The sequence below is a fragment of the Patiria miniata genome, unplaced genomic scaffold (genome assembly GCF_015706575.1).
Source record: "Patiria miniata isolate m_02_andy unplaced genomic scaffold, ASM1570657v1 HiC_scaffold_28, whole genome shotgun sequence".
In the NCBI taxonomy this organism is placed as follows: Eukaryota; Metazoa; Echinodermata; class Asteroidea; order Valvatida; family Asterinidae; genus Patiria; species Patiria miniata.
In genome coordinates, this window is record NW_024037067.1 from 7,030,597 (window position 1) to 7,307,718 (window position 277,122).

At 40.5% G+C, this 277,122-nt stretch overlaps 10 protein-coding genes across 21 annotated transcripts; 6 read left to right on the top strand and 4 right to left on the bottom strand.

The window, feature by feature from the left end:
* The first annotated feature begins 10,448 nt into the window (after window positions 1-10,448).
* LOC119735089 lies at window positions 10,449-11,084 on the top strand. The gene has a single exon (XM_038208785.1). It carries the CDS (start codon window positions 10,449-10,451, stop codon window positions 11,082-11,084), a length of 636 nt encoding a protein of 211 aa, XP_038064713.1.
* Window positions 11,085-17,423: 6,339 nt separating this feature from the next.
* Window positions 17,424-59,360, top strand: LOC119734953 (caspase recruitment domain-containing protein 11-like). 8 transcript variants are annotated; one of them, XM_038208602.1, is made up of 16 exons: window positions 17,434-17,608; window positions 23,090-23,177; window positions 25,425-25,610; window positions 26,916-27,077; window positions 30,300-30,487; window positions 32,896-33,000; window positions 33,307-33,489; window positions 36,550-36,729; window positions 37,075-37,200; window positions 42,112-42,258; window positions 42,728-43,074; window positions 43,485-43,516; window positions 45,482-45,659; window positions 46,945-46,976; window positions 48,071-48,197; window positions 57,010-59,360. In XM_038208602.1, the coding sequence occupies exons 3-16, from the start codon at window positions 25,433-25,435 to the stop codon at window positions 57,020-57,022; spliced, it is 1,998 nt and encodes a 665-aa protein (XP_038064530.1). In that variant the 5' UTR covers window positions 17,434-17,608; window positions 23,090-23,177; window positions 25,425-25,432; the 3' UTR covers window positions 57,023-59,360. The 8 variants fall into 8 exon arrangements, with proteins under 8 accessions (XP_038064535.1, XP_038064536.1, XP_038064528.1 ...); XM_038208600.1 differs by lacking the exon at window positions 23,090-23,177 and having other exon boundaries at window positions 17,425-17,608; XM_038208603.1 differs by lacking the exons at window positions 17,434-17,608; window positions 23,090-23,177 and adding an exon at window positions 17,708-17,731.
* Window positions 59,361-59,977: 617 nt separating this feature from the next.
* Window positions 59,978-83,858, bottom strand: LOC119734954 (chitobiosyldiphosphodolichol beta-mannosyltransferase-like). Its single transcript, XM_038208609.1, has 10 exons — window positions 83,509-83,858; window positions 80,675-80,755; window positions 79,763-79,869; window positions 74,169-74,317; window positions 71,117-71,276; window positions 70,320-70,509; window positions 66,254-66,424; window positions 65,856-65,970; window positions 62,381-62,456; window positions 59,978-61,470 (listed from the first exon to the last, which is right to left on the bottom strand). Exons 1-10 carry the CDS (start codon window positions 83,777-83,779, stop codon window positions 61,342-61,344), a joined length of 1,449 nt encoding a protein of 482 aa, XP_038064537.1. The 5' UTR covers window positions 83,780-83,858; the 3' UTR covers window positions 59,978-61,341.
* A 7,668-nt stretch (window positions 83,859-91,526) lies between these two features.
* Window positions 91,527-112,194, bottom strand: LOC119734766 (60S ribosomal protein L3-like). Its single transcript, XM_038208318.1, has 9 exons — window positions 112,087-112,194; window positions 101,182-101,374; window positions 99,712-99,880; window positions 98,841-98,976; window positions 95,235-95,421; window positions 93,766-94,028; window positions 92,872-92,967; window positions 92,140-92,259; window positions 91,527-91,750 (listed from the first exon to the last, which is right to left on the bottom strand). Exons 1-9 carry the CDS (start codon window positions 112,087-112,089, stop codon window positions 91,703-91,705), a joined length of 1,215 nt encoding a protein of 404 aa, XP_038064246.1. The 5' UTR covers window positions 112,090-112,194; the 3' UTR covers window positions 91,527-91,702.
* Window positions 112,195-128,022: 15,828 nt separating this feature from the next.
* Window positions 128,023-198,663, top strand: LOC119735021 (protein flightless-1 homolog). 2 transcript variants are annotated; one of them, XM_038208700.1, is made up of 31 exons: window positions 128,023-128,130; window positions 131,868-131,978; window positions 135,407-135,559; window positions 141,994-142,079; window positions 143,442-143,518; window positions 145,926-146,010; window positions 147,764-147,984; window positions 149,636-149,852; window positions 151,244-151,328; window positions 152,109-152,268; window positions 152,740-152,849; window positions 153,269-153,339; window positions 155,077-155,210; window positions 156,413-156,459; window positions 162,664-162,729; window positions 166,499-166,738; window positions 168,003-168,118; window positions 169,195-169,324; window positions 170,752-170,833; window positions 170,993-171,080; window positions 173,407-173,520; window positions 176,860-176,970; window positions 178,438-178,546; window positions 184,581-184,667; window positions 185,161-185,257; window positions 187,370-187,668; window positions 189,132-189,337; window positions 190,494-190,617; window positions 194,045-194,227; window positions 194,855-194,968; window positions 197,006-198,663. In XM_038208700.1, the coding sequence occupies exons 1-31, from the start codon at window positions 128,068-128,070 to the stop codon at window positions 197,138-197,140; spliced, it is 3,921 nt and encodes a 1,306-aa protein (XP_038064628.1). In that variant the 5' UTR covers window positions 128,023-128,067; the 3' UTR covers window positions 197,141-198,663. The 2 variants fall into 2 exon arrangements, with proteins under 2 accessions (XP_038064628.1, XP_038064629.1); XM_038208701.1 differs by lacking the exon at window positions 176,860-176,970.
* Window positions 198,664-201,367: 2,704 nt separating this feature from the next.
* LOC119734901 (diphthine methyltransferase-like) lies at window positions 201,368-214,663 on the bottom strand. 3 transcript variants are annotated; one of them, XM_038208531.1, is made up of 10 exons: window positions 214,486-214,591; window positions 210,887-211,071; window positions 210,232-210,353; window positions 209,600-209,684; window positions 207,856-207,968; window positions 204,977-205,140; window positions 204,616-204,688; window positions 203,681-203,746; window positions 203,303-203,475; window positions 201,368-202,358 (listed from the first exon to the last, which is right to left on the bottom strand). In XM_038208531.1, exons 2-10 carry the CDS (start codon window positions 211,067-211,069, stop codon window positions 201,898-201,900), a joined length of 1,440 nt encoding a protein of 479 aa, XP_038064459.1. In that variant the 5' UTR covers window positions 211,070-211,071; window positions 214,486-214,591; the 3' UTR covers window positions 201,368-201,897. The 3 variants fall into 3 exon arrangements, with proteins under 3 accessions (XP_038064459.1, XP_038064457.1, XP_038064458.1); XM_038208529.1 differs by lacking the exon at window positions 214,486-214,591 and adding an exon at window positions 212,267-213,773; XM_038208530.1 differs by having other exon boundaries at window positions 201,369-202,358; window positions 210,887-211,104; window positions 214,486-214,663.
* A 4,691-nt stretch (window positions 214,664-219,354) lies between these two features.
* On the top strand, window positions 219,355-224,182 carry LOC119734872. Its single transcript, XM_038208478.1, has 2 exons — window positions 219,355-219,730; window positions 220,459-224,182. Exons 1-2 carry the CDS (start codon window positions 219,520-219,522, stop codon window positions 220,899-220,901), a joined length of 654 nt encoding a protein of 217 aa, XP_038064406.1. The 5' UTR covers window positions 219,355-219,519; the 3' UTR covers window positions 220,902-224,182.
* Window positions 224,183-225,317: 1,135 nt separating this feature from the next.
* LOC119735093 (calcium-binding protein P-like) lies at window positions 225,318-226,235 on the top strand. Its single transcript, XM_038208795.1, has one exon. It carries the CDS (start codon window positions 225,318-225,320, stop codon window positions 226,233-226,235), a length of 918 nt encoding a protein of 305 aa, XP_038064723.1.
* A 909-nt stretch (window positions 226,236-227,144) lies between these two features.
* Window positions 227,145-257,550, bottom strand: LOC119734754 (epsin-1-like). 2 transcript variants are annotated; one of them, XM_038208301.1, is made up of 5 exons: window positions 257,409-257,550; window positions 243,064-243,739; window positions 232,777-232,973; window positions 229,485-230,466; window positions 227,145-227,676 (listed from the first exon to the last, which is right to left on the bottom strand). In XM_038208301.1, exons 2-4 carry the CDS (start codon window positions 243,584-243,586, stop codon window positions 229,510-229,512), a joined length of 1,677 nt encoding a protein of 558 aa, XP_038064229.1. In that variant the 5' UTR covers window positions 243,587-243,739; window positions 257,409-257,550; the 3' UTR covers window positions 227,145-227,676; window positions 229,485-229,509. The 2 variants fall into 2 exon arrangements, with proteins under 2 accessions (XP_038064229.1, XP_038064230.1); XM_038208302.1 differs by having other exon boundaries at window positions 227,148-227,676; window positions 229,485-230,367; window positions 257,409-257,546.
* On the top strand, window positions 252,650-256,143 carry LOC119735094. The gene is made up of 3 exons (XM_038208796.1): window positions 252,650-252,741; window positions 253,894-255,276; window positions 255,436-256,143. The coding sequence occupies exons 1-3, from the start codon at window positions 252,718-252,720 to the stop codon at window positions 255,913-255,915; spliced, it is 1,887 nt and encodes a 628-aa protein (XP_038064724.1). The 5' UTR covers window positions 252,650-252,717; the 3' UTR covers window positions 255,916-256,143.
* Window positions 257,551-277,122: the final 19,572 nt, after the last annotated feature.

Consider the following 277,122-nt stretch of genomic DNA (forward strand, 5'->3'; position numbering starts at 1 on the left):
TTCAGCCCGGGCGGATTACTAATTAGCCAGGGCGGATTACTATTTCGCCCGGGCGGGTTTATATTTCGCCAGGGCGGATTACATTTTCAGCTGTTTTTGAGCTCAAAACAGTTCAAATTAACCCCCTTTTGGAATTAATATGAATTTTAGGAACATTTTGGGGCGCTTAACATTTTAAAGCGCCCCAAAATGTTCGTAAAATACTAGCAAATTCATATTGTTGGGTAATCGGGCTGTTATAATCTCATGTTTGTTCAAGTTGGGGGGGGGGGGGTTAGGATGATTTGGACAATAGTATTATTCTCCGCAAGTTTTCTTCAAAACAGTTCATATAATAAATTTGATACTTGGATTGAACATCCTGACACAGAGTAGTATTACCGTGACGTCGTTGTGACGTCAACGGTATTACAATCATAGTTGTTGTTTTTTTACATGATTTACGTGATGTATAAATCGTGAGCTAAACGTCGCTATATAGGTGCATTTACCAAAGTTGGGTTATCTTTTCCGAACGAAATTTAAAGGAATCATTAGTGCGCCCTCTAACAAATACATTTGCTTGTTTCCTTTTTCGGGCTTTATATACCGTTTTAAAAAGTGGTTTTTAAATGGCGCACTCCAATTCAAGAATTGTGCACACTATACATAACGAATTAGGAGCGTCCCACTGGCACTCTTAATGCTAAAGTTCTTTTTAATTAATCGATAACTTGTCATGGGCCGATTTTTGATGTCGTGCGATGTCTCACCTGAAACCTCATAACTAATGTTATGCTAGAAAATTATCAAGTCAATTTGAAAATCGAAAAGTTCCACACCCCAGAAGTACCAACTTTAATGCTCTCTTATCTTGTCGAGCAGACATGGATAAATAGGGGCGTACATATTATATTATGCCATTTGTGGCCTGGGTGGCTTGTGCGTAAAGCGCTCGCCTCTCACCAAGGAGACCACGGTTCGAATCCTGGCCGCGGATCGCATGTGAGTAGAGTTGTGCGTTGGTTCTCGCCTGTGCCACGAGGGTTTTTCTCCGGGCCCTCCGGTTTTCCTCCCTCCGGAAAAATCAAACACTTCCGATCTCAGGCTGTGCTCACTGGTCATATCGTCGCTTTGCTCACGAAGTGACAAAAACCTCCAAAATCGATAATTATTCGATTTTGAGTTTTACTAGCCATTTTATTATAGTTGTCTCAAGGAACAATTTGACCAAGTTTCAAGGCAAAATATTGTTTACTTTCTTAATTATTGTAAACAAACAATTGACAAAAAGCCTGAAATCGGTGATTTTCATTTTCACAAAGTGTAAAAAAGTGTAAAATGTTCTCACGAAGTGACAAAAAGTCACCTCGTGAGCAGGGCCAGAAATTATACAATGGTCTATACGCGGCAGGATGGAAGCATACACGCGCGCGCGAACGATGTTGAAAAAGAACAGACGCGCGCGCGCTCAACTGTCGTGACGCGCAAAAGTAACAAGTTTGTTGCGTCGAAAAAAAGATTCATGATCCCACGAAGTGACAAAAACTGTGTACAAAGTAATTGGCAAAATATGGGAGCCAAAGTTCTGATGTTCTCACGAAGTGTAAAAAAGTTGTATTAATGAATTACTGTTTAATTACGAACTATTTTTAACAAACAACTATGAACTAACAAAGAGCAAATCATATCATATCGGACAATGTAAACAATTCCGAATTCTGTTACTGCAAAATGGTCGAAAATGTCCTTTGAAAAAATGAATAACTTCAAATGCGATTATCTCAGAATGAACTTTTGTCAAATTTTGAGGTTTTTGTCACTTCGTGAGCAAAGCGACGATATATGGGTCGGTGTGGCCGGCAGCCATAGGCGCCTTCACGTGCCAGCGGCCCGACCACGTTGTAGCCGCGTCCTTCGCAATTCAGCATACCAGCCGCGAGTAAGGATGATTAGCCTCCCAAATTATTATTATTACCACATGTGGCGCTGTCCGTACGTCCGGAGAGTAGGGCCGGGAGCGCATGCGCAGATTAGCGACGCAGGATAATGTATTAAGTTGGTTAACCGCGCGCGCGAAAAAGGTTGTTGTTGTGCTAGCTTGGAGCTGAACGGTTTTGCGCTGAGGAACTTCCAAAGTGAGGACCGAGCCCGAATCTCCCTTGACGGACAGCTAAGGCGAATCAGTGTGCAAATAATCAGCAATTATTGTTATAATGTGATTGACCTGTTAATGATCTGTTGAGGATTAAAAGTTAAAAACTGAGGCACTGTCAGGTCACATTTCTTCGTCCATGTCAACGTGTTGTTGAGTCTGTCATTGTGTTACAGTACTCCGTCAGCAAACTCCTAGGAAAATTCACATCCTTCATTTAGAACCCATTGGTCAAACGCTACATTGGTGCCAGCGGTTTGTTCCATCCCTTAATATATTCTGCGTTAAGTCAGTTTACGCCGACAGGTATGGCCGATCACAGCCTAGTTCCCACCCCTATGACACCCGCTCCCGCGTCCACGTCACTGGACTTCAACGCCACATCCCGCTGGTTTCACACGCTACAGCCAGTTTCGCCCACCCTTGCGGGGGAGTCATTTCACTGCGTAGTCACAGAGGCAAGCCTCGTTGCGACCCGTTCGTCAACACCGTTGCACGGCGGGGAAGTTCTACGCAGATACGGTGAAATGCAGCAACAAATGCAGTCGATCGGTGCACCGACCGGGGAACCGATGGCTACGCCACAGGGCGAGGATAACGAGGGGCAGCTTCAACCGTCGGCAACGGGACACCGGGAGAAGTCGCCGACGTCGACACTTCCAGCACAACAAATACCGTACATCAGTACACCCAACCGGGCACCGTCCGAGACACCGACCGGGGTACCGCTGGCTGCGCAGGGTGCGGGAAATGCGGGACGGCTTCAACCGTCGATCGGCACCGGGGCACTGGGAAATTGATCCGAAGTGGTCAAATGAAGTACAGCAACAGACGCAGAATGCGGGAAACGCGGAGCGCCTTCAGCCGTCGGCACCGGGGCACCGGGAGATTGATCCACATGCAGTGGATATTGGTAGAACAGCAACAGACGTTGTATATCGGTGCACCGACCGGGGTACCGATGGCGGCGCATGGTGCGGGAAAGGCGGAGCGGTTTCAACCGTCGGCACCGGGGCACCAGGAGATTGATCCAAAGTGGTCAATGGTACTACAGCAACAGACGCAGGGTGCAGGAAACGCGGGACGGCTTCAACCGTCGGCAGCGGGACACCAGAAGATTGATCCAAAGTGGTCAATGGTAGTACAGCAACAGACGCCGTATATCGGTGCACCGATGCCGATGTACCGACGGCGGCGCATGGTGCGAGAAACACGGAGCGGTTTCAACCGTCGGCACCGGGGCACCAGGAGATCATGATCCAAAGTGGTCAATGGTACTACAGCAACAGACGCAGGGTGCGGGAAACGCGGGACGGCTTCAACCGTTGGCAGCAGGGCACCTGGAGATTGATCCAAAGTGGTCAATGGCAGTACAGCAACAGACGCCGTATATCGGTGCACCGGCCGGGGTACCGATGGCGTTGCATGGTGCGGGAATCGCGGAGCGGCTTCAACCGTCGGCACCGGGGCACCAGGAGATTGATCCAAAGTGGTCAATGGCGGTACAACAGACGCTGTATATCCGTGCACCGACCGGGGCACCGATGGCAACGCAGGGTGCGGGAAACACAGATCGGCTTCAACCGTCGGCACCGGGGCACAAGGAGATTGATCCATTGATCCAAAGTAACCAAATGCAGCACAGCAACATACGCCATATATCAGTGCACCGACCGGGGCACCAATGGCAATGCAGGGTGCAGGCAACATTATAGACGGCTACAATCGTCGTTTATATCGGGACTCAAGGATACTTCACCAAAGAAGTTAATGACAACACAGCAATAGATGCCGTATATCAGTGCACCCAACGGGACACCGATGGCTTCGCAGGGTGTGGGAAAAAAACGGAGTGGCTCCAACAGTCGGCACCGGAGATTGATCCAAACTTGTCAATGGCAGTACAGCAACAGACGCCGTATAGCGGTGTACCGACCGGGGCACCGATCGATGGCCACGATAGGTTCGGGAAACACAGTCCATATACAACCGTTGGTAACGGGGCACCGGGAGCCTTTGCCGGAGTCCTTTGCAGCACACCAGATGCAGTATACCAGTGCACCCACGGGGGCACCATTGGATGGTGCAGGACTTGTGTGCGGAAATGAACAAATATGGACAGCTCAGAATCTGGATGCATCCCTTGGTGCACCAGTGCCGCTGCATGGAGAGCCGGCATACCGCGTACCGGTTGGTTTACCAGTCGGTGCACCGGCGAACTTGCCTCCAAACACCAACTACAGGAACCGTGGACTCCCTGCGCCAGCCCCCGATACATCCAACCAGGCAACTCTGCAGCAAAGATTTGAACGAGAGCGACCAGTCATGCGCCCAGATCGCTACGATGGGAAAATGTCTTGGTCAGCATACCGGAGGCTCTTTGAGATGTGTGCAAACATTAATAAATGGAAAAGAACGAGAGAGGACAGAGTTTCTGGCCGTCTCCCTCACAGGTGCAGCTCAAAAAGTGCTCCAGGGCATGCCAAGGGACGGAACTACATATCAAAGCCTAGTTGATGGTGTTGGGGAATGGATAGGTCGATACACAATTTGGTTGAGGACTGTGTTTACCGTGACTGTTTATTCCACAACAATATTTTAATACACATTGATAGATTGAACTGGTTACAGTGAACTGAGACAAAGAGAACTGGGTGAACTGAATAGACTAGAATAGAAATGGAATTGAAACAGAAATGAAACAGAAAACAGAATAGAATGAAGAACTGCTAGTGGAGCAGGACTTATATACTGGTGGAAACAGCCACTTGGGTCTTTATCAGTTCCGCTTCATGTCCTTCGGGCTTTGCAACGCTCCGTCAACGTTTGAACGTCGGATGGAGAGAATATTACGCGGGCTTCAGTGGCAGATGTGCCTGGTATACCTGGATGACATCATCATTTTTTCCGGGTCATTTAGTGAACACATACAGCGGCTGCGGTTGTTGCTGATCGCATCAGGCATGCCAACCTAAAACTCAAACCAGAGAAATGCCAGTTGCTTCAACGGGAGGTGTTATATCTGGGGCACATAGTCTCTGACAAAGGGGTTAAGACTGATCCCAGTAAGACACGCCAGATAGAACAATGGCCTGTACCCCAAAGCACGTCAGAGGTACGGAGTTTCTTGGGCTTAGCGTCCTACTATAGGAGGTTTGTAGCCGGGTTTGCAGAACTTGCTAGGCCATGACACAAACTGACTGAAAAGGACAAGACCTTCCAGTGGACGGATGATTGTCAGTCGGCATTCGAACTGCTGAAGAAACATCTTACCTCTGCACCGATTCTTGCATACCCCCATCTGAAAGGCAAGTTCATACTCGACACCGACGCCAGCAACTATGGCATCGGGGCTGTGCTAAGTCAAGAAAAAGAGGGACACGTGCGTGTTATTGCCTATGCGAGTCGAGCTTAGTCAAGGCCTGAGCAGAACTACTGCGTCACTAGGCAAGAACTATTGGCGGTTGTGTACTTCATCAAACACTTTCGGCCATATCTTTACGGACAGAAGTTTCTCCTGAGAACTGATCATGGGTCGCTCCGTTGGCTTTTTGATTTTAAGGAGCCAGAAGGACAAATCGCCAGGTGGCTTCAAGTACTTGCAGAGTACGAATTTGACATCGAGCATCGACCAGGCCCGAAACATGGTACTACCGACGCGATGTCCAGAATGCGGCATAATGTCCAGTGTCTCGTAGACCAGCAAAAAGTCAAGGAGGGCTCAGAGTCAAGGAAGTCAGAGAAGAAGGAAAAGGAAACCGAAACACAACCACAACAAAGCCGGGGAATGTTGAGTAAGGAATATCTCCCTGCGCAGAGGGGCATCCGGACAAGACACAACAGGGTGAATCTGGTAGCGCACCACCAGATGACAGTCGCCACGACCACATTATACGAGAAATATCTTCACATTGCTGGGTACATAGGTGCACCTCTTAGGAAATGAGGGAAAAGCAAATGGAGGATCCTACCCTGCGCAAAGTAATAGGCTGGCTGGAAAATGGAACCCCTAAACCGTCATGGGCAGACGTGTCGGCTGAAGGAACGTGGCTGAAAACGCTGTGGTGCTCGTGGCAACAGCTGCAACTTCGTGACGGTGTACTATACAGGCCATGGGATGAGGACACACCACATTCACGCTGGCTTCTGGTGGTACTGTCGGGAAATGAAAATATGTGTTATTCATGTTACATGGTTTGGCTTCTTTATGTTGTTTCCTATCCTCAAGGATACATGAAGCCTTTCACCACCAAAATGGGCTGGTAATTGGTATGACCTCCTGCCAGACCACTGTCTCATTCTTGGGTCTAACCAAACCCTTTGTTTTAGAGAGATCTTCCCATGCCCATGTCTAGCTATTTTCGGTAGCAAGAATGTCACTTTCACTAGCTGTGGAGACAAATCAATTAGGGTTTGGATCTTGTTGGGACCTGGAAGAAATCTTGCTGATCACCAGATTCATCCAGGACTCCCTGAAAAACTAGCCAATCAAAAAGTTTATATTCAAATTATTTCACGGGGAAGGAGTACCGTAGTCAATTTAATCGTCACCGACACCACGAAGTAACACCCATCCACATACCAGTAAAAACTAGCAATCGGAGAAAACGGAAACTTAAGTTGAACGCCTTCTAAAACAACGCTTTGCGTCAAAACGACAGAGTATTTTCAGTTGGGTTTCTCGTTGTGGACACTTGATGAATTGAATTTATTAAATCTACTGTTTTTCACTCGTTTGTGTATTAAATAAACAAGAAATAAGAGAAAAAAGATAAGTGTTAGTTCGTGAAACCAAAAAAGCTGCAAAACTGTAAATTTTCGTTTTCACGAAGTAACACTCTTCAATGTATTTAACACGAGGAAAGTGCAACTTCAGGTCAGCGCGCGCGCGCTCATACAACTTGTTACAAGAAGAGTGTTACTTCGTGCAAACGTTTTTGCTCACTTATGAGCAGAGTGCGCGCCATGCATTGCAATGGAAAATAGAACTTGAGTGTTACTTCGTGAAAACGAAAATTGTCACTTTTGCGCAAAAGTTGCCATGGATACTTAGCGTAATTATTAAAGTAAAGCTCTTGAAGCTTTGAAACTTCGTGCAATGGTAGGCCTTGATGAATAATGTTTAAAAATCCAAAAAACTGAAAATCGAAAAAAAATATGCTTTAACACGGTAGAGTGTTACTTCGTGGTGTCGGTGACGTAATATGTAGCCAATCGGCAAGTGGATGGAAGTGCCCATCACCCAACCAAAGTGGGTATTTAAGATCCCACATCAGGGCCAAAAGACCAGTCTGCACCCACATCCAGCAGGCCACTGAAGCCAAGCCAATGTCGTAGCCATAGAGGGGTGAGTTCTTGTCCTTTGTTATTTTGAGTTGTAATTTCGAGACTTAGTTTCTAGTTGAGAGCTATTTGTGTTCTGTAGTTGTGATGTTGATTGAAGTTCATTCTTATATTTGGTGGTTCATTGTTTTAATCATTTGTTTGCATTTCTGTGCACGAAGTTATCTGCAGCTTGAGCCATTATATTGTGTGAATATTTGTTGCACTTTAATTGACTCGAACCATGCTTGAACTTAGAAATTTACAATAATAAGTTCAGCAGTCAACTTAAATTGATAATGTGAATTGAACATGTATCTTAATTAGTGTATCATTGATAGTATTGTGGAACATTTGTTCAAGCATTATGTCATTTTTTTGCATATATAGCTTCCAGCTACGCAAATGGAGTTGAAGTTGATGTACATGATGTACATGTAGCTGTACAGGCTGTTCTTTAACTTTATTCAGGTTAGCTCTTGATTCATTGTGTTTTTGATCCACAATTAAAATCCCAGATATTGAGTACTGTATATTTGGAAACAATGTTTACTCAATTCCAATTGATAAGTCAAGACAGTGTATTTATTTGATTCTGTTTTCCAAGTTGTGCTGTAGCTAATGCACTATGTTATTCTGATCTTATGGTACAGTCAATGTTTTGCTCCTGGTACTTTAAATACCTTGAATTAAGGACAAGGACAAATCTCTGTCTAGCCAAAACAGTGTTATGTAACCTGTCACATTCCATCTATTGAGATGATATTGGTGCAAAGATAACTTCCTAATATTGAACACGCAGAAGATGCAAGAAATTGTTTTTGATTTTAGGAAAAATCAGAATGTTATCAAACCTGTTGTTATTAGTGGTGATGAAATCCAAATTGTGACAGAGTATAAGTACCTTGGGACGTACATTGATAGTAAATTGAATTGGAATGTGAATACTCTTAAGTTATGTGCCAAGGCTAGTCAACGGCTCTTTTTCCTGCGGAAATTGAAATTATTTCATGTTAATCGTGATATTATGTTGCTTTTTTATCAGAGTGTCATACAGTCCGTCATGTCTTTTTGTTGTATCGCCTGGTTTAATGGTTTGACTGTTGTGAATTCGAACACGTTGAAAAGGATCACTAAAATTGCCAGCAGGGTCATTGGTGTTGATGTTCTGGACATTCAATCAATGTACCACAATGCTCTTGAATCCAAACTGAGAACCATTATGCAAGACGATACTCACCCACTCCATTCGTTCATAGTACAAAACAGGTCAGGTCGAATCCGTCAATTGAACTCTCGTACAACACGACACAACCTTTCATTTTTACCCAGTGCAGTTTCACATTTTAACAAGAATCATACTAGATAATGCTGTTTTTATAATCGTGCTGTAGTGTGTTTTTAGTGCAATCAGATTAGCCCTTATTCTGTCTTATCTCATAATATTCTTATCCACCCCTCCTCACACATCTACCCATTTGTGTCGGGTTAAATTAGTAAATTGAAATCTCGTTAACACGACACATTTTTTCCCCTTATTTTTACCCAGGGCAATCTCGTGTTTTTAATCAGACTTACAGTAGATATTATGCTTTTTAAATCGTGATGTAAATGTGTGTGTTTATACCCCTCGTACATGTAAGTTTCAACCCTTTCCCTGTTTCCTTTTCCCCCGCCCATATCCCCCTGGCTCTCTAATCCCCCCCCCCGGCTTGCCATTGTGTCCTTCCCATTTTTCGTCTTTATACATAATAGCTCTATCAATCCAGATATTTTATTTTTTTATTTAATTAGGCTCAATTTGTTGTTCTATTTCTGTTTACGTGTACTCTTGTCAGTGTTCTTATATTGTTACGCCTATTTGTACATTTATGTAATATGTTTTTGTTTTGGTTTTTAATGTGAAGTTTTTAAGTGTTTTATACATCATATTTTTGTGCAGAACGAGGAGACAAGTTTCATGTTTTTACATGATGAGAATAAATAAATAATAATAATAAAAAAATAATTGAGCACCAGCTGATGTACTGTTTTAGTGTTTTGGTTACCAGTACTATGACCTTTGAACTGTGTGTTGTTGTCTATTGTACAATGACTGTAGTAGTAGTATTTTCAAACCCATGTTTTGCATTATTTCTTAATGTACAGGGGTCAGTCTGTCATGGACCGGTTGTAGATTCCGTCAAGGACCGTCCATTAACCGTCTGTAGAGTCCGTTAGACTCTAGGTTCATCGAATAAAAGTTCATCAGAGAAACATCGCAGAACTGTGTCGTTGTCCGTTAGTTGTTGTATCTTGATCTCGAACCCTGCGCTCTTGTGCGTTCTAACGAATGCTAAACTAAATTCGCTGCGAGGATTATACGACAGTACCACGGGCCTTCAGGGAAGATGTGGTGAAACAACTCCACGACTGCCCAACGGCTGGACACTTGGGAATTAACAAAATGTATGCGAAAGTAAAGTCAAGGTTCTTCTGGGAAAACATGAAGGAATCGGTCACGAGATGGTGTCAGCAATGTCTGAAGTGCGCTCGACGCAAGCCGTCTCCCAAGAGAACCAGGGCGCCACTGCAACAACAAATCTCCGGGATGCCCATGGAACGGGTCGCGCTGGACCTCACACGACCATTCCCAATTACAGAACATAGAGAGAACAAGTGGATTCTTGTTATTTCGGACTACTTTTCAATATGGACAGAAGCTTTCCCTTTGCAGGACGTGACAGCCGAAACAGTTGCTGGAGTCTTCGTCACTGAAAATTTGTTTGCCGATTCGGCGTTCCCAGACAGGTACAAAGTGACCAGGGCCGGCAATTTGAAAGCAAGTTGTTCCAAGAAATGTGCGCAATCCTCGGCATAGACAAAACAAGGACGAGTCCCTACCACCCCCAGAGCGACGGTCAAACGGTTTAACTGCACTCTAAAAGACATGCTTAGTGCCTACGTAGCCGAGAATCAAAGAGATTAAGACTTCCACATACCCCTGGTAATGATGGCTTATCGTGCTTCGCAACACGGCAGCACTGGCGAAACTCCAAATCTCCTCACTCTAGGCAGAGAAGTTGAACTGCCTGTTGACCTCATTTTGGGATCTCCAGAACAGCCCCGGGAGGTTACGCCCTATGTAGTAGAGTTGAGGGAAAGGTTCCGTGATGCCCATGAGAGGGCGAGGGTGCATCTGCACAAAGCTGCCAAGCATCAAAGACGAAATTATGACCTACCACACCAACAGAAGCAGCTTACTCCTGGGACCACCGTGATGCTGGCTGTAGAGGCCAGAACTGTTGGACTGTCCCCTAAACTCCAATCGAGACGGGACGGGCCCTCCATTGTGACTGAATGCATCAACGATGTAAATGTACGTATCCAGAAAGGACCACGGCACAAACAAAATATTGTACACATTGACCGCCTGAAGAGATTTGGAGGAGAGTATGACAAGTCGTGGTGGGAAGGCAGGCTTATTTGTGTAAACAACAACCCCAAAGAAGTTCAGAGCCCAGTCAATGCGTCTGCTACTGAAGAGCATCTGCAGTCATCAGGGAGCTCAGATGGATCCGGTACAGGGACACCAAAACAACCAAGCTGTACTGGAAGTAGCGGCAGCAAAGACACCAACATGCAGTGACGAGGCTAAAAAGTCGCAGGCCAAGACATTATAGTGGGGAACAAGCAGGAGCAGTGCGAAGTCGAACAGCCTGATAACTGCCCAATTGCCACTTCGCAGCCAGAATGCCCGAGCCGCAGGAAGCGGAGGCCACCGTGACCAAAACGTTTTGGGGAGTGGGTCAAGCAAAACCATAAACGAGTCCATCAACCGCAATCAAATTACTAATTTTCCCATTCTTTTTGGTCTTATCATCCTGCAGATGCCAAAAAGACACCACTCGCGCCACAGGTCCCCCAGAGACAGGTCACTGAGGAGGTCCCCAAGTCCAACATCAGACCTCCAGTGCACAGAATGCCGTCAGACCTTCAGAGCATATTCAGCTCTCAACCGTCACGTATCGGAGCAACATGGCATAAAAACCAGATATGAGTGTCCATTCTGCGATGGGGGTAGCTATTCCCGACGGAGTGACTTAGGAAGACACCTGAAGACGCACCATGCGACACAAATGCAGGAAGAAACGACCCACAACAAACAGCGAGACCTCCGAACCCCGGAACGAGTTGGTGTGACCAATGAAGTGCCCAAAACCCCAGAAAACGGCGCAAGATTGTGGAGATCTTTAACGAAGGCAGCCTTGTCATGAAGACCACTACTGAATATGTCCTGGGAGAGTGATGCCTGAAGAGACCTTAGCTTTTCTACACATTGTTTGTTTCTTTTAACTAAATGCGGGACGCATTCTTTTTGAAATAGAAGGGGGTGATGTAGCGATTATCACATGTGGCGCTGTCCGTCCGGAGAGTAGGGCCGGGCGCGCATGCGCAGATTAGCGACGCAGGATAATGTATTAAGTTGGTTAACCGCTCGCCCGAAAAAGGTGGTGGTTGTGCTAGCTTGGAGCTGAACGGTTGTGCGCTGCGGAACTTCCAAAAAAGAACCGAGCCCGAATCTCCCTTGACGGACAGCCACCCTGCTTGAATTAAGGTGAATCAGTGTGCAAATAATCAGCAATTATTGTTATAATGTGGCCTATTAATGATCTGTTGAGGATTAAAAGTTAAAAACTGAGGCACTGTCTCCTGGTCACATTTCTTCGTCCATGTCAACGTGTTGTTGAGTCTGTCATTGTGTTACAGTACTCCGTCAGCAAACTCCTAGGAAAATTCACATCCTTCATTTTAGAACCCATTGGTCAAACGCTGCAGTATTTTACTATTTTACGATCTTCCCAACAACCAAAATGCATTCAATAGCACTGAAAATGGAGTCGGACAAAATTAATGTACAAAAAAATGCGGCGTTTCGATGGCCCCACACTTTTCGAATTTCCACGACCGGGACATTTTTGGATTCTGATCATCCCCACCCAGTCCCGGCCACAGATTTTCGCCACTCTTGATAAACATATTGCATTTGAGCTCAAAACAGCTCAAATGAAACCGTTGGCGTTTAACTTTGAGCTACTGTTATTACCCGAAATGAAATAATGGACTCATAATATTGTTATATAATAACAATCGGCGCGTTATTCAACATCCATCCTGAAATGTTGTCCCATATGTAATAACTGAAGTGACCCGTAATGTTCATTAGGCGTTTTCGATCTGTAATGTAATCAGAAGGACCGACCGAGATGATGATGAATTTGTTCCTTTTTACAGACAAAATATGAATGTGCTTTTTTTAATGATCATTTTGGGAAGCTGAATATTTTTCTCCGCGACCAAAACGGTTCATAATTATTATGAACTTGAAACTTGGACCGATATCAATCCTGAGTCATATTACCGTATAGATATTACCATGACGTTACTGTGACGTGATCAGGTATTACCGTACGACTGATTTTCTTCATATACGTGACTTTTGTTCATTTATAAATTATGAATTGAATGAAAAATCATAATGCTTTGTTATCTGAAAGACATTGATAACTATGTTACATTCTCAAGGCAAAGTCGCTTGACCTCTCCTTTCTGGGCAGGCATCGGGACGTCAAACGTATAATGTCAAAATATAGACACAATCCTTAAAATAGGTCGAAGAAGAACCTGGTATGAAAATATACCCTTTTCGGAACATGTGGACAAAGTGTGTGATGTCATCAAGACGTTACCGGGAATCAAACTGCAAGCGATTTTATGTTGGAAAGTGAAAAATATTCTGAACCCAGTTGCAATGTACCGCGTACATTTGTTATTTTGTGTGATGAATATTGCCTTGGGCAACTGTTTGATTCGAGAGCAGAAGCTGCTTGACGCTTACTTCCATTTTTACCGAAAATGCATTGAGAAATAAATATGTAACTTTAATATAGAAGCACAATTATACTAATTTAGTAACTGTTTAATAGGGGATTTGAATTGCAAATAATGGCATGATGACGTCATAACCTAGCAGCACGTCAATAAACTATTTTTAAAATGTGTCTTTTATTTAAAGATCATTTCATAAAACGCAAGTTGTCAATATTGAATTTATAGACAACGGCAGAATTCTAAGCGACTTTTCATAACAATGAATCACCCGACCGGAAATAATAAACATGTTTGAAAACGATGTCTTATATTTGCTCTCTTTTTTTAAATAATAAACCTCTGATTCGTGCATTGATGAGCTGAATGATACAGAAAGTTATGTGTAATTTCTACATTCGTCACTGCAATGTTTGATTTTGTTTCGTTCTTTTCCCACATCCACGTTTTCCGAATGTAGACAAATTGGGCGGCAGCCGTTACAGTTCTGCGGTGGCTCGCGCGAGTCATGCTCTATAAGAGGCTTCATTCTTCTTCTTTTTTTTTACATAAAATTAATTATTCGCAACTGATCCGGAGAAATTAGTGCCTGATTGCCATGCTCGTATGATTCTATTTTACTTTTTGTGGAAACTGATTCTCACAGTCTTTTCCTTTTCAAATTGACATCACATTATTACCAAGTTGAATAGTCGTATGACTTTTATTGCAGGGTTGCAGTAAGGTCAAGTCAAGTAAACTCAAAACACAAACAAAAGTCTCAAAGCAAATAAAAGTATCACTTTGTCAATGTCCACTGTCCAATAAGGATATAAAATATGTTTCGGGTCATGGTTATATGAGATATTTGTTTTGTAACAATATCATGACGTCATTACATACCGACATTGGTATGGGCAATTTTGTAAAATGTTAGCAGATGGTTTATACACTTGAAAGTGCTTCTGGAGGGTGCTCGTTATGACGTCATCATGTCATCTTCATACTGTGTTTTATGTTCATCCCTCGACCCGTTTTTTTTTTAAATAAGAGGCGTCTGTCTGCATTTTTATTTAACCTAAGTTTGACCTTCCGGTTAACCCGGAAGTAATGGTCAAGCGACTTTGTTTTTGGACATCAAACGTGTTTATCAATGTCAACAAAAAAAATAACACGATTTTTCATGTTGTTTATATAAAGTTATAATGATCAAAATCATGTTCTTAAAGAAAACCGCTTGTAATAGTACCTGATGACGTCAAAGAGAAGTGACAAAATAGGACGTCAGGATAATTTACAAGTTCATTGCTATGAACGTTTTGAAGAAAGGTCGCAGATCGTGATAAGAGAAGTTGGTACTATAAAAAGGAACTGTGTTTGTTCGAATTTATACAGACGGTCTTATTTACATAAAATGACCCCGCCCCCATTGCTACGAAATGGCCAAGACGTTAGTGTGAAGGGCGCTACACAACAATGCAACTATCGCTGATGATCACTGACGTATTGGGCCAAGACTAATTCTGCAACGGTCACGACTTTTCGTGAAGTTTCCGACAGCTTGATGGGAAATCCATCATTTTTCAGGCAGCCGAGCTGCTCCGGCCAAGCACAAACAAGGGCGGATCCGGGGGGGGGGGGGGGCAAAGGGGGCCATGCCCCCCCCCAAAAAAACGAAACCAATTTTTTTTTTTTTTAATGTGACATCGCAATAAAGGCAGGCAATGAGTACACCACCATCTTTTCCTCAAAATAAATTGGTTAAAGTGGTCAGAAATTGCCTCAGATCGCACCACAGAGCATCTAGAATCCAATTTTTTTTTTCGGGGCCCTTAAGCGGGCCCCGAACCCCACGCCGTAATTTTTTCGACCCACTTTTTTGGGGACCAAAATTTTTTGGGGCCCCCCAAAAAATTGTGTTCTGGATCCGCCCTTGAGCACAAAGCCCATATCTCGTCGATCACTGACGGTATCCATGCAGGATCAACTCGATTCGTTGGCTGCTAATTATTTCTACGCAGCGAGCTGAGAAAAACAACTTTTACAGGTCAGCCAAGGTTATTAGTATAATGAGCACCTACCCCCAAAACCTCACGCGGCATTTGACCAGTCTCCACTTTGCATAAATAATGGCCGCATTAGTCCGCTGTTCGTGCTGTAGTTTTGTAATGCATGCTTTTAATTTTCTGCTAAGCAGATGTCTACGTACTTATGAACCTCCATACATAAAAACAAAAAAGTGCACCAAATACCCTTGAAAATGGCAAAATGAAATTTGAAAATAAGGTTCACTGGGAACACAATGGTGCATCTTCCAGAATTGCATTAAAACATTACATTGCATGGGCCATTTGTACGGAAGCTTGAATTGCCTTCCGAGATACCGCGTTACCGCGATAATTTATCGCAGAAATCAGGAAATCAGAGATAATTCCTTCCGCGATACCGCGTTACTGCGATAATTTATCACAGAAATCGTGAAATCAAAGATAAATCATTCAACGATACCGCGTTACTGCGATAATTTATCACAGAAATCCAGAAATCAGAGATAATTCCTTCCGCGATACCGCGTTACCGCGATAATTTATCGCAGAAATCAGGAAATCAGAGATAATTCCTTCCGCGATACCGCGTTACTGCGATAATTTATCACAGAAATCGTGATATCAAAGATAAATCATTCAACGATACCGCGTTACTGCGATAATTTATCACAGAAATCCAGAAATCAGAGATAATTCCTTCCGCGATACCGCGTTACTGTGATAATTTATCACAGAAATCCAGAAATCAGAGATAATTCCTTCCGCGATACCGCGTTACTGTGATAATTTATCACAGAAATCCAGAAATCAGAGATACCTTTTCCTCGATACCGCGTTACTGTGATAATTTATCACAGAAATCCAGAATTCAAAGATACGTATTCCTCGATACCGCGTTACTGTGATAATTTATCACAGAAATCCAGAAATCAAAGATAAATCATTCAACGATACCGCGTTACTGCGATAATTTATCACAGAAATCCAGAAATCAGAGATAATTCCTTCCGCGATACCGCGTTACTGTGATAATTTATCACAGAAATCCAGAAATCAGAGAAACCTTTTCCTCGATACCGCGTTACTGTGATAATTTATCACAGAAATCCAGAATTCAAAGATAAATCATTCAACGATACCGCGTTAGGCCAAAAAAAAAAATATTCGGTCTCTGGTCAGACCAAAGTTCCGGAATTGACGCGGCCACGCGGCTTTTTTTCTTTTTTTTTCTTTCTTTTTCTTTTTCTTCAAGCTTGGATTGTACAGACAAGGTGGGTACTATTTTGCTTTTTTGGTGTCCTCATGTACATTAGTTTCCTCCATAATTTGCCTAGGTGCTTTCGATCATTTGCCTTGGTGCAATTTCCCATTCCTTGGTGCTCTGTGGTGAAAAAAAAAAATTGAGAAGGTGCGGAAATAGAGGGCGCTGTTGGAGCTACCGCGGAACATTTTGGGAAAAAAAAGATCGACGCGCATGATTAAAATCGACGCGCGCGCTGACCAGAGACCGACTTATTTTTTTTTTTTGGCCTTACCCTGACAATTTATCACAGAAATCCGGAATTCAGAGATAAATCATTCAGCGATACCGCGTTACCGTGATAAATTATCACAGTAACGCGGTATCGCGGAAGGAATTATCTTTGAATTCCGGATTTCTGTGATAAATTATCGCAGTAACGCGGTATCGAGGAATACGTATCTTTGAATTCCGGATTTCTGTGATAAATTATCACAGTAACGCGGTATCGAGGAAAAGGTATCTCTGATTTCTGGATTTCTGTGATAAATTATCACGGTAACGCGGTATCGCGGAAGGAATTATCTCTGATTTCTGGATTTCTGTGATAAATTATCGCAGTAACGCGGTATCGTTGAATGATTTATCTTTGATTTCTGGATTTCTGTGATGCAGTAACGCAGTAACGCGGTATCGCGGAAGGCAATTCAAGCTTCCGTACATTTGGCTTTGCATGCACGACTTTGCATGCTTTTTACCTACCAAGAACGTGGCGGCGCCCTTCCCCGGCCGCAGCTACTTCCCTGTTTCACTTCTTTTCTAGTGGAGTGTCCGATCTTCCCCTTTAGTTTAATACAGTCTGTCTTCTTTTGGCCTTCTCTTTGGGCCTATCTTACCCACGTCCCGGAAGTTTAAATCGATGTCGAACTTTAACAATCTTGAGTAACATGTTTCCGTCTGTGCAGCGTGCTACACCGCACCGTGCACGTACTGAGTCAACTGGTTCCTCTGGTAGGGGTACGTACGTTCTTTACAATTTTGTAGGCCTACTCCGCTAGTTAAAGGGAATATACAACATTTGCAAACATCGAAAAATAAAACTACCAAGTTTCTACGAAATACCTTACTAGGATCATGGAGGTAGGATGGATGTTGGTAAATGACAGTCTAAAGCATCCTGTAAAATTATGGCACCTGGTGTCGAGTCATTTTCAAGAAAATGGTATATTTTTGTATACATTTCCAACGGTGGTCGGCCGACCACCGTTGGAAAAACCGAACTATTTTTCAACTACTGCTCCAAATTTACAATTTTTTTTTAGTCCAAATTTTGTTTGCTATTGGTTACATGTTCATGAACGGGTGCAGGCCCCGGCCAGCTAGACTGGTTCCCTTATTTTACAATTTTCCGACATCTATAATTGATCCATTTTATCTTTAGTGGAGTCAGGGAACCAGACTACATAAACAGTTGTGTTTTTCTTGGTTTTTCAAGCATTTTCGAACACAAAACCTCAAACATGTCAGTTAAACAATATTTGATCTATTAAAAAGTATTACACTAACCCCTCAAATATTTCATTACTGAAAATTACAGCAAAAGCCAATGATGTACATTCCCTTTAAAAAGAATATGCCAGTAACAAAGGTCTAGAGGCAAGCATTAGTTTATACTTTTAATTACTACCCTTGACCCTTCTATTTTTAGCCAGAATCAGAGACCATGGAGACATTTACTGCCACTTTTCTTAAGTTAAACCCCATTTTTACTTGAGTTGAATTTGAATGTGAATGCGATTGTTGCTCAACTTGTACCCGACGCTGTTTTCAGGGCAACATTAGGTTTGTGCGCATGTCCATGCTTTAGCTCGGACCCCTTCTGTAAGCTACAATGCAATTGGACGCAGGGGGATATCCTTCTTGTGGATCTTGGGCTGTCAGAAGAACCTGGGGCACTTGGAGCTAGATGGTCGTAGCTGTCTATGCTGTCTAATTTTACTTAATACAACTTTACAACCACAATTTTCAAAAATAAAGCCTTATAAAGCCTTTTTATATAAACTTCATAGCAATTTCTTAATAAAATATTACTTAAAAAGTAATATTTAAAATTACAATTTAAGAAACAGTTTTGTACATCAAAACGGCAAAAAAGGGGGAAATGAATAAACACTTCACAAATCCAGTCAAAAGAGGGCACACTTCAAGTAGGGCACAAGAGGGTGCTATTTAAACGGGCAGACTCCATTTTAATCGCCAGCGGCTCAAAATTGCTATACCGAACGACGGCTATTATGAACATTTTCTGCGTATCCCGCGATGTTTGTTATAGCGGCGTTACACTGTACTGCATTTAGGGTCATGCTGAACACCAAGGGTGAACTTTGTGCATGTTATTTTGCGCACTGTTATTTTGCAATTAAAATATTTTTTTTCTATTTCACAACCAGGCACGAACGGGCTTCCTTATATATGTTTCTGAGATTGTTTGCCAATGAATTCTGAGATAGGTAACAATGGAATTCCATGTTTACTAGTTACTTTATCTTTGAATTCCGTGTTTCTGTGATGAACTATCAAAGTAATGCGTTATCGAGGAAGGCATTATCTTTGAATTTCGCGTTTCTGTGATAAATTATCACGGTAACGCATTATCGAGGAAGGTAATTCAAGCTTCCGTACATCTATATATATAAGAGAGAAGTTTACTCGCCCCCGAGACGATGTTTGCTCATGAAAGGATCCGAGACCGCGGGCTCACGCGGCGCCAAAATCGCTCCACGTCCGTGGAAAAATGCGGAGGGTGTCTTCCGCCACGTATAATCATGGAGGAATAAGAATTCCTCCATGGTATAATTCAGTGTCGTGTTATAATTTCGGGGGCCTGTTTTGGGTCAACGAAGGATCGCCGCGGTCTCGGATCCTTTCAGAAGCAAACATTTCTCGGAGGCCGAGTAAAACTTGATCTTATATATAGATGGTTGAACCAACTTGAATAAAAGTTGAATCGCAGACGGTCTCGCAAATTGTAAGAAGTTCAAGTTTACGTTTGTTGAAGAGTCCAATACTGAAACTTAATTATGACCTTCCTCCATGATTCAGACCGTTTGTAATTTTTTGGTAACACTCAACATTTTCATTTTAAATGACACCTTCACGTTTTATTGCATTATGATTTATTGTCAAACTGTACAACCACCCTTCGCCTGTGTACTACAGTAACCATTTCACTACTTTTTCCAAATGCGACTGCCTCACAAAAAGCCAATTTAACAGACCAACGGCAACATTTACAGACAGTTGCCATGGTACATAATTATCATGTGCGTAAATCAACGGGGGACAGGGGACCCCCCCCCTCCCCCCCCCCACACACACATTTTGAGGGGGGACATTGTTTGGTCTCCCCCCCCCACACTTTTTCTTCCCCGAATAAAAATATTGTAGCCTACAATAATGATTCTATTGCTCAGAATACATGTAGCTGATTCAATTACTCAAAACTCCAAACTTTCACAGATGATATTTTGCTCAAATTGGTTTTAGTGATCAGAAATTGCCTCAGATCACACCACAGAAATTGCTATTCTTTAACTGCATGTCTCCCCAACTATATCCCCCATTTACATTTAACTCCCCACATTTTCATCCCCAGCACTATACGCCCTACCCGATCTATGATCGGGTAAACCAGCTTGTTAACCATATACGTATGATTTTTTTTTGCAAAATGGCAATAAAAAGTTTGAGGTCAGCAATTTGGCCACAAAAATTCCTGGTTACCGTAAACACAGTTTTTCCCACGGCAGTGTGAAACACGCCATGGTCTTGAGCTGCATAATATGTTGGTGGGTTGGTGGGTTGGTGGGGGGGGGGGGGGGGGGGGGGGGGGGGGGGGGGTTCTACCCGATGTTCCCCAATACCTATAGTCAGTTGGCTTAGACCAAATTTTTGACAAGATCATGACCGACTGGTCCAAAGAACCAAACTTGGCAGATAGATTCTTATAGCCCTAGAGAAGTTATTTAGTAGGGGTGACACCTGAAGCTATTTTGGAAAGGGGGGCATAATTTGCATAAATCGTAAATACCTGCCGTGTACAGTGGAACGCCGCTTTAACGAACATCATGGGATCCACAGAAAATGTTAGTAAGGCCACTTTTTTTTTCTTCTTCTTTTTTCAAGCTTGGATTGTACAGACAAGGTGGGGTACTATTTTGCTTTTTTGGTGTCCTCATGTACATTGGTGTCCTCCATAATTTGCCTTGGTGCTTTCGATCATTTTCCTTGGTGCAATTTCCCTCTCCTTGGTGCTCTTTGGTAAAACAAATTGAGGAGGTGCGGAAATAGAGGGCGCTGTTAGAGCTACCGCGGAACATTTTGGAAAAAAAAAGATCGACGCGCATGATTAAAATCGACGCGCGCGCTGACCAGAGACCGACTTATTTTTTTTTTTGGCCTTAGCCTTACATTTTTAACCAAATTTGGCCAAAAATTGACTTTCTCCAAACAACGCAGAAATTCCTCAGGAGACATGGAGCATTGATCAATAGTCAAACACCCACATTTTGGCAGATATCGGTAAAAATCATCCATCTTTTGGAAGGAAATACATGTAAATAAACAATCATTTGACTGTTTTTACCCAAATTTTCGGCCAAATTTTCTTTTTCAAAGGCCCCATCTGTTCCCAAATCGAATTGGAATGTGTTCAGGGTTAGGCCCAAAAAAAATGTTCGGTCTCTGGTCTGACCGAAGTTCTGGAATTGACGCGGCCACGTGGCTTTTTTTTTTTTTTTTGCTTTTTTTTTTTTTCCAAGCTTAGAGTACAGACAAGGTGGGTACTATTTTGCTTTTTTGGTGTCCTCATGTACATTGGTGTCCTCCATAATTTGCCTTGGTGCTTTCGATCATTTGCCTTGGTGCAATTTCCCATTCCTTGGTGCTCTTTGGTAAAAAACATTGAGGAGGTGCGGAAATAGAGGGCGCTGTTGGAGCTACCGCGGAACATTTTGGAAAAAAAAAAGATCGACGCGCATGATTAAAATCGACGTGCGCGCTGACCAGAGACCGACTTATTTTTTTTTTTGGCCTAATAACGATATTTCGGTATAGCGATTTGAAGCTGCCGGTGCTCCGGTACTCACATTTCAATAAATAGCGCCTTTCAGAACTTCACCCTGCACGCCCTGGTACCGGGTAGTTACTGAAAGACAATTTTGAACATGTGCTGACTATTGAATTATGCAATTTCACAGTTGTAAGCTTACTACCTACATTGATGGTTGGCATTCCCCTTCTATTCCTTGGGGAAAGAATAGCTACTTGTCGCTCTTCTGTTGACATATTTCAACAACAATGTTCGGTCGTTTTTTTCTACACAAAAATCAGGAGCCAAGGACGATGTTTTGTATAGCCGAATGTTCGGTATAGCAGTGTTCGCTACTGCGCCGTTCCACTGTAATATATATGTTCCCATATTTGGCCCCCCCCCAAAAAAGTCTCCGGTTTCTGGTATGGAGCTTGTCCAAAAAATGGTGCGGCGACGCGGCTTTTTTTTTTTTTTACCCGACTTTTTTGCTTCAAATGGCGGCTGATGACTGCAAATGGTGCCCGACTAAACTTAGTGCAAATATATGGGAGTCCAGAGAGGCCACATAAAGCTTATTCTCGATCATAACCCCATCTAAAAACACGTAGAAATTGCGCAGCAGCAGAATTCCAGTCAAACCAGTGAGTTTGGCGGTTTTGAGACATCATCTTTCATTAAAAAAAAAACTTTTTCATTTTGCCGAGGTGCATGGCTACGGCGACGCGCGCGCATACCAGAAACCGGAGACTTTTTTTTTTTGGCCTTTGGGTATATTTTTGATTTTTTGAAAAGTCTATCTTGGCGATTCTACTTACACATCCTTACTTCAATAACATTTTCTAAAGCATATAAGTGACTGAGTAATTATAAGGACAAAGTAACGATCCAAAATGGCTACTATTATACCCTAAAGTTGCACACATTTATCTTGTCTCCTGATATCATCAAGTAGCTTTACCAAACCTCAGTATGGATGAGCTTCAAATTCACATAGTTACTAACTGTCACAGTTACCCTATTAAAACTTTATGGAAAGTCACGTGAACCTCGATTGCATTTTGATATTTAGCCCAGAAAACAAAAACGTGGGAAAAACGAGGTGTCCTTAAATTGTGCTAAAAAAAGTAGGTGAAGGGTTGCCTAACGTGGGAGACTTGAACAAGTTCAAGGAAATTCCCAAAATTATTGGTAAGAAAACGTTTTGGCTTAGACATAATTATTCTAAACAACAATAATCTCTTATTTTGGGGGATTTCCTTGAACTCGTTCAAGTCCCCCACGTTAGGCACCATTCGCTTAATTTTTAGCGCAATTTACGGACACCTCATTTTTCCCTTTTTTTGAGTTTTAGCCTAAATATCAAGATGTTATCATTTTTTACATGATTTCCCATTTATTTTTGTCAGGGTAATTGTGCCAGTAAGTAACGTTGTGAATTTGAAGTTCATCAATACTGACGTTTGGCGAGACTATTTGATGATATCTGAGGAAAAGGTAATGGTAGCCATTTTGTATCTTTATTATTTCCTCATAATCATCCGGTCTCTTGATATGCTTTAGAAAATGTTATTGAAGTAAGTAGAATCCCCAAAATATACTTTTTAAAAATTAAAGAAATACAAATATACCAAAATATGGGAATAAATATATTACACTGCAGGTATTAACAATTTATGCAAATTAGGCACTCTTCCCAAATGAATTTCAGGTGTCACCCCTTCTAAATATCTTCTCTAGGGCTATAAGAATCTATCTGCCAAGTTTGGTACTTTGGACTAGTCGGTCACAATTCCGACTATATGCCACCTGACTACTATGTTCCCAAAAATCCTTAGGGTTAGGGTTAGATGGCTATGGTTAGGGTTGAGGTTGGGGAAAATAGGTATTGGGGAGCATAGGTATGCACCCGTTGGGTGGGTGGGTGGGTGGGTTGGTTGGTGGACACTTTACTTACAACTGTATGTGTATTCTTACAACTCAAGTATTACAGCTTTGCAACTCAAGCTTTGCATTTGAAGACCGATTTGCAAACAGTGTTGGGTATCCAATTTGCATATTTTTCGCATATTAGATCACGTCCCATTCTTTAGCGTGCATCCTATGGCGTGCTTGCGGTCATCTTCCAAGACGTCACAAATGAAATAGTTTTTCATCTAATTTTCCTTTTATAATTTTGTTTCTAACTGTAACTTTTCGATCTGTTATTGTTAACCTGATTGTAGAATTTGTTTTGAATTGATATTTCTGACATTTAAACTCAAATTCAGCAAAAAGCTTTGTGTTTTCGTGTCAGGTCATGCGTGTACATGTGTAGACTACAGTAGCGTGATAGTGGTCAATGTACATATTATTCCTCTGGCTGCTAAATAACAGTTTCTCTCACAAATTTGAGCATTGTTTGGTGCAGTATTTGGCAAGAAAATTTACAAACAGTATCGTAAATCCGTGCTGCAATGCATGACAGCGCTCGGACACTATATTTAGTACCGGACACAAGTGTCTTGTGTCTATTGTGCATGCTCAGCGGACACTATTTGACACCGGACAGTTTTTGGCATGACACCAGTATGGCGCTACGGCTGCGAATGTTCTTTTCCCAAACTACATCCATCCATATTACACGTACGTGGTTTTTGAGCGCCCTCTACGATACTTTTATGATACATATGCAGGTATATACATGTATTACCTTGATTTTCCAGGATTTGTCGAGCATTGCGATATCTCAGTCGGTAGGGTTGTGATTTTGTACTGCGAGGGATCTTCCCGGTGTTGTGGGTTCAAGTCACCGTTTTGTACCCGATTTTCTTTTCTTTTCTAATCTGAGGCTTTGGAGGATTTCTTTAAAAAGGGAAATAAAGTCCGAATTTCATTACGTTCGATATCATTTTTTCTTCTTCTAATTTTCTGTTTTTTTCTTATGTCTTCACACATTACCCGGCCGCCGTGGGGTGTACCACTTGGTACTTGTTTTGTTTGGCGTTAGTATTTTTATGCACAAACCCATAGGGGTAGTGAACCGGTCAATTTGTCCATAGATTTTGTGATACCATCTTTGTGTTATGGCCATGGTAATTAAAGTTCAGTGGATTAACCACAAAAAGAGGGCAACAACATACGTTTTGTAACTCTGTTGGTTTGGAAATAATTTTCTTTTTTATCGGTAAGTCGTGTTACAAAAAAGGACCTTTCATTTGCAAATTCCTTCGTACTGTGCACCGTTGGTAGAGTCTTTTCAGCGCCCTTACATCATTAGGGTGTAGGTCATTTGCTACCATATCAATTATTGAAAAATAATTATGAAATCTCCAGAGGGATATATTTTGGTAACTCGCGTTATGGTAACTCATGTCACAGTTTGTCCTTTCATCTTTGGTACGATTTGAAACATAAGAAACTAATAATCAAACAAAAAACTCTTTTGGCATAGAATTTGAACCTTTCTCTTTGTCTTTAAAACAAAAACTCATTAACTCTTGCATTTTGAATGTGAAAACAAGATACCAAAATGACTACCCCAAATCCATAATTTGAGGCCCCCCCCCCTTTTTTTTTGGGAAAAATACAGTTGTCCATGTTTCATCTCACTGGCACACTGCACACGTACATGTATGACAGGTCTCATTGTTCCCTTTAAATTGATACCACATTTGGGGTTGTGATGCTCGTAGTTCTCAACATGTACTTGGAGTTATCAATGCAAGTTTAAAATGTTAATGATTTAGTTGTTTTTTTTTGAAGACGGGACAATGGAGGAGGAAAACCGGAAAATGATGCATCAGTTGGAGATCCATCGTGAAGTTTTATGCAACCAGGTCAATGCACGACGACTTCTTGATAGGATGCGAAGTCGTCGTATCTTCACAAAAGATGAATGTGAAGAAATTTTGAATGAGATGGTGAATCCAAGCTCCACAACAAAAGCAGGTTTGAACATTTTTGAACTACATTGATGTCGTTATCATAATGGACCAAAATCAGGAATTTCCCCCAAAAACTTGTTTTTGAGTATTTGGTGCCCGAAGTCAGATATACTAGAAAAATCATGTCAAACTCAAACTTGTTTCTTTTTGTGTATTTTTGAGTAGCCATGTTATCCATGATTCACACTATGCATCTTTGTTAAGAAAAAATACCTCCAAAAGTGGAAAACCTGAAGAACGTTTTTCACTGCCGTTGGTGGCGCAATGAGTATCTATTTCTTTAAAGCCGTTTTTCTCGAAATGAGGTCAGCGAAGTTCAGTGGGACACTGTTAAAGTTCCTGCAGCATATCTTTGGAATGAATTAAAGGTACAGTCCATCATTTGCAGCTATCCAAAAAGTAACTGACGTAATTGTTGTTGAAAAGCTTGTCATTTTGAAGCTGTCATTTTTAAGAAATCATTGAAAGTAGACCTTTCCAACAATGCGTCTGAAGACACATCGTTGGAAATTTCCATAAGTTCGTTTTTTTTTATTTGGCGAAGCCTGCGCAAGCTTTAACACGACGACATCGTATAGCTGCAATTGGCATAGGCGTCGCCAGGATTTTTTCTAGAGGGGGGCAAAACATATTTTCCCAAAAAAATTCCTGTATTTCTCAACATATTCTTGATGTATCCATTTTAGAGGGGGCAGGGACGTTTTGCCCCCCCCCCCCAAAAACCATTAAATTTACACCACTTTGACTTTGTGCCTCTTTTTCTTCTTTTTTTCCTTCCCTTTTTTGTTTTTTTTTGGGTTGCTTTTCCAGGGGGGCAAGCACCCCCCCCCCCAAAGGCAATGATTAGCACTTTAACATGATACATAAGTGGGGGTTATTCCTCATTGTGCTATGGCAGCTCACGACTATCTCTCTAGCTGACTTTTTATACTTCAACAATTTAATTGTTATTTGTGTTTACCATGTTTCCTCATTTCAAAGATTTCTCCAATTCCCTACTGGCAAAGGGCATTAATGATACCTTAAATGATGAAAAAATGATATGTTTGAATTCTGAACCACTTCTGTTTTTTTTCACCCAGAGAATCATTGATTTTCAAACAAACAAATCAAGGAATTTATTTTTACCAATATCTCAAATGTAAATGTTGAAGATTGGAAACCAGCATTTGTAAGTGAATTAATGTCCTTTGTTGGCTGACATGTGGAATCCACACAGCACCATTCAAAGTTCTACATCGTATGAAATCTATGATGATAAATTCTTTGTTATTTTACCACATTTCATAACGTTACATGTATTTTGTAGGGTGTTTTCTGGACAACCTTCAAAGGAAAGGCCAAAGTGGCTACAATGTCTTCTTGGAATGCCTTGGAGAGATGCATCCTGATTTGTATGAGTTATTAACTGGGCATCAACCTGTAGCTCCAGTCAATCCAAGCAGCAGTGTATGTAGTTACGTCTACAAATGTAAGGCCAAATACTTGTAAATCTCATCTAAAGTGTGAAACCAGTGTGGCTGTACTAGTACTCAGGCTCTCAATACTTGCCAAATCCATTGTTCAATGAGGAATACAAGTTGAACCTGTAGGTGACTGTCATTAATGATACAAGCTCAGGTAGGACAAGATTCCGTTTTAGAGCAGCATATTTTGCCAGTCCCAACCATAGTACCACATTTCTGTGAGAGATAATTTACTTTATGCAAGCGTTGGTTCATTGAGAATTTGGTTAAGATGAACACTTTTTTGGCCTTGTTACATGTGAATCCATTGCTATCAATTCATGTAAAACAAGCATTTGTGAAACCAATGTGTCAATCAGTGAACCCATTCAAATTGTAGAGGTGCTATTAATCATCGCAGTGATAAGGCTTGCTAATCCTACGTTGTACATGCAGTTTCCTCTCCACCAGGCCCGTTGCCAGCCCTGAGCATGGCGTGGGGCCAAAGTACCAACTAGGTGGGCCCACTACCGTAAAAATACAAAAATACTCATGTACGGCTTTTGCCGTTGGGGGGGGGGGGGGGGGCGGCAATTGCTCGCCAAGGGGGGCCCGGCCCCACCAGGCCCCCCCCCCCTGTTGACGACGGGCCTGCACTCCACTAGGAACACACGCTGTTTGCGTCTCGTGCTGCTAGAGGGAGCCTTTGAAAGATGAACAATGGGCATTGGCGGCTCTTGTGCCGTCAGAGGGGTTTCATTATTATGACATCCTTCGTGCCACTAGAGAGTGGCACAATGTTTAATATAATAACTCTTGAAGTCCTTCGTTGGCCCAAAAGCTACCTCAAGTGTATATAAGGGGATATTTTCTCAGCCAGTCATATGTAATCCATCGAACATCCTGATTATCATTCAAGAAAACACAGTGAGAGAAATAGAGGGTACTTTTCAGAGCCACCACAATTTCAAAAAAGGGATAAACAAATTTCTTTCAGCATGTTCAGTCATAACTGTGAACCCAATGACTGATCATGTTCATACTTTGTAATCGGTTAGAATATATCTAATATATATAGTTAGAATATAAGGCAAAGTCACATTACCTTACCTTCTGGGATTACTGGAAGGCCAATAATAACTGACTTCCAAAATCCAAATACAAACAAAAGCCTGAAAATCAAAAGAAATCCAATTTCTTCACAACCAGTCTAAGGATGATGATGAAACCTGGTATGAACAAGAACCCTTGTCCGAAGATGTGGAAATGATGATGTCATGCTGATGTCATCAGATATTGAATTAAAAGCAATTTAACACAGTGGCGCACCCAGGTGGCATGGGTGGCTTGTGCGTAAAGCACTCGCCTCTCACCAAGGTGACCACGGTTCGAATCCTGGCCGCGGATCGCATGTGAGTAGAGTTGTGCGTTGGTTCTCTCCTGTGCCACGAGGGTTTTTCTCCGGGCCCTCCAGTTTTCCTCCCTCCAGAAAAATCAAACACTTTCGATCTCAGGCTGTGCTCCGTGGTCATATATGGGTCGATGTGACCGGCAGCCATAGGCCCGACCAGGTTGTAGCTGCGTCCTTCGCAATTCAGCATACCAGCTGCGAGTAAGGATGATTAGCCTCCCAAATTATTATTTGGCTTGGGGGGGGGGGGGGGGGCTCACAATTTGTTTTTCAATTATTATGTTTAATTTTTTTCAAAAAATGTTGCCCAAATTTTTTGACCGCAGAAAAAAGTTGTGTGTGTGTGTTTTTTTTTTTTTTTTTTGGGGGGGGGGGGCTATTTTGAAGTTGGTGGTGTCACTTACACCCCTATATATCCTATTATACTACAAAATAGGCCACATACATATCACCAAAGTTAAATCGTGGGACTAAAAAAAAAAAAATGCGCTTCTTTTTCACATCTACATACGTTCAAACGATCCCTAAAAGCATGCCGCATTGATGTCGCCACTTGGGTGGAATCTGCTGTATGTCGCTCCCAATGGAAGCAGAATATCTACATTGGTACAGCAGCCTCCAAGGCTTCCCATTTCACTTCAGCTGCAGATACACGCCGCTGACATCATGCTCTTCTTCCACCAACCCAAGTCATAGCTGATCCTAACCTGATGTACAAGAGACGTGGGCACAGTTGACTAATTTGTTTTAATGTGATAAAATGCTTCCGTTTGCAAGTTACATTCACTTATTAAGTGACTATCAAGTGACTTGGACCCGGGAGATCAGATCATTGCTCAAGGCAATATCTATCATTACCATGAACAATGAACGCGGTATCAATTTTAGTTCAAAAGTAAATATTTTTTTTCCAAAATTTGACCTTAAATTGCTTGTAATTTGATATCTGAGGACGTCATGATGATGTCAAAACTTTTTACAGATGTTTGGACAAGGATTCATATTTGCACCAGGGTTCATCATCATCATTCTGTGAACCGTTTGGGAAAAAATTGGTTGGGTTTGATTTTGAGGATTTTGTCTGTATTTTACATTCATGTAACTTGATCTTCCGATAGCCCAAGAGATTAAGGTCAAACAACTTTACATACACAACCAAACATTTAAACCAATTAATTTGTAATCTGATTACAAAGTGTGAACATGATCGATCATTTTGTTCAAGAGTTATAAGTGAAAGAAGTTGGTCTTTTATTAAATTAAAATCTGTTGCAGTTTGATACCTGATGACGTCATCATGACATCACATGTATGCTCTCCTCTGTATCAGGATTGATGTTCATTTCAAGTTACAAGTTCATGTTATGAACCGTTTTGAAGAAGAGTTGCAGAGAATTTTTGCCACGAATAGAGAGAATGAACAGATTGAATGATTTAAGAACCGTGATTAGTTGTGACCAATCACCCCAAAAAAACAAAGGGTGATAGGAGATCGGCCCCACCTCCCAAAAATCAAGAAATTTGTCATTAAAGTTTCTCAAATGAACTCCTTAGCAGTGCACATGTCTAAAAAAGGAATCAGAAGGAAATTTGGAGTATATGTAACACTTCGTCTTAAGTATATTACTCAATTTTGTTGTCACTATTGTATGTATTGTAGGCTGTATCTCAAACTATGGTCGTGCAACTGGTGACTGGTTTTGTGCTGAAGGGTCATGATTAGAACCTGTTTTTGAGTTGATGTAGACAATACAATAATAAGAATGTGACTTGCTGGTAATTCAGAAAAAAACACTAAAAGCTAATTTTCTACAGATTTTTTTTTTTAATGTTGCAGTTCCTAACAAGGTTGGTGATGTGATTGGAGATCTGACACAAGAAGCTGAAGAACTTCACAGAAACCTCTACTTCTGCAATCAGCTAAGAATTGATCAAGAACGAAAAATTAAGAGTTTGAATGAAGCTCTAGAGATTGCCAGTAAGAAGGCAGGACAGTTTGACAAGCTGAAAAATGCAAAAAGAAGAGTAAGTGTGTGTGTGTGTTAATTTCTCAAAAATATTCATTTTCTGATATTTACAGTGTAATCGACCTTCATCCCTTAGCACCATCAGCATTTCAAGGGAAGTTTTACGGGAAAGATTGCAAAATCAAGTATTGCAGCAATAGACAAAAACAAATTCAGAGGTTTACGTAATATGGTTTTAATTTAAATTCTGAGTCTTATTCGCATTAAAAAAAAAATGCAAACTGACAGAAAATCAGAAAAGACCAAAAGGAAAATTCAAAAAATGGCTGGAACACACAGACGTGTTCCCAAAATATGTAGAGCAAATTTCATCACAATCAGCCCCATGGTTTTTAAAATATTTTGTTTTAAGTGAATCCCCACTATTTCCGTTATACAAGTTTTACAAAATGTCCTTTCCTGAACATGCTGTTTCACATCAGTGGTGTATCAAGCTTTTGATGTCAGGAGGGCAACCGTACTCGCACATTCCCGCCAAAATGTAGACATCTTCCAAATGGGGGCGCTCTTCAAAACTGACCATTATTATATATAATGCCAATATTATGCCAATTTTCACGGCGCATTGTAATGGTTTTGGAACTTGGTTTTCTTTTTTTTGTTCATAATAGAATTCTCTAACAATTTAGCCCCCCCCCCCTCCTCTGGATACGGCACTGTTTCACATGCGTTGAAACTCAGGAGATTTCATAATAACCTCTAAAATGAAGCTTAGTGGACATCTTGTTTTTTTAACCCTGTTTTTTTTAAGCTTCATGTTTTGGCAAAACACAAAGTGCTAAATTCCATTAAAAGGTGTCCTTTCCTGAACAAGAGAATATATTCTCAATTGTATTTGTGCATAACATTGTTGGAAAGGATGCATCTCCTTGATTAAAATTGGTGGAAATGTATTGACACTCGCTGTCGGTTTTCTACAGCCATTGTTTTGTTTTAACGCATTTTCCTTTCCCGAACATAATTTTAACGATGCCCCACGAGTGCACAAATATACGATTTGCATGTTAATTCCATCTCACAAGACTAAATTCCATTATAATCCTAGGAAGCCAGAGGAACAATTAAAAATAGTCCAAAGGTTCGATAGTCCAAAGGTTCGATAGTCGCAGGGCCCATTAGTCCAAAAATAGAATAAGGTTAATTAATCTGAAGGCTCAATAGTCCAAATAGATGATAGGGTGCAATAGTCCGAATCGACAATAAGGTTAAATAGTCCGAATAGATGATAAGGTTCGATAGTCCGAATATACGGTAGGGTTTGACAGTCCGAATTGACAATAAGGTTTGATAGTCCGAATTGACAATAAGGTTCGATAGTCCAAATTGAGAATAAGGTTCGATAGTCCGAATTGACAATAAGGTTCGATAGTCCGAATGGACAATACGGTTTGACAGTCTGACACTTAGGACTATCGGACCTCATTGTTGATTCGGACTATCGGACCTTCTTGTCGATGCTGATTATCGGACCTTATAGTCTTTTTGGACTATCGAACCTTATTGACAATTCGGAAATAATGAACCTTCGGACTACTGAACCTTATTTTCGTTTCGGACTATTGAAACTTCGGACTAACTAACCTTATTCTAAATTCGGACAATCTAACCTTCGGATAAATGAACCTTCGGACTAATGAACCTTCGGATTACTGAACCTTCGGACTATTGCATCAAATGTTCCGATTAACGAACCTTATTTCATTTTCGGACTAACAAACCCCCTCGTTTTGAAATTTTGTGTATTTGGACTATCGAACCTTCGGACTAAAGAACCTTCGGACTATCGGACCTTTGTACTATCGGACGGTTCCCTTCCAACCATGTATATAACTCAATTTCACTTTTTGCGACATAATACCCTTTTTTGTGGAGCCAGTCACTACTGGTGAAATATATTAAATTTAAACAGTCACATTGTATAGTCTACAGTTCAAGGATAATGAAAGGACAGGAAGAAGTAGATCATTAAATCCAATCGCTTTGTTTTCTGCAATGGCATTCAAAGCATGTGGAACCCAGTCAATCCAATAGTGTGTGAAGTATTTTGGTTCTGAAGTGGTTAAAAAAAAATGTGAACCTTTTCCCCTGGGTTAAGGACTGCATGGTAGGAGAAGCAGTAGGTAGAAATACAAAACAAACGTTCAATATGAGGCAATTGGTATGCTTTAGTTTTGAGAATTAGTCGCATGAATATTCCTAGATCATCATTCATCTTGACAGTAATATCCTTTTTAGGATAGTGAAGTATGTTAGTTTGTCATGTGCTTAGTTGATATAAAATAGATGAATTTTGTTCATGTCGAGACTGAAAATCTTGTTAAGTTGTGAATACACCATTAACTTTTCTAGACTAGACAAGTTACACATTGTAATTTTAATACAATTTGTTTTAATTCAATACTGAAGGCAGAGAATAAAGTGAGTGTTTTGGAGGATGACATCAGAACAATACTTGGAAACTCACTACGTCACAAAGAAGAGAAGGACCAGGCCATGGCAAGTTTAAGAGAGGTTTGTTAAACACATTTTCTATCATTATGACCAACTGCGACCAGCTCATTGATATTTCTGGCGAAAATGAAATCAAAGCGAGTTTCATGGTATTCACAATCACAATTGTAGCTTCCTTTTGACATTTGCTGCTACCGTACAATCGTGAACAGAATGTGTGCATGGGTTAAATAGCTTCTGTGAACGTTTTTATAATTAAAACATTTTCATGGGACTAAAGTTGCGTTATAATAATGGAATCCTCTTATTGGTACAATTACTAGCATCTGCACCACACTATGTATGTGATATCTTTGAACATGACAGAAAATCAAGGAAATACACGAGCTTGAGAGACGTTTGCAACAAGCAGAGGATCAAGCAGAGGTACGACGCCAAAAATGGTACCAAACATGCATGGATAAACAACAGCTTAAAGTGGACAAAGAAGAGATGTTACGACAAATGTCCACCATGGAAGAAGAATTAAAACAAGCAAAGAGAAACGAAGTAAGTACTTCATGGATCATATCGTATCTGAGTGATGCCCGTTTGCCATTTCTGGGGTTTCCAGCATTGGTAATATGTTACTAGTATCATGACTTTGGAAGTGATCCTGGTAAATATGATATGGCATACGGTTTATGGCTTTGAACTATTAGTGCCTCCTGAAAAACAAGACATTGACAAATTGGGATACCGCCAACAGTTGTTGGATAGCTCTGTAGGTAGAGCACTGCATTGATAATCTTGAGGGCGCAGGTTCATATCCCGCTCCAGTTATTTTGTTTAACTTGAAAAATAAAAACAGAATATCAGTGCAAACCTTGAAGCATTTGAAAACAATTCTAGCAATTATCCAAAACCTACTTTTGACCAAAAGTAGACAAAAAATTGTTCTCTAATAACTGGATTCTGTTGCTAACACTCGTAGAACTGCACACTGGAATTTTTTTCTGAAACCACCTTCAATGTTTGCTTATTTACTAAATGATGAGAATTTCAGGCGAAATACCATTCATAGAGTATGGTTCCAGTAGGTGCCAAACTTAATTTGAGCAAGGAATTGTCTTTAATCGATAGGTACTCTTTTATAAAATAAAAACGTTTTCTTTATTAATCACAAATGTTCCTATGTGCCTTTAAGGATGCTCTTTCACTCTTGACAGTTGATTAAATATGTACACATAGGCTACATAACTTAAAGCCCTTAATAGGAAATATTTTAATGAAGGATCCACCATTAATTTGAAGCACTTTGAGTCACCACAAAAATGTATGGAATCCTAAAAGGGGAAAAAGGCTTGTTACCTTTAATATTGTTGTAACAGTGTCATAGTTAACAAATACAGAATTTGTGTTTTTACCACCAAAATGATAATTTGGGCCTTCTTTGAATCAAGCGCTTTAATTATACCGCCTAGTATTGAGGCCACGCCCACCAAATAGGTGGCAGTAACAAGTGTTTTAATGTTTTCATGATTTCAAAGCATACAGAACAATGAATGCTACAAATACAGTGTTTCTGGATTGTGTTCACCCCTCTTAAAATAAAGCTCCACCCCTGCAGTGGGCAAGTTCAGAAGTGGATCCATCTTGTAGAAATATTTTCAGTCCATTTTAATTTCAAGTTCAACAGGCTTGCCAATTTTTCTAACGTTCACTCGGTAGGTAACACACTGAATATACAGTGTTTATACATCATTGAAGGGCAAAACCAAATATTGATTTACATCACCCCGACGCAAATTCATGTTATGAATAGTCTAATTGCAGTACCAGCTGCTATGTACATCAGATTCGAATCGGCCAATTGATTCCGCAAGCTCAGTGGTTGAGTGATAAGACGTCTGCACTAGAAAGCAGGAGGTCGAGGGTTCGAGTCCCGGCCGAGTGATTTTTCCAACGTTCACTCGGGAGGTAACACATTGAGTATACAGTGTTAAATACGTTGATGAAGGGCAACAACTTATATTGATTTACATCACCCCGACACAAATTCATCTTATGAATACCTGCCAATTTTCATGGTTTCTACCCAAGAAGTGTAGATATTTGTCACAATTGGATGAAACTACCCATATATACCACCCTTTACACATTTAGGCCACACCCAGAAATTGGGCGGAAAATAATGAGTTTTTAAAAGTGAATCCAGTGAATGCAGGTGCCCCCATTTGACCGCCTCTGAAATCTTAGTTGGGAGTGAACAAAAATGATTTATTCCTTTTGTTTGGCCTTTATGGCAAATTTCTTTCTTTGAGACTTTCAATAGTTAAATATTACAACATTATCTCTATGAAAACACTCTCAAACGTATCGCTATTACGCAAAACCTAACGGTCATGATAAAGATGTGGCAACATTGTACCTCAATTGACGAATTCGTACGATATGAATATGCATTTTGAAACATGACTGTATTACATCAATTGAGGGTGCACTGTCGGCAACGTTATATATGAATACAACGATGAGAAATCCATCCTGTTGGTTGATAAATTGTCAATATTTGCTCAAAAAAGTTGATTTTCCCACTTCCGGTTTTCAATAGCGCGGGTGCTAATTGCAAAGGTAGGCTCTCTGTAGCTAATGTGCTTCATGGGATAATGAATAATTCCAATATTTGGGGGGATTTTTTGGACAAAAACAATGAAAAAAATATCTGTCTGGTCAGATGATTCATTGTATCAAGTCCCCCCGGCCCCCTCGCCAATTTGCCACAGATTTTTGTTATTTACTTATGTCTTCATTTCTTTTTTTTCACTGACAACTTTTTAAAACCTGCAAACAATACAGACTTTACGACTGCGAAGCGCGGCATCCCACAGTTAATATATATATATGAAACATATATAAATATACTTTTAAAATCATTCTTAAGTAACTTTATCCGACTTTTCTAAAGTAACAGTTTTGGTGTCAGGGGTTCAATCTCAACACTTAAATACAAAAACGACACTTGTACACGACATGTTAATTCAAACTCCAGCTAGCTCTCGGTTTAAATGGTCATATGATGTCATCTTAATAAGAACTATAAGTCCGATTGGGTTGGAACTTTGTATGAACATACAGACAGGGAAGTGTTGCTAACAAAAGTTGGGGTGGCGTCATTATGACGTCATCATAAGTCGGTGAAGGGCAAAACCTAATTTGATTTACATTACCCAGACGCAAAATTCCACCGCATGAATAGTTTATGCGGTACCCCCTGCTATTTACATCAGATTCGAACCAGCCAACCGATCCCGTTAGCTCAGTGGTCGAGTGGTAAGACGTCTGCACTAGAAAGCAGGAGGTTATGGGTTCGAGTTCCACCCGAGTGATTTATTTCAACTTTCACTCGGGAGGTAACACACTGAGTATACAGTGTTTACAAGTCGGTGAAGGGCAAAACCTAATTTCATTTACATTACCCCGACGCAAAATTCCACCTTATGAATAGTATAGGAAAGTTCACTAGTTGCGGTGATTGTTAAATCAGCTGTCAATCATGAATTATTTAAAATGAAAGAACAAGTTTATTGTTCAACCCCATATTAGGCTATTTGTCCTGTTTTTGTGTAGGATGTTCGGAAGTCTATGAGCTATGCTTCAAACGAATTGCCGATTGACAACCACAGCCAAGCAACAATTAATATCTTGGATGAAGAACTTAAAAACTATAAAGAGAAGTGTGAGGAATTGGCTGGTAGTCTGCTCCAGGCCAGGAATGATCTACATCGCGGTGACACAGAACTTGAAAAGGTATTATCCACAATTCTGATGGTGATTGTATGGCTAGTATTTTATTTCTCAAATCAACAGGTGCTTTAACTTGCCTATTCTGATATTCACGTTATTAATTGTGTTTGAGCAGCAAATCAGTTGCAGAAAATCAGTCTGAAGCAGAGTTGCATCTGTGACTTCAACTTGAGTCAGACTCAATTGACTGAATGGATTAGATTTGGATTTGAGGAGTCGGGGAGTTCAGGACTGAAGGAATTTCATTTGGATTTCTAAGATTGAAGTATAGTACTTGATACCTTGTGTACAGTTATATATATATTTCTCTTGTTTTTTTATGACTAATGTATTGGATATATTCTGTAGTGCAAAACTGAAAATGAAGAACTGAAACAGAAGGAAAAGAGTGCTATAAAGATGGCCGAGTTATTCAAGACACAGTATAATGTCACCTGGCAAGAACTCAACAGGGTAAAACAGCAACGTATCAAGGTGAGTTAACCTGAAACCAAAAGTAGGGTTTTTAAACACTCTGTTTAAGACCGGTTCAAGTTTGGATGCTGATAATTACCATAAATTATATAATTGTACTAAAAACAACTAAAATGAACTGAATTGAACTTAAATTCTGTACAGTGAATGATTTTTTTTTAGGTGGGTTACATTACACGATGTCTTCAAGAGGACAATATCAAATACTTGACTGGTTTAGGTATAATAAACTTTGAAACAAGAGGCAGCACAAATGGGAACTTCACAAGTTTCACACATGAACCTAGTTTCATGTCATTTCTTGCACATACACCACAACGCTTGAAGGATTTGGCACGTTTTCCCATTGAGGGTATGTCACTCAGCAGGAAAATGGCTTCCTAACAGGCTACCTGGACCAGGAAGACGGGGTCAGCCATTCCATGTAAGGGTCATCACCAAACTCAAAAATTGAAGTGAAAGGAATAAATTTTTGTCAGTTATATTTGATAAGAGGGATATTGAAACCATCTAAATCTCAAAAGATTTTTTAAAATAAATCATTTTATTTAAAGTTTCAGCCTCCTGAACATGGATGAATTTTGTGGGCAAAACGGAGGGTCAGGGGTATAAATCACAAACTGAGGAAGTAATTGAAGCTCATTCATAAGATTGTGCTTTATCTGCATACATTTGGTAGCTATTCCAGTCTATTTGATAAAACATTGAGAATTTTTCCAAATGTCTTCAGTATTTTCCCACTATTTCATCGTGAAAACACCCTCAAAAATATGTCACGCGAGTCACAAAATAGGACTTTTTTTCAGATTACTTAATAACTAGAGAGGGATTTAGCTAGTGTTTGATATTTGTAAATGAAATAGTGGTGGTCTATCAATAAAAGTATGAATATTCTTATTTGCTCTACATTCCTTATAGAAAAAACTATCTCAAGAATGTCACGCGAGTCACACATGATGTATGTCACGCGAGTCACCATGGGCGGATCCAGGACTTTTCGCAGGGTGGGGGGGGGTTTCATCAGCCAAAAAATCTGAAAATGTACACGTTTTTTTCTCCGGACACTTGGCCTCCGTAAAATAAAAAACTGGAGGAGGGGGGCGTGGGGGGGGGGGGGGGGGCTGGTACCAATTTCAATAGGGGCGCTGTTCAAAATTTATAATGCGCTTTCCACCATGTTTCAAAGCGCACAGTTGTTTCTTGTACAATTATCATTTTACTGATCAAAGGCTTGTGAAAAAAAGAAAGCTCTTAAGTACTGTCTTAAACGAGTCCAATGAATCAGTTTCACGGATGTGGATGGGAAGAGAGTTCCAGAGTTTCGGGGCTAGCACAGAGAAAGCACGGTCGCCATAGCTGGTTTTGGTTTTAGGTCCAGGCAGTATTGAAGATGGGCTGTAGAATGCGATGGGAGGTGGCGGGATGTAGATGAAATGGCTGTGGACTGGGTAGATACGAGCTCCTGGAGGTATGATAGGGCAAGGTTGTATGGATGATTTTGAAAACAAGGAGAAGTGTTTTGAAGATGATGCGTTCGTGAACCGGAAGCCAATGAAGAGACCGAAGGACTGGTGTAATGTGTTCATGTTTCTTAGTCCGAGTGACCATTCTGGCAGCGGAGTTTTGAATACGTTGTAATGGAGCGATGTTTGACTTGGGCAAACCGGACAACAGGCTGTTACAATAATCAATGTAAGATGTAATGAGTGCATGGACCAGTCTCTCTGTTGAGTAACTGGTCAGACATTTCCTGATTTTGCCGATTTTGACAATTCCCCAGGATGCTGATCGGCAGGTCTTGTGGATATGCTCATTAATTGCAGCTCTTACCTTTTAAGGAAACTGTGACTCTACATGACCAAGAATTACAACTGTTTTCCTGAAATAATCACCCGTGGATTGATGACATCACTTCGTAACTTAAATTCTGAAACATTTTTTTCTCTCCATGTCATTGTTAAGGATATTGTGTTTAAACCAGATTTCCACGACCAACATTTGCCAAAGTAAACGGATAAATAGCCGTTTTCACACTGTTTCATAAGGTATTCACAGGTAAATCATTTTTATTAATATAATATTATGATTTGATTTGTTATACTAAAATTACAGTTATAATGTGAAAGTGAAAAGCTACTGTGTCACGCGAGTCACGCATTTGTGTCATGCGAGTCACATTTTCTTCAGGCCATTTCTTACAACAAGGGATATTTGGCACAATACAACTTATGCATGTATTGGGTGAGGGTATTAAGTTCTAAGTTCAGTAAGAATAATTTTTAGAATACTGGTAGATCCATAGGAAAAGCTATTTGAATCAAGGGATGTCAAAAATCCCTTTTTCTATCCTGTCACGCGAGTCACGTCAAAGAAACTGTGATACATGAAAAAATAGCGATTTTAAAGTAATCATATAAAAACTAAACCATATATTCACAATGCCCTGACTCAATTACATGCTAATTTGAGTTGAATAAATGCCAGATTAACAACAGTAATGCATTAAAACTTTACATTTTGTTCAAATGTCACGCGAGTCACCATGGAATGGCTGGGGTGGTCTGCCTCTAGATCGATATGCAGGGATATTTGGTGCATGGGACTTGAATGTTTTGTTCACTAATGCCAATCTTAAATTCAAGTATTTGTCAGTCCCACCCAGTCCATTGTACGCAAGATGAGAGTTCACAAGGCAGGCATCCAGCAGGTAGAAGAAGAGTTTCTTGTACCACTTGATGAACTACCTGACTGAGCAGTGAGATGAGGCAAGTTGGTTTTGTGCTGGACGTTGATTTTGTGGCTGTGGAGTTCCTGGAACAGAGATGTTGAACCAGTTGTCTAGGAAAACGGTGTACCCCCTGCCCATGGGCATCGCCAAGTTTTTTTTCCAATATGCTTGTACTTTCTCTAGCAATATTCTAAATGTATCATTTTTTCAAGGGTGGGTGGGGGAACATTTGCCCACCCCACCCCATTGACGCCCTTGTGGATGCCCATGTTGTAAAATGTGCATAAAATTGACAGCAATATGGCTTTGTACCTTTTTTTTTAAAGCTCTGGCAGGAGCTTCTTCATGTGACTCTGTGGTCGGTCGGTAGGTCTGTCCCTGGCAAATTGACCAAAAATGAGGCCCCAAAGTTCCCCATAAAATACCAAATTTTAATTTTCCAAATTTCCGGGGGGGGGGGGGGGGGCCCGCTCACGACACCCATGCCCATGCCGAGTAGATCAGAGTTCAAGTCAAGTACGATATTTGTACTTGTGGCGTATCGTTCTTGTCTTGTCCCATGTAGATTCTATACTGCCCTCTGGCGTATATGAAATTCCATGGGATACGATCACGCATGCGCAAAACCAGTAATGAACGCACTGACGCAGACCAGATGTCGGCGAACAAAATTGGGAACAGAAGTGCCATGAATTTAACGGTTTTTCGCTGTAAAACTAAAAAGTCCCTACTCAATGGTGAAGGGTGATATAGATAAAAGTGCAGCCAATGGCGCTCAGAAACAAGACACGACAAAAACAGGAAAAGACAATGTCATTTCACAGGTCGTTTCCCAGTACGGGCAATGTGGCCAAAAAGAATACGCATCTAACTACATGTAACAAATTGGCGCCAAGCGGGACATCAAAAATAAGTCCCAGCAACATTGAAATCGTTCCAGGTATATCCAGCGGCAACTCCCATGCTTTGGCAGACTCTATATACCTTGATGCCAAATCTGGTTCGCTTCTTGGGATTGAATCGTTTGAACTTCAATCTCCCCCTGAACTTCCACAGTGACTCGTCCGTGGATATACGGCTGGAGGGAAGGGAGACCGATTTGAAGTTCTCAGTCAGTTCATTTACCACGGGGCGGACCTTGCAGAGTCGATTACTTTTACCTGCCTGATTATTGTCAGTGAAGTGCAAATAGGTTAGCAAGTCCATGAATCTGTCTCCGGGCATGGTGTTGAGGAAGAACGGAGTCTCAAGTATGGAGTCTCTCATCCAGTACAGTTTCATGTCAGGCTGGGGCATCATTCCCATGATGATTATTATGGCCAGGATCAATTCCCACATGTCACTTGGACCTGGCGTTTGACGCTTTGGGTTCTTGGTGGCGTAGTGATTTGTCTCATCGGCGATGTGCACCGCCAGTTCAGGAGGGAAGAACTGTTCGAAGATCTCCACAGGGCTGCTGGTGTCATCTAAATCTGGCACTTAAACTACTCTTGTACCGTGAAAGCCGTATTGAGAAAAGTTCTAAGTGTCCTTCCACCGAATTGATCCAGTAGTCTTGGCTTGCTTGGGACGCTTCACTAATGGTGCTTTGCCCATTAGAACTGCTGTCATTACTTCCAATTTCTGAACTTTCTTCAGATTCTGATTCAGAATAGCCTTTCCTCAAACCACGGGTTCTGTATTATACCTACTACCATTGCCAATACAGTCAGAGTTATGTATGATGGATCACAAAGTGCTGTGTACATGCAGAGGTCAACTCTAAGGTGATGTGCTGGCATCTTTCCTTTTTTGTGTGATTGTGGTGAACTATCAACTATCACTAGCCTTCCGACAGGAACAGTCAGGCTTACTGCTAGTGCCTGGACATTTTAGCCGGTAGTCTTGTGGGGAGCCCTTTTGGGCACAAACTTTAAAACTTGCAGAATCTCTCATGGATATCTCAACAAGTGCAAGACCAATTGTTGGCATTTTTTCTGACCCTTTTTAAGGGCAGGGCCATTTTATTTAAAGTGGGGACTTAGCGCACCAAAAACGATATTGATAATTTCACTTTTCAACTTTACATTTGGACAGCTGTCCTAAGTGCTACATTACGAGCAATCTAGTTCCCAAGAATTGCCTGTGTGATATTTTGGAGCATGTTTCTGTGTTGTTATGGTTGTGGTTTGTTATCAATATAGGCCATTGATGAGCGAGATAAAGCCCAGATGGAAAGCCAAACACACCTTGCTGAGCTGCATCAACAACAAGAGATATTACATGCACAGTTACAAAATCTACAACTCATACATCTATGTCAACAATGCTCCATGGCCAACACACAACAGGTTAGTATTGGCATTGCACAGGTTTAAATTCAACATTTGATATAATTGCAGAATAAAACACGATTTTCCCAATCATTTTTCGTTCTGACCGTAACAAATTTTATATAATTACTGGTGAATTTCTCTTCTTGTCGCATTTACTTTTAAAGATTTTCAAAGCAGCTATCTACGCAGAGACACTAGTAGCACTGGGCGCTGCCATTTTGACAACAGTTTTTTAATGGCATTTCGTTCCACTTGTATGTCTGATTTCTGTTTGTGTACTAGTTTTTGTTAATTGTAAATGCAATGTTTTAGGGCTTTTCTCAAAGTATACAATATGAACGCTGTACACAAGACATGTTGTGGGACACCTTCTTAACCAATCAAAATACTTTGATTTTCTGGAAGATTTTTTGTGACCTGAAGATAGTATGTGAAGCATATTTATTCAGGAGTGTTTTCTTGAAATGTTTTGTCTTCAATACAGGTTCAGAAATTCTTGGATGCTGAATATACTGATGCTGTATCACCAATCTTTGAAGAAGATGTTTCATCCTCTAACTCAATTGATCTACCTCCCTGTCCAAGACCTAGAGTCTACAACATAGCACGTGATGTGGAGATTACAGATAAAGTGCGTGATCAAGTCTCTAATAAGGATACCTTTCCCGATGAATCCTTTTCCTATACACCAAGCCCAGACGAGTCACAGCTTGATGACTCTACCTCCTCATATCCATGGTTTCAGCGCCATGAATCCCACACATTAGGTGATTCAAGGAAAGTTCATCCAGGTTCAATGAAGAGTCCTCACATGCTCAGCTTGTGGAATGGGTAAGTTATAGATTAATAACAAAAACTGCCAAATGTTGGTTTACTCAAATAAGGTAGAATGGAGAGAAAGTCTCTTTCCATAAAAACAGTTGTATCTGACTTTGCATCTGAAATCTTGATGTTTTGTAACATGGAACTGAAACACAAAAGGCTGTGAAAGAAACCAGTTCAGTTTAATTTAATGTTTTAATATTTAAATTGGTTTATTGCTTAAAAATCTTATTGAATTACATGCAATTTACAATAACATTTGAAAATAGAAAACAACTATATATTTTATACAAATATATTTAATAGTTTAGCTGCATATTTCCCTGTGAATGATCATGACTCAAGTATCATACTTTTAGGAAAACAAAAAAGTGTTTCCCGGCTTCAACTCTTCTTTGTTTTTTTTTCTAAATTTTCAGCTCTTGTGACAGTGATGATGAAGATCTTGATTGTAAGTCATTCATTCATGTTAATTACAGAAAAATATCTTGAATTATTATTTACATCAGACTTCTAGTGGTAAAAATGAATCAGTGTATTATACGCTTTCATGAAAAGTACCCGGATGACTGCAATATTATGTCGGTAAAAGTACCCAGATGAGGACAATATCATTTTTTCTATTGTCCTCATCCGGGCATTTTAACAAATTTCGCTGGTTCCCACACAATCAAGAGCATACAAACTCACAGTTGTCAACCAATCAACAGAGCGTAACACGTGGTTATGTCGCGTGCACTGCGCAGCATGCAGGGTTTACGTACACTGTTGTCCACGGCCATAATGGCACTTTTGGAGCGACGCGAAAATTGCTTCGGTAAGCGAAGAATTTTTGTGACGAAATTGGAAAAGTAAAGATACTGTCCTGAAATTTCTTTCTTTCGGATCAAGTCAGCCTGATATACATGGACAACACTTATTTTTCCCTGCAGTGACCTATCAGCCATCAGAAAGCGATAACATGTCCTAAAAAGTCAAATTTAGCAGGGGAAATATTGAAGCATTTACTGAGAAAACACTTGTAATTGTTCAGACCAGTCGCATTGGGTTTGTGCACAGGGTGTCAAGTGATGTCCAGGTTAGGGTTAGGGTACTCTTTCCAATAATAATAATAATAGTATTGGATGGCTTTTTCTAATACACGAATATATTGCACTCACATTATAGTCTTTGACTCGTGCAATGTATTCTTGTATCTCCCTCAAAGCCATCCAATATGTAATTATTTTGGTCAAACATGAACATGTCAACAATTCTGCTGTTTATAAATAATGAACATTGTGACATCCATGCATGCCCTGCACGGTACCATTATCAATTTGGACACTGTCCTCGTTTTCCAGGGCATAGCATCAAGAGTTTGTAGAAGTTACTATTGTATTTTACAACATTTTCAAAACCATTCTTTGACATTCACATTTAGAAAGACCCCAAGATTTAGAAAGAACTTCAAAACAGTCTATTAACAACTGCGATACTGTGGTAAAATAACCTGAAATAAATGTGACTGTTTCTTTGATGGATCATGATCACTGAGGAGTATCAATTCTGTGGTAATTCTGTTTGGATGCCAGTGATTGTGAGACTTGTGGGATTTGATGGCATCTTTCATCATCTAACCAGCCATCTAACACCTGTTTCAGACACGTGATCCAGAGTTGCACTTTGATGCATGAAAACTTTGATGTTTGAAATAGTTAAGAGGGACTGTGTCAAAAGATTGACTCAGTGTTGCAGTTTTGTGGAAGGATCCTATAGAGTCTGGAGAATGAAAAATCAATGCATAAAGATTGTCTACAATTTGAAACAAAAGTCTATTTGGGTCAGTCGGAGTTGATCCTAATACTGTTTGGTTTGGCATGACTCTGAAATGTCTGTCTAAAACAAGTATTAGGGATATATCATCATGTATGACCACCCCTCTATTATCTTGTGTTTTACACCCGATCAATTCTTTCTTTTTTTACATATTGTAGCTGTATCCAAGCCATTAATATGTGGTTCCTGCCAATTTAGTATTCACAGCAATGATATTAACTTGCATACTGCAGCCTGACACAACTAATATTACTAATAATATCTTATTATTATAAGTAATTATTTTAATAATTTCCAATCAGAGACCAGCTTTAGAAACCCAGGTCATGATAGCACTTTGCAAGGGTTCACTTGTTTAGTACTAATAAATATGGACCCATGCATGTTCTCAGTTCGTACTGAAAGCTTTGAAAAACTCAATGGGGAGTAGTCAGGCTTCCGTGCATTGAAGTGCTTTTTTTTTTTTACTGACAAACAGACAAGTGATTGTTTATTTTCTTATCATGGTTGTGTTATACATGTAGTTCATAATTTATGCGATATAAACATTTCAGAAATGCATTGATATCCCATTTTTGTCACCCACCTGTCATACTAGCTGATGACCTGGATAGTATTGACAGTGGTGATGAACAAACAAACACAGGCAGAGTTGGAAAGCTCACTTCAAATCCCTATCGGCGATCTCAGTCATGGGACAATCTTCTGTACAACACAGCAACATCAGATACCATGCAAGATACATGTGAACCACCATCCAAACACCAACCAACAAGGTATCATTTTCAGAACACGACACTCAATGTAGGCTTACTAAAGTGAACACAAAATTTTCACTTTAGCAAGCCTACATGACCTTTTGTTCTTTTGAAAAGACTTATCCTCACCCACAGATTCTGTTTCTTGATTTTCTTGGCTGAGAACATGTCTCATGGTATTTGGTATTTTAACTATTGAACGTGCATTCCCTCAAAGACTTACAGCAGCCTTGGTCTGAAAAGTACCATAGGCAAAACTCTATTTTATTATATCTGTGTATGTACAGACATGCACATTGTTTGTACGTAGTTTTATAAATTGCCACTTTCATAATTTTTTTCAGGGTTTCGGTTTGAATAATCAGATAGCCCTGAAATTGTGCAAAATCGGGGAGTATTGTGTTATAAAACAAATATTGACTTCTTTAACTCACTTCATCATTAATGAATGGAGTGCTATCTTTCATCAGCGTCACCATGGGAAAATTCAAAGCAGTCAAAGTTTGTATACTTTTTTTCAATTTTGTGGACTTGCAGTCTTACACCCAAACCTTTGCATACACATAGTTAGAGACTTGATGATTCATTATACATATGTTGACTTAATATAATAATAATGATAATAACAGGTTCTTATATATCGCTTTTAACTGAAATCAAAGCGCTTTACATTATTATTACCCCTGATCATTGGGCCAATTAAACATTCCAAATACCATCTCAGCTCTCTGGGGAGTATACAGCTCGATTCTGCCTGTTAGGCGCAAGGAAGCTAATTCAACCACAATAACCATCACTGCCTTCACAGGCACCCATTTACTCCTGGGTGGGAAGAAGCAATGAGTGACAAAGGGCCTTGCCCAAGGGCACACACACCATAGCCGCAGGCTGGACTCGAACCCACAACCGGCAGAATTACTCGCAGACCATGAATTCAATGCCCCAGACCACGAAACCATGGCACTCATAAGGAGACTTATGATGTAAGATTTATGTGGATGGTTCACATTATCGACAAGGGGGCTACTTTATAGTCCACATAATGTTAAGCATGATACTGTATTTTGATATAGCAAAGCCGTTGATTTTGTTTTCCATGACATGCAAGATCAGAAATGATTCACATTATTATACAACAGAACTGAGTCACGTGATGAATATCATCAGTTGTGATGGATTGTTGTCTTAGTAACCGGTGTACGGATCAAGCAAGTTTCATGCATTTTTAAGTTTACTTCAGCCGAAGAATTTAGAAAAGGAGAAAACCAACAAAATATGTTTCCAACCATTTGTTCACTTGCAGCGCATATGGAAGTGATGATAAAGATCTCAAGAGTAAGTCATTCAGAATTATTTACATATTCTGTAGACAGTACTGTAGTTCATGCTGTGGGGTCCACTTTGCCAGCCATTATTGTCACTATTACTAGTTGCATTGTAGGCCTCTTGATCTTTCACTCACCGGCAATTTGGGAAGTATGCAATCTTGCAGATAGTTTCAACCATGAGATACGTTCCCTGTAAAAGGGAAAATCATTATGTTCAAATGGTTGAATTTGTGTGACATCATCATATCTCAAATTACAAGTGATTTGGGGTAAACTTGATAAAATACTTTGAATTATAACTTTTGAACTGAATTGAGTGCCGTTTTCATTTCTATGTGTGAGGCGGTAGATATTGCCTTGGGCAACATTGTTGAGTCCCAGGCACAAAACCCCTTGACATTTACTTCCGATGTTACCGGAAGTTCCATGAGAAATTAACATAACTCGAAAACGACGGCATTTTTAATACTACAATCAAAACAAATTATTCCAATGTTCAATGGTGGACGCTAAACCCAAAAGAATTCATGATGACGTGATCACTCAAAGAGGCTCCCTCTAGCTGGCGGTAGCTGGACGTAAAACAAAATGGATGTTGCTCAGGTTGCCCACAAACACTGACAAAATAATTTGCAAAGTTTCCAAATGATGACGTTATCAGACTGGAAGTTAGTCTAGAGAGAATTTGAAATTGATAATTTTTTTCAAGTCTTGTTCAAATCCACCATTCAGAGTCCAATAGCAATGATTGTGGTAAAAATGCTGACATCAACAATTGTTGATGTTAGGCATCCAAATGCTGGAAGTTAAATGTCAATCAATACATATAAATAAACAATCGTGTAATTCGAAAAAAATTTCCTTTCGCTGTCTTAGATCAAATGATAATGCTTATTAACTGATAAATTAATCTGAGTTTCATATTTGAATTTTTGATACTTTAATTGTGACATACATAACTGAACTGAAACAACGCACAGCCAAATAGTGTCGCATCCCGTCACCCTGCGTTTGTCACACACACACACACCAAAAACAACAAAAGCAAAGCCTCTAGTTTTATGTATAACCATGGTTTCATATTTTGTAACTTCTTTTTAGAAACACAAAAGCCCACTTCAAATCCCTATCGGCGATCTCAGTCATGGGACAATCTTCTGTACAACACAGCAACATCAGATACCATGCAAGATACATGTGAACCACCATCCAAACACCAATCAACAAGGTATCATTGTCAGAACATGACACTCAATGTAGGCATACCTCCCCACATGCAATTTTTATTCAGTTACTGTTTTTCATCTATTCGTCTTTTCAAAGAGACCTAAACTTTGTCCCCTTTACATAGATGGATACTTTGATCATTACTCTTCATTTTATTGGCTGCTGTACTTTTCCACTATTCATTGGCTGTTCCAGCACATCAGCTCAAACAGCTGTTATCATTCAAGTTTTTTTGACTTTTTCAAAATAGTTGCAGGATATCCTGTGTTTTGCTGTGATATGTATTTTTTCCTTGCACTCCGAAATCCCACAGACTTTGCACATATTTCAGTCGCAGTGATGCATTGGATATGCAAATGAAACCTGGCACAAAGATCCCATATTCATGAATACCCGGGCAGTTTTCCTATTCCTACGGGTCCTGAGCCTGTCACACAGGTGGTTTTAAACCACATTGGTAGTTTCAAACCATCATTTATAAATACCTAAGACAGTTTACCCATTCCCATTGGCCGAAAGCCCGTCACGTGGCCAGTCTTAAACGGATGATTAAGACATGGCTGGCTGGTCTGAAACACGTTTCCAGTGTCACATGAATTTTGGACTCCTGTGAAATTAAGTGCCTTTTACTGTTTTATTGGTTGAATGTTCACAATCCTCACGTAGGCATGCCCAATTAACCTATCGCGGTAGAACCGCGTCAACCCAGCCTGTGAAATAATGTCCAATTACATTTATACAAATGGACGTGGAACGCGTACAATCTGAGACAAACAAAACTTAACATACAAAATTCCATTGGGTTGTCTAAGGGGCGTGGCTAACTCGCAAACGGTGATAGGTCAATACTACCAGTGAGTCAGTATTGCATTGTCCAAATTCACAACGCACTCACCACAGCTGTATAATAATAATAATAATAACGGGTTCTTATATAGCACTTTTAACTAAGATCAAAGCGCTTTACATTATTATTATCCCTAATCATTGGGCCAATTAAACATTCCATATACCATCTCAGCTCCCTGGGGAGTATACAGCTCGATGCTGCCTGTTAGGCGCAAGGAAGCTAATTCAGTACGCGCAACTCCACAAAAGGAGTTGTTTACGTCTTTCTCGCGAGCTGGACATTTCATTATATAGCTAGTCAGGTGTTTCGAAAACAAAAAATAAAATTGTTGAAGAAAATCGTTTAGAAATTTTAATTTTTGACTTGTTTTGACATTGGGACCGAAGAGTTTTGATTTTGTGACCGAAAAGGTTTTTTATGAATGGGAATAAATATGTGCTTGGTCGGTATTAAAGGGAAGATACAACATTTGCAAACATCAAAAAACTAAATAATCATGAAATACCTTACTGAATTGTTAGGGATTGACAGTCTAAAGCATCGTCGGCCGACCAGCGTTGGAGAAAAAAAATGGCTTTTTTCAAAAACAGCTCCTTTTTTTTCATATTTAGTTATTCCGCATTTTCTTCGCAATAGATTACACACCTGTGAAGGGGTACAAACCTGCTAGAGTGATTCTTTGTCCTTACAATTCCCCAAAGTCTTTACGTTTCTCTGTTTCATCTTAAGTGGGGTCGGGGAACCAGACTACAAGAAAATTATTGGTTTTCTTGGTTTTTCCAGCATACTATACTATACTATACTATACTATTTTATTTCTCGGGAAAATATCAACAAATACATGTAAACAAATGACTAAAGTTACAACACAAAACAACAAAAGCTTTAGATACATCAACAAACAAACAAAAACAAAATACCATTCAGCTCCCGAAGGATTGCCCAAAAGAAACGTTGTTTCTGTCTAGGGGTTCTCCAAACTGAATGGCATACGTGAAAACAACAAGCAATAAATATAAAAAGAAGTTTTAACTATACAACAACAAAAAAAGTTAAATAAAGTTACATTAAGTCAAGAACAAAGTTGGTAAATTATATAATTATTAGACAAACAAATCAAAAGCAAAAAAAAAAAAAAAAAAAAAAAAATCAATTACATTTGTACTAGGTAAATTAAATGAATAAACAAATTAATATATACATTGTACTTCAACTACTACCACTACTACATGTACTACTACTACTACTTCTATTAATAGATAAATAAATAATTAGACAAGTTGGTAAGTTAGCCTAATTAATTAATTAATTAAATAAATGAGTAAATATTGCATTTTTAATTCTTTAAATAAATAGTTATTAATAAATAAACAAAAATTACCGTTTTACAATAAAAATAAAACAAATGATTCATAAATAAAAAAAAAAAAGAAGTTTTAATTATATGAAGGGGTTGAAGAAGGTTAGATAAATAAGTTCAATAAAGTGTACGTGTAAAGCAAAGATTGTGATTATTAATTGTATTAATGAAATTTGAATACTGTAACAAAATCGCTGAAATCAAATCAATATACATCACCAGCATAAACAAGCCCAAAACGTGAAACAAGTCAGTTTAACAATATTTAACAATATTTGCTATAACATACTAATCCTCCAAATCCATTTATTTCTGAAAATGGCAGCAAAAGCAAATGTTGTACATTCCCTTTAACACTATGTTTAAGACTGGTTAAAGTCTGGAATGCTGATAATTACGCTCAGCGTCGTCTCGGGTAGTTATCAGCATTCCAGACTTCAACCTGTCTGAAGTATATAGTGTTTAACACCTCCCAAGCACACATCTATTCCCTTATTTTAACACTGCCGAGAAGTGTTTAAAACCAGCCAGTAATAAAAGTCGCCCCTGAATCAACACAATACATTTTCGCTTTTGTATTTGTATTAATTTGTAACGAAGCAGAATAATAGATTTTTCAAAGTTGGTAGGTTTTCAAGAAATTAAGAATTAAATAAAGCAGTTTACTTCCGATCGTTTTTATTTAAAACAATCTTTAAATGGAGGAACATGTTGACACTTTACGATACTGTACTACTCACAAAATGGCTACGGACTTGGTTCAAAGCATCAAAGATTGACATAAAAAAGCTTGGTTAATTCTGTCTGGTATTTCTTACTGTTGGTTGGTACAAGTATTGCTGAAAAAAGGAAATTCGATAATTTACAATCCTCACACTTGTTTAGTTGGCTTTTCTGCAAGTTTGTTTTTCTGTTCACTTTTTTTTCTTCTTTGGCTTTTGCACAATCTGCGGAAAAGCCGTTACCTTTCTTCTGTTTTTTTTCTTCTTTTTCTCCCTTGTTCTTCTATCCCAAATCCCATAGACTTTATGTACTTGTTTCATTTTTGGGGTCAGTTTTGACTATAAACAGACTTGATCTTCATGAAACTTGGTATACACTAAGACCCCATAGTAAGGTTGTGCATGGACAAGTGACGTCATGATGACGTCATTACGTGACATGTGAAGTCATCTTAAAGGTGCATTTTTCAACGGCCTATATCAACAGGAGTGCAAGGCCGATTGGGTTGAAACTTTGTATGTACAAATACTGGGATGTGTTATAGATGAAAATTGGAGTGACATGATGATGATGTCGTCATGTTAATTTTTTTGTATATGTCAGTTTTTTCATCTCATCTGCATATCTCACGAATAAACATGTTACATTCAAAATTCTTCTGGTATTAGGTTTGGTAGGTCATAGATATGTGCACAAAACTTCGAAAACTGTGTGACTTCATCATAACGTCATCAAAAATGTGATTTTCTTTTTTCAAATTGCAAAATTTGACATGAAATGCAATAAATATATTGAATCAAATTGACTTCAAACTAGGCCAGACTATAGGACCCTCAGCCAAAGGTGGTCTTAACCAAGTGACATCATGATGATGTCATCATTGGTCATGTGACGTCATCTTAAAGGTACAAAGTTTAAAGTTTTGTATCTAGAGATCTACAAGGCCAATTGGGTTGAAACTTTGTAAATACAAAGTCAGGTATGTGTTATCGATGAAAATTAACATGACATCATTATGACATCATCATGTGAATTTTCATTGATTTTTAATTTTTTTCATATTATCTGCATATCTAACGAAAAATGCTAAATTCTTTTTGCAAGAGGTTTGGAAGGTAAAAGATATGCCCAAAATTTGGAGAAATGTGTGACATCCTCGTGATGTCATTAAAAATGCGATAAAAAAAAACATGGAATGTTGGATTGTCTGAAAACTTTGTGGGTAGATTTTGTAAATAGTATGCATAATATGGAATGTCATGATGACATCAATACATTTTTTAACAAATTATTAATAATATTCTTTTTTTTAACTTAAAGAAGTGTTTCATGTTTCAATTTTGATTTTTCTTTTCAGTGTTTTGAATAATGTTGAAATGAAATAAATCCGTGCCTGACAATGTAGGGTCTCAAGACATGTGGATTTCACAAAAATGCTAAATTCTTTTTGCAAGAGGTTTGGAAGGTAAAAGATATGCCCAAAATTTGGAGAAATGTGTGACATCCTCGTGATGTCATTAAAAATGCGATAAAAAAAAACATGGAATGTTGGATTGTCTGAAAACTTTGTGGGTAGATTTTGTAAATAGTATGCATAATATGGAATGTCATGATGACATCAATACATTTTTTAACAAATTATTAATAATATTCTTTTTTTTAACTTAAAGAAGTGTTTCATGTTTCAATTTTGATTTTTCTTTTCAGTGTTTTGAATAATATTGAAATGAAATAAATCCGTGCCTGACAATGTAGGGTCTCAAGACATGTGGATTTCACAGGTACACAGCGTATTCCAATTTCTGAAAAACAGTTTTAAGAGGCATTTTTGGGTTAGGGGGTTTGTTGCAAAATGAAGCAGAACATGAAGAGGAATCAAGGTCAAAAATCGACTTTCATAAAATGTTTCCAGAGTAAGTGGCAGCACTTTTCAACATGTCATTTCTTAACTACAGGATTGTCTACATAGTGAATGTAAGGCAAGCATGGGTGTGTAGGGATATTGTCTACATAGTGAATGTAAAGCAAGCATGGGTGTGTAGGGATATTGTCTACATAGTGAATGTAAAGCAAGCATGGGTGTGTAGGGATATTGTCTACATAGTGAATGTAAAGCAAGCATGGGTGTGTAGGGATATTGTCTGCATAGTGAATGTAAAGCAAGCATGGGTGTGTAGGGATATTGTCTACATAGTGAATGTAAAGCAAGCATGGGTGTGTAGGGATATTGTCTACATAGTGAATGTAAAGCAAGCATGGGTGTGTAGGGATATTGTCTACATAGTGAATGTAAAGCAAGCATGGGTGTGTAGGGATATTGTCTACATAGTGAATGTAAAGCAAGCATGGGTGTGTAGGGATATTGTCTGCATAGTGAATGTAAAGCAAGCATGGGTGTGTAGGGATATTGTCTGCATAGTGAATGTAAAGCAAGCATGGGTGTGTAGGGATATTGTCTGCATAGTGAATGTAAAGCAAGCATGGGTGTGTAGGGATATTGTCTGCATAGTGAATGTAAAGCAAGCATGGGTGTGTAGGGATATTGTCTACATAGTGAATGTAAAGTAAGCATGGGTGTGTAGGGATATTGTCTACATAGTGAATGTAAAGCAAGCATGGGTGTGTAGGGATATTGTCTACATAGTGAATGTAAAGCAAGCATGGGTGTGTAGGGATATTGTCTACATAGTGAATGTAAAGCAAGCATGGGTGTGTAGGGATATTGTCTACATAGTGAATGTAAAGCAAGCATGGGTGTGTAGGGATATTGTCTACATAGTGAATGTAAAGCAAGCATGGGTGTGTAGGGATATTGTCTACATAGTGAATGTAAAGCAAGCATGGGTGTGTAGGGATATTGTCTACATAGTGAATGTAATGCAAGCATGGGTGTGTAGGGATATTGTCTACATAGTGAATGTAAAGCAAGCATGGGTGTGTAGGGATATTGTCTACATAGTGAATGTAAAGCAAGCATGGGTGTGTAGGGATATTGTCTACATAGTGAATGTAATGCAAGCATGGGTGTGTAGGGATATTGTCTGCATAGTGAATGTAAAGCAAGCATGGGTGTGTAGGGATATTGTCTACATAGTGAATGTAAAGCAAGCATGGGTGTGTAGGGATATTGTCTACATAGTGAATGTAAAGCAAGCATGGGTGTGTAGGGATATTGTCTGCATAGTGAATGTAAAGCAAGCATGGGTGTGTAGGGATATTGTCTACATAGTGAATGTAAAGCAAGCATGGGTGTGTAGGGATATTGTCTGCATAGTGAATGTAAAGCAAGCATGGGTGTGTAGGGATATTGTCTACATAGTGAATGTAAAGCAAGCATGGGTGTGTAGGGATATTGTCTACATAGTGAATGTAAAGCAAGCATGGGTGTGTAGGGATATTGTCTGCATAGTGAATGTAAAGCAAGCATGGGTGTGTAGGGATATTGTCTACATAGTGAATGTAAAGCAAGCATGGGTGTGTAGGGATATTGTCTACATAGTGAATGTAAAGCAAGCATGGGTGTGTAGGGATATTGTCTACATAGTGAATGTAAAGCAAGCATGGGTGTGTAGGGATATTGTCTACATAGTGAATGTAAAGCAAGCATGGGTGTGTAGGGATATTGTCTGCATAGTGAATGTAAAGCAAGCATGGGTGTGTAGGGATATTGTCTACATAGTGAATGTAATGCAAGCATGGGTGTGTAGGGATATTGTCTACATAGTGAATGTAAAGCAAGCATGGGTGTGTAGGGATATTGTCTACATAGTGAATTTAAAGCAAGCATGGGTGTGTAGGGATATTGTCTACATAGTGAATGTAAAGCAAGCATGGGTGTGTAGGGATATTGTCTACATAGTGAATGTAAAGCAAGCATGGGTGTGTAGGGATATTGTCTACATAGTGAATGTAAAGCAAGCATGGGTGTGTAGGGATATTGTCTACATAGTGAATGTAAAGCAAGCATGGGTGTGTAGGGATATTGTCTACATAGTGAATGTAAAGCAAGCATGGGTGTGTAGGGATATTGTCTACATAGTGAATGTAAAGCAAGCATGGGTGTGTAGGGATATTGTCTACATAGTGAATGTAAAGCAAGCATGGGTGTGTAGGGATATTGTGTCACTAGCTGTTCATTTGTTGATAGTTCACAAATTGATCTCACGCAAAGTGGGTGATCACCCACCAAGTAGGTTGAAATTGACGTGACATCATGATGACTTCATGTGATTTTTTTATAAATATTTTTAACTTGTGAATCTTGTCAGCATATCTCATGAACAAAACATGGTGACTTCAGATTCTTCATGTGGTAGCTTTGGTAGTTCATAGATATATACACCAAAAATATGGCATCCTTATGACATCATCAAGAAACTTGATGACACAAAAAGAAAATACTTTGCAAAATGACATCAATTTTTTTTAACACAGTTTACATATGTTTAAATGTATGTCTATATACAAAATTTGACATTATCTAATTTGACATTAATCTTGAAGTGTGCCCTGTCTATAATTCTAATGGTTTAAGTTACTTTTTTATTGAAGTTATTTTCTAAAATGTATTTTATCAAAGTGTTTGCTTAACTACTGCCTGCCTGTTGACTCTCATGTCCATAACAAATGTGGTTTTTAAGCTATGCTGGCATTGGACTGTTTTTGTGTGTGCAAAACTCACCAAGACGGTGTTAACTCTTGCCATTTAAGTCTTGTGCAACCAGCTCACTTACCAGCTTGAGTCGAGTAGTTACTTTGACTTGCCAAACTTTGTCCAATAATAGTGAACAGGTCAATTGTCCCAAGATGAGCAGTCCAGTGTGGACAGTATGAGTCGGTAATACAGAAACGAAAAGCTGTACATGTGGGCATGATGTGCAGGTTACACTAAACAGGCACCCTGCATTGTGCATGATTCACGGTGTGCAGGTTACACTAAACAGGCACCCTGCATTGTGCATGATTTACGGTGTTCAGGTTACACTAAACAGGCACCCTGCATTGTGCATGATTTACGGTGTTCAGGTTACACTTAACAGGCACCCTGCATTGTGCATGATTTACGGTGTTCAGGTTACACTAAACAGGCACCCTGCATTGTGCATGATTTACGGTATTCAGGTTACACTAAACAGGCACCCTGCATTGTGCATGATTCACGGTGTGCAGGTTACACTTAACAGACACCCTGCATTGTGCATGATTTACGGTGTTCAGGTTACACTTAACAGGCACCCTGCATTGTGCATGATTTACGGTGTTCAGGTTACACTAAACAGGCACCCTGCATTGTGCATGATTTACGGTGTTCAGGTTACACTAAACAGGCACCCTGCATTGTGCATGATTCACGGTGTGCAGGTTACACTAAACAGGCACCCTGCATTGTGCATGATTTACGGTGTTCAGGTTACACTAAACAGGCACCCTGCATTGTGCATGATTTACGGTGTTCAGGTTACACAAAACAGGAACCCTGCATTGTGCATGATTTCTACGGCTTTCATCTTACACCTTCCATTTTTTGATAAAAGTCATCCTAGCTATTATGGACACTGTTGGACATTAAAGTATACTTTGTAATATGGCATTAGTGAACAGCGTTCGCTATTCATGTCATACTTTACGACAAATAAGAGTGACAGCTTATCGCACAGATATGTTTATTCCCAGATCGGTTACTTAAGCCACAATCTTGGTCAAATTTTCCTGAGTCCAAAGTCCAAGTGTGGACACTGGTAAGATTTTACCAATGTGGATTTCATTATCATATAGGTAAAATATCACACACACATATTAGTCCAATGCCAACATGGCTTTAGATTCTCCTTATAAATATTGGAGATCACTCAGATTTTGTTTCCTTTTTTGTTGTTGTAGATATGTCATCTAGGATCTGAGAATCCATCAACCGTCGGCTTGGATGCTGCAAATTTTGTCGCCTAAACCTTTAAATCATACAAGCGCCGATAAATGTTGAGCTGTTTTTCCAGCTTTACTGCAGTAATAGACTGATCCTTGAATGCTTGCACCATGGTGTTCAACAAATAACCGACATGACTTGTGTCCAAGACGTGTGCACAAAAATCTGACGTGAAACCTTTTAACAGTGGTAACAGCTTGTAAATGAATGCTTTGACTTATTGTTATCAAGCACCCAAATGATCTGGCTGAGCATCCATCATCTCTTGATCTTTTGATATGTTTAACTTTGAATATACCTGGTGATAAAAGATTTTCTAAGCGTTTTAATTGAGCAACTAAAAATCTGTATGTTATTTATTATATTTTTGTATTTTTCTCTCTTTAAAGAAACAAATTAGTAAACCATTGCACGCTAAAGCAAAGATCCAACTGGACACAGTTAAAATCAGTAATGATTCTGTAAAGAAAGCACAAAGTAAACTTGGTGTGATCAACGGACCACAATCTGTATATTGGTCACACCAAACATTGTCTTGGAAGTTGGTGTCTGCTTCAAAAGAACATCTGCAGTTCAATCTGAGACAGGCCTATAGACTGATCTAGTGATCACATTTGTCTTGCCACAACCATGTGTTCTTAATTTGACAACCCCAGTGGGGTACTGAATGTGCGCATACTGCCTGTGCACAAACATGATGCACATGGCTTCTCATTGTGGTTGTCAGCCCACATACTCCAATGATGACATGTACATCGTCGCTTTACTCACGAAGTATTAACAAAACCTCAAAATTCGACAAAAGTTCATCCCAAGACATTTTCAACTACTTCGCAGTAACAGAATTCGGAAATGTTTGCATTGTCCGATAGCTTATGATTTGCTCTTTGCTAATTCATAGTTGTTTGTTAAAAATAGTTCTTAATTAAACAGTAATTCATTAATACAACATTTTTGCACTGGAGAACTTGGTGAGAACATCAATACTTTGGGTCCCATATTTTCCCCATTACTTTGTACACAGTTTTTGTCATTTCGTGGGAACATGAAACCGCAGAGGCTGTACTTATTTGTACTTTTGTTGACGCAACAAATTTGTTACTTTTACGCGTCATATGACAGTTGAGCGTGCGCGTCTGTTCTTTTTCAACATCGTTCGTGCGCACGTGTATGCTCCCATCCTGACGCGTGTAGACCAATGTATAATTTCTCCGGCCCTGCTCATGAGGCGACTTTTTGTCACTTTTTGAGAACAATTTACACTTTTTTACACTTCGTAAAAACGAAAAAAGGCGGATTTCATGCTTTTTGTCAAATGTTTGTTTACAATAATCAAGAAAGTAAACAATATTTCGCTTTGAAACTTGGTCAACTATTGTAGACAACTATAATAAGGCTAGTAAAACTTTAATTCGAACAATGATTGATTTTCGAGGTTTTTGTCACTTCGTGGGCAAAACGACGACATGTTTCTCTTTGATGAATGCAAAGATTCAAGCTGGCTATGTGCTTTGTGGACAGACTCTAATAATAGATTGGTAGTGTTCCAGTTGCCAAAAAACACTTAAAGTGTCTGGAAAAGCTTGTATATCCTCTTTGGTGAGCACTGGTTGAGTTACTGTATAACTGATTTAATAATTTTAAGTACTTTACATATTTTATTTATCATATGCATATATATATTTAACTATGCTACAAGGCAACTTGTCTTTTGATAATGTATATATATTTACACATGATGCATATGGCTTTAGTATTTTATTTTCCTTTCATTTTAAAAAGGAGTATGTATGATGAGCTAATTCCATGATTTGGGGGAATCTGATCTGAATCCAGATAGAGTTGCTTTTACTTTGGGCTGCATTGTAACAGACAAGCTTCAGTGGACACTCCAAGTCTTGCATGTATTAGGGCAATGCTTTTTACCAGGTATGCATGAGAAAAGGAATCAAGTGAGTCATCATTTACAAAAAGAAGAGACAGTTGTTTTAGAGACATCAAGTTTTGACGTTTTTAACCTTTTATTTTGCTTTCCTTTCATTGATAAAGCATTTGTTTGAATTTTGTGTGGGACATAGACATTATCGATTGTTAATTTTGTATGAAAACAATTATGAGAATGGCCTGAATCCAACATGTAAAGTTCCCAACGGCGCAATTGAAATGCACTCTCATGCCATATGCCTATTTGTCCATTTGTATGTGCATAAACATTTGTTGAAAACATGTATTTTCAGTTAAACACATCTTATGGTGGTGCTTCCAAAGAATATATATTTTTGTGCAAGCAGTCCCTACCTGTAAAGAATATTGTTGAATTATTTTGGTACATACCAACATATATATAGTTAATAGGAACCCTATTATCTATTTATATATATATATTTTTAATTTGTGCACTGTTAGACTTCTTATGGCTTTTTTATAGGCATTTATGAATGGGAATAGTATACGTGTAGTGTGATGGAGCAGTTATGAATGTGATGTTTGAAACCGGTTAGGGTCCTTGTCTTTTGCCTGGGCCATTATTGAGAACCGGATCCCTAACCGGTATTAATACCACACAGTTTTTACTGCTCCATCCCACCATTTAAATCACCTTATTATAGCAAAGTACGATTGGTACCAAAACATACACAGAACACTTGGAAACTATAAAATTAAACTTCACACTGAAAACACTAAAAGAAGAATGATGGTGATTTTTTCTTTTTCCTTTTAAAAGATTTATACACTGACTGGGTGCACAATTGAACATACTGAACAATTGGTCGATTTTTAAGGTCATTATATGGAGTATAAAATGTACAATTCTGCATTCCAGTGTTTTTCAATAAAATTATGACTTGTTTCTTGGAAAACGATTTTTGTTAGCAACTGTCCAATTACAAAAGTAATGCAGGCAATGTCATGTTGAAATTGGACAACAAACTACATGAAAACACTAACGGTGGTTTAAAATGGACCAACTAAAACCAATCTTATAAAAAGTTATATGCATAATTTCAACATAAGACAATATGAAGAATCAAAATTTACTGATAAAACGACTGTTTTTAAGAATCAGATTAGTGTATTTGAAACTTTTAAGTACAAACAACAGAAGACTTACACAAATTTAAAGTGCTGCTGTCAAAATTGCAGCTGTAGTGGACCTGTGTAACGCTGGTCTGAATATGTGAACTTGGGCTGTCTCACTGATCATGTGAATCGGCCTACATCTGGGTAGCAGACAGTCAGCATCACTACAGTCCACTCTCGTTAGTACAAACTGGGCCGGACCGGACCTAGCCAAAATGTTTGGCAAAGATAGTAGTAGGCAAACATGTACACGGTGCGCAAGACTAGGCAAGACTTTAAAGCTGTGATGAATGGCAAAAACAGATAGAAAAGTGCTGAGCCAACACGATTATAACAACTGTACACAGGTAGTGACTATTATTACACTTGATAAATAATTGAGTGTGAAAATAAGCCCTACACTCTAGTTTGCAATGACGTGGTTGCTAACTAAACGCTTGCCCACTACAATGGCGGCCAATCACCGGGAAACTTTGACATCATACAATTGTAACCTATTGTATGGATTGTGACAGCTATAAATCATGGCGCGATTAGCCGCGGTAGGCTGGTCCTGAATAGTTGACTAGAGTAGTCCAACCATCGTCGACTAGCCAGAGTTTGGGCTAACTTTAGTCCAACTATGGTTAATAATAGTTCTTGTGCGAACTTGCTCTGGGTTTACCTGTCACGAGGGCCTTTTGAAGTTGATTTGGCCTGGTCACTATTGGTATTTCAAAGAATTTAATGTCACAAATTATTTGTTTGTATGTCTGTGCATGTGTGCTATAACCAACACTTGTGCAATCAGCCATTCTTGGGGTCTTCACTTTGAACAAATGAATGAACGAAAAATACCATATGCTACTGCTAGGAAATTAAAGCCAAAAAAAATTAAAGTATGTTTTCAGTACTCTGCAAAAGCCTATGGATGCTTCATTTTGAATGAATAAATCTATTCATACAGTACCGTAAATAATGTACCCTTTGAATTCCAGAGAGTTAGCTAGAGGATTACATGTATGTCAATTGTGTATTACAAGCATTCTGATGGCATGGATGGTAAAGAAACATCGACCAAAAAAGAAAGTTGCTGCGGAAGAAATCTGAATCAAATTTGATTGCAGATGAAACAATCAAAGTAAAGTTTCCATTTTTTGAAAGTCTTACGAGAGCACACACATTTTACAGATTTAAATCAGACAAGAAACCATCCATTTTTAATCCTTTTATGTATACAAAGTTGGACGAACAGTCTTGTCCCAATTTTCCTCCCATCTTTCTGACTGGAATTGTTGCAAATTTTTCCTGAAATTTTGAAGGCATTGCTGGTCCTGTGGAAAACCTCCAAGCAATTCCTGAAAGAAAGAAAAAGAGTAGCAGATACATTGTAGTTCTGGAACTGATCTACGTTATGACTGAATGAACCACTCCATGAACTCAAAGGTCAATCACAACAATCTTGTCATTTTAAACTGAAAGTAAAGCACTTAGAGCAAACTTCAAGCTGCTTGTCAACGCCTGTAATTGATGTCTTTCCAGGGTTTGTTAGCAAGTCAGTTCTATCTAGCGAAATGGGTATGATGAATATCAAGATTTGGGAGGAAGTCTTATCTCTTGTCCAAATAAGGCAAGGGCGGATCCAGAACACATTAATTTTTTTGGTCTTCCAAGTTCCAAACAATTTGTTGGTTCCCAAAAAGTGGGTCCCAAAAATTACAGCGAGGGGTGCAGAGCCCGCTTAAGGGCCCCCAATTTTTTTTTGTATCCTTGATCATCTGAAAAGATGGTGGTGTGCGCAGTGCATGCCTTCATTGCAAAAACAAAAACTTTTTGGGGGGGGGGGGGTGGACCCCATTGGCCCCTTCCCCCCCCCCCATCCGCCCTTGAAATAAGGGTCAGAATGATTTCATTTTTGCGAAGGAACCAGAGGCATCCCTGAAACGTGGTACAATCTGGGTAATGTCATTAAGTCCTGAAACATGTCAACATTTCCTGGAATTGAATTTCATATTCCAGGGCAACAAAGAAAGGGTAACTGCAAACACAAGCCAACAAATCAGTGTTCCTACAAGTACATGTGTGTACATATAGGTAAGTCTTGATTTAAGATATTTCTGCTTAGTCAATACAATCCCAACAAAAAGAGCCAGTAGACTTAAAATTAAACAGAAAGAACCCACTTTATCACATACATGTAGATGGTGATTCTTTTTGCTTTTCACTAATATCAAAACCTTATAAATTTGAAATAAAAAGATCTCTTACTTGAAGCTGTGTTGCCAACTGCCCAGCACTATCGAACACCAAACCATTTTCCTTGTGTTTCACTAACTCACCAATGCTGTTTTCAAAAATAAACATAATGGATATAATGATAACTAGAGATTCGCGTCTGTCGAGTTACAATTGTAGGGTGATCGGGCTATAAACAACTATTTCAATCATTGGACATTGCCCAGTTAAGTTGTTAATATTGTTTTGTCAGAACAGGATCACGAAATTCAGCCTCTGGAGTAGAACTACAATGTATTTGTTTTCATAAAAAAAAGGAGCTTTTGGGTTATGATAAATTTCAGTATACATTTATGATTTTACAAACATGTTTACATTATTTCTGGTTTGATGAAACCATCAGTCAAAATGTGCAAACTGAATGCTGATTCAGTTCAGAGAGGATAAATGTTCACCATGAAGTAAAAAACGTTTGAAAACATGAAACTTCTGGTTTGATGACGTCACATCATTTGGAAGACTAAGGTTAACCAGGGCTTGCAAAATCGGCTGCCTGATGTCCCAGGACAACAAAAATATTTTGTCGGACAACCAAAAGTTCCAGGTTGCCAGCCTGACAGTCAACAACTTTTTTTCACTCATACCATAGAGCAAGGACCCAAGGAGTTCGTACTCCAAGACCTCAAAAGTAAAATGATGGTCGCCGTGCTCGAAAGCTACAATAGAAAGCACCTGGCGGCCAGCTTGCTCAGTTGCTCACTACGCTAATCTCGACACAATAGAGATCCACGCTCACTAATGCCAAAAAAAGGAGTTTGCATGGCTTCGTAGACAGTACCATGGTAAATATGCATGCGCAGTTGTCATACATCGCTAAAAATGAATGATTTTGAAGTGTTTGTTCGGAGTTGGCTAATGCTGGCTAACAATGTGGTCAACATCACTGAAACAATCATTTCATGAAGAACAAAATGCTCTGTACCATTAGTGTGAAAACTTGTGAAATTTTCCAAAAAAACACATTTCATCAATGATATATTGCCAATTAAAATGTCTGAAAATACATGAAAACTTATCTGAAAGAAATCCAATTTATCTCCAAATTACAGGGACAGATAACGCTTTTAAGCACCAACAACTGCACATTGCTAACTTGAGTTCATAAGTCACATCTAACAACTGCGCAGTTGTAAAAACCTATCTTGTCGTAAAATATATTTTTCAAAAAAGAGCAGCGACGTGACATGACTTATTATGCAGCATATAGGGAGGTTGTTGGTTACCAACTAAAAAGGCGGCGACGATCATCATGTTCAAAGGCCGCTGGCATTCACGCTTTGAATGGTCGAGGCTTGCGGTCACAGTGCTGTAGCTATAGACATTCCCGAGGGATTGGTATGTTAATGTTCAAAATGTAAATCGCCCAAGAGTTCCGACTCCTTGGGTCCTTGCTCTATGCTCATACTCACACATTTGTACACTTTATTTGAGTCCATGGGATTTCGAACATTCCAGAATCCCATACATGTGCACAGTGTCCAACAATAATCGCATCGACATTTTGTACTAAGCTGCTGCGCTATCGCCATTTGATGTTGGTAATCTACGCATAAAACAATAACGGGTACCAGCCAAAACAGAACAGTGGTCAACCTGAGTATGTAAACACCGGCAATTGTGGACCACCCCCTCTAAGCACATTTTCGTTTATATCATCGCAACGTATTCTTTTGGCTATTTTGTACCTTGTTGCATATCAACACAAATTCCCAAAATGTTATGAATTGTTTGTCTTCTTAGTCAGGTACACCACATGGAAGCTAGTAAAAATTCACACAATTTGTTTAGGATGTGTTCCCTAATGGATGGTACATGCACATTAGCTAAAGGTAATAGCAAGCAGATATGTGACTGATTTATAGCAAATAATACTGGAATGAAGAATTATGCAGAATACGTTATAGTTGGCAAAACTCTGCACACAATAGACATACTGAAATTTGCATCCTTGCAGAGTGTTTTCTTTGTTATGTACTAAAGTTTTCGAGTTTGAAAGTGTACTTTCAAAATGCTCCTATTTTAACCAGAAATAATTTCCTGGGTTGAAATTCGGACTTAATATCCCTTACATAAGGCCAAAAAAAACTAATACTTCTGCTTCCGGTTACCCGACCGACCTTATTTTTAGGCTGCGACCCTAAAAATTGTATCGGCAATTCCAAAAAAAATAAATAATAATGATTGAATAAATAAAAATAAAAGCTTGTTGTCTTTTCTGTCTTCACAAAATACCTCTCAACAACCCATTTGCGTAAAAAAAAGCTTGTATTTATTTGTTTTCTTACTAACATTCGCAATTTTTTTCAAAAGAAACCAAATTCGCTTCGCGATCTGTCATCATACATGTACCTCGCAATTCAATGTCATGGTGACTATAATAACGTGCGTAGACCTTGCTCAATGCAGTGACGACTGGTTCCCGCCGCGCCGCGCCGCGCAGGGGCCAATTCAGAAAACATGATGAAAGTGTGGTAACCAGTCTGTCATGGCTATGCGATCGCTAGCGCTAGCATGGCTATACATTAGGCACAAGCACTGTCAACTGGTCGGATTCGATATCGTAAAAATGCCGCGGGCCACACATGCACAGTGCATCACACACTTCGGAGTTTTGGCCAGCTTCCCGTCTTGACTAGCAATGTGCATATGGTGCGAACGGCCTGAATTTTCCATTATTTTTTAAGAATTATCAAACGTTAATATATGGACAATAATTAAGGTAGGTTTTATTCACTTTTCGTGGCCATTTTGTGTATAGCTTTCGTAGTGCAATGGAAATAGTTCAGGTTAAAACTTCGCATATTATTGAATACCCCATTCAATCTGCATAAAAAAAATTGGCAAAAAAATATAAAAAATTCAACCGACCGACCCTATTTTTGAAAGGCATGTAATCGGAAGCAGAAATTTTTTTTTTCGGCCTGAAATACTTCAATTTGCGACGGATCAACACTCCTTGGAAATTCCTAGTTTTTTAGTAAAATCCATATATCTATTTTGTGATAACCTTGTTTAGACGTATTCACTAATAGAAATTACAGTGGAGACGTATACAATCTTTTCTTCCCTTTTGTGCATATGTCTCCACAGGGTACCGTGTACCAGATCAGTGAGTATTATACAAGCAGCACATGTTTATGAGTGCAATGGTAAGAATAATTTTATGAGGTGACAGATGGAATGGAACATTTCATCTTTCACTGAATGAAAGTATTCTTTCGACTGCACGAATGTAAAACATTCATTATTTGTTTCATACAACACCTGAATAAATCCTCGTCATCTGATTGGTAAGTAGTGTGACCGTGGAATGGAACTTCTATTTTTGCAGTGTGGCCGGTCTTATCAGATGACAGGGATTGTTTCAGGCATTGCATAACATAAAAGAACAGGTACGCAATCCTTTTGAACTCTCTAATGTTAAGATATGATTGATGATGTAACATACCACTGAAAGTTGACTGCACATACAGGAAGTCCAGAGCCAAACATGTCTACAACTTTCATTGGTAGATCAAGGCCACTTGATGATGTATGAAGACATACCCCAAGGTCAGATGAACCTAGCCAGTCATAATGAATTGAGATCAAACATGTCATCCCTAGCTCTTCTTAAACTTTACCAATCAAGTTGAATAACTAAGCACTTTAACATGGAATGACCGTCCCGCCCCAATTATAAAAACTGCACATTTAAATCAGTTGATATTCAATGTCTCATGAAAAGGCTCATGTCATGGACTAACAGCTTTGTCTTATTAAACAGTGAATCAGGCAACACAGACACACCGCTAAATTATGGATTTGTTAATTTCTATAATTGTATTTCTAATCCTGCTGACTTACCCAGCAACAATGGATAATCTTCCGCGGTAAGCCATGGTGTACAGAACTTGACAGACTTCAATGACATGCCTCCAATGATATCTTGATAATGCTGCTTCTGCTGTCCTTTGCCAGTGATAGCGCACACTATGTGGGGTAAGTTCTTACCATCCTGATATGCCTTGTCAAATTCTTGGAAAGAAATCACAACACAAAAAGCCCTAAACAACTTGATACGTGTATTAAGCAAACACATTTTCTAAATGTCCTTTCAAACCTGGCTAACCAAAATCCTAAAAAATAAAAAAAATTCAAATTGGGATGACCACCCCAATAAAATGTTCGAAAGCCAAACAATTCAGAAGCATCATGGACTCTAAAACAGCATCTATAAGGTACATCTGCATCCACAAGATTCCTGTTACAGTATTCCAACAAGAGGGACAGAACTTACACGAACATTAAACACAACAGTGCATAGTTGCATACACATAATGCACAGAATGTACAGTCGACTCCCATTATTACGAAAACCGCTGGACCCGGTCAAAATGTTCGTTATATCTGAATTTCGTATTATCCGATGCAATAGATTTCAACCCATTGTTCACTTTTGTGTTAGCTCTATGAACGTGCATGATGTTCACGTGCGTAATCAAAATGAATAGAACATAGTGTTGGGTGTGTAGAACTATCAAACAAAATAAAAAGGGTTTGTGAAAATATGTAAAATGTATGGCACACTCTGATTGTGATATGTAAATTTGAAGAAAAAAAACCGAAAAAATAAAGTTATGAAAACCTCGAGGGTTGAAGACGGAGTCAACGTATCGACCGCCAGCGGAAGTGTGACCCTTAAATCAACCAGACCGTATTGTTCAGCGTAAGTAAACTCTTCTGATTTTTAATCCAGCAAAAATTAAGTCCGAGAGACCTTCAGACCTTGGTTCATTTCTACATGTAATTTCCACGTTTTGATCCAAAATGCAAACTTGTTTGCTTGCTTGTACCAGCTGATGAGAAAGCGCCCTCATGAGACATTTTCCTGAGCAATGATGTCTTAATGGTACATCGTGATTGGAAAATAATGGCTGATGAAATTTTTTGTCACAGAAGCAATGTGATCTTATTGGCTTGCACCATATATTACCCACAATCCTCTGCGTACGGTCTGCATAATGCAGTGACGAGACAATCATTTTCTTCCCAGCGGTTGCCTTTGTCAAAATATACCGAACGGGAAGGGCCGATATCTTTTGCTGCATGTTGCGAAGGCATTGTTTGGATTTTAATTCACAAACATTTTCTGTGGTATGTGCTAAAATGATAGTTAGGCCAATTTTAGGAGTTCATGTTTCCAAATTTGGATTGGGTTCAATCAGGTTACGAAGAGGGGATATGACATAATTTTCATTTTGAGACTTTTTTTAATGGCGCAGGATTTGTTTTTGGGTAATAAAGGTTTGGTGGAAAATTGTTGATCTGGTGTGTTTTCATTTTTAAAAATTTATTTGCCAATATGCCAATCTCTTTTTTTAACTGAAAAAAAAAAGAGTCCATTTGGATATGTTGGGTTGGCTTAAGTCATTGAAACCTGCCTCGGACAAACTTGTCCTAGCTAGCAGCGTGTCCACGTAAATCTCATCGTCCATGTCAACTTGGGTGCAGAAGATGTCACGTACTCTGTGATTGTTTCCGGCTGATGGTTTCTCCTGTTGCCATCTGGGTATCATTGTATCATGGTATCATCAGCATGTTTTCACAGGCCTTTGTTGGTAACCGCAACGCGTGATTAGTGAACATACCACGGTGTCTGCAAGATTAAATAACTGACTAAACCCTTTCATGACCGTAATTATGCTGCTTTCAGATTAGGTCTGAAAGAAAAAAAAGGCTGTGAAGTACAGCTTTTGTGGTTTCAATTTTTATGCCCCGCAGTGAAGCCGAAGGGGCATACTGTTTCCGCCTTGTCCTTCCGTGGGTGGGTGGGTGTGAGTTTGTGTTACATACCCTATGTGGACTTGTGAACAAAAGAGGTCCACATAATGCAGGTTGTGTTAACGTTATGTGGACTAAGCCGTGTCCACATAAGGTTTTGCCCTTTCTGGAAAACAGGTTTAGAGGCATTTTTGGGTTAGGTTTATCTGTAGCAGAATGAAGAGAAACACTATAGGGAATCATAGAAAACAAATTGGGTTAAAAGAGTTTTCACAGTTTAAGTAAAGTTATTTTTTGTACCGAGTTTTCTTAACTACACGAAAACAAAGCAATGTCCACACAAGGTATGTAACGTAAGTCGGGGTGTGCGTGCGTGGGTGTGTGTGTCCGGACAAATCTTGTCAGCGTGATAACTTGAGAAATACTTAACATATGAACTTCAAATTTGGTTTGTGGATTGTTCTTGGTAATCCTAAGAAGCCTATTGCATTTCGGGCCAAAAGATCAAGGGTCAAGGTCACAGTGGCTAAAACAAAAGAAATTTTGTCAGCGCAATAACTTGAGAAATACTTTACATGTGAACTTCAAATTTGGTTTGTGGATTGTTCTTGGTAATCCTAAGAAGCCTATTGCATTTGGGGCCAAAAGATCAAGGGTCAAGGTCACAGTGGCTAAAACAAAAGAAATTTTGTCAGCGTGATAACTTTAGAAATACTTTACTTGTGAACTTCAAATTTGGTTTGTGGATTGTTCTTGGTAATCCTAAGAAGCCTATTGCATTGGGGGCTGAAAGGTCAAGGGTCAAGGTCACAGTGTCTAAAACAATGGAAATCTTGTATTTATTCTGAGATCATAGGGATTAGGCCTAATTCATATAAAACCTACAGAAAACACTAATGATGTCAGTGAACTTTCCATGTGACCCAAGTACATGTACATGTCAGTTGATGTTAAAAGATAGGTGTTATGTCATGGGAACAGTCACGGTTGCGGGGCATTTGTGTTTGTAAACACACCTGACTTGTTTCGTAATAAATGGGTCGCTAACAATGCTTTCTACGCAACGGGGTCGCCAAAACCTTTCGTTGTAACATTAATTTTGTACTGTCTGATTCCGTCTTAAGCGAATTTCTCCCCATAGAAATGTGCACAATTTTGCCGGGACCTAAGATACATGTGTTTGTTATAACCGGAATTTTGTCCTAACCGTTTTCGTAATAACAGGAGCCGACTGTACATTTACTCTGTACACCGGCACCATGGACACCAATTTTCTAAATTTGAAAACTTCCCAGTGGTGGGCTGGGGCAAAAAAACCAACATCACGCAATCTCACTGAAATTTTGAAGGGCTTAAAGGGAAGATACAACATTTGCAAACATCAAAAAACAAAATGATCAAATTATCACGAAATACCTTACTGAATTGTTAGGGATTGACAGTCTAAAGCATCCTGTAAAATCGTGCCTCCTGGTGTGCTGACATTTTCAAGAAAAACTGTATTTTTCCAACGCTGGTCGGCTGACCAGCGTTGGAAAACACTGGCTTTTTCAAAAACTGTTTTCATATTTAGTTATTCCGCATTTTCTTTGCAATAGATTACACACCTGTGAAGGGGTACAAACCTGCTAGAGTGATTCTTTGACCTTACAATTCCTTACAATTCCCCAAAGTCTTTACGTTTCTCCGTTTCATCTTAAGTGGGGTCGGGGAACCAGACTACAAAAAAATTATTGGTTTTCTTGGTTTTTCCAGCATAAACAAGCCCAAAACGTGAAACAAGTCAGTTTAACAATATTTGCTATAACATACTAATCCTCCAAATCCATTTATTTCTGAAAATTGCAGCAAAAGCAAATGTTGTACATTCCCTTTAAGTTGGCCTTTGTATGTGAACACAACTGAAATGTACAGAAGTATGCACACACAGAAAAATTGGGAAAAAAACTTTCTCCAACAGCCTACATTTTTTTAAATCAAGAGAAACATTATATTTCCAAATCAATCAAACACTCTGACATCTGTTTGGAAATGATAATTGCAAACGAATTACACTGCAAGTAAATTGATTAAACTAAAGCCCACACCGTTATTTGTAAAATAAAAACTTGCAGTTCATTTCACTGTAACACACTTATCATTAACTCACCCTGTAATGCATTCAGCAAGATTGAGATATCTTCATCTGCTGTCCAACTGGTACTGCTTACAATCAAAGCAGGACGGTTGCCATTCCTCACTATCTCTCCTGATGAGGTCCGTTCTGTGAAGGCTGTGGCATTTGATATACTCTCAGCTGAATTAAATACCGGATAATCTTCAGCTAATCGTGTGAACAGCTGAAATGGAATGAGTAAAATCAAATGACCTTATACTTTTGATAATACAAAAATAAATACTGCAAATACACAATCTTGTTTAAATAAGTGAAACTATTGGCTGCTATGAGCTTCGTGCACAAGTACCCCCTCACTGGCAAGAAAGGGAGAATTGGGGGAGACCACTGGGTGAGACATTCAAAGGAATTGCCTTATGCACATTCAGAGTAATATATGTCTTGCCGACTTCTCGCTATACGAACCAGTATGTGCACGCGGTGTGTCCCGTCCATGGGGCTCTCAAAAGTGGTAAAAACGCGCCCCCTCTTATTTGCGCATGGAGCCCACATTAAAAAATAATTTGTAGTAAAACAATACCAGGTAATCATAACAACCACACTATTATTAAGAAGAGGCATTCATTGATTTAAAAAAAAAATCAAATCATCGCATTTCATGACAGTATTTCATGACTAAGATCTCTAAAAGGAGTTTACAGTTTGCTCAAAAACAGTTTCTCTAAGACAAAATATAATATAAATAAGTAGCGGACACATTGGCTATTGATTACATGTATTTCTATTTTTAGTCCAGAATAAAAGAGTGAGTTGCACCAAATTTCCTTTACCTCATGTTGAGATTCTAAGGGTGTTTCCTTGAAGACTTTAGGAGGTCTGTCATAGAGAGTTATGGGTTTCTTGAGTCCAAATCTCTTGGTCAGATCATCTTTCATAGCATTGGTAACACACAGATGTCCATCACCCCACTTAGCAAACACACCTTCAAACCTGAACAAATGCAGAATGTGTTACAATTGTGGGTTGTCATTTTTTTTGGTATGAGTGCACACTCTAACGTACATCTTTTGTTGAAAATGGTCCTCGAAAAGTGTGTGTGCTTAGTCTATGAGAGAGTGTTGTATTATGGGGACAAAGGGAAACACAATGCCTAGTCCTCGGATATAATGGTAAAATGCAACTGTGTGTGCTCGTAAGTGAAGGAAGTGTGAGTGTTGTGTGGGCTTGTCCACGTCCACACTAGGTTCCCCCTCTCTGAAAACAGTTTTAGAGGCATTTTGGAATTAGGGTTATATGTTTCAAAATAAAGAGGAACACTCAGGGAAATCATGATAAAAAGAATGGGTCGAAAGAGTATCCACAGTGAGATTAAACTAAAGCCGTGTCCACACTGGACTTTTTTTTGGGAAGGTTTTACCGAGACGATGGTAAAATGAGAAATGGTCAAATGTGACCACTGTCCGCACTTGGACTTTCGACACGGGAAAATTTACCCAGACCGCGTGGGGGAAGTAACCGAGCTGTCACAGTGTCAGTATAATGACTCACCGTACTCAGAAAACAAATTGCCGATCACATTTTCAGCCGCCGATACGCACAGTAATATTACACACGCCATTTGCATGCACAACATAATTGTTTACACGATATGATTTCATCTTGACACGCTAAATCTTGACGAAAACTGAAGGCCTATAATTCTGACCCATTTGTGATGCATTTGTGATGCATTTGTGATGCTGCTGTACGATGTTCCGTGCGGCAGCAGTGCCATCAGTATTCGTTGGTTCCCATCGCATGCTTACAGAATCGAAGCTATGATGTGGGCCAGGAACCAGTGACTACGGCCTACGTACGGTACCGGACCATGATGTTCCGTGCATGACTCAGTAGCGTATCAGGACGAATTTGGATCGTAGAAAATAACATACATCGGTGGAGAAAGAGACTTTCCGCAAATTAATTCTCAGAGAACGTGATCTCTCTCTGTGTATGTATTTGTCCGTTGAAATATATATTTTAACGAGATTTTACCGCTCGGACTTGATGATACACCGCAGCGTGTTTCTACAAAATTTTCGGCCACTGCACGTGCAGGTTCGTGCGGTCTCTGTATGCATAACAGGGCGCTCGGGCCGGATGTACGCTTTCCTGAGCCGCTTTTACCGACTCGCACTGTCCGCACTGGACTTATCGTCTCGGGAAAAGTGACCTGGTCAGTTTTCCTGGGCGCGTGGGAAGTTTTCCTGGGCAGCAGTTGGCCAGTAAAAGTAACCGCTGGACTCAGGAAAAGTAACCGAGAGGAAAACGTCCTAGGCTGTCCGCACTGGACTTAAAATGGGAAAAGTACCCATAGTCTCGGTTAGTTTGACCAAAAAAAGTCCAGTGCGGACAGGGCTTAAGTTGTTTTTCTTTGTTTTTTTTCTTAACTACACAAAGACAAAAGAATGTCCACAGTAGGTATGTAAAGTAGGCCTGTACATGTATACATAGAAAACACAATAGAACAATAGACCCCACAAGGAAGTCTTGAGAAATCTATCTATCCCATGAGGGAAACGCTTTGGAGTTTGAGATTTCAATAGGAACAAAGGAGAACAAAATAAGGGAAACAATGGTCTTCCCACAAGTATACATGTATGTAAGGCAGCTCTTTACCAGAGCTACCTTATGGGGTGCTAACACAAAGGGAACGATTGTACCCCACAAGTTGGCCTTTGTAAAACGGTACCCCAGAAGGGAAATTCTAAAGAAGAGGGATAAAGGAAGAACAATGCAAGTACCCCATAAACCCCATCCTTGTGTGTCTGGGGTGACAGTTGTGGAGAATTTCAACTGTCCCTACAGTGTCTTTGAACACCACAGAAGTCATATCTTTTGAACTAAAGGTTCATAACAGCGCCCTCTTGCAACAATTCTTTCTTTAACCCTTACTCTCTGAGGGTAGTTTACTGCATGTCAGTTGGTTATGCCAATGCCCTCCAGCTGCAGTTAATTGGAGGATAAACTATCTTGACTGTGAAGGCTCCAATTGGCAGGAGTTGGAGGCCCTGGAGGGTGCCTGATACTGACCAGCTGGGGGCACTCACTTTGTTATCAGAGGACTCTCATTGTTCTCTGTGGCATGTATTGGAGTGCCTGTCCAGTTACCCTTGAAATGACATGGCAGATATTGGAGGGCCATGCAAAAAACATAGGAGATTTTCTTGAGGCACATATTGGCATGCGTTGGAGGGTCTAGTAGGGTAAGGGTTAAAGAAGCATATATTTTTGTCTTCAATATATTGAAGATTATGTTGATGAAATTTCTCACTGATGACGTATTAAACCTGAAACTGCTTAATGTTGCGAATGGTAGATGAAGATGTGGTGAAAAACTTAAGAAGTTTTAAAACCCAAACATCCTCACTGATGTATATCAAAAACTTTGGTGATGCCATTCCCCTCTACCAACAATTTGAAATAAGGCCATGTGATTCTTTATTAAAATCATAAATTTGCAGAAAACGGCTCAGAAACATATTGTAGCTGACCCTCAGGACTTGAATATAAAGGGTCTGTTTTTTACCAAATTTCTTTTACCACCTCACACCCACCAGCAACCAAGGGGAAACACTGCCTGGTTCCCTTACACTATAGACACACACAGCACATCATCACGGGGTAGAAACAGCTCAAGTATTAAACAAAAATTAACTGTACTTTTTTCTTCTTTTTGTTTTCCCCAAATTCCAAACAAATTTGTACACATTTCCTCCTAACATGCCTAAGAGCACTTTGCTTTTTCTTAAGAAATGCTTGGTGTTTCACTGTATTGTGAATTGCTTTGATTTAGACTGATTTATTTTGGATTACTTTGTATGTAGGACTTTGATTACTCACCATTTGGTGATTCTCACCAGCATATGATCCTTTCCCAGTGTCAGACCAAGTATAGTGAAGCCATAGTTGTGCCAGTCAATCATGAACTTACTGCCATACAATCGACTACACAGCCAAGCTACTGCTAACGTCGGGATGGCTGGTGGATTCTGCCAAGAATAAAGAACATCAACCATGGCTATGTTTGTGTATTTCTTTGATAGTAGAGACCCTGACTAGTTCAGCAATAAAAATTACACAGAATCACTTTGGGGCTTCATGTCTGAATGACGTCATCAAAATGACCACACTCTTGCAATTAACTGTGACCAAACCCAACAAAACGAGGCATAAGTCGTCAGAGTTACTTAGTGCACTTCCAGCATCGTAACAGAATCTAAAAATTTAATAAAAACTGACATTCGTTTTGCTCACAATCATGATTGCTTTTTATTAGATTTTCAGGCCCGTTCACGCATCAAAATCAATAGTTTAATTTACCATTTTTAAATCATATGAAACCCCAGTGTGAAAAAAATGCTTAATAGACATTTTGTAGCTTTTAGTGCGAGATTCTGTTAAGAGGCCTGTAATGCAATAGTAGCTCTGATAACTTGTGCCTCATTTCTTTGGGGTGGGTCACAATTAATTGCACTAATGCAATTATTCTGATGACGTCATTTGAACATGTTCCCCCAAAGTGATTCCGGGTAATTTTTATTTCTGAACTACTCAGGGTCCCAACTTTAAAAAAAATACCAATATTAGCTGGTAGTACCCTAGTTGCAATTCACCCAAAATGTTTGGTTTAATCCACTCGCCTATATAATGAGGCAGCTATGATGAGCAGTTTTGGGAGTTTAACCCTAACTACCTAGCATGATTTACAAGGAGCCATACCCATCCTGGCAAATTCCAACACCATATGGGAAACTGCATACACTTATTTCTGACTTTGATTTCTGGAGGTGTGCCAACCCAATGTAAAAGACTGTCAGTTTAGGGGTACTGTACCCATCCTGACAGATTCCAACAAAACATACTGTTGGGTTTGATGGGTTGAGTTCTGTTAGGGTTAATCTGTCATAGCGGTTGGTTGGTTCCTTTCTCAATGGGAGACTTATTCAGACGTTGGTAGCAGTGGTCCTTCTTCAATTGTTTACGTCATGTTTATTGCTAAAGCGCGCATGCCCAATTTGACGCAAACAATGGAAAAAGCAGTGTTGTAGTTGAGTATTTTTTTCCGAGTACCGAGTACTGCCGAGTACTTAGGTTGCCGAGTACGAGTACGAGTACTTGTACCTCTGAGTACAAGAACGGGTCTCTGAGTACGAGTACTTGTACTTCCGAGTACGAGTACGAGTACAAGTACTCGCATTTCTGAATACGGCCATACGGCAAATGGTTCATTGTGCGTAATTGGCCCAGGCCCAGTCAGACCGTACAGACCCACTCACGGCTAGCTGTTGAATGTGTTTGTCCGGACGTGCACAGAGGAAAATCATGTATGTTTGCTGCCACCAACGTCGCAAATGTCTCCCATTTCACAAAATGTCCCAAAGACTCATGGTGGATATTATACAAATATTGAGTGGCTCAGAGAGAAATGGGAGGAATATCATCGCAAGGTAAAATCTGGACTTTTCCATTTCACAAGGTGAAGCCGGGTGAACTGGAAAAGTCCAGATTTTACCGAGCGATGGGGTGTAGGGGGCTCTGGGGAGAGGTAGTACTTCTGGTTGTCTTCCACGCTGCACTCTATGAGTGGGTCGGCATCATTGGTCCTCACCCATCCCCTAAATCTCTCACGTGTTGGCTTCAAGCGCCACACCCTGGTAAACCGCTTCAGCTGGCGGACTAAACCATGTGAGGGGGTGGTGTTAACATGACACCACTGGGCGAAGGACCTCCACGAAGATGGTCACCGGCCAGGGCGGAAGAGTTCCCAGACGAACTTTAACGGCCACATGTTCGTGACCAAGGCGAGCCACCTAGTTGGAGGACATCGGCTGTGGTCAGGCCTGGAGAGGGTTGGGCACCACCAGGCGACACCTGCCCTAGACACACCTCATGAAGATGATAATCAGCAATCAACCCATACCGGATTGGTCGTCGCCCGGGTTACCAAGGGCCGCGCCTCCGGCTGCGCATCAGGGCCGAGGTGGAAAGTATGCGACTGGTGCATTGAACAACAGTATTCGTGCCAGAAATAGCATTGCTATTGGCACTTGGAATGTGAGAACATTGAGAGCAGCAGGCAAGCTAGAAGAACTCACTCACGAAATGAACAGATACCGCTGGAACATTCTTGGACTCTGTGAAGTACGATGGAAGAACATTGGGGAAACATCCACACTGGAAGACCACAAGCTGTACTTCAGTGGCAGAGAGGATAAACATGCTCACGACGTTGGGCTTCTTGTTCACAAGGACGTTGTGAATACAGTCATGGGGTGTTGGCCAGTCTCTAGCCAACTCATCACCATCCGCCTCAGGGCAACTCCATTCAACACCACCATCATCCAGGCATACGTCCATAACGGCTGATTACGATGAGGAGGAGGTGAAAGACTTTAATGACCAGCTACAAGAAGTCTTGGATCAAACCCCGAAGAAAGACATTCTGGTTGTACAAGGCGACTGGAATGCCAAGGTAGGAATGGATGCTTGCAAGAACTGGAGAGGCACATGCAGAGACCAACGAGAGAGGATTGAGACTCCTGGAATTTGCCACATACAACGATCTTGTGATGACGAATACATTTGGCCATCATAAAGCATCTAGAAGATGGACATGGCACAGCCCAAGTGGAGACCACCACAACCACATCGACTACATCATGGTAAAGAGACGCTTCCAAACAAGTGTGAACATGGCCAACACACAAAGCTTCCCAGGAGCGGATATAGGAAGTGACCACGATCTGGTGTTGATGACCTTCCAGCTCCACCTAAAGAAGGTCAACAAGCAGAGCAACACAAGGATGAAGTTTGACCTTGAGAAACTGAAGGACCCAGCAGTAGCAGAAGCCTTCCAAGCAATGATTGGAGGGAAATTTGCACCACTCATCATCCTTGATGCTGATGCTGATGTGGATGACACAGCCTTGGATGCGTTCATCGACACCTTCAACACAGCGGTGACCGAGACAGCCAGTGAGATCCTTGGCAAACATCACCCGGTCTAGAAACCATGGGTCACAGCTGATATCCTAGATCTGTATGATAGAAGGAGAGAGCTAAAGAAAAAGAAAAATGAAGTAGAAGGGGCACAGCAGTACAAAGCAGTTAATCAGGAAGTCAAAAAGGGCATGAAGAAAGCAAAAGAGAATTGGATAGAAAAACAGTGCAAAGACATTGAGGAAAACCTACAAAAGAACAATAGTAAGAAAGCTTATCAAATTGTGAAACACCTGACAAACACAAAGCAAGGGCGAGTTACCACCATACAGGATAAAGCAGGAAACTGTCTTACAGAAGAACAGGAGATTCTATTATTTCTAAAGAGATGGACAGAATACTGCTCAGAGCTGTACACCCACAGAGCCACAGGTGACCCAGAGGTACTGAATGTCCCTCCAGCAACCAACACCGACAACTACCCCATCCTTCGTGAAGAAGTGGAGGCAGCGGTGAAATCACTGAAAAAAGGAAAGTCGGCAGGAGTGGACAACATTCCAGCAGAGCTGGTTCAGGCAGGTGGAGAGGCCGTAATTACTGCCCTAACAACTATCTGCAACAAGATCTGGCAGACAGGAGAATGGCCGACACCATGGACTCAGTCATTGATCATTACCCTCCCCACAAAGGCAATTACAACAGAGTCAAAACTACCGCACAATCAGCATTATAAGTCATCCAAGCAAAGTCATGTTGAAAGTCTTGCTAAACAGACTAAAGCCGCAAGCAGAAGAGATCGTTGCCGAGGAGCAGGCAGGCTTCCGAGCAGGGCGCAGCACAACGGAACAGATACTCAACCTCAGGATACTGTGCGAGAGATATCTACAACACCAGCAAAACCTCTACCACGTATTTGTGGATTTCAAGAAAGCATTTGACAGGGTGTGGCATGCAGCCTTATGGGCAACCATGAGGTTGTACAAAATCAGTGCCAACTTGATCAGGGTAATAGAGCACCTCTATGACAAGGCCACCAATGCAGTATACTTCAACGGCAGCACAGGGGACTGGTTCAGGACGACAGTTGGAGTCAGGCAAGGTTGTCTACTATCTCCCACACTCTTCAACATCTTTCTGGAGAGAATCATGACGGACGCACTGGAAGACCATGAAGGTACAGTCAGCATCGGAGGCAGGACTGTCACCAACTTGCGTTTCGCCGACGATATCGATGGCTTAGCTGGAGAAGAACAGGAGCTTGCCAAACTAGTGGAAGGCCTTGACAAAACATCCTCATCCTATGGCATGGAAATCAGTGAAGACCAAACTCATGACCAACAGTATCAACGGCATCACCACTGACATCACGGTCAACGGCAGGAAGCTTGACACTGTCCAAAGCTTCAAGTACCTGGGATCTGTTGTGAGAGATCAGGGTCTAAACCAGAAATATGCTCCAGGATCACGCAGACAACAGCAGCGCCGACAAAATTGAAGCCCATTTGGAATGACCGGAACATCATGCTCAGCTCAAAAATCAGACTAATGCGCTCATTGGTCATATCCGTCTTCCTCTACGCCTGTGAAACTTGGACTCTAAGAGTAAGAGCCGACTTAGAGAGGAGAATACAGGCCACAGAAATGAGATGCTACAGAAAGATCCTTGGCATCTCCTACAAAGATCACATCACCAACGAGGAGGTACGGACCAGAATCAGGCAAGTCATTGGATCCTACGAAGATCTCCTGACCACAGTGAAAAAGCGCTAACTGAAGTGGTATGGGCACATTTCACGATCATCAGGACTTGCTAAGACGATCCTGCAAGGCACTGTACAAGGAGGAAGAAAGAGAGGCAGGCAGAGAAAGAGGTGGGAGGACAACATCTCGGAGTGGACAGGCCTGACGCTGAGTGACTCCCTGAGAAAGTCCGAGGATCGAGAGGGATGGAGGAAGCTGGTTGACAGGTCTTCAAGGGGTGCCCCCACGGTCAGAAGACTGCGGGATAGGCAACAGGTAATATTCCTCCCATTTCACAATTTAAAGCCATTCAATATTTGTATTATATAACTGACATAGATCCTTGTCATTTGAAATATTTGAACTTTTATTTCAATACAAAATTGGTGGAAAATGTATTTCTCTTCTAAACCACCCCTTCACGAAAATGTTTGAACCCAACTCTGTATGGCTGGCTCTTTGGAACAATACGCGCTACGTGCAACGCACACACCAGCATGCATTTGCACACAAATACTGCGTCATTTCCCATTCCCCATGGGTGAATGGGACTTTTTCAGCCCCGGCGTGAATGGGAGTAATAACGAATGTCACGTGATGTGAGTTCCACCAATCAAATGACAAGGATCTGTATGTCAGTTATATAAAGAGCAATCTGAGATGGTTAGGGTAAATGGCCTATGACTGGTCTTATGTTGAAAATGAGGCCACTAAATGTTATTGGTTACAATGACTTGTATTTTGTGTACGTTTACCTGGACTAACACATGGGAGGGCCATTGCAGCTGAACAAGCATGACCCAAACAAGCTGCATTGATTGCCAAATCACCTTGAACACATATCTCAAGAGTCTTGGGATTACTGTCAAAATAAGAAAAGATGCAAAGTCAAGACATTACAAGGAGATTTCACAAAAATCTAAGCGATGGTGCAGCTCCACATACACCACTATTTCAATAAACATTGTGACATATTTTACAAATGTTACATAGTGTGTAAATCAGCGACTGACACAATGTACACAAACAAAATGGTTCAACATTCAATGGCATTTTTCACTATTGGAAATAGACAAGGCAAAAAAATAACTGTAACAACAGCTTCCCATAAATGAAAGACATCAGCCAATTTTCTATGACCAAGACCTTTGAAAAATACTAACAACTAATTTTGGCAATACCAGAATTTCAGAGGTTAACCAATGTCTTAAAAAGTGATTCCAAATCATTCCATCAATGCATTACAAATAGGAAAATATTACATGTACCGGTATTAGAACAAAGAAATTTTGTAGTGCATGTATTATGTAGGAATTGAAGTGAAATAAACTTGAATAAGGCCAAGTAAAAAATAACAGCAGTTGATCGTCCGGGTTTTTTAAAAAGAGGAGGATGAGCACCTTTTTATTATTTTACTTGTTGATTTTACTAGTTGATGGCCACAAAACCTTCTTAATGTGCTCATTAAACATTAGTCAAGCTATTAGAAGCAACTTCTGAAACATCTTTAAAAAATGTTATGCCTGTCTGAAATTTATAAAATAAAAACAAAATTGATGCAGCCTCAAAAAAGGAAGCAAGCGGGGAGGATCAACTGGTATTTTGTTTTACTTGGCCTAATATCTACATTTTTAACACTTTACATGAATGTTAAGGCACCCACTTACTAGAAGGAAGATTTGGTGGGTCGGACATCAGACGCAGCTTGATTTTATCATTTCTCAGAAGATCCTCATGAGGCTTTGAACCTGCATATAAACAGTCTTAGGTTTAAGAAAACGTTGATTTTAGGACATACATGTAGGGTTACAGGGGGTATTTTCGACCTGACTGACTAGGGTTGATTATATGCTGCAAAGTACATGTACATGTTGTGCGAGTGCGTGGTCATTATTTTTGTAGTTTATTTATACTTTAGAAGCATACTCACCCTCTTTTAAGTTATAGCAATAGAAAAGAAGTCCCACATTTTTCAGACTTCTATTTTTCGTGTAATTTTGTGTTAGAGTTTAGATATGCAAACGTGTGCAAACGAATCTGAAAATTAGCAAAACACTAACAGCGTTGAAAGCAAGTTCACATCTTCTTCCACTTCCAAATTATAAGGCACTTCTGGTTTGGACCAGAAGGAAGGGTAACGTGATTTGGCACACATGAGATAAAATGAAGATCCTGGATAATTCTATCAATTCCCAAAAAATTCAAGATCAGGTCTCTCACGGTTGATTTTCTATTGATTTTCAAAGATTAAATCTACTAATATTTAACGTGACATCATGTGACCCATGATGGCTTAATCATGACATCACTCTTCGGGACACGTCTATGCTACATACAGTGGAACACTGCTATATCGAACCTTCGGCTATATCGAACATCATCCTTGGCTCCCGGTTTTAATGTACAAAATGTACTGAACATTGTTGTTGAACAAAGTCAACAGATTAACACAAAAAAAATAGTTACATCGTGTTTGAATGTTGAAGAGCGATAGATGGCTATAACTTCACCAAGGAATAGAAGGGAAAACCACCCGTTGCTAAAGTTTCGTGACGACGCCTCGGGAAATGCCACTTCACTATTGGTCAAAAGAGGGTACCGGCGATTCAAAATCGCTATACCGAAGGATCATTATTACGAACACTTTATGTGGATCCAAGACAATATCGCGTCGTTCAAACATTAACACGAGTCGGAAATTAAACGTGGTCACGATCGTGAGGGGAGCTCTCGGAATTGAACGGGAAATTTCACTTTTCATGCAGATTGTAAGTAAACTTCAGTACAACCATGCATCTTAATCATCGATGTCTACTTGTACCTCAGGTGGCGTATCAAGTAATTTGTAGGCCATTTTGAGAGTGAAATCTGATGTTTTTGTTGGGCAATGTTGGGTTTTTGGGTCAAGGACAAAATTGTGTTGCTCGGCATATACAGATTAGCTTGGACCCTACTATCGCCAGACCATGTCCGAATGTTAAAAAGGCGATAAGTTGTGTCCAAGTTACTCGGACAAGGGTAATCCCATCGTAACCTACTCCTAGAACTTAGCTCTACTGAGTGGAGCGTTGAACTGTTTGTACGGAGGGTACCGTAGTTCAACGCTCCACTCAGTAGAGCTACCTAGAACTATGCTCCGCGAAGCATCATAGTTCTAGGACTTAGGATCGCAACCCTGAAGGACTGTGTAGGACAAATGAAGGACTGTACCTTTAATCACCCGAAAACTTCCAAGTTGTTTTATATATCCCAATTGGAAAAGAATGTTGCAATCTGACGCGACAAAGTCTATGGAGAGTGAAGAGAGATTTCAAAGTATTTCCTAACAAAATTGGAAATGTTTCTCAGTCCCAGATTCATGTCTCTGCATAGACCCGTGAACGTGGCATTGTATACAACGCCACGTTGTTGTGTATTTTAAAACCTAGCGAAATCGATCCGACATACATAATTCCGTATGGGTGTTGAGTACTCACCTAGAAATCAAAATTTGCCCGTCCGATTGTTTAGGCTGTGTAATTTCGACGAAATTTGCCCATCAGTAAAGACCCATACGAACGTGTAGAAATTTCATTTTAACCCGACAAGTGACCCTGACAAATGACCCCGGACGAGTCGCTTGGACAGATTGACGGCTGTTTCATGTCGCAACCCCGAAAAAAACAACCCCGCACCCGATTGGCTGCTCGGCTCATCTCGTGTACGTGTGCGCACATGCACGTGGGCGCATGTGTGCCCGCGTGCGGTGCGGTGAGAAAGGAAAGGACTTGAAACTTGTCTAAAACGATGTCTCTTTTAGCTGCGACAGTAAACAGCCGTCGAATTATACGAAGGACGGTACAATAAAACGCAATGCGCATGCGTCACTTGGGAGAAAATGGCAGCTAGCAGGACTTCATAAACCGGGGCCAGAATTTTCCTCAAATTTCGTCAAATGCAAGTTTTGGTGTACAAACAGATTTCAAGACAGCTTCATACATGTATGTATGTGAGTACTTATTACATTTGCAAAATAACGTCCAGTGTGTGTAATGGAGGGAGTCAGAGGGACAATTTCGCCAGGTTCAGAAATACACAACAGCGTGGCGTAGTTTACAAGCCTTGTTCACGGGTCTAGTCTCTGCATAGCCCCATAAATGTGGCCAATTTACTGGACTACCACCGTAAACAAACGTGTCGCACTTTGCCAAATTTGGATTTTCACGTTTAGGCTTAGTTTGTAGGTTTTTTTTGCTTTAGAAGCATACTCACCCTCTTTATAGGCTAATCAGAAAGTGCTGTCTTTTTCAGATGTCTAATTTTTGTGAAATTTCATGTTGAAATTTTGATACACAAACGTGTGCAAAGGAATCTGGAAATTTCACGTAGGCCTAGTAGGTCACATTTATGGGGCTAGTCTCTGCAATGACTGACCTGGCTTCATTGAGATGATATGTAAAGAAAAAAAGCAGCATCAGGTTGCAACATTCTTTCCTCAGATTGGCTCAAGAGCTAAATTTACCTCCATAACCAACCATCTCCACATCAAAATTGACTGCAGCCAAGGAAAGGGCGTGGTATTGCATACGGGGACTCCTTCCAATGTCACCAAGCACAATGATGCATGCTCTTGACCCACATCGCGCCTTACGGTAACCCAAACCCATTAGAAAAAAACAAATCGTCACAGCCATTACAGAGTATAAACCCTGAAAATACAGGTAAACCTCCATAAATACAATGAGGCTACCCTGCGTTAACAGATCGGTGTTTGGAGAGGAAAAGAGTGCCATTTTTCAGCAGGAATGTTGCGTGCGCCCTGGCCTTCGATTAATGCATAGCGCATGCATGCAATGTTTCAAACGATATTTTCGCTGTCAGGGTGACCGTAAAGTCATGGCCAAATTCTGCTAAATGCAATTCAAAAATCTGTCAGAATCATCAAAAATCTGACAAAATCCCTAGAATTACTCGAAATACACCAAAAAACACAAACAATTACACATGCAGATGTTGTAGTATTGCCTTCATTTGGGTTCAAATTATATTATAAAATTGAGTAAATTTCAGGCAAAACGCGGTTAATTTTTTGCGTCGTGACAAATTACAGTTCCCAGTGAACCTCAGCACCTACACCAGCCAACCTGTCCATGCAAGGGTTTGTTTGAAAAGATTGAAGCTGTTTTAAACAAATGTACCATTTGTGACCAGCTCCACAAAAAAGGGTATTATGTCGCAAAAAAGTGAAATTGAGTTATATACATGGATGGAAAAGCCCACGATGTAAGCTTTCAATTGGTATATAATTCAGCTTCATAGTACCCAGGCCCGTTCTGGAGATATGACGTATTTGCATATTGATTACTTCCTTGGAGTTCAAATTACACAACTGAGGAAAAAGGCTTTGAAATAGCTGACTTTGTTGTAGAACAAAAGAACGATGCACACAAAATGGTTGTTTTTCCCACTTTGTTCATCAAAACAACATTTCTGTGCATGAAACCTGAAACTGTGGGTATATAGAGATGTCATGCATTCATATCAAATAATGAAAATCCCATTTCGACGAAATTGTCACCCGCTCAATGTTGAGTGGGCCATTACACAATAATGCTCAGCGCGACTTTTCGTAGAGCAGGTCACATTTTTGCTATTTGCTATGTTTTTCTGTCATCCATTTTTCTGTATCCATTTTTGAAGAATTCTGCCAGAAAACTGCCAAAAAATCCATTCTGTCAAATTTTCTGTCAAGATCGTTTTTTAACAAAAAAATCTGTCAAAATTAGCCGAAAATCGGCTAACACGGTCACCCCAGCTGTGTCGTAGTCGGGTGCCTGGCCGGCTCAACCACTGATCTCTATCTATTGATGATCTCCACTAGCGGGATGCCGCGCTTCGCGCGGCACCTGCTAGATGGGTGGAGTTGATGTTTTGTATCGTTTATACAGTGAAATCTCCGTAAGTCAAACCCTGACTACTCAAAACAACTGTTAAGTCAAATAAAGAATCCATTGGCTTCAGTAGTATATAGAACCCTGCTTAACTCAAAACTCTGCTTAGGTCAAATTTGGAACCTGATAGAGGTTTGACTTATTGGCAAGATTTCAGCATTGCAAGAATGCCTCGAGATCTGATGACTGTTTGATGTACCGCAAGATTCATTCTCCATCCGATGAGCATTCATTCCAGAAAGATCTTGATACCTTGGCTGACTGGGCAGATACCTGGGGTATGAAATTCAATCCAAGCAAATGCAATATCATGAGAATCTCCAGAAAAAGAGACTCGGTAAAACCATCATACACCATGTTAGGGGTAAATCTTGAAGTAAAAGCTAAGATCACTTATCTCGGTGTCATCATCCAGAATAATTTGAGTTGGAACCGCCAGACTGAACATACAGCCTATAAAGCCACCCGTGTCCTCAACTTCATCATGAGAAACTTCTACCCAGCCTCAAAGTCCGTCAAAGAGAAATTATATTTCACCTTGGTTAGGCCCCTCCTTGAATATGGGAGTACTGCTTGGAACCCATATGCCACCAAAAACATCTCTTCACTTGAAAGAGTCCAGAGGCGAGCTGCACGTTTCGTCTGCAAGTATTTTTCAAGAAGAAGTAGCGTAACTCAGATGTTGGCTACCTTGGGCTGGAAATCACTTGAAGAGAGGAGGGAATTAAACCAACTAGTATTTTTGTGCAAGGTCATCAACAACACAGTAAATATTCAACCAGATGCACTGCAACCGAAGTAACAGACAAAGGAGGGGGAACAACTGCCAATTTAATGAAATCACCGCAAGAACCAATATGTCTACATGCAATCCTTCTTACCAAGGACAGTCAGAAAATGGAACAGATTACCCCAAGATGTCATCAATGCCTAAACCACAATCAATTCAAACCCTTGATTTAGTTGAATATGCCACTCTCCAAGCCTCTTATAGTTAGACTTCCTCAAGGAGTTCTGTAGAGGATAACCACCAAGTACCAAGATCTGATAATTTGGATGAAGGCTAGGGGTGTAGCCGAGTGAATTAGTAAGGGAATAAATGTGTGCTCCGGAAGTTTTTATCACTCGTTTAATACCCTTAGAGTCTGGGTGCTGATAATTACCCGAGCCGGAGGCGAGGGTAATTATCAGCACCCAGACTCTAAGCGGTATTAAACAGAGTGATAAATACCGACCGAGCACATATTTATTCCCATTCATAAATACCTTATCTGTAAAAAAAAAATCAAATAATTCGTTCAAAAAATCCCGATTTTGTTCAACAAGTTCACTTCATGTTTTTGAAACATCCCTCTAGCAAAATAATGGAGTGTTCAGCTGGCGAGTAAGATGTAAACAACCCTTTTATGGAGATTGACGCGCGCGTAGCATGTTCTGCGCGATGTCACGCAGAACGCACCGTACCTGGGGCGTTGCGTTTTGAATTTAGAACTATAAAATTCTGTCTCGCTTGTAGTGTTGCGCATGCCTACGTGAGGATTGTGAACGTTCAACCAATGAAACGGTAAGAGGCACTGGATTTTTAGGAGTCCACATTTTATTGTGACACTAGAAAAGTGTTTAAGACCAGCTAGCCATGTCTTTATCATCCGTTTAAGACCGGCCACGTGACAGGCTCTCGACCAATAGGAATAGCTAAACTGTCTGAGGTATTTATGAATAAGGGAATAAATGTGTGCTCCGGAGGTTTTTATCACTCTGTTTAATACCACTTAGAGTCTGGGTGCTGATAATTACCCGAGCCGGAGGCGAGGGTAATTATCAGCACCCAGACTCTAAGTGGTATTAAACAGAGTGATAAATACCGACGGAGTACATATTTATTCCCATTCATAAATACCTTTCCGTTAAAAAAAAATCATATAATTCGTTCAAAACATCCCGATTTTGTTCAACAAATTCACTTTATGCTTTTTGAAACATCCCTCCTGCAAAATAATGGAGTGTTCAGCTGGCGAGTAAGATGAAAACAACCCTTTAATGGAGATTGACGCGCGCGTATCATGTTCTACGCGATGTCGCGCAGAACGCACCTGGCGCGTTGCGTTTTGAATTTAGAACTATAAAATTCTAACTCCCTGGTAGTGTTGCGCATGCCTACGTGAGGATTGTGAACGTTCAACCAATGAAACGATAAGAGTCACTGGATTTTTAGGAGTCCACATTTTATTGTGACACTGGAAAAGTGTTTAAGACCAGCTAGCCATGTCTTTATCATCCGTTTAATACCGGCCACGTGACGGGCTCCCGACCAATAGGAATGGCTAAACTGTCTGAGGTATTTATGAATAAATGTTAAGATGTAAACATACTTGTAAAGAAATAAATTAAAGATCTGCAGACTACAGTGTCACTTTTTAACGAATGTAAGCTTTCTTGTCTGACCTTTTTCTTGTCAATATGTTGTGTTGGACTTTCTTTTCTGGAGATACGCCTGGCGTATCTTCAGACCCTCTGCTGTACGCGATCCTATTTTGACTCGTCATCAGTCTCGTCTTATCGGTTGTATTTGCGTTTAGCAATGTGGGTCGAGGACATTATTATCAGGTACATGTATTTTATATGAAACTCCGTGTAATTGTCATTATAGGGGAAGGGGCCAGCTAGGGGTGGGGTGCATTACAGTCACCACTATTTCCGGGGATGGGGAGAATTTTTTTTTTTTGTTAGAGTGGGGGGATGGTGATATTAAAATCGCACATTGTAGAGGTTTTATTAAGGAAATAAAATGTGTGCTGTGGAGGTTTTAATTACTCTGTTCGGCTCGGGCAATTACCAGCACCTAGACTCCAAGCGGTCTTAAACGTAGCGATTAATACCGACCAAGCACATATTTATTATAAGATTTGAGGCTTCGCATGGTGGAGTATCGGTATCGTTTCGGTTTACGGTAACACCATGTGGTAACAAGGGCACATCCAGAACACAATTTTTTTTTGGGGGGGGGCCAACAAAAATTTTGGTCCCCCAAAAAAGTGGGTCAAAAAAATTACGGCGTGGGGTTCGGGACCCGCTTAAGGGCCCCAAAATTTTTTTGGATTCTAGATGCTCTGTGGTGGGATCTGAGGCAATTTCTGACCACGTTAACCAATGTTTTTTTGAGGAAAAGATGGTGGTGTACTCATTGCCTGCCTTTATTGCGATGTCACATAAAAAAAAAAATTGGTTTCGTTTTTTTTTGGGGGGGGGGGGACATGGCCCCCTTTGGCCCCCCCCCCGGATCCGTCCTTGTGCGGTAATAACTACTGCTTAAAAGATATTTAGTTCTGAAAAGAACTTGTCCTGCTTATTATCAACTTTCGCTAAGTAGTTTTTGTTCTGATAAGAGTCCTGCTTTAAGTTCTAAAGACAAGTTCTTTTTAGAACTACAGGACTGTTCTATGGTAGGTCTTATAGTTGTCTTGCATCCTTTATTCAGAACTTTAAATTTCAGACTTGTGGCAATATACAACTAAATGCTGTATGTACACCTTTTGAACTTTGACCTTGGTCTGACCTTGACCTAGGCCGCGCAAACCGGGCACCCCCCTCTAGAATATCTTCTAGGGACCTGTATACAGTAAGTGTACCATATTTTGTGCTTTAATCCGGCGTGTCACAAATTAGCTCTGAGCCACCGGACTATCAACAGTGACGACAGCTGGGATGGGTCGAAGCACGACAACTCGCATGTGGGACGGAGTAGCCAGCGACAGTTGAAACCCATTGCCAGGCATCTTGACGCTACCCATCGCGCTCGCCTGCGTCGTATCTACCTATCATAGATCATAGAAGACCTTAACGCACAATCAGGCTGTCAGTGCTGCCCAGGATCGGGCTATGATGGCCGAGACTAATCTCAAGCCTTGGAAAACCATTCACAACGTCTCGAGTCGAGTGCGACTCCAGTAGCGTCAAGTAGTAGTGTCAACTAGTAGTATGCTGCTGAGATCATGACTTCATCTCAATTTTCATCTATAACACGTCCCTGACTATGTGCATACAGTTTCAACCCGATCGGTCTTGCAGTTCTCGAGATATACATGATATAGGCAATTGTAAAATACACCTTTAAGATGACGTTATATGACTTGTGATAATGTCGTGACATCAATCGTCCTGGGGGAAAAAAAACAAAATAAAAAGATCAGGACAAAAATGCCATTTTTTGGGGTGGGGGTGTTGGTTCTTCCGCAATGTGTGGATAAGCCAACACCCGCACCCCAAATATTTTGTTTCTATTTTGGACATCTGCAAAACTGAAAACTTTTGCACATTAACAGATCCTCCCTGCCCTACATCAGTCATGTGGTTGCTAGGGCAAAGCTTCTGGCGTTGTTAGGCAAAGTTAATCCGATTACGTACTTAGACGCTATAATAGAGCAGTGAAATCCATGCACCCCAAAAAACATGGCCTTTTGAACGTTGTGTTTCTCAGAAAATATGCTCAGTATGATTGAAATGTTAAATTATAACGGAAGACAACATTCTAAACTTCATGTCAGTGACAAAATCTCGGTCATCGATGCCGAAACGTCAATACTGGTTACTGGTAAAGCTGACCTTCAAGTCTGGAAGAAATCGTTCGAAAACTTCCCCAAATGCATGTATTAACCTCAATTTCTAGGAATCTCTCCAAGTTATTTCACGAGTAGTTCAACACTGAAATCATCGAAGAATATTCCGAATTTCGGCTGAATCTGTTGTTGCAAACGCTAGTATACCAACTAGAACCATCTCCATGGAAAATTTTGACAAGAATTTTCTGTTTACACAACGACGTGCATTGTTCAGCAAAGCGCCACGGTTGACCGAGTATGGTAGATTAGCAAATTCATTAGCGTCACTCGGCGTGTTTTGGCGTGGGTCTTGGCATCAACCAATGGAAGCCGGCAAAAAGGGCGATATTTATCAATTAATAACTCGCGAAGGAGGTTTTTCTCCAAATTTATACTGCATACCATAATGAATAGGAACCTTATTAGTATTTGTGAGTCTTGACAAGATTGACAGATATTGCAAACGCTAGTCTACCAACTTTCAAAAGTGCATGTAGCCAGGCCTATTTTTCCAATTTCAACGAAAAAGTAATGAATACATCACAACGATTTTTAGCCCATACTTGGATCATTGTGAGGGAAGTAAACCCTGAAAGTTGCATGAAGATACGGTCTTCCAAACGAGAGAAATTAATTTTCAAAGATTTCGCCCGCCTGTGTGAACATGTGTGTGTACATTCAAGATGAAGTGTTACGTAACCTTTAGAATCGCCCTTAGCAACCACATGACTGTACATTATCCATGCCGATAGCGAGTGGGATCCAGTCTGCTCTGCGAGAAATGAGTATCAGGTTGTAAATAATTCTAAATATGTTAAAGTGGTGTTCCCTAACGTGGTGCACTTCGACATTTACCCGGACTTTCCACATCAGTGTTGCCGAACTTCTTTGTTGACAAACTTCAAATTCATTCAGTGAAATAATGGAACATTTACCTTATTAATGCTTGCTACATGTATTAACCTCTGTGAACAAGTACTTTTCGTGAAATCTAATCGGAAGCAGGGGCTTCTACATGTCACTTGATGGTTGATCGGTCGGTCGGATGGTGTGTCTGTTGCCGAAAATTGTCCATAAGTATGGTGTTCCATATGTGCCATCAGCGTCGCATTTTTAAGCTCTGGCAGGGATCATTTTGATCGATTTCATGCAAACCTTTCATGCAAGACTTATTGCAATACGGCCAGAACCTATTGGTTTGCGTTTAAAGTCTCAATCTCATTCACAAGTGATTCACTTTTTAATGCTAGAAAAATTACAACTTCTGATCAAAGATGAATTTTATTCTTTCAAAGACCAAAAACTTATTTCTGTAACAAACTAATATTTGAAAAATAATTTTTATTTTTGAAAATAATATTCAAATATTTGAAGGAAAAAAAACACACGAATAGAGTGGACACAAACAACATGAACTGAAATCAAATAATTTGCTTGCCATTTTGTATTTATTTGACTTCCAACTACGCAACACTCCTTTTGTTGAGAAAAATTTGTCAGTTATCGCCTCCCAATCACCAGCTTATTGTGCATTTAACACATACTGATATTACAATGTGCACAGTCAATGTGCATACCGGTACTTCTGTTTATCAAATACTTGAAATTGTTATACCTCTGTCTTGAATACTGTATTTTCATTGGCCTAGAACGATCACGTGTTTAGTTTATAAAAAGTCATAGCACACTCCCTGTGACGTGATATCCCACAGGGAGTGTGCTATGACTTTGTGCCTACGGTACGTATGCGTTTCACACGTAAAACGCAGCGAACTTGCAGACTATCAGCTGTTTCGAGCACGCGACATGCATGTGAGTTGCTGTTAGATTGTCATGATTGTTGTGCTTACTGCTGTTTGTTTTCGTGATTTTTACATCAAAATCAAAAAAATCCAAAACATGTAGGTATAACAAACAATTGTTGACTGGTGTGATGTGGGAAATGACGTTTTGAACACCCTCCGGGTGCATAGCACGCTGCACCCCTTGGGTGTTCAAAACGTCATTATCCCACATCACACCAGTCAACAATTGTTAATTGGCATCTGTGTGACATGCTTTGAAACTATAACGCATTGAAAAAAAAAACAAGTTTGTAAAGCTGTGGTCCATGGTTGGTCTGAGAGTACAGGCAGTGTTGCTTGTCATGTGTAGCATGGTGCCGTCTCTAGGCCATAGCCTGTTCAGCCTTGATACGATCCTTCTTGAGTGGGCCCTAAAAAGAACAAAAAGCGGGTGGGAATTAACATTGGAATCTCAGTACACAAGCTGGAAAGACCATATTTAGTGATAGGCCACCCCAAATTCCTTGGAAAATGTTTTAAAATGCCAGTTTACATGTAGTTGGCTTTCCATACTGTATGGATTTTCTTCAAAGAGGAAGATTTTGAGGACAGTTTCTGGCACAAGAAAAAAAAAGTTGCAGTGATAACAAGGAATTTTGTGAAGAGTCTATGCCAGTGTTGACTCTTCACAGAAATTCCTTGTTATAACTGCAACTTTGTAAACAGGATGTTTCAGTGAATGATTGTTTCATTACTGGATTGATCGTTTTGTGGGGTAGTACTGCTGAAAAAGTCCCGAGTCTATTCTTTGGTTAATTACCATGAAAGTTGCCTTCTCCTCGTGAGTCTGGAAACGGCCATGACCAAACTTGGAAGTGGTGTCGATGAATTTAAGAGTGATCTTCTCCAAGGCCTTACGCTTGGTGTGCACCAGCATGGACTGGGACAGAGTAGAGACAAATGAAAAGTGTCAGTAAGGAGAAAAATCTATCACTTGAAAGGCTTTTAAGCATTTGAACTAAAAATTAGTCTGACAAGGAGCAATACTTGAAAAAAATAATCTATTGAACTCCTGTGATTTGACTAGCAAAAATTCAGTTGAACTTTTGTTTCTAAAACACAGCTACATTGAAATCTTTTGTGGGCATCTACATGTATGTAAGGTTACTCCTAGTTGTGTAACATGCTTAACAGAGGGCATACGATTTTGATAAACGATTTGAGACATTTAGTAGGGTACCTAATGAAACATTATCAAATCATTTCAAATACTGGAGATATATAAACTACAACTTATCTCTAACATGAGCATGATGTAGATCAGCATGGTATCAGAAGGAAGGCAGCATGGAGCTTCACCAAGGGATTGGTCTGAGTGCCAGGGCAAACTGGCACAATCCATGGCTTATCATCATATAACCATATAATTGCCATCACTTTGGCTTTATGTGCATTTATCATGATTTTGGACAAACTACGATGCTGTCAGAAAAGCAGTAATCTACATCTTGGGACTGAATGGCTTGCTGCAAAAATACAAAGCAGGGCTCACCTTTCGGAGCGTTATGACGCGCTTCTTGGGTCCCATGATACAGCCCTTCAGCATCAAGAAGTCGTTCTTGACCTCACCATAGTGTGGGAAACCACCCTGTAAGGGGAGAAATGATGACAAATTTGATTATAGGATAGCAGTTCTGCTCTAAGTGGAACTACTGAATGTGCTGTAAAAACTAAATAAAAGAAAGTAACATACATTTTCAGACCTATATTTATGCATGGCTGAGCAAAAATTACACAAGGTCCGGCCCAAGACCTTGACAAAGTGCATCCTACGAAATCAGTAATGCACTTTTGCCATGTAACCTCAATCCTCCAAATTCCTTCACTTTGGCAAAGAGGATTTTAAAGGATTCATTCAGGGTGGTTAGGGTTAATGAACCACAGCTTACCCTCGCCCTGTATGCTTGTTTCTTACATTTTTTATAATTTAACTGAGTATCGTGTATTTTATTCAGTCGGGCGGTATCTTCATGTTCCACTCCCCATGTCTGATGAACCAGGATCCCTATAATGATCGGGGCCCATCTCTAGAAAATCTAGATGACGTATGCGTAATAACATCAATTTGAAACCTGAATGTCGACAGGATGAAATCTTAGCTGGCAAGAGAAAGTGGACATTGATACAAATACATCACACTTCAATCAAACCCATCATAATAACCACAAATACTTTTTTCTGCTATTATCTCTGACAACACCGAGTATACAGCATTAACAGAAGTACGTTGGTGAAGAGGTGTCCAACATACAGCCATAACAAACCTGTTACCAAGCTTTCAGCAGCAGATTCATTCTGGTTCTACAAGCATGGGACACAAAGCAGCAACGTGAGCAAGCTCACGAAAAAGTACTGTTAGGACATATTTCCAATCGAACACACTCACCATTGGGTTGATGCTCTTGTCAGTGATGTCAGAATCAGTGGCTGCGTTGTTCTTGGTCAGCTTGCCGTCTTTCATGTGGTAGCCTTCTCCGACACGGTAGATCTTCTTGTTGACCTCGGTACGATGGTGATAGCCCTTTTGGCCGGCACGGGCCACACCGTAGCCGACGCGGGCTGGATGCCAGGCTCCAATGCAAGCCACCTTGCGCAATCCCTTGTGGGTCTTACGTGGCAGCTTTTTAGTACCCCAACGGGAGGTCACGCCTGGAAAAAACAAGGAGAGAAAATGATGGGGAAGATCTGTTCCATTTTTCTTAACTACTCTTGCAGTTAAAACTGAAGGTCCTCAAGTTATGCAAACGATGATCAGGAGGTCCTGGGTTCAAGTCCCACCCCATTGGTTTTTTTTTTAACTCGGGAAGTAACACACCGAGTATATAGCGTTTGTACGTCGGTGAAGGGCAAAAACTTAATATTGATTTACATCTTAAATCCAGGGTCTTCATTTTATCTCCGGTGTGCCAAATCATGTGACCCTTCCTTCCCCTCCAAACCAGAAGTGCCTTATAATTTGAAAGTGGAAAAAAGATGTGAACTTGCTTTCAACAATGATAGTTTCTGGCGAGGTTGTACTTAACGAAGAAAATACCAGTGCCGTCATAAAATGTTAGAGCGCCCTCTAGTGGCAGGTTGAAAAATACTTAAAATGAATAACCAGTTGATGTGTGTGACGAAGTTGCTAAATTCACATCATAATGAACGTATATAATCAGCTTCATGCGAAAAACAAGTTCAGGGGGAGAAAGATTAATGACGTGACCAAACCGGAAGTTACAATGTGACGACACATATGCTTTCATTGATCCAAAATGTGTCCACAGAACCGATGATTCACTCTTTAGGCCAAAAAAAAAAAGTCTCCGGTTTCTGGTATGCACTCGCGTCGCCGTAGCCATGCGCGTCGGCAAAATGAAAAAGTTTTTTTTTTCAATGAAAGATGATGTCTCAAAACCGCCAAACTCACTGGTTTGACTGAAATCCTGCTGCTGCTCAATTTTTACGTGTTTTTAGATTGGGTTATGGTCGAGAATAAGCTTTATGTGGCCTCTCTGGACTCCCATATATTTGCACTAAGTTTAGTCAGGCACCATTTGCAGTCATCAGCCGACATTTGAAGCAAAAAAATCAGGTTAAAAAAAAAAAAACAACGTGTCGCCGCACCACTGTTTGGGCAAGCTCCATACCAGAAACCGGAGACTTTTTTTGGTGGCCTTATCTACAACTTATTATGAATCTTTGTAGATGAAGTGTGGAAGGAAAACTGGGGAGGCAAGGAAACAACTGCAAAGGTCCTCCATGGCCCCCTCCTTTATCACCGCCACTGTTCACAAGACTTTCTACAATGTGTCCAATTTTCAATAACTGTTAACATATAGTGTGAACATTGAGACAAAATGTGCTTGTTGTTACCCTTAAATCCTTTGCCCTTTGTGACACCAATAACGTCAATCATTTCATCCTGAGCAAACACCTCAGTGATTTTGGTTTGCTTCTCCAGGTGGTCCTTGGCCCAGTCCACTTTGTCGGCAATGCTTCCACCATTCAGCTGCACCTCCATGATGTGGGCCTTCTTCTGACGCTGGGTCATCAGCTTCATCTGAGGGGAAAGGCAAAGGAGAGAAAAAAATGTAGCAGAAATATTGATTGGAACAGGGTTATTACCAAAGGCTGTAAGTCAGCGAGGCAATAAAGCATTGTTACAAAAAGGCCACTTTTAAGACAAAGAAACCACACAGAACAGGAAACAAACTAGAGGTCGACAACTGCTCAGTGAACAGAATACAGGGCTTTCCGGCATTTTACATTTAACAAAAATATATATTTATGCTTTGTTTGTCCATGTGTAGTCATGTTAATATTCAATTTCATGTTTGAACAAGGTTTGATAATTCACTGGCTGTTTTGGATTACCCCAGTAAGAGTTCTAAATGAGTGATAAGTCAATAATATGATCAAGCCTTGAAATGAGACCAGTCATGTCCACGTTCTATGTTGAATAATGCGATTGAGTGAAGTTTAAATAAACATGAGTAATCGCAATACAGGAAATTCTCATCAAGTCAAATTTGGATAACTCGAAACTCCGTTTATCTCAAAGTTAATACTCCATACACCGTAGAAGTGTGGGGTCATGTGTAGTTCAGAGATGAAACTGGCATATGGCAAAAAAATCAGAAAATATGCCGAAGAAAAATACGTGTCCGAAATCTGGGCCGCGCTGCATTACACACATGTACATGCATGTACAATACACTACATGCCCAATTTCCGGACACCTACTCCTGCTTTATTTTCGATTCAAACAAAATTTTACAATGAAAAAAAATGGTCAGTGTTTTCATTGCATAAAATGCCCGAATTACGGTTAGAGTAATGGAGTCGTCAATAAAGAAGTTCACTTCTTACTTGAGAAAGTCTAGGGAAAAGTCCGAAAGACAAGGCACCGTTCACGGTGCTTCAATCATGTCCATACATTATTCAACCACACAACTCCACTACTCCACTTGCATTCATACGTGGGGAAAAATCAGGTATTATCGTCTTTCTCTTCTAACAAATGCCAGTGAAATGTTTCGCTAATGCTCTCTTCGCTATCCTCGAGATATTCATCACGATTTTTAAGGCACTGTATTTCGTATAACTAAATTTGAAACCTCCGAAAATCGCACAACATAATGGTTTTATCCACTGGATCGTTCACAAGGCTACCCGTTCGGGGCCGTTCCCGACCGGCCATGTGCTAGCAGACGGTACGGTGCGGTACGTACGCTGGTACTCATTGCGTGCAGTACATGCACGCACGTGCGACACAGTGATTTTTCCATGTCGCCTGTCAATGTTTAACCTTTTGTCCAGCCGGAGAAGGCTCTGATCAGTGTTATGCCCTGTGTTTCTACCATTGAAATACTCCAATAACGACTGGTGAATGAGATTAAAACTGCGTTCGCGATGATTTTAACGTGCCATTTCCATCGACTTTTCTTCGAAATTATGATTGAAATAAAATGACATTTTGTGAGAAAAATCCTTACTAAATCAAATTTTGTGGGACACACTGTAAAAAATCGGAAATTTCGTTGGAAAATTCAAAAAGTCGGTTTTCCGATTAAAATCGGAAAAGTTTCATCTCTGGTAGTTGTCTCCAATAGTGATGTGTCCATACAATGTCTCGCCCACCATTGTATGGCAATAGTTCTTTTACAATTGGAAACAAGACTCTTGAGAGTGCTATTTCGATTTTTATGTAAGGGCCCCCATTTCCAAAATTTAAGTTGTTTTGTGTGATAGCAAAAACTAATAAAAACTAGAGGTTGTAGGAACAACCACACGGTGTTGGGCCATGGATTACCGCAAACTTTGCCACACACATCAACTCAAAATATGCATGTTTAAATCCATGTTTGACTTTTCAACATGCCGCCAGAGGGCGCTCTAACATTTGATGACGTCACCTGTAATATGTTTGTACAGTACTGCCTAGGCAGACACTTACATTGCTGAAAGCAAGTTCGCATCTTCTGCCAATTTCAAATAATAAGGCACTTCCGGTTTCGAGCGGAAGGAAGGGTCACGTGATTTTGCACTTAATACCAAAATGAAGACCCTGCAATATTGTATCGATTGCCATAAAGAACAAAATCAAATCTGTAGCGGTTGATTTTACATTGATTTTCAAAGATTAAATCTAGAAATCTTTGATTGCTTGTAATACAATACTTGATGACGTCATTATGACGACATTACCAGAAACCTCCAGAGCTATATTTACTGTGCTGTATACAACCAAATCTTGATTATATCTATCACGGTATATTTTCTAGCAATTTTTTAAGATTTAAAGGTCTTTTTATTGTAACTTCCAGTCTGATGACGTAATCGCGCACAGGTGTATTTTGCATTATGGTCATCATGTACATTAATTTTGAAGTGATTACCGCAAACTTCGCCACAGACATCAAGTGAAAATGCGTTTTTGACGTTTTTTAACCTGCCGCTAGAGGGCGCTCGAACACTTCATGGCGTCACCCATTACTTTTTTTGAAAGGTCAATCCAGGCAGACACTTAAATCGTTAAAAGCAAGTTCATATCTTTTTCCACTTTCAAATTATTAGGCACTTCCGGTTTCGACCGGAAGGAAGATTTTATGCGCCCAACATAAAATGAAGATCATGTATTACCATGTCGATTCCCGCAAATTTCAGGTTCCGGTCTCTCACGGTTGATTTTATTTGGAATTTCAAAGATAAAATTTATTAAACTTTCGAGTGACGTCACGTGACCCATGATGGCGTCATGATTACGTAATTGCAAAAAAACCATCTGCGGTGGATTGGGCATTCATGTATTGACAAATGAACTTCATATATGTTTCCATTTTTCCAAACAGTTCTGGAGAAGGATTTGCTGAGAAAATGCTGAGAAGAACAAAAACAGTAAATTCTTACAAAACCAATAGGTTTTGGGCTAAAGCCCAAACACCTAATAAACTAGACATATATGTTTGTAAGGCATAAACACAAGGCTGTTTGAGTATGCATGTATGTGAATTGAAAGCTGACGCTTGCTAAATAAATAGTAACGCCATAATATACTCATTGATCAAACTACTGTTTTTGTCATTAAAATCCCCCTTTACTTTACTTTACACAATATGCAATGATAATAATCAATTCTGTCAAAATACCATTAAAAAAAAAGGAACCATCTGATCAAGGCAACCTGGCCTGCCGGTTGTCATGGTTGTTTTTTCCTGACCCAAATCCTTATTGCACATGTGTGGTATTACTGGATAAATAAATGTTTTACTAGTCATGACTAGTCAACTAGTCACGACTATGTATCGCAACTAGTTGCGACTAAACATTTTCTAGTCGTCCGGGCCTACTTTATTAGAAAACTACATTCCTTGGAGTTTGTGGTTGCTCAACCCTGTAGAAATGCGCATACAGTAAATTAGAAGACATTTCTTTGTGCAAATTCCGAGGTGATTTGGAGGGTGAAGTAGAGTAATATACCTGAGTATGGACAATGACACGGATAACCTTGCAGTACTTCTTCAAAGTCTTGAAGTCCTTCTCGATCTCAGCCTTGCCAGCCTCATCTGCCCACTTCTTAGAGGTCTTGGTAAATGCCTTTTTCTTGGAGCGGTACCTGGGTTATGCACAGATGGGAGCGGGGGGAAAAAAACGGGGGAAACCTAAAAATAGGGGCAGAGAATTCTAGGCTCTCATCACATGTGACTGGCAGACACATGCGAGTGGAAAGACCTAATGAGGCTCATCCAGTATCTGTGGGATAAGGAGCGGAGCCTTACGGGATGCCGTTGGGAAGGAGATGGAGCACAGGTCAGGGGGACGGTTCATCGGCTTGATGTCGAGAGGAACCGTGAACATTTGGATTGCTCTCATCAGCCAATGGCAGAGTGGAGAGCAATGCCTATTTTTTCCCTAGAATTTCATACCATTTGTAAAAAGTTAAAAAAAAATATGCACCACTGCAGCATAACTTTGAAGGAAACAACACTTTTAAGATACAACTATAACACATTCTGTATGGTCATACAGAATTTAGGACCGGTAAGTGTCTCCGAAACATTCTTTTGGGCGACAAAAATGGGTTAGTTTCTTGGTAAGTCAATTCTGATTTTATAAAATTTACATATAGGAAAAAATATTCATCATAAAACAAAATCATATTTTGTTCTTTAACATGTCTAATTATGTTTTTAATCTTTTAAACCCCCTACAAGAACATAATGGAGCAACCTCTTCTTATCCATCAATAGTGCAGGTGATGTGGTACAAGTACATGTATGCCTGGCAAGAACTTGTAATGCGTGTTATATCTGATATATCGACGGACCCGAAATGAAGTAAAGGAACTTACCAGTTCTTGTAAAAGCGACGTTTACACTCATCACTCAGATGCTCAGCCCACACTACCTTGAGGGAACGCATCCCACGGGGAGTCTCAATGTAGCCCACCACACCAACCACCACCACGGGAGGTGTCTCAACAATGGTCACGCCCTCCACTACTTCCTTCTTGTTCATTTCTGGGGATTGTGAATTGTTAAACAGAATTTCCAATTAAAGTACCAGAACATTCACCCTCCTGAATCCTCAAATCAACCAGATGCTTTTGGAGGATTTTGGAGGATTGAGGATGTACAATGTATGCCTGTTTAGTGCCCCTTGATTTTGGAGGATGCTTTGTGTCAAGGTCTTAATTTGTATCTTGTGTTGTTTATGCTTAGCCATGCATACATGCAGGCCTAGATTATACTGGATATCATCTGCACTGCCTCAATGTATTACAGTGGATTTTGAAGGATTATGAAGGATTGGAGCAACAGTCTCCCCTCCACTCTATACATTTAAGAAATAATATGGGCACTCGCATTGCCCCCCCCCCCCTTTGCATGCCTCTTCATGGGTGACCTCGAAGAATGCATGCTCGCAACAGCACCTATTTAATGATGTACAGTCAACTCTCGCTATTAGGTTCTCCAGAGGATTTCCTTGTATTATCGTGAAGCTTGTCTCGTGCAGAAGCCATTTTCCGCATGATCGTATGCACCTACAACATGTAGGTGCAAAGCAGGTGTTTTCTTGAAATGGTAGAGTGCTTTGCTGTCAAAACTGTTGTAATGTATAACATACTAAAGTGAGATGCATAATTAGTGTCTAATATGTAGCAATAAATGTTCAATACAATAAAGAAATAATGGGGAAAAAAAACCAACTGACTGACAATGTGCCAAAAGGGCATCGAAATCGTCAAGCGATGTCAAAGTGACCACGTCAACATCATGAACATATGAGTACATTATAAAAATTAGCTGGTAACCATTGCCAATGCATTTTGGACCATCTGAAAGTCAATGGTTGTGACTACCAATGCCAAAAGGCATTGGTGACTAGTAGCACTAGATGTACGGGCCTGGAGAACACAGGGTGTTATTGGCACATATTCCAGTCCCTGATTGGTCACTTACACATCTGCCAATTAAAACATTTATACAGATGGGGGGGGGGGGAGTGGTTGGACTAATCATGGAGTGTCATTCAAACCAGAATACCAGATGCCAATGCTGTTGTAAAAAAAAATGGAGTATTACGGAGATATGTCCATGCCGCACTGCCATTAATAGGCAACACTTCGCTATTGTTCCCAGTAACCCACCTTCCAAAACATTTCACGAAACAATGCATCGGATACTGATATACATGTATATTGATAGTGCGAAACAAATTAAAAAACAAAACTACCCAAAACAAACTGGCACTTATTTTAAAAATCAATGTTGCACTGGAAATGTAAATGTTTGCAAAAGCTAACAGAGAGGGTACTTACTGGATCCAGGTCGGTCTACTGTACGTACTATGTGGGTCATACCAGCCTTGTAGCCAAGGAATGCTGTCATGTGCACAGGCTTAGATGGGTCATCCTTAGGGAAAGCCTTGACCTTACCACGGTGACGGCGAGAGCGCTTTCTAGGCAGGAAGCCCAGAGAGCCATGGCGTGGTGCCGAAAACTTGCGATGAGACTGTAGTGGGAAACAATTAGAAATTGCTCATGTGTCACATTGCTATTATATGAACAAACTAGATTTCTAATTGGGAATGGGGTTCAATGATGGAAGGGATTAAGGCCACACATGTACTTGCACAATCAGGAAACCAGGATAAATATTTCAAACCTATTATCTCTTATGGGAAACTTCACCCTTCTGGTTTAGCAAAAAATAACTTTTGCCCGTAGGATTAGCATCCACAAGTGAAATACCCTTGAGGTAATATAGCTGTGCGGGGATAACACTCCAATCACAGATTTGTTCTGTGTGACCACAATACTTACTGTGCACTATTATACAAATAATGAATGTTTGTGAGTGCAATGGTAAGAATAATTTCATGAGGTGACAGATGAAATGTTCCATTCCACCCGGCTTTGCCTCGTGGAATGGAACATTTCATCTGTCACCTCATGAAATTATTCTTTCCATTGCACGAACGTGAAACATTCATTATTTATTTTATATAACACCTGAATAAATCCTTGTCATCTGATTGGTTGACTTTTAACAGCCAATTTATTCAGGTTAAACACTGTTTGAAAGTTTGACAAGGAAGTTCATCACATTTAATTTATGCAAACTGTTGTACAGATGCTGTACAGATGCTAAGATACTCTCTCACTCATGTACACCTGAGCTGGAGACGCTATTAACAGGCATGCAACTGGGAATTTAGAAAAAAGCGAGTAAACTCCAAACCATGCAAGACTTTGTACAGTGTTTTCAATTTGTAATGGCATTCACGAGAAATAAAACACAAGGAAATCAGCGGATCTGAGGCAAAGTTGCAGTCCTGTATTAATCAAATGCAGACCATTTTATTTTACCTCAGGAATTTGGTTCTATTCTACTCTGTGCCACTTATGTGCCCCCCCCCCAGATGCCAATGCTAAATCTGCCTTGATCAACTTTCTGCTATTATTACGCAACATGAAAACAAGAACCCTGGATCGATTAGCATTGTCCTTGGCGATTTCAACCACACAAATTTGAGAAAGGGCTTGCTCAAGTTTTATCCACATGTGATTTGTATGACTTGCAATGACAAAATTATCGATCACTGCTAAACTACGATGAAGGGCGCTTATCGGTCTTTGAAACGCGCTCCTCTCGGCAACTCAGATCAAAATATGGTGCATTTAATTCCTACTATCGACAGCAACTGAAACGCGAGAAGCCCACAGAATGCTTTGTCTCTCAGTGGACTGATGCCGCCATCCAGTGACTCCAGGGCAGTTTTGCATGCACTGAATGGGGCATGTTTGTTTGCACCTTGATGAGTGCACTGAGGTCACTATGGATTAAATTAAACTCTGCGAGGAGATGGGCATTCCAAAGATAGCGATGAAGAGATTCTCTAATGACAAACCCTGGTTTAATCAGACAGTGCGTAACCAACTTCGTGCCAAGGAGGTTGCATTTATGTCCGGCACTGTTTCAGCCATCAAAAGGGTCAAGTATGATGTTCTTAAGGCAATCAAAGATGCGGAGCTAAGATATCGCAACAAACACGAGGATGATATCTCTGTCACTAACTCCAGGGAACTATGGAGAGGTTTTAATAAAATTACTGGATATAAACCAGATACATATCATACAAAGGTAGTGTTAAATGAAGAAATGCCAGTCTGTAAAATCGGAACTTAAAGTCTAATTGGAGTGAAATATGCGTACGTTTTCGTAAAATCAAACGTGTGCATACATCATGCTCAAGATCCTTGACTTGTGCTGCATGTAGGCGTACCGGTATGTACTGTATGCTTTTCAGAAAGAAAAACTTGAACCTCGCACTTTTTTTTTTTTTTTAAGTTAAACCGTGTTAATTGATTCATAATCAATTGAAGAATTGGAAAGGGTTGCATACACGTGCACAAACCCTATGAGACTGGTCTGAAAAATACCAATCCAAGTGTTTACTCAGTAGGCCCATACCTCAATATTTTCCCTGCTGCAAATTTGACTTTTTAGGACATGTTTTCACTTTCTGATGAGTGACAGGTCACTTCAGGGAAAACTTAGTGATGTCCATGTACGGAATTCTTCCCGAAGAATTTTATAGGCAAGTCTAGTTCTCGAGTAGTATGTACAAAAATGTACATGTCTAGTAATAAACAACACTTTTGTGTACGATCATATGGAGGTGTCTGCGTTTAGATATAAAAAGGTACATGTAGTAATTGATGGTTTTCAAGGTTTTTTTCCCTTATTTCCCCCCCCCCCCCCCATAAAAAAACATTAGAGTAGGGCCAAATAGGGTTGGTAGGGTATAGGCCAAATAGGGTTGGTAGGGTATTATCAGAAGCAGAACTTTTTTTTTTTGCCTAATGTATTAACTCTACACTCCAAGAAAGAACAAATAGTCTCGCTGACATTAATTCAAATACATACGTATCCAATGTTCACTTTATTTCAAATACATGTTATGTATCCAGCACTTTCTTGACTTTTATTAAAGTGAGAAAAAAGTAAATGTTTTGGAGCATATTTTTTTAAGGGGTCGGTTTATGCATGCTTGGTTTGCATTCAGTTACGGAAAAATTTTCGTACTGGATCACCACTTTTTTCAATTAATTTTCAAGTGCCAAAAGTTGCATCCGTTATGGTTATTTCCTCCACTTTCCCTCCTCTACTCTCACCCTCTCCTTTCCTTTATTCCTATTTATTAATCAGTCACTTACTTCTTCGAGATTCGAACCTCGGACTCTTGCTTGAAACACAAGACTTTTAACCGCTAGGCCGTGCACGATCGCTGATTGCAATGATCAATCTTTGGACGTACAGTAAACTCCGGCTAAACCGGCACTCTCGGGACCCGAGAATTTGTGACGACTTACGCGAATGCCAATAATATGCTATAAGTCGTCATTTTGCCGACTTACATGAATGGACTTTTGCACACATGATTCATTGCACTAATTGGCTTCGATTTACCCTGGATTATTTCCTTAATGCTTGAGTTGAATCCAGCAAATTAATCCTCGAATTGTATCATCACGTTTGGGGTATTGATAGTGGAGACCACGATACATGTGTACGTGCACAGTAACGAATTAAATGCGTGCGTACCGGTCCGGTATATACCACGCACGCATTGACTACAGCATTAGTCATTCAATAAGACGACCCCCAAAATGGAAAGAGCGCGTGCGTACAGCCTAGACATGCTAGAGGGGGTACTGGTATTGATATGCTCACAATGCATATGTATGCGATGTATGCAGCAAAGATCCTATAGTGCCGAGTAGTGGTATGCAGTACAGGGTTCTCCCGAGGATTTTTTCAAACCTGTGGGGGAAGTTTTGTTGTGATTCACCAACCTGCGAAGCCACGGCGTGGGGTTCGGGGCCCGCTTAAGGGACCCGAAAAATTTTGAACTTTAGAGGCTCTCTGGTGCATTTTAGAGCAAATCTGGGGAGTCTTTAAGGAAGATTTTTCCTTAAAATTTAGAGGAGATCTTGTGATATTTTTTTGTAATTAGAGAAAAAAAATATCAACGTTTTTAACTTTAAAAAAAAAATCAACATTTCAAAACCTGTGTTAAACCTTCTTGATCTAGAAAGTATGGATTATATTTACAAGCAAGTTTCAAATTAAGAAATTACGGTGAAGAAAAAAATCACTTTTGCTTCCGACTACATGGCTTTCAAAATAGCGTCGGTAGGTCGGAAAAATTATTTCGCCATTTTTTTGGGCTGCTGATTGAATCATGGAGGAATAAAAACACATGATTGAATGGAGCATATTGAACAAGGAATCATGTAGTTTTGTGCCTGGATTATTTTCCTTTGCACCACGAAAATTATCAAGACTGACCATCAGAAGTGATTAAAACTTGCCTCACCTAATTAAAAATATATTTGAGGAGGTTGATTCCACTATGCTTAACGTACATCGATCACGGCCCCTGGCACTGCCAACATTCAGTCTGGCCGGCCGTACATCGCGCAGTATCAGTGTGCATTACTGCACTGTGTACGGCCCTACTGCTTCTAAGAAGCACGCTACGATGTTTCGCCACAAGTTCGAGCTTTGCAATCTCGTCATTTTAATGGAAAATACATACACAGAAAATAAAGATCACGTTCTGTGAATTAATGTGCAGAAATTCTCTTTCTCCATCGATGTTTGTTTGGTGTTTTTACGATCCAACTTCGGCCGACATCATCATCATGTATGCACGCACGAGGCAGTAGTCACTGGTTCCGGTCCTTCATCATAGCATTGATACTGTTAGCACGCGAAGGGAACCAGTGTACCGTGCTGTATGCGCTAATATATAGCTGGCGGTTGACGCGAAAGACCCGTCATAGTGTGCATTTTGATCACGCATGCATCAGAAATGCGGGATTTTTGTCAAGATTTTGCATGTCAAGATGAAATAATGGTGTATGAAACGATTATGTTGTGCATTTTAATGGCTTGTATAATAATTATATTGTGCGTATCGGGGGCTGAAAAATGTGATCGGCATTTTTGTCGGCGTATCGGGCCGCAATTCCAGCGTATCGGGCCGATACGCACGTTTGTACGTGGGGAGAACCCTGCAGTAGGACACCCTTTTTCGACACCGATGTATGCAGCGATCATGAGCCGTGCGAAACCACTTTTCACTCGACACTTTGCCAACCGCAGTACAGGAAGTCGATGCCAATGCGTGATTTGTTGAATGCCGACTTACACAAAGGATTTTGTAATGCTTTTTACGGAAAGGGGACCGAGAGTAACACGACGACTTGAGCGAAATGGCAACTTGTAAAAGCCGACTTAGAAATAAAAAATTTAATGGAAAGGCATTACGTACAATCGGGACTTTTGTCAGACGGCTGACTTGAGCGATTTGACGAGTTGTACGATGTCGGTTTAGCCGGAGTTTACTGTATTTGAAGTACCCATTGAAATAAACTAAATATTCATGAGAAAATAAATATTCATAATGACGTATTGCACTATCATTGGCCAGCTCATGCGTACCGCTGTCTTCCAGACATGTCAATCAGTTTTGACCGGCTGCTTCAACTTAGTTCTGCGCGACGTTTGCATCCAAAATGTGCTCTAAAAACACATTTTTCCTATTTTTTTTTCGCATTGCCGAAGCCTTCCTGGATTCCTCCTGGGTGACATCTTTAAAGGCTAATCAGCTGCCTTTTTCAGATGTCTAATTTTCGTGAAATTTCATGTTGAAATTTTGATACGCAAACATGTGCAATCAAATCTGGAAATTTCACACAAAAAAAGACATCTGAAAAAGGCAGCATAAAATTTGGGCGCAATTGCAGAATACCCCGCCACTCACCTATCCCACCTCGTATCCGGATACGCGGATACAGAATCACGCTTAGATGCTCAACCAAAACCACACGCGTGTGCCACCCCGTATCCCAGTATCACTTCCCGGCACCTACATGTACTTTGGAATTGGACGTTTTTCCCCAAAACCACAAGCGTGTGCCACCCCGTATCCACTTCCCGACACCTACTTTGGACTTCGATGTTTTCCCCCCAAACCACACGCGTGTGCCAACCCATATCCGCGTATCGACTTCCCGGCACCTACTTTGGTAATCCTTACTTTTAGGACCCCGTTCCTATATAGGAAGGGAAAGACTCACCAAAACAGTTGACTAAATGACACTCAAAATTGACATTCTGATACTTCTTGACACATCTGAACAATTGGCAATGACACCTTCTTGAATATCAGCAGGTTTAATTTTGTGGAAAGAGGGCAGGACTTTGATTTATGAGGGAAACTCAGGGGTAAAGGACGACGATGACAACCAGAAAACAGACTCAAAAGCCAAGATGGCAAACGTGAAAGCTAGATGCGATGAAAGCTCGATGCTGATTGGCTGATAAAAAATTAACATCTTATTATTTTTTAGTCTGGTTCCCAGACCAAAAGATTGAGGAATAGTAAGGCTGCATCCGAATCAGCTGTCTAGAGCTAGGTCTAGGTCCGCGCCCATTGAAAATACGCGGGGACGCGCTGACAATAGACGTAGCCGTAGCTCTGGAAGCCCGTTTCGGACACGGCCTTAAGAATCTTTTGGTCTGAGAACCAGACTAACTTATTATTTTTAGTCTGGTTCCCAGACCAAAAGATTCAGGAGTAGTCAGAATCTTTTGGTCTGGGAACCAGACTAATTAATTTTTTTAGCAGCCAATCAGCATCGGGCTTTCATTATGTAGGGCTTTCACGCGTGTGAGAACTACAACATGCACGTCTGACTGCGAAAAAAGGTAGGAAAGTCACATTTTCTTCGAAAGTGCTTTCAAAACTACAACTAACATGAGTTTATATGAAGAAAAAAGACTGCTTTAGCCTGCAAAAGTCACTTTGGTACTAATCAGTCATTTGCAAAAGTCAGTTTTGAACAGAACTTGTAAAAGGTGTCCTAAAAGTAAGGATTACCCTAGTCCGAGTAACTTGGACCCAACTTATCGCCTTTTTTAACATTTGGACATGGTCTGGCGATAGTGGGGTCCAAGCTAATACCGCGACCTGGACAACATCATCCTGTCACTGTCCCAAAAACCAACATTTTCCAACAAAAAACATCAGATTTCACCTTCAAAACTGCCTCCAAATGACTAGATATGCCACCTGAGGTACAAGTAGACATCGATAATTAAGATGGTTGTACTGAAGTTTACTTACGATCCGGAAAAAAAGTGAAATTTTCCGTTCATTTCGGAGAGCTCCCCTTGCGATCTTGAACACGTTAAATTTCCGATCGTGTTTAATGTTTGAACGACGCGATTTCTTCTACATGCCCAGCGTACATTCGATGGTCCCCCGTATCCCGAGTGCGATTCCGTTACCGAGCGCGCGCGATGCATCGATTATGATAATGAGTCACGTTTGTAAACACATACATGTGCATTTCGAACTGTAAAAGGGAATCGGGAACCAGCTTGAACTGGTACCCACCATAAAAGCTGCGCTAGTTCCCGACTCCCTATTATCGTTTGAAATGCACATGTATTTACAAACGTGATCCAGTCTACTCATTATCATAATCGATGCATCGCGCGTGCTCGGTAACGGAATCGCACTCGGGATACGGGGACCATCAAATGTACGCTGGGCATGTAGAAGAAATCGCGTCGTTCAAACATTAAACACGATCGGAAATTTAACGTGTTCAAGATCGCGAGGGGAGCTCTCCGATATGAACGGAAAATTCACTTTTTTTCCGGATCGTAAGTAAACTTCAATACAACCATCTTAATTATCGATGTCTACTTGTACCTCAGGTGGCATATTTGGAGGCCGTTTTGAAGGTGAAATCTGATTTTTTTTGTTGGAAAATGTTGGTTTTTGGGACAGTGACAGGATGATGTTGTCCAGGTCGCGGTATTAGCTTGGACCCCACTATCGCCAGACCATGTCCAAATGTTAAAAAAGGCGATAAGTTGGGTCCAAGTTACTCGGACTAGGATTACCCCTACTTTGGACTTAGACGTTTTTCCCCTGCTCCCCATTCAACTCACGTTGTCTCTGCCTTCGTTATTTTCCAACATGGATATGGATGCTTCGTTCTCAAAAATATTTTCCTCCGCTAAAAATAAAGTCCACCCTGTATCCGCTTCCTTGCACCTACTTTGGACTTAGATTTATTTAAGGTAGTGTATATTTTGCCGGAGGTAACGCCGGCAAACTAACGTTTACTAAAGGTTTGCCGGCGGCATCCATATCAACAGAGGGCGCTGTACTCTTTAAGATAGGGCTGAATTATAAATATGTATTAAATTCCCACCAAAGTTGTGTAGCACAGTTGGTGCAGTGGTTAAGCAGAAGCTCTTGTGAGTGGGATGTCCCGAGTTCGAAACCTGACCCCCGCCACAATTTTACTGTTTTTTTTCCCATCCCCAATTAAATAAGAATATTCTTCTTATATTATTTTAATATGAAATTTTGAAATGTAGATGCTCTGTGGTGCATTTTAAAGCCTCCTGGCATGCCTGGGCCAACTATTGGTCGAAAATGTTTTGCAATTTATGCATGTTTTTAAGTTAACTTTTCCTTCATATTGGCTTGAAACTGCCTAAATGGCCAACTTGTATATGAAAACTGGGAAATTCGACCACGTTTTCCATATTTTAACTCCTTACATGCCTTACTGCAGATGATACATATCGTCATCGCGTGTCCCGGCTTCCGATCGAGTCGCCTAATTTCTGCCCATTAACCATGTGTTCCATCCAAATCCATTTCCACGGATTCGTAACCTGAGGATCGGTCTTGTCAATGTCCGTATCAAACTCCGAACCTCTTTGGATAATAACACATTTGTGTTGCACTGACATCTTGCGGAATTTATAATGTCAAAATACGTTCGAAACATTTGAAACGACACACTAACGTACGTATCAGCATGCAGCGGAATACACGTACGTACACGTACGTACACGCAGCAAGCAGGATGCGTGCATGAAATGCACACATGAACTTTGCCCCGCATGATGCCCTCTACCGGCGCCAATTTACTAGTCTTATTTCAAGGCTTTATATTTGCAACAAGACGATGTTTACAGCGAGTAATTGTGGAGATCATTGCATGTCACTACATGCATAGACACAGGTACGGCCGCAAAGAGTCCCAACGCGCTTCATGGCGCATGTGTGAATATTCATATTTATCTGCAGCCAATCACAGCGCAATGACTGTTGGTTCCCCAGATGCTGTTTACATGTTGTACACATGCCGTACGCGGCTTCGAGCTGAAAAATGCATGCACATGGCATCGTATAGTACACACGTACATGCACATGTACGTACATGTACGTATGTACAATGTACATGTACATTGAATACTCGCTTGCACGCACCGTATGTTGTAGAGAGCGGATCGCGTGCGTTCGGCGGCGGCGGAAAATAAAATAAAATCAATGCTTACGCGCGGGGGAAAAAGCGGGGGGAAATCTGGACCATCGGAAGAAAAAAAGCGGAAAACAAAATGTGGCACGCTGAACAAAAAAGCGGAAATCCGCTAAATAGCGGAGATTTCACACCCCTGGTTAATACAAAAATACAATGATAATATTGGCATGGAGCCAGACTAAAATTTGTCACCTGAAAATGTTTAAGTACAAAAAAACAGTAACTGCGCATGTTCAGTGCATATCCGGCAAACTAACGTTTACTGAAGGTTTGCCGTCTCCGGCAAAATATCCACTGCCTAATAACCCCTGCTCCCCATTCAATTCACGTTGTCCCTGCTGGCCGCATTTCTTAATACAGGGAAATAGCGCCCTCTTTAGACCCTCCAGCGCTCAAATCCACCCCGTATATTGTATCCGCGTATCCACTTCCCGACATCTAGGCCCTACATGTATACTCAGACTCCCTATTATCGCGGCATCCCTATTATCGCGGCATGGGAAATTTCTCTTTTTACAGTGTCAAAACTCCTTCAAGTGGCGATTTTTATCCAGTTCACCGGTCATCAAGGATTTTCTACCGAGTTGTATAAAAAGGACGATTAAAAAATGTTGTGTCTTTCGGGACTTTTAACGATTTTAATAAATATTAACGTTTTCCAAAACTTGCAAAATTTTCCCTCACCGTGTCTGCTAAAAGGTACCGTTTATATTTTAACATAAATCTTAAATTGCGCTCTGTCCATGAAAGTTCCATTGTCTGGTACCCATTCTTCAGCTGCAAATGTAAAATGAAGTCGAACGACGATATTTGCAGCGCGAAATCGTAACAACTTTTACGGGATCAAAATAAGCACCGCGCGTTAGCGAAAATAAAACGGCCAACCGTGTAAAGTGAATGGCGCCCTCAATCGCCGATCAGTAGACTTGCCTCAGGGATTTGTGTTCTCCTTTCGGGGGAAGGGCAGGGTCTTAAGAAATCATCCTGCAGACATTTTGTCTTTAATCAACTTGAACGTTACGGGGAAAATATCAGACTTTATTCAGGGGGTGTTTTGGTCAAACATAAACTATGAACAAAAAAGTTGGGATCATTATAAAAACCACTTCCCGCATACCGCGATAATAGGGAGTCCACCTCCGTTCGCACACGCCGCACATGTCTATTTTCACCGGCATCGTACACGGAATAAAACACACCACCCGTCAGATTTTTTTATATTAATTTAAAAAGGAAGAGTTATACTACACATAAGACAGGACAATTCTGGAAGGTTAGTGGGCAATCTCTATTTCCGAACGAGAAACGTGATAAGTACCGCGATAATACGGCGTTCCATCCTACTTTGGACATTTCTGCAACATTTTCCGACTGCGTAGCCATTTATTTTTAGGGGGTAATTTTCGCGTGGCGGGGTATTCTTCAATTACTCCCTTTTTATAACATCTTCATGTGAGAATAAGTGTTTATAATGTATCTCGTGTAGTAAATTGATTTTATAGCAGATGTGTGGTTAAATCTAGCAGATTTGTGCGGTAAGTGCGTCTAGCAGAATTTTGCCATAACTTTACGGTCACCCGGCCTAGTTGTAGGGGTTACTGACCATGCTGCTGAAACGTTCGCATCTAACATTACATATTTCTCCAAAATATCACAGTTTTAAGTCTTAACGGTGAAAAATAAAGCTCCTTACAGTAACTATGAAGGATGATATTATCCATTAATGTATTTTAAGTGAGAGATGGCCAACCATAAAGGTAATTTTAACCGATTGAAATCCATCAAAAATTGTATTACCATTCTCGAAACTCGTCTTCTTGCGAAAAGGACCAATATACCCGGCCCCCGAAATAATGTGTGTCAATACGTACGTACGTACGTACGTACATGTACGTATAGCCCTCGGAGTCGGGATGCCAGATATATTAACGGGAACGAGGCAACTTCGTCCCCAGGGCGTCGAGCAGTACGCGCCCATGGCTGCCAACTCTCGCGCATTGAGCGTGAGACTCACGCATTTCAGGTTTTATCATTTCAACACCATTCTACACAATAAACTACGGAAGACGGATAGTGCCGCTCAATGAGTGTGAATATATTTTTTTTGGTGCGTGTGAAAATATTTTTTTTTGTATAGCGGCCGCCACTTATTATGTGGCGGCCGCCAGATAATAAGTGGCGGCCGCCACATAAGTCGTCATAATAAGTGGCGGCCGCTGTACAAAACTTTTTCACACGTACAAAAAAATATAAAAATATATTCACACCTTTATATGTGGCGGCCGCCACTTATTATCTGGCGGCCGCCACATAAAATAGTGTGAATATATTTTTTTTTTGTACAGCGGCCGCCACTCATTATGACGACTTATGTGGCGGCCGCCACTTATTATCTCGCGGCCGCCACATATAATAAGTGGCGGTGTGGCAGGTAATTCTGTCCCCCGTGGTAAATGTGTCCCCCCCGGACAGATCTACCGGGTCGTGACCCGGTAAATCTGTCCGGGGGGGGGGGACACTTTTACCTAGGTAAATCGGTCCCCCTGCACGATGTTAAACGTGTCCCCCCTGGTAAATGTGTCCCCGTGCAACGTCACAAGTCTAGCACCCAGACTGTATATTAGTGAAGTTATTAACTGTTTTTGCGCGGCGCCTTGCTAAATTCGGGAATGGTGCTTACGTCAAAGCACAACTCCCGTTTTGATGACGACTTCGGGAGCGAACGATTTGCATGGTGGGCGTGCGCGCGATACCGCACCTACGGGCCGCGCCAGGGCCGGGGACGGGGACAACATTGCACAATTCTCCTCATTGAAGTCCGCCATGACAGTCACACGCGTATATCGGCGGCTGATGCGCGTGCGCGCTAGCGATAGGTTGAGTATTACTACGCGTGCCTTCTTGCAGAAACATAGATCAGTTGATTAACATCTAAACGTTAATTTCATTTTGATAATTATTGATGAAGGGTGGAAAAATCTAAAAATGTATACCTGTGCGCTGAATTTATTATAATAACATCAATATAACAACTTATGCGTGCAAAACCAGGGGGGACAGAATTAACTGGAGGGGACAGAATTACCTGGAGGGGGACACAATTAACGGGACAGGGGGGACACTTTTACCTAGGTAATTCTGTCCCCCCGGACACTTTTACCGGGGGACAGAATTACCGTCCACAGCGGCCGCTGTACAAAAAAATATTTTCACACGCACCAACAAAATATATTCACACTCATTGAGTGGCACTATCCGTCTTCCGTAATAAACAATCAAATCATCCTGATTTTGGTATTTGCGCATGCAGCAGCAACCGGTTATGATGACCCAATAATTTAAATACACTGAATCTTTCAATACTTTGAACCTTTAAAGACTTGATGGTGTTTACAGAACTAGTATCATCTATTATTTAGGCGTAAGAGCCTTTCATTGAGACACATTTAAGTAATCAATTAATTATACAGAATTATACCTCGAGACAACACTCGTCTTTTTATTATTATTATTATTATTATTTATTCGACCAAAATTACAAACACAGAGATGGGCCAGGGGCAGCAAAAGTAAACATACTGTGGTCCGCAGACCTGTTGCCCCACATCAAAGTGCTTAAAAATCATATATAGAAATATATATAGAAAATTAATATAAAACATACACAAATATATAAAGAAAAAATAATATAAAACATACACAAACAAAAGGAACAACACGTCATTAAACAATGTTTAAAAGACAAAATTCACACAAAATGATTACAAACAGTTAAATAAAAAAAATAAAAAAATAAAAATATAGAAAAATAAAATAAAAAAATACCACTCTATATAAAAAATAGAAGTAAAATCACGACTGAACAGCCATTGGATAAAAAAAAAAAAAGAAAAAAAAAAAGAAAACACCCACCTAACAGTCATTGGATAAGAAAAACCCCAGTCCCAACCAGAGAAAAAAACAAGAACTGCACGAGAGGTAATATAATTGACGTGATTAACCCATGTAAGATGGCTGTTCAGAATGATACCAAGATACACATGATCTCTTTCACAACTTGAAGTATCACCGAGTCAAGTTTATATTCAGGCTCATCATAATTTTTACTACAGTTGAATCTAACTACTTTAGTTTTAACGGGATTTAAACGCATTTTGTTCTTCGCACACCACTGAGCCATTGTATCAAGATCATTTTGCAGCAGAATTTGATCGTAAGGTGTAAAAAAACGGTCGATAAATAACAGTATACATCAGCAAATAATTGCAAGTGTCATGATTATTTCTAAATATTCGTACCACTTTTTATATTATGTTTAATCTCATTGCTGTGATCACTACCAGGTACGACAGTGTTTTTAGTTACGATCGTTCAATAATTTGAACCTTAAAAACGTTTTGATAGAGACAATATTTACGGAAGTTAACTAGGGTCTATCATTTAGGCGTAAGAGCCTTTCATTTCATTGAGCACATTTGCGTAATCAATAACAGAATTAACTTTGAGACAACACTTGTCTTTACAATTGTTATGGTCATTTCTGAATATTCGTACCACATTTGATATTATATTTGATCTCATTGCTGTGTAGTAATGTGAACCTTTTGATATAAGCAAGCTTTTCAGAACTATCCTTTTTGGTTTTGTACAATACCAAATACCTTCCGCTCAGGACATATCACGCATACTATGGTGCACGTCTACTCAGACTTGCTCGCGTTTTGAACGCTAGTACTATTCTAGCATCTCTCATTCGATCTAGTAGATCCGAACTTTATGAATCTCAGTACTGCCAACGTGCAAATCTCGTTTCAATACTTCCGTCAGAAACTACTCTGACCACACCTTGGTTGCAAGTAAACCACTACTCTAGTATGCTGAAACTTGTGGATTTCATTTTTTCATTTAAACCTTGATATAAGCAAGCTTTACAGAACTATCTTTTTGCACGCTGTTGGTACACACTGTAACCGGCCAACTTTGGATCGTAAAAATACCAAACAAACATGGATGGAATTAGAGAATTTCTGCAAATTAATTACCAGAACATGATTCCTATTTTCTATGTATGTATATTCCGTTTCAATATATTCATAACGAGCGGGTTGTTCAGCTCAAACTTGTTGCCGAAACAGCGGAAGTGTGTTTCTGCAACAAGTTCGGCCACAGCACCGTGCAGTTATATTATATACGGCCAGCCTAAGTGCTGGCCGAGGCCGTCGTGAATAACCGTGACACTGAGCATATGGTGGTGTGGACGACTTAAATTCTCCATTATTTTACCAATCACCTACCTTAAATAGATTTTTGAATTAGTTGAGGCATGGAGGAATAAAACAGGCATAGTTTTTATCACCTTTGATGGCCACTCTCTCTTTTTCCGACCAACCAACCCTATATTGGAAGGCATGTAATCGGAAGCAGAAGTATTTTTTCTTCGCCTTAATTCCTTAATTTGAAACATACTTACAATCCTAGTTTTTCCAGTTCAGGAAGTTTGTGAAAATGTTCGTTGTATAAATATTATAAATCTCCTCTGAATTCTAAGGAAAAAAGTACACACAAACAAATTGTTGTGTCACTTGACTCACTTTTGGACGATTTTAGTGAGTCATAGTACATTTGACTCGTATTTAACACCATATGCATCGCATCAGACTCACTGAAATTTACGTAGCGAGTCAAAAGGGCATTGACTCACTTAGAATATTTATTGTTGACTCACTTGTCCCTTGAAAATGAGTCTGGTTTGACATATGACTCAGTACCAAGCTGGCACAGAGTCATCCCCGAGCCCGTGCGGGCAAGCACAGGAAACCCGTTGTTTGCATCAATCCGCCATTGTTTTTGTCGCGTAGTAGTGGGAGCCAGAGCTCTTTCTTTTTCTTTCTGTTTTAAGGTATTTTCATGTTCAAAACGCTGCTATCGTGTTGTTAATAACTGAATACAATCTACCCGATTCACGGTAGTGTTTTAATTCCTTGTTATCAAGCACTGTTTGCTGTGTGTAGCCAAGCCTAAATTACGAAAGTGGCTTTGCCGTCGTACGCCTAGGTTTAACGTTAGTACTAGGCCTACATTGTGTTAGACCTAAATTTGAGCGTCGCATGCGCGCATAAATATGCAATTTGACCCTTCGTGAATTCGAAATGGAGCCTGAGCAAGTAACGGGATTTACAAAAAACAGATAAGTTTTACAGATTTTCCTACATTATTACGCTTTTCAACGAAAAAAAATAAATTTATGAATGGGAATAAAAGAGTGATGACTCAGTCTTAACGGCCGTTTAAAACATTACAGGGTCGTGCCCGGCCGTGATGACTTGCAGGTCACGCAAAATCTATCCAATCAGAGCGTTCGCTCGTACCCCCACCCTGCAAACAGGACGCTGGGAAGGGCTCCGGGAGTGATGAACTTAAGATGTGATTAGAAAGATTCTGCAAGTCATCACGGCCACGACCAGGCTGCAAGGTTTTAAACGGCCGTTAAGACCGAGTCACTACTCTTTTATTCCCATTCTTAATGCTTATTTTTCGTTGAAAATCGTTATAATGTAAGAAAATCTGTAAAACTTATCTGTTTTGTAAATTTTAAATTCCCGTCACTTGCTCGGGTGTCGTTTCGAATTCACGAAGGGTCAAATTGCATATTTATGCGCGCATGCGACGCTCAAATTTGTCCACATGGCTGGTCCACAATGAAAAAGAAATCACATCCGGTATGGAATGTATGCATTTCTATGACAAAGCTTTCGTATAGCATTTGCGCGCATTAGCTAACTGCGGTCTTAGGCTACGTCTATTGTCAGCGCGTCCCCGCGTATTTTCAATGGGCGCAGACCTAGACCTAGCTCTAGACAACTGATTCGGATGCAGCCTTAGTAAAACAGCTGCAGCTGGATGCTAATTTTTATAGGACATGATAAGTTACCCAGAATGCCATCCCCACTGTCTTCACAAGATTCTGCGGGTGCGTTCGTTTAGCTCAACCGGGGCCAACACGGGTAAATGCAGACGGGTCAGCCACGACAGCCGGCGGGCTAATCGAACGCTCAACCGAAACGCGGAATTAAAAGGAAATAAAAGGAAAGTTGTGTGGGGGAGTATTTCAATACCTTTCAATACCCGCCTTCCCCGATACCGCGCTACTTTGAAGATTTATCACAGAAACGCGGAATGATTCAAAGATAATCCCTTCGTCGATACCGCGATACTGCACATTTTTATTGGCAAACGATCTTAGAAACATACGGAAGCCCGTTCGTGCCAGGTTGTGAAAGAGAATTTCTCCTTTTTTTGCGAAAAATCGCATATATTCCAAAAGGAAATGCAGTGGTTTTGCGAGTCAAATGAAGGAACGCAATGTTTATTAATTATATAGGCCTAGAACCTTTGTCTATTCCAGCAAATTCGCACGGCATATCTTGTAATAGATAAAGTTTTGCGGTGTGTAAGAAAGCCTGCCCGAGTGAATGGCAGATCCTGGATTTTTAAAATTCAATGAAAGTTCAATCGTTTTCATTGTCCGTGCATTCGGTTTAACAGACGGCCAATTACGTTACCTGTGCATTCATTTGCAAGCATACCTTTTCTAAATTGAATTCAGGTACAACTACCCTAAGAAAACGCTAATTTGTATCTGGTGCCGATGGCATTAAAGTAAAAGTAAAATAGAATGGTGAATGTTTGAAATCGCCCTCTAAAAGCGAAAAAGTAAACGAATTTGAATGGACATAAACGAAAGGTGCTGCTCAATCACTAAATTATTGATTGAACTGAAATGGAATCGAATGCTCTGGTAGCGAAGATGAAACGCGTGTTCAGAGCGATTCTCAAATTCAGACGAAAAGGAATGACCGATGTTCAGCAGTGAATGAACATTTTAGGAAATTGGCCGGGAAAACCTATACCATTGCCTAATGCCCCCATAAAAAATATAACAGCTTGTCTTTACAAATAAATGAAGTATAAAAAATGTACAGTTTCATTATACCAAACAAAATGTTGGTCCCTAAAAAGTGGGTAAGAAAACTACGGCGAGGGGTTCGGGGCCCGCTAAGGGCCACGAAGAATGTTTGGATTACATGCTCTGTGTACTGATGCGATTTCTGACCACTTTAACCAATTTTTTTTTTTTGAGGAAAAGATGGTGGTGTACGCAGTGCCTGCCTTTATTGCGACGTCACTTAAAACAATCATTGGGTTATTATTTTTTTTGGGGGGGGAGGGAGGGGAACAAGGCCCCGTTGCCCCCCCCCCCCCAGATCCTCCCTTGACACATGGGTACCAAGATTCAATACTGGGGGCTCAGATCGATCAAACAAACTTGTTTTCAGCTATCCCCCTACAGTCAAATCATGCCAAATAACCCCAGCGCAATGAAGAAGAAGGCTTCGGACGGAAAGGCACTTCCCTGGCACTTTAATTACTGCATTTAATTAGGGTCTTGCTGAACACTAAGATGAATTCAACTTTGCATTCACAAGTATTGCGTCATTTTGCAAAACTATTGCTTTATTCGCAAAACTATATTGCGTTATTTTGCATAGTATTTTTTTCTCTTTCACAACCTGGCAAGAACGGGCTTCCGTATTAGTTTAGTGGGAACTGAAGGGGTTATCGTGCACCCTCGGAAATCAACTTCTAATTGACGTCTTTAGATCAGAAAAAAATGCGTAGAAAACGATTTGCTATGTTAAGAAATTCAAAATAATGTCCCACGCATTGCTTGTATGCAAATTTGTGCCGCCATTACCAAAAAATCTATTTTTCACTATATCTTAGCCAATATTGCAGATAACTGAACGAATTAAGTGTCTAAACCCATATTTTCAAGGTCAGAGATCACAATAAAACTAATCTGGAAGTGACCACATGTGTCTGTGGCGTAGGAAAATGCAAATTAGTTCCGCTAATAACGGAAAATCATGTTTTTAAGGCATATCTCGGCCAATATAGCACATAACTACACATTAAGTAAGGTGTCTAAACCCATGTTTTGAGGGTCAAGTATCATTAGAAGACCATTCACGAAGTAACTATGTGTGTTTTTGGCATGAAAATATGTAAATTCTAAAGTGCCGATTTTCAGCCAATATTTTATTCAATTTCAGCCAATATAACAGTTTATTTTGAGTATGATCGATCAACTTTGATCATTACTGCTTATCGAAAACCCATCTGTCAATATTAGCTGCAATATTGGCTGAGATATTGGCTAAACATCAAATTTCTGATAAATCGGCACTTTAGAATTTACATATTTACCTGCCAAGGACAGATATAGTTACTTCGTGAATGGTCTTCTTATGATACTTGACCCTCAAATCATGGGTTTAGACACCTTACTTGTGTAGTTATATGCAATATTGGCCGAGATATTGGCTAAAAATCAAATTTCTGATAAATCGGCACTTTAGAATTTACATAAGTACCTGCCTAGGACACACACAGTTACTTCGTGAATGGTCTTCTAATGATACTGTACTTGACCCTCAAAACATGGGTTTAGACACCTGACTTGTGTAGTAATGTGCTATATTGGCCGAGAATGCCAAAAACATGATCTTCCATTAGCGGCACTAATTTGCATATTCCTATGCCACAGACAGATCACTTCCAGAATATAGGTTTTCCCGGCCAATTGCCTGAAATGTTCATTCACTTCTGAAAATCTGTCATTCATTTTCGTCTGAATTTAACGAAAGTTCGATCGTTTTCATTGTCCGTGCATTCGGTGTTGAGAAACAGACGGCCAATTACGTTACCTGTGCATTCATTTTTATACGCAAACATACCTTTTCGCGCAGAGTTCCGGCATACAATTTCGTGAATGTGCAATCAAAAGTACGTTTTTCTCATTAAAAATAGCAGATTGCATTACATAACATTAAATTAAAAGTGAAATAGAATGACCAAAGTTTGAAATCGCCCTCTAAAAGGAAAATAAGTCTTGTAAACGAATCTGAATGAGCATAAACGAAATGTGCTGCTCAATCACTTAATTGATTGAACTGAAATCGAATGCTAGCTCTGGTAGCAAAAATGAAACGCTCGTTCAGAGCGATTCTCAAATTCAGACGAAAATGAATGACCGATTTTCAGAAGTGAAAGAACATTTTAAAAAATTGGCCGGGAAAACCTATAGTTTGATTGTGACCTCTGACCTTGAAAACATGGGTTTAGACACCTAGGTCGTTCGGTTATCTGCAATATTGGCTAAGATATAGTGAAAAATAGATTTTTCGGTAATGGCGGCACTAATTTGCATAAAAACAATACGTGGGACATTTAAAAAAAATTTTTAACATAACAAATCGTTTTCTACGCATTTTTCCTGATCTAGAGATGTTGATTAGAAGTTGATATCCGAGGGTGCACGTACGATACCCCCTTCTTCCCATCCAACTATATGTTTCTGAGATCGTTTAGCCAATAAATTCCGAGATAGTTAACGATGGAATTCCATGGTTACTAGTTACTTTACATTTGAATTCCGCGTCGGAAGTTCTGCCATAATTTATCGCAGTAACGCGATATTGAGGAATTTGAAGGGATTATCTTTAAATTCCGCGTTTCTGTGATAATGAACCGATCCAGTAAGCCCCTCCCACTGCGCACGTGGGCAAATTAACACGTGCTCCTCTCCAATGCCACACTTCATTTCCCTGCCGCGCGCATCATACGCGCGTGCACGTACGCACGCATGTCGGGCTTTAATTTGTGCACGCATGTCGGACATAAATCACGGCTGTGATTGGTCAGAATACCATGGGGCGGTGCTTACTGGATCGGTCCATTACATAGATGGGCGATTCTTTGGTAACGGAATTACGGAATTTTGTCACTTTTTCAAGGATTATTCTTTCCCAAGAAAATATGTTCTATGCTAGGCAACTAATCTAAACATGGAAAGGGAGCCAAGACCCAGTAGAATTGATTGACCGCTAAAAAAAAAAATCCCACAAGATTACCCTTTAAGGGGCGGAGCTTAATATCGGTAACGGAATTACGGACAGAGGACAAGCATATTTGAGTTCTCGCATAAATTAATAAAACTCTCTGAAGTTTTGAAATTTTAAAATTGGACACTACCTGTCATTTGTAGAGTTCAGGGTTGTTGTTAACTACAATGCAGAACAAAGTTGAAAAAATAATCACTCTTTTCATAATTTGCATTTTAATCACGGTAACGGAATTACGCCTGGGCGGTAACGGAATTACGCCATAGGTTTACATGTAATAGGTAAATGCAATACATTAACATTGCATTCAACATAAGCTCATCACAATACACATTTGAGAAGTTTATGTAATGGTACAAGGGGAAAGGTAAGTGAAAATTAGCAGATCAAAATGTAAATGTAGGCATAGACATGTCTGGGCTTCCTTTTTAAGGTCAAAGGTCAAGGTCAACGGCTGCATTGCTGGTTAGCAATGTATAATTTTTTTACCGAAAATCAAATTTTATGATGTTCAATTGTGTTATCGTATTTCACTAGTTAAGTTTATCGTGCGAAATACAATAAAACTGTACTGGTTGGCATCTCTGAGCAAGGGAAGATGTAAAGTATTGTCAAGTACATGTAGAAGTACAAGTACAGTCTGGTACTCAACTTTCATATACTTATCGTGGAATATATTTGCTGTGGGTACCAGACAATAGCTTTGGCAACACATATTTTAAAGGGAATGTACATCATTGGCTTTTGCTGTAATTTTCAGAAATGAACTATTTGAGGGGTTAGTATACATGTAATAGATCATGTTTAATGTTTTGTGTTCGAAAATGCTTGACAAACCAAGAAAAACAAAACTGTTCAAGTAGTCTGGTTCCTTGACTCTACTAAAGATAAAATGGATCAATTTATAGATTCCGGAAAATTGTAGGGTAAGGGAACCAGTCTAGCTGGCCTGCACCCATTCATGAACATGTTACCAATAGCAAACAAAATTTGGACTGATAAAAAGTGTAAAGTTGTTAGGTTGTTAGGTTTTTCCAACGGTGGTCGGCCGACCACCGTTGGAAATGTATACAAAAATACCATTTTCTAGAAAATGACTTCACACCAGGTGCCATAATTTTACAGGATGCTTTAGACTGTCATTTACCAACATCCTAGTAAGGTATTCTGTGAAAACTTGGTAGTTTTATTTTCGATGTTTGTAAATGTTGTATGTTCCCTTTAAGCATCCAAACAACTATTAGCATTTTTTAAATAGTATAAAAGAAAAAGTAAAAGTAAAAAATATTAATGGAACACCTGATTATTTTTAATTATATAACAGCAAATTAAAGGGGGAAATGATTTAACTAAGTACATGTAATTTAGTATTTAATGTTATTGTCCTAGGTAAAATGTATGTATGCAAATCTCCTATTCAATATGTCATGTACATAATCTGGAGAAAATGTGCATACTTTGTGCATGCGTAATTCCGTTACCATTTCGTAATTCCGTTACCACTTGGAAAAATGCCAAGAAATTACTATTTAAAAGTTTTTATTTTTCATTTATGTTTATAGTAGGGCCTTTTCTCAACATACATGATTTGAAGGAAAAAAACAAGAACATTTGTGAAATAAGTAACTTTTGCCGTTTTTTTGGTAACGGAATTACGTGCTAATTTTGACATTTTTAAATGAAGGCCTACACTATAACCTATATATATATTTATATATATAGATTTCTTTTAATGACCCTGAGTAATGTTAGTAACTTGTAACATTATAAAATAAATCAAACCTTTTCCCTGTAATTCAGAAAGTAATACATACACAAAATTTTATCTTTTTTACCAAATCTGAACGTTTTAATCATCAATTGCAAAAATGACTGTTTTTACCAGAAATTTTTTTTTTTTTCAATTTCGTTTTTTGAACTGAATTCCCCATTTAATTTAGGTCTGGAAAAAGTGCAAAAAAGGTTTAATATGTAAATATTTATTTTTGACATTTTTTGCTCTCCCATGGAGAATTGAATTAAAAGACTTTTTATTCATCTATGGTCCATTATCACAGTGACGCGTACTTCCGAATAACTAGCTCATCATAATCAGCCTTTCCCAGCGTGCGGGGCGGGGGTACGACGCACGAAAGGAACCAACATACGTGGTGCAGCAAGATCGTACCCATGGAAACGAGGTTGTTGCACTGACTTTTCTTGGTTGCAGTAAAAAAAGAATTTCAACCAGGATGACCGTTTTAGCCGATTTTCGGCTAACTTTGACCGAATTTTTGTAAAAAAAACGAGTTTGACAGAAAATCTGACAGAACGGATTTTTTGGCAGATTTCTGGCAGAAATTTGCAAAAATGGTTATTAATTTTGACAGCAAAACAGGCAATTTGAACCCAAAAGTGTACACTAAACTAATTGAATGAACTAACTAATTAATTAACTAATTGAAGTTTAAAAAAACTTCATTTTTTTCCCAACAAACCCTTGCATAATGGGACCACAGGTTGACTGTGAACCACTACACCAGCCAAAAGCTTTGGCAAGCCTCCTGGTTATCTTCATGTTCAGTTATAGAAAATAACCTGGTTAAAGTTAAACCAAGCAAGAACTCAGTGTCGATGTATCTAGCCATCCTTCTGATTACTCAAGCCCATGACACAGAATTAAATCCAGGTCCTTACTCTCCCAAGTATCCATGTGGGGTCTGTAAGAAAGCCGTCCGCTGGTCGAAAACGAGAACAGCTGTAGCTTGTGATACGTGTGATACCTGGTATCATACAGACTGCATGGGAATGACACAGGAAGTATATGAAAGTATCAACAGATCAGATGTTAGCTGGATTTGCATGATTTGCGATACCCCAAATCATTCTTCGTCCATTCTCGATTCTTACTTGTGCGAGTCCGAGAATAATTTCCAAGTGTTATCAGTCATTGACAACTCATCTGATGTGTTTAGTTCAATGAATACTGGTAATCATGACCCAAGTCTGACAACCACCACCAGACGTGACTCATCAAACCAGAGTCGCTCATCAATTGACTCTGAGCCTAACCCTGGCTCTCCCCTCCAGCAGTCTTCTCCTATAAATAAGTCCTCCAAAAGAAGGAAAAATAATCCCAGGCCCTTAAAGGTCCTCTCGGTCAACCTACAAAGCATGAACGCTAAAAAGGAAGCGTTTTGGGAAGCAGTTGAAAGTTGTCAGCCTGACGTAATCATTGCTAATGAAACCTGGCTGAAACCATCTACGTTGAGCTCAGAAATGATGCCTCCTGGATATAATCCTCCCATTAGGAAAGACCGTACTGATGGTTATGGAGGTGTTTTGCTTGCTACAAAAAATGACATCATCGATGGTGAAATCAAAGTGAATAGCGATAGCGAACTAGTGGTAACTAAGATCCACCTCTATGGCGTCAACCCCTCATTGTTATGTCGGCGTATCGACCACCAAATCGTGACCTTGCTTACGCTCAGACCTTGTGCCAGTCCATCCAGCGCTTCATCACTAGTAACCCTTCGGCTGTAGTCTGGCTCAGTGGAGACTTCAACCTCCCCGATATAAATTGGGCTACAGCGGCTATTGTTGGTCACCAATTCAGTCATGCAATCAACAATTGCTTCATTTCTACCTTCAACGACTTGGGGTTAACCCAAATTGTAGACACTCCAACTAGAGATAAGAACATCTTAGACCTGTTCCTTACAAATAGACCAACCCTTGTCAGTAAATGTATGCCTGTGCCTGGAGTGAGCGACCACGAGATGGTTCTTACTGTATCTGACATTCGTGCCAAAAGACAAAAGCCAGTCCGACGAAGAATCTTCTTGTGGAAGAAAGCTGATATGGGCAGCATCAAGTCGGAAATGAACACCTTTGGCAGTCACTTCGTCACATCCAATTCTGTTGACACTAATGTCAATGATCTCTGGAGCCAGTTAACAACCTTCCTTAACAAACTCTTGGATACGATGGTCCCCTCCATTAAGCTATCCTCCACAAGATTCAGTCAACCGTGGATCATTCGCCATATCAAAGCCCTATCTAGAAGAAAGAAGAGAGCCTACAAAAGAGCTTGTAGGTCGAAGAAATCGAGTGACTGGACCCGATACAAGAACCTCAAGAAACAGATGCAAAGAGACTGCAGAACAGCTTACCACACTCACATCAGTGACATGCAAGGGCGGATCCAGAACACAATTTTTGGGGGGCCAAAAAAAGTTTTGGACCCCCCAAAAAGTGGGTCAAAAAAATTACGGCGTGGGGTTCGGGGCCCGCTTAAGGGCCCCGAACATTTTTTGGATTCTAGATGCTCTGTGGTGCGATCTGAGGCAATTTCTGACCACTTTAACCAATGTTTTTTTGAGGAAAAGATGGTGGTGTACTCATTGCCTGCCTTTATTGCGATGTCACATAAAAAATATAAAAAATGGTCTCGCTTGGGGGGGGGGCCATGGCCCCCTTTGGCCCCCCCCCCTGGATCCGCCCTTGGTGACATGCTGTGCGAAGAAGGTAGTAACCCGAAAAGGTTCTGGTCTTACATTAAGAGTAAACGATGCGATAACTCCGGGGTTGCGCCACTGATGAGAGAAGGCATTCTGCAAAGTGACAGCACAACGAAGTCCAATATGCTGAATGACCAGTTTGTTTCTGTCTTCACTGATGAGAACGCATCAGAACTACCAGATCTTGGCACCAGCCCGCACCCAACAGTTCCATCTTTTTCCATCGTTAGTGAAGGTGTAAGGAAACTCCTCGCCAACATCAAGCCCCACACAGCCTGTGGTCCTGACAATCTGCCTGCCTATCTTCTCAAAGAGGCAGCTGAAGAACTTGCGCCTATTTTTTGCCAACTTTTCAATGCTACCCTTCACCAAGGAAAAATCCCACATGCGTGGAAATCGGCGGATGTAACTCCAATCTTCAAAAAAGGTGACAAACACAGACCTGAAAACTACCGACCCATATCTCTCACATCTATCGTTTGCAAAACAGCTGAGCATATCATCCATAGCCAGATCATTCAACACCTTGATACCCACAACCTGTTAACAGAATGCCAATTTGGATTTAGAAAGAAGCGATCCTGCGAATCCCAGCTCTTGTTAACACTAGACGACCTGGCCAGGTCTACGAGACAAGCAGCAGATCGATGCAATCCTTTTAGATTTCTCGAAGGCCTTTGACCGAGTACCTCATGAACGTCTCCTCCTGAAGCTCCATCACTATGGGGTCAGAGGTCAGCTACTGTCTTGGATCCGAGATTTCCTATCAGGACGTACCCAGCAAGTTATTCTAGAGTGAAAAAAAGAGCAGCGTTGCCAGTGTAACATCAGGGGTACCCCAAGGCACCGTACTGGGGCCCCTGTTGTTTTTGGTCTTTATCAACGACCTGCCTGAGTGCGTTTCGTCAAACCTACGCCTCTTCGCTGATGATGCTCTCCTGTATAGACCCATCCAATCTCAAGACGACACTGCCATTCTTCAAAAGGATCTTGCAAACCTTCAGGAGTGGGAGAAAAAGTGGCTAATGTCATTCAACGCCGATAAATGTGAAGTTCTTAGAATCTCAAACAAGCGAAACAACATCCACGGAGCAACCCCTTATTCAATCCATGGGACTGCACTCCGTACCGTAGATGAGGCAAAGTACCTAGGTGTCACCATCCATCGAAATCTGAGCTGGAAGCCCCATGTCCAAAACATCTGTAAGAAAAGCAACAGCACCCTCGGCTTTCTTCGCCGCAATTCCTGAGAAGATGCCCCCCAACGATCAAGGAACAGGCCTACAAGACCTATGTCCGCCCCACCCTTGAATACTCATCCTCGGTGTGGGATCCACATACACAGGACCTGATTTCCCAGGTTGATATGGTGCAACGGCGTGCCGCTAGATTTGTAACGGCTGACTACAACCAACGGAATAGTGTCACCCAGATGCTACAAAATCTCAAATGGCAGACTCTCTACGAACGTCGAGCCCACACTACAAAGTCATCATGCTGTACAGGATAATGCACGGTCTCGTTGCCATCCCTCCTACCCCACCCTACTTGTACTCTTCATCAAACCAGAATAGGGGCCACCGACAGCAGTTCACACAACAGCACTGTAGAATTCTATCATACCAGCACAGCTTTTTTCCAAGTGTCATCTGCATCTGGAATGCCCTACCAGCCACCGTGGTTTCAGCTCAGTCACTGGAGATTTTCCGGACTAGCTTGAAACCTCTCACCCTCCGCTAGTTATGCCACAGGGGCATCGTTTTTACTTGCACCAAGTTCTAAATTAGTTTACTGCACTCTTCGTCAATATTTGTTCCCGTGACCGAGCACTTTTGCACCCAAGTACAACAATACTCCACTATCCGGTTCGTTAGTAAAAACGTCATACACGCGCGCGCACCACTGATTACTAGCGCCCATTGGCTACAAACGCTCCAGCTGCGTTAACTTCCGGTTCCAATCGTGCAGAAAGTGCTGGAGGTGACGTCACACTAACGAACCGGATGGAGGGACTTACTGGAAGAAGAAGACTGGGCATGGTCTAGGTCGGCTGATGATGAGCACTAGGAACCGGACTTTGTCATGATGTTTTGCCTAGCATGATGTGACTATAGATTGATTAAAATGTTATTTGAACATTATTAAGGCAATACTACAACATCTGCATGTAATTTTACGTGTTTTTGTGTATTTCGAGTAATTCTGGGGAATTTGGCAGATTTTTGATGAATCTGACAGATTTTTAAATTGCATTTAGCAGAATTTGGCCATGACCTTACGGTCACCCTGATTTCGACGGCGCAGCGAACAACATGGCGGCCACGGGAGTGTTACCTTTCGTTCGTGGTGTAGATTTGAGTCGAAATAACTTCAAGGTAGGGTTTGATCTAGCTCCATGCATGTGGCTCACAAATACTTCGGAAAAAAATTCATACTGGGCCATCACTCATATTCCTTAAATAGGGCTATGACCTGAAAAGTACCAAAAGTTGTAAATCTGATGAAGAAACAATTTTAAGGAGTGCAAAAAATCGGCGATCGTGAAGTGAAGGGCCCCTGTTTTGTTATGATCAAATTAGAGTCTAAAATGTTTTTTATTGCTGAAAATCACCTTTACAATCAAAAGCAGACTTTTCTCAATTCTAATGACCCCCTTTTTGCAATTTTGAACAGATTCTTGGGGTAGAAATCACGATTTTGCTGCGCGGTTTGTGCCTTGCGATTCAGCGCGCCGTGCGTGCTCACGGTACATCGCGGTGATCGCCTAGCCCAGGTGGACTCCCTTTCCTCCCTACGTAGTCGTATTGCAATGAAGACTTCGTCCAACCTGGGCTAGGTGATCGCCATCTTTAATTTTGATAACTAGTGGATATAGCCTATTGGTAATCCTTACTTTTAGGACCCCGTTCCTATAAAGGAAGGGAAAGACTCACCAAAACAGTTGACTAAATGACACTCAAAATTGACATTCTGATATTTCTTGACACATCACGTTACGGAGGGAGTCCAGGATATGAAGTGCTCAAAACCGGGCGAAAAAATGTATGACCAATATTTTCAATATTTTTTACCTTGTTGGAGAAGCCAATTTTTACGTCGTAGTATTCTATGTGTCCTTATCTATTGGGCCACTGGGTTCAGGAATTCCATATGCGATGCTGACCGACCTTAATCAGGAAAATAAACTCTCTAAAGCAACGTTAAACTTTTACATGTTGTACATTGTTGTAGACTCTTTTCATCAGTTTCTCACCGCCGAGTCGAGTCTAGTCGTATGCATGACGTACGTCCGTGGCGTGCAGCGTGAACGCGCAGTGCGCGTGCGCGTGCGATTTGCTTAGTAACCACTTGTCTGGTTCCCAGACCTGACAATTATTCCCGACGCTCATGTCTAAATGGAACCAGACTAAGTAACCACCCTTAAACGCATGCGCACTAACTTGTAAGCGCGGTCGCCTATCCACTGACTGGGCATGTTTTAGCGACCGTGACCAGAAACATGTTACGGCTTTGGTCATTGGTGGAGTGTTTTCATGACTTCGGTTGGCTGGAGTGACGTCACTGCACGTTCCCACCAAAACCAACCAAGGAGGGCGCTAGCATGTGCGCTTTCGTACGACGCGGTACGGTGATGAGAAACTGATGAAAAGAGTCTACAAACACGTACAAGTTTAACGTTGCTTTAGAGTTTATTTTCCTGATTAACGTCGGTCAGCATCACATATGGAATTCCTGAACCCCCCGGACCAATGTAGATAAGGACACATAGAGTATGTAGGCGTGAAATAAGCTTCTATAACGAGGTAAAACATAAAAAAACTCTGGTCAAAATTTTGGGTGGTCTTATGTAGAGAATTGTCATCCTGGACGTCAGTCGTAATGCAATGAAGACTTCGTCCAACTTGGGCTATGTTACGCCCCAACTATGGTATATCGGTCCCAACTATAGTTGGAATCGTCCCAGGACGGTCCCAACTGTAGTTCCACAGTTGGGCTGGCCCAACTATAGTTGGGAGTCATCAAGGGGGCCCATCTATAGTTGGGCCACTCCAATCTTTTTATTTTGCGGTCCCAACTATAGTTCACGTTGCTGTATGACTATACAAAATTCCCTGATATATTGAACATTCGGTGATTTCTTGAGGGAAATTTTTGGGAAAAATGACGATGACATCGTGGCGACAACACGCTACCCGAAAATGAAGATGGCGATCACCGCGCGATGTGCCATGAGCATGCATGGCGCGCTGAATTGTAAGGCACAAACTGCGCAGAAAAATAGTGATTTCTACCCTAAGAAACTGTTCAAAATTGCAAAACGGGTGTCATTAGAATTGAGAAAATCTGCTTTTGATTGTAAAGTTGATTTTGATCAAATGAAAACAGGGGCCCTACACTACAGGCTTGCAAATACTTCAAATATTTTCCCTGCTAAATTTGACTTTTTAGAACATTTTATTATCACTTTTTGATGGCTGATAGTGATTGAAGGGAAAAGTTAGTGATGGCCAGATATGGGAATCTTTCCGAAGTGCCTTCTAAGTTCTAAGGAAAAAAATGTTGCAACCTGATACCACTTCCGCGATTGTGTACAAAGTCTATGGAGAGTCTAGCTTGAGTAGCATCCAGCTGACTAGACCAGTCCCATAAATGTGACTGAAATACCGGACTTCCTCTGTATTAACAGTCACAAAATGTATATGGTCTGTGCATGGATACTCCTGTTGCTAGGGGAGCCGAAAATCAATTTAAGATCAAAATTATTTTGTCACTTGAAAATCACCAAAACTATAAAGTATGACTGCTAAATAACAAAAAAACGTTTAATTCTGTACCTTTTGAGGTCTAGTTAGGCCAAGTAAAAAAAAAAAACATGTTTAACGTCCGGGTTTTTAAAAAAAAATGGAGGAGGCGGGGCTTTTTTTTTTTCCCTCAAGATAGCCGACAACCATTAGTTTTTACACTTCTAAGATACAAAAAATGAAACAGACATGCTGGACAAGAGAATTAAACATATTTACAGTGTTTTTAATAGTTTTCCAGCACGGTTTTAGAAGAATAACAAAACACTGCCGCGCGGGCATTCTTGTCCACGTCAAGGCTGGTTTGGAGATCGCAGGGTCGACTGCATGATGTGGAAAGTGACAAATACAGAATTAGAAGTTCTGAATTAGAACTTCTGAATTAGAAGTTCTGACTTGCAAGTATTTGATTTTACGATGGATCGGTCGACATTTGTGCTTTTTTTTCCCAAAAAAAAAGGAAAAAGAGGAGGCGTCCTCCAAAAAGGAAGTGGGCGGGGACGCTTAACATGTTTTTGTTTTATTTGGCCTTATCCAGTAATCATGGTATTTCGACAACGAATCCCGACGGTTTTAAAAAAGCATGGCGTCTCTGATATTTACCAGACTGTTTCCCGGCCCCCCTAAAATAGTCACAAGGGAAATGGGGTCAGGGAACCAGACTAGAGCTTTAATCATCCACTGAGTGTGCGTCAACTTTGGCAAAGTGCACCGCGCCTGTTGCCTGTCATTCTAAAATCTTTGGAGCTCTCTGAAGTACCTGGCTGGATGCACTACATGGCTGTGCGTGAAGAGCGCACACAAGAGGGCGCACCTCACTGCAGAGAACTCCAAAGATTTTGGAATGACAGGCAACAGCCGCGGTGCACCTTGCCAAAGTTGACGCACACTCAGTGGATGATTAAAGCTCTAGTCTAGTTCCCTGACCTCATTGGCCTTGTGACTATTTTAGGGGGGCCGGGAAACAGTCTGGTAAATATCAGAGACGCCATGCTTTTTTAACATCGTCAGAATTCGTTCCCGAATTACCATGATTACTGGATAACTAGACCTCAAAAGGAATAGAATTCAATGTAGTTTTTTTTTTATTTAGCAGTCACACTTATAGCTGGGGTGATTTTCAAGTGACCAAATAATTTCAATCTTGAATTAATATAGAGCAAGTGGTTGTTTTGATGGAATGGACACGTGGTCGTGCTAGACCAATGAAATTATAGTATCAAAAACACGACATTTTTTTGTTATCTGCCTTTTTTACCATTAATTTACACAAGTATGTTCATATGCAACACATATCTTTTGTTTTACAGTCTGACCTTTTCCCAAAAGATGTTGCCGATATGTCCAGCTTACGATGGTTGCGTCTGAACAAAACCAGTTTGGAAATGCTTCCAGATGAATTGTCGTCACTTTCAAAGCTGGTAAGCTTAATATTTTGGATTCCACATATTAACTTGTTCCTTGGCTTATCAGACTGTCAAAATAGTATATAAAAACTCTACTCACTGTCAGGTAGTTTGTGGCTACAGCTGCAATGTTTAGATTTTAAGGCCCTTTTTTTTATTACTTGGATAACAGATTTTCAGGTTCCAAGGGAAAAAATATGTACAAGAGATTCTCGTTTGTAGAGTTACAAATGCAGGGTTATCTGGCAGACAACTATTTCGATGGACATTGCCCGGTTCTTTTTTTATGTCAGAACAGAAAAAAGACTCACAAAATTCAGCCTCTAGAGTAGAACCTTTTATTTTCATTTGGAATAAAAAGCATCTTTTGGGAATATGATAAATTTCAACATTTTATGTACACGTAGACGTTATTTCAGATTTGATGACGTCGTCGGTAAAAGTGTGCAAACTGAATACTGATTTAGTTCAGAGAGGAAACATGTTCACCATGAAGATTCTGAAACCTTGCAAAGTCATTTGCGGTTGTCCTTAAAATATCTAGGGGTCAATGTGGTAACATTTTGACAAATGGATTTTAAATTAGAAAAAGTTCAACTGTCCTTTGATGGGCCGCTGAAGGTATGCCCTTCCGAGCGATGACATCATCATGCTGTTTTGTGTGTCTGGCATTCCTCACTAAGTCTGTAGTAATATGGTTCCATTTTTGAGTTATATTTAATTTTCATTGCACTTCCATCCATGGCCTTCTTCAGGATGGGGAAAGGGGGGCGCTTCCCCCCCCCCCACGGAAATGCAAAAAAAAAAAAAAAAAAAAGAAGAAAAAAAAAGAAAAGAAAAAGAGGGCGGGGAGTCATTTTTGCTATTAATTTAATACACATTTAACTAAATGGGTGTCTCCAGGGTGTCAACAGGGTCAGGGTGGGATAATGTCCACCGCCCACCCTCGAAAAAAATTATAAATTGAGAATCACAAAATACAAGGATTTTGAGGGGAAAAAGTGCTTTACCCCCCCCCCCCCCCGGAAAAAAAATCCTTGCGACGCCCATGCTTCCATTAACCCTGGAAGTAAAGGTCAAATAGGAAACGTGTGGGGCTTGATCGCCCATAATATGTGCGCCCATTATTCAGACACGGTGGCAGTATCAGCTTAGCAGCATGAAATGACATGTTGACTGGCCACACCATGCACATGAATGCAACCTGCCGCGCTATATGTAATACATGTATGAATGTTAAAACCACAAAAAACACATACATAATGTACGTAAGGAAGGACAACTCAAGTTGAAGACTTACATAAATGTAGCAAAAACTTATTAATTTTTTAATAGTACTGATCTCAAACACTGTGGAACAGGCTCGTACCCTTCTCCTCTCGGTGGAGGAAGAATGTTTGAAGATGGGATTACATCTCAACACTGGGAAGACCAAAGTGCTGGCATACAACACGACTGACGCTACCGTCCACACCAGAGACGGCACGCTGCTGAAGATCGTGTCCTATTTCAAATATCTTGGAGCGTATGTCGACTCAAGCGGAAAAGACATCAAGACCAGACGAGGATTGGAATGGTCAGCACTTCACAGCATGAAAAATGTATGGACGTCAGCCATCAGTACAAAGCTCAAAAGATCGCTCTTTATCTCCACGATTGAGTCCGTCCTACTCTATGGTGCAGAGACGTGGACCCTCACAACCAAGGAGGAGAAGTCACTGGATGGATGCTACACTCGCATGCTACGTATAGCCCTCAACGTATCGTGGCAGGATCGTATGAGGAATGATGACCTCTACAACGGCATGCAGAGAGTGACTCACAAGATCAGACAGCGTCGTCTTAATCTTGCTGGCCACTGCGTCCGCCACCCTGAGCTTGCTGCCCACCCAACCATACTGTGGGAGCCCACCCAGGGCACTGCCTTAAGAGGGAGAAGAACTCTAACCTTTGTGGACCAGCTCAAGAGGGACACTGATCTCACATCTGCAGAGGAGCTGCGCACCTGCATGGTAGATCGAGACAGCTGGAGGAAGAGGACTCAGGGACTGGCTCGTGATGTCGTCACAACCCAGGCGATCCCGACATGATGATGATTAATTTTTTTATTGGTCAATGAAAGTGGCATCATGGCCCCTTAGTGCAGCTGGTTTCCGTCTGTTCTGCTTACGGTGTTTGAATTTCTGGTTGCCGGAACCAGTGCACTGTGCAGCAAGACCATGCACGCAGTACATACGATCCAGCAATGAGCATGTAGATATTACGTGCAAAATCACGTAACCCTTCCTTGAATTACAGGTTTGATTGGGTTGAAAGTTTGTATGTACCTAGACCGGGATGTGTTATAGATGAAAATTGAAGTGACGTCATAATGACGTCACATTGAACTTGCATTTTTCTACGGCCTGCATGTATATCTGCACAACTATTTGTCCTCATCACTCTGCAATTTTCTACTGCACACTTATGTTTTATCAGTTTAAAACATGACATAGAAATACAATAACAAAATGCCGAAACAGCCATGTTTTTGTCTACAAACATGGTTATAGTTTGAATTGAAATCCTTCATTAGATCCGTATCTAAAAACTATATTCATAGAACAAATGATATCCGTTCCAATGTTGACCTTGGGCTTCCAAATACTGTGACGTCATCAAACTGGAAGTTACCGGGTAGGTGTTATTAATTAACAATCATGATGATTTCCAAATTTCAAAAGTTCAGTATTCACTTTGTACATTTTAACTGATGACGTCATCAAATCGGAAATAATTGGTTCAAAAAAATGAACATGTAGGCCTATATTGCAATTTATCATCCCCAAAAGATGCATTTTTCTTGGAAAAGAAAACAAATGGCTGTACTGGAAAGACTATAAAATTCTGATCCTTTTTCTGTTCTTACAAATGTTTGCACAACTTAACTGGGTGATGTCCAATGAAATAGCTGTCTATTTGATTAATCTGCGCTTGCAACTCAACAAATGTGAATCTCTGATTTTTTCAATTTTAAAACTTTCTTTTGGCCATCAAAAGTGGCATTTTTTTCTGATTTTGTTTTGTTTTGTTTTGTTTTTATCCACTTTTTTTTAATGGCGATCCAAGTTAATTAACTTAAGTTAATCCAAGTTATTAATTGTGTTAAGATGACTAGCAAAAAATGTCCATATATCCTTGGTTGGTTTTATTTATAATCTATATTGTAATGTTGGCACGAGTGTTCATCCTTAGTCCGTGCAAGCTAGGCTATATTCAGCAAGGATGAACAAACTTTTATGTTTCTCCTTTAAGAACAGGTGTGTAACAGAATCAAATTTGCTTACGGCTTTGTTAACATATTTTCAATTACCCCTTCCCATAACAATTTACACTTTTCAACTCCATTGATTTTCGGAAACCTTTGACGGATATTCTTGGCATCTCATTGGCCTGCATTCCAGGAGCATCTTCACATGGCCAGAAATAATCTGATCCAGATTCACGGTGACCTGCCTACCCTGCAGTGTCTACGCACCATCAACGTCAGACATAACAAGATTCGCAACTCTGGTATACCCAATGACATCTTTACCTTGGATGACATCACAGTTGTGGTAAGCTCAAGTAAATGTACCAATACTATACATTTTTGACCTCATTTTATCGGTATATTCTGTTGCATTCCTTTTATCCATAGAGCATTGCAAGGCTCTTTCGGTGATTTGTTTTCTGGCTCTTATTAAACGTGTTTACTTTCGAGATGACACGCTTGCTTTCAAAAGTTGAAAACTGTTTTGAATTTTTGAATTTTGGATAACATATTTCACTTTTTTGGAGACAATACTGGTGCCTTTTTATGGACAAAAATGCAGTATGTAATCTTACCATTTTCTGTACAGTATTTAGCCGTGGCACACTGTCCATTTTAAACTGACCAATAAGCGAACATGACGTCACGCGTCACTGACACAGCACGATCCGCTCTTGCATGCTGCACTTCAGATTCCCGAATGAAAATAAGGTCACACGGTAGGTTATTAACCCATCAGAATGCACTTTAGTCAACTATCCAATAAATTAATTTATGTCCACATGATCAACTACAAGGCATACTAGGGATCCAATATTACTGCCATTGGCACAAAAAATTGTTTTGTTTTTCACCTTTTCTTCATAATTTTCTTTGTTTAAGTGTAATTTTTGAACAGTTCATTTACAAATATAACAAAACATCTATACACAACCATAACTACTTCGTAAGTGCCGATTCTTGTTGGAAAAATTCATATTTTGCCACAAGATCACAGAAAATTGTGATTTTTACCCAAAAAGTGGGTGTAACGGCCTCTTGCATTGACTTTGGAATTTGGATATTTAAAATTGTTTATTAGGATACATATTGACCTAAAGAATTTTTTTGTACCACATTTAAAAGTATTTGAATGAAAAAATGTGAAAGTATGCCCAAAATGCTGGAAAAACCTATAGTAAAGCACCCTCTTGTGGTCACTGCAGGGCAACCAAATACAGTCGACTCCCGTTATAACGAGCTCGGTCATAACGATAACCCGGATGTAACGAGCACATTCTCCCATTCCCGATCAATTTGTGTACATTACTATGGGGAAATATTTGGTTATTACGTGCACGGACATAACGAGACTTCGGCTATTACGACGATTTTGGCTGACCCAATGCGAGGAAAAGCATTGTTCTCAACCCATTTACAACGACATCTTTTCAAAACTACGGGCATTGCAGCTTGTCAACGACAGACCTTTTGTCCCGAAACGGGTATCATGCTCCCGTCTTCCAATTCAAGCAACACACTTAAGCTTCACCCATCAATGTACCTTTGTAAAGACTTCAACCCAACGTTATTTCATCTCGCCGATCTTTTCAAATAAATTCAATGGGACTGTGATAATCGGCGCAGTGGACGGCTGGTCTAGTCGCTAATCCCCCGCTGCGGTTTCCCTTTAGCGTGACCAGGTTTGAAGTTTGCTTACGACTGCGGTACCATGTTTCTAGATTATTACAAACTAACAATAGGGGGCGCTCAGGAGTTAAGTGTTAACATTGTAAGGAATAGCCTTTAGTACTACCGCCCGAACATCGGGTGCTTAATTGCTCCCTATTGTTGGCTTGTGGCTATAAAAAAAAATACGTAGTAAAGAACACAGCATCACAAAACAAACGGCTCTTTTCAGAGCCACCACAACTTCCAAAAAGAGATAATTCAGTCTGTCTTGAAAAAATAAAGTTTAAAACATACCGTGGTTCCCGCCCCCAAAAAAGGTTAATCCGAAGAATAAAAAAATAAAAATCTTAAACAAATTAAGAACCCCTCCGGCCCCGCCGAAAAAACAATCCCAATGAAAACAGGTTTCCAAGATCTTCAAACGCCCCATCACATATACATTGTACAAATGTTAATCCGAAATTATTACTTTTGTTTATTTATTATTATTAACTTAAAAGAATCCCTCCCGACAAACAATAATCACCAATTGCTGTGAAATTACACATGGAGACACTTAAACCCGGAAGTAATATTAGCGCCCTCTCTTGCCCGATTCCAGCAAATGCAAAACGAAAGCAAAATGTCACTTGGCACGAATGTGCGCTATAGTTAACCGAAATAATTACAATTTCAAAGAATCCCTTCAGAAACAATAATACCCAACTGTTCCGAAAAGTCAACAACCAAAAGGCATCTAAGGATCAGGAGTCATTAAAACCCGGAAGTAATGCATGTATTGGCGCCCTCTCTTGCCCGATTCCAGCAAATGCAAAATGAAAGCAAAATGTCACTCGGCACGATTTGTGCGAGTGACCTATTTGCCTGATTCTTCTCAGCAATGATGCCTTTTCCTCCGGATTCAGGTCCTCAAATATTGAACAATGTTCCCTTAAAGGTATTTTATTTATTTCATTTATTCATCACCATCAGTTAAATCTATATATATAAGAGAGAAGTTTACTCGCCCCCGAGACGATGTTTGCTCCTAAAAGGATCCGAGACCGCGGGCTCCCGCGGCCCCAAAATCGCTCCACGTCCGTGGAAAAATGCGGAGGGTGTCTTCCGCCGGGTCGGACGCTTCGGGTCGTCCTAATTTTCCCGTACGGACCGGCGATCCGTTTCTTCGATTTTTCGTGACTGGATTTTGCACAGGAATTTGCCGTCGTGTGCGCTTTCACGTTGACTGCCTGGCCGCCCCCCGTGCTGGCTTTTCTGCGTGTCTAGAAAGTGCGAGGTCAGCGAGGTCAACGTAGGGGTTTCGTTTACGTGTTCTACTCGGCCCTTCTGCAAAAGCGTTCACCAAACGTTAGTATGGGGTGACCTTGGTAAAATATTTTTTGTCCATGGTGCGTGGCAACCAAGTGTCCCTATTCTTTCATATGCTTCGCTTGCCGCCCCTGTGCCGAGTGCAACGAATATTCAGAAGGACTACACATTAGTATGCCTAGCGCGGTCTGATCAATCGAAAGTCTACACTGCGTGGTACTTCCTGGCTATGCGTAAAACCGTCACTGGCAACGCGTACTGCAGCCTGCTCCACACCCTGGAAACGAGGTTGAGTCTACGGTGCTCGCTATTTGAAGCACAAGCATGTGACGTCGCGTGATAGAGTGCTGTTGCTTCCATAATGTGTTTACAGCTCCATGCTTCCACCACCAAGGCTGAGCGTTGTGAGTTCGCTGCCCGCCACGTATTATTCAGTGTCGCGTTATAATTTCGGGGGCCTGTTTCGGGTCAACGAAGGATCGATGCATTGCTTCAAATATCGCGATCTTAAACGAAGTCACAAAAACATCGACGAAAAAGTGTCCGACCCGGCGGAAGACACCCACATTTTTCCACGGACATGAAGCCGCGGTCTCGGATCCGTTCAGAAGCAAACATTTCTCGGAGGCCAAGTAAAACTTGCTCTTATATATAGATGGTTTAACCAACTTGAATAAAAGTTGCATCGCAGACGGTCTCGCAAATTGTAAGAAGTTCAAGTTTACGTTTGTTGAAGAGTCCAATACTGAAACTTAATTATGACCTTCCTCCATGATTCAGACCGTTTGTAATTTTTGGGTAACACTCAACATTTTCATTTTAAATGACACCTTCACGTTTTATTGCATTATGATTAATTGTCAAACTGTACAACCAGCCTTCGCCTGTGTACTACAGTAACATTTTCACTACGTTTTCCACATGCGACTGCCTCACAAAAAGCCAATTTAACAGACCAACGGCAATATTTACAGACAGTTGCCATGGTACATAATTATCATGTGCGTAAATCGACGGGGGACAGGGGAACCCCCCCCCCCCCACACACACACACACACACATTTTGAGGGGGACATTGTTTGGTCTCCCCCCACACTTTTCCTTCCCCGAATAAAAATATTGTAGCCTACAATAATGATTCTATTGCTCAGAATACATGTAGCTGATTCAATTACTCAAAACTCAAAACTTTCACAGATGATCTTTTGCTCAAATTGGTTTTAGTGATCAGAAATTGCCTCAGATCACACCACAGAAATTGCTATTCTTTAACTGCATGTCTCCCCAACTATATCCCCCATTTACATTTAACTCCCCACATTTTCATCCCCAACACTATGCCCTACCCGATCTATGATCGGGTAAACCAGCTTGTATTTAATATACATTAATAACAGACGTACATACCAACAAATGACCATCTTTTCATGTCTTCAGACGTGTGTTACACGATTAAAACACGCACGCACATGTACCGTACCTTGTGCACAACGAATGGGGAAAACTGCGCTCCGGTTTTAGCGAGGTTCCGGCTATAACAACAGTATTGTGAAAGTCCATCGGACCTCGTTATAACGGGAGCCGACTGTAATGTCATATTGTAGATATACACCAGTCAACCAATACTACTGCTTAATTTTAGGAAATCAGCCATCTCATATGGAACTAAGGAGGGGTCACATAATGCCTCCCCCAACCCCAGTTATGTTTACATAGATTTGACCTGCTGAGCAGGAATTCCATTGTATCATTTTGTACCATGTGGGGGTCATCTTGGATTTCAAAATGACTGCCATGTATGTTTTGTTCAATAGATTAATTGGGGCTATGAAGATCGTTTGAGTTCATTTTGGTGGGAACCCCACATTTTTTCATACAGTGAAGTCTACATATTTCAATGACACTACCAAAGGATGGTGGACATCGTCCAATCGTCCTATACTATTCTCTACAACCAGAAAGTTTCGGGAGAGGGGCCGGGGATGGTGCCACTAAGTCTGGCTCTCCACTCGTGGGCCCTTACATTTGGCCAGTGGAGCCTGCTTAACCCTAACCCTAGGCCCTTTTGGCTAGGAATCATCCTTACCCTGCTAAATCCTCAAATTGCTACCATGTAAAAAATTGATTCAGCCTCAATCCTCCTAAATCATCCGTTGTTTGTTGAATTTCTTCAGTGGAGGGGTGACCATTGCCTCAATCTTTCAAAATCCTCCAACAATATTCCATATGTGTGGAATAGTTTGCCTGTTGATGTTAGAGACCAAGCCATCAACTCAACAAACTGCAAAACTGTTATACATTGCCACATTTTGGAATAATAACATTCCTTTTTTAAAAGGTTAAACCACAACAGTAATATAGAACTTTGTCATGCTGCCACCATTTCAGTCGTGTTCCCTGTGTCCGGTGACGGTGCTGAGTGGTGATGTTTTTTGTGCAAGCGGGACCCGGTCTGTTTTTCCTTCCGTCCCCGTGTTTGGTTGCGTTGATTTGGGTGGGAGAAAATCAGGATGGCCGCAACATAATATTGGCCTATGGGGCCCTGGGTTTTATCCATGTAATTTTACCTCTGTATTTTTAAATATACATGTATCTAATTATTTTTTATTGTGGGGCGGCCCTCCTCTTGTGAAATTTAGAACTGACATATATATTTTTGTTTTTTTGTTTGTATGTTTATGACTAGATGTTGTCTTAAAATTGTCCTCTGTCAATGTTTTGTTTTGTCTATTTATTATGTTTATGTGAATATATTTGTTTTATGTTGTTTTTTACCTATTGTCTGGAGATCCCTTTAAATAGTGATTTGTTTCGCTTTTGGGAAATCCTCGGGACTGTTTGCTTTTAATGTTTAAATCTTGTTTGTCCGATAGTAAATAAATCAATAAATAAATGAACAATCACTGTCATGGGTTGAGCCAGTGCTGATGACTACGCAGTGTGGATAATATCTACCGGTAGTAAGCATATAGCTCAATTGTGTCCTTCCAATTTTTAATGAGGAATAACCCCCACTTTTGACTTTTCAATTTATACATCATATTAATAAATACCTTGGAGAGTTGATAGCTTCTGATTGGTTGAGACTCGATCACGTGGGGGCATGGGCATCGCGAGGGGGGCAGGGGGGGCGCTTGTCCCCCCTGGAAAAGCCAAAAAAAAAAAAAAAAAAAAAAGAGAGAAAAAAGAAAGAAAGAGTTAAAGAGGTGCGAGGTCATGTTGCTGTAAATTTAATGGGCGGGGTGAGCAAAGTCCCCCCGCCAACCCTTAAAAAATGATAAATTGAGAATACGCTTAAAGAAGAACCAGTCGGCGATGTTCTCCCCGCCTGATATCTTTGTTTCTGACTTAAAGTCCTTTTCCTCTGTCTCAGAGGACAAGCTCCGGTGTTCTGAAGTGACACTCAAGTGGTACCTTCATCAGACTGCACCGATCTGCAGTGACCACCAGGCTTTGTTCATTACCACGGTTTCACCTCATCGTCCACAATGCGCCTAATTTGTTTGCGTATGTTGTACTTGCATGTTGCATTTCCATGTAGAGTACACTTTCAAAATTCACTCCATCAAAATTCATTGTGTTCTACAAACACGCACATGAATAAAAAAAGTGCAGAATATGCAGGATGGCTTCAAAGTATCTCCGCACGTAAGAATGAGGAGTTAGCGCTCGAGTAATGTAATAAGCTCTATGGGTATACCATTATATAATTGTAGGCTTGCATAAAAATATAAAAAAATCAACCTTTTTTCTATTTAGGATTTCAGTTACAACCAGCTGTCTGGAATACCTGAGGAGCTTGAGATGGCCAAGTCATTGTTGGTACTGAATCTTAACCACAACAAGTGAGTAGAGTACTGCTAAAAAAATACTCACTGGACCAAGTCCAGTGATTTGAGTCTGGTTGGTTTTTGAGGCCTGTGACTGAACTAGTCCCTGTGCTCCTGATTGTTGTGTTGCCTAACAGAATTTTACAAGTCCTAAATTATGTATCCCAGTATCCTCTTATGTATAATGTCAAAGTTTTTTTTTTCAAATTAAAATAAAAAACATCTTAATGAAAACAAAGCAGTTTAGGAGTGTGTTCCGAAACAGCCAAAAATATCAAATTCTGAGCTGCGATGGATAGAGTTCCCGATAGGGAATCCTATCGCAGTAAATCTGTGTTAAGTTGCACAGTTGTGTTCTGTAGCCAATCAGTGTGAGAAAGACTTTTTTACTATACCTCATAAATATTCATCAGGCAACCGGACAGTTGCATGTGCCAGTCCATTACGGCGTACATCAAATGGCGACCGGTGGTGCTCGCTTTGCGATTTTAACCGAGGAGGAAGTGGGTGAAATTTTACACAATAAAAATAAATGCAGTGTTTTGCGTGATTCAATGTTAAAGTTATTAAATGACACAAAATTAACTTTCTATTCTGTCTGTCTCCTTACATTAAAATAATGTTTCACTTTATCCAAATACTGCTCGATCAAAAACATAGTGCAATGGACAAATGAAATACCGCAGCTGCCTGATGAATATTTATGAGGTATAGTAAAACAAAAACAACATGTTTTTGTTGGGAAATAGTGCAAACAAATGAGCCCTCGGTGGTGGATTGTTAGATTTTCTGCTCTAGCCTGCTGCTTGGAAACAACTCTTTGGTCACTCACTCCTGACAGGGATTTATCAAGTCAACTCAGTCAAGTCGAGGTTTAATCTGAAAAATACAACAAACAAATGTTATCCTTATATACACAAATACAGGTACATTAAACAAAATACATTACATGACACACTACATAAACATGCCCACTGTAATCTAACATGAAACAGTATTTTCCTGTGCTGATACTGTATAGCATTACAATTCCAATGAGTATCTGAAACACTTTCAATATGCCCTGATATAAATCGTCACAAATCCACTCAATAAAGTTACACAAAAACCACATCATGATATCAAACTTACGACTCTGCCGAGCTCTAGACACATTCCACAACAGCTACAGAAATGTAATAATGCAATCGTGCAATGACATGTATTTACTGACAGTTTTCCCCAGCACTACAGTTTATCTGGTCGATCTGACCACTGCAAAAGCTTGACAGCCAGTAACACACAATACAAAGCACGTCTACCCATACGATGTACGCAGTCACATTCTACCACAGACATTTGAGTAAAATATCTTAAATTTGTTGTTTTGTTTAACAGTATCTCCAGCATTCCTCAACAGCTGTTTATCAACCTGACTGATCTGATCTATCTCAACATAAGTGACAACAAACTTGGTAAGCTGGGGATTCAATTGAATTTTGTAAGCAGTCTTAGGGACCACGAATAAAGTCGGGAACGCATCCCAACCCGTCAGAACAGGTCCGGACACGTGAGTCCGGACGCGTGAGCATGCCATTGGACTCACTCTTGGATACTACTGCGTTCCTTTGCATTCCTCAGAGTACGATTGTGTGCAGATTAGGTCCAGTGAACACAGGGGAGTTGATCTGTATCTCATTACCCGGGGCCTATTTGATGGAGCTGCTAAGCACACAAAATTTGCTTAGCACAAAAAAAGTATGGCTTAGTAAAAGCAGGTTACCACTCAAAACTCCATGTGATTTTCATGCTAAGCAAACAACAGCTGAATACCAATCACAAACAATATACTAATACATCATATGGACATTTGGTTGGCAATCCTGTCTTGCCAAGGCAGACTTTTCATGCTTTTGTGCTAAGTAGCCCCATGAAATTGGCCCCAGACTGTATGTTTTGCCCTATTCATCGCAGGATTGAACATCAACAAAAGAGGCTTGGTCAGTGTCACACTACCTCTTAGAGCTTTTCTACGGACATTTTTAAGGGGGAAGTCAACACAACAAGTGCATAGGGACACAAACAAATTAAAAAAAAAAAGGGCCAACTAGATTTATGGGTTCTCAAAATAGATTCACCTAAAAGGTCTCTTATTTACTACCTAAATTTACAAGTTCCCAAAACTATGTGATGAAATTACACTCGACTGATCGAATGGAATTTGGGCGCAGAAAAGTTTTAAAATATCAAGTGTTCGTTACCAAATTTACAATTTCAAAGTTATAAAATGGACGCCACATTTAGAAAGAGGATTTTACATGAGTTGCGCTAAAATTATTTTAGACTCTAAAATTCAGTAAATAATGTCTCCAGAAATCTAATTGGTAAAATAGCTCATGATATCTAGATGCATTGAAGCTGTGTCTACATAATTCTGCATAGCGGCATGTTCCAATCTAGGTCACTTTCAAGTCAATTGTGTCAATCAATTTTATCAAGTCTATCAATTCTTCAAATATTTCAATTCTCAAACCTTCACTCCTTACTTGTTCTTCAAATTTTCAATTTCTAAACTTTCCTTCAAATTTTGTGAATCTTTAACTCAAACACTCTTTGTTTGACCCTTAGTGTTTTACCACTGTAATTATTTCTATTAACCTTAATTCTCAACTTGCAACAAGTAACAACTTCGAATCACCAATTTACCCGTGAAGTTTCAAACTTTCACTTCTGAAACGTTAACCACAAGATCTTCATTCAATCTCAGAAATGCACAATTTGTTTCTTAGATTCACTATCAATAACCAGATCTTCAATTTGACATCAAAATTCGCAAGTCGTAATTTACTTTAAGTTTTATCAATTTTCTCTTCTGTTTAAGTTCAAACCTTTCTGTTTCTATATTACTCACACTTTACTCTTTAAGTAACACTTCTTCAATTTTTGTTCAAACACTTCTTTCAATTTTGAGAAGAAAAGAGTGGCTCTATCAGGGTTTTCTCTCCAAAGTCTTCCACAGTGGCATTCTCCTTTATTCTTTCAAATGGTACTTCACTTGATTCGGAGAAAATTTACCAAGACGATGAAAAATCCCAAGAAACTGGAACGTTATTTTCGTTCCGGTTGAGACACTGATAAATGTCAAGCAATTAAAGGTAATTTTTTTCTGAGGTGTTTTCTCATCAAGTGTCTTGCCGAAAAGTTGACAGTCGGATCCTATCTGCTACAAAAATAAAGTCCTTTTTCTGTTGATTTATTGTTATATCTCGAATATTAAAAACTTATTTGTAATATAAAAGAGTGATTGGACAGACGTCATACAGTGAGCAGTTTTTACGCAAAATGAAACTTTTGTTTGTACCCCCTGCCCTGCAAACAGGGCAGTGGGAAGGGCTGATGAGCTTCACAGAATCTTGTGAAGGAAGTGGGGATGGAATTCTGGGTAACTCATCATGACCTATATAAAGACATAGAACTGCAGCTGTTTAACGCGGATAGCTAATGTGCGCAAATGCTATCCAAAAACTTTCTCATAGAAATCATATATTCCACACTGGATGTGATTTCTTTTTCTTTGTGAACCATGCGGACAGATTTGAGCATCGCATACATGTAATTTGCAATTTGTACCTTCGTGAATTGGAAGGTAGGGAAGTAGTCAAGCTGACCTTACACCTCGGAACCAGTAATTCCCACTACTTCCCCTCAAACCATGCTGTATTTGTATATTACCAGCCTTGAGTTATTCTTAACAAATCTTTAACTCATGAATTGTGTACAGTTTCAATGAAAACATCCCCATTAACTCGGACAACAACTTGACAACAGGTTCAAATGTCACTCTTGTCAATTTTTCTTGTTTACTCTGAATATCCTCAACAGAGACACTCCCACCACAGTTGAGACGACTTGGTAATCTACAGACCTTGATACTGGACAACAACCCACTCCTTCATGCACAACTCAGGTCAGTTTCTATATGTGCAATTGTCTCTGCATGAATACATACATGCACAGGTACCTGCATCTGTGTCGTAGTGAAGACCACACACTAATGCATTCCACAGAACGTAACATACGAGTTAAGTGAGAATTAAACGAGGAACTTTAAACATGGAAAACAGATAGCTTGTTTCCATGTTCAAGTTGATTAAAATTACTTATTTCTTGGGCAAATTAGATCTCAGTGTGGTCTGGAAAGATCTTGGCGAGATCTCAAAATGAGCTTTTTACCTGAAGTTTAAAGTTGACTGCAAAATAAGATATTGATACTTGTATATCACACTGAAATAATATAATCTAGTCAACTGGACTTACTTTTAAACTTGCGACGGTTTCACGTTCTATCCCGGACGCTTCTTCAGGCCGACTGATCTTCTGGCGGCAATTGGTTGATGACCCGTGACGGGGTCAAAGAACTATCAAAACGTCGAGGGATCTTCTTGATAGCTGAACTGTAGGTCCCTGCCAAGTAGTGGCGCAGACCCCCTCCTATGTTGAGAGACAGCTCCTCCCGTTTCACATATACAGCCTCTCTAACACCCCTTTCGAACCATTCAGCTCCCGAAGGATTACCCAAAAGAAATATGTTTTCTGTCGAGGGGTTCTCCAACTGAATGGCACATGCAAAAACAAAAAGCAATGAATATAAAATGAAGTTTTAAAATTATAAAAAGAAAAGGTTCAATAAAGTTAAATATATAAGCAAAATTTCGGCCATCGCGTCTGAAACTGTTGGGAATCAGGATAAAATTCGAGAATATCGGATGATGTAGGCTAACGCTGCCAGTCTGGAAATGGTTTACGGCACTTTCCTGTAAAATCTGGAGTCGGGTGTCGCCACCGGCGGCCGAGGTTTGTCATTATAATTCACGTACTAGTAAGTGTTTTTTGACAAGATCTTCACCTGAGAGAGGCAAACCGAAGAGTGTAGGTTTCGTTCGTGAATGTGATCAAGCCTCGATGTGGTCTTGGCCTGTGGTCGGTTAACAGCACGTTGGCTGTTGGATTAACCACCCTCCCTCCACTGAGCCAAAGTGGTCTTCCGGAGACGAGCGCCGGAAAACTGTATCCCACATTTATACGTCCTAAACCAAAAACACGTATGTCTGAAACCATGAACATACATGTAGGTCAATTTCACCAAAAACATAAAAAAAAATGTTTTCTTTGATTGTTTTCTTCAGTTTGGTCCCTCTTACAAATCAAACTGCATCAGTTTCCATTAAAGGACTAAATACTTCAAAGCGATTTTGATAGGACCACAAGAAATGAAAAATATACTTGTTCCAAGTATGTCCGAAACCGAGGGGTTTTTCGGACCTGAGGGGTTTTTCGGACCTGAGGGGTTTTTCGGACCTGTCGCACTTATTGAGAACGGTATTACAATCAATTTTTCAGGAATTACAGTTCTTCCAGGGATGCTTAAAAAAACGTCCAAGTTTCCGGAATTGCCCAAGTATTAGCTAAAACTGCGGGTATTTTTACATATTTTTTTAAATCAGGAATCTATGTCATGAAACTCAAATTTACAGTGGGTGATGTAAAAAAAAACAAGCAAGGGGTAAAATATGAGCTTGTGGTGGTGTAGAGAGAGGGGCAATATAACATTGTATCAGGTTGGCCCACCCTGCTAAAACCACTTGTGGAGAACACTTCTATTTGATTTTCTCCTTCATCCACTTGACTCTCTTCCCTCGCCTTGCTCACTATCTCCACAGACAACTCACCTCCCTGACCCAGCTTCAGAGCCTGCACCTACGCAACACCCAGCGCAATCTTAACAATGTCCCCCCTCAGATGGATGCCCTGGTCAACCTGTCTGATGTGGACCTGTCCTTCAATCATCTCAGCGGGGTCCCTGAAGGCCTGTACAAGCTCAGCTCCCTCAAGAGGCTAAACCTAAGCAGCAATGTCATTACGGAGCTGTCCAGCGCCATGGGTGAGTACGGGAACAAGAATTTGTTCACTTATCTTAACCCTGAAAGTATCTAATCTTTAGATGACAAATGACAGACTTTAGATGTTTACACCATAGAGCTGTCTCTCACAAGTTTGCTGTGGCATAAGCACAACCATTTTTCAAATGAAAGTATTCTAGTGTCTGGGGTGACCGTGGGTCCAAAACAACAATGATACCCAAGAGTCATTATTCATTAGAGGTGTACTTGTGCACATCTGTAATTGATCCAATTGCCATAAATATAAATGCCACATGTGGTGAATAACCCCTTCAAGTGCTGTTCCCCTTGCAGGCATCTTGGCTGTAGACAATGCACAGGTTTGTTCAACAGTTGTTGACTGATCCGAGGTGGGCATATTATCTTGTTCCACTTGAGTGATGTATGCCAGCGGGGAGCTGAGATCATCATGCTTTCTATAGACTGTAAAAATATCACAGTAGTCAACATGGGTTTACCAACAAGTGTAAAATCGAGTTTTTACTTGCCCTCATTTAGAAAAAAATAGAAGATATGACTCTGCCTTGATACAGTGTAGTAATGAGAATCAGGTCCCTATTTGTTTTAAACCTGAAAGATTTCTAACTTCTCCATTTTACTTTTATCCCCTTAATCCAAGTTACCTTGATGATTTCTAAATTACCTGTCCAAAATCACCCTTCATTCCCGTCAAAAGCATCTATGATGTTATGTACATGAATAACTCTGTCACTCGAAATGCCTGCATCGGTACCTCCACTTAACTCGAAGCTGTGTTCGGCCAATCCACCAGAAACCGCTGCCGAAACAATGAAAACCCCCCCCCCCCCAAAAAAGACATCGTTATCGTAACTTTTTTTCATGGGTTATTAGTACTGCCCAATGCACTTTGCCTTTTCAGTCTACTTCATTCGCTTACCCAAATAGCTACTTCATGTGCATATTTATTCAGCCGACAGGCTCAAACACTAAAAGATTTAATCAACCAATGAGCCCCGTCTCAGGGCCTACCTGTCATGCCACGTCATGAATCGCGGGTTCGCGGGATCAAGTGCAATCCCTTTTTAGCCAAGTCGGCTTTCTTGAGTTATTATTATTACTTCTGTTTTACAGTTAGTTAATATAAAAAAAAAGCAGTGCATTTAATTATGACTCCATAGACGGGTCCCAAGCCAGCTGGCTTTGGGCATAACTCGCCTCGAGACAGGTACGTCTCCCGAGTTATTTCTCAATCCTTTCCCGTCATCATTGTTTTCCATAAAGGCCTTAGGGGAGACAGTGCGTAGTATCCCCAGAGAGAAGTGTGCATGTGGTTATCTCCACAAGGTCTGTTAGTCGCCCTGCACATGGGGCCCCTGTCCCGAAGTCAGACTTTCGGTCATTCAGGGGACTATCGAAACGTTTTGAGGAATACAGCAGTCTCGACCGTTCCCTGTTCGTTTCCCCTAAGCTTGCAGTGGGCTAGGACCTAGTGAGACGTACAGCGGGGGTATATCGACAGAGGTCGTTCCCTTCCCCCTGACCGTCCCAGGCTATCTCGGTAGTGCGGCGTATACATATATGCACAACATCATTTGGGGGAACTACCGCCTGTATCCAAGCCTAATCAGACACTTCAATCAATCAATCAATCAATCTCTCTCTCTGTAACAGACACATGGGTCAACTTACAGACCTTGAATCTGTCGCGGAACAAGCTAAGCTGTCTTCCATCGGCTTTATGCAAACTTACCAGCCTCAAGCGGCTGTACATCAGCTGCAACCAGATTGATTTTGATGGCATACCCATTGGAATTGGCAAACTCATGAATCTGGAACAGTTTGTGGCTGCAGACAACAACCTGGAGTCAATACCTGAAGGACTGTGCAGGTCAGTTACCCAATTTGTAGCTGTTTTGGCATAGTTTTGGTTGGCTTTTTACGAACGAGTCAAGAAAAGCCTTTGTTTTGTGTTTTTAAGGGTTTTGATTTTTTTTCTTTCCACTCTTTTTCATAGACTTTCTACACATTTTTATTCTACACCCTATTATTTTACGCTTTCATTGATCTAATTATTTTTAAACTTGGCATAGACATTTAACATCAGCTTAGGAAAATCCTAATCATCTTAATTAATCTAGACTAACTGTTCTTAATTTAAAGTTTGATTTTTATCCCCTTGGCTGTAAGCTTGAGGGGGATATTGTGATAGTGAATTCCTGTGTGCATATGCATGTGCGTTTGTTTGTGATGTAAATCGAGGACACACATGCAACATCATCAATTAATTGAGGACAGAAACTGAATCGAAGACTCCTCGGTTTGCAAAACCAAGGAGAGCTGTTGTTAAAAAGTGCAAACAAAGGTAAAGGGAATAGGAACAAAAGAAAATCCTAGATTTACACCATAAATAAACGTGTGTGTGTGTGTGTGCCATTTTGGTTAGGTTCACTGTAAGTTCAGTCATCAATCTCAACCAAACTTGAAAGGTGGTCTGTGGAGAGAAGGCAGATGTCACAAAAATACTTTCCAATATGAATATTTACGAGGTCTCTGGAGATCTCAGCTCAGTATTACTAATGACTCTAATATATGTCAGGAGCAGTTCTAATATTAATGACTCTACATGCTGCAGTGGCAAGAGGAACGTACCAGGACTCACTGACATTAGGCTGCACAGAGTCCCGTGTCTCACACAAACTCCCCATTAAACCCAAACTCCCCATTCAACTGAGAACTGGTACCTGCCAGATTGACAATCAACACAGTCACTGAAAATTGTCCTTACTAACTGCCTGTACATGTACATGTACAGGGTGAGTCAAAAAAGCGAAACCCAAATGTCGGGACTATTGTTTTAGTGAAGTTCTGCATGTAGCACTTTCAAAATCTAGGATATGAAAGCCCAAATCATAAGCTATCTTTTAGTTCAAGAATTATTCAAATCACTCATGTACTTTTCAAGTTACGGAATTTTAAACACAACCACAGTTCTAAAGTTCTGTCCACGGATCACAAAAAAAGGTGTGCGTTCTTTCAGCAAAATGAAAACAATTCACGCACATGAGTGATTTGAATGATGCTTGTACTAAAAGAAACCTTATGAATTGGGCTTTCATATCCTAGATTTTGAAAGTGCTACATGCAGAACTTCACTACAACAATGGTCCCGACATTTGGGTTTCGTTTTTTTTTACTCACCCTGTATACAAACTGCTAGGAGATTGCTCAAGTTTTACTTGCAGTATTTTAAAATTGAAGTCTTTCACGTTGTAATTGTAGATGTCCCAAAATCAAGAAATTGATTCTGACTAAGAATAGAATCCTGACACTCCCCGAAGCCATCCACTTGATCACAGACCTAGAGGTAAGATAGTGTTTTAGAAATGTATTCTCCAAGAAAATTGGGGACAATAAAGTGCAACATTCAAGAACTCTGGAGTCTAAGGAAAAATCAGTATTCCAAACATTAAACCTTATCTCATACATGTATATTGAACAATCTTTCTTGTTGTTCCTAGGCTGTTTCAAGTGGGAACAGTATGAGCCTTCTGAGTTCTTAGACTCAACATTCTGATATGTGCTATAAAATTTGCTGACCCTTGAAAAAATCTTGAAATGGGAGACAGTGCAGACAGTGTGCTCATTCTGAGTGTTAAGACAGTTTCATAGTCTAATCTTGACTCAAAAAATGGAAATTTTTTTCATCTTTAAGTGTCTGTGGGATAAGAATCCTTTTAAGCAATTTTATTTTTGAAATACTAATTCACCAAACGGGGTTTACATGTATGCACATACTAAGTTTGATTTGGATGTAAGTCTTTTAAATAACTAAAAACTTGTACAAAGTCCAACAGATTTGGGGGAGAAGAATATTAAAAGAAAATCACAAACAAACATAAGGCTTTTCAAGCGTTGTGGGAAAGACCAGATTGCTTAATAACCAAAACGACAGCCAGGCTGTCATTTTGGTTATTAAGCAATCTGGTCTTTCCCACAACGCTTGAAAAAGCCTTGCCTCATCCAACAGATTTAAAGGTTTTTCATGTTAGAGACAGTGCAAACAATCCAAGCATTTTGAAGTCTTGAGACACTCTGAAACTGTAATCTGGACAGGTAAAATTAATTGATGGTTTCTCCTTTAAAGGTTCTGGACATAAGAGATAATCCAGATTGTGTCATGCCACCAAAGCCAATGCCCCAGCAGAAGGGTAGTGGAGTGGAGTTTTACAACATTGACTTCTCTCTCAGTCACCAGCTTCGACTGGTTGGAGCGCTACCACCAACCCCAGGTGGAGGTTCACCAGGTAAACTAACGAGATCTGTTAATCCTCCCAAATCCTACCCTATGCAATAAACAATTTGCACAAATTGTTTGGACATTAAAGATACATTGCACACTTGCTTGCGCAACACGAAGCCTGTCTATACTGCTCTTCAGCTTTCCACATGCATGCATGATATCACTCAGTTCATCAAGATGAACACATCCGGATCTCATCGGAGTCAAAATTTCATGTTACACTGGAAAAGTGTTTAAGACCAGCCAGCCATGTCTTTATCAACCATTTAAAACCAGGCACGTGACGGGCTCTCGACCAATAGGAATTGGTAAACTGTCTTAGGTATTTATGAATTTTTTATTAACTTTGGATTTGACTAGTGATGGACGAGAATACAACTCTGGCATTAGGCCATTTGCAAAAAGCTGTATTGCTGCTGTACAAGTGCTATTTGAATTTGAATTTGGGACCTGAGTTTTCAGATTTTCCTTGCAGCCTCCAAGGATCCCTTGGCACGTAAGCTGCGTCTAAGGCGACGGAGACAAGAGAGCATGTCACGAGCACAGACCAAGGACCAGGCTGGTGAACAGGCCAAAGTTTTAAAGGTACGTGGCAGAGTTATAACCAGGTCATCACAAGTCCACATAAGTAATGATAACTTTTCCCATCTCAAGTGAAGTGGCAAGAAATTCAACTTGACTGTTACAATGGCATGTCTTTGTCATTTTTTCTCACCCTGTTACTATCGACTTGACTTGTGATTGACTTGTGAAATCTTGACCTACTTACAACTCTGGTAACTGGGTAGCAATAAGGATTCTACTGGGACTAGGGCACAATTTCATGCAGCTGCTGATAAAAAAAAAAGGTGCTGTGCAAATTTACACTGAGGGCAGTTACAGACAGTAAACATGTACATTACATGACAGTTTGGTCGGTAATGTGTTTTTGCAAAAACAAATCTTTTGCAAGAAAAATGAGAAAATGTTTTTATACACATTTTTATTTGATGTTCCTTTTTTAGGGAATGAGTGATTTGGCCAAAGACAAGAATGAAGGAAAAACTTCGGGTTCCGATGAGCAGGAAGAAGTGAAGTAAGCAATATGAGGGGCAGCCATTACTCAGAGCTCTCCAAGTTGACTATATTTATTTGTTCTTTTGTGTTCTTTTGTGTTGCTGTTTTTACCAGCCTTGTCCTTTAAGGCTTGTGCATCCATAGCAACATTTTCAGTTCGTGAATGTGATTGAAGTTGTGAAATGATGTGCTCTCCACTTTTATATTTTCATTATTAACCCAAGGGCTGTACTACCATGGGCACGTCTCAATACATGAGTACTGGTCCAAAACACCAACAAATAATCCATTAACGAATTAGACAAGTTCAATTAAACAAGTTTAATGAAAACCGGAGGCGTAAATCCCGGGTGGGGGGGTATATATCCCCCCAATTCTTTATCGGGGGGATGGGCTATTGCATCATTCCCCCCCCCCCCACTCTTTCGTGGCAAGAAAAAAAAACAACAGATTTTTTAGGTGTTTTTTGAACTTCCTAACAATGAGAATGTATTCCATAGTACTGAAAAGGGAGAAAATTTACAAAAGCTTTAAATGCACCGTTTTGATGTGAGGTTTGTACCTCAACACTACGAGAGGTCAATGTCTCACGAGAGGTCAATGTCTCACGAGAGGTCAATGTCTCAAACTATTTGGAAGTGGTTTGGATAGGACAACATTCCAACAGTCTGCTGTGGTCAGTTTCCTGTTTGTTCTGTGCAGTTATCTATACCCCCTACCTGACAGAAGGCAGGAAACAAGGCTAATCAAACACATGATATGTGGAGTAGATAGTCTTACAGCAAGTACAGATGCTGCCTTTATAATAAACTAAACTATTAATCAACTTATCACTGCTTTTCTCTGAAACCACCTAGTGACTTTGAGATGTGGTTGGCAAATAGTCTGGTTCCTGGACCAAAAGATTAAACTTGTTTAGTAACTACTCCTGAGTGCTCAACTACTTTCGAGTGCTTTCCACTACTCGCCCAGACCTATTCCTAACTGTGATCTTCAGCATGAAACCATTGGTCTCCATTAACAAGACTGGATAGCATGCTTGTATACTTGTATGCAGTGAGGATTCATAAAACTCGCAGAGCTGGAGTGGGGGTTAGTGCATGCATACATTTGTTACTGCTTAGCCCAAAAATATATCGAAAGAAAACAGTTTGAAGGGGTGAAATCAGACGGGATTGGTATTTTGCTTCGATTTCAGTAGAAATATTATATGACATAAATATCCAATACAATCTTGAGTGGATAAAAGTTAAACTTTTCATTTTAAAATAATACAATAATATTTTGAAATAACGCAACTTTTTCCTGATTCGCAAAGATGAAAATGATATGGATGAGTTGAAAGTGGAAGATACATGTATTAAAGACCGGATGTGATGATGTACATGTTATCATGTCACAGCAAGTATTCACACTTGGCATTCACAATAGTTGAACACATTCAACTGCAGAGAATTTCTTTGTGACATCAGGTTTGCTTTTCATTAGCAAATGTGAATGAAGTATGAACTGGCTTTATATCCACCCAAATGCTGTCCCAGTTTGCTTAGTGTAGTGATGCATTCAGAACTTGTGAGACCAGCCATTTCTTGACATGAATGTTGGTGCCAAGATTTGATTGTGCAAGTTGGTTTATACTGAACAGCATTTTTCCAGATTGAGGAGTGTATTTTAAGGGGATAACTGTGCCGTACAAAGGTTACTGCAATGTAATTATTTCTCTTTTCCGCTTCTAAACCAAACCCTAATATTCCAGGCCCAAGAGTTGGCTAGATGCCCTTGAGAAGCCACAGCTAGACTACAGTGACTTTTTCCCTGATGACTTGGGACAAATCGAGGGGCTGACTATCTGGCAGATTGAGAACTTCGTGCCTCTGATGATTGATGAAGGTACCCTAACCTTATGATTGTGAAATGTGTGTAGTTCTCAGAGTTGTAACGAGTCACTGACTTTTGTGACTTGAGTCAAGTCAAGTCAAATTATAAAGTGACTCGAGTCGAGTCGAGTCATTAGGTCAAGAAGGTTGAGTCGAGTTGAGTCACAGTGTGTAGTCAAGTCGAGTTGAGTCAAATATTATTTGAGTCAATTTGAGTCATGATTATTTGAACTCTATGTAACAAGTAAAGACAAGAGAGAAAGTCATTTGTATCATCAACAGTTAACAAGAAGTGAAACTTCAGTCTTATAGGCTTTCTGGTTTGGCTTCGGATCTAGAATGTTTTCCTTTGATAAAAGGTCATGACCCACTAATCATGAAATCCAGGATTTTTAAAATTATTTTTGAGGTTTAAGGAGCCAGCAGCAGACAAAAAATACAACAACAAAAGCAGCTGGAATAATTCAATAGGTCCCAAGAAGCATGTAATGCACAAAGAAATCAATATCAGAGTGGCCTAAACCCTCAAAATAAAAACACACATCGAAGGTGTGTCTTGGATTTGTCAAAATTGTGTGTAGAACTATATACCAGTTAGGCCCAGGCCCCCTATAGCCACTCTAAAAAAACTACTAAAAAAAGGTAAATAAATAAAGCAAATCTGGGGCTACTCGGTCAGGGTGTGACTCGACACAATCATCTGCAGACAGACATTTTCTTCATCATTTTCATCCAATAAATCCCCCTGAATATCCAAATGATTCATTATTCAGCCAAACACATCAGCTACAGAATGCCTACCTTTGAAATAAGTACCTCCTACTGTAAACCGGATTGGGAAAACCCTCAATGTTGAGTACAAAATTCAAAGAACATGATGGATATCATCGTGTTTACGTTGCAGTGATCTTACAAATGATGAGCGTTTATCCTGTCTGAACTAAATCAATATTCAGTTTGAACATTTTAACTGATGATGTCATAAAACCGGAAGTAACATGTACGTGTAAATAAAATGTATACTGAAATTTGAACAACACGAAAGGATGCATTTCAAATGGTTTCATTGGAAAAGGATGAATTTTGTGGTTTTCTTTTAATGACAATATTCACAACTTAAGCGGGCAATGTTCCATATAATAGTTGTCGTCTCGATCAACCAGAGTTTGTAACTCAACAAACGTGAATCTCTTTTCTGTAATCTTTTATCTCTAGCACTCTATGGCAAGTTCTATGAAGCTGATTGCTACATCTTGTTACATGTAAGTACAAATGTTTGAAAAATATACGCCCTTTTTGACCAAGGCTGTGAGGGTGGCATCCCATTATTAGGCCTGTATTGTAGCTTTCTGAGGTGCTCGACCAGTGGGTCCCTGGTGCCTTAAACGATCTGTGGGCATTACGGCCAATTGTAAGGGCACAAAGGCCGGTTGAAAAAAAATGTAGGATACAAAAATGTGATGCTGTAGTCTTTATGTGAGTGCACATACCAGAATCATTTATGTCTATGATGTTCTCATAGTACTGTACAAGAAATTGAATAAGGGCAATTCCACACCAAAGTGGACATGACACCAAAAAATTCAAATACATGTGACTTAAACAAATTTGGCATCAAATGAAAGATAAAAGTCTATATTTTCAAGATTTGAAGTCGGAATTTCATTTTTTATACATTTCGGTACCATAAAATAGGATTATGTAATAATACTGTTTTAATCCTAAAAATGTGATTAATAGTGATATGAAAGTATTCTACCAATAGACACACAAAAATATGTACTAATGCCATCAGTTTCTGTCATGAAAAAGTATTGGTCTTGAAAAACTGACTGAAACTTGTTTTCAACATTTTGCGTAATTTGTTTCGCTTCAGTGACTTCTAATATTTCAGCCTTCGAAAATGTCCTTCCGTTACCGAAAAAATACATATTTTTAATTTATTTTTAAAACTTGCAGTATGAATGCATTGAAAGTTATCGTGCAAAGCAAGTTTAGGTAGGCCTTCAATATGACATTATAACTGACACTGCTGTACTTCTCGTTTTTTAATTACAATTAATTAAATCACGTCCTTCCGTTACCAAATTGGTAACGGAAGGACAGTAACGGAAGGACAAATCGTATTTTTATCAAATGTTACGACATTTGCGCTCATGTTTGAAAAATGAAAATCACTGCAAATACATGCATGTATAATGAGCATTGAAAGGACATTCATGTGACCCACCTTCACAAAAGCGGGATAAGCAGGGCAAGGTGTTTATTACAAAGGATGGCACAGGCATGTACAACATGTACAATGTACATGTACATATATGCTGATGTACCAGTACTTGCAGTTGTACATGTACATGTATGGAGTTGTTGCAGAAAATCAAATCATAAAGTTGCTGCCATCAGCATTCATGGACAATAGAGAAAGATACGAATTCTGTGAAGCCATTCCAGAAGCAAATTAAGTCAAAAATGAGATGGCAGAAAGTACTGGTACTTTGGGGCACTTTCATTCAATTTACATGTGTAAGACATGTGAGGTGCAAGCTTTGACAAATTATGCCCAAGTTAACAATTTCAGTTTAGATGTTTATAAATTAATTGTTACTACTCTCAATCATTGTAATTTGATTTCAAACATTGGTTTTAGAGTTCAATTGAAAGCAACACCTAACTGAAGCCATCAGTTCTACCGGTAGATGTTTTTACCTTAAATGTACATGTAGGCTGGTCGCCCCCCCCCCCCCACCCTTTTAGGTAAACCTTTGAACCTACCGGTATTATTATTAAAAGTTGTTGGTGAACATGTAACCAATATACTCAAGAGTTCAAATACTGTGTATTTAAACTTTTAAGGATTGAGGTGATGGGTTTGAAGTCTATTTCTGTAGTAGTCCTGCGTTCGTGAATTATGTGTTTTGGGTTGTTTTCGTTTTTCTTTTGTTATCATTAATTAGCAGGCTTCTATCTTTATCTCAATAGTTTCTCGGGTATAATTATTTATGCCAGGTCTGCATATTGTTGATTTCACATTCAGTTACACATTTCAGCAATTTGTTTCACTTGTATAATTAGTGTAAATTCACATTTTGTTCATGCTATTATTGAGTAAACCTTTTGTCCTTCCGTTACCGTCCTTCCGTTACCAATTTATAATCTGCTTAAAACGTTGTAATTATATTACCGAAACACTTAAAGTCAAATGAAAGGCGGTATAGTATAGATAAAGCTTCAGGGATTCCATTTCCTACCTTTAAAATATAATTGCCCCATAAAATTCACAGAGTTTACGCAAAATGCGAGTAAGTTGGAAAACCCTTGTCCGTTTTACCGTCCTTCCGTTACCGACCTCATTAATATTCATAATTCATAAACGGGAGGCATTCATGCCCCCCAAAAGTGTGGAAAGTGAAAGTAGCATTATAGCAATACAATTGTGACATTTGTTTGCTGTAACTATGAACAGTGTCTGTGATACACACATTTGAAATTTTGTTTAATGAGTGAAAACGTCCTTCCGTTACCGTGGAATTGCCCATAATGTGACACCACATTACACTAGGGGGTGCTCTTCAGGATCAAATAGCATCAATTGGCATCAAATAGCCGCATTTTAAAAGCTTGTGTACTTCGTTTCACCACTTTTCCGTGCTATTGAATACATTTTGGTCGTTGGGATGTTGAAAAATTACCTCAAAATCCACATTTTTATTTCTCATCACGAAAAAAGAGGGGGATGATTCAATAGCCTATCAATAGGGGGGCCTGACACCACATTACACTAGGGGGCACTCTTCAGGATCAAATAGCATCAATTGGCATGAAATAGCCGCATTTTAAAAGCTTGTGTACTTCGTTTCACCACTTTTCCATGCTATTGAATACATTTTGGTTGTTGGGATGTTGAAAAATTACCTCAAAATCCATATTTTTATTTCTCATTACGAAAATGTAGGGGGATGATTCAATAGCCTATCCCCCCTGGTGAAACAGTGGGGGGATATATACCCCTCCCCCCCCCCCCCCTGATCAATGATCCAGGGTGTGATTTGTCCGGATTTTTCCGTATTTCCGGATTTTTAGTCTATCGTCTGCGGAATTTTATGCGGATTCCGAATTTCCAACGTTTTCTGTTTCCTTAATATCGCCCGAAAACTTCTGGCGAAATATAGGCTCTAATTTACGATAATGGATGGACTGGTGACACAGTCTAATAAGCAGTGCAGTCAAGAACCTAGACATCAATGCAGTGTGTGCAGTGGAGTACTTGAGGACCAGACTAAAAATAATTTTCAGTGGGTTTGCACCTCGTGTTTGTATTGCGTGTGGATGTGTGTGTATTGTGCATTTACGTGCAGTGACGATCGTGAGCTAGCAATTCGCAAACAAGTTGGTGTCAATATTGGTTGGCGCGATGAGACCCATCAGCAGTGCGAGATTTTGTCAAGGAATTTAAGAGTATGGTTAGAAGAACTGGTAATAAAGTGTCACTGTGGATGGAAATCAGTTTGAGCTGCAGTAGTGCTTTGAAAAATAGCCATCACCAACACAAAATTTCAAAAGTGTTTTGGAAGCCTGGGAGTTTAAAGTAAGATTAGTATTACTATTAGTAACTTTTAAGCACCGTTCATATTTTTGTGTGTGAATCGTTTCTTTCTCTCTGCAAACATGCAAAAATAATAACATCACACACAGAAAAAGACATTATTGAATCAATCACGTATGGATTATATTATTTATGGATTTATATTTATTATATTATTTGTTTTCTTTACTGAAGCGACAAAATTTGCAAACATTACAGAAATTACAGTACATAAAATGTACATGCCCTATATACGGACATACGTGCATGTACATGTATACATGTACATGTACATCTATACAAGTACATGTACAATAATACATGTACATGTACAATAATACATGTACATGTTTACATGTCAACCGAAGTTCGTGGACTTTTCGTTTTTGTCCAATCACACCCCTGATGATCACCAAAAGGGGCTGATCCATGCCTGCTGTGGAGCCGAAGAGATGTGTCTTCGAGGAATATAACGACTGCGTAGAACCAGCTGGGTATAGTCTGGGGCTGCTTCAGTTCATCAGCACAGCACAGCAGGCGCTGGTGACCTGCAGCTGGTAACACGGTGGTTTTGTTGATATTATCCACGAACATTCTGATCTTGTCTAACTATCGTTTGATCGGCCCAGAATTCCTGTTTCAGCAGGACAATGCACCGCCGCATATTGCGTTGATTACACAGGAATATCTAGCCGACACAACCCAAGATTTCACTTTAAAAATGGGGGCAGTTGGGAATTTGCCGGTAATGGAAAACCCCGACCTGAATCCGCTGGAAAATTTGTGGAAGCTGGAAAGGCAAGTCCATTGCCAAGTTTGGCCGCGTAATCAAGCTGAGTTGTTCCAAATTCTTTAGTGGATTTGGTATGGCCTGCATCATCCAATCCTTGCCAATCTGTTGATGTCAATGAGCAGGCGGATTTTTTTTCTGAGAAAATTATGCTACTGGTGTGCCTAATTTGATAAGGATTTGATTGTCCATAATTTCATCTTTGACAAGATTGGTGGAATTTGGACTTTTGGTTCAAAAGTTATGACAAGTTTTGTGAAGCCCTTCTGAAGCGGGTTGGTCTGATTCAATGACCTTAACACAACGACCAGTTATGTACAATGTAGGTATGCATTGAAGACAATTAAACCAGAACAAAACTTTCTTTGAAACAACTGATGATAAGGAACACTTAAATTTAATAACTGGACTATCATTGTTTCAAAGCATCATGAATTATTGACTAATAACAGTGATTGTGGACTAAAGGATTATGTAAGCCTAATCCTGCCACACATGTCCTTCTTTGTGATCCACAAATACTTTCACCTGTACTGAATTCAAACCTTTCATTAGGTATGTGTGATTTCACAAATCAGACCAGCTTGGAATTTATAACCCTTCTTCAATGTACTGTATCTCTGGACAGGATTGTCCAAATGAGATGGGATAAAAAGCATAGTGAAGAGAAGGAAAGGTACTTTGAAAAGAGGGTTAACATTATGATGAATAGGGGTGGTTTATATTCTTAATATTTTTGTTTCTAATCCTGCGTTTTTATTGACACACGCTGTAAAGTCAATCGCAAGTCAATCACAAGTCAGGTCAGAAGTAACAAGAGGTGAACAATGACAAAGGAATGCTTTTGTCACAGTTCATTTAAAGAGCTTGTGAGTTGACTTGGGACTGAGGGACTTGTGATGACTTGTGATGATTTGTGGTGACTTGTGATGATTTGTGGTGACTTGTGATGATTTGTGGTGACTTGTGATGACTTGTGTTGATTTGTGGTGACTTGTGATGATTTGTGGTGACTTGTGATGATTGGTGGTGACTCGTGATGACTTGTGATGATTTGTGGTGACTTGTGATGATTGGTGGTGACTTGTGGTGACTTGTGATGATCTGTGGTGACTTGTGATGATTGGTGGTGACTCGTGATGACTTGTGATGATTTGTGGTGACTTGTGATGATTGGTGGTGACTTGTGGTGACTTGTGATGATTTGTGGTGACTTGTGATGATTTGTGGTGACTTGTGATGATTGGTGGTGACTTGTGATGATTTGTGGTGACTTGTGGTGACTTGTGGTGACTTGTGACCAACTCAATTACAGCTCTGGCCCTTCGCTGACATATACACTATATATTCAGAGTTGTCCGAGGGCTTGCGATGCAAATGTCATCTTATGAAATATTTGGTTGTGGTACCCTCTGCTACAGCAGACTTGAACCAGCCAACTGACCCTGGCAAGCTCGGTGGTCAAGTGGTAAGAGATCTGCACTAGTAAGCAGTAGGTCCTGGGCTTGATTCCCACCTGAATAAGCTTGTCACTTTTTGTTCTCACAAGCCCCCGGACAACAGTGGGTAGACAGTGTTTATGAAAATATGAAGGCGAAGGGCAAAACTCAATATAAAAATCACACTGTGTTCAGTACAGTTGATCAGTTGAAAAGATAAATTGTCACAGACTATTTTTGTAATATTCTTCACTCTTTGGACTGACACTATATGCTATGATGAGAGCACATTGGCCTATTCTGTGAAATGGGGCCTTTGTGAAGCAGAGCATTATGGCAAAAACACAAGCATTGTGGCAACGGTTGCCCATTAAGGTCAAGGCCTGCATTGTCGGGACATTCTTTCTAGCTGTCTTGTCTCTGGTTTGAATCCCACTTGATTCTGTGATACATTGTCTAGGGTTTCCTTGGAATTTACACTCACATCAACAAGTGACATTTCTGTCAGTATCTCTCCTCAAAGGATTCTATGCCGTATTCGTACAAAAGATTTTAAAAAACACCCTAAATAAGTGCCTTTTGTTCAACTGTGAGATCTTGGTTTATTCCTCTTGGTAATAATTTCAGAGCTGTCTCTTTTTTTCTTTTCTTGCAGAGTTTCCTAGACGAGAATGACATGATGCAGTGGAAGATATACTATTGGATTGGCAATTCCACATCGGTAAGATACAAAAATGTTTGATATTGACTGCTTCAATTGGTGTAGTAAAACTAACTTCCAGAGGTGATCCTGGTTTCCTGGGGCTCAGCCGAGGGAAATGGAACGCTCCATAGATTACCAAGGTGTTCTTTTAAATGCAAGAACGTCCTACTTTTTGTGCAAAATATCGATGACGGATTGATTATTTTTTGAAGTGAACCCACCTTCACCCATCAACTTCTTGATCAACAACAAAGTGATGAACTTCCTCGACTTGACCTTATCTATTGATCACCATACCACACCATAATCCACAATAAATTTCACTACCGCATCTTCCAAAAACCTATCCAGAAATTCAGGTACTTGAACAACAATCCAAGTATTTTCAAGAGTATTGCAAGAGGGGAATGCCATCATCACAGGTCACACTCTGCAAGTATTCATGATTATAATCACATCCTTAGACTTCTTATGAGGATACCTTTCTCGACTGATGAAAGAATATTTCCTCGATTATATTAGCAGACGTACAAAAGATTGCTTAAGTTCAGGAACACCATCTTCTGCAAGATCACCTTTAACAATGTTAGAAATAACATATTACTGGCCAGGAAGATCCTGAGAAAATACAAGCGTCCTCTTGGACTCAAACAGACATTGAACATCTCAATAACAAACTAGATTTATGTTTGTGGACAAACACATGGCTGTTTCGGCATTTTGTTATTGCATGTTTACCATGTGTCAGGTTAGACTGATACATGTTGCAGAGTGATCAGATGTATATTTCTGAAGATTGCACACTGTTAAAATGCAACATCAATGCTGCGTCAGTGACAAAAGGCATTAAAATATGTGGGACTTTAAAAATACATGTATAGAGCTCTGTAGATATATGCCTTTGAAAATGTACCTTTAATGCGATGTCACATGGCATGTGATGATTTCATCATGACGTCACTTCAATTTTCCTGTTTAACACACCTGGTCCAGTTACATACAATTTTAATACAACCAAATTGGACAGTCAGTCCTGTAAATTATAGGCATTTGAAAAGTACCATTAATGTGACATCATGTGACATACGATGACGTCAACATAACGTCACGTCATTTTTACTATAATAATAATAATAATAATAATAATAATAATAATAATAATCGGCATTTAAGAACGCTCTTATTAGTAAACTAAATCACAGTGCTTACAGTATTATTATTACCCCTGATCATTGGGCCAATTAAATACTCCAAATACCATCTCAGCTCCCTGGGGAGTATATAGCTCGATGCTGCCTGTTAGGCGCAAGCACATCCCAAGTTACAACCAAATCAGACCTATAGTTCTGTTGATAAAGAAAGGCCTTAGAAAAATGCACCTTTAATGTGACGTCAAATGACATGTGATGACGTCATCATGACATCACTTCATTTTTCATCTATAACACATCCCGGTCTAAGTATACACTAACTTTCAACCCAATCGGACCTGTAGTTCTGTAGATATAGGCCTTCAAAATATGCACCTTTAATGTGATGTAACGTGACTCGTGATGATGTCATGATGATGTAAATGTTCGGCACACATTTGCAGGTGCTAGGGTATGTGTATGCCAAGTACAAACGCAATCAAACGTATTAAAGTGTCAATGTCCTGGGTGGAATGAAAATGTGTACAAATAATATAGACAAAGTCTGAAAAAAAAGAAAAAAATGAAAAAAAAAAAAGAACAAAAACAAAGACTGTTTCGGCAACTTTGCCGAAACAGCCAATTACTCCAAAACTTGGAGGAAGTCTTTTGCACCAGCTGAGCATTACATAATAACATTGTTTCATCCCATATCTAAAAATCTCAATTTAAATTACACACACCATTCAAGCAATGAGCTGCTCACTTCTGTGAGACATGGTGTCACCACTTCTCTTTTTCAACCTTTTCACAACCTCACAGATTTGCTTTATAGTTTCGTCCTCATAATGAAAACTTTGATTCACATTAATTTTTTAGACATGCTGTAGATCGTACTAGTCAGACCATAACATTTAAAGATACAGTCCATCATTTGCAGCTATCCAAAAAGTAACTGACGTAATTATTGTTGAAAAACAGACTTGGTTGAACATACTTGTCATTTTGAAGAAATCGACGAAAGAAGGCCTTTCCAAAGACGCACCGTTGGAAATTTCCGTTAGTAATTCGTTTTTTTAATTCGGCGAAGTGCGCACAAGCGTTGACACGACGCACATGCGCACGCCTTCTATAATTCGTCGGATCAGTGCGCGACATCGCGTAGCTGCAATCGGCTAGTGAGAACGTGTCTCGGACACTGAATTCAGGCCCAATTCAAAACATGATTCAGCAACTTTTGATTTGAAATTGAGATCCTAGAATGCTGTTTTTTCTCGGAATTTACAGCTGAAGCTGAGCTGAAACTTCATCAGGTTAGGTGTTCAGCACCCTCCTTTAGATTTTAAGCACGTTTGTTGCTTCAAACGAACAAAATGCACAAATTACAAATGATGGACTGTACCTTTAATAGGCATCATTCCCCCTTCCTTGAATACCTTTAAAAATTATTCATAAATTAAGTCATTTCAACTAAAACATATTAATATAAAACGTTTACATTCTTTATAATCATGTTCCTCGATTTCCCCTAGAATTATCAATAAAATTGTTATGCTTCAGCGTTAGAAACTATTAGGAAATCGGCAGGGCTCCTTTCCTTTCCTAGTGGAAAACGTAACCGAGTGCTTCGGGTTTAATACCATCTGCCAAATCACAGTGCTGAATCGCGCCAGACTAAGCCGGGGGCTGAATTGGGGGTTGCGCCGGCACAAACGATGTCACCGTTCACTGATGGTTAGTCGACCGGCCACTAGGCATACAGGCCCCGTAGGTGCCATGCGAAAAGTCACACTGCCGCAAAAACTTGTAGTATTTCAAACCCGAAGTTGTACCAGAAATCCTTCAAAATGTTGTGTGAAAAATTGGTCTCCCTTTAGGAATAATCGTAAGTATCAAAAACGGGGTGTATAACTTCGTGATACTTTCAAAGTTGACAGCGGTGTTTCACATTATTGACTTCTGAGATACAAATAACATGCAATATTTGACAATTTAACTTAAGAAAATATTTTTTAAATTCTTTCATTCCCTTGTGATTTTGAAAGTCCCCATTGAAAGTATGGTACGAGGGCCCCCCCCCCCACCTTCTGGACAAAAAAACCTGTCTTCATTTCAGCATTGATTTGCTGATGACCCCCCCCCCCCTGGATCCGCCCCTGATGGGGCCCGCTGGGCCTGTTCACCCAGTGCCCAATCGATGTGACAGTCGGTGCACAGTAGCATAGTTTGTGTCGGCGCAGCCCGTGATTAAGCATGCGATTCAGCGCCGCGTTTCGGCCCGTAAATTGGTGATGGTACCCCGAAGCACTCAGTTAATTTTTTTACCGGTGCAGAAAGGAGCCCTACTGATTTCCTTTGCCCTCGTGTGCACGGGACGAAAGCAATGTTTAATTTTTTTATTTTGTCCCCCCAAAAATCTAGGGTCTTTTTTAAAGAAAAAGTGCAAAAATTCTGGAGAAATTGTGAGAAAATGACCCAACTGTTTATGCCCCTGTACATTTTCAATGGACTGCTTTCGCTTCTTGCCACAAGGCCCAGTTATGCATAAATTATCATTATTAGTGAAAAGGCCTATTCACTTGTGCTTGTTAACTGCTAGCCCTGAACTAAAAACAAATTGAAGACAAGGTCCTTTTTTTGCATGTTGCTGTTTCAAGTTGGACAAGAAAGCCTGCTCCGCGATTCATGCAGTGAACCTACGCAACATGCTTGGTGCCCGTACCAGAACAATCCGTGAGGAAATGGAGGATGAGAGCCCTGAGTTCCTGGCCCTGTTCGACAATGAAATCTCATACATAGAGGGTGGTACAGCTAGTGGGTTTTTCAGTGTGGAGGAGAATGATCATACATTACGTATGTACAGGGTGTCAGGCACACAAAGTCTGCATCTTGAGGCTGTAAGTAGGTTTTATGAGGTTTATCAAAATTGTTGAAGTACATCATCGAGGGAGGTGTTTAATTCAAAAATTGGTTTTCTTTCACAGAGGTCATTTTATAAGCAGGTAATTTAATAACTTGAAAATGACTTCGCTAGTTTCCTCGCTTACATTGGTTATGGGACAGAGAATGTTCGGTGAAGGGCAAAACTTGTCTGTCTCTTCCCAGAAATTATGAGTTATCCCCAACAAAAGCATATAAAAATAGACCTATATCTGTTCATAAACAGAACTTGAGGCTTTTGTGCTTTTACAAATGTTTAAGTAATCATGCCTTGTCATATATGTAAACACAATATTATGAAAAGGAAGGCCAGAAAATTGTGTATAACCTCTGTAAGATCTTCGGAAAATTTTAGAAATTCACAAACAAAATCTCATGATGACATTATCATCAGGACCACATGGCCTTTATTAATTTCTGAGTTTCAACTTTTAAACTAGCAAGAAGGAAAAATTTGGAAATTTTAATTTCAACATGAAGAAATGACATCTTCATCTTGTCATTTTGCATTTGCAACAAATAATAGTGCCCACTGGGTTCCAGTTCAGTGGCCTAGATCTTAAATGTTTGAAATATTTCAGTTTGATGAAGTAATGATGATGACGTATGTTTCCAGCATTCTGTGCTTAAATATACTTATTGGATATCTGTGTGTCTGTATATGAACAACACACATGGCTTTTTCTGAGTTTTTCAGTTTTTATCCCTCACCTGAGAGGCTGGAGGGGTATTGTCATCGCCTACGGACGGACGTTCGTTAGGGCGTTCTGACCATACCCCACATGTGGGGTGATGGTCCTTTCAGGACATCACCCCACATGTGAAATCTGTAGAAAACATCACCACGGATGTGAAATCTTTAGAAAAAGGGATAAAAGGAACACAATGCCATCACCCTACATGTCCTTCCCGTTGAGTCGGGCGTCCGTCCGTCCGGGCAGCTTAGTTTCCGGATGATAACTTCATTTAGAAATGTTGTTTGGGATTGTTACTTAGGTGGGGGGTTGCCCTTGGGTACAGGCAAGTTGGGATTGGTTTTGGGGTCCAAAGGTCAAGGTCATCATGGTGAGTTGAAGGTTAATAGTTTCCGGATGATAACTTGACTCCGGCTGAGGGATTTCAACAGCAATGCTGTTAGTTTTCTGTTAAGCCATATAATTTACCATCCACACTGATTGCTTATTTGTTATAAAATAGATTTTGAACATTTGTGAATGCTAGGTTGCCATGGAGCCTGAGCAGCTGGACCCTTTTTTTGTCTTCATTGTGGACATTGGCATGACAATCATGATCTGGTATGGCCAACGCTGCAAGTCCTTAACAAAATCCAAGACAAGGTTAGAGACTTTGAATATTTTTACTAGTTTGGCCACTTCTTCATGACTTTGACAAAATGTTATAAGTAAAGCATGCTCCATGCTATGAGAGTGTGATGCTTTTATAAGCATTCTTAGGAGGTAATCATGTAAACTAGTATTGACAGCTTAAGCCCCTGTCACACAGTGCCGTGCTCTAGCCTCTTGTGTGATACGATGGTCACAACCAAAAAAATTATTTAAACGTGGCTAGCACATGGGAAATAAAAACAATTATGGCTCCAGCCTTGGATCCAGACCATAATCCGTGTGTACCACGTCCTTGTCCCGTCCCTGTCCAGTGCAAGCCGTTCTCAGGCAGTTCTATTCAAGACAAATGTGGCTCACACTCCCGTCCCCACCCGTCCTTGTCTTGTCCAAGCCGTTAGCGCCAAGTCTATCACTGCTTATCCCATGACAGCAACGAGCAGAGGTCTGGGTAGGCACTGTGTAGGCACAGCATAGACATAGGAGACTCGTGAGTGAAAGACAGTCCCGATGCAGCTCCTTGCATGCAGTTCTCACAATGATGCTGCCGACTGCCTTCCCATCGGTCCCACGTCCAGGCCGATTGAGTTAAGTCCATGCCCCGACCTTGCAGCGTCCTTACCCTGTTGTGAATAGGACAGGAGAGTCTCCCATTTGTTTTGAACCTGCTCAAAACATTCAGGGCACTTTGCCGATTATCAGGACCTTCCAGTGTCTATCACGACCTATATGCAGTCCCCCACAAGTCCCCAACACGAGTTCCCGTTAAGAGCAGTTGCCGTCAAGTTCTCATCCAGTTTTGCCAATATCTATGGTTGTAACACCATCGGGATATCAGAACGGTACTGTGCGACAGGGACTTTAACCACTATAAGTTTGACAAAGTCAACTGCCTAATTTGAATCTATTAGTACAAGACTGTGTTACAAAAAATACTTTGCCCTCCAACAAAAATGTGTTATTAGTATTGTTTATTAAGTTTTGACCTAAAAAAAGCTCAATAAACTTGTTCCATAGTGGGGAAATTGAGTTCCTATTTTTTCCCTCTCCAATTTTTTTCTCTGTAAAAGGTTGCTGGTGGAAAAGATCAACAAGATGGAGCGCAAAAACTTTGCAACCATCACGATGATGGTGCAGGGTGACGAGACTGAGGAATTCTGGGAAGCCTTAGGGGGTGTAACAGACAACTTTGTCATCAGGGTAGGGTATAGGATCAAATGTAGCATATGTAGTCCAATATTTAAGGGGAGTCTGCTAGACACACAATGGTTTACTCAAGGGCAATTCCGTAAAATGCACCGTACATCCGACCACATGACGTACAAGGTTGTCAAGGTGGTGTTGTACCTTAGTTTGGTCTGTAATTGTTTTCTTCTCAATAGACGTCAAATACTAGTGATGTCACATTCACATTCCCAACAGCAGTTTATTAACCCTCCTATGCAAACAAACATTCTGTGCCAAGTTGTCCTTTCAGTCAAAATCGATCAAGTGACTGTTTTCAACAGTTCAGAGCTCCCAGCCTACATAAAGCAGGATTGACTTGCTGTGACTGTTTATGTATACTGGATATGTATACTTTAAAGGGAATATACCAAATGTGCATACATCAAAAAACTTAACTACCAAATTATTATGACATACCTTACTGGACTGTGAGTGAATGACAGTATAAAGCACCTTTAAAATCATGGCACCTGGTGTGCTGTCATTTTAAAGAAAAGTGGTATTTCTGTATCAATTTCCAACACTGGTCAGCCAACCAGCGTTGGAAAAAACTGTTTTTTTTCAAAAACTGCCCCCAATTTACCATAGTTAGTAAGTCTGCATTTTGTTTGCAATCGATTATACACCTATCAGCGGGTACAAGCCAGCTAGACTGGTTCCCTGACCTTGCGATGTCTATAAATTGTTCTGTTTCATCTTGAGTGGGGTCAGGGAACCAGACTACAGGAACAAGTTAGTGTAACAATATTTGCTATAAAATACTAACCCCCCAAATCCACCCAGTTCTGAAAATCACAGCAAAAGCAAATGTATATTCCCTTCAACTATAGGTGATTGATAAGCCAGCTGTGCCTATCAATTGTCTGCTTTTGTCTGTTGACTAATTTGACTAGTCACAGTGCTTGCTTGAAATATGATCTGACTGTCGGTGACTAGCCTTTGTAGAAGGCATGGCAGGGGAAGAGGATTGATTTTTTGACTGTCTGTGACTGTTCAGATAGCAGGAGGGTTAAAGTGTCTGACGTGCATGTACGTCCGAATTTACGGAATTGCCCTTGAACATCTTTGAAATTCAAACTAACTGTAAGTAGAAAGCTATTAAGCAAAAAGACAGGACAGAGTCCGTTGTAGCACAATGCTCCAATTTGGAACCATGAATCTTACTAGAGCCAGGGGATATGTGGGCAGATGTTTCTAGAATATTGCAGTTATGCTCCTTGTCTGGAACTCTAGAATGTGACATTTGGTTACATAACTTTCAACACCAGATTCAAATTTGTTTTTATGTACTTCAGGTTATTGTTCAACTAATAGTTTGATTTTGTTAGCATATAAATTTCTCATCATATTTTTTGGTAGCTGTACAATGTTTATTTTCTTACCCATTTGTATTTGATCAGCCTTGGGTTGGTAGCTTTGTCCCTGAGAAACCCAAGCTATACAAAGCTGGACTGGGCATGGGATATCTGGAGCTTCCTCAGGGTAAGTTAAGCAAGAACATCTCATTTTTTCCTAGATTTTTTTTTGTGTAAACTAATTATGGAAATTCTGATACTTTCAAATCAAATCTGTAATAAAGATATTTATTGTTCTTATCTTTTTTTTTTTTTTACTTTTTAAAATTATTTTTTTTATTCCCAGTTGAATTGCCAAAGGGCAAGCTGGTACAGTGGCTGTTGGAAACCAAGAATGTCTACATATTAGACTGTAATGCTGACGTCTTTATCTGGTTAGTTAAACCCCCTTTAAACAGAAGAAATATTTATAATAAGGGAATAAATATATGCTTGGCCGGTCTTAATCAGGGGCCTAGATGCATTTTCCGCAACCACGACCCTAGCCGGTTTCAAACGTTCTTGTTCAATACAGATCAAGCACATATTTATTCCCATTCATAAATACCTATTGGTCAAAAATTTAAAACTTCCCAAATTTCCAATGATTTTGTTCAACAAATTTAATTCATGTTTTGTGACCCCCCCCCCCCCCCCCCCCCCGCAATGTCAATGGTACATGTTGGCCCAGGTTGGACGACATCTTGATTGCATTACGGCTGACATCCAGGGACTAAGACCTCTGTGTAATGCGACTCAAAAAAGCACATTATTTTACTCTTGTTTTACCTTGTTGAAGAAGTCAATTTCCTGTCTATGTATTCTATGTGTCCTTATCTACAGGAGTAGTGGGTTAAGACATTCCATACACCACAATGGACACAGTAATCCAGGAAAATAAACTCCCAAACAACGTCAAGTTGTGGCATGGTTGTAGACTGATTTCATCCATTAAACGGAGTTTGTACACCGTATTGCGATCAACGCAATATACTCTCGCGCGATTTGCAGAGTAACCACATGGGCCAGTGTCAAGTCAGTGACCGCACTGACTTGACACTCTCGAGAAAATAAAATGTTTGTGTACACATCGGCATCGGGCGTCATGTACGGGTCATGTGCATTGCCTGAATGATTAATGTCGGTTGGAAGTTTCTCCCCATGAGTTACCAGATTAGGGCCTACTATACCCAAAAAAATAGAACAGAAAATGAAAGATGATGAAAACAGCTTGAATTTGACTTGAGAAGTAGGCATATTTATCACTGAGGTCTGTGGCAGTTTATTTGCTGATCTGCGCTGCATGGTCTGCCCACCGTTTATGCCATAACTACCGTGTGAAACCACGTGTCGCACGCATGCAAAAGCAACAGCGGCAGAAAATTCGTAAAAAAAATCTACTACATATATTGCTACGAGGCATTAGACCTTGACATAAAACACATGAAAACGGAAAATACATTCATAGTAAAGACTGATTAAGTTCCGTGATAAATTTGCAGAAATAAGTTTTTTTCCTCCCCCTATATAGCTATGCACCTAAATCAGCGGCCAATAAACAATGGGACTGTACTCACCTCTCGGTCGTGATCGATTATCACTTTAGACTATACAATCCTCGCACATCACTTTGGCAATTATCTCTACAGTGCCTGGCGGCGGGAACTAGTCCACCGCATGCCAGACGCAGTTGCCTTCACCACTGCATAGCCCTCCCGGGAAGGGAACTTGCTGATCGCGTCGAAAAAAAAACAAAAACAGAGTTTTCCTTTCGAATTATTATATACATAGATGAAAAGTATGGATGACAGAAATATTATAATAAGTGTTTGCAAAATCACCTGGCCTCACCTGGCCTCAACCGGAAGCACAAGTATTTTTTGGTTCTCATCAATGTGGAAAACAAAAGAACAAAGGCGTAAGTCTTTGTTTGTTAGTTTACATCCAAAAGTTTTTGAGGTTTTTTTTTCACAACGAGCACACTTTTTATGTCTGTGTGAGATAAATGTTGCCTTGTACATGTAATTTCAACAATTGAATCTTTTACCGAATTTCACTCATTTACTTTTGCCAGACTCCTAGTGGTTGGCACATAATTTTGTATACAGCGTGTGAGAGTTTTCAAATCGCGCATGCGTATTGCGTGCATTCGTGCAGCACAAAATACCCTGTGCAAACATTGTAACGATGAAAACACAGTTTACAATCATGACCCAATTTAACAATATTTTCGAGTTTATTTTCCGGATTATGTCATCCATCGTGATGTATGGAATTTCTGAACCTGCTGGATGCATAGATAAGGACTTAAAGAATACATGGACGCGAATTTGGCTTTATCAAAAAGGTAAAAAGATTGAAAATGTAAAATGTTTTCACCCTGTTTTGCGCACTTCATACCCTGGACTCCCTCTGTAACATAGGGAATAAGGGAGTCCACCTGGGCTATGGTACATGTATGTGCCTCACACGCATAGTTCTAAATATCTCCTTTTATGGAAATTGGCATGCACCCGTTGCCTGTACTGTGTGATATACTGCCAAACACAGCATTGTTTTACCTGCGGTTTTAAACCACCCATGTGACATTCTTTCTATCAGTAGGAACTATCTCAGCTATTTATGAATGAATATTATAGCTTCACATTTTTGGTTTTTCCTGTGTGAATTGCTAACCCTTGCTGATGTTTAAATTGTATACTGTTTGTCTTTTTGTTGTAGGATTGGCCGTAAGTCTACCAGGCTGGTCCGAGCAGCTGCCCTCAAGCTCTCCCAGGAGCTTTGCAGCATCATTCATCGCCCAAACTGTGCTAGCGTCGTCAGGGTTCTGGAAGGGTAAGGCGTTTCACCCAAGAGACTTGGTCAAGTCTACTGGTGCATTAAAGTGGCTCTGTGCTCTCTTGGTCTAACCAAAAAAAAGCAAGTCACCACATTAAACAAACACCGCTTGTTTCTTGCTTATCTGATACATGTATCTGGAAGTAGCCACATAGATTCACCATTTTGTTATTTTCACCTTCAGAAGTGCAAACAAGACAAGGAAAGCCTAGTAGAGCTGGTCCCAGAGTACGCTTAGGCAATTCCATGCCAGAATAATGTAGAATCAATTCCACTTTGTTGAGGAATCGATTCTCTGAAGTACCGACACTACTTCCCCAAGCATTGATTCCAGACTTCGCGTAGCCTTGAATGCAAGGTGTGTATGTGCTGTATCATCGTGTGCGCATTGCTGGCCATACCTACAATCCGGGCAAAAATGGTTGGGACACTTCCTGAGCCTGCCACGGTCACCCACTCCCCCGCTCCCCTGGTCAATGTTGTTCTCTCCAGCACACACGGCGCAATGAGAGACAACATTAAACGGGGGCCGGGGGGTTTGGGGCCCAGCGAGATTTGGCCAGGATTGTAACTTATGATTGTTGGTTTGGTAATCCAATGCCACTGCGCATGTGCAGCATGGCATGACAAATTAAGGACCAATCAGATCCTGTTCGATCATAAGCAGCTCATTTCATTAACATAACTGCAAAACCCGGAAGTTACAGAATAATCAAGGCTGTTGACCCTTTGGAGCATGGGCTGTGACCTAACATGGGGCAGTAATGCGCGTGTGCATGCACTGTGGGCTTCATGTGTACAATTCACAGATCGGGTTTGCCGTGTGTGTGGACGTTGAGCCCAGTAAGCTATGGCCAGCAATGCCTGCACGCTGAAACAGCACATACACAGCCTTGCATTCCAGGCTAGACTTCGTTCGATGATTTGAAGACCAGCTAACTCCACCACAACTTCAAAGAACGTCGAATTCTTTAACGCGCCGTGAAAACTGAATTTTCCCATATATGTCGTGTACACAGACCAGAATTACCATTCGTACATATGAATAATTAATTAGCCATAATTCCAAAACCCTTTCACCTATAGTCACGAAATTTCTTGGGTATTTTCATGAAGAGTTGCTCTATGCATGTACCGAGTTTCAACATTTTTCGTCACTCGATGGCCGAGATCTTACTGGGGGGGGGGGGGCAGAATACGCCAGAAAAAAATATCAGCTCGCATAAGAGGGGAAACCATTTTTAAAAAATGAGTTTTGGCATACATATCTGACAACATCTGTCTTTGTATAAGAAATAAACATCAACAAATATCAACAGCAAAAATATCATCAACTCTCCGATAATCTCCAAACTGCTAAAATATGGTAGTAACAGGTTCAATTTAAACAATTTACAGTGAAGTGAAGATGATAACAATAACCACAGTTTTGGCACAGTGTCACTAATCACGATTATGTACATGAAGCAATGTTTACATGTAGTAAATTTTAGATAATCTTTGGTTGCAGGAACTTAATGCTGCATGAATCTGAGTCTCAGAAAACATTCTCGTAAGTAAGTTAGAGATGATAAATTTTCAACGGCATCTGAGGACCAAGGCACTGAACTGAACGTGACGGTTCCCGTGTCGGAGGCGATGAAATTGTCAACGACAACTGAGTACCGAGGCATTTAACTGCCGGGACAGGTTCCTCTATTGATAGTGAATGAAAATATGAGGATTGTAAATATATCAAAAGGATTTTCTTCACAAGTTTTTTCTTTGTATGACCGAAAGCAAATTAGTGTACATATACAGTCTAAATGCACCGTATGTTGTATAGTTTTCCCAGGGAATTTTCCCAAATTAACTGAACAAAAACCATTTGGGCAGCATTAAGAAAAAAAACCCAACATTTCAACATTTGTAATTTAATTTAAAAACAACTATCTTCATGAAAAGCAGACATCCATAGAAGTTGATAGAGATGGATTTTGGAGTAAATAGCTAGGAAGCTGAACAAAAATGTATGATCCCATCTAGTATTAAGAAAATGAAAAAATGTAAATAAACAAATTTTTATAAATTGTGAACAGGTGAACAAAATGTACATAAAAAAATGTAATTTAACATGTATGACAAATTGACATGAATAAATCAGCCACCCCAACATGCCCAAACATGCCAAAAATCCCTAAAAATTACATGTGATCGTGTGCATGATGATCATACTGTACACGCTCTGCATGTACAAGCCGAAAGAAATGGCCGAAAAACTTCAAATCTTGCGCACGAAAAGTGTCGCAGAAATAAACTACAAACATGTCGCCACAAGTGAAAATACATATCGAAGGAAAGCTCATTGCTTCCTTTATCGATGTGTGGTGATCATTTTCGTCATTATTACCTAGTCCAGTCAGGGCGCAGGAACTAAAAACACCACAAAAATCCTCCTCCAAATCACACCCCACTTCGAGTGAACAAAATTCTGCCAAAAACATACTGAATCTCGACATATTTTATATCATTCGATTCAGAAAAACGTTCACTTTTGACTTACCACGCCAGCTTGGAGACCCGCTACTTCTTTTGCAACGTGTAGTTCGTGAAAACAAAACTGCCAAACTCTCACAATAACACGTGTAAGTCTCGTGGCCGATTCGTGACGTAGCCTGTGCACATAAAGTTCGGGATTTGACCTCATTATCGCGTGCGCTGCGGACCGCGGACTGACTGGGAAATGATGGTAATTCCTATTTTCTCGAAAACGACAGCATATTAGGCCCAAAAATCACACAGGATACGTGATCCTGTTTTTTGTTCACAATCAAGTAGGATATGTCATTATGTTTTGGCAGTGTCATATTTGAATGTTTGCAGATGGTGTACATTACCCTTAAAAATCTGCTCCATATAAACTAAATCAAGGCCATGTGCTGGAGCCAATTTGCCCAAAATGTTTACGCTTGGGAAACTACATCTGAGTTACAAGGGATGTTACACACACACACACACACATAAATCAATTTTTAAAAAAAGGTCATTCATATAAATGATGCAATGGTACTGCTTTGGAAACAGTGCTACCCCTAATAAGGGAAAGTCAATCTCAATCCATCCCATTTACAAATAAACCATGATAGATTAAGCTATAAATTTGCACAACTAGACAAATAATCAACAGAATCCTCCCTGCTGTAATCAGTAACACCAACATTGCTGGTACTGGTACATGTATGTAGTTCTTAGATTTTTACCCTTGTTTACCCAAGTACCATTTAACCACCATGTCGGCATTGGGACTCAATAGTCCATGTGGGCTCAAATTGTCTGTAATCCTCACATTATTCTTAGGTACGAACCCTATTTGTTCAAGCAGCATTTTTCCAGCTGGGATGAGATCCTAGCTGTGGACTATACATGCACCGCAGAGGTGGTGCTCAAATCAATGGTTGAGCACATGCGGTAAGCTCCGCCCCCATTCCTTTTCCTTGGCAACAAGCCAGTCATGACTGTTCACCTACTGACAATTCCAAGCACCTGATTAGCTGGAGAATGAAGATGTAGGCGGAGCATGCAACTTGATGAGTTACTTTTGCATGTTTGCAATTTGTAGTGATTAATTAATCATTTTATCTGTTATATAATTGATTTGCATGCAGAGTTGGTCTCAAATATATCTGAATGAATGATAGTGAGTGAAAGTGTTTTGGACTAATATCTTATTCATAGATATACCTAAGACAGTTTGCTCATTCCTATTGGTTGAGAGCCCGTTACGTGTCCGGTTTTAAACGGTTGATAAAGACAGGCTGGCTGGTCTGAAACACTTTTCCAGTGTCACATGAAATTTGGACTCCTTTGAAATCCAGTGCTTTTTACCGTTTTATTGGTTGAACGTTCACAATCCTCACGTAGGCATCCGCAATACTACCAGTGAGTCAGTATTTCACAGTCCTAAATTTACACTACACTGGCACAGCTGCATTCTCCATATAAGTGGTTATTTACGACTTTGCGTGAGATAGACTTCCATAATATAGCTAGAGGAGTGTTTGAAAAACATGAAGTAAAATTGTTGAACAAAATAGTTATAATGTTTGACTTGTTTAGACTTTGGACCCAAATGTTTTTATTTTTTACCAAAAAGTATGTTCGGCTAAGGTAATTATCAGCATCCAGACTCCAAACGGTCTCAAACATACTGTTTAAAACCAGCCAAGCACACATTTATTCCCTTATTCAAAGTTGTTTTGTTTAAGTTGGGATTTAACCAGTTCCCTATATTGGTTTCCAGTCCCCCCCCCCCCTTCACGCTTATTGTTATATTTTAGAGATTGAAGTTCGTCTCACAAAATTTTCATCCCAAAATAATGTTTTAAATTTAAATTATTTTCCTGTTCAATATGTTCTTGTTTTAACTTGATGTTCACAGAAAATAATGCCTTCAGCTAGTTTTAAATCTGTTTCACAAACAACTTTCTTTATGTTAGTCAGGATAAATACATATTCATAGTACTAATTAAGATTTAAGATTTAAGAAGCATGTTGTTTGAAAGTTGTTGGGTGAATACATTGTTAAATGAACACTATTAACATGAAACTACCTTGGTTTGGTATCGGAATTTTAAAACTATATCAGAGAAGCTTTAAAAAAACCTAAAGACTGCAAGGAAATGTGGTACACACTCAATTCCACCAAATCTTCATTACATTATAGTATGTAGTTTGGACAAACAAATAGTTACGTTTCAAAAGTAGAGTTCAAATAGAACACTTTAAAAAGAGAGAAGTCTGTAATATTTTTTATATCCCTGTGTTTGACCTTTGTCTTGGATCTAATAGCACAAGTCAGTTGATAAACAAATTTCGAAAAAAAAGTACCATTGTTTTTCACCTTTTATCCATTCTCTTGTCTTTTTCATGGGATAGGACTGAAAGTCAGGTATTCAAGTCCAAGTTTTCGGGCTGGGATGATGTTCTTGCCGTTGACTATACCCGCCGTGCAGAGGCTGTTCTAAAGAAACCCGCAATACAGAAGGTAGTAATCACATACTAACCCTTTAGTGACAAAGGCAGTGGGAAATGGCAGGAAATAAAATGCCCATATCAGCTGCAGTCAGCATTGCACTTTCAACCCTCTGTTTTAAAAAAAATAAATTATTAAACAGCTTGAGGCCCCCCAAGAGGCTGTCATTTCTTTTTTGTTCCATGATTTGCCCTTGGTGATATGTATGTGGCCTATTTTCGAGTAGTATAATAGGGGTGTAAGTGGCACCACCCACGTCAAAATAGTCCAACCCCCCCCCCCCATACCCCTATGGGCATTTCTACAGAGTGCCAAAATTTCAAAATGGTCCAAATGCCACAAATTAAAAATGAATATCATACCTGCATTTTACCTACATTTGCATATCAGCGCACAAGCGCACAAATCTCACCGAAAAGATTTAGCATCCAAGCATCCAAGCCATCCCTCCGTGCCCTCTGCTTGTCCCACAAAGGACCCTGTAACACAACAGCTCGTCCTAGTTTTTTTCAGCGATGCATAAGTGCACATAGTGTGATTTTAATGCATGCGAACAGTTTCTCGCTGTGCTTGTAACATTAGCGGATGTTGCCAAAACAAAAAGAAACTGTTTAATAGCTCAAGTCGTTCATCAGGAAAATCACCCTCCAATTAACACTGCAAGTGTAATATTTTCTGCAACTACGACTGGGTCCATTCCCCTGATTACGACGGTCAGAAATGCCTCAGGGACGAGCCCTTCTCCAGCCAGAGTCACTGCTGCTCCCCAGCAAATCTCGCATACATTTGGGTGTCTACAAGAGCACAGGCAAGCAACAGAATCGGAGGTTGGCTCACATATAAATGTGGGATGGCGGGACTTGGCGTTCAGCATCACTGTGCCACTTGGTAATTCGACCTCCCCGCCTGCATGGTCACAGAGACCCGGGCATTACCGGCACCCTCACCACGGTCATAACGTTTTAGCCATACTACTACAGCTATATGGTCATACACAGAACCAAGATTTCCGGGAAAGCCATGAGATTTTCTCTACCGCTTCCAGCTCCAAGCGTGGTGTAATTTCCAAAGGTTCTTCGTCATTTGGACTACAAGTCACAGACATCGTATCCATGCGGCATTCCAGGCTAAAACCACTACACGTCGCATTGTTCGAGAGATCTTGGCGTACTTTTCACTCAAGGACAAGGTCGCATTCTCCACATCGCTACAGTGACTACACCAGTCGCTTGGGGGGGGGGGGTGTTACATGGGCCCATTCGTGGTACAGCTCAGGATCCCACTGACCCGTTTGGACTCAGAACAATCGACGTTGGGGCCGACATCAATTTTCTAGTGATTACTCACGGTGTGAATCCGTACATCAGAGGGGGGGGGGGACCATGGTGTGTTACACTGGCCCATTTGTGGTCCACGTCGTGATTCCATTCGGACATGGATTTTCAATTGATTACTCACGGTCTGAAGCTGGGTATTGGAGTGGGAGGATCCACGAGCCCATTCGCAGTCCAGCTCGTGGTTGAGGTTCAAGATAAACAATTTCTGAAAGATATTTTTCGACCCCCCCCCCCTGTCTTCAGAAGCCAAGGACTTAAGTGAAAATCCACAAATTGTCTGATGCCCATGCATGATGTTATGAAGATCCTTCTTTGTCTGATGCGAGTAAATTGCCTGAGATGTTCCATTTCCTGGACAAATGCTGTTGAAATGTCCTGGATATCAAATTGTTCCTCCCATGAGTTGGTTCTAATTACCGCCTGCTAGATCTTCCCCTGGGAGGGGCAATCTTTTTGACAACAGGTTTCACGAGGCCACGATGCAAGAGACCAAATGCCTGAAGACCAAAACAAGTTGGATATTCCCCAACGCTCATCAAAACTTCATTCTACTTCTGTCTCCAGCCAGACCAGTAAGAATAAACCACGGCCTGTTTTTACTGACCAAGGGGTTCTGACTGCAGCAGAGTACTTATCTTTCCTGCTTCAGATCTAGTAGGTGGTCGTTTGAAGATTTCAGCCAGAGGTTCTCTCACATAACCTCAGACATCTGGGTTCTTCAGACAATCTCTTCAGGATACCACCTGGAATTCACCAGTAATCCTCTACGACCTTGGCAACCAACTCCTGTTCCCACAGACCCTGCATTCTTGGCTGCTTTTAAAAGAGAGGGAAATGAAGTTTCTGAGGACAAGAATGCCATCATTCTACTCCCAGCCGGATCCATCCTTTGCATCACTTCAACCTTCCTTCTTGTTCTGAAGAAGTCAGGCAAATGGCGACCCATTATCAACTTGCGACCTCTCAACTCTTAACATTAGACCAAATCACTTCTGCTTTAAAAAACTTTCCACTGTTCTCCATGGGGCTTGAGGTGCTGTCAGTCGGGCATCCAGACTGGACAGTGTTCACTCAACCCATTGGGCTTGAGGCGCTGTCAGTCGGACATTACATGAGCGATGCACAGCGGGCCACCTGGGGGAACCCGGGCTGCCCGGCTCTATTATATACCGCTCTAAGGGACCGCCCTCGTCATCTGATTTTATCCGTTGTTCAGGGGTCCCAGCACCCCACGCTTCATCTAAATTTTCAATGGATGTACCCCGGGGCCATTCTTCAAGAAAGAAGAGTAAGAAAAATGAGGCAGGTCGACGATCATGCCATTCTTCTTCAAGCTCGGTGGACTCGTCAGACCGATCCAACTGGGGCAAACGCCACCAGGGTGAGGACTCGGTCTCCCAAGCCAACTTTATGCAAGCCTTTTAATCGATTTCCGCTTTATTGTCAGTCATATCTACCAACGCCAGCCAGGCGCCATTGGTGGCCCGCCTGAAGTGGTGAACGACGCTCCGATGCCCTTAGTCATTGGGCACGGCTCGACCCAATTTTTTTGCCCCCACCCCCCAAAAAGATTGTGTTCTGGATCCGTTCTGGTGTGCTGGAAGAGCTCTTTCAAAAGTTTCGCACCATATATGTATGTAATACTGTTCAGATATGTATGAAAAATTGTGCTCGTATGTAAACACTCATGAACAAACACCATGGCGGCCTTGCCAAGGCTGTCTTGCAAGACATTCGTAAAAATGATTCTGATAGTGAAGACTTAGAGGCTTTGAGGTGATAGTGACTAAAATGAGGCAAAGTAGACTCCACAGACCATGAAAAGGCCATGTGTACACACTGTACACATCGTGACCGTGATTTGAATAAACATTGTAATGTTCAGAAAAAGCAGATTGGTTGTTATCGTGTTCATTCATCATGTTGGTAATGATATTTCTAGTATGTTTTTTATTGTGTCATCCAATTTTCCAATGACAGAAAAGTACTTTTATCATTCTCATGTATCTGTACTTACTTTGGACATGGAATTGCTCTATGGGATTACTGTCTTGTCATGCTTGTACGATTACATGTAGGCTTTTTGTTTTTACTTTTTACTTATCTAAGAAGTCAAAGGTCACATTAGAGGTCAAGTTAAATTAGATGACATAGAGGGTCAACATGGTCAAGGTGATTTATCTCCGTTATTTACAAATATTTGCATACAGACAGATTTGTTAGTTTATATTTCTGTGTAATTTTCAATTTTTATATATTCAGACGTAAAAGGTCATACATGTCATAGTGAGGCCATATGACATCGTAATTATAAACAATTGTTGAAATGTTATTTACCAACTTTTGTATGCATATTTGGAAATAGATACCTTTTACCAGCAGCAAACACATGACCTATTGGCAAAATACTGTACATTTTATTAATTTTCTAATTTTTAAAAGGTCAAAAGTCACAGATATATTGTCATACACACAAAAGGACTAATTGACAGAAAACAGTGTTTCATACTCTTTGAAACAAACAAAACATGCTGTACAGCCAAATAAACAGGAAGAGCAGTATTTTCTATTGTTTGAGGGATGTTGTTTTCCACAGCATTTTTCACAATATTCTCCGGTCAGTAAATGACCAATATAGTGTATGCATGCAAGTGCTAATAGGCTAAACATGAATAAGTGGGAGGATCAGATGGCTGTAAGGGGATGTGGAGGCCATCTTTTTATTATTATTATTTATTCGACCATCACAAAAACAAAACAAAACAAAATTGAGTAAAACGTGCATAAAACAACAACCAACAAGTACAGTAAGAGGGTAGCGGGGACCTGGGACGAAAATCTGAATACATGACAAGACAAATGACAGTTATGTGGGTCAGGGACCGCAAAAGTAAAATGAACTGCTATTACCCGTGGGTATGCAGCCCCCGCACATAACGTTGAAAAGACAGATTACAAACACGGAAAACAACGGCCCCCGCAGGGGTGATCAAAATGACAGCCAAAAAAAAAGAGCAATGGTTTGACCTAAGTTACGATAAGAATGCCTGCTTGAGGGCCCTAAGGAATCGAGGAAGGGAGTCGACAACAGCTGAGTCTTTGACATGAGGCGGTAAAGAATTCCATATTCTAGGGAAACTGCGGGTGGGGGAATGAAACAAAGCTTGTGTGCGTGAATGAAGATGGCGGAATGTAAGCACATCTGGGTGGCGTGGGTTGATTAGGATGTTGTCACTGATGGTCTCACATTGGCATAAACCGTGTAAACATTTAAACACAAAGGAACATAGTAGGTATTGTCTTCTGGATGATAAGGAGAACCAGTTAAGCCGGTCAAGCCTGTCCTCATATGTCATCTGACCTCGCCGTTGTTTTAGGGCAATTCGGGTTGCTGAACGTTGCACACGCTCAATCTGTTGTTCTTGTGATAGCGTGTGCGGGCCCCAGCAAGGGATACCATATTCGAGGACAGGTAGGACAAGCGATTTGTACAGTGTGAAAAATGCTCGGGTGGATGAACCTCCAGCAACTGATCGGATAAAACCTAAGAGGCGATTGGCACGAGAAACAATTACATTAACATGGGAATTCCAGCTAAGGTCAGAGCTAATAGTGATACCTAGGTACTGAACGGATGAGGAAGCGGCTAAAGGGGAATTACCAAGATTGTAAGTAGGAGGATGAATATTTCTTCTTCGAGTAATGTGCATAACCTTTGTTTGGGAAGGATTAAAAGCCAAGTGATTACACAATGACCAATGAAGAAGGTGATTAAGATCAGTCTGAAGATGATGCTCGTCCACTTGGGACTGGATAACACGAAAAAGCAGCGCATCATCAGCAAACATAACACATCTAGAAGAAACACTGTCAGAAATGTCATTAACAAATAAATTGAACAAAGTAGGACCTAGAACACTCCCTTGTGGGACACCAGAAGAAACATCTGCCCAAGACGAAGCACTACCCTGGAATATCACACGCTGTCTACGGTTTGTTAAGAAGGATCTGACCCAATGCCACACGGTGCCCCGGATGTTAAAACGTGAGGCCAGTTTCTCAAGCAGGACACCGTGCGGCATCCTGTCAAATGCCTTAGACATGTCGAGGAAAACAGCGTCAACACGGGGAGGGCGTGGTTGGTCGAGGGCAGACGCCCACTGGTGCAAAACGTTAACAAGTTGGGTTACACAGCTACGATGTTTTATAGAGCCATGTTGATTGCTGTTTAATAAGCCTAACATATCTGTGTGATCGGTTAAGGCCGATGCAACGACTCGCTCTAGTACTTTGCACAAGACTGACGTGAGAGCAACCGGCCTATAATTTGCCAGGATGGACTTATCACCTTTTTTGAACACAGGATGATGGGAATGCTCAGTGTTAGACCTTTATTTTCAGAGTGTAGCCAGTGTATTGTAGGTAGGCTCCTCAGACTGAATGTGTCCAGTTTGTCTGAGTTTTGTTGGAGCAGGTTTCATATCAAGTTGAAGAGCACAGACACTTATCTTTCAACATTCACTATTGATACTAGATCATGTATGATGTTTGGCTGCAGTTTTCACATGAAAACAAAGTCCGAGAATTCATGCATTTAGGAAATATTCCTGGCATACACACTCTTAATATTCGTATCTTTCTAAACACGTGATTACATTTCTTCATTTTAACTACCATGTTCACTTTTCTTTTGATTGTTTGATCTGTAGGATGCAGCAGATGGACAGAGCGAGATGAAAACTGACTTATCAGCTCTCTTCCTGCCAAGACAACCCTCTATGCCTAGTCATGAAGCCGTAAGTAACCCAGACAGTTGGAATGCCACTATCCTGCTACCTACTGCACTGACGGATTGCAGAGACAAACTCAGCCATGTTGAGCAAATTGGCATCTGGAGCTAACAATCAATTTGTGAGAGGGTGTAGTTCTACAACCTGCTCTAAAAGCAAAACTGAAGGAGCCCACCCTGCTTGGCCACAAACAGAAGACCACCTAAACCAGATTTTGCATCGCACATTTGAGGTTTAATCCCTTGATAACAATATAATTGGTTATGATGTTTTATAAACAAGTTCTTAAATTACAAAATAGGACTATATTCATTTTTGCAGTGTTTGTTTGCATGTAGCAATGTCTGGTATGACTAATGCTCAGGTGTTTTTCAGGACATTTTAATTGGTGAATGAGCATAAAAGTCATAGTTTAAAGATAAATTATCATTTTGTTTAACAAGGGCCTCTTACACAGAAGGTTAAGAACAATTCATGACTGTTTATTTTTCCTTGTCAGGATCAATTGATGGAGGATTGGAATGAGGATCTTGATGGCATGGAATCCTTTGTATTAGAGGGCAAGAAATTTGTACGGCTTCCTGATAAAGAAATTGGTATGTATCCTCCAGATTTTTTTTATGGATATCAAGAGTTTTGTTGAAAGAAAAGTTCTGTGAAGTACTTCATCACATCCTAGGAAATTAGAAATATCTTGTCTAGCAAAAATAATAGCAGTAATAAACCGCGCTTAATAAAGCGCATTTTGTACAAGAGTCAATGCAACTGTTTATCAAGTCAACCATATAGATTTTATACCAGGATTTGACCTTAGTGGTAGCCCGCTAGCCAAATGCAAGTCAAAACAGCATCGGGCTAGTCAAAAACATTCTCTAAGTAGCCTGCCTGGCAACTAAAAATTAGTGAGATAAGGTATGAAACTTTTCTGCGTAGCCATGAATATCTGCTTGTTTTTTTTAGCCGGTCTTAGAAAAAAATCTGATATTGCCGCGCATTTGATTTTTTTTTCATGCCGATGTGCCACCGAATATTGTGCCGAAATCGCAAGAACAAGAGATCTGCCTGCTGAGCAAAATGTCATTCTAGGCCGTTTGTTCAGCACTTAGCTCAGATGATATCACCTTGTGCTGTCAAATTTGCTACGTTTTCTGCCTTGCAAGGCCATGAGGCAGGCAACCTGAAGGACGTGATATTTTTTGTGTTACATGTACATGCTTAGTGAATGGTCACGAATGACTTTTGCTCAGCAGATACTTTCGTGTGCGGCGGGCTAAAATTAAAAAGGAAGACTAAGGCCCCCCCAAAAAAGTCTCCGGTTTCTGGTATGGAGCTTGCCCCAAAAGTGGTGCGGCGACGCGGCTTTTTTTTTTTTTTACCTGTTTTTTTTTTTTTTTTGGCTTCAAATGTCGGCTGATGACTGCAAATGGTGCCCGACTAAACTTAGTGCAAATATATGGGAGTCCAGAGAGGCCACATAAAGCTTATTCTCGATCATAACCCCATCTAAAAACACGTTAAAATTGTGCAGCAGCAGAATTCCAGTCAAACCAGTGAGTTTGGTGGTTTTGAGACATCATCTTGTATTGAAAAAAAAAACTTTTTCATTTTGCCGACGCGCATGGCTGCGGCGACGCGCGCGCATACCAGAAACCGGAGACTTTTTTTTTTTGGCCTAACACTGTTTTTTGTGTAGGTACATAAAAGCAGAAAAAAGTACAGGACACAGACTTCAGTATACTGTCTGGCCTTTTTATGAATGAGCGTGTAGCCTTTTTTACTCTGGCAATTGGCGTGAGTAGGTCATCGGGATACAGACAGTACTGCATGTACGGCGCTCCTTAAACAAACGTGGCCTATGTAGTGTGATCTGGTCCAATTTTACATCCTATAAATGTCATGAAGGGTGAAGAACAAAGTTAAGGGTGAATTCTGCTTTATACTATTTATTGTGTTTGCTTTAGCAAGTTATTTAGCAAGCTCATAATAAACCCACTTCCCTCCAACACAAATTCTATATTGATTTTATTGGAGGAGAACCTCTGGTAAGAAGATATAGCCAGGATTGGTTGACATTGTTTAGTCATTCTGTATTTTGCTTTTTATCCCCCTGGCTGTAAGCCGGAGGAGGATATTGTAATAGCGTATTCCTTCTGTGTGTATGTGAGTTTGTTTCTGCATTCAAAAGGGGACGTTGAACAATAGAGGACAATAGGTCCCCAATTTGGATTCGTGTACAAAACATTTGCTTAAAAAAGGTCAAGTTCAAACAAAAGAGGGACAACAGGGGGTCCCCGATTTCAGGCAAATACACACTTGTATGTGTATGTGTGCTATGTTTTGGTTAGGTTAACTCTTGTCAGCACGTTAACTTGAGAAATACTTTACTTATGAACTTAAAATCTGGTTTGTAGGTTGTTCTTGATAGTCTTGAGAAGCCTATTGATTTTGGGCTGACAGGTTATAGGCCAAGGTCACTTTTGCTAAAACAATAGAAACATTGTCAGCACGATAACTTGAGAAATACTTTAGTTAGGAACTTGAAATTTGATTTGTAGGTTGCTCTTGGTAGTCTTAAGAAGCTTATTGATTTTGGGGCCGACAGGTCACTATTGCTAAAACAATAGAAATCTTCCATCTTGGTTAGGGAGGGATTTGCGCAAGTCTCACTTGTGGCATTTTTAAACAATATTTGTCAATTTGCCACAAAGGTCACTTCTACAGTGGGGACAGCTATGTGTTCCTCTGTCGCTACTGGGTGCCTAAGGACCTTCCAGAGGAGGGGGAGGAAGAGAAAAAGGCTGACACCCATGAACGGGAAGAGGATGAGGACATAGACAATGAAGACAAGGATGATGAGGAGGAACCTGAGGAGGACTTCCAATGCACCGTCTACTTCTGGCAGGGCCGGGATGCCAGCAACATGGGCTGGCTGACCTTCACCTTTAGTTTACAGAAGAAGTTTGAGTCCTTGTTTGGTGACAAGTTGGAAGTTGTGCGGCTCTGTCAGGTAAGGTTAGAGAGGTATCTGTAGCGATGACTTATGATGTAGTGTATCACTACCTGCCACTGAGGTGCCAGTTATTGTGAAAAACGGATGTCCTCTCACAAAACTGTATTCCTTCTGCACAAGGACTCAGCAATTATAATGTATACTTTGATCGCACATGATGGTTGTCTGAATTTAAGTGAGTCCAATGACTATTTTATTTACAAGACTTCCCAATATATTTATGAATGATGGGTGATTTGCTGCATAATATGTTATGCAGGATATTGACTGTTGAAAGGTGGCACATTGGAAACTAACACCTGTAAAACGCCTTTGCAGCATCATTATCCCACATTCATAAATACCTCAGACAGTTTAGCCATTCCTATTGGTCGAGAGCCCGTCACATGGCCGGTCTTAAACGGATGATAAAGACATGCCTAGCTGGTCTTAAACACTTTTCCAGTGTCACATAAAATGTGGACTCCCATGAAATCCGGTGCCTTTTACCGTTTTATTGGTTGAACGTTCACAGTCCTCGCGTAGGCATGCACAACACTACCAGTGAGTCAGAATTTTACAGTTCTAAATTCAAAATGCAACGCCCCAGGTGCGTTCTGCGCGACATCACACAGAACGTGCCACGCGCGCGTCAATCTCCATAAAAGGGTTGTTTACATCTTAATCGCCAGCTGAACACTCCATTATTTAGCTAGAGGGATGTTTCAAAAATCATGAAGTGAACTTGTTGAACAAAATCGGGATTTTTTGACCAAAATATTGGATTTTTTTTAACGAAAAGGTATTTATGAATGGGAATAAATATGTGGTCGGTCGGTATTAATCACTCTGTTTAAGACCGCATAGAGTCTGAGTGCTGATAATTACCCTGAATCAATATTGTCTAATTTTACCTGTACGCCCACTAAGGTTTTGTCAATTGAGTCATATGTCATGATCTTCTTTTTTTGTTGCTATAATACATAATGAAAATTATTTGAGAATGTATGGTCTTTTCATAACAAAACTTTAAGTTTAGGCTTTTGCTAAAGACTAATAATTTGTTCTTCTAACCAGCTGAGGAACAAATGTTTGTTTTCTTATAACTTATGCAAAATTACAACTTCAAACATGAAGAGAAGAGAAATGCTAGAATTGTTGATTTTCCATTGTGGACAATACAACTGGCTTTTCTGTGAAGTGGTTTATTGATAGTTGCATTTTGAAGAAAGGCCTTTCAAATTATTTCATTTCTTTCGTTTCTAAATTATTCAAAACACTGCAAAGAAAAAAATACCTAAATTGAAACATTGAACCTTTTAAATTCCATACCTCATGTGAGATTTAGAGCAAGGACAATTTGTTAGAGTAATGGCCAAAAGAATGCAAGCGTTGTTGGTGTGATGGTAATGATCGTATGAAACAAAGTATGAACTGACCCCTAGAGAAGAAAACAAGTGTTGTTTGTTTTTGTATTCCAGCAACAAGAAAACCTGAAATTCCTGTCACATTTCAAGAAGAACTTTGTGATCAACCGCGGCCGTCGTCGGTTATCATCAGCGGCTGATTCAGAACAGGAGCAGAGCTTGAACCCATCCTTCTACCACATTAGATCCAATGGCGGACCACTGAGCACACGTTGTGTTCAGGTGCATCCAACTGTGCAGTGGCTGAACTCCGAATTCTGGTGGGTTATGCAGCAACACCCACTCACAAGAGCCAGTGTGTTTGTGCACATGATGCCGAGTATTCATGACCAAGTTTGTAAACTCAAGTTGCTAACTTAAGTATACCTCAAGTAGCTCCCCCCCCCCCTTCCCAGATGGATGTTTTGGACGATTTAACAGTATACATCAGGTTTCAAAGTGTGAACTTGATGGTTCATTTGTTCATGACATTAAAGAAGATGCTCATTATACAGTAATATGGTCATTTTGGGATCAATCTAACCTATGACCTCCATGATTGTATTTGCACTCTGTCATCTACAAGTACTTCCTTTGCATTACTACATTAAAGTTAGTCTTCTCATGGATCAAATCACAGTACAGGGACCGATTTCACGAAATGCTGATGCGTCTCAGAAAGAGCAACTCATCCTAACTTTGAACTCATCCTAACTCACAACTCATCCTAAGACTGATTTTACCAAACGTTCAACACGTCCTAAATTCCTTAGCAATGCTCGTAAGGGTCGTCTTACCTCATGATAACGTACATTAATTGGTATATCGTCTTGAAATCAATCTTTTTGTAAAAGGTGAGTTTTGGTCTAAGATAAATTTTTGCAACAATTTCGAAGCTAATTTTAACGCAAGAGGATGAAAACCCCTTTAGAAACAGATATAAAATGTTTTTTTGACACGCTGGTCATTTTAATGTCAGGGAAGGCAATGCCCGCTGGCAGTGTCCCTCAGATTGAAGGATGTCCCTTCTGATGGGAGGGCGTGTGCCATCGCGGCAAGAGGATTCTCAGGAAGAAAACACTGGAAAACAAAGATGGCTGTTCCTTCAGTATTTTTTTTTAAGTGAATCCGTCCCATGACAAAATCCTTGGTCAATTAAGCCCTGATGTATAAAATCCCTGATGTATAAAATCCCTGAAATATAATTACATAAAAATAAGTAAGGCCTGCTCGCCATAGGTTTACACTTCATTTCTAGTTGCTTTCACATTTCTTGGATCAAGTTAAGGACTCTGTAGTGTGGATTAGACGATCTTTAAGTTGTCCAGAGAGAATAAGGTTACTTTTACGTTGATTTGCTTGAACATGTGTTTCCACCCCTCGAAATGAAGTTTTTATCGAAGAGCTTACATGAAAATCTGTGTGTCATTGCTGTAGTTACATTCTGAAGGTACCATTCAGGAACCAGGACAGTAAGGGAATTGTCTACTCTTGGATTGGCAGCAGAGCTGACCCTGAGACAGCCAGAGTAGCAGAGGATCTGGCCTATGACATGTTTGATGTGAGTTATCATTGTTATCATGTCACTGATCACATCATTGTAAAGGGCGATTCTTCAGAAATTGAAACTATATTAAAAAAATTTTTGTTTTTTTATTTTTTATGTGATGTAATACAAATGATTCCTGTAAGTAAAGTAAAGTAAGTAAAGACGCAGATTTCTTGAGATGTTTTATAAGTTGGTCTTTCCGTGCATAAATTAGCATAAATTTAATTACAAAATGTCACACACATGTCCGATCAAAATGTCACACAAGTGACCGCAGAACAATTGCTATAGTAGAACTAAAACAGAGGATGTACTTTATTTATGCATTCTATAAATCACAAAAGACTAGACTACGGTACCCCAAAATTAGTATGGGTGTGTGTGTGTCCTTAGAACGTTGGAGAATGGCGTGAATTTTCCGTCTGATGTCACAAAACTTTGATGACCTCTCCTAATATTTTGACAAAATTTGTGAAAGTAGAAACAATACTCTGAGGTAGGGAGTAAAAAGTACTAACCTGAGGAATCAGTGAAAGTAATATGTCAGATGTAATAACAAAAGGTAAAGCTTCAAAACTCAAACGAGACCAATTGTGCGTCACAAGGTGACCGAAGAATGGCCCTAAATAGGCATACTGATATGAAATATTCCAATGTCCCTGGAAACTGTACGATATTTGATCACATGCAGATACTTGGGCTTACAATGCTCAATAAAACGGCACAAAAGCTGTACTATGTGAATACACATACGCATGTGACAATGGAAGAACTTATATCTAGTGTTTGTAAAATTTACATTCATGTATGAAGACTTGGTTGAAATTTCATTTGTTGGGCAATTCCATAGTAACTCACGTTGCAATGTAACATTTAAAGGGGGGGGGGGTCTTACGTCAACTCTGTGCTGTTCATTCTATGAAGTCAAAGCATTTTTAGGGTGGATTTGTCTCACAGAAGATCCCTTGAATTTAAGTGACTACACTACAAACAAAGAGGCCAACAAAATAACTTTTTGTTGGTTTAGCAGTAACTTTTTTTATCGGTAACTAGATACAAAAACAAGGACATGGCAAAAATGTTAAATACCTTGCATTTGAAAGTTTCCTCGTACTGTGGCTTGTTGGAAAAAACTTTTCAGTGCCCATACATCCTTAGGTGTTAGGGTGTAAGTCATATGTTATGAACAATATTTATAAAAAATAAATGATCATGAAATCTCTAGAGGCAGGTGCGGTTCTAGGGGGCTATAGCCCCCCAAAATATTGTCTAGCCCCTCCCCCCCCCCTAAAAAAAAATCCATAGGCAGTAGCCTATTTGAGAAGGCGACGTCACATGCGAATTGTCTCACCCCCCAAAACAATACTCGTGAGAAAGGGGCATCTGTACACTATTATTATCAGCGCTCCCCATGGAAAATGTGGTACGAGCCCCCCGCCCCCTGCCCCCCCCCCCCCCCCCCCCCCGCCCCCCTTGATTTTCAGAGGCCCAAGTGTCTGGAGCAAAAAAAGGTCTACATTTCAGCACACCTCCCTGCAAAAATGTCTAGATCCACCCCTGCTGGCCCCCCTAAAATATAGGCTCTAGAACGGTGCCTGTCTAGAGGGAGGTATTTCGGTAACTCGCGTTATGCTAACTCACGCAACATTTTGTCCACCCATCTTTGGCACAATTTAATAATAAAACAAAACAAAACAAAATAGAACATGAACCTTTCTCTCTGCCTTCAAAGGACAAACTCACAATCAGATTTGCCTTTTGCATATAAAAACAAGATGCCAAAATGACTACCTTATAATACATTAACAACTTTTTTTTTTACAAAAAGTACATTGAACCATATTCCATCGCACTGGCACACCACTCAGATGAAAGGTCTTGTCCCCTTTTGAAGTTGTTATGCATGTACGTGTAGTTTTGAAGATTTCATAAATTTTGAAGCTTTCAGCCATGTCCAATTTGTGTGAAATGGCCTCTTTGTCAAAGGCAGAAATCCTAAATCTTCATGTATATACACGTGAACTAAAATCTGTCTTTTGCCCTAGCTGACACCGCGTTGTGCAGAAGTTTTCTATTATTAGGACCGAGTTATGGGGACTTTTTGCTGTCTGCATAGCATCTTCGGTCCCCATATTAAGTATCGCTCAACAGGCAGTGGTGGATCCAGGGGGTGCGGAGGGGGTGTTTAGTTGATAATATTTAGTCAAGAACATCGCTATTAGTTGATTGAAAGTAGAACCAATACATGGGCAATTCAACAGTAATTTGGACACGGCTGAAAAGTGGAAAAACTATGAAATCTTCAGAACTATTAGTATCGCAACCTCAAATGCGGTATCATATGAAAGGGGACAACAAGAATTTGAGTTAGGTGAGTGGATTATGGCCAAAAAGTGCTTTAAAAAATATGAAGTGGCAACTATTGTACTACCAGCTAATATTGGTATTTTTTTAAAGTCGGGACCCTGCTTGGTTCAGAAATAAAAATTACCCAGAATAACTATTGGGCAACATGTTCAAATGACGTCATCAAATTGACCACACTTGCGCAATTAATTGTGACCCAGCCCAACGAAATGAGGCATACGACTACAGAGCTGCTATTGCGTTACGGCCCTTATAAGAATCTCGCCCTGTAAATATTAATAAAAACTGACATCACCATTGCTCACAATCATTATTGGTCGCCCAAATGAATGAGTCGAGACATTTTAAGGAAGTGACTCAAGTTGAATTGAGTCAAGTCATTAGGTTAAGCAGGTGGAGTCGAGTAGAGTTGAGTCACAGAAAGTAGTCGAGTCAAGTCAAATTTATGCTTGAGTCAATTCAAGTCACTGACATTTGAACACCATATAATAAATTACAGAATGGAAGAACACAAAGCACCAGTTTATTAGGAAGATCCAACTTACGGCCTTAAGAAATCGCCTGAAGCCAATGATGAACCGAGAATTAGGAAATGCGTTTAATGTCTGATTTCGTGATTGTAGTTTGTGCGCTACATTATAAAACCACGAGGTTTAGGCGGCTGCAAGTTGAACATAAATAACTTTGCACCGTAATAGTACCCAAACCTAAATATGTTTGCACCGTAAAAGATCACTGCACACATATTTTCGCACACTTTTGGGACTCTAGTGTTATTAGCCTTCGACTGGAGTCAAGTCTTCTGATGAGGGACTTGAGTCAAGTCGAGTCATTTGCTCCTAGTGAATCAAATTTGAAATTTGAGGTCATTTCTACGTTACCATCATTTGAGGTCATGTCTACGAATTGCTCTCACGATCAAGGGGCTGATGGCTTCGATTTGTGTGGAAATAATATCAGTCCTCTCAGTAAACAGGAAATGGGTCTTCTATAAACTTTTCCTATATTTGGTATGCCAGATTTTTGAATTCTAAACTGAATACATTGTCTTGGTTGGGATGACCCTTTGCAGGATACCCACAGCTTCCAGCTCCTCTGTGAGGGAGAGGAGCCAGAGAACTTCTGGTGGGTGGCGCTGGGTGGCCAGCGCAAGTATGATGAGGAGGCTTACTATATGCATCACTCTAGGCTCTTCAGGTGTTCCAATGAGAAGGGTTTCTTCACAGTGTCTGAGAAATGCTCGGACTTTTGCCAGGTAGAGAATGAATTGTTTCTTGCATGTCAGTTTCATATATGTAGTTTTAGAAAAGATGCTAAATTAATCAGGGGCCACTTTCATGGCACTGCTTAACAACGAAACAGTTGTGGTAACTACATGTATAGCAGAAAATTGTGCAAATTCCAAGCACTATTTCATTGTGTGGATGTGCTAATGGTTGCACGCGCATGGACGTTTCTATTGTTACGTCACTGATTAAAGCAACTTTTTGCTATGAGGTAAGCGTGCCTTTTTGCTGCGCTTACTGCTTAGCAGCACCATGAAATTGGGTCAGTAGTAACTTGAGGTTTATGTTGATGCTTAGAAGGGTGTAATATCCTTTCATACAAACAATGCTTCAAGAATTTTTGTCTTGAGTGCTGGATCAAGTGCGTTTTGGTCAATTTCTTGGTCGCGGTAAGAACACCATGCCAGAACGTGACAGTGTGACAGGGCCTTTAAAGTCCAAGAGTAAAAGTACAGATTTAGATTGAAAGCCGTCTTTTTGGCTAAGCAGTGTTTATTTTGTCAGCTTCTAGACCTGCTTGACAATGGGAACATTGCATAGCTGCATCCTGCTGTGAGTAAGATGATCTATTTGTTAGCATTTTTATCTTTAATCAGGATGATCTTGCCGATGATGATGTGATGATTCTAGATACAGGCTCTGAGGTGTATCTATGGTGTGGGCCAAGCAGCAGTGAAGTAGAGAAAAAGCTGGCCTTCAAGAGTGCCCAGGTCAGTTGCAGAGATGTAGTCCAGTCCTCACAAGTCATTGTTAATCACAGGTCTTCCAGACTGAATTCAAGTCACAAGCTATTCAAATGACCTGTATTTTGTATCACCAGTTGTCACCTTACTTGTGATTGGCTGACTTTCATTTCATCTGACAAAAATCTGAAAATGACATGTTACTGCTGATCATTCATGTTAGTGTGGTTCATTGTGTGAATTTCATCAGATGTCAGACAACTTTAGGTTCATTGTGTAATAAAACTACAACATATTAAAAGTCATTTGGAGTCTCTGTGCTCTTCCCTTTGAGTATATGTATGTGTCGATATACATTATGTACATAAATTTCAGTAACTGGCCCGAGTCTTATTGAGGCAAGTCGTTTTTGTTATCGACACACTGCAGATAATATCTATACAAATGTACATGCATACATAGACCAAAGTGCCCATTGCAGATATAGCCTTACCTTTTAAGAGTTGTGGTGCCCTGAAAGCCTGCATTACAGTGGTAGTAAAAACAAAGAAGTCCTCCATCTATTTTGTTCTAAACAGGTAGATTGGTAAACTGTTTACACTTAAAGGTATAGTCCATCATTTGTAATTTGTGCATTTTGTTCGTTTGAAGCAACAAACGTGGTCAAAATCTAAAGAAGGGTGCTGAACAACTAACCTGATGAAGTTTCAGCTCAGCTTCAGCTGTATTTCCGAGAAAAACAGCATTCTAGGATCTTGATTTCAAATCAAAATTTGCTGAATCATGTTTTGAATTGGGCCTGAAGTTAGCGTCCGAGACAAGTTCTCACTGAGACGATATTGCAGCTACGTGATGTTGCGCAACGATCCGACGAATTATAGCAACTGCGCGCCTGTGCGTCGTACCAACGCTTGCGTGCACTTTGCCGAATAAAAAAAAAAAAAACTACCAACGGAAATTTCCAACGGTACGTCTAAAGGCCGCCTTTCGTTGATTTCTTCAAAATGATAGCTTTCCAGAAAGAATAATTTCACAGGGAGTTTAGTCCCCTTACTTTCTTTCAGCCAAGTATGTTTTCAACAATAATAATGTCAGTTACTTTTTGGATAGCTGCAAATGATGGACTGTAGCTTTAATGTTATTTACCATGTAATATTTGTGTATCTCAAGTGTCATATTGGCCTTTGAATCTTGTATGGACTCTGTATTTGTAGTCCCTCAAAAAGTGGCAAAAAAGAAAGAGGTATGACAAACGCTTAATGCAAGTTCCACCTAACACTCATGCACAGATGTTACAGGGTTTTGCACATAAGTATACTAAGCATGTGTACATGTAGTCCCACCACACAAGAAACCAGTGTGGACAGGTAGTGCAGTCACTGTGTGTACCTTCAAACAAAAGATGTCCACATAGTGCAGGTAGTGAAGATGTTGTGTGGACTTGCCCAGGTCCTGTTTGGCCTAATATATGCAGCGCGCTTTCAAAACCTTTCATAGTCGTTCCAAACCAAACTCTTAAATTTCTTCCAGTAGCATATAAGCTGGAGCAAGATGTTTGTGCAACCTCACTGGGCAGTTTTGTTGTACTTAGTATGCGTGGGACTGAAAATGGACTGTGATTGTCTTCAGAGGTAGAACATACGCACTAGTTTCCCCCATTCAACAAGATTTTCTAGACGTTGTTGCTGGCGGTTCGTGGGCGATAGCGGTTCGTTGTTATGACGCCCTCTCGTGGCGGCAGGTTATCGCATATCAAACCACAACATCTTGCCCCTAGACTATGAAAACAAGTAGAGGCATTTTTTGGTTAGGGTTATCTGTTGCAAAATGAAGAGGAACACTAGCTCATGGAAATCACAATGAACAAATTCGGTTGAAAAAGTGTTCACTTTGCAAGTAAAATGAGTTGTTTTATTTTATTTTATTTTTTTGAAAATAAGAGGAAAGTCCACACTATGCATCGTAAACATGTGTGTGCATGATGTGTCCCACTTTGTGGAGTTCATCTGAGTAGGCCACTGAACGCTAATCATTCTTACTCATTGATTTAATTTAATTTCGCAGGTGTACGTCCAACACATGCGCAATAAGGAAAACGAACCCAATCGTAAGCTGGCTGTGGTCCGCAAAGGCAGGGAGCCCTGGAAGTTCATCCGGTGTTTCCATGGTTGGGGCAACTATAAAACTGCCCCAAAGTGAACTTCTTCTCAGTCAGTGTAGTATTAACAATACCTTATTAAAAACTCTGAAAATTAGTATGGTACATCCCTGCTTGAAACACCCCCCCCCCAACAAAAAAAGTCCTGTTGTCAGTACATGATGCAACACATATTCCTCCTTCTTCTGTGTGTTTTTAAGTAATAAATCATAATGTAACGTGTTAAATTTGTAACTTCTTTTAATTTGAACAATTGATATCAAAAGTGAAGACAGATTATGCATTTTTTATAGATTTGAAACTCACTTAATTAGGCTTGAGAAGTTTTCTCTCACAACTCACTGATCATGGAGGGTTTACATAATTGTAACTCATGTACACTATACAGGGTGAGTCAAAAATAAAGTCACCTAGATTTATGATTTGTTTTCTTAAAAGCAATCAAATTTGATAAACATGACGTATTTCTTAAAAAGAGCATGTTCTTCCACTCATCTCTAAAAAAGAATTACTGAAAGTGACGCATGCTATCAGATGTTATGCTTACTTTACTTACCCTGGGTTCAGACAGGCGTGCTAGAGTCGCGCCGATCCAAATTAAAGGCAAGATTTGAATTAAGTACATGAAAAGTTTGACGTCTGAAACAAATAGAAGCGACTACACGTGCCAGATGGCGAAAGATCGACGGTCAGACTCGTTCAGAACGACTCAGGAGCGACTTGGTTTCAGACGTCGCTCTAGTCATGAGCCAACCTCAATGCAAATGTATGTAAATGTATGTAAATAAGTAGTGACCTTCAAAAATAAGGACTGCAGGCGATGTGCTTAATGCGCAGTGCTTATAATTTAAAAGTTTTCTTTTTGCAGATATTTAATCCTTTCAAACACAAGATTTCGATGTCGTGTTACAGAGCAAAAGCTTACAATAAATGTACGTCCAACTGTCGTCCCAATACAACACAATATTCATTTTTTTAAAGCAGAAAACCGAGACTTCCAGTATCCATGTTGTACAGGCACGGCGCAGTCTTGAAATACAAATTGTTCGTACGTGGCGTGACGTGCAAGAGATAACGCGAGTGCACATGGTGTACGAAATGATCAGTGGTGGACAGCTGAATTTTGTGATCTTTTCATTGAAATAGATGTACATGTACTTTGGGAATAGACTATGCAAATTACATGAGAATTTCAGTTACTGCTAGTTGATAACATGTACTTTATCCCTCCGTTATTTTGTTTAGTGGAGCAAGCCACATATTTTTTAAACGTTTGTCTTATTCTGTCACTTTCTTTTCTACTCGCCCTGTACAGTAGTTTACTATTATAGTTGAAATTGTGTGACTCTCGGATTATCTTTCCTAACTTGATACTCAGTTTTTCCATCCTTGACAAAATAATGTTTTTGTTTTGTTTCCTTTGGTTGGTTGGTTGTGTGTATTTGTGTCTTGCTGCAGCCATATTCATGAAACATTACTCACTTAGCAGCCAACTAGGCCTTAGTAGGATACTAATATGCCTAATAGTCATGGTAGTCTACTATGGAGTTGACAACTAAATTGTGATTCCTGAAACCTTACTAAGAACCTTGGTAACTAGTTACATACTAGGGGAATTTAGTTGCATGCGCGAGTAACTGGAATTGGGTGCTTTTGGGTGGAGTGGGCATGTATGGAATGTGATGACAACAGATACAATAGTGCGAGGTATATTAGGCTAATCCGTGTCCAGCATGTGAGTGGAATTTTGAATACTCGCATAAATTATACTGCACTAAGGCCAAAAAAAGAAATAAGTCGATCTCTGGTCAGCGCGCGCGTCGATTTTAATCATGCGCATCAATCTTTTTTTTTTTCCAAAATGTTCCGCCGCACCTCCTCAATTTTTTTTTTACCAAAGAGCACCAAAGAATGGGAAATTGCACCAAGGCAAATGATCCAGAGCACCAAGGCAAATTATGGAGGACACCAATGTACATGAGGACACCAAAAAAGCAAAATAGTACCCCACCTTGTCTGTACAATCCAAGCTTGAAGAAAAAAAAAAGCCGCGTCGCCGCATCAATTCCGGAACTTTGGTCTGACCAGAGACCGAATTTTTTTTTTTTTTGGCCTAATGTACAAATTTTTTATTCTAAAATTCAAAATTATTCTAAAATATCTGCCAAATGAAAGGCCTTCACACTAAAGTTGTATTTCTTTTAGTTGGACACCTTAAACAGAAAGTACTCGGGTCAGGTGGGTAAATCCACTTGGCCCATGGTCTACTCCCGGTGATCTCCTTTAGCTCTCCCTCTGTAACCTCTGGGGGGAGGGTGCGTGCTTGCGCACAGAGTCCATACGCCATGGTGTTTTGTGGAGTTTGTTTTCTGCATTCAATAGGGGACGTTGAACAATAAAGGACAAAAGGGTCCCCAATTCCCGAGAGGTCCTCAATTTAGATTTGTTTACAAAACATATGGGAGGTCTTCCTAAACAGTACATGTACAAACAAAAGAGGGACAATAAGGGGTCCCCAATTGCAGGCAAATACACACTTGTACAGGTTGGTCTGGGTCACAGAAAACACTCAAGCTAAAGGGGCTCTCAGCATGTGATTTAGTAATGTTAGACATGGGAACTTGGAAAGATAAATTAATTTTTGATGATTGAAACTACAGTAATTTTTATAAAAGAATAAAATCAGACTATCAAATTCCATGTGTTCAGAAGGAGATATTAAGCACTTCAAACTGCACAACAAAAGGAAAAAAGCATGTGTTTATGTTGAGTTCTAAAACTAAATTATTTGTACGCACATAAGTTATGTACTTTGCACTTTATTAGTTTGTTTGTATGGAAATTCTATGTTTAGTTTTGTGAATTGCAGAAGCAGTAAGCAGTTTCTTTGCAATAGTTTACATAAAAATGAATTGAATATTGCAACTTGATACTTGCAATCCATTGTGGTTTTATTTGAGAAGTCAGTATGTCAACAGATGTCAAATGCTGGTTTCTACATCTTAAGCTGAGGAACTGGACATCAAAATTGTCAGGGAATTGGTAAGAATATCAAGCATACATGTCATTACCATAGAGCTATATTATATTACTAACATGCTCTTTCCCTACATGCCATGTGCATCCACCCTTTAAGTACCCTTTTAAGTTCTACTTTTTCAGCTGGGTCTGCTTGAAAGCCTGCTGTTTTTAATCAACTTTTCATTCCATCTTATTTCAATACTTTCAATGAGAATGCGAATAAAATAAAAGTGTCAGCACTTACATGTAGGAAATTTCTGACTGTGTTCTGCTAAGGGAATGAGGTACAGGCTCTTGCAGCGCCATTTTCCAGTCTCTTGGTGGGGAGGGGGGTTGAATATTGTGTAGAGTGCGTTCGATTACTTCCCCCGCGCTTACTCGTGCAAGTGCAACCGTTTGAGTTACCTCTCACATGACTTCTCGCACTTACTCGAGCCTGGCCCAAGTAATTGACTCACCGAGCTGGTTACTCGGGTAAGTACAGTAAACTCCGGCTAAATCGGGACCCGAGAATTTGTGACGACTTACGCGAATGCTGATATATGCTATAAGTCGTCATTTTGCAGACTTACATGAATGGTCTTTTGCACACATGATTCATTGCACTAATTGGCTTCCATTTACCCTGGATTATCTCCTTAATGCTCAAGTTGAATCCAGCAAATTAACCCTCGAATTGTATCATCACGTTTGGGGTATTGATAGTACAGACCACGATACATGCGTACGTGCACACAGTAATGAATTAAATGCGTGCGTGGTCCGGTATATACCATGCACGCATTGACTGCAGCAGTAGTCATTCAATAAGACGACCCCCAAAATGGACAGCGCATGCGTACAGCCTAGAGGGGGTACTGGTATTGATGTGCTCACGATGCATATATGCGATGTATATGCAGCAAAGATCCTATAGCGCCGCGTAGTGGTATGCAGTAGGACATCCTTTTTCAACACCGATGTATGCAGCAATCACGAGCCGTGCGAAACCACTTTTCACTCGACACTGCCAACCGAAGTACAGGAAGTCGATGCCAATGCGTGATTTGTTGAATTCTAAAAATGCCGACTTACACAAAGGATTTTGTAATGCTTTTTATGGAAAGGGGACCGAGAGTAACACGACGACTTGAGCGAAATGGCGACTTGTAAAAGCCGACTTAAAAATAAAAAATTTAATCGAAATGCATTACGGACAATCGAGACTTTAGTCAGATGGCCAACTTGGGCGATTTGACGAGTTGTACGATGTTGGTTTAGCCGGAGTTTACTGTATCCCATAAGGCCATGCAATAAACATGGCTGCCGGCGGGCGCCTCAGATCAGACCTTGTACACAAACCACTGAAGTGGCGTCAGGTTGCAACATTTTTTCCGAAACAGGCTACCAGAGCTACGGCTCAACTATTGTCAGTGCGTCCCCGCGTATTTTCAATGGCTGTGTACCTAGACCTAGCTCTAGACAGTTGATTTGGATGCAGCCTGTGTCTTGTCAAAGTTAAACTTTCCAGCTTTTGCACGAAACTTTACCCGAAATCGTTCGTTTATTTAGCTCCACTGCGCATGTCTGTCATCACGCGAGGAGCCAGGCGCGAGTAAGCTGGGGGAAGTAATCGAACGCACTCATTGTGATTTTGTGCAGTGCCTCCTAGGTGATGTGAATGTGTCCCAAAACAATTGGAGCGTTGTGTACACTTTACTTGCATGGGGTCAAAGCATTGCCACAGGGTAAGAGTCTGAAGCAGGGATGGCTCAACTCATGATACACTGTGTTTACTTCACACAGTCCAATTAACTTTCCACATATGGAGACTGTGATCATAAAAAGAGCATGATGCAATAGTATCACAAGATGATGGCTGGTCTGTCTGTCTACTAACTGCACTGTGTTTCTGTTGATCAGACACATCACTGCCAGAAATCTCTGTAGTTTTCTGTACAGTAGCTTGAGAAGTCTGCCAGTTGTCTCCTTTGTGTTGTCTGGTAGCATATTCACATGTGTCCTGATTTGCTGTTTCAGCTGGGGCATTTGTCATTGCCTTGTGTGGTGATGATGGCATATTCCTGTCCTCATTGGAATGCATTGGTTTGGATTGCTCTTGGGACGATACCACCTCATCAGTGAAGGAGGATGCAGTTAGTTGTTCACATGGCAGGTTTGCATGCTGGCACCAATCCACTCCATATGCTAGGGATTGGTGCTCCATGTATGAAGCAACAAGAGACTGGCAATTTCCATCTTGAAAAGTAAACAAAAGTAAAAAAATAATAAAAAAAACAGTCTGTAGAATCAGTTTCAACTTGTCTTACATGTCCACAGACAACAAGAAAATATTCCACTCTATCAGCTTTAGATTTGAAAATAAATTTGTTAAGTTTTTAGGACTTGGCTCGCTGGATAAAAAACATCAACTACGAAGACATTTTTTCCCCTCTTATCCAGGGCAATAAAATGTGGGCATTAGGGCCGAGTGATATTTTAGCACCATTATTAGATACTTTATGGCAGTTGACTAGCTGGCACTTGCATCAGTGAATGATGCTCATTTATTCAAGTTCACAAGATTGGCTGAACAGTGGGCACAGGCAACTTCTCAGCCTTTATGAGATATGGCAGCTACAATGGGCTCCATGCACGGACAAGAGAGGACACTTTTCTTACAACTTTCAGTGGAAAAGTGGCATCTCTGATAGTGCGAAGCACAACTTATTCTGAATGTGCACAAAGCCATAGCGTCTTTGCATGAGAGCCAGACATCATTGGCTATACATTCTAATGTCTCTCAGTGGTCTCCCCAACTCTCCCTTTCTTACCGTTGAGGGGGTAGTTGTACAGAGAGCCCGAAGGAGGACGCCATTTGGTTTGAGTAAAGTATTTGGTATAAAATTTACCCAAACCAAACAGGTCCTATTAATTGTGTGCGGAAAAATAGGCTAAGAAATAAAAGCTTACTGTATTCACCAGGCATGCAACTGCGAATTTAGAAAAAAAACGAGGACATTCCAAACCACACCAGACTTTGTACAGTGTTTTTCAATTTGTAATGGCATTCAGTCAAAAACGAGGAAATCAGCGGATCCAAGGAAAAGTTGCATGCCTGATTCATGTGGATTGATAAAGCAGGATGTGGCATAAATGACGAGAAAATGTTGCACAAGTCTGTAAAGACAAATCATACTTACTAACGACAGTTGCACAATCAATTATATGGAAGCCATTATGCATGCAAGCAGCCAGGAGCAGATTGCCATGGCTAGGGTGCCATTTTAATCTCCAGACACCCCCGCCGACACTGGTCTCTGTCAATGGTTGCCGCATATGTCTGGTATCCCATAGCATCACTGACTCATCATAGCTAAGCAGGTGGAAAATAATATCCAATTACCTATCTTCATTCAAAATAAATGAGCACTGAGACAACATTGCATATTATGGAACAGTTATTAGCTTGACAATCAGGGACATTAGCATTCAATAATTTTTGGCCTATTTTTCCTTTTAAAAAAATATATATACATCATAAATCCACATACTAAGCGTTGTGCCTATTTTGTGATTACCTTCCAGAAGCCAGTAGATTCTCCCTGTGTGCATTGCTATGCAAGCTGCATACACCCATGCTGTGACTGTCAAAACAACAACCAAGATAAAGTTGATGAAACCCAGAAAATCAATATTTTGCAATATCGGACACTGACACTTTATATTTGGGAATTCATACATATTGGACATGAAGACATGACAGGTAGGATAGTACAATTATGGACTCTGTGAACAACTACCCCCTCAGTGGTGAAAATGAGATAGGGTGAGGACACTTGAGGACGCCACCACGTGTCCATGGTTATGGGCTCTGTGCGCTTACATGTACTAGGTAGCGCGTGTATATGGCATACATTATGCACGACTAATTTGATTCTGAATGTGCACAAAGCCAATGCGTCTTTGTGTGAGCATCAGGCGTCATCAATGCATTTGAATGTCACTCCAAGTGGTATCCACCGGTAAGCCACCCTTGCTTACTGTTGACGAGGTAGTTGTGCACAGAGCCCATAGGCAAACTAGCGCACCCACAGGCATGTCATTTGAACGAAAGATGAGGTATGAAGGAAAGTATACACACATATATGGTGCCAATATGTAATTTACAATTATGAAATCAGGCAAGTGCAGGAGGACAAAGGGTAGATCCGGGGGGGGGGGGGGAACATCTCAAAAAAGGCAGCCACTGTGTACACCAACATGCACCAATGCCATAAAGAGTCATAGTTCCACCACCCCCCCCCCCCCTTTTCCCGGGGGGGGGGGGGGGATTTGGTTCCACCAAAAAATTGTGTTCTGGATCCGGCCTTCAGGAGGATGTACATTCCTGCATGCACTTCCACTTTACACAGTGTCCTTCGCACACTAGTTGTGTGCATTCACTCAGCACCTTATACTTTCCATGAACAGGGTCCAGTCCAAATCAGACTAGAGAAAATGGATGACTTTGTACCTTTTGCTTATAAACAGTGGTTTACTGCAAGGTGTTCTTGTATCCCATCCTTTGAACCTGCAGTCATCACCACCTGAATCAATTAACAAGATGTAATCATGAAAAAGACTATCCATTCAGACAATTAGAGAAATTAAACACAATAATGCTTGTCATTTGAAACTCAAATAGGCCCTAAGCTTCCTAAATCTTCCAAAACCCTCCAAAATCCAGGAATCTTAAGTTAATGCATTATATTACTTTAAGGTTCATTTCTAGTAGCAAGAATACAACATCGGTTTACTGCACATTGTTGGACTTTTGCTATTAAAATCAAGAACCTTCCAAACAAAACTGAGTTAGGTTCAGCACATTAATTTACCAGAGTACACCACGGTGGGTTGCCAGTAATCAAAGGCTGCTATCCAAGCCTCAAACCCATGAGCTGGCCAGTGAAGCACACTCTCAACACTTGATGCACCGTCACAGAGCCGACACAGTGTAAGACTGCCCTTGGAATCACTGACAATGACACAGGGATTCTGACTACAAGGACAAATAAAAAATTCAAAGAATTTGTCGCATTTGAATACTTTCTTGTTATTAAAGGAAGGGGGCTCAGTTTTATTCCTCTTGTAATCCTACACACTTCCGGAACCCTGAATATGATTTTTTTAAAATTTGTGTGAATAGTGTAATCAAGTATATTTTCTAAATACATGTTTATTTAGAACAGTATGAAGAGTGCATCATCCGAGCTGTGCCTTTCATTTTGAACAGTGGGACATTCAACCCATAAGTGCAGCAATCAATGGAGTCACTTGGCCAGGTTCTAAAGGAAGTCCTAGATCATGATGTAGGGAAAACAGTACATATGGTATCTTGTGAATACGTTAAAGGGACACTGCATCCTGGAATATGCCCAATTGGGCTACAAGACGCATTTTTAACGAAATGATGTTAGTCAGAAAGAACATTTAAAAGTAGGATATAAACATCCACACAACTATCCTTTAAAAACTGTGCGCTTTTGTAGTATTCCTGTGTTATTAGTGCGAGAATGACTTTTGGGGTCCACTTTTGCGACCCCAAAAAGTCGGGCTGTTCATGCTAGTTGTGATTCCCGTCGTAAGGGTTCACCTTTTGCGGACGTGTAAGAAATCACATTTTGTGCACAGTTGGTGATTGATCACCACTGTTCCTTAGCAGTTGTAAGTCCGAAGCGACTAAACAGTCTGTAAATAGTGCTTGTGTAATGCAACAAACGCACTAGAGTCACACAGTGTGACTGCACCAACACACTGTATGCGCCATTGTACATGTAATAATGGTGCACATGTAGCCAGCGATGTGGTTACACACTATAAGATGTACATGTAGTCCTTCCAGTACAAAAACAGACTGCGAATTTCTAAAAAAAAAAGAGGAATTGAGAGAAAATAACTAGAGTATTTGTACCCCCTTACATTTTCAATGTGCCATTTTCACTTCTTGCCACAAGGCCCATTTAAGCACAATCGTTCAAAAATTTGAGTTTATACCATCTTTTTGACTAGTCGCGACTTTTTATCGCAACTAGTCATGACTACTGAAATTCACTAGTCACCCAGGCCTAAATATTAATTTTTAAACAATAATCAATCATAAAATCTCGAGGGATACTGGTACTATTTCAGTAACCCTGGTGAGGCAAAAAAAACCAAGCTTCCAGTTTCTGGTATGGAGCTGGCCCCCAAAGTGGTGCGGGGACGCATTTTTTTTTTTCCTCTACTTTTTTCTTCTTCATATGTCGGCTGATATTGCAGACGATGCTTTGATCCCCTTAAAACACTCAAAAATATCCTTCAGAGTGGAGCTTGAGGTGACCTCAGTAAGGCCATAAGGCTTGAGAATTCTGCACCCACTAAAAATCTCGACCAACACGAACATTCTTCTTGAAATTTGGATAGTCAAGAGAAAAATCAGAGGAAACGTTAACGTCAGACCGTTCACAGCAAACAGGCATGCAACTGGGAAATCACAAGCAAAGGGGAAATTCAAATTTTTCCCAAACTTTGTACAGTGTTTTTCTATTTTCAATGGCACACATGGGAAGTACAAAAAGAGGAAATCAGCTGATCCGAGGAAAAGATGCATGCCTGGCAACATCGTGCATGTGCTGCCAGGCTGGTCCTTTACATATTGTGCTAATTAAAATATGTTTGGGGGGGGGGGCCAAACAAAATTGTGGTCTACCAAAAAGTGGGTGCAAAAAATTATGGCGTGGGGTTCGGGGGCTCACTTAAGGGCCGTGAATTTTTTTTTGATTCTAGATGCTCTGTGGTGCGATCTGAGGCAATTAATGACCACTTTGACCAATTTGTTTTGAGGAAAAGATGGTGGTGTACGGGACTGTACGCAGTGCCTGCCTTTATTGCGACGTCACTTAAAAAAAAAAATGGGTTCGTTTTTTGGGGCCATGGCCCCCATTGCCCCCCCCCCCCCCCGATCCGCCCGTGCAGGTTCCAGATACACAACCATCGCTCCTTCAGTCCGTCTTCCAGACGCACAATTACAAAACTACAACACCGTCTGCAAATGGTGTTTGACTATATTTAGTGCAAATTATATGGGAGCCCATAAAGCTTATACTCGATCGTAACCCCATCTAAAAACACATTAAAATTGTGCAGCAGCAGGATTCCAGTCAAACTAGTGAGCTTGGCGGTTTTGAGACATCATATAACATTGAAAACAAAATTTTTGCCGATGCGCATGGCTATGTGGATGCGCATGCAGACCAGAAACCAGAGACTTTTTTGGGGGGAGGGGCCTAATAGACAAAAGACTCTTTTGCCATAGAATAAGAACCCTCTCTGCCTTATATTCATAACAAATGCATTTTGAATGTGAAAACGTGCCAAAATTGCTACCTAAAATACATAATTTAGCAAAAAATAAATTTTGACCATATTCCATTTCACGGGCACACCTCTCAAATGAAAGGTCTTGTCCCCTGTCACTGGATACCACATTTGAGGTTGTGTGCTTTTAGTTTTAGTTCTGAAGATTTCATAATTTTCCAGTTTTCAGCCGTGTCCACTTTAGCATGGAAATCCCCCTATATTGTCTGCTACATGTACCTTTAACTCGGAAGTCAACAGCTTAAAAATAACCCCCATCCAATGTGATTAAATCCAGAGCCTTGATATATAGACAAAAAAATAAATATATAGACAAAAAATAAATTTTGTTGATTGTTGAATTCATATCAATACTTGCCTGTGATATTTTCCCGTGTTCCAGTCTAGAGACAAGGTTAAGCAATCATTCTCCTCGCTAACTCTATGGCAGGCAGTTGACTGTAACACAAAGCTATCAGCACCCCCATCAGCCTGCATGGGAACACAACACAAACATGTCAACAAATAATACAATGTAATCAGAAATACTCTTGTGTTTTATTCCAAACTGTGCTCCCTTCAAAAATTCACACAAGCAAAATAGGGAAATGTTAGAATTTGCACAGTTTGCACAGGTTCAGTTTGCAAGATCAAGTGAAAACAGGCATGGTACAAAGTTTGGGGGGGGGGGTGGGGGGAGGTGCTTTTAGATGTAAAAAAGGGCACATCAATCACCCTTGCTGAAAGGTGTAGTGTTTTTTCACTGGCCAACCAGCCTCCGTAAAATCAAGGGGGGGGGGGGCGGGCGAGACACCGTCTTCCCATGGGGGCGCTGTTCAAAGTGATCACGGGCTTTATATAGGTGGTACTCTTCAATGAGGGCACAATTGCCGACGTTTGAAGGATTTTAAAACAGAAAGGACACTTGTGTTAAAAGGGCACTCATGAAAAAAAGGGCACTCGTGCAAAAAGGGTACTCGTGCAAAAATTGGAGGGGGGAGGGGTGTTTAATGCTCCCACTTAATCCCCCCTTCATGTACACAGGGTTGATGTTCATACCAATTTTGAAGTTCATGCATTGATCCGTTTGAAAGAAAAGCCATGGAAAATTATTGTCCAGAGAAAGGGGTGATGGAGGTTGAGCCCCTTCACCCAAACATGTTGTATAAATGTTGCTTTCCGCACTCAAACGTTGCATACATAAAGCTTCTGCTGAACATGATTCTGTTTAAGGACTACGGCGATTTGGGCTTACTAATTCTGCTGCTAGTTTGAGCATGCTTCCTCCATGGTTTGAGTAACAATCTTGCTAAAAAAAACAGTATAGCCAAGTGGGAATTTAACCCTTTAGCACTTATATTAAAATGTATTACATTGTATTTTCTCCTCTGTAAATCAATAAAACCATGGGCGGTTTGGGGCGGTTTAACTAGGAGTAAATGGCTCAAATAGCCCAGGGGCGAAACCCGATAACCCGGTTTTACCATTCACACAAGGTTTCTTGATGGTTTCTAGGCCTTTGAGGCCTGCTGATTCCAAATCTGGATGATGCCACCTTGGGGCATCCTTGAAGAAATTGAGATATCTAAGATGGCCGCCAATATGGCTTTCAGCATATACTATATACATGTACGTACATGTATGCCCATTTAGACACCCTGCAACATTTTTGATAAGTGTTATAGTGCACAAATATGGATTTAAGAAGTCAGTGAATCCATTTTTACCATTCCCCTCCCATTTTCACTCTTCTTTTTTGCAATACAATATGGCTTCCTATATGGCTGCCAAGATGGCCATAGAATAGGACATAATAACAACAGAGTCATTTAGGATCAGAAGTAGGACATGGTTTTTTTTTTACACATTGTAGTATAGCGGTTACATGTGTGTCAGTTTTTATACTTTCTAGACTGCATTTTCATCAGATTGTGCCAATTGGGGGTGGCTTTGCAGAGTAGCTTGTAACAATGAATGAAAGCCAGCTCCACTGTACAAAACTGAAGTTCTTGCAAAGACCTGTATCCCTCCCTTCCTCTTTTGTCTCCAATCGTGCTGAATTCCCCAAGCCTTTTTTTACCCCATCCCAAACGCTACATGTAGGAACAAATTTAACTGGTCACCTTTGAACAAACAGCAAGCAGTTGGAGTTCCCCACTGGCATTAACAATGCCCAGAAGTGGCTGCTCTGCAACTGAATAATGGCACCTGAGCAAAATTAGTTTAATAGACATTTAAACAGTTTATTAGGCAATATTGTCGCCACGATTTGACAAGAGATTTACAAACAAAAGATGACAATATTTTTTAGATATTAGCTGATTTTCTTTGCAAAAATGACACTTGTGTGCAGATTTTACCCAGCCGGATAAACAATGAATGCAAAACCATACCAGGAACCAATGAATCAAAGAAAACTTGTTTGAAGATGTTTTGTACAATTCAAATTTTGTGCAAACAAAAGTTGTCCTTTTTGATTGCATGTAAAACTGCGAAATGCAGTTATGTAATAACCATGTCTCCTAAAGACTTGTGTGCATTATTTTTGCAATCGTAATGTTAATCACAGTAAATGTCAAACGTTAGAGTGCACATTCGCATTTGCACATTTTGCCAGTCTCCTTTGTTTAGGGAATTATATTCATGTATTTTAATATGCTTCAATATGCTTCAATGTTTTAATTGCAGTATAGAAACATATTCATGAGATACACATTTGCATCAAAATTGTTCAAAAAGAAGGGATTTACTGTACCACTTCATATCCAATATTGCTGCTGTTTCAATCTTTTGCAATTCTGTCAAACCAGTTTCTGCTGCACGCTGATCCAGACAGTACAATCGTATCTGGCCTAGCCTTTGTCTTGGTCTGTCATCCTTTGAAGAGAGCAAAGGGAAAGATCAAATCAAATCCAAATACATGTACTCAGATTTGAGCGTTGTCTTGGATTTTTGAATTCATTTTAATTTCATGTAATGAAAGTCAGGAGAAGACAGAAGAAAGAACTGAGGCAACTAGGAGAAGCCAGGATATGTGCACTCAATGCCTCACAGGGCATCACCAGGAAGAACAGGGTCTGGTCATTGGTCACTCCATCAATATGCATGACAGATCTTACCATTCGGCCATTTTCTCTGTTTGGAAACTGAGATCGTGGGACAGCTTCATAAGGATGGCATCAAAACATTATTTCAGAAATCACTTCAATATCTGACCACTAAGCCTTAATGGTTATTGATTATGTTCACATAAAATTATAAAATCTTTGTTACTGTTCATTTTATAAAATTTCCGTTTTCATTATTTGCTAGTTAATTTTAGCTGTGTGCATGAGTAGTGAAGTTTTCTGTAAAAAAAATAATGATCTGACATAGATTTATCAAGATGACAGGGTGGAGCAGTCTTATACCTGATGGTTTCCATGTTCCTGCTCAAGGGTCAACGTCTCTTCTGCTAGCTGGTATGTGCCGCAAGCAAGGAGGCATTCAAAGCCTGATAGGGGACAGAACTCAACAGAATCTGCACTGTAGTTGGTGTCCACAGTGACAAGCTGGATAGGCGAGCCTACACCTGAGGAATCTTTGTCAGACATCTCTGTAATGTAAAAAAAAATGTTGCTCTGCGATTCTGTTACAGAGCGCGATGCATCGATTATGATAATGAGTAGACTGGATCTCGTTTGTAAAAACATGTGCATTTCAAACGATGATAGGGAGTCGGGAACTACCCGAGGGCAGCTTTTAAGAGCGGAAACCATTCCTCGACAGCAGGTCACGGCTTCGCGTACATGTTTGTATATGTACGTCCATAGACAATTCGTTGGTAGATCGCTCCACTAAGGCCAAAAAAAAAATATTCGGTCTCTGGTCAGACCAAAGTTCCGGAATTGACGCGGCGATGCGGCTTTTTTTTTTTTTTTTTGCCTTTTTCTTTTTTCTTCAAGCTTGGATTGTACAGAAAAGGTGGGGTACTTTTTTGCTTTTTTGGTGTCCTCATGTACATTGGTGTCCTCCATAATTTGCCTTGGTGCTCTCGATCATTTGCCTTGGTGCAATTTCCCATTCCTTGGTGCTCTTTGGTAAAAAAAAATTGAGGAGGTGCGGCAATAGAGGGCGCTGTTGGAGCTACCGCGGAACATTTTGGGAAAAAAAAAAGATTGACGCGCATGATTAAAATCGACGCGCGCGCTGACCAGAGACCGACTTATTATTTTTTTTGGCCTAACATTATTGAATGATCGCTGTAGGATGTCTGTGCTATAGTGGTTGAGCCCACCATTAAATTTAAGGGAAAAAAGAACTCAATATGACAATCACATTCGAGATCCCTATACACTGAACATGTATCCCTGAATCAAATTACAGCTATTTTGCTGAAAATGAAGGCAGAGAACATTAGTCATTAATACTACAGTCAATTGACCGGTTCCGCAATTTGACCGGTTCCGCAATTTCGGAAAACTAGCTCTCGTTTTCAGGAAGACGAAAACGCCAAGGACTTAAACTTTGGTACCGATGGAAAGGTTATTCAATCTACTTTTCAAAAATGGTTTTAGTTTTAGGATACTCACTTACATTTAAAAATAAATCCCCTACGACCGTCACTTGCCGTTAACGAACTGCCGAAATGGAACGCGCACGGAAGCGTGATTTCATGTTTGTCGGCCTGCTACACGATTGTTCAGGGGAATTAAATCTTGGCAATGGATGCAACTTGTTTGGAAATTATTCATTATTCCACCATACAAATATAAGACTTGAAGTCTTTGAATTTTTTTTTCTACACCCACCAGAGTAACTGCTGGTCGTTTGGCCGGTTCCGCAAACGCATTCATACTGCCTATACAATACACTGGCCATGGTGTGCACTGTAATAAGCGGTGCTGCTATTGACAAGTGTTGTTGATGACGGCCCCCTAGCGCGGCGTACTTTATTCATTTTGGCATGAATCTTTTTTTTTTTTTACAACTTACAAAGAAATTGAGAATTTCTATTAATCCTTGTTTAAAAATGTCGAATTTGATGATCATTTCTGGGTGTTCAGTGCAAAATTGAAAACAAAATTGAAACAAAATGATTTTGTTTCTGTCCTGCTTCCGGACAGCACTGTAGGTTTTGGATAAAAACAATTTGGACTTCAAAATTTAAAATACAAACATCTTTCTTAGTGAGCAAAATTCCCACTAAACGTTTTTCCTTTGCTCGAAAAAAAATTCACCCCATACTTGATGTTGAAGCGGTTGTGCCTCAGGGGTTTGGATTCATTTTAGAGTTACAAAGTTCTCCACATCAAGGGTGCATGAGTCAGCCCAGGCTAGGTTTGTGGGGAACAATTAAAAATAGTGCATAATAATATGGAAAATAAAACGCATGTGTGTTTCTAACCCAAAGGACATTTCCAGTAATTTAGTAAATCTAAAATTATCCTTTTTCGGTGGGTTCTAACCTTACTCTTCACCCTTGTAAACAAAAAGAAAAATAGGTCCACTAATATTTCATAATGAAGACCAGTCTCTCGTCAGTACAGAGACACAAATTTTGATTGTTTTCTTGGAGCACAAAATTTGTCAAATACTATAAACCATTTTTCATTTTTGTCTCAACTTGGTCAAAAACTAAATGATTTATATAAAATGTCTGTTTCATCCAGACAATGCCAAAGACAAAGAAGAAGATTACGCCAGCCTCCTGATAGGCCATAAGAGGCCATCAGCACATCTTTTTCAGTTTTACCTGTGAAGGTCAAGAAGAAGTTGAATATTATAGTGAAAGTACATGTAGCTGTGTGTCTTCATCACCATTCCTTTGAATTAATTTATTTATGTGACAAGTTCTTTTTTGTATAGTGCTAGCTTCTGGAGTGCTTAAATTATTTGTGTATAACAATTAAACAGACATGCAGGTGTCATAAAGGCAATAAATTTAAAGGCGTTACATACATTTTTATTAACCAGTACATGTGAAAGAGAAGTGAGGTGTTTGAAAACTATGCTACTTTGCATGAAAAACCCACAGAACATGTCTATTTCTGCGATTCATCCCCATTTACGGTACTTACATGACAGGTATATTTTTGGATTTAAAAGGGGTAGCTTCTTGAGTGCTTTAGTTTTGTATTACATTTACTTTTTACACATGCAGGTATCACATGTCAATATATTGAAAGGGTTATCGGGATGTACGTGATTAATGTGTTGACATTTTCTTTTAAGAGCATCACCGAACGGTAGATGAGGTTTGCTAATACAGTTGCCCAAGCATGATACACGTATAGAGTTAATATGTGCAACAACGTATGAGGAGTACTACTGAACCCTCGATCTCTTTAACTTCCAACGAAATTATAATTAGAAATTGCCATTGCTATGAAACAGCCATAGGATTTATGACATTTTTAACAATTTGTTTTAATTTGTTTGTGAAATTTAATTTGTTTGTGAAATTTAATTTGAATGTGAAACAATATGTATGTGGCCTGTATGTATCTGGCCTGCTGAGGCCTGTTCCCCCTCCCCTCCCGGCCCCCAGGTTCCCCCTCCCCTCCCGGCCCCCAGGTTCCCCCTACTGGATGTTGGTGCACACAAAATTAAGCATATTGTGTTTTTACCCTGAACAAATTGAAACACTCCCCCCCCCCCCCCCCCCCCCACTAAAAAAAGTAAAATGAAAAAAAGGGGGAGGGAATAAAACTAAAGTAAATAAATAATAATAGTTAAATAAACAAATAATATTAATAAACACAGTGCTCCCCTGCAGACAATGATTCAGTTCCAATTCATCCAGCCATGCAGTCACTTCCTTAAGTGTCATAAGAATTAAAAATGTAATTTGCGCATATTTATAGATAGGTAGCTTCCTATGAAAGCGCGTTTTTTCGCCACAAGACGCTTCAGACGATTTGCGATTGCGGAACCGGTCAAACGACTGTACTACACTGGAGAAATAATGCTAGAACTAGCAAAGCCTTAAACCTTATCTGATATTATAAAAAGAGTTACATTTACTTACCGATATTTCTGACGTAACTGACCAAAGACTTAGACTGACACTGCACAGACCAAAGATTGTTTGGCACTTTACTGACCAAATTTAGAGCTAGGTAGTGAAATACGACTCAGCTCAGCAACAGTAGTACCGCTTGCTACTCGCCGAGTCCGTGACATAAACACGTTGGATTAACTATAACGATGCACCTGCCTAATGAGGGCGTTTAGAGATCGTTCATTTGGGGTGCGTTCGAGCGTGCTACTCGTGTTACGCGAGTATACTCCTGAGCGCACGAACGGCAGGAGTACGACCCGCGCGCGGGTTAGCAAGAGTCATACATGTAGACAAATTAATTAACAATTAAGCATAACAAGGAAAGTATAAACCAAGGAATACTAACGCTTGCTTGGCTAGGTCAAGGGAATATTGTGGAGTGGTGGGATGAGCGATTAGAAAAGATGCCTTAAAGGGAATATACAACATTTGCAAACATCGAACTACCAAGTTTTTACGAAATACCTTACTAGGATGTTGGTAAATGACAGTCTCAAGCATCTTGTAAAATTATGGCACCTGGTGTGAAGTCATTTTCAAGAAAATGGTATTTTTGTAAACATTTCCAACGGTGGTCGGCCGACCAGCGTTGGAAAAACCTAACTATTTTTTCAACTACTGCTCCAAATTTACCATTTTTCAGTCCAATTTTGTTTGCTATTGGTTACATGTTCAGTGAACGGGTGCAGGCTAGCTAGACTGGTTCCCTTGCCTTACAATTGTCCATCATCTATAAATTGATCCATTTTATCTTTTGTGGAGTCAGGGAACCAGACTACTTGAATTTTTTTGTTTTTCTTGGTTTTTCCAACCTTTTCGAACACAAAACTTAAAAATGTCAGTGTAACAATATTTGATCTATTATACTAACCTCTCAAATAGTTCATTTCTGAAAATCATACAGCAAAAGCCAATGATGTACATTCCCTTTTTTTCTCGCTTGAGAGTCAATCCAAACAGGGCTGTATTTTTAGAAGATAACGAACATCATGTCAACTCAAAAATTGTCTTGGCGCACTGGTGTGTGGAATTTTGCCCCACACGCATCACCTTCTCCTCATGATATTACTGAGTGGTCAAATAGAAACCAATCCAGTTCCCTCGTGGAATTTGCAAGAATTTGAAGTTGTCGATAACACAAATGGCATTTGTTGTGCCATGCCATGTGTGATTCATGGTGCCACATAGATTGCTGTGGAATGTCATCTGAAAATTACCAAAACTTATGTAACAACTCAAACTCTTTCTCTTGGATCTGTTAACAGTGTGGCTGTCCAAATTTTAACAGTTCCTGGTTTGCAACTCCATCGAATTATTAACCCTTTCTCTCCTCGAATCCCTCGGAAAGTCATGATCTGCATTTGTCCACTCCGAACCTCAAACGTCTACCCCAACTCACCAGTCAAACAGGTCCACATATTAAACCACCCCAAAATCGTGCTTCTGGCCTGAAAACCCTGGCTTAAACCACCCTACGTTGCCAGCTATATATGGTCAAATAAGAGCAAGGCTGTTGACGAGCTGTCACCAAGCTTTTAAACAAGCACAACCGTCATTGTCCAAACATAGTCATAGGAGGTGACATCAATTATGCCTGATGTCGATTGGTCCTCCTGGTCTACCACAAACTCCAAGACAGCTGATCTGAGCATACAACATTCCTTGGCTTTGAAAACTCATTTGCTCAGTTGGTAAAGGAAATAACACGCCCGGTTTCAAACAGTATCTTGGACCTCGTGATGCCAACATGCCCACATCACCTCATCAGAATGTCAGAATAATGCCTGGCATTTCAGACCACAATGTTTATACATGTAGTGCTATTTGATGTCAACATGAAACCCAAACATCAAGCTAAATTGCCTCATAAGATTTACAACTACAAAAAGGGCAACATGGATCAGCTGAAATTTGACACTCAGCAATTTAGTGACCAGTTTGTTGCGAGTAATCCTTGGCAAAATTATGTGGACACGAACTGGCAAATTATCGGAGAAAAGTTGCAAAGCTTGTTGAACACACATGTTCAGTCAAGGATGAAAAGTGGCAAAAGACACCTGCGATGGATAACACCAGCCATCAAGAGGAAAATGAGTAAACATGACAGAAAGTATAGTCTGGCTAGAAAAGACCAATTATTCATCAGCCAAAAGGGAGTGTTTTAGAAAAATCAGAAACAGCTTAGCAAAGCACATCAAGCAAGCTCATTCAAACTGCATCGATGAAGTTGTCGGTGGAACTAAAGCTTGACAGACAGACCAAAAACATTCTGGTCATACGTCAAGTTGATGAGGACTGAGAACTTTGGTATCCCAGCTCTACGTACTCAGACCAAATTATGCACCACCGATGAGGACAAAGCCCAGGCTTGAATGAACATTTTAAATCTGTTTTCTCCTCAAGTTCATCTTATAATATCCTGGATAAAGGAGGTACATCATCCCAGCATTTCTCATCTCGTAATTCATGAAGAAGATGTAGCCAAGCAATTGCAGAATCTAAATCCAACAAAAGCACCTGCCCTGACGAAGCTCCGCCGAGACAACTAAAAATCTGTTGCCGTGGAACTGACACAGGCGAAGTACCAGTGCAGTGGAGACAAGCCATAGTGACCGCTAAAAAAGGGCGCAAAATGAGATCCTTCAAACTATATAGGCCAATATCCATGACCTGCTGTTAGAACACATTGTTTTGAGTCGCATGGTAAAACACCTCAGCCAACATGGGTTTAGAGAGCGGTTATCTACAGTCACACAACTTGTGACATCTGTACACGACTGGGCAACTACTTTGGAGCATCGAGGCCAGACTGATGTCATTCTCTTGGACTTCAGTAAGACCTTCGATAAGGGCGCGCACCGTCACCTTTACGTCAAACTTGATTTCTATGGGATTAGAGGGTCAACTCTGCGTTGGATCAAATTATATCTCACGGTCGTCAGCAAGCAGTGTCCGTAAATGGCAGGCACCCGACATAGGGAAAAGTAACATCTGGAGAACCCCAGGGCTCGGTCTAGGACCAGCCTTATTTCTTCTGTACATCAATGAAATTCAGGACAACATCCATTCCCCAAAAAGGCTATTTGCTGATGACAGCATTGTCTACAGAGAAATTAAGGATCATCAAGACCATCAAATACTCCAACAAGACCTTCAGGTTCTAGCAGAGTGGGCTACCGAGTGGCTGATGGAATTTAACATCCAGAAATATGCAGTCCTATCGATTACTCGTATTAAGGAAACCCAGCCAATATTGGTCAACCACTCTCCAATGTGAATCAACATGACTACATGATCCATACGCATCTGGAATAATCTGCCGCCGTCTGCTGTCACCATACCAACTGTACCAGCCTTCAAGGAAGCTGCTCTTCATTCCATCAGGGAGATGCTTCCTCCACCTGGCAGCAACCTCCTGTAATCCACGTACCAGTTCCTGTATATACATGTAGTTATATTGTTAAAGAGATACTTTTCATTTCTTTGTTTGACTGTTGCTAGTCTTCATCTGCTGTGACTGCTTTTTCTTTTTACTTGCACCGCGCGGCTGGAGACGCCATTTCTGCACAAACCAACATCCTAGTTTAGCTCAAGATGAGCTATATGAGGATTACAGTATCAAGTATCAAGTAACGAAGGATGAGACCATATGATCTGATGATCGTCCATAGACTGTCACGGTGAACGCTATCACAAGCTTTCTTGAGGTCAATGAAATTCACATAAAGTGGAGCATTCCATTCAAGACATTGTTCTATAATGTTGTAAAGTGCGAAAATTTGATCAATGCATCACTTTCCTCTTCTGAAACCTGCCTTGTTCAGGTCGAAGTTTACCATCTATTGCAGTGTCAATTCGAAACATTAAGATTATGCAAATCACTTTGCTGGGAGTTGATAAAAGTGTTATTCCACGCCAATTGTCACATTTTCCTAAATCTCCCCTTTTTGGGTAATTTTGACAATGAGTCTTTTGTCGGATTGTATCAAGTGAGTTGATGTACAAAAGAAGAAGATTTTACTATTATTTTATAGGTCTTAGTCCTTTTGTTGTTTAACTGCGCTGTATTTCGTCCTTTTAGTCCATGGGCCAGACCAGATGTTGGAACCACCCGAGGTCATAAAACGTTAATGTTGTTACTTTCTTTGTATCATCACTATAAGTGAAAAAAAATATATGATAGCCTTTCATAATGAGTAGCTTAATATCTTTTTGACGCAGTTACTCATGTTAACGTAAACCCTATATCAGGGGGCGGGGCTACAACCCCCCAAAATGATACTTATTACAATTACTCATGAATGCTTCGGCTGATCGGTATGAAATTCGGTGATCTCTCCAAACTTCTACCAGGAGTCAATATGGTACAAAACCAATTATGTAGCATGCCCATTGGTGCAATGGCGACCAGTTCAGTTATTATACAATGTCATTTTGTGTGTGTTAAACCATGATGAGTTTGTCTCTTCTTTGTTAAATCTGTTCATTGATCATCTTCTGTCCTTTGTTTTGGTATATGTTGTTCTTTTCGTAAATGTGTTCTTTGATTTAAAATTGTGTCCTTCATTTTTTGAGTGAGTTTGTCTTTCTTTTGACTTGTTTGTAAATTGTTGTATTGTCCCTTGTTTAGTTTCCGACTTTGTCTTCATAAGTTAGTTCTTTGATTCTTGTGTTTGTCTTGGCTTCTGAATGCGTCTGTTTTACATCTTATAATTTTGGCCCTTTTGGCCGCCCATATTATTTGGGAAATGCCGTTTGTACCCGCGTGGGGCGCATAATAGCACGTGCATGACGTGCAGCAGGAACGACGCGCGCATCTTAGAATAGTGCAATACGCAGAGTGCAATGCGATATGGACGGTGCATGCTAGCTGCATGAGGTTTGCTTGAAGATAAATAATCAAACACAATCAGCTCATTTTATTTTACGAACAAGAAACCGTGAAAAAGGAGTTGTATTTTTTTTTCGACTTAAAGAGAGAATTGGTTTCAATGTTTAGCTATGTTCCAGTCGATGCGCCGAGTCTTTGAGAGTGTGGAAAAGACTCTACATACGCTTGCCTCTCACGGCGAAGCGGGCGAACATCCCTGGGACAACGAGCCCAACCTGTTTAAGAGAGACATCATGATCTGCGCCTCACATCTCGGAGATGGCAACGATGTAGAAGTCAGAACGGAAGCTGTGAGGAAGATTGGTCATTTGGCCTACACAGGTATATAGAATAGGATGACTTCAAAATATGTTTGGTTTTTTTTAAATATTAGGCCTACCCGTCGTTGATATTTGAGCCTACAAAAAATACATCATCGTTAGTACAGTTCCGACTTATTCCGACTTAGGCCTACAGCAATGCTAACAGCAGCAGCGTAGCCTAGGGGTGGGGGTTAACCAGTGGCGCATCTAGGATTTAGCTTTGGGGGGCTCACATTTTTAATTTTTTTTATAATTTTTTAGAAGTTAACATTTTTTCAAAAACTTTTGCCCAAACTTTTTGGCCGCAGAAAGAAATGTTTTTATTTTTCGGGGGTGGACTATTCTGACGTTGGTTGCGCCACGTACACCCCTATTATACAACCTCTTTGGGTGGGGCTCAAGGCCCCCCCCCCCCCTTGGGTGCGCCACTAGGGTTACTGGAGCCAGCACTGAGTTTTGGGCTTGACGCGGTCACCCAAACTTAACTGCCATCATAACGGCGCTGAGGCAAGGTGGTCAGTCGTGGGTTTCGGGTATAACGCACCTCCACCCAGAAAAAAATAACTCCAAAATGATTTCTGCAACCTCAGCTCAAGCAATATTCCTTTTCCCTAGTTTTCAATATTTTCATAGCCCGTAATGGGCCCATTGTAGCCATTCTGAATCCATTTTAATGGACATTTGTGTGCTCTGGAATTAGCTTTGCCTCGTGTTGTTAAAATCGGGCATCAACATTTCTATTCACAGGAGGCGCTGAAGCAGCAAAATGCGCAGCCACCTACCTCCCGATCATTGCCGAGATACTCAAAGGCGAAACTACCACTTCATCCTCGACGGCCCTTAAGACCGAAGTTGTCAAGGCGCTGAGTGAAATATGCCGGGCGCACAAGGATAATTGCAGCCAGGTATGCGAGGGGCTTGTCCTGCTGCCCGTACTGGCGGAGTTGGTCACTTCACACGCCGACCCCGCCCTAACGCGGTGGTCTTGCTATGCCTTGGTGGTGGTGTGCGCTTCCAGCACCAAGGTGGTCCGGGCGCTGATGGAGTATTATTCCGAGACGGACGGCGGGAATTTGAAGGAATGTCTAGAGGAGATGGAGGAGGGATCCTGGAAGGGATGGCCGAGGAACTATGCGGCCGTGATCAGGGACTTCCTGGGGCACGTCAAAGTGGACTTGAATGCAAAATGAAAGTGATGAGGGGCGTCTTGTCTAAGGTGATGATGAAACACATTTTAAAAAATGAATGGGACTGGCGGGCTGTGTAAATAATGGCTGTGATATATTCATGTGGAATGCATCGTTCATAATCGTACCAAAAGGATGCAATGACAGTGACACTTGTTCAGTTCACTGTAATTGGTCTTAATAAATGGAAGTCTTTCTGTAAAAAAAAAATGATATGTGCATAAGACGTTCATTGTCAGGTAAAAGGAAATAAGAATTAAGATGACAATTCTGGTGCAACTTTTTTTAGGGGGTGGGGGGGGGGAACTCTTTTGCATATTTCCTAACGCTGAGAACATAACTCATTAAATGAGTATTGACACAAACAAAACGATATCATTTTGCACATACTCATGTTATTTGGGTCACTACAACAGTCATCATTATTTTAGTCTGATATTACATATACATTGTACATATTCAGGAGATCACAAATGACAAAACACAGACATTCACGATTTAATAGCTTATTATACAGCATTACATTCCAATAATATTCACCACAACGTATTAAGCTATGATACAAGTTCAAAATATGTCTATTATTATGTATTGACATACTTTTTTTCCCACTTAGAATTAAGTTCAGATTATGCTGTTAACAGAAAACTTAGCTTCGTTGTACTTCTGGAGTTTGACATCTCTGTACGCAAACTAAAGGAACGTACAACACTGTTACCAGATTTTGTGCATTCCAATCTTTTTGAATGTTTACATGCAAAGCATTTCTGCCCAGCCATTAATAGGTTTGTTTAACAGTGAAAAGAAATTGCCGAGTGACCAAAGTGAAATGGCTATAAAGCCATGTCCGAATCACTTGTCAAGAGCCATTGTCTTGGTTTTCGACATTCACAACCATGTGGGAACACGCTGGCAACAGATTTATATAGCTCTTCAAGTCCGTGTCGTATAAGGCCTTTTGCATGTGACAGGCTACTATTAACGTGTTGCCAAGCATTCAAAGTTCATAAGCAATAGGTTCTGATTGTCAGCTCCACAAATGTTGACTAAGCCCATCCAGAACTATCCATAGTCAGGTGGCATATGACCGGAATGGTGACCGACTGGTCCACAGCACCAACCTTGGCAGATAGATTCCTATAGCCCTAAAGAAGATATTTAGAAGGGGGTGACACCTGGAATTCTTTTTGGAAGGGTGCCTAATTTGCATAAATCGTTAACACCTGCCATGTAATATATTTATTCCCATATTTGGGTATGTGTTTATTTTTTAAAAAGTCTTTGTTGACGGTTCTACTTCCGTATCGTTAATTAAATAAAATTTTCTAAATTATTTAAGTGACTGAATAATCATGAGGACATAATAAAGATACACAATAGCTACTATTATACCCTAAAGTTGCTTGCACTTTACTTGTCCTCAGATATCTTCAAGTAGTCTCGCCAAACATGAGTATTGATGAGCTGCAAATTCACAAAGTTACTTACTGGCAAAAATAACCAGGACTCTAGGGCTATATGAATATACCTGCCAAGTTTGGTGCTTTGAACCAGTCGGTCATGATCTTGACAAATATTGGGTCTAAGCCACCTGACTAACAAACAAGCAGAAAGCAATCCCTTTGATGGCGTGAATTCTCAGCCACAATATACATGTACTATTAAAGCAGATTTACTGAGTTTGTGCTTGGCAGCTTAATTCGAGTCAATGAACAGAATGTACAGGCCATAGCACATGATTAATGTACAAATGTCACAGCTATACTATTGCTAAAAACAACTTAATATATGTATCTACTACCAATTTGAGACCAACATTTTATTAACATATCTTCAATTACCCCCCCCCCAAAAAAAAACACCCCACATTTAAAATAAAACAAAAAAAACCAAAAATAGCTAAATAAAAACAAAAATATAAAAGCCAAAACAATTATTTCTTCAGAGGGAAAAATGTTATTAGTCCCAAATTCACTTATTAGAATGAATGTAACAGCATTAAACAATAATGTGACATTCAAACCAACCATTACAAATTACAGAGTCAATTCTAAAATTATCAAAGCAAATAATAATAATAATGCATACTTTTGTCAATTTTAGAGTTTATTGGTATAAAAATAATCTGAAGTATTGACAGATTTTTTTTAATTGACAAAGACAATCATCAGTTAATTTCAACGACAGCACCACAACAATTCACCACAGTATTTGTGATGATATAACTATTCTATTCTTACAATTCATATAACAAAATTCAAACTACATCGTACAGCCTGTTTCTGTACCAAAAACCTATGTTTGATTTGCCTAAAATCAAATTTTTGAGGGGCACATTTAGATGTGCAAATTGCAAAACTCAGGACACTTAAATATCTATAGATTCTTACAGGGACTTGATTTCTAGTATACATGTACGAGTACATCAATTTCTTATCAACAGGTTTTGGATGTAGCATTTTTGTGTTCACCTCTAAATCGTAAACAGTTAGTTACAAATTTACACTTACTTTTATAACAAATTATAGTTCTATTGAAAAGAAAATGCCCACTTCAATGTTAAAAATGAAGAAATTGCCCAAAAACCTGTTACTTCTTGCAAAAAATACACTTCTTTTCCAAAGCTTTATCACAAAAATCCTGTAAACTAATTTAGTGTAAACAAGGTTTTCTATAACGAAGAATTATAACTACATTTATTGATAAACTTAATAGTAGTCAACTGCAATAAATTGATTTATTAGTCTGTTGCTGAGCTTGCATGCAGTGTACCCAACCTCCTCTGCCCTGATTTTTTTAAGACTATCAATTTGTTACATTTAGAGGCCGGCATTAAAAAGTATACATCTATATTTTTAAGAGTACATCAAAAGTACATTTTCAGACAACTGCATTTGTGAAATATCTAGTCCTACAGACTAATCATCACAAATGCCAATAAATAATCAGAATTAACTGCTGTTATCCAAATAATTGACACTTCTAGAACCTCTACAGAAAAATCCTTTGTACATAGAATTGACTAGTCAACAATGACAAATATGGTTATGCTTGTTCAGTTGAAACGTGTATAATACAAAGGCTTTCAGATACGAAAAGTGCAACAATATTGTTTCCTTTGAAAAGTCATGCATTGTTACTACAGCTCCTGTGTTTATATGTTCTTAATATTAACATGTGTAAAAACAAAAGCAATTACAAGGGGTCTGGTTTAGAGTAGGGTGAGTGAGCAGGGAGGATAGGGACAAGATGTGTTTAAAACAGGCCACGTGTCATAAGTATGACTCATTGTCATGTCAAGTCATTCTCATAAGTGACCAAATCATGTAAACTGCTATACCATTTAGTTAGGAGTAATGGACAGATTTCCTTTTGCTATACCACTGTCTAAGAGCCAGGGTTAGAAATATGGAATAGTTAATCCAGCCAACCCCAGCACTATTCATTGCACCAAAGTACTTATTACATTCCAAGAGAAGAGTAGCCATGACTTAAAGGGAATACATACAACATGTGCTTTTGCTGTAATTTTCAGAAATGGATGGATTTGTATTTTATAGCAAATAATGTTACACTGACTTGTTTGAAGTTTTGTGTTTGTAGATGCTGGAAAAAAAACCAAGAAAAACAATTGTGTTCTTGTAGTCTGGTTCCCTGATGCCACTTAAATTAAAATGGAGCAATTTATAGACGTTGGGGAATTGTAAGGTCACGGAACCAGTCTAGAAGGTTTGTATCCATTCATACATGTAGATGTGTAATTGATTGCAAACAAAATTCAGACTAACTAAATATGGTAAATGGGGGCAGTATTTAAAAAAAAACCAGTTTTTTCAACGCTGCTTGGCCAACCAGCGTTGGAAATTGATACAAAAATACCACTTTTCTTGAAAATGACAGCACACCAGGTGCCATGATATTACAGGATGTTTGAGACTGTCATTCACTAACAGTCCAGTAAGGTGTTCCATAATAATTTGGTAGTTTTGTTTTTTGGTGATTGCAAATGTTGTATATTCCCTTTAATTGAAGCACAACAATAGCTTTTGTTTGGTTTCAAGCTGTTCGCAACCAATGATTAAACAAGACTTAATTTGTGCAATATATTGCATATTTGGCAGGAAGGTTTCAAAACCCGAGGCTGATCTGGAGAAGTTGCCAGGTACAGACATTTACTAAGCAAGGAAATCACTTGTTACAAGTAAAAACAAGTTAAGCCTAATGTTCTGCCTCGTAGCTGCATGTAATTGGGCCTTGGTTGCCAGACTTACAGAACAATATAGAGGTGGGAAGAAACAGTTCGATTTCTCTTTGTATTTCAGGTAACAATGGTAGAAATGTTTGAAATTGTACATGTGTACAAACGGGAAGTCAGGTTGGTGTAGTGGTACTTTCCTTCGCCTTTCACATCTGTTACCCATGTCTGAATCCCACGGCCACCCATGTCTGAATCCCACGGCCACCCAGGTCTGGATCCCACCCAGGTCTGGATCCCACCCAGGTCTGGATCCCACCCAGGTCTGGATCCCACCCAGGTCTGGATCCCACCCAGGTCTGGATCCCACCCAGGTCTGGATCCCACCCAGGTCTGGATCCCACCCAGGTCTGGATCCCACCCAGGTCTGGATCCCACCCAGGTCTGGATCCCACCCAGGTCTGGATCCCACCCAGGTCTGGATCCCACCCAGGTCTGGATCCCACCCAGGTCTGGATCCCAGCCAGGTCTGGATCCCAGCCAGGTCTGGATCCCAGCCAGGTCTGGATCCCAGCCAGGTCTGGATCCCAGCCAGGTCTGGATCCCAGCCAGGTCTGGATCCCAGCCAGGTCTGGATCCCAGCCAGGTCTGGATCCCAGCCAGGTCTGGATCCCAGCCAGGTCTGGATCCCAGCCAGGTCTGGATCCCAGCCAGGTCTGGATCCCAGCCAGGTCTGGATCCCAGCCAGGTCTGGATCCCAGCCAGGTCTGGATCCCAGCCAGGTCTGGATCCCAGCCAGGTCTGGATCCCAGCCAGGTCTGGATCCCACCCAGGTCTGGATCCCACCCAGGTCTGGATCCCACCCAGGTCTGGATCCCACCCAGGTCTGGATCCCACCCAGGTCTGGATCCCACCCAGGTCTGGATCCCACCCAGGTCTGGATCCCACCCAGGTCTGGATCCCAGCCAGGTCTGGATCCCAGCCAGGTCTGGATCCCAGCCAGGTCTGGATCCCAGCCAGGTCTGGATCCCAGCCAGGTCTGGATCCCACCCAGGCCCTCATGTGGATTGGGTTTTCAGTCCCTCCTGATTCTATGGGTTTACCCAGAATATGTTTATATGCGGTTTTCCGCCCACCTCTAAAACAGAATATTCATCATTACTCATATTAAGAGAGGTTTTGCATAACAACAAATTTGCGTACGCATAGCTTTGAGGAGTGCTCAAAAGTAGTCAGAATGGTAGGAATGTTCAAGGCAGAACTGTGTGGGAGCACACTGGAACATTCCGATTTTCCACTGAAAACAGACCATTCCAGTGGAATGCCCAAAGACCACCTATATACTGGTCCAGCTGGAACACACGTTTCAATGGACCTTTACAAGTGTGGACGGTGATACATTGACCATTCAGTAATCTTTGCCCACATTCTAATGAAAAGAAACAACAGACGGGAAGTTTTACTTGCTAAGAATGATTTTTAAATATTTTTTCATACTATCTTTCATACAAGATGTCAGTTGTTTAAAAAGGTAGGCCTAGGTGCTTGAGTGCCATTGAAAGTCCGTTGTTGTGGACCAATTGACAATTTTGTAGCTGTAAATTGCCTCTCTTCTGTGATAAAAAAAAAATCAACAGTGTTAATTCCCCATTAGTTATAGTATATTTGACATCAAAACATACTTCTTACTTGCTGTAAATCATAATGTTTATGATGGCAGGAAATGTTTAAAAATCGGAAGGAATGTCAAAGTGTATGTGCATCCCTTTTTCTGATTGCATCTACTGAGCCAAACGTAAAAATCACTGTCCCAATGAAAAAAGAATCACTTGACGGCAGCATCCATGTTAATTACATTGTACCTTTACATCTTAGGGGGAGTGTGTGGCCTAGTGGTTAGGGTTCGTGACTCATGATCAGAGGGTCCGGGGTTTGAATCCAGCCGCTGGTCATATATTGTGTCCTTGGGCAAGGCACTTCACCCCTACTTGTCCCTCTCCACCCAGGAGTATAAATGGGTACCGGCATTAGCTGGGGAGTAACCTGCGATGGACTAGCATCCCATCCAGGGGGAATAGAAATATTCTCAGTCGTTTCTACTGAAACCGGAGATAAATGCCAGCCTGATGAGCTACATTGGCTCGCGACAGACTTTACTTACATCTTTAAACATGTAACACAAACAACCTAACCTGCATATTAAAGTCTGCTTGATCTTATAAGATTATTTTTTAAAGGGTTTTCACAGATCAATGGGAATTGAGAAACTTCTACTTGTATTGTAAAGTACAATTCACAGAAGTACCAATAGGAATATGCTAGTATGCTCGGAATGGTCCTGTCACAAAGCAGACATTCCTACATTCCAGAAAGACAAGGGAACGTTCTGACAGAACATCTTGCAGCTCAATGAGAACTGGTTTAATGAGAATGGTTCAACAGAGTGCAAACATTCTCAACTTTTAAGACGTTCCCTTAGCTGTCTGTAACCTCTATAAACTATTCCATTGTTTTGCATCATGTACCGGAACCATAACCAATGGCAGAAATCCAAAAAGGTGGCCTCTGATGAATGCCTCGGTTCTATGGAAATACAATGTAGAAAGAAATAATTTCAATTCATATGGAAAACTACATTTGAAATCTAGAGGAGTCTATCAAGCGAAGCAAAGGAAAAGCAAGGTGGCACAGTACAACTGAAAAACTAGGCCTTAGCCAGTTGGCTTATGGTTAAAAATAATCTCCCAAATGCAATTTCAGGTACATTCTTTGAAAATTTCAGGGATTATTAATGAAACACTATAAAACCCAAATCAAGTTGATGCCATTTTTTTCTACCCCAGAAGAGTGTTTTCTGAGTATTGTTTTGGGTAAAAATTGAGAATGTGCACTTTAATACCCATTATGCTGACCATTTTTATTTTTTTGAACTATTCGGAATAGTTGGTGAAAAAACCCCAAAGATTGGGGTATAATACATGTACTTGGACAAGCGGTGTAACATGAATTTAGGTTTTATGAAATACGGACTCCGTGGTGGTATTGCGCATGCTCATGCATAGATAATTAGGAAAAGGACCAATCACGTTAGAGGGATTAACCAATCAAACGAAAAGGAGTCCGATTTTCACAGGAGTCTAATTTTCAGATCACACCAGCTCTTAGTGCTCATATCGGCTCTGATGGACCCGGCTCTGAGGTAAAATACCCAGCTCCAAACGAGTCACGAATCTACCATTGCATGATAATGAATTAATCCTTCGCTTCGGTTCGTTCTGATCGGTACACATGATGAAGAATGAAAAGTTGTGCAGTTGCGAACTAAAACACGAGGGCTGCTACATGTACTTAATAATACTAATGTTCATGAAATCATGCAACTTAAGCCCAGTACATCTGGACTGTCTGTGACTCGTTCGGATTGGAGCCGGGTATTTTGTACCCAGGTCAATCAGAGCCGATTCAAGCACTCGACCAGTTCCACACTACAATGTAGTTGTGCAATGTATATTTAAAGCAGGGTAACAGTGTACGTGTAAATTCGCCAACTGTACGTGTACTTAACTGTGCAGTGAATCATTTTATTCTCGGCGGCATGGCGGTCGTCGTGGTAAATAAAATCATAGGCAATGAACAGAGAATAAAGTAATAAACACTAAGCTTGCTTAAATTACAAACACAATATCCATACTTTCACTGGAAAAAGACACACACTTGAAACCAAATACGTAGTGGAATAATGTATTGCAGGTCGATATCCACGGAGCACAGACCTCACAAGGTGACACCGTTATTTCTTAAGATGTAATTTCAAGAGCTTATGGTTTTTCATTGAATTTCTGGGAGCCGGTTCCGACTTGGAACCGCCCAAACCTACTGACTACAGAGTTTTTGATTACGGGCAGGAGTCTCAGTATGTGGCAAAAAAGCATTCTGAAAATGTCCAAGAATTTGCAAAAGTACTCAGGACTCGAGTCCCAATCGTTTTGCAAGTATTTGCACGTCATTTCTTGCATAAGTGTTGCATGCAGCTGTGTGTATAAACACTCACATTCCTACTTGTTTCGAAGTAATCTCTTGTGATCTCTTGTACATGTAAGAGGTGCATGGAATTAACAGTGTATGCCAGCGCAATGCAATTCTTTTTGCAACTGCTTCTCCTGAATCAGGAGTTAGTGGGCACTTTTACATCGTCAACAACAATTCAACATACTTGTCTCACCTGAAATTTATAAGCAGAATAATAGCCCTGTAACTATGACACACAGCAAACAGTAGCTGAAGTATGGTTATCCACTAAGGGTATTTGAACTTAATTTCTGCATTTAAAAATGATAACATTTTCACCCATGAGTAAAATCCATTATTAGAGGGGAAAATTCATGTCTTACCTGTTGGAGTCGAGGCAAGTTGTCCTTAAAGAAGGAAAGGATTGTTTGCTTGCTGGGGCTGCATTTGATTCTGGGATGCCCCATCGCTCATGGGGATTAGCGGTGGAGGCAGAGCACTTCCACCCATTGATGAGGCCTCGCCATAGCCTCCGGTCCCTGATGCGTACATGCCACCCTGCTGCTGCATGCTCATCATGGGCTCTGCCCTCATTTGGTTGATGGTGGGGGCCGGCTGTCGCTGCTGCTGGAAAGGGTTGCTCTGGGCTGCAGCCACACCTCCAGAGATCCCCCCACTCAGAAACGGATTGGGTGCCTGCGGCATGAGCTGAGAGGGCTTTGGGGGCCCCACCAAGGCATCCAGGTTGACCAGACTTGAGTTCTCACCCAGGAAATCCTCTGGTTTCTTGGTTGTTGGCTTCTGCAGTGCTAGAGAGTCGTGAATGCCCATCATGTCAAATGCCTCTGTGCCGGTCATTCTGGACGAGCTGCTGAAGAGATTCCCATTGCTGTTGTTGGGTGGGGTGGGGGCAGTTGTGTTGGCACGCAGGAGGTCGAATTCAGAATCGGGATCTTTTGGTTGACTTGATGGTAGCTGGGTGGTCCAGGGATCATTCTGAGGAATGGCCGCTGGTGCAGGTGCTGATGCAAGAGGTGCTGGGCTTGCCCATGGATCTGCAGGAGGCTGGATAGTAAGCGGTGCAGGAGCCCAGGGATCAACAGCTTGGGAAGGTGCTTGAGCAGGGGGTGGTGCAGCAAGGGCTGCCCAGGGATCACTCTGAGCTGGCTGCTGTGGTGCCGCTGCTGCCACAGCAACTGCTGCTGAAGTGACGTCCCAGGGATCATTGGTCAGCTGTGGCTGAGACTGGTCCAGCTGGCCTGTGTTCTGCATGAAATGGTTGGGAGGGGGTCTGTGAGCTTTGGCCAAGGCCAGCAGGCTGGAACGTTTCTTTAAGGTGGGTCCAGTTTGCTCACATCGTCTGGGCTGTGCACGGCAAAAGGCCAACAATCAAAAACACTTAACTTTGTGTTTCAGCTAAAAGCCTCCTTTTTGTTGTGGTTATTTTCTCATTTTTAGTATCGCTTGTATTAGAAAGGAATAAAATAAACGGTAAATCGAATGCCAGTCAAGGCTCTAATTTTCAATATTTTTTCACTTAATAGTGGTGAGTTATGGGATTTATTTTTAACGGTATGACTCATTAGTCCACAACAAAAACACATTTCAGTGTTAAATGTGAAATACTTGTACACCTGAAATGTATGTGAGCACAGAATTGAAATCAGTGATGTGAGCAGACTGAACAAAAATAAAAACCAAAGCATGTACTATTTGTCAATTTACATTGAAAAACAAGGAAACAAAGGGATCAATAAGTTGAAATTATGCACAATTAGCAAATTGGGCCAATGAAGCATTGCAATGGTATACAAGAACTGAAATGAACTGAACATAAAAGAAATTGTGAAGACGACAGTGCACCACTGTGGGAAATACAAATAAATGTTACCCACACAATGTACAGTCATACAATCGTATGTGTATTAAACACATTAGAACAGTCAATGTGGGCCTGATTGCTTGTCCCTTTGTATACCAAAGATTCACCAAAACACCACAAAAGAGAGAAAGAGAAAGTGACAATGACTCCTGTCAGCTGTCAAAAGTAAAGTACATTGTTAGTGTTACTGGATTATGATGACAAGATAAGTACGGTATATTACATTGTGATCTGGATTAAGATGACAACAACCCCTGTGATTGTGCCGAATTGTAAAATATTGTAAATTTTCACTGTTTTTATCGTTTATTGAAAGATATTGAAAGAATCATATTGGAATGTGTTGGAATTTGGAGGAGAAAGGTTCCCCGACTCATCACTGTGTTTGGTACAACATAAGGTATGCATAAGAGGGGATTGTTTAGTGGTGTTTTTTTTTCATTCAAAAGTCCTTAATAAGGTCATTCTAATTGCCTCCATACAACCAGGTATTTTTCATTTACATTTTATTCTGAGGACCCTATTTTTACAATTTTGAACAGTATCTTTCTGTACAAAATGCAAATTTCCTACGCACTTTTCAGTTAAACAACTTGATGTTACGAAAATCAACACATGGCGTCGTGAATTCACGGTGTGTCGCGATGATCGTCAAATATAATTTTTGTGTTGCATTCAGTGGTCTTCATTATTGTTCTGGCAAAACGTCCCCTTAAAATAAACGAAACCCTGCCCTTGATACACTCTTCTTGCTGACTATATTTCAATAATCTAAATGTGGACTTTCGTTCTCTCGTAGGAGTGGGGCCCGTAACTACACAATGGCCATACAACGTAGGCCTACAAAACCGCCCAATCGATAAAACAGCAATGTTTCTTGTCCGTTCATCTCACATTCATGGCAGATTTGATCGATTTTATTAGAACTTTTATTGGGTTTGATGGCGGTGAAAATTATGGTGAAGGCAGACGGAGAATGTTTATTAAGCACACAGAAGAGGATGTAACGGTTTGCACTGTCTCCAAAATTGCCGATACATATAACAAAGTCATTTTCCCTGGGAACGCACAGTATACGTAAATACATAGGACTGTCGCGGTTGTGGAAAAGAAAGTCCAATGGGAACACGGTTTAAATATGAGTAAATTTGCAGGGGGTGGGGTATAACCAGGCATGCAACTGGGAAATCACAAAAAAAGAGGAAATTCTAATTTTTACCAGACTTTGTACAGTGTTTTTCTATTTTCAATGGCACACATGGGAAGTACAAAAAGAGGAAATCAGCTGATCCGAGGAAAAGTTGCATGCCTGGGTATAACCCATCGGGTGATTTGACACGAATTGACCCCTAACTCCCTAGAGTGATTTACTAGGAACCTTCCTTACTCCTGCAAATTCCAACACCATATATCATATGGCAAACTGTAAACAAAAACTATTGAACTCTGATTATTGGTGGTATGCTTAACCTCATCAGTTTACTAGTACAGTACTCACTCTAACAGATTCCAACAAACCCTGGTGGAGTTTGACGGGATGGGGATTGTTAGGGTTAAGCTACCCCCCTCCCCCCCCCCCCCCCCCCCAGTACTGAAGCACTTCAACTGCTATAGACATTCAAAACCTCATATCGACTCGCAATGTTATGTTGCAATTGTACATGTAGCTACTGTAAAATAGTTACTATTTTGGCAGGTGAAACTTAAAAATAGCAGACAGTACATCCTCAACTAACGTTTTCCTGCATAGCAACTCCATGAAATGGAACCCTAGTTTTTTTAATTTGGCCCACCTCATCCAGGCTCTCATTGATTGCCATCTCCAGTCGTATTCTCTCATTCTTCTGCTGCTGCCTGTCTTGCTCAGCTTCCTCTTTACTCATGGCCAGGGCCAGCTGCAGCTGGAGCTCCTCCTCATTGCTGGTCTGTGGTCGGGCCTGCTCAATCTCTGATGTCAGATTTCTGGTAGGGGGTGGGGTGGTGCTTGAGACTGCATCGAGAGGGGAGAGGACAAGAGTGACAAAGAGATGGAGGAAGTTGACTTTTGTTCAAAGTTTTGTTATTAGATTCAGTGATGTACATTGTAGCTGATACCGTCACAAGTCCATCAACAGTTAAATCTATCAAGCCAATGATTAACCAAATTGACCACTAGTAACGGGATGAACAGTAACAAACGAATGCGTTTGTAACACTTCATTTCAATAACATTTCACTTGGGACTGAAGTAAATTGTGACTTGTGAGGAATTGTACATGATTTCATGGATGCCTGATGTGGAAACATGAAATTCAATGCGATTTTTCGTCTAACAAGCCATCCCTTCATGTTTAGGGTAGGTAAAATATGATTTTGGATGGACACTTTGCAAAATAACAATACAAACAATGATGGCATGGATGGACAGATTTGGTCTAAAAAAAGTATTTAAATTTTATTAATTGTATTTTTTTTTTCACATATATGTTGTCTTGGATCAAAAGATAAAATACCTTGCTCATGGTTATTTACTAAATTTCCTAGATACCAGGCTAAGAACCCTTTACAGTCTGCCAAATTGTCCTGTAAACTTCCATATCCTTGCCCAACAGCAAGGGAACTAGCCTGTGTATTGGTATTGACACCCACTTTGATTAGTATTGATTGTACCCACTTCTTGAATGGGGGGGGGGGGGGGGGGGACACAGACAACGGATATGTTGAGTAGCTGTGAGTGAGACATCAGACACAGCAATTTCTATTTTGAAACATGTGCTGTATGGTCGATGGCAGTAATTTACCGGTACATGTACTTGTAGTTCAGATTTTCCACATGTATAGGTTTCATTGGTTTTGTTTGTGGTTCATTAAATTGCCAGATTGGTCCCGAGACATCTTTAACCCTAACTCCCTAGGCCTTTTAGCTAGGATGTAGCCTCAATCCTGCAAAAGTCTTCAACTGACCACATGGAAAAATAGCATATAGCCTAAATCCTGCGAATTCCTCCATTATTTCTTGAATGTGGTCCATGGAAGGGTGACCACTGCCTGAATCCTGAAAAATCCTGCGGCAGTGACTGTCAATATGTTGAGTCTTGGCCAGTGACATCCTGGAGCAGTACATAGGATTTTAAGCATAATCCAGGCCTATACATGGCTGAGCAAAAACAACACAAGGTCCCGCCCAAAACCTTGACAAAGTGCATCCTACGAAACCAGTAAAGCACTTTTGCCATGTAGCCTCAATCCTCCAAATTCCTCCACTTTGGCAAAGAGGATTCGGGGCGATAAGGGTTAAAGAAATCAGCGCTTGCGTGATTGTTAACTGTTTCGGCAAGTCAGTGCAACTAAATATATTCAACTCCTGTTATAACAAAGTTTTGGGGACTTTCACAATTCTGTCGTTATAGCCGGAACCTCGCTATAACCGGAGCGCAGTTTTTCCCATTCGTTGTGCACAAGTTACGTGCTACATGTGCGTGTTGTTATCATGTAAAGCAAGTCCGATCCGAACTCATGAAAAGACGAATGTACATGTAAGTTGGTATACATGTACGTCTGTTATTAATAAGGGAATAACAGTGTGAGAAGCCGGTCTTCACTGCGTGATAATGACCGGGTGTGGGGGTGACCGCTGTTAATGGACCGAGACGAAGTCGAGGTCCATTAACAGCAGTCACCCCCAAACCCGGTCATTATCACGCAGTGAAGACCGGATCCTCGCACTGTTATTCCCTTATTAATAAATACCTTTTTAACGAAATAAACAGTTAAAATGCTCCACTTTTGTGACTTTTTCCGGCGATATTTCCAGACTTTTTTGTGTTCATGTTCATGGGCCATATTTTAGCTTATGCGTGGTACCCTGTCTCTTCAATAAGCATATACACCACAGCCGGGCCCAGGCTGCGCTGGACAATTGCAACGTCCTCATTGCGTACGCGTACGACTTCTGCTGCCGTAGCCAAAAAAATTACAACAGTGTTTTTATATTTTTACCTTATGTTATGGAGGAAGCTGAAATTTCGTTTACACATGTATTCCTCGTGTCCAGAATTACAAAGATGCTTGGTTTAGGAAAGGTAAATATGTCGATGGGCGAAGTATTTACAGAAAATAAATCGTAGATCTACGCTTTCGTCGTAAACATCCTCAGTATACATGTACTGCACTGCCTCTGTACAATGTCGTTTCAAAACTTGCTTACGCGCCTGCACCCAAAGCAACTGTGTTGCGTACGCGCGCGTCAGTCTCACGCGAAGGTGGTTGAGCGCATGTGCAGTGCTGTATTGTTACAAGCTGCCGTATGACTGTTGTAAATTTGGCCAATCATTGCCTTCCATGGGGCTGGATCAATGCTGGTTCAGGGGCCATTTTTTCGCTTGTTCTTTGAAGCCGGTCCATTATCACCGTTAATGCCCGGCCACGTGATCGAGTTTCGACCAATCAGAAACCATCAACTCTCCAAGGTATTTATTAATGTTTAATATTTAAAGGGAATGTACATCATTGGCTTTTGCTGTAATTTTCAGAAATGAACTATTTGGGGGGGGGGGTAGTATAATAGATCAAATATTGTTACACTGACATGTTTGAAGTTTTGTGTTCGAAAATATTTGAAAAACCAAGAAAAACAAAAATGTTCAAGTAGTCTGGTTCCCTGACTCCACTAAAGATGAAATGGATCAAACATACCGGAAAATTGTAAGGTAAGGGAACCAGTCTAGCTGGCCTGCACCCGTTCATGAGCATGGAACCAATAGCTAGCAAAACAAAATTTAGACTTAAAAAAAATGGTAAATTTGGTGCAGTAATTGAAAAATAGTTAGGTTTTTCCAACGGTGGTCGGCCGACCATCGTTGGAAATGTAGACAAATATACCATTTTCTTGAAAATGGCTTCACACCAGGTGCCATAATTTTACAGGATGCTTAAGCATGTCATTTACCAACATTCTAGTAAGGTATTTCGTAACAACTTGGTAGTTTTATTTGTCGATGTTTGCAAATGTTGTATTTTCCCTTTAACTGATGGTGATGAATAAATGAAATAAATAAAATAGCTTTAAGTGTATAATATTTGACGACCTGAATCCGGAGTAGAAGGCATCATCGCTGAGAAGAATCAGGCAAGTAGGTTACTCGCACAAATCGTGCTGAGTGGCATGTTGCTTTCGTTTTGCATTTGCTGGAATCGGGCAAGAGGGGGCACCAATATAACTTCCAGGTTTTAGTATCGCCATGGATGTGGAATTTTACTTTTTGTTGTTGACTTTCTGGAACAATTGGGGATTATTGTTTCTGGAAGAATTCTTTGAAGTTTTTATAGTTTCGGATTCATCCTTTGTTTTTTTGGTGGGGCATTTTAAGTTCTTGGGATACCTGTTTTCAGTGGGATTTTTTGTATGGAGGGTTCGTTATTTGTTGAGGGTATGTTTTAAACAATTTGATGAGGGCGCTGTCTATGCTGCTGCCACTGTAAGGATTGCTCCAGAAAACACAGTATTTTTCCACTTTAGAGTTTCCTGCTTCAACAGATCCTCAGTCTTATGATAAGTCTCATGACAGACCTTCGATTGACATCAGTTGATTGACTCCGGGGATCGCGGAAACTCTGATCTTGATGATAATTATGATGTTGGGCGTAATTCTTTTAAATGTAAGTCTTGTATATCCTTGGATTACCGACACCCTTGGTATCGAGGACACCCATTGCATTGATAACCAAATAGCCACTACAATGGATACAACAAAGGGTGACGTAACCTTGATTGATCCTGCTATGGGCGACTGCACTATGCTTCCATCAAGTGACGTCCTGCATATGCCCCGGCAGTATACCAAATCAGAGATGATCACAATACGTCAAAGACTGAACTATCCCACTTCTGTGATTCCTACAGATATATATCGAACCAGTAGGACTATTTCGATGTAGAAGTCGAAGAGGTGGACGGCATATACATGCAAAACAGAGACTCTCCCGAAACAACAGCACGAGTACAATTGCACCTGTTACACTCGTTGACAATGGCAATTTGCATGTACAGTAGCGCATTGGAACACTCACTCCGTTTGTAACAAAACTTTGCTAATACATGTATTTGACTATATTGTATCCAATAACATTGATATTCTGCTCCTGACAGAAACCTGGCTCTGTCATGATGACCAAGTTGTCATAAATGAAATTACCCCACCTGGCTATACATTTTTCAATGTTCCACGCCCTGCTGACAGACACGGTAGAATTGCAATATTATTCAAAACCAAACTTAACCTTCGACTTGTTCCAGTACCACTCAATGTAAGCACCTTTGAATATTCAGTCATTGCAGATGTCAAACGGCGCATTCACTACGCGATTATTTACAGACCACCTCCATCTGCGAAGAACAGACTGAAAACATCTAGATTCGATGATTTCCTTAATGCTGTCAACAGTCTGACAGGGAAATTAATCATTCTAGGTGACTTCAATATCCACTTCGACTGTCTTGAGAAACCTGATACATCCCATATTAACTCTGTAACCTGATACATCCCATATTTACAGACCACCTCCATCTGCGAAGAACAGACTGAAAACATCTAGATTCGATGATTTCCTTAATGCTGTCAACAGTCTGACAGGGAAATTAATCATTCTAGGTGACTTCAATATCCACTTTGACTGTCTTGAGAAACCTGATACATCCCATATTAACTCTGCGCTCGCTGCTTCAGGACTGCTACAGCATGTTTCTGAGCCAACACACACCCATGGGCACACCTAAGACTGGATCATCACTAGAAGTGATGAGGACGGCCTACTTGTCACCCACACTGTTGACATGTATGGCATCTCAGATCATGGTGTCATCTCTTGCTGGCTCCGTCTCGAAACTCCAGCACCGTCAATAGTGAGGTCATCACAAGGCAAATTTCACGATGTTGACCACGAATCCTTAGCCCATGATTTGTCCATCCAGCTTCAAGATGTGCACTTCGATGGCAACGACATCGACAATCTTGTCCATGGCTTTGACGCATCTCTCATGCACGTCCTGGACAAGCATGCACCACGGAAAGCCACAAATAAGTCCAAATGCCCTAAGCATAACAGCTCTGTGCTTAAGGGAAAACGCACACGTCGGAGAGCGGAGCGCAAGTGGAGAAAGACCAAATCCATTGCTGACCGTGCTGCATACTAAGCCACAAAGCAAGCCATGAATGACATTTTGACTGAAGCTAAATCGCAGTTCTTCAGAAACTCACTGGTCAACTCTAATCCAAAACAGGCTTTCCTGGTTATTAACGAGTTGACGGCTGCACCCCGACATACACCGGCAATATCGGACACACCCTGTACCCTTGCCAACGATTTCAGCAACTTTTTCACTGAAAAAGTCAAAAGCATTCGGGCGCTCATAAATGACCTTCATGTACAGTCCCCTTCAACTGAAGATACAATTCTGCACCCGGACTGCACCATATCAGAATTTCATCCCATCTCTGAGAAAGATCTTGGTGAACTCATAAGTCAGACTGCCACAAAGTCCTGCCAGTTAGATCCCACCCCAACCTGGCTTCTCAAACAGCACATCAAAATCCTACTTCTAACACTGACTGAAATCGTGAACGCATCCCTCTCATCCGGGAATTTTCCTGAGGCACTTCGAGTCGGTATGATCATGCCGATCTTAAAGAAGCCTTCTCTTGATAAAGATGAACTTTGGAACTACCGACCAGTGTCCAACCTTCGCTACCTCGCTAAGCTCATCGAAAAGGTCGTCTGCCTGCAACTCAAGCAGCACATCAACACTCATGCCCTTGCCGATCCCCTTCAGTATGCCTACAAAGCTGGCCACAGCACAGAGACTGCATTGCTTTGTGTTCAAAATGACATTTTGAAAACTCTTGATAATAACAATGCTATGTTCTTAGTAATGCTTGATTTGTCTGCTGCATTTGACACTCTTGATCATGGCAGTTTGGCATAACACATACATGTACTGCTCTCAAGTGGTGTGCCTCCTACTTCAAAAATAGAAGGAGTTATGTCACCGTAGCAGGGGTCGACTCAGATGAGAGCCATATCCATTTTGGCGTCCCTCAAGGGTCAGTCCTTGGCCCGCTCGCTTTCACCATGTACCTGAGTCCTCTTGGTGATGTCCTGCACCGACATGATGTGAAATACCACATATATGCAGACGACATCCAGATTTATCTCGATTTCAATCCATCCAAACCGAACGACGCAGCTTGTGCCCTTTTCAGATTGTCAAGTTGCATCACCGATGTGCAGAATTGGTTGGTAACAAACAAACTCAAGTTAAATGAGGATAAAACTGAATTTTTCATTGCCCCATTTTCTCATCATCATCAGAAACACTTAACCGACATAACTCTGCAGATAGGTATAAACACAACAATCAAACCATCTCAGACAGTCCGAAACTTGGGTGTTGTTTTCGACAGTTCCATGACAATGAGCAAACACGTTCATGTAGCAAACATATGCAAATCTATCAACTACCACAACAGGAACATATCCAAGATTCGTAAATACATAGACACAAACACATGCCACGCCGCTGTCCGAGCACTTGTACTATCCAGACTCGATTACTGCAACTCTCTTCTCAATGGTATTCATCAGTATGAGGTTGATCGACTCCAACGGCTTCAAAACAATGTTGCTCGTATCACATTATCTCAACCCAAATACACACATGCCTCTCCACTCCTTCAACAATTACATTGGTTACCAGTTAGACAATGCATCAACTTCAAAACAGCAGTTTTCATGCACAAAGCACTTCATAACACAATGCCGCAGTACATAATGGGATCACTCAACCTTATGCACCCAGCCGTAGTGGCCTCCGCTCCAGTAACAACCTTAGAGTTCCACGCACATTCAAAAAGGCAGGGGACAGGGCCTTCTCAGTGTCTGGTCCCCGATGCTGGAATTCCTTGTCACACAACATCCGCAACATCAGTTCTCTTGACAACTTTAAGGGCAGACTGAAAACTGATCTGTTCTCTCCACATAATCTGTAACTTGTCTTCTGGAATTGTCCTTAGTCGCGCATTGATACTTGCGAACATGCGCACTATAAATCGTGTTATTATTTTTATTATTATTATTATAAACTTTAGTTTTTCGAAATTATTCTTCAGAATAACCTTTGAGTTTGTTTTTTGGTGGGGGACCTAACGGTACTGTCAGTGGGATCTGTTTTTTTTTTTATTGTTGGGGGGGGGGGGGGGGAGAGCTGTTGTTTGTTGACATGGTTGAGGGCATCGTTTAAACTTCATTCTTCGGAATAACCTCTGTTTTGTTTTTTGTGGGGTACCTTTTTATCGTTAGCGACAGAGTGAATTTCTCTCTTTTTGGAAGTTGTGATGGCTCTGAAAAGAGCTGTTTGGTTTATGATGCTGCCGGCGTGTTGTTTTTACTTTTGGAAAAAAATTGTGATTTTCCTCTGGATGCTCGTCCCATGCTGCTCCTCTGATAGGTACATGTAGTTCATGATGCCAGCTGCGTTGTGCTAGATGGAGTACGATAAACGTATCGCCTCTTGGGAAGAATCCCCACATTTTTTTCTAATACATTTTTTAATAGCCACAAGCCAACAATCATGACAATAGGGAACAGCTACGTACCCGATGTTCGGGCGGCAACACTGTAGGCTATTTCTTACAATGTCTCCCGAGCGTCCCCTATTGTCTGTTTATAATAATTTTTTAAAAACTTGGCGGCACGGTGCCGCAGTCGAGAGCCTGGTCATGCTAAGGAAAACCGCAGTGGGGGATTAGAGACTAGACGCAGGCACTGATTATCATCGTCCTATTGAATTTATTTAAGATTGGCGAGATAAAATAACGTTGGGTTGAAGTCCTTACAAAGGTACATTGATGGGTGAAGCTTAGGTGCTTTGCCTGAATGGAAGAGAGGAGCATGATGCCTGTATCAGGACAAAAGATTTGTTGTTGGCAAACTGCAGTGTCCGTAGTTTTGAAAAAATGTCGTTGTAAATGAGTGTCCGTGCCCTTAATAACCAAATATTTTCCCGAAGTAATTTACACAAATTGATCAGGACTGGGAGAATGTGCTCGTTACATCTGGGATATCGTTATGACCGAGCTCGTTATCAGGAGAGTTGACTGTAACTTGAAAACGGAAGCATTTTACTGCAAACAAACAAATCATGGAAACATTTTGAGAGGAATGCCAAATACAAAAACAGCATGATGACATCATCGCTCGAAAAGGTGACCTCTAGCGATTCATCAAATAAAGTTTAGTCAGGCAGCTTAGGCCAGCTTTTGGAATGGATGTGGACATTCCGGACAAAAGCGCCAAATTTTTCATACATGCTCCTTATTGCCTTAGCTTTCAATTTTTGATAGGAACCAACTTATCCAATAACAATATGGCAGCCATCTTCGATTTTAAAGATGGCTGCCATTGAAAACCTATTTTTACCCATATCTCATCTTCTAAGCCACTTAGGATTAAAGTTTTGGTGTCTAAACATACATTTTCAGGGTCAAGGAATGCAACTGTACCATTTGGGATAGTATCAAATGGTTTGTTTGTCCAGATACAGTATTGTTGCCATCTTATTTTTGAAGATGGCCGCAGGCATTTAAAACTACATGTATTGCATCTTTAAGCCATTTTAACATTGAAATCTTAGTGTCTAAACATACATTTTTAGGGTCAAAGAACGCAACTGAACCATTTGGGTTAGTGCTAAATGGTTAATTTGTCCAGATACATTTGTGTCCACTATACCATTTATGACAGTGTCAAATGTTCAGCTTGTACACTATTGTGGCCATTTTTTCAAAGAAAACCAAGCGTACATGTACATCCCTTTAACTCTAACGTACCTGAATCCATCAAAATCCATCCCCCTGTTTCGGGGGATTTCGGCGGATTCAGGATACCTCCATATTGCACAAACTGGGGGATTTTGATGGATTCAGGATTGTACGCCTAGCAGAACTGCAGGATTTTGATGGATTCAGGATACCTCCATATTGAGCTGCTGGGGGACTTTGGTGGATTCAGGATCTCAACAGAAAAACTCTTTGGCTATTTTTGTGGTCAAGTAAATACTGCTTGTAGCCCTGCCAGGTCTGTCACATGCTGTACAAAAATGTATGTACTGGGTAGTTGAGAGCTTGTGACTGCGGCTTATTAGGCTCAGCATATAAACAATGGATTATGTAAATAACCCATCAAGACAAAGCAATGCTGGGGTCAGACAATGGCTCACTGAAGTAGCCCTTCCAGACAATGCAAACATCATAGTATAGTATTACCCACAGCCCGAGTTGAAAGGAAAAACAACCCACATCATATCCACCAGCAGTTGAACCATGCATTGGTGTATTTTGATGGATCCTATGCAACAACACACATCACAATTTTCATGCGAGCGTGGTATCCTGAATCCGTCAAAATCCACCAGAAATTTAGGTGATGGATTTTGAAGACTCTATGGAAAAACATGCTGTATTATTTTTTTATGCCACCATGGTATCCTGAATCCGCCAGAATCCATCGAGACTTATGCTGGTGGACTTTGGCAGATTCAGGATACCTCCAGTATCTACACTGGGGGATTCTGATAGACTCAGGATACCAGCATTTTTTGCGTAACAAAATTGGTGGATTTCGGCGGATTCAGGATACTTTCTAGTAAAAGAGCCCCAGGAGTTACGGTTAAAAAATGGTGTGTCTAGATATATGCCATTGAAAAGTGCACCTTTCAGATAACGTCACATGACACATGATGACGTTTACATGACGTCACTTGGTGACATGTGACTTTGCTCCGAGGTCTTGCCTATGTTAACTTTGATTGATGTATGACAAAGATTAAAGTCCAAAGTGACGGACGAAAAATTGTTTACAAAATCTATGGGATTTGGGATAGTACTAATAGTAGAAGAAGAACTAAGGCTTAAATTCCACAACTTTGCAGAAAAGCCAAAAAGTCTTAACGAAAATAAAGGCTGTTTCGGCAAGTTGTTGAAACAACCAATTACAAATAATAAATTACTTTCTTCAAGGGACAATAATTTTATACTTATTAAGATTACCTGAAGGTGTTGCTGGTGATGAAACTGTGTCTGTCCTGGAATTACTGCCAATACCCTGATTTGCCTGGGCAAAGCGCTCCTTGGCCTTAAGTGCAGCCACCCGCTCTGACTTGAGCCTTTCTTCATTCTTAAGCAGCTCCACAATCTGCTTGGACTTCTCCCGCACATTGCGACCCACGTCCTGATTGTTGGTGTCATAGAAGGTGAAGTCTTTGAGTGTGTTGATGTCCACGATCTTCTCCTTGCACTGCTGAGCAACCCGCTCTGAGCCTGTCTTAATGATGTAGTCTAGCAGCACCAGGGCCTTGTAGACATGCCGCCAGTTCTTGCCCTTGTCATTAATGCGCCGCCAGATCATATCCATGATGTCAGTGAAGGCCACCACATTGTATGTCAGGTCAGCAATCTCTGACATGGTGGAGCTGGCGGGACCCCAAGGGTCGTTGGATGTTGCATCCCGCACCTTCCTCTGGGAGTCGTTGTAGTTTTTGATGACATTCTTGATTTTTCTGCTGGTAGACATCTTGGAGGGATTACATGTACCTCTCTATCATCTAGTCCCACACAATACACAAGATGTTTAGTTCTCGACCAATGTTTATGTTGCAGGGTTCACAAGATTGAAGAAGAATGCAATTATTTATGCAACAATTGCAAATCAGGCGTGCACATTGAGCTGCAAAAAAACCACAAAAATATTTAGGGTAATTTTATTTGAATATCTGATAAATGGAAAATTTATGAAACCTTCAAAACTAGCATCACAACCTCAAGTGATATCAAATAAAGGAGGACAACAAGACCTTCTTAAATATTTAGTTTTGAATTGTTTCAAAAACGTTTGATTGATTTCATGGTGTCAATGTCGTTGCCGAGTTAGCTGTTTCCCACTTATTTGGCGGGAACCAGTCTAGCTATTGTATGCGCTTTAGCAAGATCTTGGAGGACAAACACTTGCAGTTGACATTTGCCAATGCTTCATGCACTCTCTATTACCATTGATGTTACAGAAGAAAGGGGTAAATTTTGATAATTTTTTATGTTAAAATGTTGAGACATATTTTTGATAAGACAAAATATGGTCGTATTTTTCAGGTACACAACTCAACTCTCATAATTTTCAAGTTTTGCACTTCAAGCCGTAAAAAATAAATTTGAGTGTTTCTCTTGTGCCGGCACTTCCTGTGTACATCTAAATTGTATACAAGTACGCAATATAAGATAATAAATAACCAACCCAACCTGAGCAAACGTCTGGGTTCGATGGATAAAATAAATAATAATAATGATAATGTGTTTATATGGCGCTTAATACCAACGGTCTCAAAGTGCTATACAATTATTACCCCTGTTCATCAGGTCATGAGACCAGTTTTTGCAGCAGCTTGAGATCAGCGCATTCTGGTCTCTACCTTTACAGGTACATGAACCCATTTATACACCTGGTTGGGGAGAGGCAATTGTAGTAAAGTGTCTTGCCCAAGCACAAAGGCACCATGTTCCCGGTCAGGGTTCGAACCCTGTACCACGGCAGGTGAGTCGAACACCGTAACCATTGGACCACTGCACTCCACGGTGGACTGATGGCCAGATGACCCAGGTTTGAGCCCTGTGCAGCATTTTAATTTTGTCTTTTTCTCCTAAAAGTAAAACTTTTCTTCATTCATTATTTTAAATCGAATCCTACATTTACTTGCAGAATATGTCTTCTTATTTTTCTGATTCCTGGCTCTAGAGGATTGTTCTTTTAATTAAAGGGAAATGAAGCCTGAAATAGCAATAGGTCTAATTCCCATCTCCTGAATACAAAGTCACGACGACAATGTAACTTTTGTAAGTGTTGAACCAGCAAAGATTGTTCACAGTAAAAATGTCTACTTGTAAGTCCCAGAAAAACACTTTGTGCATCTTCAGTGCAGTGGTAAAACAACGAAAACAATCCACCAAATACGCCACCTCCGGATCTAGTACAGATCAAGAATTTAGATAGCACTAAGGTTAATTTACGATTTGGATGGAAAGCGCAATTTCCTTTTTTTTCACGAAAGCTCCCCTTGCGCTTGTGCATCTTACACAAATCAGATGACGTGCCAAAAAGATTTTGTGCACTCCGGCAGTTGTCATTTTGAGAGGATCCTTTGCTGCATAAAGGATTATAGGCTGTGATAGGTGAGTTTTTGCTTGTAATTTTAACAGAAATGGAAAAATCGGCAAAAAACGTGACCAGGCATCACCTGCAGTGTAGGAGGTCTCGAGGTCGATTTTCATGGCCTCGGCCTTGGCCTTGGAGTGCAAAACCTTGGCCTTGGCCTCAGAGCCTTCCGGCCTCGGCGAATCAGTCAAGGCCGGCTTGAGGCCGCCCACTTTCATGTGTTTTCTATTTCAATTAATTTTAATTTTTTACCGTATCAAACCTTCAAAAAGCTGCCACAGTGGGTTCCGTGAAACGAAATAAAATTTTAAGCAGATACATGTACGTACGAATGAATCGACTGGTAATGCCTTGCATGGAACGCATTACCAGTTGATGTACGTTTCAACGTTTCATGTACACTGTACGTAGCATCTTTGCCTTGTCTGCGCTATGGCCGTATCATATGCAGTGACAAAATCGCATCCGAGGATAAGGACTGCCAATCACAGGGCACCTCGATTGTTTATACCGAGTAGGAAATGTAACTGCCGCCGGGTCAGTATTACATTCTACATACACAGTACAGTCCGTAGACCAAGGGCTGTTGGATGTCCTACTCAGCACTTATAAGCAAGGCGCCCTGTGATTGGTAGCCTTTCACCAAGGCCATCGTGGCTTAACTTGCCCGCATTAGACAAAGCGGCGAAAAGGCGAAGCGACTGGAGATGGAGACCACACACGCAAGTGGTGAAGCCACGAGGGCATTTTCTAACTTGTCGAGAAATTTTTATGTTTTTCTTTATAATCTCAATTTTTGCTACCCCAATAGGGTAACAAAATTCCAACCAATCATCAGCCTTTTAGTGCGCGCGTGGCTACTACCCGGACGCATCGACGCGCCCGGATGCTTGCACAAAATAAAAAATAAAAAAATGCGAGTCTAGTTTTCCACGAGATCATGACCGCGTAATTGTTCTTACATTATCTTATTTTAATTCTACTTATAAAAGTATTTCAAGAAATTATTTGAGTGTATGAACTAATTTTTCATCTGAACTTACAGTCATTTGCTCTTACGTTTTTCTTACTCACCCTTCTTTTAAAAATGGAAGCAACTAGGCAAAATCCGCGTTGTGATTGGTTAACCTTCAGCACTCTTCTTATTTGCATAAAAACTATGAATAATTCAACAAAATCAAGTTGGGAAAGGCCTCGTGGCTTTGCCACTCGTGCGTGCTGACTTAATCTTTGCTCCAGTCGCTTTGGGTCTTGGCAACTTCGCCGCTCTAAGCCACGATGGCCTTGGCGAAAGGCTATGTGATTGGCTGCTCTGAATGATCCTTGGATGTGATTTTGTCCCCCGCATATGATACAGCCCTAAGCATGCGTGGCACGTGTTTACGTTAATGAACAGGGATTCTTTTGCACAAACCCAGAGTTGCACTGAATATTTTTTTTTCTTGTTTGACTTGATCTTTTTCTCATTTTGCATGGGTCCTCTGCTGCATAAATAATACATTCACTGTCATGGGTGAGTTTTTGCTTGAAACTTGAACGGGAATTGAAAATATTGGCCAAAAAAGCGAAAACCACCAGTTAAGTCATGGGCTTCATTCAAGCCCTACTACTAAAAATCTCCCCATGTCACGTCAATGACGTCATTAGCCAGTACGCTGAAAATTCATGTTCAATGTACACTAGGCCCTAGCCCTGAACGAGTGAACGTCACAAGTGGGCAAACTGGGCATTAGCCAAAGCGATAATGGAACAAGGAGCCAACCCGTTATTCACATGCATGCGTGCTCGCGCAACACAAAGCCTGTCTTCCTGCGCTTTAGCTTTCTACGTGCATGCATGATATCACTCAGTTCAGCAAAATGAACACAAACTCTCGGATCATCTGGTTTGCACGCAGTGGCCACGAAGAATTTGAAGAACATTACAAGAGGAAATACAGGGCAAGCTGGAAAATGTGTAATCCAGGCACTCCATAACTTAGCAAATTCAGATTAAAAAGATGTCAAAAATCCAACGAAATCTTACCCTTGAATATATTTTATTACATGTTTAAATAGCTGGCCTCGGAGGTTGTGGCCTAGGCCTTGGCCTCGGCGGTTGTGGCCTGGACTACAACACTGATCACCCGATCTGCATTCTATGGTTTATTTTCAGCTTTCCTGGCGAATCTCCCATGTCATGAGCCTAGAAAGCTGGAAATTTCAAGCTACTTCAAATATTAGGGAAAAATGTTGCAACCTGACGCCACTTCCGCAACTGTGTACAAAGTCTATGGTGAGTCAAGAAATTGTAATTGAAACTTGAAAATTGTAAAAAAGAAAAAAGTATTTCCTAACAAAATTAGAAATGTTTCTTAGTCCCAGATTCTGAGTGAATGTTTCTTAGCCCCATATCCTCGTCATTTTAGGGGGTCTGACGATACGCCTATGAAGAAAAAAGTGGTAATCCTTACTTTTAGGACCCCGTTCCTATATAAGGTTAAAAGGCTCACCAAAACAAGTGACTAAATGACACTCAAAAGTGACATTCTAGTATTTCTTGTCATTTATCTGAACAGCATAAGTTTCTTGAATATCAGCAGGTTTAATTTATTACCGTATGGGCTTTGACTACGGCGCAGATCGGAGCACGTATCATTAGCCAACATTACACAAAACAGTCGTTGATAAAGCACAACTTTTTTTTCTTCGATCGAGTGACGACGGTCACGTCACGTCAAGCGCCCTCATTCGTCAACTCGGTGCAAGGGACTGAGCAACACGGCAAACACATTGAGCGGTGAGTTTTCAGACTATTTTGCTGGTTTTTAAAAAAATTGTCGCTGTTTGGGAACAAAATAAGGGGTCTTATGGAATGTCATGAATGTGTAGATCTATCCAGGGTAGCTGTCTCTCTCTTTTGTATTCTCTTTACCGGTTTTTGGGGGGTCTTTTGTCCTCGCATGGGTATGTAAAATTTGCTACCGTGTATCCGTCACCAAAGTATGCCAAATCTGTGGAGCGTTAGTACGGAGGGTACCCTAGTTCAAGGCTCCACTCAGTAGAGCTAGGTTGGGATAGAGGGGAAAAGGACCATTTTGTGGAGGGAAAAAAGGACCATTTCGTGGAGGCCGCTTTTTAAGAGTCTCTTACGATCTCACTTTTAGTTTTACAACGTACATCTGTCTCCAGCGTTACATGTGAATTCCTGATGAGCTTGTTAAGCTGGAGTTACTCAAGCTACAGTTTTAGGATAATTATCACTTTCTGATGTGATAGGTCATTTAAGGGAAAAAATACTGATGGCCTGATATGGGAATTTTTCCGCCTACTACACTATCATGACTATGATTTCGGAAATCGCCGTACTTCTGGTGTCATACTAGGCCCGACAACCAATTTTCAGCAATGGTGAAAGGGTCTTGAAACAGCTACAGTTGGATAGATCTCATTGAGTACTTTTCAAAATGCATAACTTTATAGGATTTCAATTAGCCGTTTTTGAGTTACGATTAAAGAAAAAGTGCCAAATATTGACTATTTTTGGACAAAATAGTGGATTTTTGTGAAAAATAATAGAATTACGACTTTTGTGACACTGTTTATTCAAAATTATAGCAATTTGAAGGTTTGAAAGTACCTTTGTACAATCTATGAAGGATGAACATGCAATTTTGAGAGTAAAACCCCAACGGAAAATTCCTGTTTTTTTAAAGATAGCGCATCAAAATCCCACCGTTGTTCATTTTTGTACAAAAAAGTATATTAAAAACTCACTTTGCAGTCATTTTTCAAAAATTATGCCATTTTTACTGAATAATAACTTAGGCCAAACAAAAAAAATGGTGTGTTTACGGTAACGGCCTGAAAAAAAAATCCAGGTAGGTAGAAAGGGAAATAATTTTATTTTGTATTTTTTTTTTTTCATTTCAGTTCTGCATGCCCATGCGTGTTGTTTCGCAAAAAAAAAATTGTATAAAACCACTATTCAAGCATTGAAGATATTCAATCGATACATTTCAATCCAAATTAATTTGTATCATCGGCCAGGGTTCTCCCCAGGATTTTTTCAAACATGTGGGGGAAGATTTGCTGTGATTCAACACCCCGAAAATGTTTGAACTTTAGAAGCTCTCTGGTGCATTTTAGAGCAAATCTGGGGAGTCTTTATCTTAAGATTTGTCCTTGAAATTCAGAGGAGATCTTGTAGGTCACTAAAATTTTTGTAATTAAAGAAAAAAAAATCAAAATTGTTAACGTAAAAAAAAATTACATTTCACAACCTGTGTTTCATTGCTTCCTAACTTCAAATTTCTGTAAGCTTCAAATTAAGAAATTTAGTTGGAGAAAAAAAAAACTTTTGCTTCCGATTACATGCCTTTCAAAATAGCGTCAGTAGGTCGGAAAATTATTTCCCCAACTTTTTGGGGTGCTGATTAATGGAGCATCATTCGTACTAATCATAGAGCAAGGAATCATGTTTATTTTGTACCTGGATTATTTTCATTTGCGCCACGAAAATTATCAAGACTGGCTATCAAAAGTGATTAAAACTTGCCTCACCTAATTAAAAATATATTTGAGGTCGGTGATTCCACTTTATGCTTAACATACATCACGGTCGCTGGCACCGCCAACATTCCGCCTGGCTGGCCGAACATCGCACCGTGCTCACAGCACACGTGGCCGAAAATCTTGCACTACTGCAGAAACACGCTACGATGTTTCGCCACAAGTTTGAGCTTTGCAATCTCGTCATTTTAATGGAAAACACATACACAGAAAGTAAAGATCACGTTCTGTGAATTAATTCGCAGAAATTCCTTTTCTCCAGCGATGTTTGTTTGGTAATATTTTTACGATCCAACTTCGGCCCACTACATCATCATGCTGTATGATACGAAGTATGGACCGGAGAGAGGCAGTAGTCACTGGTTCCGGTCCTTCATCATAGCATTGATATGATTCCGTTAGCTGGCGAAGGGAACCAGTGTACCATGCTGTATGTTAGCTGGGTGCTGCTGGTGGTCGACAGAACACGTCATCGTGTGTGTTTTGATCACACATGCATCGGAAAAACAGGAGTTTGGTCAAGATTTTGCATGTCAAGATGAAATACATGTAATGGCGTATGTAACGATCAAATTGCGCATTTTAATGGCGTGTTTGATAATTATATTGTGCGTATCCGGGGCTAAAAAATGTGATCGGTATTTTTTTGTCGGCGTATCGGGCCGGCCGCAATTCCAGCGTATCGGGCCGATACGCACGTTTGTACGTGGGGAGAACCATGCCGTCCGTCGGGCAGCCAGGCGTACCCCAATGCGTTTGTGCAAAAATAATCGTACTTCGTAGTTTGAGAATTCAAAATTTGAGATCGTCGCGATTTTCGCACGTTTAACACAGGTATGTTTGTGTCAAATCATGGTCAGATTCAAGTGTGGAAAATGGTTTTTGTTCGTGGTAAATAATTAAAAGTACTTGAAATGTTTGAAATTTGTCAATTATCAACCTTCAAAATGGCAATAAAAAGTGTGAGGTCGGCAATTTGGCCGAAAAAATTCCAGGTCGGTCGGGTTACCGTAAACACAACATTTTTTTTGTTTGGCCTTAAGAAATTAATGCATTCTTTGTTCTATTTTCGCAGAACTGAAAATTCTACAAGGTTTTATCATCTACGAAGTTTCACAGTCACTGGTTACACATTTCGTGAGGACCACAAAATCAGACTTTTAGTGAAAATCTTAAATTTTTGAGTCCAAATGATGCAAATTTGACCTTATTGATATATATGCAAAATTGCCATAACTTGTGATGTGTATGAGATCCAGGCCTGAAATTTGGCTGGTGTGTTCCTTTAGTGATAAACAACTCCACTACTAATATTAATTTGAAACTGGCTTATATTGTACTAAGTATGTATGTAAAATTGTAAATGTATGCAAATGGACTTTAATGCCCTAATTAATATTCAAAACTGCCATAACTTGAAGAGACAGTTGTTTTAATCCACCAAATTTGGGCAGTGTTTTTAAGTGAAGATATGCAGCAACGTACTCTTGGCATTACACTGATTTAGTGTGAGTGAATATGCAAATTAATTACTTCTAGCTAATTAATAAACAAAAACATTTTGCAATGAATGGAACCTGCTACCACCAAACATTCGCTCTGCTCCCAATGTCAAAGCTTTCAAAGAGGGAATTGAGCACCTAGATCTCCTCAGCTTAGTTAATAAGGCCCACTTTAAAATTTAGTTCACTGCGCCAACCACTCTGACCTGTGCGAGATAACCACTTAAGAGGTGTTTGCACAGTATACAACCAGAACCAGAACCAGAAGGGGTTCACCCCGGTGTTTCTGGCAGTGGCCGCAGCACCTTGTAAACCCTGGTGCCACATAATGGGTCTCATATCTCTCATGTACTTCATTCATCTAACAAAAGACATAACTCCCAGTGCCTTGAGTACCTCAGTACTCTGTTGCGCTAATGCCTGAATAGGTTTCTGCAACGTAGCCATACAGATACAGATACAGATACTTATTCAACTCGCCGTCACAAAGTTATTTGAAGTCTTTACGAAATAAAATTTGCACCCAAGACAAAAGGTAGGCCTATGAAAATGTGGTAATCCTTACTTTTAGGACACCTCTATTTTTTACAAGTTCTGTTCAAAACTGACTTTTGCAGATGACTGTCCAGTACCAAAGTGACTTTTGCAGGCTAAAGCAGTCTTTTTTCTTCATATAAACTCATGTTAGTTGTAATTTTGAAAGCACTTTCGAAGAAAATGTGACTTTCCTACCTTTTTTCGCAGTCAGACGTGCATGTTATATCTCACACGCATGAAAGCCCTACATAATGAAAGCCCGATGCTGATTGGCTGCTAAAAAAATTAATTAGTCTGGTTCCTAGACCAAAAGATTCTGACTACTCCTGAATCTTTTGGTCTGGGAACCAGACTAAAAATAAATAAGTTAGTCTGGTTCTCAGACCAAAAGATTCTGACTATTCCTGAATCTTTTGGTCTGGGAACCAGACTAAAAATAAATAAGATGTTTATTTTTTATCAGCCAATCCGCATCGAGCTTTCACGTTTGCCATCTTGGTTTTTGAGTCTGTTTTCTGGTTGTCATCGTCGTCTTTTACCCCTGAGTTTCCCTCATAAATCAAAGCCCTGCCCTCTTTCCACAAAAGTAAACCTGCTGATATTCAAGAAGGTGTCATTGCATTGCCAATTGTTCAGATGTGCCAAGAAGTATCAGAATGTCAATTTTGAGTGTCATTTAGTCAACTGTTTTGGTGAGTCTTTCCCTTCCTATATAGCCTATTATAGGAACGGGGTCCTAAAAGTAAGGATTACCGAAAATGTTTATTGTATCGTGGGAGGACCTGTTTTCGCGGTGCCCTATTTCCGCGTCCTTACCTTCTGCGTTACGCGGCGCGCTTTGTAAACAACTCCCCGTGACGAAATAAACTTTTCTAGTTGCTGACAATCTCCTCTCCTCTCCGCTGACCCAAAAATGTGGAAAGTAAAGGCTCTACCGGTAAGTTGTACTTGTAAATATCAAAATTTGGGTTATTTAGGCCTAATTCGCAAGGTACAAAACATGTTTATATTGCTAGAGCCATAAATAATTATTGCATAATCATTGAAAGTTTCAGCTTACAAAGTTTCGAGAAAAAAATTCGTAATGATCAAAATCACGTGACTGGTTTGAGTGCCGAGCATGCTGGGAAAAAAGTACGGAGGCCTATAAAAGACATGTGGCTTATATCATTTTTCTCACTGTCTAGAAAAATCGGTATTTTCCTCAAAATGAAGGAATGAATTAACATACAGCAAAGGCTTATTTTGTATAAGACGGTTATTAATGTGCATGTGAGATATTAAAAATATACATTTGTTCATGAAAAGAGCGTGTGTTGTGCTTTCTTTAATAAGACTATACATTATCAGAGTAAAATGAATGATATAGGCCTACTTAAATAAATACTTAAATAATTACTCCAAACTCAACAATAATGCACAACAAAGGTTGATTTATATCTGATAAAAAGAAGATTATTAAAGGGAATATACATCATTTGCTTTTGCTGTAATTTTCAGAAATGGATGGAATTGGGGGATTGGAAATATATACATGTAGCAAATATAGTTACACTGACTTTTTTTGAGGTTTTGGGTTCGAAAATGCTATAAAAACCAAGAAAAACGATCATTTTCCTGTAGTCTGGTTCCCTGACTCCATATAAGAAGAAACAGAGCAGTTTACATACATTGGGGAATTGTAAGGTCAGGGAACCAGTCTAGCTGGCTCGTACCCGTTCATAGGTTTGTAATCGATTGCAAACAAGTGCAATGGTCAATTGGGGCCAGTATTTGAAAAAAAGCCAGTTGTTTCCAACGCTGATCGGCCGATCAGCGTTGGAAATTGATACAAAAATACCACTTTTCTTGAAAATGACAGTATACCAGGTGCCATAATTTTACAGGATGCTTTAGACTGTCATTTACCAACATCCTATTAAGGTATTTCGCCAAAACTTGGTAGTTTTATTTTTCGATGTTTGCAAATGTTGTATATTCCCTTTAATAAAATATTATATTATATTAAAATATTATATTAACTAGTTTTATGAGCAACTGATTATGTGACACCAATAGCAAAATCTATATAAATGTTCTTATCCTATAGAACATGTGCACAAGCCCTCTGTTGCAATCCAGAACAACTTCTTACAGAAACTACTCACCAACAGCTTTGTCAAAAGCATTTTGTCTCATGATTGATGAGAATGGGTCAGTTGGGGGTGCTGCGAGAAGGTACGGGGTCCCTGAGTCCACATTACGGGATCGTGTTCTGGGGAAGGTTGACCCCGAAGCAACAAGATCGGGACCAGCTCCTGTGTTCAGCCTCGAAGAGGAGAACAACTTGGTGGACCACCTGAAGAAGATGGCGCTACTGGGTTATGGATATAGCAGGGCCGAAGTTATCGATACAGCCACAATATATGCTGTCAGTCTCAACAAAAGGGACGAAGATCATCCACTCAGCCTCAAATGGTTTCGCAACTTTATGACCAGATGGCCTGAGCTGAGTGTCAAGAAGCCACGCAGCCTGGATCTGTACAGAGCGAAGGCAACCTCTGAAGAAGTAGTGATGGCATACTTCGCCAAGCTCGATGAGATGCTGACAAAATACAAATTGAAGGATGCACCTGAACGCATCTTCAATGTTGACGAAAAGGGTCTGAAACAAAACCATTCCCCACCTTTCATCGTTGGTTCGTCCTCCTCATCCACCCCACTTGCTGTGACAAGCGGCAGAGGGATGACCGTTACCATCATCGGTGCTGGGAATGCTCTGGGTCAGCAAGTACCTCCATACTTTGTATTCCCAGGACAACGTATGAGGCAGGAGCTACTCAATGGCTGCTTACCTGGAACAGATGGGACCGTCAGCGAAAGTGGTTGGTCGAATACTGCTGTCTTCATGACATACCTTTCAACACACTTCTTGAAATACATGTATGTCACTGCGAGCCGAACGGAAGATGAGCCAATACTCCTTCTCTATGATGGTCATCGATCTCACATCAACCTACCACTGATTGACTGGGCAAGAGATCAACACATCTTGCTCTTTGTCTTGCCTGCACATACAAGTCACGTCCTACAGCCACTTGATCTAGCATGCTTTGGGCCATTTGAGAAGATATATAATTCCCTCTGCCACCGACAAATGCGAGCCAACTCAACGACAGGGATTGATAGATATTCAGTCTGTGAGATTGCATGCAATGCATATACAAAGGCACTCTCTCCAGAGAACTTAAGGAGCTCTTTCAAGAAAGGAGGGATTTACCCTTTGAATAGTGGTGTCGTTGATCGTGCCATGTACGCTCCGGCTAGAGCTCTAAATAAGTGCACCTCTAACCCAGCAACAAAAGAAGGGGATTTCCCCCAAGTATCGGAGGTTGGCCCGCAAGGTGACCATTCATCTGCAGATGGTGGCCTCCATGATGTCAGACCAGATCTGTTTAAGGAGAGAGAAGACTCGATCGGACAAAGAAAAAAGGTACATGTCGCTCTCTTTGCGATCATTTTATAAAATTTAAGTTTTTATAATACTATTTTAATTCAGGAATTTTCCCGGCTTCAATTACTTTGTTTTATGTCTATTTTTCTGTGAGGAAATAATTGTTTTATTTGCTGCCTATGTTTCCTATATTGAAAGGTTCCAAAAAAGAGGCGATGCCTTAGCTCTGTGGTATCAGGAAAGCCCATCACAGAAGAGGTATGCAGGAACAAGATCGCTGCATATCAGGCCGAGAGCAAGAAAACCCCAACATCCAGACCACTCAAAACAAAAGCAAAGAAGGTTCACACCATATCTTCTCAACAGTCACAACCTGGCCCAAGCAGTCCTCCCGCACTGCAACACATCATCGCTTCAACAAGAGCACCGCCATCATCTGATAACGACAGCGCCTCGGATATCGATGACACTGCTGACAAGTGCTGTGTTTGTCGCCGAGTCCGCCCCATTGAACTCGCTGAGTCCATCTACTTCACCTCGTGGGGCCAATGCATGTTCGAGAACTGCATGCACTGGACACACATCAAGTACTGTTGTAGTGTAACCCGTCTACGAGCAAAGGATACATTTTATTGTCCCTGTCATGGTCTCCCTTGTCTGCAGCCTGCAGATCAGTAAATGCTATTCAGTTTCATTCATTCTTAATCATTTTCAGAGGAGAAATTATCGTCATAAAAAAAGAAAACAAATAAAGACCCCAGCTGGAAACCTTTTTAATATTTCAAAAGTGGGGATATGTGTAGGGGTCCATTGGGGATAACTGCTTTCATTTCCAACTTTTTAGTAAAAATAGGAAACTTCCCATTTCAGCAATCTTTTTTTTTTCCCGGCAAATCCCCCCCCCCCCCCAAAAAAGGCAAGATCACTGAATGTACGTTAAGTCGATCATATTCCAGGCAGGAAACTCGAAACGATACATTTCAATTGCCCATTTATAAATTACATTTACAAGTTTGCCGATTGAAGTTTTGTGTTGCCCAAAAGAATGTTTCGGGAGACACCAGTCCTAACATTTCCTGTGACCGTTGTGTTCGTATGTTAAAAATTATTTAATGTTTTTTTAATTACTCTCGTTACCTAAGTAGGCCTATTCGTATGAATTTACATGAAAAATTGACCTAATTAAGTACCAAAGATGATGTAGGATATATTTCATGTCAAAGGTCGAAGGTCAAATGAGGTCAGCTATGATTTACAGAGGTTTAGGTTTAATAAGAAATAGGCTACAATTAAAAATAAAACACGACCACTCAAGAAAACCTGAAAGTAGAAAAGCAAAGAAAAATATGTAAAATGTCATTTATTTATTTTTCATTTGAAATTTATAGCTTTAATACCATATGATATATTTTCGAAGTATAGAAGGTTGATTTTTGGAAAATATAAGATAGCTACCGACAATGGAGCCTGATGGAGACACGCCGAGTCATGACATACATTTATTCCACGTATGACTTTACCGGGACACCGTACCCCCCGCAACCCACGGAAATAGGTCACGCTCGACGCGTGGAGGCGCTTCGCGAGGACGTCGGAGATCGTTCCGTTGTGTGAAAACTGCGAAGGTCGTCCAGTTTTTATTGTTGTTTGCATATTGCCCATGAACTAAGGAAGGTAAATAGGACATCCATTGGTATCTTGCACTTGTTAATTTTTTTCAAAACAAAGAAAAAGCCCTATACCCGCGAAAACTGGTCTCTCGAGGATACACAAGCATGACAAGTTTCAGCCATTTATGACACCTAAAACAGAAATGACAGTACTTTGAAAACAGCCCACGACCCCGAGAATCAGGGTCGTCTAGGCCGTGCGTGGGGGCCGTTCGGCGGGCCTAGTCATACCCTAAATCGTACCGGAACTGCTGCCGACAACCGACCGCGGCGACATGGGCGAGTAGGGCAGCCCGGCGAGTAGGCCTACAATGGCTACATGTATAAAACGTCATGAACGTCCATGACGTTCATGACGTTACACCACCATTTTTCCGTTTCTGTGGCGTCAGGATACTACATTAATATCTAAAAATATCATATGACCTTTAATTGAAGACTACAGGTACTATTCTAAGAGGAAGAAACACAAAAAATGAATAAAACTCAACCAAAATTTACCCTTGGCAGGACTTGAACTTCATCCGGATGGACACATACAATCGATCGTGCTCTAAACTCTCGCAACAACTTTACGGTTCCGGATTACTGGTACTCTGCATTGTGCACATTTTGAATGAATTCATCGAGTGATCAACTTTCAAAACTCGCCATCTCGCGAGATTTTTATCAAAACGTTTACCAAAGCAAAACAAAAGGGGGCGCTATACGCTGAATATGTGCCCTTTCGAAATCGCGGCTTCGGTTCGTTTGTGGCTTATAAGACGATTAAGATTTAAGAAGATTTTACTTTTGTTTCGGCCCTCAAAATGTTTGAACACGTATGCAAATGAGGAATGGTCTGTCGCTGTCCTGTGCTTTACATCAGCGGTTTTTTTTAAAGTGGTGTCTGGGGTAAAACAGAATCATTTCGTACGTCGCGGCGTGAGCATGGCGTGAGTTACGCCATCAAGATTTTTTTTCAAAATTAGAATGTTAAAATCTTATCCAGAGTCCACACTGCATGCAGCATCACATTTCTACGGAAGCGTGTCTAGGACATAACTGAAAACAAATTCTGGTCCACTATTTCGCCCGGGCGGATAATTATTTCGCCCCAGGCGGATTACTATTTCGCCCGGGCGGACCACATTTGAGCTCTTTTTAGCTCAAAACAGCTCTATTTAGCCCAATTGTGGAATTAGTATGAATTTGCTAGTATTTTAGTAACATTTGGGGCGCTTTATATATTTTAAAAACTTTTGTTGGGGTAACGCAGGCTCAAGTTAATCTCACTTTTTCAAGTTGGGGGATGATTTGAAGAATAGTATTATTCTCCGAAACTTTTCTTCAAAACGGCTCACATCATAAACTTTAAACTTGGACTGAACATCCTGACATAGAGTAGTATATACTACCGTGACGTCATTGTGATTATTATTATGTTTTTTTAACGTAATTTGTGTTCATTTAAAGTTCGATTTTATTTTCCGAACGAAATTTAAAGGAATGTAGGGCCTAAATTGGCTTGCTCGCTTTTTCAGACCTTTTAAAAAGGGGTTTTTAATGGCACGCTCGGCCAGTTCAGAATATCTGATCGACCAGATATTGATCAATATATTGTTTTTGAGCTAAAAAAAACAGCTCAAATTAATCCGTTGGCGTTCAACTTTTGGCTTAATGTTACTACCCGTAATTAAAGTAATGGGCCTAATCCACGCATCATGTTAATAACACTAGTCGGCGCGTAATGTAATATCCATGCACCCTTAAATTTCGTCCCATTAGGCCTATATATATGTAATAACTTAGTGACCCGTAAAGTTCACGTGTTTTGAATCTGTAAAGTAATGAGAAGAAGATCCGCAATTTAATATAAAGTATGCATTTGCAGAATCCTGCTATTTAGGGACATTTCGAGGAACTTGCAACTTTTCAAGGTGATAATAATGGTTTGTTAATGTTAACGTTTTTGGGATTAATTTGACAAAAATTATCTGCAACCTTTCTTCAAAGCAACATTAACTTGAATCTTATCCTGACGTCCCATTACTGTCACTTCATTTTGACGTCATCTGGCACAACATAATACATGTACAAGCGGTATCTTTAAGAATATGAGTTTGATCACTGTAACTTATAAACAACATGAACAAAAATCGTGTTACTTTTTGTTGACATTGATAAATATATTTGATATCCAATAACAAAGTCGGTTGACCATTACTTCCGGGTCCGGGTCAACCGGAAGGTCAAACTTGATTAATTAAAAATGCAGACAGACGCCTCCTATTTAAAAACAATTCAAAATGGGTCGAGGGATCACGGATGACCATAAAACACAGTATGAAGATGACTTGATGACGTCATAACCTAAACGAGGGCCCTCTAGCAGCACCTTCAAGTATTTAACCATTTGCTATAACATTTTTAAAAAATTACCAATGCCGATTTAGGTATGTATATGACGTCACGATATTGTTACCAAATAAATATCTCATGACCATGACTAAAAACTTATTTTATATCCTTATTGGACAGTGGACCTGGGCAAAATGATACTGTTATTTGTTTTGAGGCTTTTGTTTGTGTTTTGAGTTTACTTGACTTGACCTTACTGCAACCCTGAAATAAAAGTCTACTTTTCAACTTGATAATTATGTGATATCAATTTGAACAGGACAAGACTGGGAGAATCAGTTTCCACAAAAAGTAAAATGGAACTCGGAATTGTGCGTTTGTTTTTGCCACAAGAGCATGGCAATCAGGCACCCATTTCTATAACAAAAAAATGAAGCCTCTTCCAATTTTAAATTTGAAAACTGATTTCTTTGAGTTTTAAAGGTTTTATGACACATTTTATTTGCGCATCAAACAGTTGCCCAAGGCAATATCCATCACACAAAATAACAAATGTACGCGGTACATTGCAACTGGGTTCAGAGTATTTTTTTCACTTTCTAACATTAAATCACTTGCAATTTGATTCCCGGTAACGTCTTGATGACATCACACAATTTGTCCACATTTTCAAAAAAGGTATATATTTAAGGATTGTGTCTATATTTTGACGTTAAGTTTGTCGTCCCGGTGCCTACCCAGAGGAGAGGTCAAGCGACTTTGCCTGGAGAATGTAATATAATTATCAATATCTATAGTCCTTCAGATAACATTAAATAACTATAATTTTGTCATTCAATTCAAAACTTATAAGTTAACGAAAGTCAGGTTTATGAAGAAAATCAGTCCTACGGTAATACCTGATGACGTCATAATAACGTCACGGTAATATCTATACGGTAATATGACTCGGAACTGATGTTCAGTCCAACTTTCAAGTTCATAATATGAACCGTTTGGTAGCGGAGAAAACTATTGTCCAAATCATCCTTCAAAATTGATATTAACAGCCCGATCACCCGACAAAAGTCTCTAAAAATATGAAGCTCCCCAAAATCATCATAAAAACAAGCAAATTCATATTTTGTCCCTAAATAGTGGCAAATTCATACTTACTACATCTCGGTCCTTCTGATTACATTATAGATCAAAAACACCATAATTGTAAACAATACGGGTCACTTCAGTTATTACATAGCCTATGGGACAAAATTAAGGGGTAGATATGAAACTACGCGCCGATTGTTATTAACATTATGGGCCCATTATTATACATATATAATTATGGGTAGTAATATAATTATTAGCTCAAAGTTGAACGCCAACAGGTTTCTTTGAGCTGTTTAATCTCAAATGCAATATGAATATCCGACTCCATACGATTATATGCTATTTTTAGTATCATAATAGGAGAGTGACCTGTCATGTGCGAGGGATTAACCAATAATAGGGAAAAGGTGTCCGATTATTGGAGTCGGATTTTCATATGACACCGGCCGTGGAAATTCGAAAAATGTGGGCCGGGGGCGGGGGGGGGGGGGGGGGGGGGGTGCTGGACAACATACTACACTAGGGGGTATACTGTTGATGATACACGTGTACATTACGTATACTGGCGTATATATGATCAAAACGTCGCATTTTATGCTTTATTGTATATTTTTGTGATTCCATTTTCAGTGATATTGATTGCATTTAGTTTGGAAGTTCGTTAAATACGTCGTACTCGGCATTTTTGTTCGTTTCTCATCATGAACAAGGGGGTTAAATACCCCCCCCCCCCCCCCCCCCTGGTCAAAACGTGGGGCGGGGTGGTATAATATTTACGACACTGTTTATCAATGTCTGGTCGATCAGATAAGAGAGCATTAAAGTTGGTACTTCTGGGGTATGGCACCTTGTTCAATAGATTTGCAAATTGAATTGATACTTTTCTAGCTTTACATTAGTTATGGGCTTTCCAATGAGGCATCGCACCACATCAAAAATCGGCCCGTGACAGGTGAACAATTAATTAAATTGAACTTTTGAATAAAGAGTGGGATGCTCCTAATCCGTTCTGAATAGTGTGCGCAATTTCTGAACTAGAGCACGCCATTTAAATACCCCTTTTATATAAAGGCCTAAAAAAAGCAAACAAGCAAATTTATTTCTTAGAAGGCATATTATATTCGTTCGAAAAATAAAATCGAACTTTGGAAAAAGCACGTATATACCAAATTTAACATGAATTTTTTTCCCGTTTAGTTCATGATTTATAAATGAAAGTAAATCACGTTAAAAATATATTGGAATGCCTGATGACGTCACAACAACGTCACGGTAATATGTATCACTCGGTGTCAGGATGTTCAGTCCCAAGTTTCAAGTTTATTTTATGAACCGCTTTGAAGACAGTTGCGGCAAAGAATACAATTGTCCAGATCACCCCCTCCTTTACTTGAACATGTTAGATCAACAGCCCGATCGATTACCCAACAAAAGTTCAACAAAATATTGAGCGCCCCAAAATATTCCTAATTCCCAACTTGGATCAATAAGAGATGTTTTGAGCTCAAAAACAGCTCAAAATGTAATCCGCCCGGGCGGAATAGTTATCCGCCCGGGCGAAATAGTAATCCGCCCGGACGAAAAAGTGACTCCGCCAGGGCGAAATAGTAATTCGCCCGGGCAAAATAGTGGGCCAGCATTTTGTTTGGGCATGTCCTAAATACGCTTCTGTAACTTTCACATTAAGGAACAAATGTTGAAACCTGACAGTAACCAGTGGCGTAGCCAGGAATTTTTCAGTGGGGGGGCGCTGGGGGGGGGGGGGGGGGGGCTGGAACATTTCATGGGGGGGGGCGTCAAGCAGGGGCGTCAATCGCTTCTCAAAAGTGGGGGGGGGGGGACATACCTTGATCATAACTGATGCAAGCGCGAATCCCTTACGGCGTGGGGTTCGGGGCCCGCTTAAGGGCCCCGAAAAAAATTGGATTCTAGATGTTCTGTGGTGTGATTTGAAGCAATTTCTTACGACTTTCCTCCATGCTTTAACTAATATTTTCTTGGCAAAAGATAATTATTTGAACATCGTTTTCGAGGTTGGAGACATTGAATCAGCTATCGGTATTCTGAGCTATTGGCGTGGGGTTCGGGGCCCGCTTAAGGGCCCCGAAAAAAATTGGATTTTCGATGCTCTGTGGTGTGATCTGAGGCAATTTCTTACCACTTTAACCAATAATTATCTTAGCACAAAAGATAATAATTTAAACATAATTTTCGAGGTTTTCTCAGCTAAAGGCATAAGAAAATTTTGTGAACATTGTTTTCGAGGTTGGAGTCATTGAATCAGCTACCAGAATTCTGAGCTATAGGCGTGGGATTCGGGGCCCGCTTAAGGGCCCCGAAAAATTTTGGATTGTAAATGCTCTGTGGTGCTATCTGAGGCAATTTCTGACCACTTAAAACAATATTTTCTACGCAAAAGATACATTGAAGTATATAATAGGGCCCATGGCGTCATGTAGATCAATGATAATTTTTTTAGAAACTCAAAATCTCAGTGGGGGGGGGGGGGCGACTGGGGGGCGACAAGGTTTCATGGGGGGCGGTCGCCCCCCCCCCCCCCCACGCCCCCCGCAGGCTACGCCACTGCCTGACACCATTTCAGCGGTTGTGTACAAAAGTCTATGGAGAGTCAAGAAACATTTTTTAAGTATTTCCTAACAAAATTGGAAATGTTTCTCAGTCCCAGATTCATGTCTAATCATCATTTTGCAATGACTGACCTTCATTGAGATGTTATATTAAGAAAAAAGTGGCGTCAGGTTGCAACATTTTCTCCCATATTAATATGAACAAATTGGGAAGGAAATGATTATTTTTAAGGAGGTGTGGACATAATAATTACAATGTGTAGAGTTTGGGGCACAATTTCTATTCATAGTGTTGTTGAAGGAGGCTAATAAATGAACACACACCGAGAAAGAGGTTGAGTTCTAAAAACTACTTGTTGGAAACAGTGTACAGGTATATAAAACGAGTGCGCGTGAATAGCGACAAGCTGAAGTTGACTAGTACTGATTTAAGTGAAAATATAACCATGGTGAAATACATTCAGGAAAGGGACTTGTACGGTTCACGTCAGGTCATGGTCAAGATGAGGATTGATAGTTGTGTACATCTCAGAACTTAACTCAATTACGATTTATTGCTCAGTGGTCATGGTCAGAATTAAGGCAGTGTGTGCTGAAAGTTAATAAAGTGTACTAGTACTCCCCCTCCAGATCGCAAATGGAATGAAGCGAGCGCCACACAAGATAAGGGTAAATTACATGTGAAAATGTGATAAAACATGTCTTGAAGGGAAATCTTATGAAAGTTGCCCAACAATTTCCTATGCGAAAAAGCAAACTACATGTACCATGAAGAATGCACGACTTGGGAAATCATAAGCTTGTGAATATACCTTTATTCTAGGAATACCCTAAGGAAGCTGATAGTTGACACATTTAGCAATATGGTCTCATGAATTGGAAAAATGAAATAGAATGGAATTAAAAAAAGAAAAAGAAACAAATAATAAAATAATATTCATTGAACTACTTGAATGGTTATTTATGGAAATATTTAGAGTAGCTCCGAAAACTACTTCTGCGGCGGAACAAGGTATATAAGGTCTGACTTGTAGTACGGATACCAAGCATGACCAAGGGAAGTGTTTCAGTCCATTTTTGGTTAGAGTCGGCCTTAAGTGGAGCTTTGAACTGCCTATGAAACTCTACTTGTCCGTTGGCAGCAGTGATATGAAGTAGTTTGGGTGCTACCTAGCATGTCAGTCAGTGCTTTGAAAAGCGATGACTCAAATTGCCGTCCCCTGTCAGTTGTTACGGCTGTCGGTGCTCCATAACGTGCCACCAGTCGGAACAGGATCTCACACCGTACTGCCTATCCGTCGGGGTTTGCAAGAATGATACCGTTTCAAGAACAAGACCTGCCCGAACTCGGCCAATGAGTGCTTGCTAGATGATACTTCTTTCATATTATATTCTAGATTTTTGTTACTTCTCATCGGGATGCCAAAATATCTACGTTTCAGTTTTGTCCAACATGAAATGATCAAGTTTTAAATTTAAGATCGAATGTTTTATATTAGCTACATAAACATCGATTGGTATGGTTAAACCCCAGATCAGAATAATTTTGCGAACTCTCAGGGTTACATGTTTTCAACAATAAATAGAAGTGCGTGGCAGTTGGTGGAGCATCTGAACTTCTGAAACATCTTTTAAATAAGAGGCTGAAAGTTAAAAAAAAAAAAAAAAAAAAAAAAAGGAATACAAATTTGATGCAACCTCACAAAAGGAAGCGGGTGGGCCGCTGGTGGTTTTCACGGATTGGATGGAGCAACAAAACATGAATCGATTTTTAAAACAATTTTCAAAATAATAAAAACGGTAAGACGGTTTCAGCTGAAACCAAATAATTGCAGTTGTAATGCTGCCACTAAAAGCTTCCAAATAGGGGAACATAAATTCGTTTTCTCTCAGAAAGTGGGTCCTTGAGTTTGATGAGACTTTTGACATACGACAATTATGTAATCGGTCTGTGGTGTATACAGGTGCTCATATAGCTCGTTTTGTCAGTTGAAACGAGTAATGCTCATTCACTACAGATTGAACAAACTTACGTCATCTAATTAATACCATTCTTCTTGTGTGGGTAAAAACTGTGCAGGTTTAAATTGCCCCCCCCCCCCCCCCCCACCAAAAAAAAAACTGAAATGAAATTAGATTATATGAAATAAATCACTAGTTGTATTTCTTTGGTGATTTCTTAAACCACATTGTGCCTGGAATATACACAAACAAAATGTGGGAGCAGAACTGAAAGATGTTATGCTGACATTCTCATGTGGCCGGGGTACGGTTTATCTATACCAATCAAGTTTTTATGTAGCTGATGATACATTACATTCGATCTTAAAACTTGATCATTTCAAGTTGGACAAACTGTAATAAAAAGGGTTTGGCATCCTGATGAAAAAGAGAAATCTAGAATATGCATGTAATATGAAACTTGAAAGAAGTATAATCTGACAAGCACTCATTGCGTTTCCCTCGTACCCCCGTCCTGCAAACAGTTTGCAGGGCGGGGGTACGAGCGAATCATTGCGTGCGAAAAGGTTTTGACCAGTCTGTGTATATGGAGATCAATGGTTTTGACAGTGTCAATAGAGGGCGCTGCTTCTTATGTTTTTCTCATGCAGAATTTTCGGCGTTTTTTTCCTGGAGTATCTCATTCCCAAACAAATTGTGGATCGGGAACAAAGTTTTTTTTAGATATGGTACATCATAATCTACATGTCTGGAAAGTTTTATGACATTTGGCGGACCAGATCGCGTATCTGGAAAACTAAAGAGTTTTCGGCCTCTCGTCCCACGGACTAATATAATGATCCATATACTAGGTGGTATCGAATCAGGATACAGGAAGAAAATTTCCTACCCAGGGCTTACTACTGGAAACGAAGTTGGAAATAAAGTAAGCACTGGGGACGAGGTTGGAGCTCCACGGAATCTTGTGAAGGAAGTGGGCATTGCATTCTGGGTAACTTATGACCTATATAAAGACATCCAGCTGCAGCTGTTTAAGACCGCAGTTAGCTAATGCACGCAAATTGTATAAAAAAAACTTTCTCATACCGGATGTGATTTCTTTTTCATTGCGGACCATGTAGTATAGTATATTATGTCGCATTTTTGGCCTTTGCATTTTTTTTGGCTAAAGAAGGAAACTTTGTCATATTTGGATGGAGTTTACCTTCCTAAGCCAGAAATCCATTGGTAACATTTTTTCCATCTACCATGTGGCGGCCATCTTGGATATCAATATGGCGTCCATTTCGGACCTAATTTGTATCAGGACTTCAGACCGGGATTGTCACATGAAGTCCATTTTGGTGGCAAACGCTATGTTTTTGATACCAAAAAACCCAAGTAAGGTATTGTTGACGGGGTACTCCCAATGGATGGCAGCCATTTTGGATATTTCAAAATGGCCGCCATTTCGGACCTAATTTGTATCATAACTTCGGACCTGATTGTCATTCCATTTTGGTGGCAAACCCTATGTTTTCGCTACCAAGGAACCCAAGTAAATCAAATTTGACGGGATACTCCCAATGGATGGCAGCCATCTTGGTAAAATGGCAACCATTTAGTACCTAATTTGTATCATAACTTCGGACCTGATTGTCATATGAAGTCCATTTTGGTGGCAAACCCTATGTATGTGATACCAAGGAATCCAAGTAAATCATTGTTGACGGGTAAGCCTCCTGCTTATATAGTGCGGACGTCTTACCCAACGGGTACTCCCAATGGATGGCAGCCATCTTGGATATTTCAAAATGGCCGCCATTTCAAGTTCGGACCTAATTTGTATAATAACTTCGGACGTGATTGTCGTATAAAGTCCATTTTGCTGGCGAACCCCATGTTTTTTATACCAAGGAACCCAAGTAAATCATTGTTGGTGAGGTACTCCCAATGGATGGCAGCCATCTTGGATAATTCAAAATGGCCGCCATTTCGGACCTAATTTGTAACATAACTTAATTCGGACGTGATTGTCACATTTTGGTGGCAAACCCTATGTTTTCGATACCAAGGAATCCAAGTAAGTCAAATTTGACGGGGTAGTCCCAATTGATGGCAGCCATCTTGAATACTTTAAAATAACCGCCATCTTGGATTTCATTTTATAATAACGTACGTTGCACCTGAATGTCGTAAGAAGTCCATTTTGGTGGCAAACCCCATAAATTTGATACCAAGGAATCTAAAAAATACATTATTGATGAGGTATATATCCCCGATGGATGGCAGCCATCTTGGATATTTCAGAACGAGCGCCATTTTGCAGTTCAGTTTTTAAAGGGTCTCTATAGCACGGTGACAAGTGTTGACCATTCGTGGACTGCCTAATTATTGTCAGTAGTAGAGCGGCATAGTGACATAATTGTGCACTTTGTGGTTAAACTTGGTATGTCACGTCTTCATTCCTTGACGAGAATTTTCAGATATGGAGGCATTTCATATCTGACCCCTGGTGACCTCTGTGAAGGGTCAATGAACGGGAAGAATGAAGAATCCAGATGCCACTTCAGCGGTTGTGTACAAAGTCTATGGAGAGTCGAGAAAGTTTTTAAAGTAATTTGCCTAACAAAATTGGAAATGTCTTTTCAACACTTTAGCAATGGCTGACCGTCCTTGAGATGATTATGATGAAAAAAAGTGATGTCAAGATGCAGCATCTTTTCACAATGAACTTTGTATACCCAAAATGCCGCTATTTATTTAATCTTTCAAATGCCACTTTTCATGACCTAAGTCTAAATAGTGAAAAAGAAGTGTATTTTAACAATTATTTTATAGTATGTAATGATTCAGACCCAAAGACAATTTTGTCATGACCTCTGATCTCTGTTTCCTAGTTTTAAGAATATAAGATGTACATCGGACAAGCATCACACTCTAACAGTGACCATGCAGTGGGCTGTGTAATAAGGTTTAAAATGTGGTTACCCAAGTCCATCTGGATAGCAGAGCGTAATAAGAAGTTAGAACACAATAGTGAATACTGCTTGACATTTGTACATAAATTATACTCCATTGCATTCCAATCGCGGCATGTTGAGTCTGCCATTAATTTAAAAAAGAAAGAAAATTGAGTTCAGAGGTCACCTCAAAATTGTTTGTGCACGGGGTCTGAGTTCAATACATGACTATGGAATAAATATGATAGATATCGATAAATAAGGTATACAAAGTTCAATGACCTCTCCAAGGTTTCAGACGTCAGATATGATGTCCTCACATCATGAAAAAGTGACATTTACCAGAGTTAATCTTATGAACATCTAAAGTTATAGGTCATGATTTCTCGAAAGGTCACCAGAGGTTATATGTGAATTGTCCTACATGTAAATATATTAATATTTTCTTTTCATAGCATGAACACCTAAAATTTAGACTTAGATCGTGAAAAGTTGGGGTTTAAATAGTAAACCTTATACATATAGCTATAAATAAGGTTTACGAAGGTCAATTGGCCTTTTAAAGGTAACTGAAGGTCAGACATGAGTTGTTCCCAAATCTGATCATAAATTTCATTGCATGATGAAGACCTATGACGTAGACTTGGGACATAGGAAAGTGAAGTTTTTAAGAATACATGTAATTGTTAAAGGTTATTGACTCTCAAAGGTCACCAGAAGTCAAATATGAAATGCCTCTTACATCTAAAAATGATCTTCAAGGCATGAAGAACCAACATGCGAAGTTTAATTCATAATTTTATCACAGATTGCACAATTCTTGGTATTATTGGGGCTATACAGCTCCACTACAAGTACGTGTGAATGCTGTCTACAGTAAGCAATTAGTAAGTCCACTTCAGGTTGTTTGTATGCCTGGGTTTCTTTTTGTTCGTAAGTGGCTCTCTGCATCAACTGCATCACATGCCCAGACAACCCTGGTCCTGTCGTGGCTCAAGGGCGGATCGGGGGGGGGGGCTAAGGGGGCCATGCCCCCCCCCCCCCCCAACGAATCCATCTTTCCCTCAAAAACATTGGTTAAAGTGGTTGCTTCATCCATATTAAGTCTGTACATGTACATATGGTATTTTTCGAAACAAACAAACAGTACACATGGATAAAGTAAATGACAATCTTCTGTCTTAAAAGATCCTTTTCATCGGAGATGGAAGGAGGGAAGCTCATTACTCATGAGTTCTCAATATGTATTTAATACAACAATAACGGCAAAATCGTTCAAAATATGTTGAATTGGTGGTTGTCAGTGTGGGTATACACCCGTCCCTACGCGTAGAGTCGACACTTCTGACCAACCCACTTGACAATAGTCATCTTGGAATTCCAAGAAAGACTAAGGAGCATATATATGTCACTCCCATAACAAGATTTACAATATAACCAACATCTAATCGATTTTTGTTACTTCTTAGGTACTTCTGTTGGGAAAACTCTTTGTTTCCACAATTTATATGGTATATTGCAAGAAACTCTTAATGATACATAAACAAATTAAGACGGATGCCTAAGGACTGCCTCCTTGATACCTCTACAGTACTTGTCCATACCGCTTTCATTCAAGTGAACCCCATCAATCAAAATGTCCCCTTCGGTTGGCCCTACGTTGACAATAGCAGTGCACCCCCTCAACATCTTTTAATTTCTTAGGGAGAGCCGCATTAAATCGTCGCACTCTACGATTAAATGTATTTACATCAACTTACCCTGGCCTAAACACTTTAGAGCGTTCTATTATAGTGAAGAATATCGAGGAATGAGGAACAATACCCCAAGTTCTCAAAAGTTATAAGAACTGCAACACTTTGGACACCAGCGTTGATAGTGTGATACTTGGATAACAGAGGTCATTTGAACCAAAGTCAACGACTAAAGTGTCGATGGGGTCCCTCTTTAAAAGCACGAAGGTAAAATCTGGGATTCGAGAAGACCCTACTATATGTTAGGCCTGGATGCCCCTCTAAGGACAGCTTGCATGTTCCGGAGAGACCAATGAGGTCGAGCACTGACTGATGCTGCGGGCCTCCCGAGACAGTCGCGACACGTACGAAGGAGTGACCTAACAAGAATACATGTGGTCTCTCTGGCACACCGCTTGCTACACGAGCTTGCATCGTTAAGGCAAATGGCCAACCTAATTAAAGAAATGGTGCAATTAAGGTATGGTTAAGTCAAAATTTTAAACAAACAAACAACTATATGAAATTCTTTCATGCTGGTTTATATGTACACGAAATGCATGGAGAAGGAGATGGCGAGGTACAAAGGAGGTTGACACCACGTATCGTCCAACAGACGAACTGTCCTTGTCCTCAACCACTAATCACTACTCGACATGAACGTATCAATAAGTGTTAAACCACCAAATCCCGCAACTGACAATTAGAGTGGCTGTCATAACATGCAGTTAGTATCTATGTAACATCTTTCGGCCAGCTGCCCGAGTTCCTCCAGACGCTCTGAGCGTCGCAGCACCTGGTTACGTTCACTTAGACCATGAAGGTTATTATTCCTCCATGATTTGACTTGGCTTGAAGTCATCTTTACTGTTGGTGTGTGATTTGATTGGACCAGACCCTTTCACACTTGTTGTCTTTGATCCGTCATATGGTTTGGACTGACTAGGTGGGGCTGCCAGGACTCCCTCTGATTCTGAATCGCTGCAATCTAGGGCACTGAGTTTCTCATTATCAATCAAAGGTAAGCCATTTAATGGGTCTTCCAGCTTTTCAAGTAAGCCTCTAGGATCAGGAATCAACATCTTCCGATTTACCCACTTCTCAACTCCTCCTGTCATTGGCCTACTGGCATACAGGTCCTTTGCAGAATTTGTCTTCACGACAATGTATTGATCACTACCAAAGTGATCTCGGAGCTTATGGCACTCAGTAAACCCGCAATTTTTCAGCAGGACGGGGCTACCAACTGGCAGAGCAATTGCATGGGCTTGTCGTACCGCCTTTTACTGGCATCGGCAGCCTTTACCATCCGCTCTTTCGCCATCTTGAATGCACGCTGGATGAGTTCTGCGTGATTAGCGACTGTGTCATCATCCCAGCTTTTGTAAGCATTATTAAGGAGGTGATCCAGGGGAACTGAAGGCTGTCTCCCGAACATAATAGTGTACGGGGCATATAGCCGGTGATGCTATGAGGAGTTGCGTTATAGATGAAGACTAGATGTGGCAGGAGTTGGGGCCAGTCGCGTCTGTAATTTTTCTGGTCAAGAGACTTTATCAAGCCACAGAGCGTCTTATTAAAGCGCTCTGTTTGCCCGTTTACCTGAGCATGATACGGCGTAGTACGGGTCTTGTGGATGTTACAGAGTTTGCACAGCTCATGAACCAGACGACTATCAAAATTTCGTCCCTGATCTGTGAGGATCTGGGTTGGTACTCCGTAGCAAGCAAACCACCTGTCTCTGAGAGCCGCCGCTACTGTTGTAGCAGTCTGGTCTTTGCATGGAATTGCCACTGAGAATTTTGTGAACGAATCGGTAATCACGAGGACATCTTCATAATTACCACCACCCTTATCAAGTTTCAAGAAGTCCAGCGCGACTCGTTCAAGGGGCTTGAAGGCCAAAAGGTGCCGCATAGGTGAGCGGACTGTAGGAGTTGAGGCTTTTGCTGTGGTCCAGCGAAAACAATTCTGCACATGCTCACGAACTTGACCACCCATTCCCGGCCAGAAACAGCGACGCTTTATAAATGCAAAGTCTGACCACAGCCCTGGTGTCCCCACTGATCGTGACCAGCTTCAATCACAGCACTACTTATCCGGCTTGGCACCAAAAGTTGGAATACCTGCCCAAGGCCTGGTTCGTCTACTAACCGGTAAAGTGTCCCATTTCGTTCTGTAAGACGAGACCATTCCTTCAGCCAGCCTCTCATCTCGGCATTCGAGTCCTGGAAACATGACTCATCCTGACCAGGCTCCCAACGGCGCTCCCACCTGTTCCAGACTTCTTTCAGGCTTGGCTCCTCCTTCTGCATGGTTGAAAGCTCCACATGTGAGTATGATGGAAGCACTGAGGAGGTCCCTTGTTCTGAAACGCCGGCTTCAAGAATTCCACAACGAAGGGCTGATGAGCCATGGTTGTCTTCAGCGGTTTGAACTTCTGCTGGTAGCAGGGTGCAACAGTTAAAGGCTTGGACTACATCGGCAGTAGTGACTTCCTCTGGGGGGTTGCGACTAAGCGCATCAGCACACTTGTTTGTGAGGCCACTTCTATATTTAATTTCTAGATCAAAAACAGCCAACTGGGCGACCCAGCGCTGTTCCGTTGCACCAAGACGAGCAGTCTGCAGATTAGCCACATGACTATACTGTCAGTCCACACGACTGTATGTTTGTCAAGGAGATACGACCGAAATTTATCGGCCACTGCCCATTTTAGGGCGAGCAACTCGAGTTTGAAACTCGACAGGTCGGCGTAGTTTCTCTCAGCGCCCCTGAGACACTGACGTAGGCCACTGGATGGAGCTCTCCGTTGTCATCGCGTTGGGACAAACATGCTCTGACTCCCTCAGGGAAGCGTCTACTTCAAGAGTGAAATCTCGATCAAAACGGGGAAGGCCAAAACTGGAGCCTTGCAGAGTGCTTCTTTGTCCAGTGGTTATGCGATCACCTCAGCAGTCAGGCCCACCGTTCCGGTGTTCAACAGACTACAGCAATTCCACACAACCCAAAGTCCTCCCAGCCTTCAACCAATTATTTCCAACTCCTCCCTCTTGTTCCAACACTTATCCAAACCCACTAATTAATCTTATCCCCGAGTTAAAATAAACTGAAATTGTAATAACAGTTGTCTCAACTACTCCGCAGTCTTAATACACAAACTGCTGCACAACTGATCGCACTGAAGCTCACCTGAGCTCCTTTGATCTGGTCGCTGCAATTATTGTTCCGGCCACGGCTCGCGTCGATCGTCAGCTCTTTTGTTTTCCTGCGACAATATAACAGTTATGCTAGACTCGACGCCATCTTCCGAACTGCCCGGGCGATGTCGCAACACCACGCTAAATCGCCCAGACCTGTGCAAATGCGCGTCTGTGATTGGTCAAGGCGCGCACTATCAAGCCATCTTACTTTGAATTGTTTTTGAATTGTCTTAAGGTTCTATTGGAATTAGTTTTTTAACTTCAATAATACAGTTTGTATGTTTATTCTATGTTTAAGCGCCTAGAGGTGGATTTTTCTGCGATTGTCTGCGCTTTATAAATTTCTCTATTATTATTATTTTATTATTTCTGGTGTAGCCATATTTACACAAATGTCACCCCGTACAGTACTTATTCAAAATGCGTCCAATTACTATACTATCCTGCACTTATTTCATGCAGAGTGCTCAAGAGCACTGCACTTTCTAAAAAGGGCGCCCTCTTGGGTTCAGAGATTGACACTTAAAGTGGGCCCCTCACATTAGCAAAAAAAAATTGCAAAAGTACATATTACAGCCTATACTAATGTGTTCAAATCATTGAGTGTCGCGTACTGTGCAATTTGACTCTTCGTGAATTCGAAACAGAGCCTGAACAAGTGACGGGAATTGAAAATTTACAAAACAGATAAGCTTTACATTTTTTCCGATACATTATTACGCTTTTCAAAAAAATCCTCACATTTATGAATGAGAATAAAAGAGTACTGAGTGTGACTCAGTCCTAACGGCCGTTTAAAACCTTGCATACAGGGTCGTGGCGCATGGCCGTGAGTGCAGGTCACGCAAAATCTGTCCAATCAAAGCTGAAATTCATCAGCCCTTCGAGCGCTCCGCCCTCGCATATGCATGTTCAGAGTTCCACTTCAGGATATAAAGACCCCCCTAGCCCTCCCATAGTCTAGGGACGGGAAGCGTAATTTGTATTCCTAGGAGGGTTAGGGGCAATGTCATGAATAATTCATGTTTATCCATGACGGACAATGACATCAACAGCATTGTTGTTAGTTACTCAACTAAATCTAAAAATTAATGTGGCCTGACGTTGCGAACTTAGCAAATTCTTCTTCAGAGGCTAAACAGAAATGACAGAGGTACATACATTGACATGGGGGTGCACACAACATGCAGGGCTGAAAGAAGAAACACAAAAGGAAGATTAGGTGGGAAAGGTGTGGAAAGATGCGGGGAGGGTGGATGAGAGAACAAAGAAACAAAGGGAGATGGCAAACCACAAGGGGTCTGGTATAAACAGAGGAGGGACCAGCAAGGGGGAAGGATCAAAGGTCACAGGGAGTGGGAACGGACAAAAGAGTGTGAGAGTGAAGGGGGATGATGCGGGGGGGGGGGGGGGGGAACAGTATGGAGGTGGAAAGGATGAAAGATTGGGAAAATGGGTAAACACAAACAAGGAAGACCAGGTGGATTATCTGTAACAGAAGACAATGGAGGAAGAAAAGGATTAATCATTTCCAAGTTGGATGTTGAGACCATGTGGTTGAATAGTTCGAAGACGATTCATCCACACCTTCTCTCTGCTGAGGCGAACTGAGTCATTGCGATGGCCAAGAGATTCAATGCCTTGACTCTGTCCTACTCAACAGGAGAAACAAGAAGATGGTGGCTTGCTTGCCAAGCAACAGCAACGCAGACACAGACGTTTCAGACGACGTCCTAGGTCCCCATCTACCACGCCACCGCCAGAACCCCCTGTCAACACTGTAGTTAATCTTTCTTCCTCATCAATATCTGACGCAGAGCACAAACTTCTCTCCAAGGGTCTCATTTTTTGTCCCGCTCCCCGTTCTGTGAACCAGGTTCAGCTCAGCCAAGATCTCACGGAATACGTGTGCCAGCCATAGAGACATACGTTCAAGTTATCAATTCCCAAGTCACTAACCCGGACAACTTCCCCCACAGGACTCATGATAATCTCCCCAGAGAGGAGCGCCTGGCTCTCAACTCCTTGCGCTCTCGCACCGACATCATCATCAAGCCAGCAGATAAAGGTTCAGCTGTGGTCATCATGGATCGTCAGCAGTACATCGATGAGGCCCACCGCCAGTTGGATAATCGCACTAACTATACCCGCCTTGACTCTGACCCCACAGGCACTTTCTGTCGAGATATACAACAGGTACTTGACGATATGCGATCACGTGACCAGTTGTCCAAGAAAGCTCACAAATTTCTTTCTCCCTGTGATTGTAGGACTGCCAGATTTTACCTTCTACCCAAGATTCACAAGGCTGGCAACCCCGGTAGACCCATCATCTCCGGTAATGGCTCACCCACGGAACGCATCTCCCTGTTCATTGACAGTTTTCTCAAACCCCTTGTCCCACAGATTTCGTCATACATTCACGACACCCCAGACTTCCTATGCAAGCTTGAAGGAATCAAGGACCAGATTCCCAGCACAGCCATCATTGGGACTTTCGACGTCTCATCTCTGTACACCAACATCCCACATGAGGATGGTGTTCGTGCTTGCTCCTTGGCTCTGGCCAAGGCAGGACACACTACTCCTCCCATCAGTGATGTTGGCACCCTCATGAGACTTATACTAACGAAGAACAATTTTTCCTTCCTTGGTGAACACTATCTACAGGTACACGGCACTGCAATGGGCACTCGCATGGCCCCCTCCACGGCTTGCCTCTTCATGGGTGACCTCGAAGAACGCATTCTTGCCTCGGCCCCATGTCGCCCTTGGATCTGGTGGAGATATATTGATGATGTTTTTTTCATCTGGACCAGTGATGAGGACAGTCTCTTGACCTTCACTAACCACATCAATTCCTTCCACAGAGCCATCAAATTCACATCGGAGTTCTCGGCTCACCAAACCCACTTTCTGGATGTCACCGTCCGCAAGCAAGGCAACTCACTAACCACTGACCTGTATTCCAAACCCACAGACACCCACCAGTACGTCCACTCCTCCAGCTGTCACCCCAGGCACTGCAAAACTGGCATAGCGTTTAGCCAGGCACTCTGACTCAGAAGAATGTGTTCCAATGATGCTGATTTCTCCCGCCATACACAGATACTGAGGAACAACTTGGTGGCCAGGGGTCACAGCTCTCGCCAAGTTCATCGTGCCATTGCCAGAGCTAAAGCTATCCCCAGAAATCTAGCTCTCACGGGAAAGGCCCCTGATGCCATGGCCAAACCCATGATTCCCTTCGTTACCACGTTTCACCCCAATCTCCCTCCCCTTCGCAAAATCACTAATGACAATTATCATATCCTCCATACTTCAGATCGCCTTGCCCGCGCCATCCCCAACGGCCCATTGGCTTACAGGCGTCCTCGAAATCTACGGGACTTGATTGTTCGAGCTGAAGTCCCATCCTTAGATGCGGGCCCTCCCACCCAGCATGGTACTTTCAAGTGCAGTTCCAGATGTGTTGTCTGCCAGATTCATATCCAGGAGTCTGACTCCTTTTCTGGCCACTCTTCTGTCACTACCCACAGAACCATTGGTAACATCACTTGTAACACCTCTAATGTCATATATCTCATTTCTTGCAGGGTCTGTGGAGTGCAGTATGTAGGTGAGACTAAGAATACGATCAAGAAGCGTTTCTATGCCCACCGGTCAACAGTTAACACCAAGAAACTAGACACCCGGCCTTGTTGGTCATCACTTCAACCTGCCTAACCACTCCATTTCTGATATGATTTTGCAGGGCATTGAATCTCTTGGCCATCGCAATGACTCAGTTCGCCTCAGCAGAGAGAAAGTGTGGATGAATCGTCTTCGAACTATTCAACCACATGGTCTCAACATCCAACTTGGAAATGATTAATCCTTTTCTTCCTCCATTGTCTTCTGTTACAGATAATCCACCTGGTCTTCCTTGTTTGTGTTTACCCATCTTCCCCCATCTTTCATCCCTTTCCACCTCCATACTGTCCCCCCCCCCCCCCCGCATCATCCCCCTTCACTCTCACACTCTTTTGTCCGTACCCACTCCCTGTGACCTTTGATCCTTCTTCCTTTCTGGTCCCTCCTCTGTTTATACCAGACCCCTTGTGGTTTGCCATCTCCCTTTGTTTCTTTGTTCTCTCATCCACCCTCCCCCGCATCTTTCCACACCTTTCCCACCTAATCCTCCTTTTGTGTTTCTTCTTTCAGGCCTGCATGTTTGTGTGCACCCCCATGTCAATGTATGTACCTCTGTCATTTCTGTTTTAGCCTCTAAAGAAGAACTTGCTAAGTTCGCAACGTCAGGCCACATTAATTTTTAGAATTATATATTTCAGGTCCATCCAGTCAGTAAGCAGTTTGCA

What these genes read in the sequence shown, in the direction of transcription:
- LOC119735089 (XM_038208785.1), top strand. Translation starts at nt 10,449, where the DNA reads ATGGCTTATCGTGCTTCGCAACACGGCAGCACTGGCGAAACTCCAAAT.
- LOC119734953 (XM_038208600.1), top strand. Translation starts at nt 17,539, where the DNA reads ATGTTTCCGTCTGTGCAGCGTGCTACACCGCACCGTGCACGTACTGAG. An exon ending in AACTGGTTCCTCTGGTAGGG is followed by an intron (nt 17,609 to 25,424) that starts GTACGTACGTTC and finishes TTTTTTTTGAAG; the next exon opens with ACGGGACAATGGAGGAGGAA. An exon ending in AAGCTCCACAACAAAAGCAG is followed by an intron (nt 25,611 to 26,915) that starts GTTTGAACATTT and finishes TGTATTTTGTAG; the next exon opens with GGTGTTTTCTGGACAACCTT.
- LOC119734954 (XM_038208609.1), bottom strand. Translation starts at nt 83,779, where the DNA reads ATGGCACTCTTTTCCTCTCCAAACACCGATCTGTTAACGCAGGGTAGC. An exon ending in CCCACCAAATCTTCCTTCTA is followed by an intron (nt 79,870 to 80,674) that starts GTAAGTGGGTGC and finishes TTATTTTGACAG; the next exon opens with TAATCCCAAGACTCTTGAGA. An exon ending in CTGGTGAGAATCACCAAATG is followed by an intron (nt 71,277 to 74,168) that starts GTGAGTAATCAA and finishes GCATTTGTTCAG; the next exon opens with GTTTGAAGGTGTGTTTGCTA.
- LOC119734766 (XM_038208318.1), bottom strand. An exon ending in AGTAGACCGACCTGGATCCA is followed by an intron (nt 99,881 to 101,181) that starts GTAAGTACCCTC and finishes CACAATCCCCAG; the next exon opens with AAATGAACAAGAAGGAAGTA. An exon ending in CGTCGCTTTTACAAGAACTG is followed by an intron (nt 98,977 to 99,711) that starts GTAAGTTCCTTT and finishes TGCATAACCCAG; the next exon opens with GTACCGCTCCAAGAAAAAGG.
- LOC119735021 (XM_038208700.1), top strand. Translation starts at nt 128,068, where the DNA reads ATGGCGGCCACGGGAGTGTTACCTTTCGTTCGTGGTGTAGATTTGAGT. An exon ending in CTCCTTCATGCACAACTCAG is followed by an intron (nt 146,011 to 147,763) that starts GTCAGTTTCTAT and finishes CTATCTCCACAG; the next exon opens with ACAACTCACCTCCCTGACCC. An exon ending in AAGTTGTGCGGCTCTGTCAG is followed by an intron (nt 187,669 to 189,131) that starts GTAAGGTTAGAG and finishes TTTGTATTCCAG; the next exon opens with CAACAAGAAAACCTGAAATT.
- LOC119734901 (XM_038208529.1), bottom strand. Translation starts at nt 212,336, where the DNA reads ATGGCCAGTGTATTGTATAGGCAGTATGAATGCGTTTGCGGAACCGGC. An exon ending in AACGACCAGCAGTTACTCTG is followed by an intron (nt 211,072 to 212,266) that starts GTGGGTGTAGAA and finishes TTTACATTACAG; the next exon opens with AGATGTCTGACAAAGATTCC. An exon ending in AGGAACATGGAAACCATCAG is followed by an intron (nt 210,354 to 210,886) that starts GTATAAGACTGC and finishes CTCTCTTCAAAG; the next exon opens with GATGACAGACCAAGACAAAG.
- LOC119734872 (XM_038208478.1), top strand. Translation starts at nt 219,520, where the DNA reads ATGTTCCAGTCGATGCGCCGAGTCTTTGAGAGTGTGGAAAAGACTCTA. An exon ending in TGGTCATTTGGCCTACACAG is followed by an intron (nt 219,731 to 220,458) that starts GTATATAGAATA and finishes TTCTATTCACAG; the next exon opens with GAGGCGCTGAAGCAGCAAAA.
- LOC119735093 (XM_038208795.1), top strand. Translation starts at nt 225,318, where the DNA reads ATGTCTGAATCCCACGGCCACCCATGTCTGAATCCCACGGCCACCCAG.
- LOC119734754 (XM_038208301.1), bottom strand. Translation starts at nt 243,586, where the DNA reads ATGTCTACCAGCAGAAAAATCAAGAATGTCATCAAAAACTACAACGAC. An exon ending in ATCACCAGCAACACCTTCAG is followed by an intron (nt 232,974 to 243,063) that starts GTAATCTTAATA and finishes CTCTCGATGCAG; the next exon opens with TCTCAAGCACCACCCCACCC. An exon ending in TCAATGAGAGCCTGGATGAG is followed by an intron (nt 230,467 to 232,776) that starts GTGGGCCAAATT and finishes TGCCGTGCACAG; the next exon opens with CCCAGACGATGTGAGCAAAC.
- LOC119735094 (XM_038208796.1), top strand. Translation starts at nt 252,718, where the DNA reads ATGTGGAAAGTAAAGGCTCTACCG. An exon ending in GGAAAGTAAAGGCTCTACCG is followed by an intron (nt 252,742 to 253,893) that starts GTAAGTTGTACT and finishes CTTATCCTATAG; the next exon opens with AACATGTGCACAAGCCCTCT. An exon ending in CGATCGGACAAAGAAAAAAG is followed by an intron (nt 255,277 to 255,435) that starts GTACATGTCGCT and finishes CTATATTGAAAG; the next exon opens with GTTCCAAAAAAGAGGCGATG.